Raw genomic sequence first — 288,358 nt, 5'->3', positions numbered from 1 at the left:
GCTTGGTTAAGTTCATGTCTACCAGATCTCAAAATGGTAAACATACATTTTCCTTTTGGAATTATTAACTGATCTCTGAGATGCTACTTTGAAGCCATGTGATTATCTTGTTCCCTAACATTCTTTCAGTCAATAGCTTTAACATGTTAATAATGGTACCCTGAAGCAATTACTATATTGGCAGTTGCAAACTCCAATATTCATCAACATTTACTAGCTGGCATGCTTCTGAATCACTGTGAACTCATAGATTTTTTTACATTTCATTTAATGTGTTATAATATCTTACCATCATTAATTTTTGATGCCCAAAGTGCCCAAAATTCGGCAACTGGGTGCTCCTAAAATCCAAGATTTGAAATGTCTTTAAAAGCTAATGTATGTGTCACAAAATATGATGGTTTGGGGGCCATGAAACTAAAAAGTAGACCATATTCATATATTATTAAATACTTTTCAGATAGTTTGTTGGCATACAGTATTTGCTACCTAAAACAAGCTCAGAAAGAATCTGTTGACAATACCTTTGATATTCTTAGAAGCTATGTTGTGGAACATTTTCTTTGAACTTGATGTATTATAATAGGACTTCTTCCTAAGAACACGAGTGAATTTTGATCTTTATATATTATTTGAGTTTATAACAAGATTTTTATAACAAGCCTCTACCCCAACTTTTCGAAGTGGAACATGAAAAGTCGGAAAATTAATACAACTGCATTGGATGCCAGAAATTTCATTTCCTAAGCAAAGTTGATGGAGTCTAAGAAAGGAAGGAAACTCTAAGCAGCCCCTAAATAAATAGAATTGGGTTGGGTTGCGAGTAATAGAAAGGCAGACCATGGCATTATCCCATAGGGACTATATTTCTTCTCAGGTAATAAACCCAAATGTGGTCAGTTCAGGCCTAATGAAGCTGCTCAATGCTATCAAGGCTTCTTCTGTCTTTCTACTCCACCATCCTTAGACTGTTGCTTTTGTCCCCATGTTATAAGAGAGCTACTGAACTTCTAAGGTATTGTATCTGTGTTCTAGGTCAGGAAGAAGAGGGAAGGGATAAGAGGTCAAACTGAATTAGTCCTAGGAATGTTCTCAGGAAATGTTCTCAGAAGTCCCAAGCAGTTACTTATATTTATATCTTGTTGGCCAGAATTGGAACATCATAGTCCCTTTCCCTGCAAGGCAGTCTACAGTAGAAGAAAGTGAAGGAGAAGGGAGCTACCGATAGCTTTTGGAACCCAATACATAGTATCTACAGGCATGGTATCATTACTTACTATTTCACAAAAGTGACATCTAAAGGCCAACCAAATCTGTTGCCTTCCATTCATAAAGCAAGCATTTTTTGAGCATTTTCTATGTCCCATTACTTCACTCAGAGTGTAAAGATAAAAGTGATAGGGGTGCCTGGTGGCTCAGTGGGTTAAGCCTCTGCCTTCAGCTCAGGTCATGATCCCAGGGTCCTGGGATCAAGCCCCGCATCACATCGGGCTCTCTGCTCAGTGGGGGGCCTGCTTCCCCCCCCTCCCCCCGCCTTCTGCTCTGCCTGCTTGTGATCTCTCTCTGTGAAAAAAATAAATAAAATCTTTTTAAGAAAAGATAAAAGCGATATACTGCTCCATTTGTTCTCTTTATAACATCCTTTTGAAAGTTCCAAGTAGTTAGTAAGTCCCATAGGACCCAGGGGACAAGCAGGTGTGCTCAGCTGTATGTTACCTCCTCATAACAGTTTCACATGCAATCAAAACAGGAACTGAATCACTCCATTAAGATAACAACCTCAGTCAACTATTCAATATTCTCCCATGTAAATGGTTCTCTTTCTGAGAAATTATCCTAAATTAAATTCATATTCAGACAGTCTTGCCAAACTAACTTCAGGAGTTTGGTTGGACCAGCATTATTTCCAATGTTTATGGTAACTTGTTTATGTTTATAGATAATTATTATAGCTTGTATTATACTAAACAATAACAGAGATCTATTTGGGGTAAACTACTTACAAATATAACTTAAAAATCATAGTGATATCACCCTAATTCCTTGTCCAAATAGGTAAAGCATAAATATGTAGATTTCCTTAAAGAACACTGTTGGCAGGTGCCTGGGTGACTCAGTGGGTTGAAGCCTCTGCTTTCAGCTTGGGTCATGATCTCAGGGTCCTGGGATAGAGCCCTGCATTGGGCTCTCTGCTCAGTGGGGAGCCCCTTTCCTCCTCTCTCTCTGCCTGCCTCTCTGCCTACTTGTGATCTCTGTCAAATAAATAAATAAAATCTTTGAAAAAAAAAATAAAAGAACTCCCATGTTAAAAAAAAAAAAAAAAAAAGGGACACCTGGGTGGCTCAGTTGGTTAAGCAGCTGCCTTCGGCTCAGGTCATGATCCCAGCGTCCTGGGATCGAGTCCCACATCGGGCTCCTTGCTCATCAGGGAGCCTGCTTCTCCCTCTGCCTCTGCCTGCCATTCTGTCTGCCTGTGCTTGCTCTCTCTCCCTCTCTCTCTGACAAATAAATAAATAAAATCTTTGAAAAAAAAAAAAAAGAAAGAAAAAGAAAACTGTTGCAACTAGGCTTTGAATTCGCTAAGATTTTCTTAGATCAGAGATAGGCATACTATAGCCAATGGGCCAAATCTGGACTGCTGACTGTTGTAAATAAAGTTGTATTGAAAAAAAAAAGTTGCATTGGAACACAGCTACACCCATTTGCTTATGTATTGTCTTAGGCTGCTTTGTAACTACAACTGGCTCTGAGTAGTTGTGATAGAGATGATTTGGCCCCCAAAGCCTAAAATATTTGCTATCTGGCCCTTTACAGAAAAAGTTTTAATTATCATTACTTCGCATATATTAGGTGCTCAATCAATGCTTCTTGATTTATTGAGTGAATGTATCCAAGGTTTTTAGCTGGATATAATAAATCAACAAACCAACAAATCTAAACGAGAAGCATTTTATAATTCCCCAATTTATCTGGTATTTGCTTATTTGACTGTAGTTTGCTATTGTTGACAGACCATATGCCTCACAAGGAGCCTGTTAATGCTTTGAGATTCCGGAATGCAAACTGTTCTAGGTCCAAGTTTTCAAAAAACTTGGCCTTTGGGCTAAATATGTCTCACTGACATGTTTTATTTGACTCATACAGTGTTGCTGTTGTTTGTTTTAAAAATAGCATTAGCTGCCAACATTTAAAAATAAGGAGACTTCCCATAATCTAAATTCCTAGCTTCTCTTGAATATTTGAAAGATCAGTCCATGTGAGCACAACATTCGTTTAGGGCCATAACCACCTATTGCTGAGCAGCCGTTATCACCCCAGACAGAGTAGGCGCTCCCCAGTTCCGCACAGTCCCCACTCATGACCATCTTACCTATGGCCGACCCTGGCCAGGTACCTTATCTGCCTGGCCTTCTGTAGACATTTGTATTGAAGATCTTCACTCATCATTTCCTACAAAGTCCCCTGAACTAGAACAGTAGTCGACAGCTATCCATTTGCTTCCTCTTCTTGGATTGAAAATAGACTGATACATCTGAAGACAAAACAGGAAAGAATGACAATGCTATTAAGACCGTTACCTACAGTTCCCACAAGAACACAACTTTACTTTACCTGCTCTATCCTTTTTCCAAGGAGCCTGAGGACTCAACCTGCTTTCCTTCCAGCTATTCAGCTCCCTCTACCCACTCCATCCTCTGGAGTTGTTTGCCCCAACCCCTGGAGTGCTGTTTCCCCCAGTTCCTGGCTTCCTTGCTGCCCTTGAAAACAAACACCTTGGCCCTTTTTGTTTTTAGTTTTACTGTTAATCATTACAGGGGAAACAGACAGGAAATAACAAGGAGGAAATCACTAAGTTTTTTGTTTTTTTTTTTAAGTTACGGTTCTTAGAGTCATAGTCTTTGATTCCCACGATGAGGTGGCGCTGGCAAGTAACCTTTATCCTCTCCTCTTAGGTTCTCATTGCTGGTGGATTATGTTTGATAAAGGGCCTAGAGGTTCTGTAATGTCCAAATGGTGCTGAAGAATCTCCTTGAGAGAATTGGAGCCATTAGGTGGCAGCACAGGGTATATCTTTCCAAGTCTTTCTATACCATGCTGGCGGATGTGAGGCACCGAATTGTCTAGGAAAGGATAACTTAGCGCCAGGTCAGGGCGAGCGCTGGGGCTGAGAACGGGAAGAGGAGAAGAGCCCGCCAAGAGGCTCCCAGTCACACTGTGCTGTCACGGAGCCAAGTGTGCCATTCTTGTCTCCCGTGCTTTTCCCTACTACAGTGATCAGAATCACAGACTCTTCGCACTGATAAGAAGCAACACCTTGATTTTACCGATAAGCAAACTGTCATCCTGACAGACAGGATTGGCCTCTGATCCATGCCAGGCCGTGAGACCAGTCAGAAATTTCTGCATCCTAACTCATGCCCCAGCGTCCTTCTGGTCTGTCACATCTGCTTCAAAAGCATTTACTGAAGTCTCCTCAGTATACTGATTTTCCTAGTTCTGAAGGTGATACTAAGATGGAGTTCTTTGCCTCTGACAGAGCGGGACTTCTTACAGGAAACAGACTTGACACAGGTCAACAAAAGTAAGTTTGGTTTCTGCCTCCACGTACTTAACCATCTGGGAGAAAAGTGAGGGCCCCTTATCCAGAAGGTGAGTTATGGCTCTCTGCACTCTGTGCAGGCTAGTGTGGGCTCTCGTTTATGGGATCAGCTAGTATAATTATGGCTCTTACCAAGAGTGGCCCAGCTCTGATACGCTAGGCCTAGCGTATCAGAGCTGGGCCATGCACACCCAGATAATTAACCAGTCCTCTCAGATGAGTAAAACCACTCATACTCCTCGAATTTAAACACAAATTCAAACAGTTGCATTATCACAAAATCATGTCCTCAGGCTTCTGTTAGTTTAGAGGGCAGTGTCATGACCAAAAGGAAGAGGACTTACCTTCGATCATGAGGTAGCATTTACTTGAAGGGGTCAGGACCTCACAAGAGGAATTTGGTTGGGAACTACTACCAACATCTAAAGTTTTACTTGTTTATGTTGAAGCACCATCCTGGGTGTTTTAGGACCTTGCTACTCAAATGGTGGTCTTCCAACCAGCAGCAACACCGGGTAGCTGGTTAGAAATGCAGAATCTCAGGCCCAACCCATTTCTGCTGAATCAGCATTTTCATTGTAGCAAGATCCCCTATTGGGGCCCACACATATTAAGGTTTGAGGAGCACTGTTTTAGGACACCCTAGAGAAATACACCTTCAGATAATCCCTACCTCAAAGAATTTATGGACTGGTTTAGGAGCACAAACCACACGTGTGAAAAATGTCTTGAGAGTGACCCCACTAAGAAACGTGTTCTTAACGGCCAGGTAGACTGCCCTATGACATGTAAAATACACACATTTTTGTGTTTTTATTTTGTTTTGTTTTTCAGGTTTTATTTATTTGTCAGAGAGAGAGAGGGAGAGCATGAACAGTGGGGAGCAGCAGGCAGAGGGAGCAGCTGACTCCCCGCTGGTAAGGAGTCCGACATGGGGCGGGGTCAATCCCAGGACCCTGGGATCATGACCTGAGCTGAAGGCAGATGCTTAACCAATTGAGCCACCTAGGTATCCAAAACACACACATTTTGAAAGGGTGCAAATAGGTATCCAAAACACACACATTTTGAAAGGGTGCAAAAGAGCAATTATGGCTGAGAGGTGTCGGGTGGAGAGATTTTTTTTTTTTTTTTTTGTCAGAGAGAGAGGAGAGAGAGTGAGCACAGGCAGACAGAATGGCAGGCAGAGGCAGAGGGAGAAGCAGGCTCCCCGCCAAGCAAGGAGCCCGATGTGGGACTCGATCCCAGGACGCTGGGATCATGACCTGAGCCGAAGGCAGCTGCTTAACCAACTGAGCCACCCAGGCGTCCCGGGTGGGGAGATTTTGATAAGCATGTATTAATGGAGAGGGCAAAGGATAGGGGAAGGCATTTCAAGTGGAAAGATCAGGATAAAACCCAGGAGGAGGCAAAGTGTAAATTCTAGGCAGTGGCCTACAGATAATTTACGCTCTTATGCAGGTCCCCAGACTTTCCTTGTATCCTTTTGTGCTGCTGTGATTCCACGTGCCTATAAACTCATCACATTAAATCTTTCAGTTGTCAGTGTTCCTTACCCTCGGGGGAAGTCTTCAGATGTGCTCGCCAACATGCAAACTTTTTTCCTTGTGATTCAAATAGGCTGGTCCTTACCCTTTCCCTTCTTGTGCAGTTGGCTGTGATTTCTAGCTCTTCTTTTATAATCGGGTAAAAGGAAATTCCTTACATGTGCACTCTCCTAAATTGCTTGAGCCTTTCTAATGTGGTGCAAATCTTCGCTGTAAAGCTCTTAATCAGATCTCATAAAAGATTAGCCCAAATGTGTTTTCAGTTTCTAGATAAAGTTAAATCATCCTTGAGGGCCAGGAATTAACATGAAAATTGGAAACTTGTGTTGTTCCCATCTTTACCTCTAGATTTAGTTTCCAAGCAAAAGTGATTGCACAGAAAATGAAATCTAGAGTTTCAGTGTTTATTTTCCAAATGAGCTGGTGTGATTTTAACTCTCTCTTCTTCACCCACAACCCCAAGAGCTGACCCAGGGATGAAATACAGTGGGCATGAAATGGAGAGAGTAAGAACGCCCCCACTGGATGCCTGAGGGAAAGCGGTCCCATCAGCTTCCTTGAAGCAGCGCCAAGTCAACTGGGGACTCCAGAAAAGAAGTATGATTAATCTGAAGAGATAACACCCTTTATATAATTCTTTAGAATAATTCCACTATAAACTCAGGGACTCTTCACCTTCTCTGAGTGCTGCTGGAGGTTACTGAAATCAGGCTGGAGCCTCCAGTCTGTTCAAGTGGGTGTCCGTAAACCCCTAGGCTTCAAGGGCTGCAAATTCCTTTGACCAGCAACACTCTGGCAGGGAGGACCTTGATTGCCCAGGAGCAGCTGACAGCTCATCTCTGTCACAGCCCATCAGCAAGCAGCTTCTCACCAGCTGCCTTGTGCACCCAGAAAAAAATGGTTCCTATATTCACAGAGATAATTTGAGTTGATAGGAATAGCATCAGGGGAAGAGGATAGCGTCACCAAATCAATACTTGAGCTTCACAGATTAATGTCCTGGCTCTGGCTCCGAGTTTATATTCAGGAAGCCATTGGTCCCAGACAGAGACACTAAACGGAACAGACATTTCATTCCCAACAACAGCAAATTCCCTTTTCTTAATGAGGAGTCAACTAGAGACTTGATACGTTAAAGAAAATTCATTGAGAACATACATTAACTGTGAATTTTATGTTTATTGTGGCACACCTCTAGGAAATAATGTGGAGATGCCGGGAGAGGGGTACTGCATGTCTGGTAGGAATCTTTCTACACCCATGTTCACAGCAGCATTATGATAAATAGCTAAAACAGAAGTAACCCAAGTGTCTGATGATGGATGAAGGGTAAAAAAGAAAATGTGGCAGATACATACAATGGAATGTCATTTAGCCTTTTTTAAAGGAAAGAAACTCTGAAACAAGCCATGACATGGATAAACGTTGAAGACATGACGTGAAGTGAAATAAACCAGCTACGAAAAGACAAACACTGTATGATTCCATCTGTATGAAGCACCTAGGGTAGAGTTCAGAGAGACAAAGTAGAATGGTGGTTTCCAGGGCCAAGGGCAAGAGGGCAATGGGAGTTATTATTTAATGGGTGCTAAGTTTCAGTTTAAGAAGATGAGAAAGTTCTGGAGATGGATGGTGGGGATGATTGCACAAGAATGTGAATGTACTTACTGCTACCGAACTGTTCACTTAAAGATGGTTAAAGTGGTAAATTTATGTTATGTATATTTTGTCGCAATAAGGGAAAAAAATGCATCCTTTATCCAACAGTCAGAGAGCAAACCCTTTATTTAAAAGAATCTCAACATCATTGGTTCCAAGGAGATTTCTTGGAAATGTTCAGTGGAGTACAAATGGTTTAACCCCTGATTGAATTTACTTTGGGACATAAATTTATAATCATAGAGGTTGACAAACTGATTACATATCAATCAGCCATGCAAAACAATACAGATTGGAACATGGTGACATAAGATTTACCAGCTAAGCAGTCTTCCTATCTTGAAGACCAAGGCTTTTCAAACTTGAGTGTATATGGAAATCACCTAGGCATCTTGTTAAAAATGCAGATTGATTTCGTAGGCTTGGGCTGAAGGTTGAAAGTCCACTTGTCTAAACAGCTCCAGGTGCTGCTGCTGGTTGTGCTGGTCCAGGGACCCCATTTTAAGTCGCAAGAATGTAGGTCTCTCTTCAGTTAAGATTCCTGTCCACACCTTGCAGGTAATGGCCCCCTCCTCAAAACTGAGTCTAAAAGGAGAGTCTTCAGGTGGTTTTAATTATTTCTGGGATTCTCTCACTTTGCTTATTACTACTGTCAAAATTCAGGTCTCCAGGATCTACAACCCCTTCTTTTTCTTCAGCCCAAGCATGGACAAAACATAAATAAATCACTTGCCCATTAGGTATAGGCCAGATCAGTTGCAATTTCCAAAATCATGGTTACAGGAAAGGAGGGAGGGAGGATGGAAGGAAGAAAGGAAGGAAGGGAGACAAGCTGTCAAAACAGAGAGACAGGAGGAGAGAGGATGGAAAATAAGACAAAAACTGAAAGCACAAGAGTTCTGAAGTCCTCTATAAGAATACTTCAGTGAACCATCCATTGTTTTTAGGCTAAAAGTTCAGACTCCATAAAAGGGCTTACTTTTCAGGGCCTGATGAAGTCCCTCTCCACCTCTCCTAGCTCATCTCTTGTGACTGTCCTCTATGTTCAGCCATAATGAATTCTATTCTTCCTTGCCTTTACAGATGCTCTCTCCTTGATCTGGAACCTCATCCCCTCCTGTATCACCTGGCATTGTCTCTCCTGAAAAGACTTCCCTAACCATGTTGCCACGCTCATTTTCTCCCCTCCGTGCTGGGTTGTCTTTCTCTGCCTTCAACTGCACACAGTGCTTACCCCGTACTATAATATAGAAATACTTCACAGTATGTTTTAATTGTATTGGACTGTGAGCTCTTTGAGAGGTGGAAAGATGTCCTTGGTCCCTAGCACAATGTCTAGAACATATGAAGGGCTCAAACAATCCTTGTTGAAAGAATGAGCAAATGCAAAAAAAACTGTAACATTGTGTGACATTTGAAGAAGACATTGCTTAGTTCCTAAAACACCAGGAAGCTGCCCTCAGAATGACTTTCCTAAAGGTCAAACACACTGACACCAATTTTTGTGTTCCAGAAACTGCAGCTAAACTCCGCTAATTCTGATAAACTGTATTACCCCAGCCTCTTCATTTTATTTTATTTTATTTTTTTTAAAAGATTTTATTTATTTATTTGAGAGAGAGACAGTGAGAGAGAGCATGAGCTAGGAGAAGGTCAGAGAGAGAAGCAGACTCCCCGTGGAGCTGGGAGCCCGATGCGGGACTCGATCCCGGGACTCCAGGATCATGACCTGAGCCGAAGGCAGTCGTCCAACCAACTGAGCCACCCAGGCGTCCCTGGCCTCTTCATTTTATAGTATCCTCTGAAAGACCAAATGCAAAGAAATACACAAGATGGTAACAGTAGTTTTTTAAAATGGAATTTAGCAGAAGACTAGAATCTCTTTGAATATTAGTATGTTGGTTGCATTTTTGTTATTGCCAGTTTGGCCCTAAAACAAGTCTGTAAAATTGCACAGGCTCCAAATTGGAGGTCTCAGGGCATCTAGGTGTTGCTAGCAGCCTCCAAACTGGTATATTTATATATCTATAGATTTTTACATAGTTTCTACCTGTTTCATGCAAGGCACTATGCCAGGGGCTATAGGGATAATCAAACTCCTACTGCCCTCAAAATCTTTGCCCTTTAGTGGCCTGGTTTGTGCTACTTAAATTTCATGGTTTCAGCACCCATCTATGCCCTGGTCAACCTCTAGCTTCCATTTCTCCTGTCAACTGTAGGCACATGTTTCTAACAGCCAGCAGAGCCTGCCCACATGAATGTCATACACACATCTTAAAGGCAGTATGTTCTTATCTTTCCTCCCAAACCTGTTCTTCTACTAGCTACTCTAGTATATGGAACCCTCATTTCCTTACCTACCTAGACTATTGAATCCTAAGTCATTCTTAACTTTTTCCTTTCTGACATTATCCCCAATCAGTCAATTATCAAGTCTTATGGTTCAATGTCTCAAGTCTTCCTTGAACCCATTCTGTCGCCTCTTTTTCAACTTTCAAGACCTTATCTCTTCTCATCTAGATTATTGAAATAACCTTCTTGGTGCTTTCTTTGCCTCCAATCCTTCCCCGGGATAAGACTTCCTGCAGATTCCTGCTAGAATGTCTTTCTAAAAACCCAAACCTAATATTGTCCTTCCTTTATTCCTTCAACAAATCTCTTTTATCTATCAAATAAAGTCCAAAGCCCACATCGAGAGCTACAAAGCTCCATGTGACTTACCTTTTTACCCCACTCCTCTTCTGACACTCCCCCTACATACTTTAAGATCCTTCCAGACCAACTCCTTATCCCTAGCATTTCCTCAGCACACCATGCTGGCTCCTCCTGCAGGGACTTTCCAAATGCTCTAAAATTTCAGCCTAGAAAACTCCTGTTATCTTAAATCAAGTCAAAGATCATCTCCTTCTGAAGAGTTCACCTCAAAGCAGTCAGTGCATGCTTCTGTGAGCACTTCTCATGTTGTATTATAATTATTTTTCATATGCCTCCTTCCCTCTTGAACTGAGCTTCTAAAATACAGTGACTGTGTCTCACTCTGTTTTGTATCTTGGCCTTTGACACAGTAGCTGGTGCATATCAAACCAGCCATGAATGTTCAATGAGTAACTGACCAAGTAATTGAATGAATAAACAATTGACTGTGATAGGAGTCACAATGAGAGCATTTAGAAAGGTGCAAACCAGGGCACCTGGGTGGCTCAGTGGGTTAAAGCCTCTGCCTTTGGCTCAGGTCGTGATCTCAGGGTCCTGGGATCAAGCCCTGCATTGGGCTCTCTGCTTAGCAGGGAGCCTGCTTCCCCACCCCTCTCTCTCTGCCTGCCTCTCTGCCTACTTGTGATCTCTGTCTGTCAAATAAATAAATAAAATCCTAAAAAAAAAAAAGAAAGAAAGAAAGGTGCAAACAAACTGTTGCCACAGGGTGTTTAGGGGACTGAGTCATATTTATTTGGGAGACCAAAAAAAGACTGTGTAATTGGTTGTAATCTTTCAATTTAATCCTATGTATTTGTTCATGCCTTAAAGCAGGATTCACTCGTGGCCCACTCCTTCTCCAACTTCCACCCCAAAGTGACACTAATTTTACCCTCTGGCTCTGGTGTAACAGACCTTTAGTTCATATACTATATATGATATTGCATATAATAATCTGGACTCATAATAATTTACCTATTTGTAAGTGGAGATCCTTCTTTTTCTAAGAAGGATATAAGGGGCAACCTCATAGCTGCTTATGTGTTTCTACTGTAACTTCTTGCAGAGAAGGTACCCAAATGTTTGCTGAGTGAAAATCTGAAGGATTGCCCAGGCCGGCTGGAACTATGGAGTTGCTTGGCAAACACTCAGACCTCTTGAGAACTAGCTCTGGTACTAAGCTGAAGCAGTCTCCCTACCCTGCATGCCTGACTGCATTTCCGTCCGTTTTCAGTTCTCTTGGATTATATCTTGTTTCACATAGATCTTTTGAACTTAGAACACCGAAGGCCTGTGTATGTTCATGGCTCACAGCTCCTGTAGTGCTGATCTACCCCAGTGTGGTTAATGTTTAGCCCCTAAACCTTTGGTTGAATGTCTTAAGACTAAAAGAACAACAGGCACATGCTAATAGATAGCTTGGGTTTAGTGAGTGATAGCTGCTTTGTCCACAGCACCTCAATGACCCATTTAACCTTCCTCTCAAGACACACGTCATTCTGCTTTCCAAAAAGAGAAAAAGGAATCATAGAGCAGGAGAATCCAACACAAGGGCAGTTCCTGAGAGGCCTATCAAGAAGCAAAGTCTAGAGGTGCCTCGGTGGCTCAGTCATTAGACCTCTGCCTTCCACATGGGTCATGATACCAGGGTCCTGAGATCAGCCCCACATCCGGCTCCCTGCTTGGCGGGAAGCCTGCTTCTCCCTCTTCCACTCTCCCTGCTTGTGTTCCCTCTCTCACTGTCTCTGTCAAATAAATAAAATCTTAAAAAAAAAAAAAAAAAAAAGGGAACCAAGTCTACTAACCTCCAGGACTTTCCTACAGGTCTGTCTATATAGGGACCCCACACAGAATCTGGAACCCAAATCTTTGGATTCCCAGAACCTGTACTTAATTCACCAGGTAGTAATGTAATGTTTGCATTTTCTGCGGGTTGAATTGTTCCCTCAGAGCAGAATTATCATTTTATTTATTGTCTTTTCCTTCTGTCATGGACAATTATTGGTTGCTGCCACTTCTCTCTCCCTAATAGGTCTCCAGATTTCTGAGCCACATGGGAAAAGCCTCACTTTCTTTCATCTAGGGATGAGTTCCACTGGCTATCAGCTCATCCATGTATCTTCTCACACTGAGAGGCCAGTCATGGCCTTAGGGATGGCCCGTGACCTAAAATGGTGTAATCCAAGTGGCTGCAGCCATAGTGAGAAGCTTGAAGCTGGCAGGACAGAGTAGGGTTTATATCATGTGGTAACAGAAGAATGAATCCACTCAGAGGAAGAAGAATGGAGAAATGGATCCCAGTTGTTTGAGTCCTGGGTCAAATTGTGTCTGGATCCCCATAAGCTGTGCGACAGTAGAGGTATCAATCTTGATCACCGTATCCCCTGACACAGTAGGCATTCAATAAGTAAGTTTTAAATGGATAAATGCGGATGGGAAGGACACCTTCTATAAACTCCCTTTACTCATTTGACTACTGAAGAACCTGGTCATTGTCATCATCATCATCATCTTCTTCTTCTTTTTAAGATTTTTATTTATTTATTTGAGAGAGCACAGGTGGGGGGCGGGGTGAGCAGAGGGACAGGGAAAAGCAGGCTCCATGCTGAGCAGGGAGGCCAATTCAGGACTTGATCCCAGGACCCTGGGATCATGATCCGAGCTTAAGGCAGACACTTAACCAACTGAGCCACCCAGGCACCCCTGAAGAACTCAGTGTTCTACAGGAAAGCAGTGACATGGACCTGGAAGCTGGGGTCTCACCTCAACCCAATGCTTTTTCTAGCCACCAGAAAATCTCCCAGTAAATATGCTGGGGTCTTTGTAGAGGCCCCAACACAGTAGTCCCTGTTTTGAACTGAAGGAGAGGACTGTTGTAAGCTAGATGAGGAGCAAAAATAACCTTTATTACTAATAAAGCTGACATTAGAGAATATGGCTGGTACTGTCAGACAAATGAGCTTCCCAATACTCAAGCTCGGAATTAGACAGACGTGACCACTCACTTATAGGCAGATGGGCCAGAAGGGCCTTCCCTTCCCACCCTGGCTCCCCAAGAAGGAAGGAAGAGAAGATAGAATAAGACGCAGTTTCTCCTTGCAAACTCACCAGATGAAATGACTCCTCCTCCCCAGGGAAGAATGAGGGGGGTGGAGAGAAGCCGGGAGTGTTATGCTAATTGGGCTCCTTTCACAAGGATGAAAACTGCTAGAGTAGGAAAACCAAGTCTCCCTAACCCTTGTCAGGTATGATTTGGTCAGGTCAGTGGATTCTGCCTTGTCTCCACAGAGTAACTCACACACTATGGTAGTAGCAAGCTTCCAAAGGAGTCAGAGATCTTCATTTCAAATCATGCAAAATTCACAGGAAGAAATAAATCACACAGTCAGGGGCCCTAGGTGGCAAACACCCTTGAGCTTGCTCACCATGCCCATCGAAGGCATTTCCAGAGCACTGACACCTCACACACTTCCCACACTGACTGTCAGTTTCTCACTGATCTCAGAGCCACAAGGTACCTATTAGTCACCAGGAGAGCAGAGCCAAAGTTTAACTCCTTGGTGACACAGGGGAAATGCTACTTCAAATTGGATTCCAGGAAATCTGGGGAAATACTAGGCAGGAAGTCTGTTACCATGTCCCAAATTTCCCCAATGTCAAGGCTGGGGCTGGGAGTATTTTTCAAAGCAAACGGTCAGTCTAGCAAATGACTGTGTGCCACTTGCTTTTGGTTTCACTCACCAGGGCACTTTTTCCTGCTTCCGTTTTTTGGGGGGTTTCTTTTTTCTTTTTATTTTTTTATTTTTTATTTTTATTTTATTTTATTTTATTTTAAGATTTTATTTATTTATTTGACAGACAGAGATCACAAGTAGGCATAGAGAGAGAGTGGAGGAAGCAGGCTTCCCGCTGAGCAGAGAGCCCAATGTGGGGCTCGATCCCAGAACCCTGAGATCATGACCCGAGCTGAAGGCAGAGGATTTAACCACTGAGCCACCCAGGCACCCCTATTTTTTATTTTTTTTTTAAGATTTTATATATTTATTTGACAGAGATCACAAGTAGGCAGAGAGGCAGGCAGAGATGGGGGGATCTTTTTTCTTTTTAGGTAAACATTTACCATCAAGGTTCCAAGACGATTTCCCCAAAATCCATTGTTTGTAAATTTGAAGTTTGGTGGATACATGAATGACCAGATGAACTAGACGTTTGCTACATATGGTACATTTGGTTCATAATGGTACACTTAAAATTCAACAAGCTTTACTGAAAACTGTGGAGTTGGCTGTTTAATGGAACTCTGAGCACAGTGAGAACCAGGATACCCTGACCCCAGTGCGGATCTCCTCCGGCTGCTAAGACAAAGCTTTGATCTCATCCTGCCCAGCTCTCTGGTGGAGTTTTTGCTGGAGGTCACACTAAGTAGGTTTTGCTGGCCAGTTCTGGGAGAGAACCCAAGTTAACCGTGGAAACCCACAACACAGCAGAGTGACACAATACATTCCCATCTTCTCTTCTCAAAGGCAAAGCTATTTTCTCCTGTTACCTGCCCTGATTTTTACCATCAGAAGCTCTCTGATGCCACTTCAGCTACTGATAATTGGCACTGAGTTTTGTAACTTAAGGCTGCCCCGAATCAATTCCGAGGAGCTGCACAGAAACCACTTCCGAAAAAAGCAAATTTGGGGGTTACTCCCCTGCTTACCTGTCCTCCATTCCCTTTCTTAGCCAATACGTCATCTGCCGGAAGACACTGAAACTTGAACCGTGTGCCTAAATGCCCGGTTCTGAGTATGCAGTAGATATTTGAGAAATTCTCTTATTGATTGATTGACTAATGTGTGCTTAGAGGAAGGAACTGGGAAGTTCCATGAAGAGTTGCTGTGTAATTCAGAATGAAGGGCATTGCTCCTTTCTAATTTCAGTCTAAATGCCCCAGGGAAAGATCTGGGTAAGAAAACTGGCCTCAGGAAAAAGCCGGTGAAGTATGTTTGTTCTCCAGAAGAGAAACAATAGGGAATTGCCAACTGTGTTGAGCTCACCTCTGTCTTTGCCAGTTACCCTGCTCATCAACAGTTACCAGTGAGGGGTCCTCTGTGAAACTGAACTTCCCATCCCACCAAACCCAGCTGGAGACACAACCCAAGGCTCTGGTTAGCTTCTCATAGCTTCTGCTCATACGCAGCATGGAGGCAGCCAGTCCTCTTCGCATGACCTCTAAATGACACTTCCTAAAACTCAAGATGGTGGGGTCTCCAGTCACTTGAGAGATGGGAGGCATCTATTTTTAGAGCCATTCTGTCATCTGGACAGCCTCGAGTAGGTGTTTTTTCTGTTCTTCCGCAGCTTCTAATCTGGTGGGTTTGGAGCAACCTAGAAGAAATGCTTGCTAATGCAAGAGGGAGGGCAAGGGGGACAGCCAGCTGGAGACTAAAGCTGCTGGAGCTCCCGGAACCCCCAGTGTGCTCAGGCAGAGATTTATGGGCCTGCCTTTCCCTCGTGATTCCATATCGCCCTTCTTTAAGCCAGCCTCAGCCGAAGAGCTATCATGGGGGGCCTCGTGTTTACAGCAGGGACTGAGATAGCACAACTATGAAGACGCCAGCCCTGTTTGTCTACTGACCTGATGGTCTAGGATCATTCCCTGGGCCCAAGAGCAACCTTTGTTCTGTTTCCTTTGTGCAAAATGCCAGGTTGCCTCTGCCTTGAAGAGGTTGACTCTGTTGTCAGCTGTGGGAAAAAACAGCCAGAGTTGCTATTTACACCCTGAACTGCAAGCTGGGTAAAAATAGCATTAGCAGCTTGGTCCAGCTTCAAACCCCACTGCAGAAAGAAGATTATTTTTGGAAGAAGATTTTCCTCCCCACCCACAGATCTGAAAATGGTCACCTCCCGGGAAGAGAAGAGGAGAGACAATCCCACGCAAAGGTGAAAAATACCCCTTTCTCTGCCTGCTGGCCCAAGACAGCACACCAAGAGCCAGACTAGAAATGTCCTCCCCTGACAACCAGGTCAGACCTCAGCACAGACCTGTAGGTGACCTAGTTCAAGGTACAGTGGAAATTAATTAACTTTGACTACAGCGAGAAGAGGCAGCTGTCTGGACCTGGACGCTGCCATCTGCCCCTTGACCGCTTTTACTGTTAAGGCTGTATGTCTACAGTTCAAGAAAGGAAGAAAGAAGTCTTGACCAGGAGTGCCTGGGTGGCTCAGTGGGTGGGTTAAGCAGCTGCCTTTGGCTCAGGTCATGACCCCAGGGTCTTGGGATCGAGCCCCGTATGGGGCTCCCTCCCCTCATGAACTTGCTAGAGCTTAGGAGCTGGAGTCTGGAGTCCTGGGGATGTCTCTCAGGTTCAGGAAGTGACCCATATGACAGTCGGTGGAAGGAAAGTCCACTTTCTCCATGAACAACTATTTGATACATACATTTGAGTGTCTAAGGGGTCTATTATGACACCTGTGTAACTGAAGGGATCTACCCCTGTGGACAGTCCCCAGGATATGTGAAAAATAGTAGAGAAAAAGGCCAGAACAATAGTGTCTTTAAATTGTTCTGTAGTCTGAAAGGGCCCAAGCCACCCAGAGCTGAGCCTGGTAGGTGTTAAGTAAACATTTTTAGGAGGGACAGGAACAAATCTTCCCTAGTCCATGTCCTCCACCTGACCCTCTTTCTTTAGCAATCCAGGAACCAAAACAATCTCCCACCTTGAGGAAACATACCAAGGCATGGCTAACCAACTGAAGGAACAGCACCTTCTAGCAACACACACACACACACACACACACACACACACACACACACACTGCTATCACGCCCACTCAGTGTGGGCACCAGAGCAGCGACAGAGGGACAGATGGCCGGGTCCCCATAGAAGCCAAAAAGATGGGGACGGGCACTAAGGCTGCGGACAGACCTAGGTTTTAGTCCTACTTTTTCACCTTCTATCCCTGTGACTGTCACCTTGCGTCCCCGAATCTCACATTTTCCCTCTGAGAAGAGGGGTGGTAATACCCACCTGTCGGGACTGGTGAGGACCAAATGAAGCAGCATACAGAGCGTGTGTTTCGCACCCGGTACGGAGTAAGGGATACTCTGAACCCAGCGTCCGGGAGTTCTACTTTCCCTGTGGCACAGCATGGGCCAGGTTTGGGAATCTAACCTGCTTCCAGCTGCCAGGTGATGGCGCGTCTACCAAGTGGCTGAGGTCTTACCTCCCTGAGAAAGGCATTGCCTTAACAGAAATGCCTGAAAACTTTCTGCCACACAATCAGGACTCTGCACTGTGCCCTTCATTCGCTCTGGACCTTCACCTCTTTGCTTCCACCTTTCTGTAACACCCACTTCCCCAAGCCTTATCAAGAAGCCAGAAATACAATCTCCCTCCTGTGACATCTCCGCGGACGGGAGCTCTGGCCAGCTCAGGGCTGGGTCAACACCGGCTTCTCTGCTGAGGCAGAGGCTGCCGAAGGTGGCCCCCACAGCCCATTCCAAGTCACACTATCAGGGAAGAGTTACAGCTCTGCTGCATCACGGCTATTTAAGCTGTGTGTGTTCAGGGCTCTGAGACTCCCCAAGGACCTGGGAAAGACAGCGGTATAGCCCTTTGATCGGGATGGCCTCAGGTTTCTATTTCCAAAGTTGAGAAATCCAGATGGTGCTGACTCCGGCCCAGGAGCCGAATGAGCTCAGGTCTGTCTCTCTCCCTGACCTCTCACTGAGGATTGTAGGCCAAGGTGGCCAGGCTCTCGCCTCCAGCCTAAATCAGCCTCCTCCTGACTCAGCGTTCTTCACCTCCCTATTAATAGCCACTGCTTTGGCTGGCTCCACTCGCAGTAGGATTACAGTACAGGAATACATCTCAAGTAAGGAAGCAGCAAACTTTTGGGAGCTGGGCTGCCGAGGCCCGGTGGAGCTCACACTCGGTCCCAGAAGGCAGAGCTCGTTTTCTGCAGGAGGAGCGGCTGGATACAGGTTGGGGTGACTGTGTCATTGGGCTCCAGGACAAGTCACCGTTTGGGGATTTCTGTCTTGTCGAGCTGCCCCCCAATTAGGGTAGGAGACAAGCATGCAAGATAACTTTCATTTTATTGGAGCCTTTGGTTCCACAGATATTTCTGGACAGGGCTGCAAAAATGTGGCTCATATGCAGTAAAAGAGAGTCAGCTACCCTGGACGGAAGTTTTAGTCCAAGCTGGGGTTTCGTCCAAGCTACCAAGGTCACAAACTTTTCTTTGATGCTATAATAACACGGTGGCTTTTTTAGAGAGGCTCCAATTGTCTGGATGGGACGAGGTGCTGAGAGTAGGCTGAACCCCAGCAAAAAAACTGTTTTCAGGCCACCCGCTTCTCCCTCCTCTGTCTCTCCCCAGTAAAGGCAGATGTGCCAAACAACGTTTAGTGTTAAAATTCATACTGTTAAGCCATGTATCAGGTCACCCTGTAATGTGTTCCAGAATTTTTGTTCTTTGTGAATCCTGAATGGGAAGAACACACAATTTAGGAGTGAGATGCCCAGGGTTCAAATTATGACTCAGCCTCTTGCCTGAGAGGGCTTAGTAAATTTATTCTATGTTTCTGAACCTCCATCTTCTCATGCATATAAAGGGGATAATAACCTCTCCCGAAATGGTTTTCATACAAATGAAATGAGACAACTTTGGAAAAGATGCCTAGTTCAGTACCTGGGATATAGCAGGTGATTAATAAACTCTTAATTTTCTTTCCAGAAAAACAAAAGGCAGGAAACATGAGGGCACACCAAGGCCATCCAAGCCTCTCACACTACTGGACAAAAAACAACCAGCATCTCTAACTGAGCAGACTCACGGTGTAAACATCTTTGATAGGAAGGCTCACAGGAACAAGTGGAACTTTGTTTCCCTTCTCCAGATTCACACCACTTAGAAGTCCCACACTGAGGCCCAATCTGGCCTGTGGTGTATCTTGCTGAAGCCACAGGGAGGAAGTCTCCTGACTCCCTTTATCTTTCCTAGGAACAATGATCACAGTTCATAAACCAGGGGGAGAGCATCAGGAAGAACGGGTACACCAGGGATAGGGAGCGGCATATGTCTGTCCCACTTATCAAGTGCTTATCTATATTTCAAGGTCTCCCTGAAAAGAATCAAGTCAACCAAACCTCTCGAGTGAACTCTATCAGCAAGGCCAAAGGAGAAACAAAATATCATGCATGCCCTGTTTTCCAAGCTACTGAGGAATAATCACTGCCCTCCACAGCCGCTCTTCAAACACTTGCTTATTAGGTGACAAATAGTGGTCTCTTTAACCTGGTACCAGCTGGCTTCCTTCAGCCTATGGCTCCAAGTCTGAGGGGAAGGGGTGGACTTCATTCCTGCTATGGCTTGCTTCCTTCCTCCTTGCCAACAGCCAGCATATATCTGATGGGAGCCAGAGCTCCTAGCAGCATGAAGTGGGGCAAGCCTTAGCATGACCCGCCCCACCACGATCTGCCCTCAGCTGGGGACTGGCTGGGGACTGGTGTGAGGGAGGAGAGATCTGGGGCTAAAATGACTTAGGCTCATTTCCATAAAAGCAGCCAGAAATCCCTTTACCTCAGTAGGCCAAGGAGTAGGACTTCCTATGACAGCTCTTAGACAGCGATCCTGAATTCCTCTTTGAACCTATCCTTGGTGTTAACTCTACCTTGATTTTCCTATATGCACCTGTTGGTGGGGATGAATACACCATAGTTTATCCACATGCCACGAAAGCCACCCGATTTAAGGATCAGCAGCCTGGACAACATTCACCCCTTTAGCTGCTCAACAGATAGTTCTTGAACATTTCCTTCACACCATTCTACGTTCTGAATACACACTGGTGAATAAAACAAAGATGGTCTCTACTGACGGGGAGAGCCTGACAATGACTATGAAAATTAATAAATACGGATTACACACGGTGAGAAATGCTACTGAGAGAAGTGCCAGGTCAAGTAACAGAGAGTCATGCTGGGGATGTGTGTGTCTCATTTAGATGAAGGCAGGCCTCTCTGACATGCTGACATTTAAGGGCTTGGGATTTCAGTGGCAGTTGCCCATGAAAGTCTTCCCTCACTGCTCAGCTGAGTTTCCTCATCTCTTAGTGAAAGGCTCTACCAAGAACGAAAGTATATCTCAGCCAGGGATGCAGTGAAGAACATTCTGGGAGAAGGGCAGGAACTACAAAACCCTTCTTCCAAGTCTCCTGCTGTGGATGCATTTACTTCTCTTCCCTTCCTCCTCCACCCTGACACCCATCTATTTTCTGTCCAGGGCTTTTCTGGTAACACTTTTTGCTTCCCTACAACCTCTTCCTTGTTCCTGTCCCCCAGCATGTGCTCATGACTGTGAGCACACTACCCTCCCTGATGCAGCCCAGAGAAGCCCTTCCTGTCTTTGAAAACAGTTTTCTCCATGGTCCCCACAATCCTGCCCTTGAATCCCCAGATGCCAAATTGCTCCGACCTTGATAAAACTCACCATTCCTGCTGGGACAGCAGGCTCATTACAGAGACTTCTTTCTAGAACTCTGTATCAGGACTGTTCTCCTAAGTCAACATTAACTCCTAACTCCTAACTCCTAAGTTAACATTAGTGAGGTCCATACCCACACCATCCACTCCCCACTTGAAGGAGCTCTCTGACCCTCTAGACCCTGTGGAACCAGCCTAGACATCAGAGCCAGACAGACCTGGGTCTGAATCCCAGTTCCCCCTTTTACCAGCTTTGTGACCTTAGACAAGTAAGGATTCCTCTCTGGGCCTCAGGTTTGCATATGCAAGATGAGGAGGATACTATCTACTCAGTAGTGTCGGTATAAGAATTAGTCAAGAAGTACGCCAGATGAATGGAATGTACTAGGTGCACTACCAGTACGAGTCTTTGTTATTATATCCGCTATAAAATAACCTGTGTAGAATGTTGGCAGTGCCTCGTTTAGGAAGGGAACTGATTGTTCTATTAAGAATGGTGCCCAGGTATATACCCTAAAGATACAAACGTGGTGCTCCGAAGGGGCATGTGTACCCAAATGTTTATAGCAGCAATGTCCACAATAGCCAAACTATGGAAAGAACCTAAATGTCCATCAACAGATGAATGGATAAAGAAGATGTGGTATATATACACAATGGAATACTATGCAGCCATCAAAAGAAATGAAATCTTGCCATTTGCGACGACATGGAGGGAACTAGAGGGTATTATGCTTAGCAAAATAAGTCAATCGGAGAAAGACAACTATCCTATGATCTCCCTGATATGAGGAAGTGGAGATGCAGCGTGGGGGCTTGGGGGGATAGGAAAGAAAAAATGAAAGAAGATGGGAGACAAACCATAAAAGACTCAATCTCACAAAACAGGCTGAGGATTGCTGGGGGGAGGGGGGTCGGGAGAGGGTGGTGGGGTTATGGACATTGGGAAGGGTATATGCTATGGTGAGTGCTGTGAAGTGTGTAAACCTAGCGATTCATAGATCTGTACCCCTGGGGATAAAAATACATTATATGTTTGTAAAAAAATTTAAAAATTAAAAAAAAAAAAAAAAGAATAGTGCCCAGGTCTTCCTTTAACCAACCACTTGGCCACAGTAGCTTTTTCATCTGTGTATTGCTAAGAACCAGGTGAAAGGACGCTTCAGGACATGGTGAAGGGCATGGATCCCAGAATCTCAGATTGGAAGAAATCCTGAGAAAATTGTAGTCCAAGTTCTTGCTATCAGGCAGGACTGAATTTAACTCTCAGACAGATGGGAATCCTTTCCAATAAATTGTTGAGCGGCTGTCACCATGCTGCCCCAGCAGTATTGTTCTTGTGATCACACACATTTTACTGGAATTTCTTCACTCATTCAATACGTTAATTTAAAAAATATTTACCGAGCACCTACTACGTGCTGAGTACTATTCAAGGCACATGGATACAGAGGCGAGAAGACAAAGTCCTGCCCCTCATGAGACCAGCCAAACATACAGATTGAAGAAGAAACAAAAACAGTGAGAAGAGGGAGGGAGGAAGGGAGGACACAGAGAAATGTTATGAAGAAAATACGAGAACAGAATGATGAAGCGGAGCAGGAGTACTGAGGTGGGGTTTTCAGAGGGTGCCTCTGAGCTGACACCTGACCAGAGACGGATGGATGAGGAGGAGTCCGCATGGGAGGACATGCAGAAGAGCATACTAAGCAGTGGAGACCTCCGTGTAAAGTCCCTGAGCAGAAACAAGCTTGATGCACTCAAGGCACAGAAAGAATTTCCACATGGTTGTGGGTAGTGAAGCTGTAGGTGCCAGAGTACGTAGAGCCTTGAAGGTTGAATTTTATTCTAACTGCGGCATTAAGGCAGAGGACCAGCGAAGTCTGATTTAATGCCTTGAAAGGATCCTCGTGGCTATTCTTGGAAATACGCTGTAAGGGGCATGAGTGCAAGAAAGGAGACCCGCTGAGGAAGTTGTTGCAGGAATCCAGGGAAAGGAGGATGAATGCTTGGACCAGGTCGTAGCATTGGAAATAGTGAAAACTGGCCAGATTCGAGATATATTTTAGGGGTAGAGCTAAAAAGACTTCCCTATGGGTTAGGTATGGGGTGGGAGTTGGTAGAAAAGGGAGGAATCAAAGATGAGTCCTCAATTATGAACCTAATAAATTGGGAGGAGAGTAGTGCTATATATAGAGACGGGATTGTTCGGGAGAAATTACGTACTCGTATCTTTCTCCTCCTCTAGACTGATGGTTTCACTGGGGCAGGGCCCCTAACTCTCTTGTTCACTGCTGTATGCTCAGTGTCCGGCTTGGTGCTTGGCTTGCAGAACAATAAAAGCAACTACCAGTCCTGGAGTGTTAGTACATGCACAGGGCTGTGCTCCACTCTTTATATTCATTTTCTCATTTACTCCCTACAGGAGAACTGTGAAGAGATACTTGGTGGGGTTTTTTGTTTATTTGTTTTTAATGTGGGCTCCACGCCCAACATGGGGCCTGAACTCAGGACCCTGAGATCAAGAGTTGTAAGCTCTACCCACTGAGCGAGCCAGGTGCCCCCGGAGATACTGGACTGAATCCTCATTTTACAAATAAGGAACTGGGTTCAGAGAGGTAACGGGACAGCCTCAAGGTCTCACTGCTACTAGTTAGGAAAGCTTAACAGTGGTGTGTCAGTCTCCAGATTGTATGTTCTTCATCACTGTATCACACAGTGTGGGTGGGTAGATAGATGGGTGGGGGGGGTGGGGGAGGATGGAGGGTTGGGTGGGCTGACAGATGGATCAGAGGATGGGAATGGATAGATGGATGGATGGATGGAAGGCAACATACTTACTGAAAACCTTCTATGCTAAAGTGTCTAAGGGAAAAACATATAGAAAGTTCTAGAAAGCTTGGTTAAATTAAAATACATATATTTGAAGAAATTATCTTAGCACTTTTTCAATGATCTGGGATGACTTTCAGAGCATTAGGATCACATGAAACACTTCTGATGTTTGAAAAATATCTCTGGGGTAACGTCATCAGAATAAAGGCAGAAAATATTGCTGAGTCAGGCAGCCCAGAACCTGGAGCTCCTCAGCAGTGTCACTTTTTACTTCCATCGCTAAATAAGCACAGCAAATCTCGGTTGTGGCCTATTAGGATCAGTTCCACAGTGCTTCTAGTAGGTGCTGTTACACTATGACTTGCTTGAGAGGGTCCTGCACTTAAGTTCGTGCTGACACAGTGACCCAGGTCAGGAACCTGGGACCCAGCCCAGATCCCTCCCTTTCTATCACTAAAATAATGAAGAGAAAATGTGTTGAGCATTTACTATGCCAGACACTATTGTAGGCACATGGATCTCATTTGATCTTTACCATAACCCTGTGCTGTAAATACTATTATTATCCTCATTTTATAGAGAGGAGGCTGAGGCAGACGGCTTACATGACTTGGCAAGTCACACTGCTAGAAGTGAATGGAATCAGCGCAGGCTGAAACCATACAGCCTGTGCCCTGAACCCATCTGCGGCCTCACTGGAACAGCCTCTAGTCCTGTGGATTCTGCTTTTTTTTTTTTTTTTTTTTTAAGATTTTATTTATTTCTTTGACATACAGAGGTCACAAGTAGGCAGGGAGACAGGCACGGTGGGGGTGGGGGGATAGGCTCCCCGCTGAGCAGAGAGCCCAATGTGGGGTTAGATCCCAGGACCCTGAGATCATGACCTGAGCTGAAGGCAGAGGTTTAACCCACTGAGCCACCAAGGCGCCCTGGATTCTGGCTTCTTAGGCATCTTCTCATTCATCTCTTCCTCTCTATCCCCCCCGTTGCTGCTCTTGGCTAGATGCTGTGTCTTTTCTCATCAGCAATAGTACTACATCCTCCTAAATTATCTCCCTGTTCCCATCTGGCCTCTCTGCCCTTCTCTCACCCTTCCTTCCATAACTGACTAAACTGGAGTTTGATGCCCACGCTGGCCTCACCCACCTTATACAGCCTCTTCTTCCTCTCCTGCTGTTTACCTTGAACGCTGTGTTGCAGGCATCATCAAACATGTGCTCTCTCAGGTTGGAATAGTGGGGCTGGGCTGCCCTCTCTACCCACAATGCCTCCTCCTTTTCTCCTGGGTGCAACACCACACCCTTCCTCATGTACATGCATGCACATATACCTTGTCTGTTCGGTGATTCTTCTTTATTCTTTGAGACTTGGCTCCTAAGATGCCTCCTCTATGAAGCACTTTCTCACCCTCACAACCAGATTCGGGTACCTCTTCCTCTTCTCTGGCACCACCCCTTCATACCTTTGATGAAACCCATCATTTTAAAATTGCAATTTTCTCTTTACAAACTCTTTTTGATGGTAAGGTCCACGAGGGCAGGAACCATAGTTATCTTGTTACTATTGTATCCCCAGCACCTGTACATATTCAAAAATCACTGTTAAGTGAATAAATGAGGGACTGCTGAGATGACTTGATTTTCAAAGTAGATCTCGAAATCTGGAAAACATTTGTTCTCACACTTTCCCACTGTTGCACTGATCTACCCAGGGATTTTCACTGCCATGGGCTCTAGTGATAGTTATACTGTAGAGTGGTTAGGAATGAAGACTCTGGAGTCACATTACCTAGGTTTAAAACTTGGGTCTATCATCTACTAGCTGGGGGCCCTTAGGAAGTCGCCATCTCTAAACCTCAGGGTGTTTTAAATTTTATTTCTTATTATTTATTTTTTTTACAATTTTTTTTTATTTTTAAGTAATCTCTACACCCATGTGGGGCTCAAACTCACAACCCTGAAATCAAGTCACATGCCCCACCGACTGAGTCAGCCAGGCATCGCAGTTTACTGAGTTAATGATAGGACCTACGTTATAGGGTTAATGTGAGAGCTAATGAAAAAAAGAACATGAGGAGGCATTTGATGATTGGCACAGAGCTAGTGCTCAATACATATGATCTGTTATTATTAGCTATTTTCCCGACAGCTTCACTTGACCCCATTGTGTCACCATCACTCTTTGAACCAAATGTCTAGAGTCTGGTTCTCAAACATGGACACTCCATCTAGCAGGTTTTGCATTTGCCATAGTACTGGGTCACCCTGGAGACAGAGCCTTGGGGAATATGGGTCCAGATGGTAGCTGAAACCAGGAGTGGCCTTTTGCTTATAAGTTATGATTTATTGCCTAGAAACCAAAGTAAGCATTGCCAACCAGTCAGCAGAGTACCTCAGTTCCTCAACATTCCCACCCTTCTCCCTTCTTGCTCTCTCTCGCATTTGGAAAAACAGAGGGGACTGGAATAGGCAGTTCTGGATATGAACAGCAAAAGGAAGAAGGAGGAAAAGCAAGAGGATGTAGAGACTGTCAGGTAGTCTATGGGGTGTTGGCCACACAAAGGAGTACAAGAAGCAACTTCTGGGTCTACAGATCCCCAGTGTGTATTTCATACGTACCTGGAAGACGTATCTTCTTTGAATTCTCGTGTAGAAGGAAGCGGGTGAAGTTTCCATTTCAGATCCGAGTTTTTTAGATGCCGACTCTAGCAGCCTGTTTTTGAGGTCATAGGAGTTTCACTGGGGTCTTGAACTAAGTGGCCAAGATTATAAATTGCAAGATTATCTTGAAAATGTGTGTGCCGATGAAGTGAATGAGGAGTGATGAGGAAAAGAACAAGACTGATTCCTCAGAAGATTTCAAAGGCTTCATGGCAAATCACCTTCCAAAGAACTAAGAAAATACATAATTTGGGATCAAGGGTTAAGGTTGTCCTTTGAAGGTACAGCCCTTTGTAATTATTTTACATGTGGCTACTTTAGCAATGCTGTCGCCACAGCCCTCTTTCTGCAAAAGTTCCCATTTCTGGTTTGAAGGACATGAGGTTAGAACCCAAGAGTTAATAGAGGGGGTTGGTTTTATAATCTATACCCAGAGCAGAAGTGGGTTTTTCTAAAATGGATCAATCAGAAAATTTGGCCAAACTGTTTCTTACCTAGATAGATGACAAAAAGGAGTCACTCTGGAGAGCTTTTGAGATCCTATTCCTGGGTCCCTCTTTCCAACACCTGCTCTCTTACTTCATTTTTTCATTCTTGTCTTTATGTTTTCTTATGAAGTAAAAGATATTTTTGCTTATCATGTAAAGCCATTTTTGGGGACGCCCGGGTGCCTCAGTCGGTTAAGCCGCTGCCTTTGGCTCAGGTCATGATCCCGGGGTGTTGGGATCAAGTCCCGCATCCGGCTCCTTGCTCGGCAGGGAGCCTGCTTCCCTCTCCACCTCTGCCTGTTTGTGCGCTCTCTCTCTGACAAATAAATAAATAAAATCTTTTTTAAAAAAGCCACTTTTAAATTTCTTTCTCGCTCTTTTCCTTGTTTGGTCAGATAGGAATTTCTTTTTTTTAAAGATTTTATTTATTTATTTGACAGAGAGAAATCACAAGTAGGCAGAGAGGCAGGCAGAGAGAGAGAGAGAGGAGGAAGCAGGCTCCCTGCTGAGCAGAAAGCCCGATGCGGGGCTCGAACCCAGGACCTGGGATCATGACCTGAGCCGAAGGCAGCGGCTTAACCCACTGAGCCACCCAGGCGCCCCCAGATAGGAATTTCTGTACATTTATACCATGAGAGGAACGTGGCAGTAGAAATCGGGTAAAAAAAAAAAAAAGAGAGAGAGAGAGAGTGAGTATCCACATCTATCAGAATGACTAAATTGAAATATAAACAACCAGAATTTTCATGGACTGCTGGCAGAAATGCAAAATGACACAACCTTTTTGGAAAAAGTTTGTTAGTTACTTCTAAATTTAAACAACCACTTGCCACATAACTCAGCAATCTGATTTCCCCAAGAGAAGTAAAAATATAGACACAATATGCACAAAAACCTGTTCATAAATGTTTATAGCAGCTTTTTCCTAATAGCCAGAAACTGGAAACAACACAAATGTCCATTACTGGTAAACATACTGTGGTATATCCATATGATGGAACACTATTCAGCAATAAAAAGGAATGACCTATTGATTCATGCATTACCATGGATGAATCTCAAAGTATTATGTTAAAGCATTTTGAAAGAAGACAGATTGGGGCACCTGGATGGCTCAGTCAGTTAAGCAGCTGCATTTAGCTTAGGTCATGATCCCAGGGTCCTGCGATCAAGCCCTGCATTAGGCTCTCTGCTCAGTGAGGAGTCTGCTTCTCCTTCTTCCTCTGCCTCTCACCCCTACCCGTGTGCTCTCCCTCTCAAATAAGTAAATAAAATCTTAAAAAAAAGAAAGATTGAATGAGTTATGTTATTATACAGCATTCTGGGAGAGGCAAAACTACATTAACAGAAAATCAGTGGTTGTTGGGAGCTGGAGAAAGGAGGGGCTTATTATAAAAGGGACATGAAAGAACTTTTGGAGGTGATTTAACTATTCTATATCTTAACTGTGATGGTTAGTTATGTGACTGTATACATTTGTTAAAACTCAGAACCATACACCTCAAGGGGGTAAATTTTGCAATCTGTAAACTATATGTGACTTGAAAAACAATTTGTATTTCTTTGGCTTTGAGTTTCAAATCTTGTGCTCGCTTAGGCAGCACATATACTAAAATTGGAGTTTCAAATCTTAGGCCATCAAAGGTAAGAAAAAAATACTCCAGGCAAGAACAAAGCATTTGGGAGAAAATACCATAAATGAAAGCAAGATGTACCCACCTCTATACCTCACTTAAAAGAGATTCCCTAGATTAAAGAGATAGGGATGAGAGAGGGAAAGAAAATGATCAGAGAGATTAGTGGGGTCTGGAGACGAAAAGGTTAAACCTAAAGAGACCCCATGGAAAGGATTAGAGTCCATGTTCACTGACTGCCCTACCTATGACTGAGTGAGCCCATACATGGCCTCACCAGGTCATACTGCTGAGGACTTTCCTTGGGCGGTAGACTGACATCACCCTCTGGCAGCCAGCTGAAATGATTCCTGTTTGTGCCCCCCAAAACCTTGCTCAGCTCCGTCCAACATACCCCATGTGAAGAGACCCTTTTCCTTGCTATGACATGAATGACTGCCGGCCATCCCATGCTGCTCACCCCTTGTACTTAGGTTGGACTGAATGAAATCATCTGAGAACCTTCACTCCCACCATGAGATGTGAAACACATGCCTGCTTTAGTGACCTTTCCTATCTTCTGAACTTCTCTCTCATTTACCTTATTGTTTCCAGTGGAATGAAGTTAAGAGCTAAGACAATCTTTCCCTCTCACAACAGTCAATAAATAACACTAGTTTCCTCTTGGGTTGGGGTTGAAAGGAGTAAGCCTTTTGTTCGATGACCATCCTTATATCCACATGAGTATTTGTTCATCAAACATAAACTGAGCTGCTAGTACAGTCAACCATGAAGACTCTGGGTTCCTGCCTCAGAATCTGGTAAGGATCATAGGACAGGCCTGCGTCAAGAGATGGAGGGACCCGTGGACGACAGGCAGCAAGGGGTCTCTGAGAAGCCTTTCTACAACTATACTTTTCAGTCCAAGCCAGTAATAGCAATGGTGGCTCTGACCTTTCCCTCATTGGGCAACTATCCACTCCCCCCGCCCCCACTGGCTGTTAAACAAGTACTCCCTGAATGGGTTGAGAAGACTCCCTGAGGGCAGGGATCTCATCTATCTCTAGCACAAAGTCTGGCTCATAAAGACCTGTGGAAAGAATGTGTAAGTTACTGTCTTTGGGGTATATACTATTTGCCAAAATATGAAGAAATATCAACCAAAATATGCTGAGAAAATGTATGCAATGAAAAAGGATAGTTCTAAACCATCTTCTGATTCTTCTCATTTGTTCAGTGATTCACATGCATTTTTCTGCTCAGAAGGACACACACCCCTGCCTTGCTTCGCCACTACTACTGAAACGACAAAAAACATTTCTTCAGCTCTAGGGAGCTAGACACCATCTCAGCACTTGCGTACATTATCACACTTAGCGTTTATGACCCTGAGGACCGTCAGCGGAGCCTCAAAAGGGAACCAACTAGCCAAGGTTACAGAGCTAAATTGAGCCTGGAAGCCTGCTTTTCAGTCCCCATCTGCCAGTTAGTGTCCTGCCCACAGGCAGAAAGGATCTTTACAGGTATTCTCGTGTGGAATTCTGCCTGCCTCATGGCAGAGCTTTTTGGACCAAGTTTCCCTCAGGCTAACCCTGGATCTACCCCAGGCAAGATGAAATATCCGAGGCCTTGGACACAACAGGTCCTAACCCGTTTATCTCTGTGCTGACTCTGACTTCTCCTTTGCAGGATGGCTACCCTCACCCCCTTGTTAAACACAAACTCCCACAGGGGCTCTTCTGATAGGTAGGGTCCCAGAAGGTCAGTGGCTCTTCCTTTCCTCAATCTTCCTCCCTCAGACGGCTGACATTCTCACTGGTGCAATTTCTTTATAATATCATTGAGATATAAAATGAAATGAAACCCGAGTCCTGGGGCTGTCTCGTCACCATGGAAACAACTTCAAGCCTGAGTGCCTTCAGGAGAAGTGGGTGCTGGTCTTGCAGTGGCAGCGGCAATCAGGGATGGGGAACTGGACAAAGCTAAAACAAGCTCCTTCTGGGTTGACGGCAGTTTGGGTCATAAACACAGCATGTTCAACATAGGATTATGTCACCGGTGGCATTATCAACCTATATTCTTAATTTCTGACACTGTGCCCGTCTGGTACACAACATACAAGGCAAATGAATGACAGCTCAGATTATCCCACTTTTGTGAAGGGACATTTTAAAGTCTATTAACGTGGCTCAAAGAATGTGGTAGGGAAAAAAAAACAAATGGTAATAAATGTTAAGAACATTCTGTGGATGGATTTTTTTGCTTCTGGGAATGGGAAACCAAATTTTCCCAAGAGACTCCATTGTTAAAGCCATAAATAAAACATCCCTGCTTGGTTGCTGCGCTGGCGGGGCCTTGCTCTGGAAACTAGCATTAGGGACAGGCAGTCCAGGGGATGCTGGGGAGCTGAATGAGATCTGAGAGCATTCTGTCCTTCTGCGTGTTGCCTATCAAGGCCAGAGTGCAAGAACACAGAGCAAATTGTGCTTGACTGAAGACCACCGAAGATGGTTACTATAAAAATTCTCAAACAAGATTCTAAAATTCAAGGATGTTTTTCTAGCCGATGCCCTTTTTCTTTTCTATACATGTTAACACCATAGAGCTAAGAGCAAGTAGCATGGAGCAGGGACCACTAGCCTGGTCACCTGGGTGCTGGGTTCTAAGGTCAGTCTGCAACTTCCCAGGCCCAACACCAGGTGTTGACTAAAGCACCTCTCCTCCTTTGTAGAGGTGGGCTGGACAGATGAATTTTGGATCCTCACTATCCTCTGTGCTAACAAGTGCTCCACGGGGGAGTGGCGAGTGACACTTGGTAAGGCCTATTTGATCTGGGCAATGTGCTGGGCACTTCATGGCTATTATTTGATCCTGACAATAACTTAAGTGTGGTTGCTGGTATATCTGATTTACAGATCACAGAAACCATTCCTGAGAACTGCAGGGACTTCCTCAAAGTGATCAGCAGATAAGCATACAGTCAAGCTTCAAATCCCCATCTGTCCGACTCCAAAGCCAACCTTCTTTCTACATGACCCTGGTAATTTCTGAGCTTGGAATAAACCATTTGCATAGTTTTAATTCAAAATAAATACAACTCAATAGTTCTGTCATAGTTTTCAAATGATTTGCTAGGGCCTTGGAAAATACAGCTTTCCCAGAGCTCTCTTGTCTCTCATTAAAATGATCCCATTATCACCTGGGGAGAAGAGAGGGGCAGATTAGAAGTATCTGCGGGGGCGCCTGGGTGGCTCAGTGGGTTAAGCTGCTGCCTTCCGCTCAGGTCATGATCTCAGGGTCCTGGGATCGAGTCCCACATCGGGCTCTCTGCTCAGCAGGGAGACTGCTTCCCTCTCTCTCTCTCTGCCTGCCTCTCCGTCTACTTGTGATCTCTCTCTGTCAAATAAATAAAATCTTAAAAAAAAAAAAAAAGTATCTTCATGCCACATGAACTTTTGATGTTTGGCTTGTTCCAAGCTGGCCTGGAGAGTTACCCCCAAATGTTCCCCACAGAAATGTACTATATGTTAGGATACTTTAGTCACTTCTGCATGGGCATGGTTTTCATTTCCATCTTTTCTACCAGTCTGAACAACTGGAAGCAACACTTCTTCCTCTTAAAATGAAAGCCCTGCAATCAACAGGCCTGAAATCCTATAAAATATTTTAAAGGTATGATACAACTCAACTCTTCCTCAGTTCTAAGCTCCTGGCTTCCAATGGAAAAGCCAGAATTTCTATTTCATGAAAAGAATAAAACAGGAGTCAACAAAACACTCATGACAGTCTGGGTGTGTTCTTGGTCTCATCTGTCAGGAAGTTTCATATCTGGTGGTTATTCCTGCTTCCTGAGTAGTAGGCTGGGGCCACAGAATGGAGGGTGCTTGTGGTGGAGTCATCGGGGGGGGGGTGAGGGGAGGGCTTCAAATCAGAGCAAGAGTTTAAAAATCCCAGCTCTTCCATGAGCATGTTATTTACACTCGGAACCTCAGTTTTGTCGTCTATAAAATGGGAGTACCTGCTTTACGGGACTGTTGCAAAATTAAGCAAATAATGGAAATAAAAATATAATTTAACAGGCCACTTCATAACCTGGACTCTGTAATCATAGCAACCATTGTATTACTGATTCCTTGCTATGTGCCAGGCACTGGGCTGAGCTCTTTCCATAGATGACCTTTTTACTAATTGAAACCAGTATTTGAAATCAGGCGCACTAACTCCAGAGGTTGCCCTGTGCCCTGCTCTAGGTTCAGATGAAAGGATTTATGCGCACTTGCCTCTACAGGAAACAGCTGCTGGTGAGGGTGGTGGCTCATGTGGCTGGAGATTTCCCCAGCTAGGGAGGGCCACGAGTAACCCTTTGTTCTCCCACTGGGTACAGTTGGTACCACTGATTCTCTGCTCCCTAGGATTAGCTTCCTGACTAGACTAGGCACATAATAGATGTCCAAAAAAAGTCCTTGCTGAATAAATAAATGCAAATAGTAAACGGAGTGTTCCTGATGTAACCATTTACCTTACGCAGGAAACATTCAGTGCTAACCTCCTCTCTTCTCCTCTTTGGGATACCAACAAACTAAACAGATTTTGAATCCACATTAATTCAATGTTCACAAAGCAGCTGTTAAGTACCTACTATTAATCAAGGGGCCAAGGATTACACATAGGATCTACCGCAGAGTATTAAAAACAACAAAGCCCAGCTTACGTTCAGCTATGGCACACACAATACTTTTCAGGTAGCAGTGACCTTTGTGGCTCTGCTTAACATTAATTTGCTCACTCACATTCCCTGACCCCTCACATACTAAGCAGTCACGATGGGCAGACTGAGAAACTGTCCTATGAAGCCACACAAGAATTAAGAAGGCTGGAGGAAGAGAGAGGCTGACATTTGGAACACAGTGCAGGGAAAGACCATAGAGTGGTGAAGCCAGGCTATGTGTGATTCCTGACCCTGTCATTCCCAAGAAACCTTCCTGACCTCAGTTGCATCATCTATAAAATGGGAATAATCGGCATTTATCACTGCTTTCCCATACGGTGGTGAGGACTCCTGGGATGATGGGAGGAACTGCCTCACAGCCATGATCTTAAGTGAGGTCACATAGGCAAAGCACCCTACCCAGGGTCAGGCTTGATGTCCTGGACAGCCACTGCGGTGTAAGAGCTTGGAAGGGAGAGGACCCAAGGATTGCTGGTTTGAAACCGGTTGTCTCCCACACATGTTATCTTTTCTCTCCTCCTGGTCCGCCAAAGGCAAACAAGAACGAAATGATAACAGACACATCCACTGAAGCAAAACAGGTCACGGGAATAAGATAAATCCCTCAAGGACAAATAAAAGTCAACTGCAGCTAGGCCCAGACTGGGAAGGTGAAAATTCATGGGAAGACAAGGTATTTCTTATTTTATAGAGAACAGGCTTTTAAAATACTCTCACCAATGTGAAAACACACAAATACACACACATTTGGGCGGTTGTAATATCCTCTTTCTTCACTATTTAAATTGCCTATATAAGGTGAGAACACTGTAAGCTGTGGAGACTAGCTTTCGAAAAAGCGGAAGTCTAGGCAAAAATATTTAGTCTGTTAAATGAAGGCACAATACACAACTGAGGACGCTGCCTGGCTATGCAAGGCTATGCATATGGAAGATACTGGATTTGAAAAGAAAAACAGACGATTTACTAGAATGGTCCAACTGCCTCACCCAGTGCCTATAGAACCTAATAGATGTTTAATAAATATCTGCTCAGTGAGAAGACTTGATTTTCCATATTCTATAACTGTGCCTACTTCTTTCCCATTGTCAGCCCATTATTCAGAGATAGTGCTGCCTCTTTGTCACCTCATTTTGTGGTTTTACAATTCTTTTATCTCTTCACTTAATGCAATCCCATTTCCCCCAAAGAAATTGGTATAAACAGAAAAGTTTGCAGAGTTTGAGAATACGGGGCTTAGTAGACAGAAATCCTAAAGGTCACTCAGGCATTTCTGATATCTGAAGATAAGAGAAGCATTTGCAGATAAGCAGGAGACCTGATTTTTATTCATTAATTGGCCAATTGTCCTTGCAGTAAACAACCCCGCAGGGTCTGTCAGTCAGAGCTCTGTGAATGGGGTTAGACAAATCACCTCCTACAGGCTTTTCAGTTACTTTCAATGTTAAAAGTCATGATAAAACATGCTGGGTCAATTTGGGTCAATTACGACAGTAGAGCCCTCCAAAGAATATTTGAAAACTTTATTTTCTCAAATGAGCACCAACACAGATTGGAAATATGACAGAAACAATGCACTTTTCTCTAATACTGAACCACTATGTACAAATACAGGAAAAGGTGAAGACAAATTATTTGAAAATAATTATCTTTGTTATTGAAGCAAAGTGACCTGAAAAACGCCACAGGGGGGAAAAAAATAGGGAAAATAACAAAACCCAAACCCAACAAATATAGTTTGTAAACACAAGCATAAATAGACAGATTCCGTATTTAAAGATCATCTCTACAGGTTGAAAAGGGAACCGACTCTCACTTTCACCAAAATGTTATATAAAAACATACAGGCAGATTGAATTGGGTGATGGGAATAGTTTGTTTCTTCTTGGCTTTACCTTTCACTGCTGGCAGATTTCATGACTGTATTTTGCTTGGGAAAATGAAACATCTCTCTCCTCTACCTTGATCACTAGCATGTTTCCTCATGCAAGGCAGACTCTGTTAAAATATGTTAAGTTGATTGTGTTCAAGATTTGATTTCCCAGCCTCTTCCTGAACCTGAGGCAGTATGGCCTTAAAATAAAATAAACTGTTTACTTACAAGGTATGTGTATTATTTTACCGATGTTCTTTCAACCCAAACCAGACATGGCTTCTACAACAACCGGAACCCTAGGGTATGTAAGGAACACACGCACATGTCAGAGTGAAACACACAGATTTGATTCCGTGTGACCTTCACAACAAATAGATTTCCTTTACCATCTGGGAAAGTTGAGCACACAAAGAAAAAGGAGCAAAGTGGCAATAGCTCCATGCTCAGAAAATCAAAATCCTCATGGTTTGTGCTGTTGGTCCACTCAGAAACAAAACAACCAGCAAGAAAGAGAAGAAAGCCTTATGTGCCCAAGGTGTAAACTGTAGGTATACTGTCCCCAATAAAAAAGAAAACAGGAGGCACAGTCCAAAATGCTTTTTACACACACACACACGCACACATTAAAAACAAGATCCCGATTTGTTGGAAATTCTTCCAAAAAGAGGAATCACTAAGCTGTAACTATACTGATTTTATTTATTTTTTTTCTTAGCCAATATTGGTGCAAGAAACTATTTTAATTCTCAACCTGGTAACGAAACTGCAGATCAGAGTCTGCTCCATGGGTAGTTCGGGGGGTGGTGGAACAGAGGCATTGCTTTATTGCCTCTGTCCAGACAAAAGTGATACAGATCTTTTTTTTTTTTAAAGGGTATATTGGTGATCACTTGTTTCCCTTAATATATACTTCAAGAAATGCAGAGGAAACCATAGAATTTAAAAATGAAAATAAAAAGTGCTCTCAGGGGATCTGAGAAAACAGCACCAAATATATTATTTAAAAAATTAAATATTATTTACAAAAGTATATTTCACAAGCAACTTTTTTTTCATATATATATCCACTTGAAAATCTTTTTCTAAGGGGGACACCTCTTTTTCACACACTGACCCACCTGCCAAGATTTATCCCATCTCCATGAACTTGCTGTCTCGGAGTTGGGGCAGCACTCAGTCAGGCCCAGCTGACAATCTGGGGCCATCAAGTCTGGCTGTATTTGATTCATGTCAAATCAATCCATCACAGCCTGAGACTAACATCCTGGGGTCTCGGTGTATCCAGGACCACTGAGGCCACACGACCTAGGACAGCACAGGGGAGATGGACCTAGAGGGTCGGCCAGCTGGACTTCAGTTGCAAAGAAGGCAGCTGCTGGCTGAGGTATAGAACATCATGCCTTTCCCTTTCTCACTTCGCCCTTTCCCCTGCCCTACTCCCTGCACCCTGCCGAGGCTTTACCGTCAAACTCCAATTCCCTGAACCTGCCAGGGGTGAATGGATGAGGTCTTTGGTTATGCTCTGAGTCAATACTTTGGTGAGGAAATTAAAGAACGAACTGACTGAGGGCATGAGTTGATGTGTCTCCATCACTCAGCTGCGGTCTCTCCAATACTGCTTGACGTTAGGTAGACAAACCATGAGTGGAGCTGAAGTTTTAAGAAGCACTTTTGGTTTCATTGACACAAAGGGAAAGCCTAATGAGTTGTTTTTTCCCCCTGTAGTTATGGAAAAACCAACATTCTACTCAGATCTTTCACACCAAGTATGGTGCCACACACCCACTGGATGCTCGATGGGTAAGAACTGGAAAACCAAAACCAAAACCAAAAACAAAACCAGAACCTGGGTCTAACTGGAGCCTGCTCTGATCCATGCAACAGTCAGAGGCCTCATCCCCAAGGAAGAACAGTGGCACATCGGTCTCCTCTGCTCCTTGAAAATTCTAGGACACCCCGTGTCTGGTTTCCATGTCACCACATTCCATTTTCAGTATCAAAGACAAAACCTCTACCCATGCTTAACCCCCATTTTCTTTCTATGGAAAGGAGTATCAACAGCCAGGACATTCCCTGAGCAAAGGGGCTAATCAAAATCTCTAAGTGAAGGCCACTACCTTCAGCACAGACAGAAAGGGGGGATCTATGGTTTTTGTGCTGGCGAGCCAGCTTAGGAATGTGAAAGTTGAAAATTTTTTCATTGAGATCTTGGCCCTAGGAGCCAGAACTCTTTCTTTGGGAGTGGAAATGAAATACTTCTTCTGAACTTCAGTCTGCTTTTTAGTAATGTGGGGAGCACTTAATCTCCCAGGGTTGCTGAAGAAATGTGGGTTAAAAGCCTCTGGGAACAAGATTCAATTTCTAAAAATCCTTTTGTGTCACAGAAGCCCTCTACTGCTAAGCCTGGAGCCACCCAGCTTCCTGTCAATCCTGCGCCAGTCACCCTCCAGGGCAGGACCACGCCTAGCTCCTAGCTCCAGTCCCCCTTCTGCAATCAGACCACAGAGACATGAAAAGGCATTTCCACCCATGGACTCACTCCCTATGGAAATTTGTCAGAATTCTGGAAATGTCCCTCGCTGCCTGCTTGAATCCTGATGAATCAATTTTACAGATTCTTGTCTCTACGAATTCACTCTTCTGTGACTTTTAAGTGATCCTATAGGCTGTTCCTATAGGATCAGCCTACTTAGAGAATGAAATGCTGAGAATTACCTAACATAATCTGCACATATCTGAACATTAATTACATTTTCGGTCTAAGCAATAAAATTAACTCGGTTAAATGAGTTTCGGTCGTGCACAGTGTACTACTGGCTTAGCTGTTGATAGAATACACTGCACAGTGTTGGTTAACTGTAACAAACTCCTTTCTCTCAGGAGACTTAGTAAGGATTTGTTCTCCATTTCCTTAATATAAAGAACTTTGGTTTGGGCTGCGAGATGGGAGGCAGAGGCTAATATTGGAATTTGTAACTTGATGTTGGCTATCACACCCAGGCCCTTCCCACTAATGGACCATTCTGACAATTTATCTCCACACAAAGCAGTCAAGTCCGAGAACAGCTCCAGGGGCATGAGGAACCTCCTGGCCAGGTTATCACTCAGCTCAAAGCCTTGGGACTTTGTTTTCCACAAGTCTACAGGGATAGAACTGGAGAAAACACCCAAAACTCTATGTACAAAGAATTGCTGATCTCACCGAAGCCACTGCATACCAAAGGGGAAAGATGCACCAACCTGTCATGGTTCAAATCTAAACTATTCCCAGCATTGCCCCACCCCACCCCCCTCCTTGCCACAAGGCTCTTCTCTTACTAAGGGTCAAGAAAAAAGGTTAAATAGTCAGAATTGCTAACTGGTTCTACTTTTTATTGTTTCTGGCGCAGTATCTGAGCCATTTCTGAAGGAGCTCCCAAACTACCGCCCCCTTTGTTCCCTGTCCTCCTCAGTTACTGGTTTTACTTGGTTGGTGGCCAAAGCCTTTGGGATGTTTCAATCTTGCACCCATTGCAAATGGCAGTCCCCCTCTTCTCACCTATGGTGACTGAAGAGGCAAAGATGACCCGAAGGGGCAGTGAGTCATCGGAATTATCAAAACCACCTGGGCTTTTCACCTTGCTTCCATGACACCCCCAACTCAACCCAGGAGAACCAGGTCCCTGACCCCCTGGAGTTAGGGCCAGTTCCTGGGCTCACATGCTAACCCAGCGCTGTCGGTGTCAGGAACAGAAGCTTCTGATCAGAGAGAATGCAGTCATGAGGTATTTTTTTTTTTTTCTCTTTGTCCTTTTAGACAAGTTGATTATTTCAAGCCTAAGTTACCAGGACTCCGGGAGCAGCACAATTTTGTTCCTACCTCTAACAGCCCATCCCCTGCCCACCCCTGGGACCCTCAAGCCTCTCTCCTTCCCCTCTTCCTCACACCCCCGTGCTGTGCCACTGCTCTCCCGACAAGAGGTCATCAGGCAGCTCTTCTATGGGCCCTAGGGCCCTGATCAAGGTGGGCTGCCGCCGCGGTCAGGTATCTGTTCCTTTTGTTGTTTTGTTTTCAGCCAACACTAGAACAGAGAGAGAAGCCAGGATCAACTCACAAACAGATACAAAGCAAAGAGACAGAGAGACAAAGTTTTAGAGGCCGGTCACCAAAAAGACGGTGTCAGGGTGGGAGAATGCCCCAGATGGCAAGGCCCCTAAAGGATGGAACCAAGTGTTCAGTCACTCTCTCACGCTTGGGTAGAATGTTCGGTTGGATGGTGTTCACGTGGACACTGAGTTAGGTGGATACCCTCCGATCAGTCCCAGCCATTGTCCTTGATCATGTGTGCTAGCTCAATGATGTATTTGCCTTCTTTATACTTCTGGCTGCTTTCAAAGGCATGTTCCTAGGAGACACAAAGGAAAAGACACCGAATGACCAAAGACAAGCAGGTGACTTGTAGCACGGGTGCGATCAGGACCAGCCTCACCCGGAATGAAAGCATTCTTGCCACTCGAACATGCCACTGAGCTCCAGCTCTGAGGCAGCACTGGGACTCTCTCAATATTTACAACCAAGTTTCAATATTTTGCAATTTAAGTATCTGAAACATTTTTCTCAATATTTACCATAGAATTTCTTCAGGATCTCTCATCATTTAAGGCTTTGCCCAAATGTCACCACCTTGGCAAGGTCTTCCCCACCTATTCTACTTTAAAAGTACAACTTCTACCCCTGAATTCTCTCTCCCCGCTCCCTTTCCTGCTTCATCCTTCTTCACCACACATCATTTTCAAACCCACAGTACAACCTGCACATCATCTACTGTAGCTACTGTCTCTCACCACAGTGACACAAATTTCATGGCAGGCAGAGGTCTTCATTTACGTTGTTCATTGCTGTATCCCTCGTGCCTAGAAGACTGCTTGCCAGATAATAGGTCTTCAATAAGAAACTGCTGTGTGTGTGTGTGTGTGTGTGTGTGTGTGCACGTGCATGCACGTGCAAAATCTGAGGGAACTTGGTTTGGGATGCTGACCAGGAATGCGCTCTATGGATGTATCCATCAAGTTTCTATGGCAGAACCCTCAACTGCACTTTGTTCCACTTAGAGAAAAGACACTCAGGGAGAGTACTAAGTATTGGGGAGCCAAATAGGTCTTTCTCTTGTTTATCTTGCTGTTTCTATGTCAAGTGTGTTAAGTCTGTTTTTCCTTCACTGCCTTTCTCCAGGGTGTAAGGAGCTCCACGGACTCCAGCCTGAAGAACCTGGCAGCCCTCAAGCCCCACCAGCTGCCAGGCCTCCAGAGAGAAAAATGCAACAGAAACCACCTGGCAGATAACCATCCTGAATTTACAACACTGTGGGTGGGCTTGCAGGCTAGTAAGCCACACAGGGGGATATTAAACAACAACAAAAAAAGCCCTGCACAGGTAGAGGCTCAAAAGGTATTTTATTCCCAGGCGTAGATGTATAAAAACATGTTGGTATATCGTATGAAAAGCACTGGTCATCACAGTCATTAGATGGCTGAGCTTGACGTGCAGAAGCAGTGGACATCAGCTTTGTTTCCTAGCCTTCCAGCTCAGAAAGGGATCCAACCCTCCTGCCTCCTGTAAGTTCTGGGCAACATTTGTATGAAATGCATCTTCACTTCCTAGAGCTCTGGGGATCTGGGACTCTGAACAAGGGCTCACACTTGAGCCTCTCGCTGAGAGAGGAATCACTCCACAAAGTGGAGAGGAGAGGGGCGCTGAGAGAAAATGTGCAAACACATCACACACACACAAGAGATGTGGACTCAGCAGTCATTTCCCTGACACTTCATTATTCCTCAGTTCCGTGTGTGTGTGTGTCTGTGTATGTGTGTACACAACAAAGGAATGTGGTTCGAGAATAAGACCTATTGTTCCATGGTAGTGTGTTCAGGATAGGGGGGGAGGTAAAAAGAAAACTAGGAAAGTAAGAATATATCCCTATTAAACAAGACAACAAAAAAGCCAAAAGGAAATAAATTCAACAGCCCCCAAGCCACAGGACACTTGCAAAATGTCCTACCTGGACAGAACACTAGATGTGGAGTCTGCAGAACATCCCAGACTGAACCCTGGCCCCAGAAGCATCACTTAACCACTTAAGTTTACCAATGCAAACTTTTCGTTTACAAAACTGGGAGAATTATTAAAAGTACTTCACAGGACGCTCCCTGGTGGTCTAGTGGTTAGGATTCGGCGCTCTCACTTCACAGGATTTCTGTGAGGGTCAGAAGAAATAATGGAATGAAAGACTGGAGCATGGGCCTGGGACGTGAGAGGTAATCAATAAATATTTGGGGAGAAGGAGGTTTTCCCACTGTCCCGTGCGTATCACTATGCTTGTCAAGCTGTTTTATCTGTTTACCTCTAGTTTTCCTCCTTGATATCATGGCTATAAACAACTTCAAGGGCAGGTGTTAGATCGCATTTACTTTTGTATCCAACACGAAGTCTTTTAATAAACCTTTGTCAAAGGACTGAATCATTTTACCTGAAGGAGCAAAACCAACTAACTCAGATTTATCTTTTGTCTGTAATCCTGTACATCTTCAATGGATTAAGATGACCAAGAGGCTGGAGAAACAGAAGGGCAGAACATTTCTGAATAATCACAACCAGAACCGTGGCCCCCAGATCACCCAGAGGGGGCCACTGGCCATCCAGGGGAGAAGAGCCAAGGCCAGGTTTCCCACAAGAAGCAATCAGGGCAACCTTAGGGATCTGTGACCATCTTGGCATTGCGAAACATGCCATCCAGGGTTTCTTTCTAATTCTGAACATTTCAAGGGAGACGTGAAAGACAGGATGTAAAGGCAGTGCTGCTCCATGGCGGACTCTCCCTGTGGTAGTGAAGATTTGCACATTTTTAAACTTTGGTTAAATGGAATCATGTTTTTGTTTTTGACAGAGATGGACCAGGAGAGAGAGAGCACAAGCCGGGGGAATGTGACAGGGAGAAGCAGTTTTCCTGCTGAGGAAGGACTGAATCCCAGGACCCTGGGATCGTCACCTGAGCCGAAGGCAGACGCTTAACGACGCTTAACGACCGAGCCACCCAGGCGCCCCTGGAATCATACTCGTATGTCGGGCTTCTTTTGCTCAACATCTCTTTTATTTAAATAGACTTCTTCATATTTTTAGATTCACACCAAAAGGGAGCAGAAGGCAAGGAGGTTTCCCCTGCACTCCCTGCTCCCACATAATGGGCGGCCTCCCCCATTCCCAGAGTCCCGCGATTATGTCTTTGTCATAATCAACAAACCTACACTGACACATCATTATCACTCTGTGGGCAGTTCTGACAACTCCTCCAGGCTCTTTCCAAGCTAACTAAAAGCTACCTAACCACAGATCATCTGAGCCAGCCCCACACTGGCCCTGGGCAACTGATGGGACAGGGAATTTACAGCATTTACATGGATTAAACTGTCCTCCCAGAGATGGGAAGACTCAATATCCTACCATGACTGGGCAGAAGAAAGCACGTGAGGATATCTGCCAGTAATTAATGTATCTACCAGCAGTAACTACAGAAGTTTATGTTCACCGATCACCCATACCTCCTCTCACCCTGACGAAGGACTGCTCACTCTAGGTGTCATGAAGACATTAATAATACTTGTTGAGTTAAACAGTGAAGGAGCAAATGTCCAGTAGGGAGATCCCAGCCATGACTATATCTAACAGTGGACATTAATTAATATGTTTGATGATGCTAGCACAGGGCCTAGGACCTGAGCGATGTTTGGAGGACATTTACTGGATGGGCTCTGTAGTGACACTCCCAGATACCTATATCCCAGTTTGGCCATGTAATGGCTAGAGAACATCGGATAGACTATTCACCTCCCTATGCCTTCGTTTCCTCATCCATAAAATAGGGATTAAAATATGACCTACCTTCTAAGAATGCTGTGAAGTGTACATAAAATAATACAGGCCTGGAACACGGTAAGTCCCCATAGTAAGGGAAATGTTATGTGCTGCTGTTATTATTATTATTATTAATTAAATTGTAAAGGAGATGTGTGTGTCTATCTGTCCATCTCAGGGGCAGGTGCGAAGGAATGAATAAGAGAACAGGACTGTCAGAGGAAAGAGAAGCATGCATGTGACAGACAGGAGGGTGCCAGGAGCTGCTCTTTGGGTTCAGCTGCCTGTTCCTGGACTAAGATAACCCCACAAGGCCACAAGAAGCCAGGAGAAGAAAGCAATCTTCCAGCACGAGGTTCTCAGCTACTCCCTTCACAGCCCTCTCACCACCCGACCAGACTCCTCAGTACTCACATATTTCCAGCCCAGAGTGGTTTTGCAGTTTTCACAGTAAATGTCTGCGACTGCGTGGAGTCCTGTTAGCAACACTCGCTCTTCTGCGGGCCCGCAGCCCACATTAACTCTGTGCCAAGGGACGGAGAGAGAGAAAGAATATGTAGTTAGTACACACTAAGCCCTGGTCGTTCAAGCAGAGCTTGCGGTGAGAAAATAACTGAGCACGGATGCCTCAAGGGAAGCCAACGCTGAGAAGGGCGTTGTTTATGACCAAACGTGGTAACAGCCCCTAAAATGTAGCCACGTGGAAACATCTCCATTGAAATGCATTTGGGATCTGCAAGTTCTGATTCAGTGAGTCTACAAAAAAAAAAAAAAAATGTCTTTATGGTTGAGACTTTGCTTGGAATGTTTCTAACTAATCCTTCTAACCTTGTGACCTAAGGGGACTAAGTGATGGCCACACTGTGAAGACCAAAGCCAGGAGCATGGGTCCTCAGCTCAGAGCTCACTGATGACTGAACACAGCCGAAGATGTCGAATGTGACATCTGCATGGTCTTGTCTCTGACTGCAAGGACGAACGAGCCCTGTATTATCTCCAGCTGAACATGCGAGACTGCCATTCTCCCAGTTCACCACACTTGTGTGAGCTTCACCTTCCTTTCCCAGGTAAGAGGCTATAAATGACCTGCCCTGGAGCGACCAAGAGCCCTCTAGGCCGAGACTGCAGTGGGGAGGCTCTTCACTGCCCAGGCCTTTTCCTCCAGTCCCAGCTCCCGCAGCGGATCTCCGTGTCTTCTGTTCGACCTCCTCTCTTCCCGGATGACTCATCTTAGACCTGGTTCTGAAGCCTCCATGATGAGGCTCTTGGAGGCACTTCAACTTCTTCCCTATGAGCCTACAGCCCTCTGATGTGCCTACTGTGGGTAGTAAGTGTGTTATTTTTAGCCAAAGATGCTGCCCCCCAAAAAAAATTCCCCAAAGATAATTGGCTACCTACTGTGGAGAGTAATGTTTCGTAGTAATGTTTTATCATGGCAGAGGGGGGCAGGGACCATTGTTTAATTATCACCGAGCGCTCCTTCTCCCACCACCTGACAAAATTTGCACCAAAACATGGATGTACCAGAGACACTCACACTGAGTTAAAGAGGTATGCTCGTCCTTGACTTCCTTGGAACGACTGAAATGCAAGAAAACAAATCGATAGTTAGAGATCCATTTCACCCACCCATTTGGGAAACCAGCCCCAAATCACAACAGTCATGACCTTCCAGGATTGACACAGTGAAGAAAAAAAAAAAAAAAAAAAAAAGGCTCTGAGCCATTTAATAGCCAAGCTGGCAGCTAGCATGGGGGAGGACAAGAGGAGACAATAAACAGAGCTACAGAGCTTGGGCCAACCCACACTTGGACTGTTTTCACCAGCCCAGGTGAGAAGACAGAAAAACCAAACTCCACAATTACCACTGGACACTTCTTCCCTCCTGACACCATCAGTTTTATTAATCCACCCAGATCACTGACATTGGCCTTTGCTGGACCCACTTGATCCCACGGATCCGTGCTGGCCACAGCTCTCCTCCCGTTGGTTAGGGAAATCAGTGCAAGCACTTTGCTTGTCCTCTTGGTCCAACCCTGAGAAGATGGCAAAGAATCCCCAAGGCAAGAAGGAATACACCACCAAACCTGTACTTCTCACCTGCTGGAAATCCTAACTGCCCTAAGAGTAAAAGTTCTCCCAACTGGGAGCATGGGAGCTCTCCTTTCAAGGTGTAAGCAACTTGATCTCTAGATCACAGGAATGCTCATTAAGCAGCAATCCCATTTTAAATTCTAACTTAAATATGAGCTGCTCTCTTCCGGCTGAAGGGTGGCAGGGAATAGGAGAAACGTGAGCCAGACCTTACCATGTAGTCTGGCATCTACTTCCATTAACACAGGCCCTCGCCGTGTTTCTCTCCTCTGGTTACACTGAAATGTCTGGCTGACATGAGCCATCCGTGTTCTGCACCGCTGCCTGCATTTTTAATGTGGTCTGACAATCATACTCTGAATCCAACCTCTTAGTCTTCACAGAAAACCACTCTAAAAACAAACAAACAAATAAGGGACTCTCCCATGACCTCTATTACTCCGTGGCTGGAGAAATCCAGTGGTGACTGGTTAACAGAGAACCAGAGGGTAGGAGAGAACCAGACAGGACACAGATCACTGCACACCAGACAGCCACTGTCAGAAATACAGGACTTTAGGGATCAGTGCCACCTGCCAGAACCAAAGGCAACATTTCTGGCCTGTGGAAAAACTGCCTTTGGGGCAGCTGGATTGTTGGTTGCCTCCGATATGCAAATGCACCAGAGGCTGTGCTCCCAGGTGTAGCTCCAAAAAGCAAGCAGATGTTCCCCCAGCTGTCGCTCAGACCTAAACCAGCTCTTTCCTTTGAGTTTTGAAACATTCCTGGGGAACAGAAGAACTCCCAAGCTAGCATGAAGCAGGCATAAAAACCTAGAGGTCTATGCTAGGTGTTTGGAAGAGACGGTGTCCCTGTGACACAGACTATGGATTGAGACCACCTGTTAGTTCAACCCTGCAGAACAAGACACCTGAGCACTGGCAGGGAAGCAAAGCCTCACCGTCTGGCCCCCACCAACCTCTGCAGTCTCTTCTCTCGCTAGAGTGTCCTTTGCTCTAGTCAAGCTGAACCACACACAGTTCCTGGAACTTACATTTCACCCATCTGGCCACAATGTTCCCTCAGAAGGGGGGGGCGCTCTTCCACCTGACCAATGCTAAGCCGGCTTTGGCTCAGCTTCCTCTCTTTCGTAAGGCTTTCCCTGCCCTCCCCCGGAAGAGGCACCCATTGGCACCCATGTTCGGGACTCCTCCTGTTACCCATCTGTTCCTCTTTCATAGCACTTAACATACTGGATCTAATTTATATGTTTATTTTCTAACTTCCTCACTAGATTGTGCGCTTCCTGAAAGTGTAGGCCAAGTCTTCACTCTCTCTGAACCCCTAGCACAGAGCACAGGAATCTGGCATACTGCAGGCATTTACTAAATATTTACTCCACAGGTGAATTGCCTCTGATTTCCTTTATTTCTGTAAGTGGCTTTACTGATGTGTAAGTGACGTTGTAAACCATATCTGTGTAAAGTGCACTATTTGTATCCACCTGTGAAAACATCACCAGGATCAAGACTGTCACACCCACAAGTTTCCTCTCGTCCTTCTTCGTATTGCCTTCCGTCCCCTCCTCACTCCTTTCCCACTCATCCACAGGCAGCCCCGGCCATCACTGTTGCTTGCATTTTCCACTTTTTTATAAACGAAATCATACAGTATGCAGTGCTTTTTGTCTGGCTTCTGTCACACAGCAAAATTATTCCAAGATACATCCATGTTGTTGCATTTGATCAAAAGCTCACTCCCTGGGGCACCTGGGTGGTGCCCTCACTTAAGCTTCTGACTCTTGGTTTCAACTCAGGTCATGATCTTCGGTCATGAGATCGAGCCCTGCATCGGGCTCCATGCTCAGTGTGGAGTGTGCTTATCCCTCTGTCCCCCTCATCTCTCTTTTTCAAATAAATAAATACAATCTTAAAAAAAATTCCCTTTTTATTGTTAAGAGTCATATTCCATTCTATGCCTTTACCGTCGTTCCTTTTTATTTGGTTTGATTTTCATAAGTGTTTTGGACTCATCAACCTCCCAAGTCCCCTTACAGCTCCAAAATTATATTCTCTTATGATTCCTGGTTCTACATTATGGATAATTGGGAGCACCATCTTCTAAGAAACATTTGTTACAAACTTCAAGTTTGGAGCTTGGAAGCATGTGGGTATGGGAAAATAAATTCTAGAAGAAAGCAGACAGGAAGATAACAACACAAAGTAACACATCTTTATTACTTGTAATAGGACAAGGCATTTATTTCCCCAACAAACACAGATCATCTACTATACCTAGAGACCATCAGGAATGTAGGGAGAGAAGCAGCACTTGTAAGACTTCCCAGGGTAGAGGTATCCCCAGAAGGTATATAAGACAATCGGAGTAGGGGGAAAAAAACCCTAAAATTTTAATCTACTTTTAAGTTTTTATATTTTTATCTCAAAAAAAAAAAAAGTTTCAGGGGCGCCCGGGTGGCTCAGCCCTTAAGTATCTGCCTTTGGCTCAGGTCATGATCCCAGGGTCTTGAGATCCAGCCATGCATCGGGCTCCCTGCTCAGTGGGAAGCCTGTGTCTCCCTCTCCCACCCACTCTGCTTGTGTTCCTCCTTTTCTCACAGTGCCTCTCTCTGTCAAATCAATCAATCAATCAATCAATCAATCAATCTTTGGGGGAAAAAATGTTTCACTAAACAGTCATAGAGCTTTGCCACTGGGATTTTCCCTGGGCTACTGCCACGTGTGCACAGGTATCTAGAAGGAAGTGTGGGGCTTTCACTGTATGTGTGTGCGGTGTGACAGTGGTACCCTTCAGTCTTTGCTTTCAGCATATTGTGCATACTGCTGTTTTTTGTGCAAAAGGATGTCAGTAATGAGACTAATCTTAAAAAAACAAAAACAAAAACAAAAAACCAACAGACAAAAACGGGATACTTGGGGCTCCTGGGTGGCTCAGTCAGCTGTGCGTTTCGGCTCCAGTCCTGAGACTGAGCCCCCTATTAACCCCTGTGCTCGGCAGGGAGTCTGTCTGAAGATTCTCCCTCTCCCTCTTCCTTTTCCCCCTGCTCATTATCTCTCTCTCTCTAAAATAAATAAATAAAATCTTTAAAAACAGGATATTTAAACAGTAGGATCCCTGCAATTTTTTGTATAGAATAGCACACCACAAAGAGGTTCACTTACATCAAAATACTTAAAAATGTTAAAAAGTCTTACATTTTTCTTCTGTAAAAAGATGAACATTCCAAACTCCCTGACCTTTGCTGTAAAAAGTAGCTGACAATACTATGGCACTCTTACTCTGCAATATTTTCCAAAGAATAAACCCACAAAAATCTGTCCCTTCAAAGTATAGGTGATATTTTAACAGGAAATGGGAATATAACTTCTTTTCAAAAGGTACTTATGCTATGGAGAAAACTGGTATCTGGCAATGTATCAATTTTATTTGATCTTTGTACTTTAGAACTGGTATGACTGTACAAAAAATTGATCAAAATGAATGATATTTAGAAGATAATGCAGGTGGAAATCTTTGTGTTCGAAAAGATTTCTGAGATCCTGCCCCATAAACATTTTATAAAAGAAAAAGACTGTTAAATTCAATGTCATCAAAATTTCAAAGCTGAGAAAAGTTAAGCCACAGACTGGGAAAAAATACCCAGAAATCACATCTACGACAAAGCACTTGTACCTAAAATATACAAGGAACTCTCAAAATTCAACAATAAGAAACAAAAACCCCAATTTTAAAATAAGCAAAAGTAGCTCTCTGCTCCTAACCCATTCAACAGTCATCAGAATATTCTGGTGTAGTGCCACCCACATCCCCAAAACACAATGGTGAAGGTCAGAGTAAACGGCAAAATTGGTCATACTGGGCGCCTGGTCACCAGGGCTGCTTTCAACGCTGGCAAAGTGGATATACTGTTGCCATCAGTGACACCTTCATAGGTCTCAACTACGTGGTCTCCATGTTCCAGTAGGATTCCGCCCACAGCAAATTCAACAGCACACTCAAGGCTCAGAATAAGAAACTTGTCGTGAATGGGAAGGACATCTCCATCTTCCAAGAACAAGATCCCTCCAACATCAAATGGGGTGATGTTGGTGATGAGTATGCTGTAGAGTCCAGTCCACTGGGCTCTTTGCTACCACTGAGAAGGTCAGAGCTCACTTGAAGGGTGGGGCCAAAAGGGTCACCATCTCTGCCCCTTTCTGCTGATGCCTCATGTTTCTGACGGGCACGAACCATGAGAAGTATGACAACCTCCTCAAGATTGTCAGCAATGCCTCCTGCACCACCAACTGCTGGCCCCTCTGGCTAAGGTCACCCATGACAACTCTGGCATCACGGAGGGACTCATGACCACAGTGCATGCCATCATTGCCAACCGAAGACTGTGGACAGCCCTTCTGGGAAGCTGTGGTGTGATGGCTGAGGGGCAGCCCAGAATATCATTCTTGCTTCTACTGGCACCATCAAGGTAGGCAAGGTCATCCCTGTGCTGAATGGGAAGCTCAATGGCATGGACTTCCTGTCCCCATCTGCAATATGTCAGTCATGGAACTGACCTGCTTCCTGGAGAAAGCTGCCGAACATGATGACATCAAGAAGATGGTGAAACAGGCATCAGAGGCCCCCCTCAAGGGCATTCTGGGCTACAGTCGAGAACCAGGTTGCCTTCTGAGACCTTAACAGTGATACCCACTCTTACACCTTTGATGATGGGGCTGTCATTCTCCCTAATGACCACAGTGTCAAACTCATTTCCTGGTATGACAGTGAATTTGGCTACAGAAACCAGTTGGTGGACATTACGGTCCATATGGCCTCCAAGGAGTAAAAGCCCCCTGGATCACCAGCACCAGGGAGAGCAAGAGAAGAGACAGAAAGGCCGTCAGCTGCTGGGGAGTCCTTGCCCCAACTCACCACTGGCACAATGAGAATCTCATCACCTCTAGGCAGTTACCACCCAAGAACCCCAAAGAAAGAGAGGGACTCAGGGAGCCCCTCGATCATCAATAAAGTATACTGTACCCAGCAAAAAAAAAAAAAACAAAAACCTCAAAAAATTTTAAAATAAAGAATAAAATGAGCCAAAGACTTGAACAGACTTCACCAAAGATAAGCAGATGATAAACAGTCACATGAAAAGATGTTCAGCATTACTAATCACTGGGGTAAGTGCAAATTAAAATCACAATGAGATACCACCCCTCATACTGGTCAGAATGGTTAAAATTAACAAGTCAGGAAACAACAGATGTTGGCGAGGATGCGGAGAAAGGGGAACCCTCCTACCCTGTTGGTGGGAATGCAAGCTGGTGTAGCCACTCTGGAACACAGCATGGAGGTTCCTTGAAAAGTTGAAAAGAGAGCTGCCCTATGACCCAGCAATTGCATTATTAGGGATTTACCCCAAAGATATAAATGTAGTGATCTAAAGGGGCACCAGCACCCCAAAGTTTATAGCAGCAATGTCCACAGTAGCCCAACTATGGAAAGAGCCCAGGTGTCCATCGACAGATGAATGGATAAAGAAGATGTGGTATACATATACAATGGAATACTATGCAGCCACCAAAAGAATGAAATCTTGCCACTTGCAACGATGCAGATGGAACTACAGATAGTATTATGCTAAGCGAAATGATCAGTTAGAGAAAGACAATTACCATAGGATTATCACTCATATATGGCATTTAAGAAACAAAACAGAGGATCATAGGGGAAGGGAGGGAAAAATAAAACAAGACGAAATCAGAGAGGGAGACAAATCACAAGAGACTCTTAATCATAGGAAACAGACTGAGGGTTGCTGGAGGGGAGGAAGTGGGGAATGGGGGAATGGGGTAACTAGGTGATGGACATTAAAGAGGGCACGTGAGATAATGAGCACTGGGTATTATAGAAGACTGATGAATCACAGACCTGTACCTCTGAAACTAATAATATACCAAATGTTAATTAATTGAATTTAAATAAAAATTTTAAAAAAAACAAAACCAAAAAACTCTGGAATAATGAGATTCTGAGAACTTCCAGGTTAGTGAACACATCGTAGCGCTCAGTGAGTGACATGCCCTGAAAGGGCATGAAAGTTGCACCCTCAATCTTTGCTCTCTGTTTCACCACCATTTGGCTGTTCCTGAGTTGTATCCTTTATAATAAAATGGTAGTCATAAGTTAAAAAAAAAAAAAAAAAGACACACAGTGAGACATCACGACACACCTATTAGAATGGTTCAATTTTTGTAAGTTGACAAAACCAAGTCAAGAATATGTAGCAACTGGAACTCTCATACACTACAAAACAGCATAGCCACTTTGGACAAGAGTTTGGTGGTTTCATTTATCCAAGTTAAATGAAAACCCATGTTTAAGCAAAGACCTGCAGGAGAATGTTTTTGGAGCAGCTTTATTATTAATTGTCCAAAACTGGAAACAACCTAAATGTCTCTCGGTTGGCGAACGGATAAAATGGGGCCGCCCATATTATCCATACTATGGTTATAGTCTGCAATACAAGGAACCAACTGCTGATACACATACCAACATGAATGAATCTGAAATGCACTGGGCTATGGTAAGTGGTTGCCAAAGGTTACAGCTGTGGGGGAGAGTTTGACTACAAGGAGTAATGGGGGAGACAGAATTATTATCTTCATTACGGGGGTGGTTATAAGACCAAGTGTTTATCACATATGAGGACTGTATACCAAAGAGTGAATTTTACTTTGTAAAACTAAAAAAAAAAAATTTAAATCCAGTAAAAATTTAAAAACAAGCCATCTCTACAATCTCCCATCCATACACTGTATTTCTGTATTTAGACAATTAGGAAGACACAATTTCCTAGTCTATTCAAAAGTATCCCAAACAAAGAGCCAACTGCAAAGTTCTGCAAAAACCTTTGTGTAATTGGGCAAATGGGTTGGAGCGTGGGGATCATGATTTTTCATAAGCACAAACATGCTAATGTTGCATCTGAATCTGCCTTTCTTATAAGAACTTTCCAGCAAGGGAAACTTTTAAAGTATGAAAAATACTCTCATTAGGACATACCTTAGAATTACTATATCAGAAAGTGATAAACCAGTAATCTTTTTAAAAGAGCGTATTAAATCACATAGCTTCAGTAAAATTTGAAAACCAATTTATAATAGTTTTTTCTTCCTTTCTAAATTTTAATTATTAATCATTTCTTTGAATATAGGTTTATAATGTATATATTACATAGCAGTATGTGTATACCACCCCTAAGTATCCACAGACTAGGAGTATATACTCAAAACATTTTACTAGTACGGATGTGTGATTTTAAGAGTCTGGGGACCGTTCTGGGGGTTTCTGCCTGCTTCAGGGCACGGCCTACGAGTAATTTCCCCTAGCCTGGCATAGCCCAGAATTCCTAGAGAGTAGAGGATGGGGAGGACACATGGCAGAGAAGAGAGATGCCAGCCAGACCCAGAGGAGCCGCCCAGGGACACTATGGTTCCTCCAGGCTGCTTCCACGAAGTGTGCTGGCTGAGGCCCACACTATGCAAAGGGCTGTCTTGGAGGCACCACCCCCTCAGGTACCCTCCTGGATAATGGTGAACCTGCTGGCTCAGCTGGCACTCAGAACTAGCTGAATTTCCTGGGTAGGGATAGAACTCTGGAAGCTCTTCCACCATGGCTTCCACTCTGGGCCTCTGCCAAGGCAACATTTATGATGGGAAAAACAGCCACTGAGAACAACAGGCATCTTGCAAACAGACGAGAATAGCGCCGGCTGGGTCACTGTATCCTGTGGGGCCCAGCCCAGCCTGGCATACCCTGGCACGGCCTGGCACTCCCTTGAGTGAGGGTGGTACCAAAGGTGGGGAGACTGAAAGGAAGTTAAGGAAGCAATTAGAATGAAGCAAACAGAATTTCAGACCAGGAGATCCCAAACAGACTGTCAGACACATTTGTTTGCTGTCATTACCGCCAGGCAACAAGGCAGTTCTTTTCCATGTTGTGTATCAACGGAGGCTGGTGTTCAGGACTCCAGGAAAGGTTTTTTGTTTTTTTAAAAAATTACACAACACTTTTCGTCTGTCCTTTAAAGGAAAGTAATAGCTCCAGGCCCAGCCCTTCCAGCCAGCTCAAAGGAACGGAAAAGGCTTTGAATTTCCTGTTTAGTATCCAAAACCACTGATTTCTGGCCCCTTTGAAAGTCTGAAGGCAGTAATTCCGTTTAAAAGCAAGGGGACCGTTGAAAATGAGTACTTTTCGGGGGGAGGTGGCAAAAGAGCAAACATACGGTTTCCTTCCCGTCGGTACCAGGCACAGGTCCTCACCCTTGAGCTGACTCAGGCATGAAATCGTCCTAGCATGAAACAGAGCCTCTCCAACTTAGGCCCTTTCTTCTTACTGGGAAGGTCAACTGTTTTTCTTTTTCTCTTTTTTTGGGAGGGTGGGGGTAGGAGAGGTTGTGGGGGGTGCAGAGCCAAAGAGGCTCCACACCCAGCCCAGAACCCAAAGTGGGGCTCCATCTCACGACCCTGAGGTCATGACCTGAGCCGAAACTGAGAATCCGATGCTCTACCGACTGGGCCGCCCAGGCGCCCTAGAGGTCAACCATTTTTAATGGAGCATGTGCCTCAGGAGGGGCAGAGATATGAGGGAAGCAGATGTCTATCTGTCCACCCAGTTGCACCACCTGGGAGCTAGGTGCCTATCTGCGTATGAGAAGAGGATCTAGCCTTGGAATCAGAAGATCAAGATCAAATCCTGGTTTTACCACAACTTATTACCTACTTGACAAGGGGAGAAATATTTAGTCTCTCTCAGCTTTGACAGATTTTACATCTGCGGATGGAAACCATGCCTATTTCATAGGGTTTTTGAGGATAATAAGTAAAACAAGGTAAATGAAGTCCAGAGTAAAAGGAAGGTTAGTTCCCTCTTTCCTCTTTGGCCTTTTCAGGAGCCTGGACAAGTGAGATGAAAAGGCTGATTCTAATCTACTTGGGTTTTCAAAATCCTTTTCTTTGGTGACTTTGATCTCCCCATTTCTCTACTATTATGACAAAGGGCAAGGGTTCCACTCTTTGCAACTCAACGTCTCCATAAAAATGGAGGGATGAGACTGAAGCTCCCCATGATCCTTTCCAGTCATATTTTGTGAATCCTTTAAAGCACTTAGTGCTTGCTTCTCTGACCTCCCATCCACAGGCAGTGTGAATTACATGGGCTTCAAATAGGCAGACTACCAGAGCTTAAGTCCTGGCTTTGCCATGTACCAGCCACACTACTAACTTGAGCAAGCCCATTAACTGCTCTGAGACTTAATTTCCTAATCTGTAAAATGGGCACAATAAAACAGTACTCACACCAGCTTTCTATGAGAAATAAAGGAGATGCTGTGATGAAAGAAAGTGCTTCATACGGACGCCAGGCTGGCTCACTTGTTAGGCATCTGCCTTTGGCTTGGGTCATGATCCCAGCATCCTGGGATCGGGTCCTACATCGGGCTCCTTGCTTAGTGGGGAGCCTGCTTCTCCCTCTCCCACTCCCCTTGCTTGTGTTCCCTCTCTGGCTGTGTCTCCTCTCTCTGTCAAATAAATAAATGAAATCTTTTAAAAAAAATAAATAATAAATAAAAAAAGAAAGTGCTTCATAAACTTCAAGGCTTTACGTATATTTTGTTGTTACAATTTTTTTTACTATACGGTTATAAAAGAACTTATTAGTACACAAATAAAGTTGAGTTCTTTTTAACTGAAATGTAATTCCCATTATCATAAAAGTCATCCTCTTAGTACACAATTCAGTGGCTCTTGATATATTCGTAAGGTTGTGCAATCATCACCACTAAAATTCCAGAACATTTCCACTCTCCAAAAGAAATCTCATGTCATTACCAGTCACCTTTCACGCCCTCTGTCCCAGGCCCTGGCACCCACAAATCTATTCTCTGTCTTCCTATGTTTGCAAAAGGCACCATACACTATACTATCAACCATCTGAGCAAGAAGACAGCAGAAGTATTAGAGATACAAAGGAGGGTTAGCAAAACCCTCTGCCCTTGGGATGTTGGTTAAACATCCGGCCTCAGCAGATCTGACAGTCTGCTGGGGAGGGCCCAGTCAGTCCTTTTTCCTTTCTCATTCTTTTCTCCATCCATGGTCAGGCCCAGTGGAGTTTCCCATTTAGGGTCAGGGTAAGCCACAGGCTCCATTCCAAAGAACTGAAACCCATGCAAAATAATACTGGATCCTGTCTGGACTTCACCCTTGAGGAAGCATATGGAGAAAGTGGGAAGGGTGATAATAAGGAACAATAAAAATGATGCAAACTTCCAGAATTAGAACCCAAGTGCAACTTAGAGCCAGTAAGCCTTTAGCTAAGAGGAACAGAAGACTAAAGGGGATTTCTTCCATTTTCTCTGCCGTAGAGGAGGAGAAGGAAATGGACATAAATGGAAATAAGAGAGACTTGGTTTAATTATAAGGGAAGAATTTCCTGACTCTGTAGGACTTCCACACGAGGACACGAGTCACTAGGAAAGATCAAAGCCATTTATATGTGCTTATGGATTACAAAAAGCTTTCACATATCTGTCTAGAAATCTGTCTAGAAACCTTGAGATGAGCTAGGAAGCCACGTGGGCTGCCTAGGGGCAGAAGTATGGCCTCCTACAGCCCTTATCCCCTGGCTTTGAGCTCTGGTAGGTCTCAGTTCACCCTCACATTCCCTCAACAGATGGAGGGAGGGGCTGAGAAGGCACTGGCTCTCAAGGAGGAAATATCTGCTGTGTGGAGTCATAAAATTCCAAGGGCATGGGAGCATACATGATGCAAATGATGCAAGGACTGAATGGCAAAAACAAAAGGTGCTGAGCAGTCTGGGCACCACAATTTATTGCTTAAAGGGGGATATTCTGGGATCTAAGTCACTTAACGGTCAGACCATTCAAATTCACCTTCCTGTTGACCTGCCTGAAACAGGCTGCTTTTAGGGATGGACATAGACTACAGAGAAATGGAAGGGAAACTGAGAATGGACTAGAGAAAGAGCCTGCAAAGTCTGCTCCCTCTTGATGTCTGCCGGATGTTCACTGGAAAGGATGCAGGCTTTGGAGCAAGCTGTGCAGCCTTGAGCAAGTCACTGCATCTTTCTCAGCCTCAGGGCCCCATCTAAAAAAGGGAGAAAGCTAATGCCTATTCCATAACGCCCTGTTCTAAAGGGATGTTGTATTCAACGAATGCCTGTACATAAAGCACAGTGTGTGGCTCATGAAACAGCACTTAATAAATGTCTGTTTCCTTTCACCACCATGGGCATCTGGATTTAAAATAAGAGATGCAGGACTTACTCTGGAAAGGGTGGGCTGTCTTGCCAGAGCCTCCCCAGACTCTCTTCCAAACCCCCAACAGCCACAGAGCCCCACAGCTCCTCTCCCACACCTCTCCCAGCTGTTCTAAGAACTTCAGATGTGGTTTGGGGCCGTGGGGTTGTTCTCTGTTGAACTAAGAGCAGATAAGACTCCCTAGTTTGTGGCAAAGGGTTAGGATAGCAGATGCCAACATAAACATGCAGCCAGTGGGAAAACAGATGCTGCTCACTCAACATCCTGCATTCGCTCCTTGCTCTCCATACAGAAGGCCCAAAAAACATGCATTCTTCAGAAAGATAGAACAGGGGATTCCTGTAATCAGAGAAGTCCCACCCTCCATAGAAGAAAGCTGATACGTCATGACCCTCACTAGGACTGTTCCATGGAGACTGGCTTCTGAGTTAAGAGAGTAGAGGTAGTAGAATCAGAATGCAATGGCAGCCAAGTGATAAAAACTGGGGCCCTTTGCAGTTCAGTTCAAATATAAAACTAAAATTTCAAGGGGGCTGAAATAATGGAACTCGAATTTCTCTCAAAACCCTCAGCCTCTTGAAAATAATTCACTATGAGCTGCTAAAATAGATAATGCAAGTTAATATACCCAGGAAGGACAAATACCAATTTATTGGATTTCTGTTTCAATCCACACTTCTGTTTCCAGAGCCAGCTGGACACTGGTAGATGGGGATGTCCTCCTTACACCACAAAAGATATCTCATGTCAGGGGGCAAAACCCACAGACTAGTGTAGGGGAGAATGAAGACAGGACACCAAGGGTATTGTCCAAGGGACTCCCTAAAAGAAAGGAGCCTAACACAATTAGACTAATGCTGACATGCATATAGGGCATCAGTATACAAAGCCCTTTCCCATACATTATTAGGTGATTCAATCTCTAACACAACAGAGAAAACTGAAACCCAGAGCTGTTTGGATGACTTTCCCATTTCATATAGCTTATTAAGTCAAGGTCAGAACATAAATCTATGGCTTTTGACTCCAAGCTCCAAGATTTTTCTAGAGCATGTTCACGTGGAAAACCTGTCTCTCTGATGAAGAAGGATGGATCAAGTTGTCAGAATTGATGACAATCTCTCAGGCTATTCAGCTTCCTCTGCTCTGATTCCATATTTACTTAGCAACTGCCTAAATTTAATTCTCTCGCTTAAGTGGGTTTACCTTCAAGGAAGACAACACACAGTCTGAGCTTTCGGGATTATCTGTTCCACTGTAAATTAATGAATTAGAATTCTGGTCTACCAATTAAATTCCTGTGAGTTGTGCTAGGTGAACGGCTTCACCAAAGCTTGGCCACTCTTGAGTGGAGAGGTAAAATTAAATTTGTAAACCTACAATGCTTAAGGCTGACTGATGACCACCAAAGGAATGTTCTCCGCAACTCAGCTTGAAAACAGCCTTCCCAGCTCACTCCTGAATGAATGATTCTCATTTCACAACCTGTGGGAAAAAAGGATTAAAGGCAAAGAAGCCCCTTAAAATTCTTTCTTTGGCACCTGGATGTCATGGCAATGAGCAAGAGAACCCAGAAAAGTGAGCTAAAAAGAAAGACAGACTTAACTAATTGTAGTTTTCAGGAATCTCATGCAGTAGACTACAGTTTGGGTACAGCAGAGGATCTCAAAACAAAACAAAACATACCCATGACTCTGTCCAGTTTTAATTTCATAGACCACTGGGACTTGAAGGATCTTCAAAGATCAGCCATTCATTTGATACATGGCTCTTACCCACATTTCTACCAAACCTCTTCCAGGGATAGGGTACTAGCTACCTCCCCAGGAGGCCCATCCTACTTCCAGTTGTTCTGACTCTACCAAAGTTCCTTGTATGAGCTGAACTCTGTCTCCTGAGAGCTTCCTGAATGCCCCATCTTTATATCCTCTGGTGCCAAATAACACTTTGAGTGACAGCTTTAGAGTTCACATCAAGGTTTCCTTGTACCGACCGAACTTCCCCCGGGTTAGGAGCTTGGTATGATGGAAGAATTATATAGGTGTATGAACTAGATACAATGCCCAGCTGTGGCACTTCCTCTACCGTGTGCTCTTGTGTAAACTCACCTCTGGCCTCAAGTTCCTCCTCTGCCAAATGGGACTGTAATACCCACCTTACAGAAAGTCAAGGGGATAGCACGGAATAGGGTTTCATAAATGGCGGCACTCTTCCACCACTTCCTTCTAATTTCTGTATGTGGCGTGGCTGTACCCTTAACCAAGTTTACCACTATCTTCTAAACCTCATTTTTCATTTCCTATTAGGTGTTCTCTAAACACCTTCAACACTCTGCTCTCCTGGAAATGCTAAGCATAGCACAGGGCCTTACACAATTGACTTCGGGTTGTATATGCAAAAGCAGGCTAACTAACGTGTTGCTCCCCACTGTGGCAGCTGTCCAGCATCGGGCTTTCCTCCAGCGAGCAGAGTCGCACACATCTACACCTACCCCCTATATCATACACTACCACCCTCACCCAAGGGACTGGGCTTAGGAGTCCAGTTATAAGAAATAGTAATGAAGGATGAGACAATGTTATTTAAAAGGGCTATGGTGGGGCTTGAAGAAATCACAGCCAAAAGGCTCTTATGAAAGAGACAGGAGCATATAAATGAGGATAAGGTGCTTGCCAAAGTGCAAAAGCTGGGCACTGGTAATTCAAGGTACTCCTTCTAGAAACAGAACATGACTGGGTCAGAATAACTAGCTCACTCACTCCCACCCTTGCCAGACAAGGCTAGCTCGTCTGCCTCCAACAACATGATGTCCTTGGGCAGATCTCTGATCCTCTGAACTGGGAGTTGCATCATCTGTGAAATGAGGGGGTTGAGTAAGGTCTCTTCCGAGGATGAACATTCTGTGAGTCCACGTTCTCAAGAGAGTAAATGCCTCACACATTAAACGATCATTTCTGACTCAGAGTTAGACCTCTTCTCTCGTGTTTTTAAACTTCCTGTTTATCTGCATAAAAAGTCTTTTCTGCTCATCAGCTGGCCTATCTTATCTGACAATTCCTATTTTAGGACTCTCATCTTCAAGACAGAGACTTAATCCTTTTCACATATTCTGGTGCTCAACCTTCTTCCCTGGCCAACACAAAAGCCCCAGGCAGATTGTGAAATATCAGGCACTGGAAAATCATTTTCCGAACAAAACAGTTTTGTGTCACATGAATGTAGTCTATGATTTAAAAAGAGGGGGAAAGGGTGCCTGGGTGGCTCAGTTGGTTAAGCGTCCACCTTCAGCTCTGGTCATGATCTCAGGGTCCTGGGATCGAGCCCCACATCAGGCTTCCTGCTGATGCTCCTCCCTCTCCCCTTGCCCCTCCCCTGCTTGTGTGCTCTCTCACCCTCTCTCTCAAATAAATAAACAAAATCTTTAATAAATAAATAAAATAAAAAGTGGGGGAAAATCTAAATGTCCAATAGAAGGCTGTAGCTTAGAATCTTATGATAAATCATAATGAGGAATGCTGTGTGCCTCCATAATTATAAGTCAACAACTGTATCTAATAAGCAGCTATGGATGGCCCAGACCTTGCTGGGCACCAAGGAAAACAGAGCATGCCAGCTCTGTCCTGAAGGTGCTTATAATCCAGCCAACTAGAAAACAGGACTAAAATACACAAAATATGTATCAAACAATGCATATCATTGTGACACATTATGGATGCGAATGGAGTTTTTGGGAACACATGTGGAACTGAAGAGGATGAGAACACTCTACGGTTGCTGACAGAGCAAGAGGTCTTTCCCACTGAAGAAATAAGAGCACTTACCCTCGTCTCAGAAATACCCATCTACATCCCCATCTCCTTCCTAGGAGAGGCTAGTAACTCCACGAGAACTCAGCAAAGGTCCCTAGATGTTTGCAATTGTACCTTGGGTCTTCCATAGTTTTCTATCACCTCAGGGCATTGTCTCAAGTATTATCTGTGGTTTTTTATAAGTGAGGAAAGACAACAGCTGATGGGGACAAAACCTCTCCTGGAAGCGAAGTCTCAAGAAATCCCTGCCTCTCTTTTGGCTGAGTGTAAGCATTGTCTATTGTGCACACATCTTACACAAGGCATTCTTACCACTCCCCCTTCCACTAATTTTTCCCTACTGATGGGGGTGGAGATGGTGTGGGATCCTTAACATTTGAAAATTGCAGCAAATTTGAAAGCAGAACTTTTAGTTTTTAAACAAGGACCAGCCAGTTGGACCACAGAGTGGGTGTTTCCATGCAAATTCCAGCACTTTCAAGTTGCTCCATGAACTTTGAGCCCAGCCAGGACAGCAAACCTTGTTTTTTTGCAGCCAGGTCTTTGATTAGGTCTAGAGAGGGACTCAATTAGCATCATGGAAACACGGAGCAGATTTCAGAAAGGAAAGGTCAGCTGCAAGCCCTAGCATTTGCTATCAGCCATCTGCCAAGCAGGAAGTGCTACTCAGATCTATTTTTAATCCTCTTCCCTAGGCGAGGGCTCCTGGGAGAATGCAGAGGCCAGGCTTATTCCAAGACAAACATTTAATTGCTACCTTTCTGTACACATTTTAAAAGTCTCTGGATACTCAACACTAGCTTATCCATCCATGCGCAGTTCCTGGGTTCTAGTGCGCTGGTATCGACTTGCAAGGCCATGTTTGGAGGCCACAGTTGAGGACCTCATCTTGAGGAAATTTCCTGCCTGAAATATCAACTAACTCCACATAACACAACAATCCCTATACCTGGATTTCAGTGATTTGTTCTGGCTGCAGAGGACAGAGAAGATGTGTGTAAATCTGGGAGTACATGTTCATTCCCCAGAGCAGTGAGCCGGGCAAAGCTAACTGTGCAAACTTCCTGCTCATTTTTATTTCAAGTGCATCCACCTCTTCAAAAGGGTAAATTAAAACCAGTTCATGTGACAGTAACTCATCTGTTTACTCAAGATACAGGTTGGTAGGGGCACCTCGGTGGCTCAGTGGGTTGAGACTCTACCTTCGGCTCAGGTCATGATCTCAGGGTCCTGGGATCGAGCCCCACATTGGGCTCTCTGCTCAGCAGGGAGCCTGCTTCCTTTTCTCTCTCTCTGCCTGCCTCTCTGCCTACTTGTGATCTCTGTCAAATAAATAAATAAATAAACAAACTTTTAAAAAATTTTTTAAGAAAAAAGAGAAAAAAGATATGGGTTGGCTAACCAAAGAGTAAAGGTTTCTCTTCTCAGTTCCCAGGGACTCAGCCTGTGTTGTGGCTGGTCATCCAGGCCCAGGAACATTTTGTCCGCTGGCTTCATCCCCCTCCAGACTAGTAGCAGCACTCATGTCTCAGTTCCAGCCAGCCCAAGGAATGAAACATCTCTGCAAAAGTCTGGACGGGGAGTCAGGCACGGCCGTGGCAGATTATGCAGAAACAAGAGCCTGGCTCAGGAGTCCCGGCATTCTCTTCTCCCAGCCCACACATCCAACAGGGAGTTTCCTTGTCTCTTGACACTTAAAAACTTTCAGCCTCCTATTTCCACCCTACAGTAAAGTCTGAGTACATGTACAATTATGCCTCAGCCAAGTTAAGTCCCATCTACCAATAAAAGGCATGGGATGGATGGATGGCTGCCACTCAGGGCCTGCCCCATCAAACACAATACTAGGGAGCAGCAGGAACCATTTTGCACATGACAAAGGGACAAAAGGGTCTGCTGCAGGTTTTATCCACCTCTCCACCCTCCCTCTTCTCTCCTCTTAGGAGCTTATCTGTCAGAGAGCAGCCAATGGGAAAGCCAAGCCGAAAGGGCACCTTGGCTGTGGGATCTTTGCCTGACAATGTGAAATAAGAGACTGAGTATTTGGGGCAACTTAACACCAGCAGGAGCCCAGCCAGAGGGTCAGGGAGGAAGGGACTGATAGGCAGACAAGTGTTTCACAGGAGATCTCTCTCCCAGGGTGGAATTCTCCCCTCAGTGCTGTGGAGCTCTACTCTAGTGAGCTGGAGACCACATGTCCCTGGGGGCGGGGGCGGGCGGGAAGCCACTGCACAGGGTCACTCTCCCTGACCCAGTTGGACCACAAATTAATTAGGGCTTCTGAGCCCTGCTGACTCTTGAGTTCCTCTTCTTTCTGGTTTCAGGAGCAAAAGGAGCTAATTAGTAAACAGCTTAACAAAGAATAACTCTACTTCCACCCCTGCTGAGAATCACCTATGCTCTTTCTCCATCCCTTCCCTTGTGCCATGGCTCTATTAAAAAACAAACAAACAAACAAACAAACAAACCGGGGCACCTGGCTGGCTCAGTCGGTTAAGCATCTGCCTTCCACTCAGGTCATGAGCTCGAGGTCCTGGGATCAAGTCCCACATTGGCTCCTTGCTCAGCGGGAGCCTGCTTCTCCCTCTGTCTGCTGCTCCCCCTGCTTATGAGTGCACTCTCTCTCTCTGACAAATAAATAAATAAAATCTTGAAAAACAAACAAACAAACCCAAGAGACCACTGAGTGCCGTGTGGGTGTAAGTTCGAGACCCCAGGAATAGGGGGTTACCTTGAGATTCAGAGCCAGGCATACAGCCTCAGAAGCACCAGGAGAGTAGGCTGGGCTGAGTTTCTCGGCAAATTTAGAGCAAGAAATTCTTAGAAGTATGAACTGAGAGTCACTCTTGAATTCCAATTCTGGTTCTGCCATTTCCTAACTTGGTCCCCTCGAACAATTCAATGTGGCTAAGCCTTGCTTTCCTCATCCCAAAACGGTCACAGTGGTAGTACATCTCTCCCTGGGTCAGTCTGAGACAAAAGATGCAAGTCACAGAAACAGTGCCCAGCACTGTGCTAATGGTATTTTGTTAGCACTCCGTAAAATGATGACTATTACCACCACTATTAGAAGATAGTCTCTAAAGAATTTTCCTTTTTCAAACAAATGTTAGTCAAAACCACCCTTTGTGGGGTGCTGGGGTGGCTCAGTGACCCACTTAGGGGGTCGGTTCAGTGCTTGGCAGGGAGTCTGCTTGAGATTCTCTCCCTCTACCCCCTCCCCGCCCCACCTTGTGCACGCTTTCTCTCTTTCAAATAAATCAATCTTAAAAACAAAACAAAACAAAAATGCCCTTTGTGCCATTGGGGAGTGGAAAGGGCTAGAAGGTAGACAGTAAGCCCTGGCTACTTTCAAAGTGCTGAGGAGGCTGGGACTAGGGGGAGGCAAGCCAGAAAGCTGGCACAGCATTTTTAAGGAGGCCCTTGGTTGGAGGTACTGCCCCTACACTTGGACAGCCCTGAAAGTGGGTGCCTCCTTAAATCTTGTGTCCAAAGTGACTTGTTTCCTTCCCCTAGGCAGGGCTTTTGTTCCCAGTCACATCCAGACCTACAGAATGGGAATTTCTAGAGGTAGGTCGTGAAGATTGGCCTTTTTATCCCAGGTTATTCTGATGTGCTGTCAGATCTGGGAATCTGTGCCCAAGAATCCCTGTTTTCTCAGGTCAGTTTCCACCACCCTCAGGCGTAGGCTAACATCTGTCTCTCCCCTTCACCCTCCCCTGCTCCCTACCCCCATGACTCCACCAAAAGCCTTTTGAGTTCTGCAACTCAGCTCTCACTTTAACGTAATAGAAAAACTCATAAATGTAGGGTTGCAACTGCCACCTCATGATGACTCAGTGAGCTTCAAGCAGCCAGCCAAGAGGGTCACGCAAAAGGGAACACATGCTCCAGCAAACCAGAGAACTGTGAAAGGCCCTCTTCTCAGAGTTATGGGTGCTTGGTGTCTGCTAATGCTTTATCTGGCTGCTGCTTAACTGAAGGCATCACCAGGGAGGAAATGAGCCTGCCTATGAATTACAGCACAGGTTTAATTCTCAGCATTTATGAACTTGATACAGTATCAACCTTCATGTCTACATAAAGCTCATGGATATACAGTTTCCAGAAGGTGGGTAAGTTGATTTTATGAACTAGGCCATGCTATATATAACGTTCTAGTCCAATCTCAATCAAATGCTATCACTCCCTTGCCCAAAGTGCTTTTCGTGGCTCCCCACAGCATACAAAACTGAATCTAAATTCCTTAGCTGGGCCTTCTGGGCCTTGTGCAATGCACCCCTGCTGACCTCCTGCTTCCCCTTCTCAGCCTCTCCATCTCTTCCTTTGATTCCTTACACCGGATCTCTGCTAGGCTATTTCTCTGCCTCTCATCAGAATGAACCCCCTTCCTTTTCCCATTCACTTAGAAAAAATTCAACCTGCTCCTTGCCCCTATAGCATAGTGAACAATCACCTCCTCAAAGCTGGTGTTTCACTATATATGGTATTTCACTTATAATAATTTATCTGTCTGCCTTCCCCACTAGATCATAAGCTCCTTAAGGGCAAACATTTTCATGTGTCCACTGCTGTTTCCCCAGCGCCTAATGCAGCAGTACTCCACAAGTGCTGAATTGTCTGAGAGGTGACAGGACTTACTCGGTGCCATGCTGAAGTGTTTGTGGCAGATCCAGGCCTGGAGCAGAGGTGGCTTAACCCTTCATTCAGGGCTTTTAAAATGATGCCACAGACTCTCCATCTGTGGGGCCCCACACGGTTTTCCCATAAGGGTGATGAGACTGTGTGAAACTATGTGCACCGTCCGGCTTAGTCACCTTGTAACTTTGGTGGGAACCTGGGGCTGAGGCTGAAGTCTGGCCTGAGCAGCTGAATGACACCAGAGTGTCAAGCAGGGCTACTCAATGAGCGCAGTGCACCGGCTCCTACAGCATCTGGACCACCTGTAGCCACCGTGATGGTTTTAGAATCCTCCTGAAATCACATAACCCCTTTCCCCAACACTCACTTCACAACACTCATTCCTGTTCCGTAGCCTAGGAATCCGCGAATAATGCACAAGGGCCCAACTGAGCCTCTCACCTGTTTCATAAGCATTTAACTGGAACACAGCCATGCCAGTTTGTTTATGTCTCTATGGCTGCTGAGTTGGGTGGTTGAGACCATATGGCCAGCAAAGCCTAAAATATTTACTATTCAGCCTTCACAGAAAAGTTTGCCGACCCCGGATTTAGCTGAAGGCAGAGGGATGGAAGACTCCAAAGAGCCCCCCTCCCGCAGCAAGAGACTGGCTGCCCCCACTCCGCACGTTAGTGGACCAACTGGCTTTTGCATGATGTCATTTCTTTTTTTAGCACTGGTTACAGGCCTGGGATCTAGGAGGAGATTTTTGCCTGACAGAGACACACAGGGGCCTGAAACACCTAGCACGTAGCCTGGGATACAGTAGTGCTCAGCAAGTGTTTATTAAATAAAGACACAAACAAAGGCCTGGGAAGTGAGTCCGTCTGTGCCCCGGAACCCAAGTCCATCCTCCCTCCTGTCAGTTTCAAGGTGCCCAGTCACACAGGTGCCTGGCAGCAGCCCGGTGACCTAGATTTGTCAGACCTTATCTTATCGGCTTTCCTTCCTCGTGTATTTACCCAGCACATGCCCCCACAGGGCCCAGGGCAGACTGGCCTGTTGTTTTTACAGAGAAGGAGACAGACAGGGAGGAGCTTTCCTCCCCCACAGATAAATACTTTGCTTTTTCTTTTTCCTGCTGAAGCAGGGATCAGGAAATACACGGGGCCTTGGAGCTGACGGAGGTCCAGTAAGTCGGGTTTCTCCTGCTTCCTCTCCTTCGGTCGCCTGGGTGAATCTGTCTGAGGCTGAACCTGAAAGGGCTCTCCAGAGCATTTGGAACATTCTGCGTCTAGAGGGGAGGGGCTGAGGGTAAAAGCGTGCAGCTTTCAGAAGTAAACAAAGCAACCACCATCCAAGGGTTAGAGGTCTGCTCCTGAGAACAGACATTCCTTCAAAGCCACATCAGAGAACAGCAGGTCTAATTCACCGGGCACCTTGAACTTTAAGAGCCTACCTGGCACTTCTACTAGGTTGGGGTAGCCCAAGCTACGACACTGCAGTGGATGACTGGGACAGTCGGGGGAAAAAGCTGTGCACCGGTGGGAAGCTCATGAAACTCAGGCAAACTGGATGGAAAGCACTATGGAAATGTTGGCTTCTCAGCTGCCTTGGACAGCCCTGGGGAGCAGGTTCAGGATAGGGATCCCCACCTCTATCGCCACCAACTGCTTCTTCAGATGATGGGCTTTCCAGTGACCAAAGGGTACTGGACACAAGCTGGGTGAGGGCAGAGCATACACCTGTTTGCCACTGTGTTCCCCAATATCTAACACACAAGAAGAGTTCACAAAATGCGAAACAAACCATAGGGTCTAGTGTGGGAGGTTTCACTCGGGGATCTTTTGTTTTGGCAAGGAATAACGTTTCTGACCCCCTGTGCGTCTGTTGGGAGAGTGCAAGTTATAGCAGATGCTGCTGATGAGACCAGCCCTAACGGAGAAAAAGGAGTTTCCTGGTCCCCCAAAGATAGATCATGTTCCTTTTGACAATATAAACTGTCCCTTCAAAGACCCAAAGGTGTCAGGAGGCATGGGGGAGGGGAGAGCCAGTGCCACCTGTTCTTGACATCACTGTGGTCTGGAGGGGAGAGAGTTCACGAACTGATGAGATGTTGTTGTTGTTTTCAGCAGCAGCTGGCGGAGCCATCTCCTCCTCTCTTCCTCTCCTCCCCCCTCTGCCCCTGAGTCACAGCCCAGCCACTAGCAATAGGCAAGGGAGGGGAGGGAAGCCCAGAGCTACAGTTCTCCTTGGCTTGGCAGCCCTGACCCCAGAGACAATACTCTGGGTCACCAGGTCAAACCTTCCCCGAAGGAGCTGACTAAAGGCTTTGGAAACAAAGGTATCAGAGATTCTTTTCCAGCTTTGTTTTTTTAAAAATAATGAAAATGGCTTCTTTCAAAAGAACCTCTGCTCCATCCCCACTAGGAAGCATCACAGGGTGAACCAAACTGACCACGGATTCTCTGGCTGTGGCGCCAATGCCCAAGGCTGCCTGGGTTGCTGTTACAGCAGTGAGGTCTCTGACTGCTGGCTCTGGGGGGGGCGGAGGAAAAAATCACCACCTGACAGACCAGAAGGGAAGGGAGCAGGGGCAGATTTTTCCATTTAAATTCTAGAGCGGCCTCAAGGCTGCTTGTGGGGAAGCTCAACCCCATCACTGTCCAGAGAGTGGAGACTACTGTGATTATTTCATTATCTCCAGAGACCTGCTGGTCCCTTCAGAATTACAAGGAACCAGAGATTCGATGATCCTGTGTATCTGAAGGGCAATAGTTGAGACTGAGGAAAAAAAAGGAGCCAACACACCAGGACAGTTAGGGGCGCCACCATGTTTGCCACTCTGGTTTGGCTCAATGAATATATTCATAGGTAACAACCACCAACCTTTATGGAGTATTTCCTATCATGTCAGGCACTGTGAGAAGTACCATATATTGACGACCTCAGTAATTTCCTCAAAAATCTTATGGGTATCTAGTATTACTATTACTTCCATTTTCCTAAAAAGGGCATTAAGACACAGAGAGGTGACTCACCTTGCGTAACTACTAAATGTGGAAGTCAGGTTTGAACCCAGGTAGTCTGGCTCTGAGATTACATTGTTATTGCTAAACTATGTTGCCTTGTATCATTGGCAGCTGCTCTATTAGAAGCAGGAGATGGGAGAGCTGGAAGGACACTCGCCCGAATGACAGTCTGAGCTCATGCCTCATTTGGAGGGCTGAAAAAAAAGGAAAGCCAAAAAGAATGGTCTTGGCCAAGATCATACAGCCTTGATGCTTTCATTCTGCCCCGACTGGCCCTCTCCTCCAGGCCTGCCTCCAGCGTTTACAAGCATCAGTTATGTGCAAGGCAGTAGGTGGTTTGGCAGAGAGGACGTGGCAAAGTACAGAGTCAAGAGGTTCTCTGGGCTTTGGTTTCCTAATCTGTAAAATGAGGACCTGAAGTAGAAAATCCAGGTTCAAAGGCCCCTCAAGCTCTAACGTTCTGTAGAGTCTTTGACTCCAGGTCATTTAGAATCTTAGTAGGAAGAAAGACAATTATGTACAAAAAGTGCAGTAACCACAATAACACAAACCATATTATTATAAGACAGTCATTATTAATTGCCAAAATGAACAACCAGGCAGTGAACTTCCCTAGGAGTTCAACAGAGGGAGAAAATCCCATAGTCCAAAAAGACATCCTAGAAAATACTTAAAACTATTCTTTAGGAACGGGTAGAAAGTGAATAAAAAGAAAGAAAGGAGGACTCTTTAGTCAAGGAAATGATAGGAAAGAAGACAGGATAGGATTTACCACCAACACTACTGAGAGATCAGAAAACGTTTGATGGTGGAAACCCTGGGTGGCAAGGTGGTTAAGTCTGACTCTTGATTTCTGCTTGGATCTCATATCAGGCTCTGTGTTCAGTGCAGTCTACTTGGATTCTCTCTCTCCTCCTCTCCTTCTGCCCCTCCCCCTGCTGTGTGTGTATGTTCACTTGCTCTATTAAAAAATAAATAAATAGGGCGCCTGGGTGGCTCAGTGGGTTAAGCCTCTGCCTTTGGCTCAGGTCATGATCCCCGGATCCTGGGATCGAGTCCCGCATCGGGCTCTCTGCTCAGTGGGGAGCCTGCTTCCCCCCCTCTCTCTGCCTGCTTCTCTGCCTACTTGTGATCTCTGTCAAATAAATAAATAAAATCTTAAAAAAAAATAAATCTAAAAAAAAATAAAATAGTTGATGCCAAAAGGAGCTACCTAGATATGACTATCAAGCTATTGTAAAGAGGGCATAGACTTGTCTAGATCTGTACTCCACACAGCTTCTTGGTAACCTATAACCTCAGGCAAGTCACTTAATTCCCACCAAGGGAATCTTGTAAAGTTAAGTGATGGAGTAAAAAGGAATCCCTACCACACAGATGTTCAAGAAACAGTAGGCAGCAACGTACATTTTTCATCCTGTGTTTTTTCAGGTTGGTACCCAACCACATCTGCAAACATTCTCCTGCCCTCCACAGTGAGCCTCACATTCCCATGCATCTCTAAGATAACAGGCTAAGTACAGGAATCATAGTGACGTCATCTCCCTATCCCTGGCACCTGGCACAGAGCCTGGTATTTTGTTTGAAATAAAGAGTATTATTGAACTGAACTATCAGAATATGACGCTGGATTCTGTTTAGGCCCCCAAAACAAAAGAGCCGGACCAGCAATGGCACAGCTTTACCATCCCAGAGACAGACCGAGTGCCAGCGCTCAAATAAAAACGTAGGGGGAGGGTCCTGCACCTAGTACATGTTTCCCAGAGAAGACACTCTGTTGAAAAGCGTGTCTTTGGATTTTGAGTAAGTACACAAGCTTGCAATCATCAGCATCCTTACTGAATGCCAAAACACTAATGTATAAACCAATCTTATGATTGGAACCTTACAGGCATCTGCAAACCACAGAGTTAATTTTCAGAGTACGCCTCATAGCTCAAGTCAACATTTCCTTTTGGTATTTAAAGCAACCACATAGAAAGGATCGCATCTGAGTAGATTCATGTTCCAGCTGCCTGCAGTCTGCAGCAAAAAACACAGATGATTCACCAGACTTGGTCCCTAGCAGCTCCTCTGATAATAAATGGGTGAGCAATTCTACTTGTGCCTACATCATTCATTTCCACAGGGAGCAGGCACGACTATGGGATAGGTCGGCCTCCCATCCAAAGACTGTGACCTCCTGAGCTCAACTGTTCTTATTCATAATTACAAATGACAGAATTTTTAAAAGCCCTACAATGCCTGTATCTCTTCCTCAAGTAATGCTCAACGAATCTTCACTGAACCACGACCACGTGCCCCCAAACACCTATAAGCCACCGCGACGCGCACACACTGACTGGTTCCTCCATCTCCAGTCTCTCTCCAGCAGTTTGCCGATCACACCATGACAACATCTGCCATCTGACAGCAAAGATCTCTGGTGGTGGCATTACGTGCTCATAAATTTCAGCCGTACCCAACTGCCAGCAGGAGAACGTCAGGACTTCTATTCTTCCAACAATCTGTCTTCTTCCAACAATCTGGCTTCAACCTACTCCTTCTATCTGTTTTCACACAGCTCCTCAGTATCTAACCTAAAAGAATGGGCCGTTCCCCACATGTTTCCTGCCTTCACTTCATTATTCTTGCTGTTCTTTTTACTGGCCCCTCCCCATCTATTTCCACGTGTCTTGGTTCTTGTTTCCAGGCACATCTCAAAGTCACTTCTACCAAGTCTTCCCAGAACTTCACAACTTCTAGACAGATGAATCTTAAGGTTTTGATCAACCTTTTGAGAACCTGAAGGCAGCTATGGAACCCTCCCAAGAAAAGCAGACTACACACAGAATTAAACATGTAATTCCAAGGATCCCTTGAAGCCAGTCCATGGACCCCCAGTTAAGATCCTCTAGGTCTGTCTCTCCAGTTTAGAGTTACTAATAGTCATTCACTCGTATACCCACTGAAAATCTACGGAAGTCTTTTGGAGCTGTGTGGAGTGCTAGAGAAACAAAGATGGTATCACAATTATCTCCTCAAGCAGTTCACAAGCTAATGTGACATGTACTGTTACACTGTGATAACTGCTCTAAGATAAACATAAGGTGAAACACAAACTTCAAGAAGAGATGACTTATGAACCTATTATCTCCCAGCTAGAGTCCAAGTTCCTTGAGGGTAATATTCTAATACCTCCTAGAGTGCTACACACACACACACGAGTACATATTTAGTATATGTGCAATGACAGAACAGAGCCAATGAAACAAAACAAGTCTAGGCACAGTGTCCACTGCCATTACCCACACATGCCAGAGGCCTCAGAGATTCAGTTAAGGTGGTCGCATGTTCGAACTATCATGCTATACAAATTATCCCAGCCTAATTTATGGCTTATCTCATCCTGAAGCAATTCAATCTCTATCCCCATGGAGAGAAGATAGCGTAAGATATTACATCTTAGGAGCTCCAAATGGTTTCTTTTCACCAAGGAACACAGTCATCTAACCATATCCCTTTGTTTGCAGATTATCTGTATAGATTTGGTTCACCTGTCACCCCTTCCCGAGGGACCAACAGATAACCCTTTTGCCCTCCTCCAGAAATAACACTTCATTAGAAGATCAGGGCTTTCGGGGGCTCCTGGGTGGCCCAGAGGGTTAAAGCCTCTGCCTTGGGCTCAGGTCATGATCTCAGGGTCCTGGGATCGAGTCCCACATTGGGCTCTCTGCTCTGCGGGGAGCCTGTTTTCTCCTCTCTCTCTCTCTGCCTGCTTCTCTGCCTACTTGTGATCTCTGTCAAATAAATAAATTTTTTTTAAAGATTTTATTTATTTATTTGACAGAGATCACAAGTAGGCAGAGAAGCAAGCAGAAAGAAATAGGAGGAAGCAGACTCTCCGCCGAGCAGAGAGCCCGACGCGGGGCTCGATCCCAGGACCCTGGGATCATGACCCGAGCCGAAGGCAGAGGCTTTAACCCACTGAGCCACCCAGGCGCCCCAATAAATATTTTTTTAAAAAGAAGATCAGGGCTTTCAAAGGTCAGATACTTGGGAAAAAGAAGTCAGTTATTTTAGGTTAGATATGTTTGTTTGTTTACAAAAGCTAGATTGATTGAATGTAAGGGCACGTGGGTGGATCAGTTAGTTAAGTGTCCAGACTCTTGATCTCAGCTCAGGTCTTGCTCGCAGGGTCCGGAGTTCAAGCCCCATGTTGGGGCTTTAAAAACAACAACAACAACAACAAAAACACTGACTGAATGTGTTAATGGGGCTTATTGGCTTACTTTGGAACTCTTCCATAATTTATCACTTTTGCCTTTGCTATACCTCAGAAATGCAGAAATGCTCTGTAGGAAACCAACAAACATTCACTGACATTTTACAAACATTGCAAAAGAAGCAAAGGTGCCCACTGTGGTGTGGGTCCTACCAGCATAGTTTCTCAATGTCATTTTTCTTAAAACCTATCAGTCACTCTGGTACAATCATAGGTCCTACTATTTTAGAAACAAAATTTTCACTTTTTATGATAAAGATAATTATAGGTTTATATACAATCTAGTTTTTCTTCCTCCTAGGAATTCAAAAGAAATACTAATTTTATTGAATTATAGTTTTTGTAAAAATCATTGTCACATATCCACTGAATACCAAAAACCTCTTAATTCATAAAATTAGAATTCAACATTATTTTGCAAATCAGGAAAGCTCAGGACGATCTTCAAGAGCCACATCTTCTCATCCATAGTCTCCGTGAATTATTCTGCTTTATATGACACACCCATCATCAACGCAGCTACATACAATCCAAACCTCACTATAACATTTTCAAGACACTTAGAGAAAAAGTAATGAGTGGCTTTTTAGAAATTCTATTCCTGTATTTATTTTTTGCATCAATTTTCCAGGATATTTATTATACATTAAAGACAAGCTGGTGGATGGTGTGAATTAAGAGAAACGCACCGCCAGTAAGTAGACTGGAAAGGATGGAACAGGTCTCTGTACCTCCATACCAGCACCCCTCCATGTCCACTACCTTCAAGCCACTATGTTAGGGGTACAAGTCTTTTTGAGAATCACTGATGTGGAGCACTAGTGCTCGGAAGCTGGGGGTAACAGCGGGTGCCTGGGTAGCTCAGTCATTAAGCAGCTGCCTTTGGCTTGGGTCATGATCCCATAGCCCTGGAATCGAGTCCCACATTGGGCTCTCCGCTCGGTGAGGATCCTGTTTCTCCCTCTCCCTCTACCCCTCCTCCAGCTTGTGCACTCTCTCACTCACCCGCTCACTCTGTCTCTCAAATAAATAAATAAATAAAATCTTAGAAGCAGCAGCAGCAGCTGTAGCAGCAGCCTCAGAGTGGGAAATGGCAGGCAGAGGGGGCCTCTCGGTAGCCAAGAGACCAATACACAGCTTCAGAACATCTCCCTCCTTGCTACTTCTCTCAGAGCAATGCTCCATCTTACATCTATCTAGGCAGGCAGGGAAAACCAAAATGCTACCACTGTAAGCCCAATGGAGCCCAACAAGGAACGAAAAAGAACCGTCCTCCTAAAAGCTCCCAGCCTCAGGAGGAGGTCCAGTGGTTGTAAACAGCCAGAGCCCCTCCCACAGAGCACAACCAAGGGGTATGCGATGTAGAGGTCTGGCTCTGAGGTCATGGAACCTCAGGCCAGTCACTGAGCTGCCCCTGGCCTATTTTCTCATGAAGAGAGGCTGGGCTAAATGACCTGCAATTCTGGGAATTTTGTATTTGTCACCAGGAGATAATCTGACCCGAAGATCATAGTGATAATTTACATAGCTCTGGATGGTGAGGAAAAGATTTCGGCCTTCCCCCTGGACTGGGCACCCACTCCAGAGCCTCGCACAACACCATCCCTCCAGGGCCCCAGAACACTAGAGCAAACTGTGTCTTGGAATGAGGCCACCATCCCCAAAGTGAGTTCATGAGAGATTAATCCAATTCACCATTCCCAAACAGCCTATTCCACAATGCCATCAAAGGGTGATGGGTCAGCAGCAGGGAGGCAAAGGAAGGCTTACAGACAGAAAATTGTCACGGAAAAGCTTTGTGAAGATCCAGTTTTTCATGACAGCTAGTTTCCACTGAAATGAACAATAGATTGTTCTCGCTTGGGGCAACTAGTTGTTCCAATAGAAACTATTATTATTTTATAACCAAAGTATATTTTTATAATGGGGCTTGCACCATTAAGCGAGAAATAACAATGTGAGCAATTCCTCGTGCCAACTTAAAGTACCTCCGCATGCAAACACGCCAGTATTTAGACCACAACACCCCCTAAGAAGGAAAATGCAGGATGTCTCAGCACATTCCCTAGATAGCTCTGTCATCAATTCAAAGAGGCCCCCTACCGCCATCCTACAGAGAAAATACCCTATTACCTTTGAGCAGACACACACAACTTTGCTTCTACGGCCTTTTGAGAAATCCAACTCCTGAACTCCAAGTTCTGAAGTCAAACTACCTTGGCTAGACTACATTTGCTTGGTATCAGGCAAGAATAATCCCTCCACAACCCCCAAACCTCCTTTGAACAGCAAAACCAAAAGAAGCAAAGGGACTGTCTATTTGTATAGGAGCTTTGTAATTTGCCAACCACCCACACACACCCATGATCTCATCCAGTCTCATAACAACCTAGTGAGGTAACCCTCCTCACCCCACCTTCAAATAAGGTATGTCTACCTCACAGGACTGTCATGGGGATGGCACACAGTGAGCATACAGTAAGTGCTAGCTACTAGGCATTACTCACAGCAGCAAATATTACTTTACTCATCTTATTAGTGAGAAGCTGAGACTCGGAGGTTGGACACTTGATTCCAGGCAATGAGGCCTCTGGGGGTTTACGGCAAGCTGGGAAGGCAGAAAGGCTGGTGGCGGATTCTTTCCGCCACATCGGTAGAGACCCTAATTGTTCAAAACATTACAACTATACATTTCCATGGGAGCCCGAAGTCCCAATCCTGTACCCAGTTCTCTACCAGCCACATACTCAGAGCTTTAGTTCTCTGGACCTTTGTGTTGCCTTCTCCATAATGAAGTCAGACTCCCCCCCCACCTTTTTTTAAACCAAACAAGGGAATGTCAGGCTTCCAGATGAAAGGCTCTGTTACAAGTACAAAGTATCATTTAATTACACTGCTGCTCCAGTTATCTGCTTCCCAGCTCCTAACTCCCACTGGGCAGATTGTGAAACCGCATAAGAGATTATGTCAAGAGGGGAGAACAGGAGAAACATTCTCTCCCTGAACTTTCTTAAATGGAAGAGAAAAGCAAAATGAAAAGAAAGGCCCATTTTCCAAGGAGGGGGCTGGAGGAACGATGTATCCATTAAGGGGACCTGCCTAAGAATCTATAGATTATTTAACGCCGGGGGTGGCTGTGGAGTGAAATAAAGGAATCTTTGTGCAGCGCCGGCCACAGTTCCCTCATTCCCTCCCCACAGCCAGGCATTTAACCCAACTCTAAATCATCAAGCTCTAATGCACCCCATCTGTGCACCGGTTGTAGCCCATGAAACTGAAGCCTGTGCTGACTTTGGCCTGGACTTGTGAATGAGCCTTTCTTCCCCAAAAGGGGCAGGGAGGAGGACAAGAGGCCAACAAAGACTTTTCTGCTCATCACTTGTCTTCTCCCAAGGCTCACGCCCCACCCATATCTATTTGATCATTTTGTGAGCTCTTGGCCATGGGTCAGGTTCCGGACCAGGAAGATAGAAAACTAGGAGATGTGGTCCCAGGTGAAAGAGGATGTAGAAAAGCTCCTGGGAGAGAGTAAAGAGGTGAAGGAAAAGGGCTGCTGTTGGTTGAGGCACATACGCCTGAAATACCCCCATCTGCATATTCAGGTATGTTGGTGAGTTCCAAGTGGTTGGAACATAAAGCAAGGAACTGGCAAGAAACCTCACTCAAAAAGCCCAGACTGGGGACGCCTGGGTGGCTCAGTTGGTTGGGCGGCTGCCTTCGGCTCGGGTCGTGATCCCAGCGTCCTGGGATCGAGTCCCGCATCAGGTTCCTTGTTCAGTGGGGAGCCTGCTTCTCTCTCTGCCTCTGCCTGCCATTCTGTCTGCCTGTGCTTGCTCTCTCTCCCTCTCTCTCTGACAAATAAATAAAATCTTAAAAAAAAAAAAAAAAAAAAAAGCCCAGACTGTCCAAGGCCCTGAATACCAGGCTTCAAACATCAATGCTGAAGACCACTACCATCTCCACATGTTCCCTCTGTCTATCTTACAAGGCCCAGCTCAATACCACCTCTTCCAGAAGCCCATGTGGATTGAACACGCTCAAAGAAACTGCTCTCTCCTCTTTGAGCCTCCAATTTGCATTCTTGGACAGCCTCTCTGAGTCTCAACTTCTCCATCCAGAAAATATGATTAACATCACCTACCTTAAGTCTTCTTATGAGGGTTAAGTGAGATAACATTTATAAAGTGTCAAGTAGCAGTTTTTAGTACACAGAAGGTGCTAGGATCCATTTTATTGTTACCTCAATTTCTTATGATACATATGCACTTCCTCCTGGTATTAAAAAGATGTCTTGGCTTCCATTTTCTCTGGAGATTTTGAGAAATAGGACAGCTCACATTTTCCCTCCAAGTTTGCAGGCCCCCTTCCAAAGCAAAGGGGATGGACTCCTCTCTTCCCTCACTGACACAGCCTCCCCAGATCCAAAATTCCAGACTTGAGGGTTTCCCAAAAGATTCAAGAGGAATCTGAGACAAGGTGAGTCTGCTGATAGAGAAAGAAGCTGCAGGCTGGCTGGAACATAAATGGCATAAAGGAGAATTAGCAGAAGCCTAGGGAAGTGAAAGTAGGCCAGAGGCCAAGACTCTGAGGACTCCAGGGTTCAAGCTCTGTGGTAACCCTAGATCTTGGGACAGGCCTAGAAGGACTTCTGTCCTCAGACCTGATTTGAGAAGCCCCACAACCACAGACATGGTTGTTCAAGCAGCCTCCTTCACTTCCTGTCAAATCAGCCAGGTGGACAGTACTGTTCTAGAACTACTGATCCTTCATCCCTCTGTGGCTGGGACTACCAAGCTAGAGAAACAACAGGAAAAGCAATGCCACCTTTACTAACAGATCAAGAACACTACTTTTTTTTTTTTTTAAACTGAGTCTGGATATGTAGAAAGGTCGGTTTGGTTTTTTTAATCTTAATGGCATGAGTCCATGTTCTGAGGAAGGGTGCTTTTTAAGGAGAAGAGGTCCCCATGATCCTTCTCCCTTTTCATGCATCCTAGTTAAAACCCATTTCTCCTCCCATGGGAATTCAGGGCTAGGAGAGAGGGAACTCCCCTGAAAATGCTGCCTGAAGGAGCCAGTTCCTGGATTGCACAACTGGGGTGTTGGGTTTATTGGTTAACAATTCCCCCAACCCAACTTTAGGAAGCAGCTGCTCAAGTGTTTCAGGAAAAATAGGGTTCCATTCTTTCTTCTGATTATGATCAAGTGTCACTCCATATTTTACCTCAAGCAGAAGCCCTAAAGATCCCTGAGGCCAGTGAGTGGGTCAGCTCTTTACCAAGCCACTTTTGGTCCTTCCCAAAGGACCCGTTTTAGTAGCTCAGCAGTGTTACAACCTTCCCAGGGAGCTTGGAAGGCAATATCCCCTCATCTCAGCTAAGAAGTTCCTCCTACAAGGTATCCTGCCCCAACCACATTTCCTGGACTTCTCTTTCCAGGCAGGCAGCACTCTACATGGCATTCACCTGCCAACTTGAGCTAAGCCAGCCAAGCGAGAGGTTCCAATCACTGCTCAGCCCCTCTCCCCTCCGGCCTGCGAGCCACCAGCCCCCCAGCCTCCAACAGGGATCACATCTAACTTTCAAAATTACAAATTAAACTAGTACATCCTCCCTCCAACTCAGAGTTATCTCTCAGCTGAGTGAGACAGCCACACACGTTAGCCCTCTCTGTATAAAAGATAAAGTACAAGGATCTCGGACTCTTCGGAAGAGCTTGTAAGCCTATGCAACCTTATGACCCAGAAGTGCCCCCCACCCAGAGGAGGGCAAGGAAGGCCTACAGAGGAATGTACCTTGGAAATGAGTTCATCATGATTGGCCAAGTGGGCTCTGCAGTGAATGCAGCTGTAGGTCCGGTGGCAGGAGGGCAGATATGCCTGGAAAGTCTTGGATCTTGTCATCTTCACCATTGGCGCCGCTGAGCGTGGGGTAAACTCTGGAGTGGCCCACGAGGCACTCCCACAGGATGGGTCGCACGGGAAACACCGGAAGACACAGGTAAAGGCCGTGGTTTGGCAGGGGGTGGGTGTGGGGCAGGCTCCACACACTGGTGATGTCTTCAGAGGAAGGACCCTCAAGCAGAGGTCGAGGGCTGGTTCTCAGCAGCCTGCAACACCAAGATAAGGGGAATACCATGAGCTGATGGAACAGGGCTTCCTGCAAAGCAAGTCAAGTCCAACTGCCACCTAAGAGAGAGGGCCACATTTACAGGAAGAAATGACCGCTTCTCTGTTTCTTACCATCATTGTCAAGACACCCAATTATGAGAAAGGAACTACTGGGGATCTCAGTGCTGCTGCTTGTCCAGAGTTGGAGGTTCAGTATCAACCCAGGGTTCTTCTCAGCAGTCACCCAAGGTACCCTCCACCAACATTCAGACACTGGCATGATCACCATTCTTAGGGAACCATAGAAGAGGCCAGGATTAAGGATGTGCCACCTGTAGCTCCAAAGAGAAGACTCTTAAGTGGCCTCCTCTTCTGAGCCAACCAAGATAAAGGCTAAATGAAAAGGAAAAGTTCAACCTCTACAAAGTCACTAGATCAACAGTCATGTATGTATTTCTCATCCACCTCCAGATACCAGTAGTCTTCCACTACTTAAAACCACCACCTAGCAGATACCTGGGTGGTTCATTCAGTTAAGCAGCTGCCTTCAGCTCAGGTCATGATCCCGGGATCCTGGGATCAAGCCTTGCACTGGGCTGCCTGCTCAGCGGGGCTCAGCGGGGAGTCCTCTTCTACCTCTGCCCCGTTCTCTCTCTCTTGCACGCACGCACACGCACTCTCTACCAAATAAAATCTTAAACAAACAACAACAACAACAAAAACCCCACATCTACAGAGATAACAAACCCCACCACCCTTTGCTTGGGACTAAGCAAGATACAAAGGATCAAACTCCCACTCAGCAGGGTTCCTCGTGGCTAGCCAGCTCTTTTAGGCAAAATGATTTCCTTTGCTATACCTTGCCCAGAAATAGATGCTCAGTACTTTTTTGTCTGAAAAGCAAGCAAGCAAATGAATGAAACAAATGACATAATCAGACTCCTGCATCTAGAATTCACAATGACAGTGAATTTTACCAGAATTTCTCTTCAACCCTCAAAGTTTCCATTAGTCATCCCACAGCACCAAACATCTCTCCTGCCATTGCCTCAGCAATTCTATTCTACTGGGAACCAAGGACACTGAGAAAGTGGGTGGTTTCCGGGCTATGTCCAAGTAAAGTTCTGAGGGGAAAGCCCCAAGGTCCAATGCACACTGTGCCTCTCGGGCTCCCCTGCCCGAAGCTTCTGGACCTGCCTATTCCTTGGGCTTCACTGACAGGGGTAGTGTTCCCACTTGCCTACCTCCCAGGGGAGGCACAGTGTTAATTAATGCCTGCACCACGCTTTGAAGATAAAATTATTTAGAGAGACGGGGGAGGAAGACAAACAAAATCAGATCTTCTTTGCGGGATTATGTCTGGGATCCATCTGGATGTTTAGAGAAAGCTGCAAATCATAGTTCTCTTTTTCCTCTAAACCTTACTAACTAAATCTTTCCAAAGGGCTGATGTCCTCCTCCCTGACATCCTTCCTACCACAGCAGTCACTGAAAGTCACTACACCCCTGGGACTCTGTACATCTTCCTGAGGAGCCAAAAGCACTGCCCAGCACCAGGCTGAAGGAAAACAGCGGTCACTACTCTCACCCTGCATTTCCCTTGTGCAGTCCTGAGCCACACAGGGCTGCCCATTCAGGGTGACCAATTACACATGAAGACGCCCAACTGCTGAAGGAAATCAGACCTACAAGGACCCAGGCATAGTGTCTTCCCTGCTTGGTCCACCCACCACTATTTTTAAAGATGTGAAATCAGGTGACACTGAACATTATAGAAATAGTTGGATACATAGTCTTGGGAGACTATGGAGGGGAGAATGGGTTTCCCTGGCATTGGAGTTAGGACTGGCCAGAAGATGAGGAAGGAAGACACATGACCCCTTGGATCTAGAGCCCCTCTTTCTCATCCTGGACATCCCCTGATAGTAGGTAAGGTGAAATGTGGTCAAAACGTAAGCCCACAGTAGCTCAATCGTGTTGGGTGTTGAGGCTGTTGAGTTGTTATATGCGGTAGAAAGAGACAAGTACCCTGTCTGAGATTTCCTGAAATACCCTTGAACTTCCCAATAGCTCTGTTTCACTCTCAGAAAGGGCAGTATCTCCAGGAAAGGAAGGGGTGGTAGGTCAGGGTAAGAAATAGGAAAAACAGGCAGGGAAACGAGCTGGAGGCTTGCCCCAGGCCAGCTTCTGAAGTCCACAGCCCTCACTGCCCAGTGGGGAGCACTCGGAGCAGGGGTCCCATCCATGTTATAAAAACACTGAAGGAAGAAAAGGAAACCATGAGCCCTGGCTGCCAGTCTGGGTTTACAGAGCAGCCACAGAGTGTTTTCTTATACATGCAGACAGCTTCTAAATTATGCATTTCCCCAGAGTAGAATTATTTCTTTTCTCACTTCTCTTCTGTAGGAAATAACAAAAAAAAAAAAAAAAAAAGTTTGCAGGCAGGGGTTTCTGGTTATGCTCAGCTTCAAATCTGAATTCCAAAATTTGTTCAAAGCTACCTTCTGAAGAATAAACATTTATGGTTGGTACTATACATACATACTGTACATACAAACCCATACCCATGCACACATTCATCATACACCATAGCTCTGAACTTAAAGACGAGAAATGACCCCGTAAGCAACGTCCCAGGCTGCTTGGTGCTGGAGAAACCTCAGAGTGCCTAGCCAGCCAGCATGGGACTCTGCTGTCACTCTGCTCCCCTCCCTCTCTCACAGAAATTCATAGGCATCCAAAATAGGACTCCTTCCCTGAGAAGGAAGGAAGGAAAAAGTGGCTTGTTGAAATACGCATCTTGTTCAACCACGACGGGGCAAGCTGGAAGCAATGAGAGAAGTCAGGAGAAAGCAAGCTGAAGCCGAATCAAGAGAGGGTCTTTGTGCCTGAGAAGAAAGAGAACAGGCTGTCACAGGAAAGAGGTGACAGCGAGGTCCCAAAAATAATCACCTATTACTGTCTTCTTTCCTAAGGGAAAATTTTAAAAGCTGCTTCTTTGAGTCAATTGTTAGGAAGGAAAGTAAAATAGATGGATTTATTCCTTTTTTTTTTTTTTTAGTTTTTAAAAAAGATTTTTATTTATTTATTATTTATTGAGAGAGAGAGAGAAAAGGGAGTGAGAGAGCATGAGCAGGGTGAGGGACAAGCAGGCTCCCTGCTGAGCAGACCCTGAGATCATGACCTGGGTCTGAAGTCAGATGCTTAATCAACTGGCCACCCAGGTGCCCCTGAGTTTTTTTTCTTTAAAGGAAGAAATGACCGTTATGGGGCTGTAGAACTCACCACATTTTTATTTTTGGACTTTGGTACTTATAATGGGGCCACAGGCTCCATGGGGCTCCATGAGTCCAACTCATGGAGTCCAACATACTGTGGAGTCCAAATTGATTTCCAACAATCGTCAAATGAGCTCAATGTTTAAAAGCCTCAGGGCACATGTACAAATTAAACACCATTTTAAGTGAAGCAATAATCCATCACAGTGGAAATTAAAGGAAGATTTGCTACCACCCCCAGCTGGCTCCTGCTGATCAGCATGGAAAGAAAAGATGTGAAGTATTATGATTAAAAACAAACGCCTCGGATACTGCACTCGGAGAGCCAAAAGCACAGGCAGCACACAGAGAACCTGGCCGTCTCACCTGACAGGCCTCTTCCAAAGGGAGCCACCAAGGCAGCTGGAACTCAAAACAGAAATGTCTGCGTGGCCCCAGGATGGAGGGGTAGGAAGTAGGAATGCTCCAGGTAAGCCATGAAGGAACTGGATGAACGAGGTGTGACACAAAGGGACACAGAAACTGAGAAGATGAGGGAAGGGGACGCCTGGGTGGCTCAGTCATTTAGCATCTGCCTTCTGCTCAGGTCATGATCCCAAGGTCTTGGGATCAAGTACCGCATTGGGGCATTGGGCTCCCCTCTTGGCGAGAAGCCTATTTCTCCCTCTTTCTCTGCCTGCTGCTCCCCTGACTTGTGCTTGCTTGCTCTGTCTCTGTCAAATAAGTAAAAATCTTAAATAAATAAATAAATAAACAAACAAACAAATAAATAAAGCAATGGCCTGGTGAGGAGAGATAGGAAGGATGCCTCGGGCTGAGGTCACAGCATCAGCAAAACCGTGCAAGGGTGTGTAAAGTATAGTGTATTAGGGGGAACTAAAAGAATTTGGTTGCTAAACTGGAGCACTTAAGACAGTCCCTAACACAGGGCAGAACCTTATTGTCAGCTTAAAAAATGGGAGTGTAGAGTATGAGATGGCAGAGAAGAGTGCGAAGCAATGCGTGGGTGCTGATGGCAGCTGGCTGGCAGTTTAAGATGCCTGAAACCTGACTGTGCACTTCCTACCTGCCAGGTGCCCATGTGGAGTATTAGCTTATTTAGTCCTCACAGAGCCTTCAGAGGTTGCTATTATTATTCTTCTTTTCTTATGAGGAAAGTATGGTCCAGAGAGGTTAAATAAACATGCCCCAGGTCACACAGCTTGTGTAGGATAAAACTTGAGATCTGAAATCCCTGAGCAAGGTTCTAGAACCCATCTTCTAAACCACTGCCCTGTATTGCCTTTCTGAAGGCCATGAGAGTGGTCATGGTCAAATCTACTTTTTATACTGGCTGAAATGCAGAAGGTGGATTTCAGGGGGAAGAGAGGTACAGAGACCTTCTAGGGTTGTGTAAGTCAGAGATGCTATGTTCTTGGTATTCCCTTAGGGCCTGTGGGAGCATGGCCACTGAGGAAGCCACCTCTTTGAAGGACCTCAACAGCAATTAGGGTAACACTCCAATGGCTCCTCCAATGTCATCACCTGCTTGTCTTTCCTTGAGAAGTCTAGGTTTGGAAAAATATCACCCCAATAGGACTATCTCCTATGATGCCTGAGGACAAGCTAGAGTGTCCTCACAGAAGTGGCAATGTAACTCTCGGGTCTCCTTTTTCTTTTTCTTCTCTCCTGTGGCTGGAGGTATTACTTCTTTCATTTTCTTTTACTTTTAAAAAATATTTTATTTATTTGACAGAGACAGAGAAGAGCACAAGCAGGGGGAGTGGAAGGCAGAGGGAGAAGCAAAAGGCTCCCCAGTGATCAGGTAGCCGAGCCCAATGTGGGGCTTGATCCCAGGACCCCAAGATCATGACCTGAGCCATCCAGGCGCCCCTCACCAAGCCCTTTAACTTGTCCATTAAGACTCAGCTCAGGGGATGCTTTCAGTTCAGATCATGATCTGAGCGTCTGCTTTCGGCTCAGATCATGATCCCAGGGTCCTGGGATCGAGTCCTGCTTCGGTCTCCCTGCTCGGAGGGGAGTCTGCTTCTCCCTCGCTCTCTCCCCTGCCCCCTGCTCATGCTCTCTCTCAAATAAATAGGATTTTTTAAAAGTCTTAAGGGGAAAAAAACAATACACCACTCACCTCTACATGGGGTTTATTGGTCCCCACTGGGCTCACCTCTACTGAAACACTGACTATATCAAAACTAAAATTATCCTTTTCTGCCTCTGTATCCTCTACTAGAGGTAAGCTCCAAGAGTAGGGACCACATTCTTGTACTCCCTGGACTCAGCAGCACACAGTAGCAGCCATTATTGAACTAAACTCCCTCTGTGTCCCATCGGGCTGCTGACTAGACCAGTCTACCCACCCATGTGGGTAGCAGACATGACTGAGGCCCCTCCCTTCTCCCTCTAGTAAGGAGGTAGGAGGCAAAGTTACTCTGGGTCCCCAAGGCCCATGAAATACTATTCTACCCTCACTGCACCCACTCAGATCCTGTGCCAAGATGCCCAGAACTATGGTTCTCCAGGACTACAGATGTTCTAAGTCCTGGGTGTGAACCAAAGGCCCGTCATTGACATCCAGGTCCATTCTTTGCTTTTGTGGGGCCTAGGTTAAATATATACATGTATCGGGAAAGGGAGAAGTCCTAATTAGAGGCAATAAAAGGCAACAGTGGAAAAGGACCTGGTGAGCCATTTCTAGGACTGGGAGGCAGAAAAAAGAGACAATGTCTGTGGAAGGCCTCTATCCCAGGAGGAAGGTCCTCCTTCCCCATTCCTAATCTCACCAGAATCCTGAACCCAGACCAGGGAGCGGAGACCCAATTTTCTTGGACCATCAAATAAGTGAGGGTTTACAGCATCTAGAAGCCAATAGACCTGGGTCCAGTCTCGCTTCTTCTCACTCACTAACTGCCTCACCACTGGGCAAGTTGCCTGAAAAGGACCAACACTGCCTACCTTGTGGAGACAAAAGAAATCAAATGAGACATTCCAAGTAGAGCACTCAGCACAGCACCTGGCACCTGCGTTTGCATTCAATACTGCTAATTAGCTACAATAGTCCTCACCAGCAACAGAGAAAAAGTGCGGGAACTGTTCCTATTCACAGAACCCAAACGAGCAGTGTCTCTGTCTCCCATGTGGATTCATGGTGGTCAGAGGGTTAGGGCCTAAATTAATCCACTTAAAGGTACACTGTGATTTTAAGCAGGTTCTTGTGGCTTAGCTGGGGATCTTACATTATTGCTGTATCATTCCAAACAACAGACCAATCCATCACTTATCACAGTGGAAAAGTTACCCTGGCAGCCCACATTGACTCATGAGGCCACTACTAACAACTTTACTGAAATGCCCCTATTATAACGACTGTAGAGCTGATGAGCAAGGCACACAGGAAAATCACTGTCATCATTTCATAGTTACCCACTGTATAGCACCGGACCCAGGTGGTACTTCATTTCAAATTCATCCCGATGATAATAAAAGTCAGCTTGGACAGTCAAGGAACCATGGTCTTTCATAAACAAAGCCAACCATTCATCTCTACCCTGGACACAGGGCCTAGTCTTGATTTCACAGGGCTTATCTGTCAGATGATAATCCTACATGAGCTCTAAGATTCCTTCAGCTCTTTAAGTCCTGATTCCATGCTGTAAGGATGTCTCTGCCAGCCAAATCCTGCCCCAGAGCCCAGTAGCCATCCACCAGCCTTCACTGTGGTAAGACCTTGATTTCAGAACATGTCAGCCATGCAGAGCCCACTCAGAAATGGCTGTTGGACAGTGCCTTTGCAACATCTGTTGGCAGAGCAATATATTACTAAATGGCCCTCAGTTCAACACTCTGGGGACCTGGGAAGGTCCCCACATGAGGCCTGCATCTGTCAGAACATCTGCAGAGAGGGAAGGTGGTTCCCCTTGAACATCCAGACACTGGCATGGAATTCACCAGGTATCAGACAGAAGTAGTTGCTACTAGCTGGCTTTGAAGAGATCAGGTATTACTTTGCATTGTTTCTACAATTTCAATAAAAAATAATGTTAAAAACCCAAATGATCTGTCTGAAGATTCACTACCTGACTAAAGTTCATCAATGGTTTCCTCCTTTTTCTTATACAACTCCCAACTCCAAAAAGAGGATTTAAGGTAACTTACAAAAACATACTTTTTTTTAAAATTTTATTTATTTATTTGAGAGAGAGATAGTGAAAGAGAGCATGAGCGAGAAAGTCAGAGGGAGAAGCAGACTCCCCATGGAGCTGGGAGCCCGATGCGGGACTCGATCCCGGGACTCCAGGATCATGACCTGAGCCGAAGGCAGTCGTCCAACCAACTGAGCCAGCCAGGCGTCCCACTTTTTTTTTTTTTTTTTTTTAAAGATTTTATCCATTTATTTAACAGAGATCACAAGTTGGCAGAGAGGCAGGCGGGGGGTGAGGGGGGGGTAGCAGGCTCCCCGCTGAGCAGAAAGTCCAATGAGGGGCTTGATCCCAGGACCCCGAGATCATGACCTGAGCTGAAGGCAGAGGCTTAACCCACTGAGCCACCCAGGCGCCCCAAATAATACTTTTAAAATAGATGAAATTAGGGTAAGAAAAGCAGAAGAACACAAGATGAGTTAGGACAGAGAAATGCATGCTTATATTAGACAGAGAAATGCATGCTTATATTAAGCTGCTAAATATTTACTGAATTTCAATTGCATATTTGGCTTTGAGCTCTGTAGTAAGCAAGGTAGAAAAGAAAAATCAGTAGTTAATAAGGTTTACAGTTCCTATAAATCCTGGTTGTTCAAGCTACAGATTTTTTTAAAGTATTTATTTATTTATTTATTTATTTGAGAGAGAGAGAGAGAGCGCTCAAGTGTGCGAGCATGAGAGGGGAGAGGGTCAGAGGGAGAAGCAGACTCCCCACTGAGTGGGGAGCCTGATGCGGGACTTGATCCTGGGACTCCAGGATCATGACCTGAGCCAAAGGCAGTCACTTAACAAACTGAGCCACCCAAACAGCCCTCAAGGTACAGATCTTCTCAGAGACATTTCTTCTGTGGGTGGTTGCAGAGGGAACCATGAGCAATGAACCTAGTGGACAAGATCTTCAGCACACACCCAACCTACCATGAAACTCTTCCAAGATTGTTCCTCAGAGGTCCCTCCATGAAAATGCACGGCTTAAGTCAACACCAAAGGGCAATTCAGTAAAAGGGAATCTACATGGGGGTCAAGTCAGGGCAGCCCAAGAACACAGCTTTCTGATGATCTGGCTAGATCCACTGATACAGACTCTCCAGAGGAATGGAAGAGCTACAAAGCCTTCTGGCAAAGCTCCATGAATATCATTTATCACAACCAGGCTTTTGAGTTACAAAAACATGGGTAGCCTCCAGCATGCCAAGTCCAAACACTAATACTTTTGAATGCTAACACCATTTAGCTCTGGTGTTGCATTCAGTTAGTTCTCTTGTGGTTGGTTGAGCCTACTTTCCCCTCAAACTCTCTCCTTCTGCACCTCATGCCTCTCCTGCTGCTTCTCTTTCTCTAAGCCTCCACCTCTCTGGCTGCTCTTCCTCCTCCTCCTTGGAGGTGTTTCTACCATGTGCCTGACTGCCTGCTCCCCATGTACATCCTTAGCCACACCCAAGTCTTCTAAACCTTTGCCTCCTGCCCCTGAAGCCTGGATTCCTTTCTAAAGGAGGCCTCTAACTGGCTCCTAAGAAGGCATTTCGAACCAAATGCCTCCAAAGCCAGCACCATTTTTCCCCTTCCCCTGGGTCCTACCACCCTCACCCTAATTCTGTTCCTTTCTCCTGAAGGCCAAGTTGCCAAAGCAGTCAAGACCCTTTACTCTTTCTCTCCCTTCTATGTCGTATTCCTTCAGTCCCCTAGACAGTTGGCTCTGTAATCCAATATCCCACAGCCATCTTCATAGCTATGGCCAGCAGCACTGTGTAAGCCCTCCCCTCCCTCATCCTGAACTCACGTGACAGCTTCCTAAACTGGTCTCCCTGACTCAGCTCTTACCTCTCCAGCCCATTCTAGAATTCTATTTATACAACACAATCTGATCACATCGCTCATGTTTCAAAACCTCCAGTGGTTTCCTAGCAGCCTATAGGACAAGGTCTAACCCCTCCAGTGGCACTAAGAAACTGGGCTGATTCTCCTTATTCTCCTTATCTCTCTTCACTATCACCTTCCCACCTCCCTGCAAACCTGTTTCCCCAGCGGACCAAGCTTGTTCACTACCTTTTCCCAAGCTGGTTCAGCCTCTTGCAAAGCCCTAACCTATCTTCATCACCTGGTAAATGCCTGATCATCCCTTAATACCCAAATGAGACCCTAAGCAGAGGTGGTGGCTCCCTTTTCCCAGCATGCAAAACACTCTTTTTGCCTGAATGGCACTCCATCACACTGTTCCCATCTGTCTCCCAGACTGGGAGCTTCCTGCAGCTCAAATCCAGTCTTTAACGCCCCTTGGTTTCCTAGTCTCAGGCATATCGGAGTCTTTTTCTCCCCCTCCAGAGAATCTTGATAAATGGTAATAACTGAGTAAAATGAGTGACCATTAGTGAAACTGTGCTGCCCTGTAAAGCTGATATTTTTAATCTTACTTAAACACTATCCAGTGCATTTAAAATATCTAATTCTGGCCATCACACGGGACTCGCATACCATTAGAGCTCCACAAAGTTGAAAAGCCAGCAAACTCCTATGATGTCAACTCACTTGGGCTGGAATGGAGCATGAAACTCAGAACTGTGGAGCCATGGCTCCAACACAACACATGACAATACTGTCTGATGCCTGTATCTGTGCTGTCGGATGGCAGAAGTGCTTCCCATTCCACCTCCCCTGGCCCTTCACACCATCTGAGTGCCACCAGGTAGCTTTCCAAGGGACCCTCCCCAGACTGGCATGGACTTCTGACTCCCAGAGAAACCCTCAGACTTCCAACCCACAAAGGTTCTTTCTCCCAAGGTGGTCCCCACAAAATCTCCCTGGGACACTCTGAGGCGGAGAAAAATGAACTGTCAGATACGGTTCAGGTCAGCAAGGAAAGGGGTCCCTAAACCCTGCCCCCCGATTCTATGTTCAAAACAAGGCTAGATCTGCCCTTTTCCTCCAGTGCCCCAGAGACTGCTGCCCTCAGCATCAGTCCTTGTATTGTACAGGCTCAGAGAAGACAATCCTAGTGAAAACAAAATAAATATTTTTTTCCTCATGATCTGGGACCCAGAGTGGGGCCGGGTCCATCCCTCTTCCCCCAGACAGGGCTACACTTGAACCACAGTTTAAAACAGTCACTTAGAAGATCTATCAAGAAAATAACATTCTGGAAAATAGCGAAGAGATGGCAGACAATCTTTTTGGAAGTAACTTCACAGGGGACCCATCCCCTTAGCCTCCACCAACGCCCACTGCCCAGGTTCCTCTCCCACAGGCGGAACACTCTTCACAGCTGCAGCTGTATTTTACTGGGGAGATTATCTGACTGTCGTCTGTATTTCACAAAGATCAAATATTATTTACTGAGTAAATGAACTTCTTTGGACCCTGGGCACTGTGTGACCTTGATTTCTCTTTAACTGCTGCTCCCCAAGGCACAGCTGGGGCCCCAATTAGTTACAAACCATCCATCCCCAATCTGCCAATACAATTCTGTTGTTCAGCTGTCAGCATGCCTTTGGTGTCCTCACTTTAATCTCCCAATTCAAATAAATCCAAAACTCCAGACTCTGACATCTGTGGCTGGACTCCCCGCCTCTCCACAATTGGAATTTGGAAACTGAACTTAAAACTCCAGGCGGGGGTGGGGGGGGGGAGGCAGAAGCACTTTCAAAGGGAGTCCTGTATGTCTAAAGTCCCAAGCTTCACCAGCTCAAAGATGGATGTATACTGTCCTAAGAATTATTAAACTGCCATCTAGTATTGTTGCCATCTACTGAAGAAGAGGAAGAGGAGGAGGATGGGAGAGGGAAAGACTGATTCTAGAGCAGCTTTTTAGATTTCTCCTGTTATGGGAATGGCAGATAGATGTTAGGAAGAATGAGAACTTCTTTTCCTTTCAGGCCTGGCACATGAAGGGGCGCCATGGATGCTGCCAGTGCAGCTTTTCATATAATTCAAGAAACATCCACAAAGCTGGTTGTTTATGGTAAGTCCCTGCCCCCACACCCCGATTGTGAGCCATTTCTGGCCCAAGACCACTTCTGGTTAATCATCCTTCCTACCCAGGCCAAAGCCTGGCTTACAGTAAGAGCTCAGACTCCTTGGTCGAAGGAATATAGGGAGTGAGGGGAGGAGGTAAGAGGAGTAGTCACCTGCTGTCAGTAAGCCTCTGGGACTCTACAGTTTATAATAATAATTTCCTATCTTGGTTCCATGAGGGGCCAAGTACTTGATATGGATGAGCTCAATTAATCCTCACAACAACCCAGAGAAGCAGAAATTACTATGATTACTCTTGTTTGAAAGGTGAGGGAAAAAGTTCAAGAAATTAAACATTTTTGCCCAAGATCACTCCACTAGAAAGTACCAAGACCAGGATTTGAATCCTTGGACAAACCTCTACCCCTACCCCACAAGGATCCTTCAACCCAGATGAGCCACGGAAGATGAGCGTCATTGGTCCTTAAGCCCTTATTACAGCAACAAGCAGAACACCTTTCAGAGGAAGAGCCAAGTGCTCTTAGAACATCTTCAAACTCTCAGGGCTGGCTCACCGCTTCAACTTTGAATTATAGAAATACGAGGAAACAAATGAGGGAAGGGAATAACCTCAACCAGAAAACAGGACAACAGATCAGGCACAAGAAAAAAAACAGTTTTCAGTTCCTGTCATATCTTCCTGCTAAGGGATTTTTAGCTTTAAGGCAGCAGTCATACATAGCGATCGTTTGTTTCCTTTAGGATTTGAGGGGGGAAAAAGAAAGAATCATGTAAGGAAAACTAACCAAATGCCCTATTTAATTTGCATTTATACACAGTACATATGCTTATACCGTTAATACAACAAATACTGAAAGGGAATTCATTTCTACTTTACAGTCCATTTGGCTGTGGATCAATTTAGGGAGGGACCCCCAAGAGACAAAAGACCAAAGCAGTAAGAGAAGAGATCAAACAGGAGACAAATATAATGGATGACACATGCAGGAGATACAAACAAGTGAAGGAAAGGAAGTGGCAAAATACAGTGAGGGGAAGGAGGCCAAAGGTCAAAGATGCTGCATAGATGGTTTCTCCTAAGAAGATCAACTACCTCTGTTATTCCCAGACCTCAGACATGTAGGGGTGACTACATCAGAAAAAAACTTGGGAAAACTGTAGGGGGGGGACTATTATTTGCTTGCTTTTATTAGATTCCCTAGCTGAAAACTCTCAATTTACAGGCCTGTGGTTGGACCAGAAATTCTTATGGCAGCCAGGTTTGGCAATCTCTAGGATAGTCCCATTTTTGAGGATGTCTATTATCTATGTCAACTAACCATTGTTCACAGACTTTTGTGAATGGAAGCCAACAGTCCATTTCGATGGAGTTACTCTAAACTGTAGCAATAGTGGGGTGTCTGGCTGGCTCAGTAGAGCATGGGACTCTTGGTCTCAGGGTCGCGGGTTCGAGCCCCATGCTGGGTGTAGAGACTGCTAAAAAAATAAACTTTGGGGGAAAAAAAATAAGTAAACTGTAGCAATAGCAGCCCAAGCAAAATCCCAATGTTCTCTTTCCAACATCTCATGTGCCTACTGAACATTCACCATACATTACCTTTTATGTTCATATCTCTGTGCCTTTGCACACACTGTTCCCCCTGGAGCGTTTCTGCATGTTTAAATCCTCATCATTCTTCACACCTCCACCTCCGAACGCCCACCCTTCTTTCTGTAGCTCCATAATGACTTTAAGCTTTTTGTACCTTATACTCTGGTTATTGACACATATGCCTTAATCACTCCTCCTTGAGTGTATGCTCTTAGGGGCAGGGGCCATAGCTTATCCCATCTTCATCTCCCAAAGGTCTTATGTTATCTGTTGAATTGTTATTAGCTAGGAAAATAAAGCAAAACCAAGGTTCATTTTCAGCCCTAGGCCAGAGGTTCCTCTTCTAAGCAGCCCAAAATAGGAATCAAAATTCTACTGACTCAGGCAGGATATGCTCCAAGCCTATCCTCTCTTGCCCCAGGTATTCACAACCAAAACAGCAGGGAAAACAAATCAAATCATTGGTAAGGTCAGTATTTCCTATTATTAAATTTCTTATCAGATAAAATAATGCCACTTTCTTCAGCAGAACCAAACTCAGCTCCTGTTCATGACAAGACCCTGTTTCAGCCTTAGTGACACCCATCGGCCATCTGGAAATCAAGCCTTCCTTCCCTAATAAGAAATAGACAAGGGAACTCCAGACTAGAGACAAATTTCATTCTGAGCTGGCAATCTAGTTTCAGATCAAAGCCACCAACTCTGGACATACCACATTCTCAAGACCACAGGGGAAGGCTGTAGCTCAGGAAACAGGAGAGCACAGGGCTGCTGACCCAACCAGGAATGTGAGTGGCAGTGTTGTTACCTCATAGGCAGAATATTCCTTTGCCTCATCACAGAAAGGAGGTAGGCTTTACCTAGGATTAGGACATTATGGGTTATCTGGAGGTTTATTCAGGAGTTGACATTCTTCAAGAACGTACAGGAACAGAAAGAACTCTGGGCCTAGAAATGAAAGGTATGGTTTACAGTCTCTGTTTTGCCTTAATTAGTTCTGTCTTAACCAAGTCCTTTTTGCCTACTTGAGCCTCAATGTTTGTATCTCTAAAATGGAAAATCTGAAATGATTTTAATACCCAAATCAGCAGCCATCCAATTAAAAAAAGAATGATAAATCATTAACTTGAAATTAGAGAAAATACAAATTACAAGGAAAAAATTAGGATGAGGGGCCCTAAAGTTACTGAAGTCAGGCCACACATTTAGCTCTGTGCTTCCTGGCCCCCAAAGCAAAAAAGAGAAACAGGATCAGTTATACATTTCCAATTGTCCACAAAGAAATATCATGCCCATTCCTCAGAAGAGGCAAAAGCTTTTTCTGGCTCTTGCCCCTGAACGAAATTTCTCCTATTAACTACTTACAGGGGATACTAAGTGAAACTGTAGCTTAAAGGAGCAGCAACATCATCCCTTTTGAGAAATATACGAGAGTTATAAAGCTGTTTAGGACTGTGTCCCTCCGTGAAAGCAAAGGGCAGGACACCCAAGTTCATCTCAGTGAAAATAATTCTGGAGGGGCTGAGGTAATATGGGCCAAATATGCAGCTTTCAGTCAGCCTAGCTTAATTGAAGGATAAACTAAGAATGGCCAGAGGAACAGGCAGACGACCTGTCCTTCCAAAAACTCCCACGACTTCTTTCACATAGGTGTTATCATCAAAAGTTGGGTAGCAGTCTGTGATTAGAGGATTCCTAACTTCCACTCTAATCTTGATAGATCTCCGTGACATGTTGGGTCTTCATTTACTGGCACTAATTTAAGATCTGGTGGTTTTCTCCCTCTTACTGCACACTCCCAAATCAATGGGCTGGGAATTCCTGCCAAAGAGAGGAGGGAAATCTAACTGTGAGTGTTATTATTAAAAGCTAACAGCAGGGAGCCTGGGTGGCTCAGTCGGTTAAGTGTGGGGCTCTTGGTTTCAGCTCTAAGGTCATGATCTCAGGGTCAGGAGATGAAAACCCAAGTCAGGCTGAACACGTGGGCCGAAGTGGGCTTGAGATTCTCTCCTCTGCCCTTCTCCCCCTCCAGATAGCATGCACACGTGCTTTCTCTTTAAAATAAATAAATAAAAGCTAACAGCAAGTGTATGTGCCAGGCTCTGTGCCTGGTTTCCTATACATCCCCTCATTTTGTCCTTATCAATTATGTGAGACAATAACTATTATTAGTCCTATTTTACAAATAAAGAATAAAGAACAGAGATTTAGAGATTTTTAGCAAATTGCCCAAGGTCACAAAGCTAATTATCCAGGTCTTTTTGGTTCCAAAGACCAGGTTCTTAGCCCTACTTAATAGTACCTCCTAGTATTAATGAAATGTGATTACTGGTAGAAATGCTTGTTTGTCAGGAAAAGTGAAAACAAAATAAAGCTACTGGGGGAGGTGGGGGGCTGTTTATTAACACAACAAAATGTCAACGGAACTTCTAGAGACCTATTAAAAAGTGTAAAAGGGTGAAAAATATTGTGAAAAGCGGAAATCCTGAAATAAATTCCAAGGGAACACTATCACACCCCAGGAAAAGGGAGAGAAAAGTTCTTTTCCTCTCTCCTCTTGAAAATGAAAGTATTATTTCCTACTCTTAAAGACTCAAAACCTTGGCTCTCTTTTATTCATTCATTCCACTGATGGGTAGATACTTTCCAGAGCTACCGGATGCCAGGTACTGTCAGCAGTGAGATAGAAGCATCTAGCCATCAACCAGATAATGTATTTCCAGATGGTATTAAAGTCCCTTGAAAAAAAATAAAATTAAGGGGATTAAGAGGGGCAGGGACGGGAGTTGTTGTTCTAGATAACTGATCTGAGAGAGGTTCTCCCGAGACCCAAGAGCCAATCAGGTAAAAATGTATAGAGAATTGCATTCTGGTAAGAATAACTACCAGTAGAAAAGCCCAATGACAAAAACAAACCTTCAACATTTTAGAAACCGGAGGAAAGCTGGCACACACGGACCTGGTAAGGACCTGTAGGAGATGAGGGGAAAGAGGCTGGAGGAAGGAGACAAGATGTACAATGCCCACAGGGAAGGGAGTTGGATTATAGGAAGCCACTGGAAAACTTTAACCAGGGGAATAGCATAATCCGATTTTATTTTAAATCCTCCAGGGGCTATATTCCCAAATCTCAGGAAAATTCAGGTAGGTGTCGTCCTTTAAAGATGCACGTCTCATCTTTTGTTAAGGAAAAGATCATTAAAAACTATCAACTCTAACAAAATACCATTAGCCTGCAGGCCCTGGCTTTCCAAAATTGGGAAGCTCAAGTTTAAAAAAGATGACTCCCTTTCCACAGTTTTAGACCCCTTCAGGCTAAGGGAATGTAACAGAGCACCTAGTGGTTTGTTGATGGACCCTAGGGAAATGCCAAGATAACTGACAAAGGAAACTGACACTTATCCTCCATTTGAGTACTACCTGGACATCTCTTCCCTCTCCTTTTCTATACTAGGACATCCTATCCTCTGCCATCCATTTGTTGCTTTCTTCTTTATTACAGGCTCAAAAACAGACATCCTAAATGTGAGTGGCTTGACCATACTGAACATCATTCATTTCAACAAGTCTACAGTTAGTATTCCCATATTAAGCATACCTTCGGCAGGAAGGACCACTGTTGAATTTGAACTGGGACAGAGTTCTATTTGAAGCTAAATGCAGCTTTGATTAATTCAAGGAAATTTCTTTTACCAACATGTTTGGACTCAATAAGAGGAAAACTTCTAACACAGGGATGCATCAGGTGTGGGTATGTTTGTGCCTGAAGGTAGAGATAGAGGTAACAAGATTCACCTGCACAAAGGAGCCAAGATGTCATCACAGGAAAGAACCAGGGCTGAGGTAGGCAAGGAGGTCAGGGAAACTCTTATTAACAACTCATCTTATTAACAACTTATGCTAATATCATTAACAACTGTTGACAAACCCCTGACTCCCCCATACTCCCAAACAAAATCAACAGCCTGCCTGCCCTTCCCCCAGGCCACATGGCTTGGAATACCCAGCTATTAAACAACACTGACATTTTCTACAGGCCAATTGTTAATACCCCAGGCATAATAACTATGTCACTGCCTCAAAACTATCTGATTTTTCACTGTTTAATGATTTTAATAATCTATGAATAGTACAGCATACTCATCAGCACTACTCACAACCCCAATCCCACACACCTAGAAACATCCAGCCATACAGAACACCAAACAGCAGTCTTCAAATGGACTGAGCAGGGTGGTGTGGGAGGGATGAGGGGTTCCTATGGCCAAGGCCTCACAGCAGCTAAAAGCAAACACACTCTTGGACTTTTCAAAGCCCAGGCTAGTGTGACCAGCAGATGAGTGATCTTGAGTTTGCATAGAATAGGTTACATATGTGACTAAGGCTTTGCATGCTTCATATCCAGTTAATAATGCCTTTCATTGTTCATTGCCCCCAATTCCCATTAGATCTGGGTTTCTCATTGACCACCTGCATCACAATCTCATGGTCCACTTAATAAAAATGCACCCCACTGAGAATAAACATCTCCAGAGGTGACTGACAGACTGCATTTTTAAACACTTTTCAGGTCATCTTTGTGCACATTCAAGTTTGAGGACCTCTGTCCTAAAGCAATGTTTCTTAAATGGTGGGTCATCACCCATTCACCCATTTGGTAAAGAAATCAAATTAACAGGCCATGACCAGTAGTTGGGTTTTTTGTTTGTTTTTTAATGGAGGGGGGAAAAATAGCACACTGCAGGTAGCAAGAACATTTGTTTCCTGGAACTTATCGCAGTTGTGGACCTCAGTGCAGTGATGTAAAAGGTATTCCTTACTTTGGATCCCAAAGTTTGAAACCATTCTCCTTGAGGGAAGAAGGAAAACGGTACCCTTGTTCATGATGTTTATTTCCCATTTTCCACCCCTAACTTCAAGTTTTTTTATTTTAGTTCAAGCACAGATCCCAAGACAGATCCCAGAAATTCTATTATCAAATCCTAAACCAATAATAAGGTAAATAAGTTAAGGAGAGATATGAGCCTCAAGGCCCCACTCTTGCCTGAGACCCTTACTATGAAGCTGGGGATAAGGGATGGTGCCAAAGGGAAGGTGGCACAACTCTCCTCAGGCTGGACCTGTTCCTTGGTAAAGAACTTTTAGCCACTCATATCACAGTTCAGAGGAATTAAAATGTTCCTCATCAGGAGCAAGATTCACCCTTAGTCTAAGTGCTAAGGAAATGAGGAGAGGAATAAAACTCAGATTCGGCCCATCTTTGCATCCTGTGGCCATGAAGTTGACAAAGGAAAGCTAGGGAGTGGACATCCAAGCCCACTGATTACAAACCCCGTATTTCTCACAACCAGGAGAGTACTGAAGAGCATCAAGCACGTGAAATCAAGTCCCTCCCCAGAGCCAGTGAGTGACAGGAGTTACCTCTGGCAAATCACTTAAGTTCTAACCCCAAGCTCCTTGCTCTGCCCACGTTCAGTCACCAAATGGGATACAGGGAAGCAGACAACTTCCCTGCTTGTCCAACGCTCTAGGACAGGGAACCCCATCTTGCTGGACCAAAAGAGAACAACAGAGGAAGGGCAAAGAATAGATAAATAGCTAGAGGTCTTGTTAGCGCTTGGATTCACCAGAAGCAAGGACTCACTTAAAAGAGCCTTGTAAGCCCAAGGCAGCAAACTGACAAGGCCAAAAAGCAAAAACCCCAGCAAACCCAGGTGCAGTTTCGTGTGCCGTTCATGGCGGTGGGACTACGGGAGGGTCTGCTAACTTGCAACAGAGACAAACGGAGGACACTCACTCACTTGGCTTTTTAAGTGCTTGCAAGCTGAGAGTGAAGTCAGAGGTGGCAGTCTCCTGGGCTTCGTCCAAAAGAACAGGTGGCTACCCCAACCCCCAACTCGAGTCAAGACACCCAGAGGAGGTCAGCGGCCAAGGAGGGTGAACTTAAAGCAGTGAGAGGTCGGGGCTGCCCCTCTGCGCCAGTTCCTGGGAGGTACTCGCTGGAGAGGCCCCTACATTCCATCGGGCAGGAGAGAACTCGGCGCCCACCCCCTTGGCAAGGGCAGTGGGGAGGCTCCGGGAAGCGGCCAGGCAGGAACTCGGCTGCGGTTACCTCGGCCCAGGGCCGGCCAAGCGCTCCTGGGAGTTTCGTGGGCTGCCAGTCCCCCACAGGCGGGGGGCCTCGAGGGCGGCGACCTCGAACCCAGTGTCTCCAGCGGAGGCCCAGCGTCACCGGGGACAGAAAACGCCCGAAGCACCCCTCCCGACCCCCAGGGAGCCCGAACCCGCACAAAGTATGCTGAGAAGCAGCAGCGACCCGGTGTCCAAGTCCCATCCACCAAAGCACGCACCCTAGACTTGCCCGGCTCCTCGAGCAAGTCTCCGACCCCGACCCGGGAACCCGAGCCGCCACGGGTCCCTCCGCAGCCAGCCGCGGGGCCGGCAGTGTTTGTAAACAAACCGGTCACGTGGCCCCGGCGGCCCGCTTCCCGCCCCGCGCGCCCGCGGCCCCCACGGGGACCCCACGCAGAACCCCGCCTCGGCGGCGCAGCGCAGGGGGTGCCGCGCGCTCCGCCCGGGCCGGGCCGGAGGGGCTACGGGACCGGAGCCCCGCGCCGGGTGCGAGGCGTCCGCGCTGACAGCGCGCCCCACGCCCACGCGCGCCCAGCCCGCGCCGCGCGCCAGGTCTGCTTACCGGGCAGCAGGCTGCCCCGTCCGGCCAGCGCTGGGCTCAGCTCCGCCGGGGTGCGCAGCAGCGAAGGACCGCCCGGCTGGCTCCCGGGCTCCGGGCGCGCTCTTAAAGCCACAGTCTCCGCCACTGCCGCCGCCGCCACTCCGCATCCCTCCGGGTCGGGGCCGGGGGCTGCCCTGTGACGGACGCGCCCCCGCGCCTATCCCCTCGCCTCAGCACATAGCAACACGCCGCGGGTTGGCTCGGCTCGGCCGCAGCCCATCCGCCCCAAGCCAATCAGCGAAGGACGGAACTCCGCCCCCCGCTTCCCCAACCTCCCACCCCCCACCCCTCTGTCCTGGGCCGGCTAGGGTGCGGGGAGTGCTTCCAGAGCCGGTTCTGGCCCGCCGCGGCTCCGCCGGCGAAGCTTGGCTAAGCTGGGCCACCGACTGAAGGAAGAGAGAGAGACAGAGTGATGAGGATGGTTGGCTTTCAGTGCTTGGGAAGAGACCGTTTATTTGCGTTTGGGTTTTGTCCCCAGGTCAAGGCTGGGATTCCTGGAACCTAGGGTTAGGAGTGGGGAGGCTGTATAGTACTTAGACTTGTAGGGCCAAAGCAGCAACTCCCTCCTTACACCTTAGTCATTTCTAACTCAGAGCCTAAGTTACCTGAAGAGGGCCTCAGGACCCCGGCCAGCTGAATTTAGTAAGATAATGCCAAACCTGCCCAGGCCCTAGTCCGAAGCAAGGCATTTCTCCACTTCTCTGTGTTCTGCCAGTAATTTCAGAGAGTAAGAGTAGGAAAGATGTGGTAGGGGAATTGGAAGGCCCCCAGCCTCCTATTGCTGCTGATTTTCCAAAGCTTTTGCAGGGAAATGCGGATGGTTAGCCTAGAAAAGTAAGATGGTCAGTGACCAGAGGGGAGGAGCCCACGTTCTGAATCAGTGCTTTTCAAGGAAGAGAAGGTTAAACAATAAGCCCAGGCAGTCAGGAAATCCAGGAAGGCACCAGGTGGGTGGAGTGGGGTAGTCTCCCCTCAGGAAAACAGGTCAATTTGAGAAAGAATGCTGGCAGGGGTGAGGGGAAGAGAGGATCCCAGCCTTTTCAGGTCACCACCAAGGTTCTGCAGTTCCTCAGAGAGCGGTAAGAAACCCCATGTTTTACTGAACAGCTCTCAGGGTATGAGATGCCCCTGGAGGTACAGCTGACTCCACCCCCTTCCATATGCCGGTTTGCACATAAACTGAGAATGTTACTGGAGTAGACCCCCATGTGGCTCTAACTTCACCTGCAGCTCTAGCCAGCTGTGTTTAAACTATATCTGATTCAGTTACTATACATTGCATTCACATCGGGTTCAGTTAATATACTTTGCATGGTTGGATGTGAATCCAGTCCTAATGTCAGTAAAATGTTTGTATAAACAAGAAAAGTGCCTCAAATTCATTCATTACTTCTGTATCAGCCTCAAATTTGCAATCTGGGTGTAATCAGGAGCACCATGTCACTGTCACTGTTCTCATTTGACAAACTTGGAAAGAAAGGTTTAACATTCCTTTCTCTGAAATGTGATGGACTCTTTTTAGAGGAGCAAGAGGTTGACTTCTATCTAGCTCTGATGTGCCTTCTGGGCAAATTTCTTTGTCTCTCTAGGCCTTCATTTTTACAGTTGAAAACGAAGATTGAGATAGCATGATTTCTAAAGTCCCTTCCCCTCCAAAATTCTAAGGAAGGCCAGGAAGTCAAACTTGTTACAACATTTCAGCAATATTCTCCTAGTGAATATTTGTGTTGCCAGATCAACACTCCCCAACAGTAGATGCGGCATTAGTTTAACACCCTAGGAAACTGGGATGTTATGTAACAAGATTGGTGGCTACTGTTTCTGTTTAAATAAAAGATAATGTTAGCTAAGGAGGACAAGCCTGGTGCAGTGGTTCAGAGGAAGATCTGAGGACCCCTGCAGGCCTGCAGTGTGTATGCAGGGGACTGGAGAAGGGAACAGGATGGTAGGACCAGGAGACAATAGAACCAGCCAGCCAGCCAGCCAACCAAGGACAACAACAAAAAAATTTAATAAGTCTGATCATACCTACTCCCAGTCAAAAGAGCCAAGTATGGTGAGTTGCTAAGCATGAAGGTAGAAGTGGAACAAAGAGTAGAAGCAACTTCTGTCTCTCTGAAAGCAAGCACCTCTAATTGCCCCTGAGTACATACATTCTCAGTGCCTATTACGTGCAGAATTTTCCTACCTGCATGGTAGTATTCTGAAGAATCTGCTGAGGAGAGAAGCTGGGACCAATGGAGAATGTGTGAGAACAGATAGATATTTATCCTGTAGGGCAAAAAATGAGATGGAGAGAATATAGGGAAAGACATAAATTTGTTCAAATTTAGCCAGAGAGGTTTTTTGTTTATTTATTTGTTTAAAAAACAGCAACAACAACAACAACAATAACAACAACCCTTGATGGTAAAAGTTTGAGAGGTTCCTGGCCTCACAGACAGGTTATCAGCCTGGCTTTGTTAGTGGCCCAGCCCACTTGTCTCCTCTGTGTGAGGCCAAAGTCATTCCCAAAGTCGAACAGTCATTCTTTTCCAGCATCTTCTCTCCTACCCCATGTTCCCACCGTTGCCACATCCACGTCATAGAATTTGATATGTTTACATCTTCCTTTCCCTCACCCCCACACCATCCATCAGCAGGTCTTGTCAGCTCTACTTAAATGTATATTTGCTCTGAACACATCTGTCTCTGAGGCTATCACCTGATTGGAGCCACCAACATCCCTTGCCTGGAGTAAGCAACAGCCTCCCAACTGATCTCCCTGCTTTCAATCCATTCTCTACACAACACCAAATGGTGCTTTTTCAGAACAAACCCCTTATGATGACCCGTAAGGCCCTACTAACCAGGTCTGCCAACCTCCCAGGTCTTCTTCCCCTATAGCTCCTTTGCTCATGCTATTCTAGTCAAGGGGGCTCCCTTTCTTTTCCTCAAATACACCAGGCCTAGGCCTGTTATAGTATTTTTATTTGCTGTTCCCTCCACCTGAAACACTTTGCCCCAGAAGACCGCCTCCTTGCCGCTTGGTTCCCAGGTTAAATGCCTCCTCCAGAGAGCCTCCCGTCCTTACTACCCAATCTTCATGCCTCCCCCCGTCAAGGTACTCTCTATCACATCTCCCACCTTATTTTCATCATAACACATATCACTCTCTGAAATTACTGTATACACTTATTTATTTGTTTTCTGTTTTTCTGTCCCATCCAGCTCTCAAGTGTCAACTATATGAGAGCATCCGGGACCTTGTCTATCTTGCTTCCTGTTGTTTTCCCTGTGCCAAGAGGATCTGACATTCAACCAATATTTGTTTGTTCAATAAATAACTGAACAAATAAATAAATAAATATGCCTACTGCCTCACACCCTTGACCCCACAGTTTCCTTCACTTGGAATGTTATTCTCTCCTTAACCTCCCGACCTTCCCCCACCACTTCTTCCTCTCATCATTCCATCTCAAAGCCTTTTGCTGAGCGACTCAGGCCAAAAATCAGATCAAATGTCACTTCTTTGGAGAGTTTCCCTTAACCTCCCTAGAAAAATTAATTTTTTCTCCTCAGTACCCTCATAGTACTTTATCCATAGTCCTATTATATCACTCAGTTATCAGTTATCCATCCTCCTGCCAGTCCCTCCTGGGCTGGAACCTTATCGGATGTCTTTGTGTTTTTAGCAGCTGACACATAGCAGGCCCCTTCTCAAGGTTTGTATCTGAATTTAATCCAGTAGGGATCCAAACAGAAGCAGATAGGGTCTGTCCTCAGAGTATACCAATCAACAGATAGCAGTCTTACTTTGCAGTATGACATTTAACCTGAAACTTGAAGGATATTCTATAATAAAAGGGAAGCCTGCATTTTAAAATCACAGTACAACAGAAAGTTCCTGGAGGCTAAAGGCTATAGGCTCTCACACTACCATATCAGATGGGAAACATTCCCTTCTGCCTGTGTGAGGTGGGGAAGTTACTCCTCCTGTGCTTTATTGTACCCCCTCCTCCCCCAACAAGTAAAATCCCATGACATTGCATCACAGAGGAGGGCCTGGTGTCATCTTCCTGTGGAGAGATCTTGGTAACAGTGCTTTGTTTCTTTATGTACAATAAATGCTTTCTCTGATCCTTGTCCAAGTCCCTCATTTTCAGTCATGAAAGTGGCTGATTAAATGCTTTTCAGACTGTAAATGGGTAAAGTGTTGTACCTAAGTCCTCCTGAACATACTCCAACAAAAAAGCTGCCATCATTTAGTGAGTATGTATTGTGCACTGAGCAGTTTCTAGTCTATCTAGTTGTATTTAACCCTCAAAGCAACCTGGAAGAGAGGTAATTTCTTCTCTCTCTCTCTTTAAAGCTCATCTTATGGAATTTGAACCCTGATCTATCTAGCTTCAAAGTCCATTCACTTTCTTTCTTCTACACCAATAAAGAATAAAAATGCTTCCCTCCTCCTCAAGGAAATTCATCTGAATATCAAACTACTGACAAAGCAAAGCCCTATGCCAAGCTAAAGGGCCTGGAAACAGGAGTTGGAGGGGCATAACACTTCCATCTTAAAAACAACAGGAACAATAATATTTATCTTATTCTTCCTATGTTCTAGGAGCTAGTATAGACACTTTACATGCCTTGTTTCATTTAATCCAATCTTCACAACAAGGTACCACAGTTCTCTATACCTTAAGCACTGTTCAAAATCCAAAAAGCTCTGAAAATCAAAAAGTAAGTTCGGCAGAGCTCATATGGAACAATAACAGAACACTAGTATTCAATAAGTAAAATCTGTAGGGTAAAGAAACACTTGACAGGATACAAGCAATTATATTTTTCTTCCTTTATTTTTATAAGCTACTAATAGCACTCTCATAGAGCTTCTTTTCATTCCCAGTCCTTCCCACGTGGACTTGTCTCAATATTTGTCTAATCAATAGGTTGTATCTCTCAATCGGTTACAATACTGTTGAGGATGTCTCTCTTTTGCACAATTTTTAACTTTCAACAAACTAATATAATAAATCATGGAAGATTTTTCCATGCTCCACTTTTCAAGAAAAAAAAAATTGATGCAGCTCATTTGATGGCAAACTTCAACTGATATGAGGTCATTCGTAGGCTTTATTAATCCCATCTAGTATGTTCATATGTTTCTTGTGGGAATATTAATGCTTGAAGAGCTCATACTCCCTAGGGTTTTGTGTGATATATAGTCTATGCCCTGAAATCTCCTAGAATTAAAAACCTCTCTCTCAGGGTTCCAAATATGGGATCAAGGACTATGTCATTATCCCTATTTAATAGATGAGTAAACTTAAGCTCAGAGATGTTACTTAATTTGCCCAAGGTCACACAGCTAGTGAACAATAGAGCTAGGATGAAAAATCTGTCTAAAACTGTGAAAACAAAATTTGGAACACCTATGATGGATAAGGGTTCATTTTTCTGAAGGCAAAGATTGAAGTGACAATTCATGGTAGAGGAAAAATAAATAACTTATAAAGATATGAAGAAAATATTCAACCATAGTAATAAGAAAAAATTTAAATTGGAATTATAATGAGGTACTATTTTTATCCTATCAGATTGGCAGGTAGTAAAATGTTCGATAACATTGTATTGGAGAAGATATGAAGAAACAGCCATTAAAATGTTCGCAGTGAGGTAAATTGGTATGATTTCTATGAAGGGCAATTTGGTAACCTCTCTCAAAAGTAGAAATTAATGTACTCAGAAAGTTCACTTCGAGGGACTTATCCTTAAGATACACTCACACATGTGCACAAAAATGAATATAAAAGCATATTGTAGCATGGTTCGTATTAGTAAAAACTCTCTCCGGGAAATTTAACTTTGCTGTTGATGAAAGGCCAGACATTTTACAGCTCTCTAAAACTGATAATGGGAGATGATTATTTCCTCTATCCTGTAGAAGAAAATTTCAGAAATTATTTTTAGCCCGTAGGCCAGTAGCCAGTTTTGTATGAAAATTAACAATTTCAGGGGCACCCTGAGTGGCTTAGTCAGTTAAGCATCTGACTCTTGATTCAGCTCGGGTCCTGTTCTCAGGGTCCTGGAATCAAGCCCCACTTTGGGCTCCCTGCTCATCTGGGAGTCTATTTGAGGATTCTTTCCCTCTGCCACTCCCCCTGCTTGCTTGCTCTTTCTCAAATAAAATAAATAAATCTTTTTGAAAAATTAACAATTTTATTTTAGAATTTCTTTTTATCCACTGACTACAATTTTCAATTTTCAGATTTTCTTTTTCTTTCTTTCTTTCTTTCTTTCTCTCTCTCTCTTTTTTTTTTCTTTGAGAGAGAGAAAGAGTGCATGGGGGAGGGGGCAGGGGCAGTGGGAGAGAATCTTAAGCAGGTTCCATGCTCAGCACAGAACCCAACTCAGGGCTCGGTCTCAGGACCCTGGGATCATGACCTGAGCTGAAATCAAGAGTCAGATGCTCAGCTAATTGAGCACCCCCAGGTATCCCTCATACTCTCCTTCAAACCAACTTTGTCATCCTGGTGGGTTCTTCATTATAGGTTAAATAAAACTTGAATATATGCTTTCTATGCAATTGTGATAGAAATATGATTTTGGGGGCACCTGGGTGGCTCAGTGGGTTAAGCCTCTGCCTTCGGTTCAGGTCATGGTCTCAGGGTCCTGGGATCGAGCCCCGCATCGGGCTCTCTGCTCAGCAGGGAGCCTGTTTCCCTTCCTCTCTCTCTACCTGCCTCTCTGCCTACTTGTGATCTCTGTCTGTCAAATAAATAAATAAAATCTTTAAAAAATATGTGATTTTTACCTTTTGAGACTGATGCATTGAGATAATCTAAATCCATCAGTAAAGGACTCGTTAAATAAATCACAGTGCCTTTATACAAAGGAATACTATGCAGCCATTAAAAAGAGGAAGGTCTAGGGGCACCTGGGTGGCTCAATGAGTTAAACATCTGCTTTTGGCTCAGGTCATGATCTCAGGTTCCTGGGGTCAAGCCCAATGTCAGGCTTCCTGCTCAGTGGGGAGTCTGCTTCTCTCTCTCTCCCTCTGGTCTTCCCACCAGTTGTGTGCTCTCTCTCTCTCTCTCAAATAAATAAAATCTTTAAAAAAAAAAAAAAAAAGAAGTAGGTCTATATGTAGCTCTGCATATTCCATAAGGGCGAGGATCTTTTGTTCCCTAATGAACTTAAACACCTAGAAAATTGTCTAAGCACATAGCAGCGTTAATTTGCTTCTGGCTGTGGTAACTAGTGACCCCAAAACATTTCTTTTTCCATCATTGATATGCAAGGCACTGCTCTAGGCTGAGGGTCACACACGTTAGGTTTAGACTTCTAGTATCTTCTCACTTAGGGGACACTGCTATACAAGAAGCACATGAAAACATATGATGCCCCTTAAAACCTCTACTTTGAATGACACACTGTCACTTCTACCTACAATCCATTGGCCAAAGAAAATATGGCCAAACCCTAAGTCAAGAGAGAAGTTTATTACACTTTTCTTAACTAGAAGAGCCTCCAAAGTCAGTAGGATGTGTAACCCTATCATGAGGAATAGAGAAGAATATTGTAATCTATCACAATGCTCAATAAATATATAAATAAATATTGAATAAAAAGTGAGCGAATTCCAAGAATTAAGTTTTTTTAAAAACGCATGGTGCAGAACAATTGTACAGAGCATGCCACCATTTGTTTTAAAATATATATTTACATGTGATATATATATATATATATACATATATATATATATGTTTTGATATGCCTTTGCTACCTCTAGGAAAATACACAAGAAGTTTGTAACTGTGGTTGCCACTGTGGAGAAGAACTAGAGGAGGGGAGCTTAGGAATGAGAGGGAGAGCCTTACCATTTAGTATCATGTGCATGCATTACCTATTTAAAAATAAAATTAAATTCTCTGTGGAGGAAATAAAAATAACAGCCCAACACTGAATGACTATAGAGTTCAAATTCTAAAACTCTATGCTATAATATCTTTAGGATAAAACATGGATCAGAATTTTGTTGTTTTTCTTAATTCATTGCAAACAAACTGTACATAGGATCTCCTTTGTCTCTAGTTCCTGGAGACTTACTTATAACACAGCACTAATTATAGCAAAATTCCATCTCAACCAATTTTTTCATGTTCTGGAGCCGTAGTTTTCAAACTCTGTGGAAGGCTTCCCACTCCTGGGAAGCCCTGTATGTGAAATCTCTGAACACAGAGGTACAAAACTAGTTCATCCTGAGCCTTTCAACCAAATTAACTCTGTTCAGCTGTTTTGCTTCTGAGTTTGAACAAAACCACTCTCCTAATAGTAAAATGTGATAACGATGGCTCCCTCATACTCATTTCGTGGTTCTTACAAAGCAATAGAGTCCATAGTCACCCCAAATCTTCAGATAAAGTTTCCCTCAGGACATAACAATAAGCAGAATCAAAATATGATGAAAGATATTGAACATCTACACAAAAGACTCACCTAGTCAGCAAATAGGTAGAGTTTGCTTTTTTTTTTTTTAAGATTTTACTTATTTATTTATTTGACAGACAGAGAGAGAAAGAAGGGGAGCTACAGAGGGAGAAGGAGAAGCAGGCTTCTCTGCAGAGCAGGGAGCCCGATGCTGGGCTTGATTCCAGGACCCTGGGATCATGACCTGAGCTGAAAGCAGATGCTTAACTGACTTGAGTCACCTAGGGACTTGGAGATTTAAGAGTGCCACTGTCCAATTAAGGATTAGGGCATAATTTCTAGAACTATTGTTTTAGAACTTAAAACTATTGTTCTAAGGACGACTATATATAGCTATTGTATCTAAAGCTGCAAAATATTCTAGGCTCTGAGTGAATGCACTGTATTATACGTCGTCTGAAGAATAGCCTCATTCATTCCTGAGGTATCCCAGTGAAGAATGGGAATTCCACAACGGGAGGGTTGACAGTGGTACCTCACTCACTGCTTGCCCCTCAGCATAGCGTGTGGCACCTTGCAGTTTACTAAGCCCTGTTCAGCGGATTTACAGATTATATTCTGTCAGTAGTACTCAGGTTTTCCCTTAGTTGATTCTCACGAAATGGACAAGGGCTTAACAAAATTCCTGCAAAGAAACCACAAATTAAAGAGGATACTAATAATTAAAGCACAAGCAAACTGTAAAATCGTAGGGTTGACATTTCTATTACCTTTAATATAAGCTGTCAGCTACATTATTCAGTAAAAGCAGTAACCTTCTTGTCAGGTCTGACAAGAAGATGATACCAAAAAAAAAAAAAAAATCAAAATTATCTGCAGATCGTATGAAAAATGGATTATAATTTTTTTTTTTTTTTTCTGTTAGGAACACACAACCAGAAAAGAAGTTTGGAGATCTCTGGTTTGGAAAACTGACTCCTGGAGAGCAAGAATTTGTCAGTGACTCTCCAGCGTGATCCAGACAGAGGGTGCCCGGCCAGAGTCTGAGGTATTTTATTCTACTTCACTGGTTACGCTTACAGAGAGATGGAGTGAATCCAACTACTCTAGCTAGCTTGATGGTACCATCTTTTATGATCACCCAACTAATTTCTTAATTATATCCTTGACTTTCAAGTATAATTTATGGTTCAAATGTGGCTCTGAATGTTGTCTTTCTTACAAGAAGAGAATGTACCATCTGGTGTTAATGTCTGGTCATTGTGTAATTCAGCATTGGACTTCTTGTGAGCTTGGTTAATGTGGGTTTATTCCCAGGAGACTGCTCACTTCTGAGAGTTATGACATAATAAGTTCCTGGATTTGTGACGGTGATGCCCAGACCCTACATGACAGGAACCCTCAGTTCCCCCAGATGACTTCTCGGTACTCTCTCTTAGCGGTGGTTGGCAGTAACCTAAACTCTTCCACCAAAGATCCTAAAGGGCAGTACATTTAGGAAACTGGATGGGCCTATTTCTAAAAGAAGGGGTTTTCCAGCTCTGAATTACATTAATCTGTAACATACCTAATGTTATTCTTGCTCAACAGCTTTTTTTTCTTCTATGGCCTCAGGTTTTGAATACTGTTGATTTGCTAATTTGTAAGCTGGTTGTTGCTTTGGTCGGCCTGGCATCAAGGCCCAGGATCCCAACAAAGGCTCTCAGACGGCATGATAGCCAAGATAAACCAACCTGCAGAGCAGAGTTTGCAAAGACTTCGGAGCAGCCTCTCTGCTAGCCTGGCCGGTGATGGTGGCAGACTGCTAACTGATCGCATAGCCAGCCTCTGTAGGATTCTCTCTCCCATGACTGAACTCTTCCTTCTTTGAACAAAACCAAAATAGATCTATTTTCTTTAGTCAAATGACAAGATCTTCAGCTGTCCTAGCAGCTTGGCTGACCAGACTTTTATTTTAGCCTCACTGCCTGATGGTAATATTCCAACTCCAGTAATTTCCAGGGGTAAGGAGCAGCCTATGCAGGGAAGGGTATGGTGGGCCCCATGGAACTGGACTTTAGATCAATTAGAATGGCAGTTCTCAATCTTCATTGCATATTAGAATCACCAGGAGAGCCTTTTAAGCACAGCACTGACTGTGCCCTACTCCCAGCCATTGTAATTTAATTGGTCTGGGGCCCAAGGAACTAAGCACGGATGCCTTTGAAAGTCCCCAGGTGATATGTGCAGTCAGTGATGAAGACCACGGACACAATTCTCTTGTAAGCCTTCTGCTCTGAAGCTCCCTTCAATCATCTGCTCACATCCCGTTTTGCAATTAGCTCGCAGACATGTTTGCAAAAAGCTGAGAAAGTAAAAACGTGTTAATGATACAATGCCACACTTCACCGGTTGCAAGACATTTTCTTATATATTCTTTCATTTGACTCTTTAAATAACCCAGTGAGGGTATCATTATCCACAATTTTCTGGTAAGGAAATTGATATCCTGAGCTGCCCGAGGCCCCAGACTTCTGTTTTTTGCTCAACACCCTATTAATTATGCAATACTTAACTCTATGGTGAAGGTTGATAACCTCGGCTGCCAAATATAGGCCGAAAATAACGCGCAGGAGTCAAAAGCCAAGACTTTACAATCGGATGTAAAAATCTGAATTTTAGTTTTGCTACTTACTAGCTCCATGATCTTAAGCAACTATGTTATCTCTTTGAGACTCAATCTTCCTCACCTGAATATAGTACTGGACTATAGAACCCGCTTCAAAGGGGGGGTATCAGTGAGATTTAACAGTTGATATTCTCATGACACGATCGTGCCACATTTACCTACTTGATAGTATAGAAATGATCTCCAAGATTGTTTTTAAGTATTTGGACTCCTTTATTCTATTAAGTTGTCTTTGGTATCAATCGTTGATTTTCTTGCCTGATACTGATTGGTTCATGATGGTGGCATTTCTAATTATAGTCACCAAGTGATTCCTTTTAATTTTTTTACGATTTTATTTACTTATTTGAGAGAGAGAAAGCACAAGAGCGGAGTGAGGGGCAGTGGGAGAAGCAGACTCCCCCCTGAGCAGGGAACCTCACGTGGAGCAGACTTTTCCTTGTTTTTAATGAACTCGATAGCTTTGAGGAGTTCGGGTCAGGTATTGGTAGGCTGCCTCTCAACTAGAATTTGTCTGATATTTTTCTCACGATCAGGCTGAGATTATGGGGTTTGGGGAGAAAGATCGTGGAGGTAAAGTACCATTTTTTTTTTTTAAAAGTACCATTTTTATCACATCATTTCAAGGGGACATAAACTATCAATATGATTTATCGGTGTTGATGTTGACCTCCAACACCTGGCTGAGGTCCTGTTTGTCAGCTTCCTCCACTGTGGTTACTCCCCACTCCCCTTTTATTTTTTTATTTTTTAAAAAGATTTTATTCATTTATTTGACAGACAGAGATCACAAGTAGGCAGAGAGGCAGCAGAGACAAGTGGGGGTGAACAGGCTCCCTGCTGAGCAGAGAGCCTGATGAGGGGCTGGGGAGGTCAATCTCAGGACCCTGGGATCATGACCTGAGCCCAAGGCAGAGGCTTTAACCCACTGAGCCACCCCGTTTCCACCCCCCAACTCCCCTTTCAATACTGTATTCTTTGGCAGGAAGTCCCTGCATACAGCACACTTTGGGGATTCATACTCCTGTCCTTTACTATGGAATATCTACATAATTTATTTGGAATTTTTCCTGCACAGGAGATTGATCTCCTGCTTCTGTTTGTAAACCTTTTGCCATCACCTCCCACCCAGTCACGACAATTAACCTATTTGGTGGTGGCTATGGCCCCGTAATTGCCAGATTAGAACTATAATGAGGTCTAGGGAGACCTCTTGTGGTTAAATGAGAGCATAACTGGCCAACTACAGGTTCTCCCCTTCCGCCACTGACAATCCCTTCAGTCCAGTGTTTCTCCACAGGGTTTTGCTCCCCAGCCCTTGAAACCCTTTGGCAATATCTGGAGATGTCTTTAGTAGTCAGACTTTTAGGAGGAGATGCTACTGATGTCTAGTAGTAAGAGGCCAAGGATGCAGAGGTCGAGAAGCCTTGTGGTCAAGGCAGTGTACAGGTGCACAGCTACAGCTATGCTCAAAGGAATACTGTTATAATAGGGTGGGGGAGAGACCCTGTTTTGTGGGAAAAAAAAAAAAGAGGACAAATTCTTCAATAAAATGTGTGGCTCGACACTGTCACAGCACAGAGGAAATGGTCAAGTGACTTCTGGGAATGTGCAATTTCTATTTGGGTCAACCTTGTTCACATGAATATGAGTGGCAAGAGCTCATGCTGTGGAGCTGAACAGAAGAGGACAATAAATGGAAAGCTGTTCTGAGCAGAAGAGGTGCCGGTAGAGAAAGAAACTCGACTGGGGCCAGTATTTTGAGAAGGTGATTATGTGATAAAACTCTTCATTTCAAATAATTTTTTAAAAACTAAATTTGGAGGGGCACAATCAGCTAAGCGTCCAACTCCTGGTTTTGGCTTAGGTCTTGATCTCAGGATAGTGTCAGGCTCTTTGCTCAGTTTGCAGTCCGCTAAGGTTTCTCTGTCCCTCTCCCTCAGCCCTTCCCCTCTGCCCACACACACATGTTCTTTCTCTCTCTGAAATAAATAATAAACTAAATTTTGAGGGGTGCTTGGGTGGCTCAGTGGGTTAAAGCCTCTGCCTTCGGCTCAGGTCATGATTCCAGGGTCCTGGGATCGAGCCCCGCATTGGGCTCTCTGCTCAGCAGGGAGCCTGCTTCCCTTCCTCTCTCTCTGCCTGTCTCTCTGCCTACTTGTGATCTCTGTCTGTCAAATAAATAAAATAAAATCTTTAAAAAAAAAAAACTAAATTTTGAGGGAAAAAATTACACCCAGTCTATTACAACTGCAATCTAAAACTTTTGATTACTCTCCTATACATATATATTATTGTTTGTGCAATGAATATAAGCTATTGTATTCCACTTTTTTTTTTACTGAATATTGTATCTGAAGTATTTTTTCATATCCTTAGAGTTCCCATTACCGTTCCTAAAGTCTATAATAATCCATTATGAAGGTAAACCATACTATGGCTGTTCTAGTTAGACAATTATACTGTTTCAAATTGTTCTGTTTTCTGATGTTGCCATATAGTATTTTTCTTTAAAGTATTTCTTTATTTTTTTCTTTAAAGATTTTATTTACTATTTGACAGACAGAGATCACAAGTAGACAGAGAGGCAGGCAGAGAGAGAGGATGAAGCAGGCTCCCTGCCAAGCAGAGAGCCCGATGTGGGACTCGATCCTAGGACCCTGGGATCATGACCTGAGCCGGAGGCAGAGGCTTTAACCCACTGAGCCACCCAGGCACCCCTTTAAAGTATTTCTTTTTTTTTTTTTAAAGATTTTATTTATTTGTCAGAAAGAGAGAAAGCACACAAACAGGCAGAGAGGCAGGCAGAGGTGGAGAGAGAGGCAGAGAGAGAGGCAGGCTTCCCGCCGAGCAAGGAGCCCGATGTGGGACTCGATTCCAGGACCCCGGGATCATGACCTGAGCCGAAGGCAGCGGCCTAACCCACTGAGCCACCCAGGCGTCCCTAAAGTATTTCTTAAGGGTACCTTTCTAGGAGTCCAATTCTTAGGGACAAAATGTAAACAGTATATGGCAACACAGAATGGATAAGAATATTGAATTTTGGAACCAGGCAGCCTGGGTCCAAAACTCAGTTCTGTCCATTACCACCTGTGCAACTTGAATGATTTGCTTAAGCTCCCTGATCCTCCGGGGATTGTGGTAATGATTAAACGAAATTGTGTATGCCAAGTACATCATATAGATGATGGCAAATAGACAAATTACTGTTATTCTTTTTTCTTTCTTTTCTTTTCTTTTTTTCCCCCTTAAGGCTCTTGATATTATGTCATATTTCTAAAAGACTGTAGCAGTTTCCAATGCCACAGGCAATGAAAAATGGGACCATTAAAAAAAAAAAAAGCAACCATTTTTACTACAATTCCATGAGTCATTTTTTTGGTAAGATTTTATTTATTTATGAGAGAGTATAAGAGAGCCCACGAGTTGGGGAGGGGCAGAGGGAGAAGCAGGCTCACGGAGGAGCAGGGAGCCAAATAAGGGACTCGATCCCAGAGCCCTGGGATCATGACCTGAGCTGAAGGCAGAACCTTAACCAACTGAGCCACCCAGGCGCCCCACAATGAGTCATTTTAAGGTTAGCTTAATTATTAGGAATTATTGGGGAAGGGACAGAGGGAGGAACTTCCTGCTGAGCGTGGCGAGATCATGACCTGAACTGCAATCAAGAGTCAGATACTTAACCTGAGCCACCCAAGTGCCCTAGGAATAAGTTTTTAATTAGGTTATGTTGCTTTCGTGGGCAAATTGTCTTCCTAACAATGGAAATCTGTAGGTAAAGTATGTTTTGAGATCACTTTAACCAGGAAAATTTGTGTATGGGAGGAGAGACACAAAAAGGCCTTGGATTTCATCACTCCTCAGAGAATTTGCAGTGAAGGAATGTACCTTATATTTCTAGCAATTATGCAGAGCCTTCAGCTGCATGATGTTGGCTTAGGCCTTGCTTCCCTGTGAGTGTCCACAGCCCTTGCAACTATGACGCCCCGTCCTCCTCCTGTAAATGTCCCCATTTGACCCTTCTTGTCCTTCCCATAGGCCTGTGAGTTTTCATTTATTGCTGGGCACTTGGGTAATCCCGAAATATAACTGAGCATTTCAGCTGAGAACATATACCCTCTGGTTCTCATTAGAATCTTCTAAGTGCTTTCTCTTAGGCTGCATAGGCTATAAAGGAAACAAATATATAAGTCAATTCATAGCCTCTACCTTTGGTTTTGCATTACGAAACAAAGGCTTGGGCCTGAAAGTCTTTGCCACCTTCTGCGCTAATAGTCTGTATTTCCAGGGTAAAACAAGTCCCAGCTATATGGAGAAATGAATAGTATAAATTGGATACATAGAGGTGCCTGGGTGGCTCAGTGGGTTAAAGCCTCTGCCTTCGGCTCAGGTCATATCTTAGGGTCCTGGGATGGAGTCCCGCTTTGGGCTCTCTGCTCAGCAGGGAGCCTGCTTCCTCCTCTCTCTCTGCCTGTCTCTCTGCCTACTTATGATCTCTGTCTGTCAAATAAATAAATAAAATCTTCAAAAAAAATTGTATTTTTTTTTTGAGGGACAGAGAAACCTTAGAGGACTCCAAACTGAGCAAAGAGCTTGACACAATCCTGAGATCAAATTATATGTATACATATAATTTCTTTTTTTTGTCTTTGTATCTTTATTTTCGAGACCATCAAATTTATATATACTGTCTCCTTCTGATGTTTCTAACATCTATACTTTGCTATAACTGCAGAAAATTATAGAAAAAAAAATCTAACCACTATTAGCCCTTTAAAGTATTTACCACAAAGGGCACCTGGGTGGCTCACTCAGTTAAGCATCTGCCTTTGGCTCAGGTCATGATCCTGGGATCTTGGGTTCAAGTCCTGCATTGGGCTCTCTGCTCAGCTTGCTTCTCCCTCTGCCTCTCTGGCTCCCCGTGCTTGTGCTTGTGCTCTCTCTCTCTAGCAAATAAATAAGTAAAATCTTAAAATAAATACTGTTTACTACCAGTTTTTTCTATAAATATGTAATGATTTATGATTTTTTAATATGAAATTTGAATGACATGGCATATACAGTGTTATTTCCTGCCTTTTCTCACTTACTATTATATTGTGAAACATTTACCTGGATTTTCAAAAATATTATTTTTATTGGCACCTTATAAATATATTTCATTTAATGATTCCCACTATTGCTTAAACATTCTGGTGACTTCTAAATTTCATAATTATAAATAATTCAAGGGGAGGTGGGTGGGTGTTGGGGTAACTGGATGATGGACATTAAAGAGGGGAGGTGATATAATCAGTACTGTTTGGTTGGTTTTTTTAAAGATATTTTTTATTTGACAGAGACAGTGAGAGAGGGAATATAAGCAGGGGGAGTGGGAGAGGGAGAAGCAGGTTTCCCACTGAGCAGGGAGCCCAATGTGGGGTTGAACCCAGGACCCCAGGGTCATGCCCTGTGCCAAAGGCAAGTGCTTCACTGACTGAGCCACCCAGGTGTCCCTGAGTACTGTGTTATATGTAACTGATGAATCACTGAACTCTACCTCTGAAGCTAAGAATACACTATTTGTTAATTAATTGAATTTAAATAAAATTAAATAAATAAATATTTCAACGAGGATCCTTGAACATATATGTTTGTTCATATTAATTATTCCCCCAAGAATAGTGTATTACTTTCCTAGGGCTGCCATAACTACCACAAAGTGGGTTGCTTAAAATGTAAGAAATGTACTGCCTCACAGTCTGGAGACAAGGAGGTCAAAACCAAGGTGTTAGCAGGTCCCCGATTCCTCTGAAATTCTTCCTTTCTTATTCTATCTTGTGTTGTTGTGCTGGCGATCCTTGGTATTTCTTGGCTTATACAGTGGTATGAGACCCCTTATCCATGGTTTCAATTTCTGTGGCTTTAGTTACCCACGGTCAACTGCCTTCAGGAAGCAGATCATCTTCCTGACGGATCCTGGGAAGGTCCATACTGCCCAGCACTACGTCATATGCCTGCGTCAGTCCTCTCACTTCGTCTTATTACGTCAGAGGTATCGTCTCACATCACCACAAGAAGTGAGTACAGCACCATAAGATATTTTGAGAGAGACACATTCAACTAACTTTTATTTCAGTGCATTGTTATAATTGTTCTATATGATTATTAGTCTTTGTGGCTAATCTCCTACTTACCTAATTTATAAATTAAACTTTATTGTAGGTATGTATTATACAGGAAAAAAAATCATTTTTATAGGGTTCAATACTATCTGTGGTTTCAGGTATGCAAGGGGTTCTTGCAACATACCCCCCCCAAAAGATATAAGCGGGGGGACTACTACGGATAAATAACTCCAATCTCTACCTCCACAGCCACACAGCTCTCTTTGTGCGTTTCTGTCTTCACATGGTGTACTCCTCTCTTGGGATGCCTTTTATTTATTTGTTTTTTTGTTTTGTCTATTTATTTGTCAGAGAGAGAGAGATAGAGAGCGTGCATGTGTGAGCAAGCACAAACAGGGGGAAGGGAAGAGGGAGAAGCAAGTCCCAATGTGGGACTTAATTCTGGGACCCCGGGATCATGACCTGAGCCAAAGGCAGAACCTTAACTGACTGAGCCCACTCAGATGTCCCTAAATAAAATCTTATTAAAAATAAATTTAAAAATTTTTTTTACTCTCTCTTTTTTTTTTATTTCTTTTCAGTATAACAGAATCTATTGTTTTTGCACCACACCCAGTGCTTCATGCAATACGTGCCCTCCCTAATACCCACCACCTGGTTTCCCCAACCTCCCACCCCTGGCCCCTTCAAGACCCTCAGGTTGTTTTCAGAGTCCATAGTCTCTCATGGTTCACCTCCCCTTCCAATTTCCCTCAACTCCCTTCTCCTTTTTTAAGATTTTATTTATTTGACAAAGATCACAAATAGGCAGAGAGGCAGGCAGAGAGAGAGAAAGGGAGAAGCAGGCTCCTTGCTGAGCAGAGAGCCCGAAGCCAAAGCCGGGCTCAATCCCAGGACCCTGGGATCATGACCTGAGCCGAAGGCAGAGGCTTTAACCCACTGAGCCACCCAGGTGCCCCAATTTAAAAATTTTTTAAAGAAAAAAAGAACTAGCTTCCAACAAAAACTATTCTGTCACCAAGGATGGCTTAGAATGGGAAGGGAGTAGACAGGAAAGAAGGTGGGGAGTCAAATTGTGAAAGGTGTTGCGTGCTGTAGGGAACTCAATCTACAGGCAATGGAGTGATGAAATCAAATAAATAATAAAGTGATGATGAATGGCACAAATAGTAATAACTGTGGGCATGGAGAGGAGGGAGTCATTACTTCAGAGGATGATCTTATCCCTGAAATCAGACCTGGGTAGGAATTCCAGCTCTTCCCCTCATCATCTGTGAACAAATTTTGTAGCCCTTTGAACCTCATTTGCCTGACCCCTAATAAAATAACAAAGCTAATAACACCTACCTAAATACCTGTTGCAGGAACTAAGTGAAAAATCTGTTAAATGCTAAACACGTAGTAAGTACTTGATAAATGTTATTTCCAACCATGCCAGGTCCTACCTTTATGATTAAGCTTATAGTTGGAAAAGTTGACACTTTTACTTATCACTGTTTTCATGCTCCTGTACTTCTCAAAATCCTCTACCCATTTCATTTTTCATGTCTACATTCTTACACTTCTACCCTAACACAAATACCTTTTTGTTATACGTTCCTCATCCTCTCCCTGCATTTGACCTTTCGAATCAACAACACCATTCTAGGTCTGGAGGCACCACCTCCTCCATCCTGTCCCCTTTCATTATATCATATTTCTTAAGCTTTGCTTCACTAATTTTTTCTACCTGATTCCAGGGTCAAAAATCTTGACTATAGGGGCACCTGAGTGGCTCAGTCATTAAGTGTCTGCCTTCGGCTCAGGTGATGATCCCAGGGTCCTGGGATCAAGCCCCACATCGGGCTCCCTGCTCAGTGGGAAGCCTGCTTCTCCCTCTCCCACTCTCCCTGCTTGTATTCCCTCTCTCGCTATCTTTCTGTCTCTCAAATAAATAAATAAAACCTTTAAAAAAAATCTTGCCTATAGGCAATTTTGCTTAGGGAGACAATGGCTTATTTATTTTCCTTTTCTGGCTTCTGAGAAAATAATACTGAACAACTCAACAATCTTGGGAGAGTGAGAAATATGAACCAATGTCCCCCACTCTTCTGCCTTCTTAGCTTTGGGCCCGGAAGTCAACCAACTAATGTCTTTGTCAGTAAAACCTGCAACTCAACCCAAAGATTGACATCATTTTCCCCAAGCCCATTTCACAATCTGTAAGCAGTTTGTAAATTAGTCATAGTGCTGATTATAGGGAAAGAAGAGTATCTCCTGTTCCAGACAAAAATTGATTTGTGAGTACATCCAGAGCTGAAGCTACAATATAGCAATTCATTTATTTAACAAATCTTTGTTGAGATCTATGTGCCAAGCATTGTTCCAAGCTCTAAGATATAGCAGTAAATGAAACCCAGTCCTCCCTCTCATGGAACTTGCATCCTGGTGGGAGAGAGGGATAATAAATAAGCCAATATATTAATTATATAAAATGTGTCAGCTGGTGATATGTGCTGTGGATAAAAAAAGAATAAGAGGGAAAAGAGATGAGAAGGTAGAAAAGGCTGTTTGCTTTTTTTTTTTTTTTTAAGATTTTATTTATTTATTTGGCAGAGAGAGACACAGTGAGAGAGGGAACACAGGCAGGGGGAATGGGAGAGGGAGAAGCAGGCTTCCCGATGAGCTGGGAGCCCGATGCAGGGGTTGATCCCAGGACCCTGGGACCATGACCTCAGCCAAAGGCAAACGTTTAATGACTGAGCCACATAAGCGCCCTAAAAAGGCTGTCTTAGATAAGTGAATTTGCTTTATTTTTCTTTTTTTAACTATCAAGATAAACATACATACTCTAAGGTTTGTAAACTATACAGCTGTGCCCAACTTGGTGAATTTTTACACACACTCATATAACCACTGCCCAGGACAAGGAAACAGAACATTTACAACATCCCAGAAGGTTCCCCTGTGCCCCTTCCCAGTTAGCGCCCACCAAGAGCAAGCTACTGTTCTGACTTCTATCACTGTTGATGAATTTTACCTATTCCTGAACTTCAAAAAAAGTGGAATCCTAAAGTATGTATGTATTTGTGTCTGGCTTCTTCCACTGAGCATCATGTCTGTGAGATGAATCCATACTGTTTAAAGTTAAGGGAGCTGTCCCCTTCATTGCTATATAGTATTCCGTTTCATGATTATATTCACAATTTATCCATTTTCCTCTTTTTTTTAAAGATTTATTTTAGAGAGAAAGAGCACATGAGCAGGAGGAGGGGCAGAGGGAGAGGGAGAAAAGCAGACCCCCTACTGGGTGTGAAGCACAACACAGGGCTCGATCCCAAGACCCCAAGACCATGACCTGAGCCAAAATCAAGAGTCAGCTGCTTGGGACGCCTGGGTGGCTCAGTTGGTTAAGCAGCTGCCTTCGGCTCAGGTCATGATCCCAGCGTCCTGGGATCGAGTCCCGCATCAGGCTCCTTGCTCGTCAGGGAACCTGCTTCTCCCTCTGCCTCTGCCTGCCATTCTGTCTGCCTGTGCTCGCTCTCTCTCCCTCGCTCTCTCTGACAAATAAATAAATAAATAAAATCTTAAAAAAAAAAAAAGAGTCAGCTGCTTGTATGAGTGAGCCACCCATGCGAATCCAGTCCCTTCTCCCCTTGATGATAGTTGGATTACTTCCAATTTGGGACTATTATGAAAAAAGTTGCTGTGACTGTTCTTGTGTATGTCTCTAGGGGTATGCACTCATTTCTCTTGGGTATCTGCCCAGGACTAGAATTGCTAGGTCATGGAGTTGGCATGTGTTTAACTTTAGTAATTAATGATGAACAGTGATTGAACCCATATATACTCCTCTCGGCGGTGTATGGTGGTTCAGACTCCTCCACATCCCTGCTAACACTTCATTGTGTCAGTCTTTTTCATCTCAGCCATTCTGTGTGTTTGTTAAGTGATTTTTTAGCACAGACCTGAAGCAGTATGCACTGCTTGGAATACCTTGTCTCTGGAAGAGCAGTACAAAGGTTTCAAGGGAAGCAAAGGGGTCGGTGTGGCTGGTATTGAGTAAGCAATGGAGAGAGTAATAAGAGATGAGGTGAGAGGTATGGGGGCTGAGGAGGCTAAAGTAAGCCATTTTAAGACCTTTGGCTTTATGCTGAAATAGAGAAGAAATCATTGGAGGGGTTTGTTTGTTTGTTTGTTTGTTTGTTTTTAAGATTTTATTTATTTGTCAGAGAGAGAGAGAGAGAGAGAGAGAGAGCAGCTACTGCGTTGAGCAGAGAGCCCTATGTGGGACTCGATGCCAGGACCCTGGGATGATGACCTGAACCAAAGGCAGACACTCAAATTCAATCAACTGAGCCACACAGGCCTCCCCATTGGAGGATTTTAAAAACAGAACAGATGTGATCTAACTTGAGTTTTTAACTGGACCACTTTGGTTGCTTTGTTAAGAGTAGACTAAAGAAGACCAAGGGAAGAAGCAGAGCAGGGAAAAGGAGGGAGAGCTTTTGCAGTAATCCAGGAGAGAGCTGGTTCGGGCTTGGGTCAGGGTTGTGGCACTGTACGAAGAAATAAGGAGGGATCCGATTTTGGATGCGTTTTGAATGTAAACATGACAGCATTCTTGGATGGGACTGAGATACAAGAAAAAGAGTATCAAGCATGATTCCAGGTTTTCAGACTTGAGCAGGATAGGTCTTTTGTACAAACTTTTTGGTATGATTGATCACACAAAGAATCCAGCAGGGGTCACTCTTTCAAACCTCAATGTAGTAACATCAAGTTTAAGAGAAAGCTCCTGAGACGAAGCTTTGCTGAAATAACCTTGAACCTACTTACATTGTAATCAAGAAATTGTTCCTACTGGAAGAATTTAAGCCAATTTACAATTATAACTGACAAAGATTGGCTTTGTTTATAAATCTTCCCCAAAGGCTCTATACACTTTACAAATGCCCCATGGCCAGTGGCTTCACCTCAAAAACAAAGCCATTTCAAAAGCAGAGAATTAAGAGATGTGAAAGAGGCAAGGGAATCTAGGTCAGGAAAACTAATGCTTTTTCATAAGAACATAGCACAAAGCTATCTGAAATGCTTAGTTAAGGTAAACAGAGCTCTAAGTTGTCCAGAAGTGCTTAGAAATGACCTAAACAGGAAGCAAAAATATTCTTCTTATTTCCCAATACGAGAGCAAACCTAAGGGAGTGGCTTAGGGAATTCCTAAGGGAATTTCTTCATTCACAGAATGAAATGATCCTGGTCAATAAAAAGTTCGAAATTAATACTAAATATGCCCAACATAGCTGTTTCACTTTCTCAGAAAATTATCCAAAATGCTTACGAGTCAGTTTTTCTATGTGACAAAATAGATTTCTGCCTTTCCTGCCTTAATAAGAGGGCGAGAACACGCAACCATTTGTGTCACCTTACTTTGAGGAAGTGGAATTCAGAAATTTTCAAGTGACAGAAAAAGTGTGAATAATGCTTTGCTAGAAAAGAAAGCATGAGGAAGTGGCATTTTTCACTGGCTTCTACTGGTGACAATTAATGGCCTGCATCTTCCAGCCACTGTCCAGAATTGAGGGTGGAACTTGAAATTATAGAGGTTCACCAGTGCAAAGCTGATGTAATCATTTATGTGAGGAATAAATCCACAGACCTGGCTGCATCACCAGGGCCTAATTAAATGAACTAAACAGTCCTTCTTATGAAGGCTTGGCCAACTATGACTCATGGGCCAAATTTCACCTTTTATATGGCCCACAATCTAAGAACAGTTTTTACATTTTTAGATGGTTGGGAAAAAAATAAAAATAGGAATAATATCTTGTCATGTGTGAAAATTATGTGAAATGTAAATTTCAGTGTCCATAAATAAATTTTTTTTTAAGATTTCATTTATTTATTTGACAGAGAGATCACAAGTAGGCAGAGAGGCAGGCAGAGAGAGAGGGGGAAGCAGACTACCTGGAGATCATGACCTGAGCCGAAGACAGAGGGTTAACCCACTGAGCCAGCCAGATGCCCCCATAGTAAATTTTCATTGGAACCCAGCCCCACTTACCCATTTAGGTAGAATCTGTGATTGCTTTTGCATTTTTTTTAAAGAATTTTTTATTCATTTATTTGACAGAGAGAGATCACAAGCAGGCCGAGAGACAGGCAGAGAGAGAGGAGGAAGCAGGCTCCCTGCTGAGCAGAGAGCCCGATGCGGGACTCGATCCCAGGACCCTGAGATCATGACCTGAGCCGAAGGCAGCGGCTTAACCCACTGAGCCACCCAGGCGCCCTGCTTTTGCATTTTAACATCTGCCTTGAGTAGTTGTGATAGAGACCCTATAGCCTGAGAAGCCTAAAATATTTACTGTCTGGTCCTTCCCAAAGTTTTCCAACTCTCTGTTTGATGTCACACAGAAGTATAAAAGATAGAAATAACAGTTGAGGGCACCTGGGTGGCTCAGTTGGTTGGGCGTCCACCTTCGGCTCAGGTCATGATCCCACAATCCTGGGATTGAGTCCCACATCAGGATCCCTGCTCTGCAAGGGAACCTGCCTCTGCCTCTCTCTGTCTCTCATGAATAAATAAATTTTAAAAAGAAAAACAGAAAGAATAACAGTTGAAGGAACTTATATTTCCAAAATGCAGTTGAGGGCACATCTTGGAAATGGAAAAGCACAAAAACAAAACTGGTTCATGTTGCATGTATATAGCTTTTACCTGTAGTACTTGGCATTCCTTTTTTCTAGGCAGTAGAGAGTGATCCCTTTTCCAAGAAAGAAAAGGGATACTAATCCCTTTAGTCAACTAGAATCAGATGATATTCATGTTTTCTGCTCTTACATTGTTCTTTTTCATGGAGAGTTAGTAAAAGAGAAAAGGTTGCTTAGAGTTCAATAATACAAAATAGGGATTCAATCAACCCACACACATTTGGATTAACATTTTCAAAATGGGTTTTCGGGTCAGAGACCTTGTGTGTGTTTTTTGCTTACTGTGTCCCTAGGCTCTCTACAATGTGAATGCTCAAATGTTTGTTGAGTGAATACATTATAATAAACTCTCTGTTCACGCTTAAGAAGAAAGCTATATATGTACTACATTTCATGTTTTCCTCAGTCTGTGGTACTAAACACAATTTTGGGTACTGTAGCCGGGACACAGGGGTGCAAGAGCACCTGGCTTCCGGGATCCCAAATAGACCAGGTGCGGCCACTCACCACTGACAAAAATCCAAAGCAAAGAGACAGGCAGCAGTGAAACAAGAAAGGAATTTTCTAGAATCTCAAAGACTGTCTCTAAAGTGCCAAAAATACCTCCAGGTTTAGAGAAGGAAAATGTAGGACAAAGGTCAGTGGGTACATGCAGGTGGGCAGTGAAGGTCAGGTCATCATTGTCTTGGGGTCAATCACAGTCAAGATATTGCTGGCTCGGGGCAGTCCTTACTGCTTGAGGGGGTAAGGGATGCTTTGCCTGCAAGATCTTTTGCCTGAGTTTGGAGATAAGCTGGAAAGAAGAACTTTATCAATTAAAGAGTTTGCAGTCAAAATGGAGCTAGCTGACGTCCTCTTTCAGGTTGGCCAACATCAGACAGTAAGAGCAGAGTCAATGTTTACAACTTTGCTCAACCTCCAGATCACATCTTCTGCAGTCAAAGCTTTTTTCCCCTTCAGTTGTTTTTCAGACTGCTGATTACAGAAGAAAATGCTGACCCAAACAAAACAAACCCCAAACCAGAATGCTCTTATTTACACAAAGAAATTTATGTTACCTTCATTCACTAAATACTGAAAGAAGTTCATAGGGCTCCCAGCTGATTTTTCTAATTGCAAATATGAGATTAAGTTATCTGAAATATGAACCCTGAAGAATGTTGCTGTTATCCATCCCAAAATTTTCATGACTCAGTTTCTCTTTCCTTGCTCTTTTCAACTTGAAGTTTTAATGAGGGTCTGTCGTGTACCTCAGATGCATTTCAACAAGTTGGGAAAGAGAGTAAGAGCAGAGGTGAGTAAGACGAGCTTCGTTCACAACAGAATCTCAGTGTAATGAAAGATTTTTGTACATGACTTTAACAGCCGAAGGGAAAGTGGAATTCATGTAACTACACTACACATTGCAGACGAAAAAGAAAAATGTAAGAAATCTCTGCTGTACTGGAAATTACTTAGTTTTATGACAAAAACAAAAAGTCCAACAAGAGCACTTTGAAGTTGTTATGCTATCATTTAAGATCTTTTAAAGATTATTGCCTAAGTGGTCTCAAGAGGTAAATAGCCAGAACATGAATGGTTCTCCAAAATATTAAGTACCAATGCACTACGGGTGAAGAATGAAAATTTCCTTTTGCCTACTATAAAAAGGAAAAGAAATAGAGAGACATAAGTCAGATCTCCAGGTTCTCTCCAGGTTCGGATACTAAATATTTTATTTATTTTATTTTTTATAAACATGTAATATATTTTTATCCCCAGGGGTACAGGTCTGTGAATCTCCAGGTTTACACACTTCACAGCACTCACCATAGCACATACCCTCCCCAATGTCCATAACCCCACCCCCCCCTCCCAACCCCCCTCCTCACATCGACCCTCAGTTTGTTTTGTGAGATTAAGAGTCACTTATGGTTTGTCTCCCTCCCAATCCCATCTTGTTACATTTACTCTTCTCCTACCCCCTTAACCCCCCATGTTGCATCTCCTCTCCCTCATATCAGGGAGATCATATGATAATTGTCTTTCTCCGATTGATTTATTTCGCTAAGCACGATACCCTCTAGTTCCATCCACGTCGTCGCAAATGGCAAGATTTCATTTCTTTTGATGGCTGCATAGTATTCCATTGTGTATATATACCACATCTTCTTTATCCATGCATCTGTTGATGGACATCTAGGTTCTTTCCATAGTTTGGCTATTGTAGACATTGCTGCTATAAACCTTCGGCTGCACGTGCCCCTTCGGATCACTACGTTTGTATCTTTAGGGTAAATACCCAGTAGTGCAATTGCTCGGTCATAGGGTAGTTCTATTTTCAACATTTTGAGGAACCTCCATGCTGTTTTCCAGAGTGGTTGCACCAGCTTGCATTCCCACCAACAGTGTAGGAGGGTTCCCCTTTCTCTGCATCCTCGCCAGCATCTGTCATTTCCTGACTTGTTAATTTTAGCCATTCTGACTGGTGTGAGGTGATATCTCATTGTAGTTTTGATTTATATTTCCCTGATGCCAAGTGATATGGAGCACTTTTTCATGTGTCTGTTGGCCATCTGGATGTCTTCTTTGCAGAAATGTCTGTTCATGCCTTCTGCCCATTTCTTGATTGGATTATTTGTTCTTTGGGTGTTGAGTTTGCTAAGTTCTTTATAGATTTTGGACACTGGCCCTTTATCTGATATGTCATTTGCAAATATCTTCTCCCATTCTGTCAGTTGTCTTTTGGTTTTGTTAACTGTTTCCTTTGCTGTGCAAAAGCTTTTGATCTTGATAAAATCCCAATAGTTCATTTTTGCCCTTGCTTCCATTGCCTTTGGCGATGTTCCTAGGAAGATGTTGTTGCGGCTGAGGTCGAAGAGGTTGCTGCCTGTGTTCTCCTCAAGGATTTTGATGGATTCCTTTCTCACATTGAGGTCCTTCAACCATTTTGAGTCTATTTTCATGTGTGGTGTAAGGAAATGATCCAATTTCATTTTTCTGCATGTGGCTGTCCAATTTTCCCAACACCATTTATTGAAGAGGCTGTCTTTTTTCCATTGGACATTCTTTCCTGCTTTGTCAAAGATTAGTTGACCATAGAGTTGGGGGTCTATGTCTGGACTCTCTATTCTGTTCCATTGATCTATGTGTCTGTTTTTGTGCCAGTACCATGCTGTCTTGATGATGACAGCTTTGTAATAGAGCTTGAAGTCCGGAATTGTGATGCCACCGACTTTGGCCTTCTTTTTCAATATTCCTTTGGCTATTCGAGGTCTTTTCTGGTTCCATATAAATTTTAGGATTATTTGTTCCACTTCTTTGAAAAAAATGGATGGTACTTTGATAGGAATTGCATTAAATGTGTAGATCGCTTTAGGTAGCATAGACATTTTCACAATATTTATTCTTCCAATCCAGGAGCATGGAACATTTTTCCATTTCTTTGTGTCTTCCTCAATTTCTTTCATGAGTACTTTATAGTTTTCTGTGTATAGATTCTTAGCCTCTTTGGTTAGGTTTATTCCTAGGTATCTTATAGTTTTGGGTGCAATTGTAAATGGGATGGACTCCTTAATTTCTCTTTCTTCTATCTTGTTGTTGGTGCAGAGAAATGCAACTGATTTCTGTGCATTGATTTTATATCCTGGCACTTTACTGAATTCCTGTACAAGTTCTAGCAGTTTTGGAGTGGAGTCTTTTGGGTTTTCCACATATAGTATCATATCATCAGATACTAAATATTAATCTTTATATAGATCATGAGATTTTCTGCCATCAGAAAACCTGTTTGAATACTCTGGGATTTACTTGATTGTCAACCATGGGCAATTCTTGGAACTCTGAGCTTCTGTGTCTTCATGACTCCTTCACAGAACTCCTGTAAGAATCACTGAAGGAAATACATATACAAATGCCTTATAAGTTATAAGTTCCTGAAGGACGACTTCTACTACCTCCATTTTTACCTCAGTCTATACTTTTCTAATTGATTAAGTTCTTCTTTCTAGCTTATCTCTAAACTCAGGCAAAAGACCTTGCTGGCAAAGCATCTCATGATTGGAATTGAAATCCTCTCAGGCAATAAGGGTTGCCTGAAACAGCAAGACTCCTGCATGACTGAGCCTGAGACAATGATGACCTGACCTTTACTGCCCACCTGCTTGTACCTACTGGTCTTTGGTCTCACATTTTCCTTCTATAAACCCAGAAGTATTTTTGACACTTTAGAGACAGTCTTCGAGACACTAGTCCTCTGTCTTCCCTGTATTGGCCTCATTGAAATAAATTCCTTTCTTGTCTCACTGCCACTTGTTTCTCTGCCTTTGGATTTTGTCAGTGGTGAGTGGCCACACCTGATCTGTTTGGGATCCCGGGAGCCAGGTGCTTTTGTACCCCTGTGGCTCAATTACATTCCCACCAATCTCTCTCAAGAGTAGGGACTATATCTTATTCCTTATTAAATCTGCAACATCTAGGACAGGGCCTGGTCCATAGAATATGCTTAGTTTTGATTGAAGGCGTATTTTACCATAGAAATATCAGCTGTTCCATAACAACTTTTACAAAATTTATAGATTATTATTAGGGTAGTAACTGAATATAAGATGCCAAGTTAGCAACTGTCCTTGAACCATTAAGCGTTTAGTCTAAGTCCTTTCTCTATGATTTTCCTGATGGTAGGGCCCAACCACAGAGTTTTCTACTCATTAGACACTCCACAGGTGTGTATTAACTAAAGAAAATGGAATATGCACATTAAGTAAAAAAATCACTCCAAGGCTGATAATGTTGATGCCTTTTATTTTGAAGATAATTTTACAGGGGTGCCTGGGTGGGTCAGTTGGTTAAGCATCTGCCTTTGGTTCAGGTCATGATCCCAGGGTCCGGGGATCCAGCCCTGCATAGGACTCGCTCCTCAGCGGAAAGCCTGCTTCTCCCTCTCCCGCTCCCCCTGCTTGTGCTCCCTCTTTGTGTTCCCTCTCCCGCTGTGTCTCTCTCTTGTCAAATAAATAAATAAAATCTTTATTAAAAAATAAAGATAATTTTACTAACAATATCAGTCAGATATGGTGCCTCAAGTTTTCTCAATAGTTTGCAATGAACCAGCCACACCATTTCTCTCAGTTTTCCTGTGGATAATGGCACACATTTGTGAGGCAGATTGCCTGGGTTCAGTGACATGAAACGGCTCTCAGGCAGAAGCGACATATTCTGATGGGGGTCAGAAGTCACGTGGGTATCTCATTAACTCAGGTTCCAATTAATTAAACTAACCAGACTATAAAATGCAAAGATATCAGGCAATTAAAAGACCAACTAAGGATCACAGGCTCTGGGAAAGAGAAGCACCATGAAAGAATTCTAAAGATCAGGGGCGCCTGGGTGGCTCAGTGGGTTAAGCCGCTGCCTTCGGCTCAGGTCAGGATCTCAGAGTCCTGGGATCGAGTCCCGCATCGGGCTCTCTGCTCAGCGGGGAGCCTGCTTCCTCCTGTCTCTCTGCCTGCCTCTCTGCCTGCTTGTGATCTCTCTCTGTCAAATAAATAAATGAAATCTTTAAAAAAAAAAAAGAATTCTAAAGATCAGATGGCCTCAAAACTTTTGGTTTAAAGCAACAACAAACATCAGAATTGTTTGGGTTTTTTTTTTCTCTAACTTGCCTATTTATATTATTTGCCCCTATTTCTTTTGGGTTCTTCATCTTTTCTTTCTTCATTTGTGTGAGCTCTACATAAGATAAAGAACTTAATCCTTTAACTATCCTATGTGCTGCAAATATTTTTCCCAGTTCTTTTGATTTTAGAGTACTTTTGCATATTTGGTCCAAATTTTCAATAGCTCGTTGGGATATAATTAATATATCATATATCCAGAAGGTTTCTTTTTTTATGTAGTCAAATGTATATATATTTTCTTTCTTTGGTTTTGGATTTTGTTTTTAGGAAAGGCTTTTACAATATAACATTATTTTAGCCTATTTTTTTTTTTTAAAGATTTCATTTATTTGAGAGAAAGATAGCATGAGCAGGGTTGGGGGAAGGGGTAGAAAAAGAGGGAGAAGCAGACTCCCCACCGAGCAGGGAGCCTGATGTGGACCTGGGTCAGGACTTGAGCCAAAGGCAGATGCTTAACTGACTGAGCCACCCAGGGGCCCCAATTTAGCCTATTTTTATAAAAAACTTTTTATGGTTTCATTCTGAAACTTAAATCTTTACTTCACTTTGATTTTGTTTTGTAATAACATATGTGGCAGGGATTCTTATTTTTTATTTCCCAGGTGATTACCAGGTGTCACATACCATATATATAATCCCATTTTCCAACTGGTTTGAAATACTATCTTTATAATGAGCTTAATTCAAATTTCTGTTTTTCTAGAAACTGTAGTTTTTATTTCCAAACAAAAAATTAGCTTTTAGTATTATAAAATCAGTTTGTGAGCATTTTAGAAAATTAGAAAATACAAAAACATACTAACACAGTCAAAGATTATCTTACTGTATATTCCTTTGAGATATTTTTCTTTGGTAAGATATATAGATATATGCATTTTTACCAAAATGAGATTGTATACTTGTTACTTTATAACCCGCTTCAATTTAATGATCTTGACCTATTCATTTCGGTAATTGTTCATCTCATTTAACACCTGTCTACAAATTTCAACAATCTCCAAATTGCCTTTACAGCTGGCTTATCAAAACCAGAATTTAATCCAAAATGATGCATCTAGCTGTTATGTGTCATAAGTCTCTTAATCTTTTTTCATTAACATATAATGTATTATTTGTTTCAGTGGTACAGATCTGTAATTCATCAGTCTTACACAATTCACAGCACTCCCCATAGCACATACCCTCCTCAATGTCCATCACCCAGCCACCCTATCCCTCCCACCCCCCTGCCCTCCAGCAACCTTCAGTTTGCTTCCTGAGATTAAGAGTCTCTTATGGTTTCTCTCCCACTGTGGTTTCATCTTCTTTCATTTTTCCCTCCCTTCCCTTATGATCCTCTGTCTTGTTTCTCAAATTCCTCATATCATGAGATCATAGGATAATTGTCTTTCTCTGATTGTGTATGTCTTTTAATCCTGATGAAGTAGGAACACAGTGCAGATCTTTCTACAGTAAAGTTCTTGGGACTACTCTTCCAGTCCTTGAGATTTTGCTCATAGAGTACATACTGACATTGCCCCTTAGAATCTGAGTGACTATATGTCAGAAATATCATAGAAGTTGTTTTTTCTTTTTCTAAGGTTTTATTTTTAAGTAATCTCTACACCCAACATGGGGCTCGAACCCACAACTCCAAGATCTAGAATCTCAAGCTCCACTGACTGAGCCAGCCAGGCGCCCCATAGAAGTTATTTCTACAAGGACTGGCAGAATCTCAGACTTTACCCTAAACCAAATACCAGTTGCGTAGGGGAGTATAGGTCAGGTAGTAAAATATAAACAACATTTCAAATGGAATGCAAAAGGAAGAACATGGAACAAAGAAGTTCCTACAAGAAGAAGCAATCAACCCCAGATGGAAATAGGGTACTTGTGAGGCTACAGGACTTCTGTTGGTCAGGGATTTTTCAGGAATTAGTACTAATAATTCATTTCAAGAACCCAAAAGAAAGATAACAGAAATTCAAAATATGGTAAAGGTCATTAACTTGTATGTTTTCCTATGGAGCTCTTCAAAAGCAATTTGCCAGATTTTAAGTTTGTTTTACCTTAGCTCATGTTTAGATATTATACATATCAAATCTTTGGTTTGCGAGAAAGTTTTAATTGGATAAGGAAGTGGCAAAACAAAACGTGAAAATCCACAATCCACTGTTGAAGCCCTCACTATGTTTTTACTGATGCCTCAAAATATCCTGTGAACAGAATATTTTTGGATAATTAAACAACACAGAAGAGATTGCAAAACGAGAAGAGGAAGCTATGGAACAATATAAATACTATGATATCATTTGTGATAAAAACAGAATGATTTGTTTATACTTGAAAATATTCTGAACACATGATAGACAGTTGTCATCTTTGCGATGTGGAACTGGATGAGGAATGAAAGAACCACTATTTTCCTCTACATGTATCTATAATTTTTAGATTTAAAAAATAGAACATTTTTACCCTCTGATGTTTCCAGAAGACCAGAAGACATGTACTGAAAAAGCAGAGTAAGTTAGAACACAGACACTAAAATCACATTCATTGGGGCACCTGGGTGGCTCAGTGGGTTAAGCCTCTGCCTTTGGCTCAGGTCATGATCTCAGGGTCCTGGGATGGAGCCCTGCATTGGGCTCTCTGCTCAGCAGGAAGCCTGCTTCCCTCTCTCCCTCTCTCCGCATGCCTCTCTGCCTACTTGTGATCTTTCTCTCTCTCTCTGTGTATCAAATAAATAAAAAAATTTTAAAAAATAAAAAAATTAAAAAATTAAATCACATTCATTAACATAGTGTAATCAGGGCACCTGGGTGACTCAGTCGGTTAAGCATCTGCCTTCCATTCATGTCATGATCCCAGGGTCCTGGGATTGAGCCCTGCATCGGGCTCCCTGCTCTGCGGGAAGCCTGCTTCTCCCTTCCCCACCCTCCCCTTGCTTGTGTTCCCTCTTGTTGTGTCTCTCTCTCTGTCAAATAAATAAATAGAAATTTTCAAAAAAAAAGTGTAATCATTTTATTGCTGGTATCAGGATAGGATGGACTCTGGTGCAACAATTTCTTTTTTTTACTTTATTTCTTTTTTTACTTTATTTTATTTTATTTATTTATTTGACAGAGAGAGAGATCACAAGTAGACAGAGAGGCAGGCAGAGAGAGGAAGGGAAGCAGGCTCCCCATTGAGCAGAGAGCCCGATGCAGGCCTTGATCCCAGGACCCCAAGATCATGACCCGAGCCGGAGGCAGAGGCTTAACCCACTGAGCCACCCAGGCGCATGAAAAAGATGACTATTTCATTGGACTTTTCTTGTAGATTAAAGGTTGCAAAGTAGCAAAGCATAGAGAATTTGAGTCGGAAGCCAAAGTGGGCATCAAGGAGCCAAAATGATCTGTTTTCTGTGGCTGTGAGAGCTCCCAATAATTGGAAGAGCACAATTAGAGAATAAATATACTTCTATTGGGGATAGAAGTGTTTCTATTTGGGTATGTTTATTTATTTATTATTACTTTATTTTTAAAATTTTTTTATTTTTTTTTATTTTTAAAGATTTTATTTATTTATTTGACAGAGAGAGATCACAAGTAGGCAGAGAGAGAGAGGAAGAAGCAGGGAAGCAGTCTCCCTGCAGAGCAGAGAACCAGATGCGGGGCTCCATCCCAGGACCATGGGATCATGACCTGAGCTGAAGGCAGAGGCTTTAACCCACTGAGCCACCCAGGCGCCCCTTATTACTTTTTTTTAATGAGCCATCTAGGTGCCCCACATCTGACTCTTGATTTCCACTCAGGTGATGTCCTCAGGGTCATTTGATCAAACTCCACATCGGGCTCCTGCTGGGCACAGAACCTGCTTAAGATCATCACTCTCAGGGCACCTGGGTGGCTCAGTTGGTTAAGTATCTGCCTTCAGCTCAGATCATGATCCCAGGGTCCTAGGATAGAGCCCTGCTTTGGACTCCTTGCTCAGTGGGGAGCCTGTTTCTCCCTCACCATCTTCCTCTGCCTGCTCATGCTCTCTCTTGCTCACTCTCTCTGTCTCTCAAATAAATAAATAAATTCTTTTAAAAAATGAAATTGGACCACTTTCTTACACCATACACAAAAATAAATTCAGGGGCGCCTGGGTGGCTCAGTCAGTTAAGTGTCTGCCTTCTGCTCAGGTCATGATCCCGGAGTCCTGGGATCGAGCCCCACATTAGGCTCCCTGCTCAGCGGGAGCCTGCTTTTCTCTCTCTCTCTCTTTGCTGCTCCCCTGCTTGTGCCCTCTATCTCTCTGTCAGTTAAATAAATAAAATCTTTAAAAAAATAATAAATTCAAAATGGATGAAAGACCTAAATATGAGACAGGAAACGGTAAAAATCCTAGAGAGTACAGACAGCAACCTCTTTGACCTCGGCCATAACAACTTCTTACTAGACATGTTGCCAGAGACAAGGGAAACAAAAGCAAAAATGAACTATTGGGACTTCATCAAGATAAAAAGGTTCTACACAGCAAAGGAAACAACCAACAAAACTAAAAGTTAGCCTATGGCATGGGAAAAGATATTTACAAATAACATATCTGATAAAGAGTTAGTATCCAAAATCTATAAAGAACTCATCAACTCAACACCCCCCCCAAAAAAAAACCCCAAATAATCCAGTTAAGAGATGGGCAGAAGACATGAATAGACAGTTTTTATAGAGAAGACATCCAGGTGGCCAACAGACACATTAAAAGATGCCCAGCATCATTCATCACCAGGGAAATACAATCAAAACCACGATGAGATACCACCTCACACCTGTCAGAATGGCTGACATTAACAACACAGGAAACAACAGATGTTGGCAAGGATGTGAGAAAAGGGAACCCTCTTAACACTGTTGGCAGGAACGCAAACTGGTGCAGCCACTGTGAAAAACGGTTTGGAGGTTCCTCAGAAAGTTAAAAATAGAACTATCCTATGACCCAGCAATTGCATTACTTGGCATTTATCCAAAGGATACAAAATTACTGATTTGAAGGGGTACATGCTCCCCCATGTTTATAAGCAGCATTATCAACAATAGCCAAATTATGGAAAGAGACCAAATGTCCATTGACTGATGAATGGATAAAGAAGATGTGGAATAGAATATTACTCACCAGTAAAGAGAATGAAATCTGGCCATTTGCAATGACATGAATGGAGCTCACATGTATTGTGCTAAGTGAAATAAGTCAGTCAGAGAAAGACAGATACCATATGATTTCACACATATTTCAAATTTAAGAAACAATACAGGGTTGCCTGGGTGGCTCAGTCAGTTAAGCATCTGTCTTCAGCTCAGGTCATGATCCCAGGGTTCTGGGATTGAGCCCCACATCAGGCTTCCTGCTCAGTGGGGAACCTGCTTCTCCCTCTCCTGCGCTCTTGCTCTCCTTCACTATCTCTGTCTCTCTCAAATAAATAAATAAAATCTTTAAAAAAGAAAAGGAAAACAGGTGAACATAAGTGGGGGGGGAGAAAGAAAAGAGAGGGCAGCAAATCATAAGAGACTTATAACTACAAAGAAAAAACAGGGTTGCTGGAGGGGAGGTAGGTGGGAGCATATGGTAAATGGGTGCGGGTATTAAGGAGGGTACCTGTGTTGAGCACCAGGTGTTATATGTAAGTGATAAAGCACTAAATTCTATTCCTGAAGCCAATATTAACTAGAATTTAAATAAAAAATTGGAAAAAAAGTGTGGGGCACCTAGGTGGCTCAGTGGGTTAAAGCCTCTGCCTTCGGCTTGGGTCGTGATCCCAGAGTCCTGGGATCAAGCCCCACATCGGTTTCCCTGCTCAGTGGGGAGCCTGTTTCCCCCTCTCTCTCTGCCTGCCTCTCTGCTTACTTGTGATCTCTCTCTGTATCAGATAAATAAATAATAATCTTTAAAAAATTTTTTTAAAAAATTAATTGTGGCAAATTATACATAACATAAAATTTAGCCTCTTAATTTTTTTTTAAGTTTTAGGTGGAGTTTTAGTAAATGTCAGCTAACCAGTTTTACACAGATAAACTTTCACATTTTGTTTTTAAATGAGTAAGATAGCATGCTTTACCAAAAATTACAGGCCCCCTTGTAACTTTTGGAATGACTCTATAGATAGAAAGCCCTAATTATCTATCACCAAAAATGTATTAAAAATTAATTTTGAACTTAGTTTTTTGAACCATACCTTTATTTAATCTGTTCTAACCTTTTTTTTTTTTAAATATTTTATTTATTTATTTGACAGACAGAGATCACAAGTAGGCAGAGAGGCAGGCAGAGAGAGAGAGAGAGAGAGGAGGAAGCAGGCTCCCTGCCGAGCAGAGAGCCCGATGTGGGGCTCGATCCCAGGACCCTGGGATCATGACCTGAGCCGAAGGCAGAGGCTTTAACCCACTGAGCCACCCAGGTGCCCCTGTTCTAACCATTTTTTAAAGGATTTTATTTTTTTAGTGATCTCTACACCCAATGTGTGGCTCAAACTCACAATCCCAGAAATCAGGAGCAGCACCCTCCACTGACTGAGCTAGCCAGGTGCCCCCATCCTAACCATTTTCAGGTGTACATTTCAGTGGTATTAAACATATTCACATTGTTGTGCATTCGCTACCATTTATTTCTAGAAGTCTTCTAATCTTATAAAACTGAAACTCTCTCCATTAAGCAAACTCCTCATTCCCCCCTGCCCTAGTCCTTGGCATCTGCCATTTTACTCTCTGTCTGTATGAAGTTGACTATTCTAGGTACTTCATATAAATGGAATAATATAATATTTGTATTTTTGTGACTGGCTTATTTCACTTAATGTAATGTCCTCAGAGTTCATCCATGTAATAGCATATTGCCAATTCTCCTTCTTTATCAAGGCTGAATAATATTCCATTATATGTATTTATCTGTCAGTGGACACTTAGGTTGCTTCTGCCCGTTGCCTGTGGTGAAGAATGAACATAGGTGTATAAGTATCTTGGCGACAAATTCCTATTTTCAATTCTTTTGTATAAGTACCCAGGAGTGGAATTGCTATAGGATAATTCCATTTTTTAATTTTTTTTAAGGAATTGCCCTACTATTTTTCTATAGCAAGCTGCACCGTTTTATAGTCCCACCAACAGTGCACAAGTGTTCTAATTTCTCCACAGTCTTGCCAACACTTATTTTCTGAAAAAAATTTTGTAGTAGCCGTTGTAATGATTGTGAGATGGTTCTCATAAATTTGTTGTTGTTGTTCTCATAATTTTTTAAAATTTTTATTATTTATTTATTTGACAGAGAGAGAGAGAAAGAGAACACAAACAGGGGAGGGGCAGAGGGAGAGGGAGAAGCAGGCATCCTTCAGCAGGAGGCCTGATACAGAGCTCAATCCCAGGACGCTGGGATCATGACCTGAGCCAAAGGCAGACACTTAACTGACTAATCCACCCATGCGCCCTGTAAATTTTATTTTTTTAGAAGATTTTATTTATTTATTTGAGAGACGGAGAGTAAGCTGGAGCAGGGAGAGAGAGACAAAGGGTGAGGGAGAAGCAAACTCCCCACTGAGCAGGGAGCCTGACACATGTCTCCATACCAGGACCCTTAGCTCACAACCTGAGCCCAAGGCAGACGCTTAACCAATTGAGCCACCCAGATGCCCCTGTTCTCATAAATTTTTAAAACAAATTATTTGGGAGAGATTCCAAAAACTGAATTTAGAAAAAGACATCTTTTTTCCTGAGAAAAATGTTGCTATACTTCTTCTTAGCATTTCCCACCTGAGCCAAGAGGTTATTTCTTCCATGATGATATCATTTATCTAAGTTCTGGATAGGTTAAATTTGGATTGTGCCAAGTGATTAGTAGGGCCAGGTGTATCCTGTTTCATTTTGCAAAGCTGCCTATATGCTTCTTATTTCATAATCACATGACCTAAAAATGATGACTTTGGGAATACCCAAGAAAAAGGGAAATGAATCAGCTAAAGAGAAGAAGAATTGAATTGGCCGGGGAACAAGCAGGAAATAGATGCACACTCAATTTAGAATAATTTGAGTATTGTTTAATAAGAGATCATTTACAAAAGTATGAGGAAGTAAGGATAGTGATATGCCCAAGGCTCTCCAAGCCATGAAATGTAGGAAGCTTGGGAGCTGTTACTGGAACTTAAAAGGAGAGCGTGCTGGAGACAGAGCCAACTTAAAATGAGCTTGCCCTTCAGTCAAGGGACTCAGTCAGCCCAAAGCAATTTTTTAAAAAAGATTTATTTATTTGACAGAGAGAGAGAGCAAGAGAGCACAACACAAGCAGGGGAGAGCAGCAGAGGGAGAGGGAGAAGCAGCCTCCCCAGTGAGTAGGGAGCCTGATGCGAGGCTGGATCCCAGGACCTTGAGATCATGACCTGAGCTGAAGGCAGACATTCAACTAACTGAGCCACCCAGGCACCCCCTCCCAAAGCAATTTTATAGAGAAAATCAATACCAATCTCTCTTCTCTCTCTCTCTCTCTCTGATCTCATAATAGGTTCCCATTGGTGAAACTGGAAGGAGAATGGGACTGGTAATAGGACTTAGATAACATCTGTCTATATGTTTTTTTTTTGTTTGTTTTGTTTTGTTTTTTTCCACTAGAAAAGACAAAGTCTCAGCTGGTGGAGCATGTGATTCTTGATCTTGGGGTTGTAAGTTTGAGCCCCAGGTTGGGTATAGAGTTTACTGAAAAAAATAAAATCATAAAAAAAAGAAAAACACAAAGGCTCATGTAATCATATATTAATGGTTGTCAGTTCTGGATGTTAGACTCACAAATGTTAACTTACTTTTTTGTTTTTAGCTGTGATTTCTTAAGTCTCTCAAAAGTGGTGGCACAGTTTTTCATCTGCTCCCACTGTTGATAAGATCAGTTACTGTTGGGAATATTGGCCATTGATTCCCATTTCCATGTACTACCAATATTGTTGAAGCTGTGTCAGAGAATAGTAAATGCATTTGACATGTGGAGAGTTTCCTTTTTTTAAGAGATTTTATTTATTTATTTGAGAGAGAGAGAATGAGAACACGAGGCTGGGGGCGGGGGAGGGTCAGAGAGAGAAGTAGACTCCCCACTGAGCAGAGAGCCTGATGCTGAACTCAAACCCAGGACTCCAGGATCATGACCTGACTGCTTAACCCACCAAGCCACCCAAGCACCTGAGATTTTCTCCTTTGTAGCTTTTATTTAGAAAGTTCACTTTTCATAGTATCACATTATAACCTTCTCTTCGACCTGGTTTTTAATGTTTCTCTCAGTATTGAATGGTGAATTGAAGACAAACTAGAAAAATCAGAGTGAAAGGGAAAGTTAAGAAGATGTAGTTATATCAGTTCTAGTTAGGTGACTATGTCATTTCCCTAATTTCCGTTTCAGCTAAAATATGGGAATGTTGATCAACCTACTCTGCCAGGTTGTTGTAAAAAATACATGAGAATGTATGTAAAAATGAATAAAACCTAAATACTTATATAGATGTAATATATTACCATTATTCAGCAATACCCAAATTTTCAAACTCACTGTTACTTGAATCTTACTTTGAATTTAAATGTTTGAAAAGGTGTTTGTTTGTTTTCCTCTAGCAATTTGTGGGCTTGTTTGGTATCAGCTGTCTGTAAATCTCCAATTAGTTATCCTCGAAAACTAAGAAATAAACATCAGCTTCTTTCTAATACTTCTGGGCCATGCTAGATTTCCTGTCTAACCTAGCCCCACCATAGGTGGCCACAGTGTTTCCTTCTCCAAATCTCTCAGATTTCCTCAATTTACCCTTCCCATCTCTACCTTGTCCCACACATAATTGATCTCCAGCTCTCCCACTTTGCCCCATCCCCAAATGTTATAGACTCCCTGAATTTTAGGGGGATGAAATTGTGCCCCCAATATTCATATGTTGAAGCCCTAACCCTCAGTGTGACTATATTTGGAGGTAGAGCCTTTAATAATTAAGGTTAAATGGGGCCCTAAAGGTAGGGCCCTAATCGGATAGACTAATGTCCTTTTTTTTTTTTTTTTAAGATTTTATTTATTTATTTGTCATAGAGAGAGAAGCGAGAGTGAGCACAGGCAGACAGTGGCAGGCAGAGGCAGAGGGAGAAGCAGGCTCCCTGCCAAGCAAGGAGCCCGATGTGGGACTCGATCCCAGGACGCTGGGATCATGACCTGAGCCGAAGGCAGCCGCCCAACCAACTGAGCCACCCAGGCGTCCCTAGACTGATGTCCTTTTAATAAGAGATCTCTCCGGGACACCTGGGTGGCTCAGTGGGTTAAGCCGCTGCCTTCGGCTCAGGTCATGATCCCAGCGTCCTGGGATCGAGTCCCACATCAGGCTCCTCGTTCTGTGGGGAGCCTGCTTCTCCCTCTGCCACTCTGTCTGCCTGTGCTCGCTCTCTCTCTCTCTCTGACAAATAAATAAAAATAAAATCTTAAAAAAAAAAAAAATAAGAGATCTCTCCTGGGGCACCTGGGTGGCTCACTTGGCTAAGCATCTGACTCTTGATATCAGCTCAGCTCTTGACTCAACCAACAGAGCCACCTGGTCACCCCAACATCCAAGGTTTTTTTGTTTTTTAGATTTTATTTATTTGTATGGAAGAGAGAGAGAACACAAGCAGGGGGAGGGGCAGAGGGAGAGGGAGAAACAGGCTTTCTCCTGAGCAAGGAGCTGGATGCAGGGGCTCAATCCCATGACTCTGGGATCATGACCTGACCCGAAGGCAGATGCTTGACCTACCGACTGAGCCAACATCCTATTTTTATAGTCCTATTCTTCACTGGAGTATAACAACAAAAGATAACCTCTGCCTCCTTTTCTCTTTGTTCTTTCTCAATTGCCTAACTAGACCGTAAACACTAAGGAGGGCAGGCGCTGTTCTGTAGGCTTCATAGCTGTAAGCCAGGCATCCCGCATGGCAGGGATTCATAAACATTTATTGAATAAGTTACAACCCGTTCAGTCTTGATTGAAAGAAATCCTTGCTCACATGTCCTCTCTCCATAGCTCCAGTTCTCTCCACTACTTCCTTCTTGTTTTCACACATTGATAAGCCTCCCCATTCAGAACACAACCCGTTTGATACCACACTGCCTTTTCAAATGTCCTGGTTCTCCAATTTCTTTGAATAAATGACTGATTTTTACTAGCCTCATTTAGTATCATTCAGCCCTCTTCATTCCTTTGCAATCTGCCATCAGTTAATAAATAAGCCGTAGTTAAGGAGGCTTCCTTTAAGGGGCACGTGGGTGGCTCAGTTGGTTAAGTAGCTGCCTTTGGCTCAGGTCATGATCTCAGGGTCCTGGGATTGAGTCCCACATAAGGCTCCTTGCTCAGCAGGGAGTCTGCTGCTGTTCGGCGCTATGCCCTCTCCTTCTCCCTCTCTCTCTCTCTGACAAACCTTAAGGAAAAGAAAAAAAATGGAGGCCTCCTTTAAAACCAAATGCAGTCATCCTTGTCCAGCCCCTACCTTCCTTGATCTCAGTGTCCTATTTGGGACACTGTTGATAACTACCTTCTTTATTAAAATCTCTATTTCCATGGGATTGTGCACACTGTACTTTCCTACTTCTGTTTCTCAGACCACACCTTTTCTGTCTCTTTTGGGCATATCCTAAGGCTTAACTCTCTGCTCTCTTTTTCCCTACTCACTTCCTTCAAGAGTTGTTTTTTGTTTTTTTGTGTTTTTTCTCCTCTTGGTTAACTCTTTTGTTAATGACTCCAGAAATTACAGCCAGATTGATTGTTTTGTTTCAAATACAGTATCTCAAGCCTCAAATCAGCCCTCAGAACAGCCCAGGAACCCCACAATGTCTCTGTAATAGGAACACATTCCCACTCTTGAAGATGACTGTGAAAGAAAGCCTTCTCTTTCCTCAAAACTTTTCTTTCTCTTTCTCCATTTTGAGTTTTAGCAAAGACCTTGGCTCAGCTATCATGGAAAAATTAGAAACCACTGGATGAAAATTCTAATTTCCCTACCACCCAAACTATAAAACCCTGTTTTTATTTGTGCCTTGATTATTTTCATTTACAATAGTGGAAAAGTCCTTCTTCTCATGAAAAGCTAACCTCTCCACTTGTGTTCTTCCTCTTCCTTTATTCTTAGTACCCTCCAAGCTCTTTCCTGCCTCAGGGCCTTTGCATTACTCTTCCAGCTGCTTAGAACACTCTTCCTCATTTTCTTTGCATGGTTCATTCTTCTTCTTTAGATTTCAGTGTAAATGCCACCTCCTCAAAGAGGCCTATCTTGACCCTTTACCTGAAATAAGCTCAACTTTATTCTCATCGCAATCCTTGTTCTATGTCTTTCAGAATATTTGCTTCAACTTGAAGTTGTCATATTTGTTTGCTCTTTTTGTTTATATTCTCAAACGGAATGTAAGATCCATGAGCCTATATACCATGTCTCTCTTGCTCACTATTATACCATACCCCAGACCTAATAAGTGACTAACCTACAGGAGGTGCTCAGTAAATATTTACTGCAAAAATGAATGACAACATCAATTTCCTATGTCATCCAGAGAGGGAATTCAGTGATTGGGGGATGGGAGGAAAGAGAAATGTCACTGTATACCCTTTTGTACTGTATGAACCAGGACTATGTTAGCTATTCAAAAATAAATTTCAGGGGCGCCTGGGTGGCTCAGTGGGTTAAAGCCTCTGCCTTCGGCTCAGGTCATGATCTCGGGGTCTTGGGATCGAGCCTCACATCCAGCTCTCTGCTCAGCAGGGAGCCTGCTTCCCCCTCTCTCTCTGCCTGCCTCTCTGCCTACTTGTGATCTCTGTCTGTCAAATAAATAATTAAAATTAAAAAAATTTTTTCATTAAAATTGGAAAAAAGAAGGCAGTGGTACTGTTTCAGTCTAGAGATGATGGTGGCTTGTACTAGCTTGTGGCAGTGGGGCTGGGAAGAAGTGAATAGATTCTGTATCTAGGATTGTGGAGGCTGAGAAAAATTAAGGCCATCCCACCTCAGGTTTAGCCATAGCATAACTACAGCCATCTTAGCTTCAGCAGCCATCTCAGGCCCCTGTGACCAAGGGCTGAACTTTCCCCTACTTTACTTTAGTTCCAGGGACCCCCACCCTGGTTTAGTTCCAAGAAAGTACCCCACCCTGCAACACCCCGGCAACAGCTAATCAGCTTACTGCAGAAAGTCTGAAACTCCTCCCCCCAAGCCTCTTGTAATGACCCATTTAAAACCCCTGCCTTAACTAGCCTCGAGGTCCAAGTCCCAACTCCGCTGTGTCGGGTATACTTGGGCCCAAGCTTAAGCTTGTCAAATAAACCCTCATGTGATTGCATCGGTGCTTGGCTCCTTGGTGGTCTCTCAGACACAAAAACTCGGGCATCACAGGATTTCATGATTGGGAGGGAATGAATAAGGTGTACCTAAGAATGTCCATCACAGCATTATTTATACTAATAAACAATTAGAAACAACTTAAATTTCTAATGACAGGGTAATAGTTAAGTAAATCATGGCACATCTACTTGATTAAACAGTATTCTTTTTTTTTTTAAGACTTATTCATTTTACAGAGAGAGAGAAAACACACATGTTCACATGCGGGGGAGGGGGACGGGCAGAGGGAGAGAATCTTCCAGCAGACTCCCCCCTGAGCACAGAACCTGACTAGACTCAGTCCCACGACCCATGAGATCACAACCTCAGCCTAAACCAAGAGTCAGATGCCCAACTGGCTAAGCCACCCAGGGGCCCCCAGCATTCCATATTTTTAAAGAATTTGTAACATGGGAAACTGTTCATGTTATATGAGGTAAGAAAAAAACACAGGATATGGAAGAATTTATACAATATGTCATAATCATGTAAAAACCTCTAAAATTATGTACTGTGAAAAATAATGGAATAGAGCAAAAATTAATAACAAATAGCTGTCTTTGAGTTGTGGAATTATGAATTTCCAAAATTATGCATTTCTAATCTCTAGATCATATCCAAAGCAAAACCATAATCCCTCCTTCCTGATTTGTGGACTTAGCAGGAAACCTGGATTCTTTGGTTAACTCCAAGTTGGCAGTTAAAGGTTTCTTTCCCTTTTTTTTTTCCCCCAAAGGAAATAGAAGTTTATTGAATACAATGCAAGGGAGTGGCAGGTAGGACAGTAGAGAGGTTGTCTGGCCAACAGTTTCTTTTCTTAAGAAAGAACACCAGATTTGGAGAAGAGTCCCTTGCTAAGGTCCTGGACACAAACAACTCTATAGTAGCTGGACAGCCTTTTTTTTAGAGTGATTTTTCATTAATTTTGATTAATTAAAATTGATGTCTATTCATTGTAGATAAAGCTGGAAAACTAGATAAGTAAAAATAAGTCACTTATAATACCAATATCATAAAAACCACAACTGAAACTTTGATATCATTTCAGTTTTAAAAATGAGTATGTAAGGGGGCACCTGGGTGGCTCAGTTGGTTAAGCAACTGCCTTCAGTTCAGGTCATGATCCCGGAGTCCTGGGATCGAGTCCCACATCGGACTCCCTGCTTGGCGGGGAGTCTGCTTCTCCCGCTGATCTCTCTCTCCTCTCATGCTCTCTCTCTCTCTCTCAAATAAATAAATAGAATCATTAAAAAATTTAAAAAAATGAGTATGTAGGGGCACCTGGGTTGCTCAGTTGTTAAGCCTCTGCCTTTGGCTTAGGTCATGATCCCAAGGGTCCAGGAATCAAGTCCCACACATCTGGCTCCCTGCTTAGCAGGGAGTGTGCTTCTCCTTCTCCCTCTGCCCCAGCTCGTGCTTCCTCTCTCTCAAATAAATAAATAAATAAAATCTTTTAAAAAAGATTTCGGCTCAGTGTGGAATCTGCTTGAAGATTCTCTCCTGCTGCCCCGCTTCTCCTACCCCCCACCCCTGCACTTGCACAGTTCTCTCTCAAATAAATAAAATCTTTAAAAAAAAAAGAAAAGAAGCTTAGAGTGAGTTAGGAAGTAAGGAAGGGAAGGAAGAAGGAAAAGCCTGGAAAGGAAAAAGATCTTAGATCAAAGATTGTAAAAGCCAAAAAATTTTTTTGCAGAAAACTCCTGTTTTAAATCAAACCTTATGTGGAACTCACATATGAAACAGAAAAAAGTGAAGCAGTTCTGGTAAACTGGGAATGGGTAACACAAAGCTATACCTGCTCAGCCTCCTCTTAGCATGGTCATCCCCATGCCCCCAGTAGAAGCTGTCTGGGCCCCTCTTGTTATCTTATGATGAAACCTTCCCTCTGAATTTTAAAACCACTGGACAAACAAGACCAGTGTATGGCGTAGCAACCTATTCAAATTGCACGTAGAATCCTGAGAAGGAATTAACATCACCTCTAAGCTATTACCTTTACAAAATCATACCTAGAAAGCATACGAAACTCCTAAATCTATTTCTCCAACTAGCCTTTCCTCCAAGGGCTGATATACTTAAAGCACAGCCACTCAAATGTCTTTCTGTCCTTTCAAACTTTCTGTCATTTTAAAAAGCACAACAGTCATTATTTTTACCGTCATACTGGTTCCCTTCTTCAAGTTCCCCATTTTCTCGCCACTTTGGAATGAGTACTGACTTTCCCTTCTCCTTTTAAGCTCTAGTCACCAACTCTTATTAATTCCTCCTTTCAGAGAAACGTAAATTCATTGTTTCTCTACTTACATTGCCACCACTTTCATTTGCACCCTTATTACCTCAGGCCTGGATTGCTGCAAGAGTCTCCCAGTCTGTACACTATTGCCAAATTAGTTTGTGTGCAATTTAAGATCAACTGGATCTGGTTAGCCTTCTGACCCGATTTCTGGACTGTTCTCTGGTCTAGGCTTGTATCTTTCCTTCATACTATAGGATATTCCCACTTTCCAGTGTGTCTTTTATGTTAAGAGTTAGAAAAGCTAGACATCACTCGTGGCTTTAGGAATTGTCTTGGGATTGTCTTTAGGAATGCTCTTAGCATTCTGATCTCTTTGATTCCTGGATCTGACTGCTTTAGTTCTGATCTTATTTTGGTGCCTGGTCTGACAGTGAATTACATTTTCCTTTTGGTACTAAAATGATTATGTCATATTACTGCCTAGCAGTTTTGGTTCTTCTTCTTCTTATTATTATTTAAAGATTTTATTTATTTATGTGACAGAGAGAGATCACAAGTAGGCAGAGAGGCAGGCAGAGAGCAGGCAGAGAAGCAGGCTCCCCGCTGAGCAGAAAGCCCGATGTGGGGCTCGAACCCAGGACCCCGAGATCACGACCTGAGTCGAAGGCAGAGGCTCAACTCACTGAGCCACCCAGGTGACCCTGGTTCTTGTTTTTAATGTCTTGAGTTTAGCCAGTGGCTTGAAAGAGGTTCTATTCAGAACAAACTCTTCAACCTGGCACTCAGGACTTTCCTTCAACTGTAACTTTTTCTTTTTTTCCCAAGATTTTATTTGTTTGAGAGAGAGAGAGAGAGCATGAGCAGGGAGAAGGAGCAGAGGAAGAGTGACAAGCAGACTCCCCATTGAATAGGAAGCCTGATGCGGGGCTCAATTCTAGGACCCCAAGACCATGGCCTGAGCCAAAGGCAGATGCTTAACCAACTGAGCCACGCAGGCGCCCCTCCCTGTATACTGTTTAAATGCACCTTTCCACCACCACCATGTTGCACAGCTCTAAGCAGAATCATTCATGTATGAGTCATTCTGTTAATGATTTCCCATACTACAATATCCTACAATTTATGTTTTATGTTCTCTTTTCCCAACCCATTGTAGCCATTCTTTCTCCACAGTTGTGGCTCCTAGATGCCCACTTGTTGTTAGGGCCCCACTCCTATTTCTAGAACCAGTCCTGGCCAGAAACATGAGGTTTAATAATTCTGGGACTCAGTAGCATCTTACTCCTATAATTAGTCCAATGTTATCACTCTGTTCTTCAGTTCTATTAAATGAGCTTCTTTCTAAGACCTGGGTCCCAGTCCTAGTACCTTGTGAGCTTTTTAAAATTTTTTAAAGATTTTATTTATTTGACAGAGAGAGAGACATAGCGGGAGAGGGAACACAAGCAGGCGGAGTGGGAGAGAGAGAAGCAGGCTTCCTGCAGAGCAGGGAGCTTGATGCAGGGCGTGATCCCAGGACCTTGAGATCATGACCTGAGCCGAAGGCAGACTCTTAACAACTGAGCCACCCAGGCACCCTATCTACTACCTTGTGTTCTGTTTTGCCTTGGTAACATGCCTAGGACTTTAGTCCTATTGGGAAGCTCTCACTACTTCTTATTAAAACTCCCTCCTGCCAATTGCTTGCTAAAATGCTTGACCAACTGTTGCCTATTGCCACATACTTAGGCTACTGTTGGCATGCTAGACTAGACCTATAGCTGGGCCTGTCTTATTTACTGCCAGCTTCATCCCAGTAGAAAGGTCTAATCATATCTTGTGACCAGTTCTCAATCTTTCCCGCTATGCCTAGCAATAGCTATCTCAAAATGAAAGAGTATTTAAGCTCTTTTAAAATGTGATGCTCCATGGGGTGCCTGGATGGCTCAGTCGGTTAAGCGTCTGCCTTTAGCTCAAGTCATGATCCCGGGGTCCTGGGATGGAGCCCCACATCAGGCTCCCTGCTCAGCAGGGAGTCTGCTTCTCTCTCTCTCCCTCTCCCTATGCCCCTCACCCCACTCCCTCTCCTGTGCACGTGTGCGCTCTCTCTCTCTAATAAATAAACTAAACCTTAAAAAAAAAAAAAAGTGATGTTCCAGGGGATCCTGGCTGGCTCAGTTGGAGTAGAGTATGTGACTCTTGATCTTGGGGTCTTGGAGTCTGAGCGCCACATTGGGCATAGAGATTACTGTAAATAAGTAAATAGATAAAATGTGATGCTTCGATCAGAAAAGCAGTATTGAGATGTTATCTGATCATGAATGTCAACTCTCTTGTTATTGTAAATACTTATGTTAAGTGAATTAAAGTCACCTCGACTATAAAATCTGCAAACTTTTTTTTTTTTTTTAAGTAAACTACTCCCAACACGGGGCTCAAATTCACAACCCTGAGATCAAGAACTACATGCTCTACCAAAAGAGCCAGGCAGGCATCCCAGAATTAGCAGGCTTTTAAAATATGACTTTCTAAACATCTTTACCATATTGGGTACTTTATCTCCTACTGTTGACACAAAATATATGCTGGCCCTATGATATGAGCTGATCTGAATCATAACAAAGCAAAATTCAAAAAGAATAAATAACAAAAAAGAATCATATTAAAGTGATCAAAATAATTCCTAGCAACTATAACCATAAATTATAGTACATGAAAGTAAAAATGACTGATTTAATGGATCACCTGCCCAAGTTATTTGTTCAAATGCCAAGAAGCCACTTCCGGGCCATACGAGTGTTTCCATATTTTCTTTTGCTTTCCTTACTCTGGAGAGAAATCTCAGGTGTACTTACGCACATTATCAATTTATCACCTCATTAAATTCTGCAGCCCCAAATCTATAAGGCACATTTGGAATTACAACTGCAAAAAAGCAATGAAGAAACCTTATTTTGTTCTTGTAAAACTTTATTTCAGTTTAGATAAACAAACAAACAAAAAGCAAATGTTATTTATGTCATCAAGGGATAGGTAGGAGTATGATCATCCTTCTTAGCTGTGAGCTGGCAAACTCCAAATGAGAGATGTAATCTAGGTAAAAGACCCTTATTATTCCAGAGTATATTTACCTCCCAAAGAGATCATGAAAATTAGTCAAAAAGATTAGAAAAAGATTTACATGGAGTCATATCAGAGAAGGAGAGGAAGTGATGCCTAATGCTTTGAGAAATTCTGCTTCCATTTAATAGTCAGAAGAATTAAACCTTGAAGATCAGGAATAGGTGGTTTATACCATACGTACTGGAAACAATGATATGTACTTTTGTCAGTTTCATATGATTATTAGGATTTAAGACGTTATTTATAATCTAGATGTAGGCCCAAACAGTTATTAGTCAGTGCCAAAAATTGGAAAATTTTGTTTAGAGGAAACATAATGTTTAGAGGAAACATAAATATATGACTATTTGGGTCTTGTCTTAATTTACATTTAAAAAGTCCAATTTTAATGTCTACCAGAAAGAAAGGACATGGTAACAATTTTACACCTGAAGAAGATTCCAAACAGAATGTCCCCATTAACAGCAGCAACCAAGAAATCTAATTGTCTACAGTTTTTATTTCTGATCAAGTATTAGTTTCAGTTTTTATGGAGACTGCCTTCTGTTAACAAAGTTAACAGAACCTGTCAGTTTAACTGTATCACTGATTTCTAAGCTCTCCTCCCACTGTATTTTCTTTCCTCTTAAACTAAGATGTACCTAGAAATAACAAGACAACTCAGCATAGCTATAGTGGCCTTCAATAATTTTGCTTTACTAATTAGTTGATCTTATTCCAGTGAAGGCTAGTATCAAATCTATTCAAAAGTCTTTGATTTTACAATTACTTATAATAGTAGAATACTGCATAATATACAGAACTCTTGATCAATAGTCTTCTACTTATATCTCATAACCAGTTATCATTCTAAACAAACTATTTACACATGTAAAATATGCAATATTCTTTAAAATAAATATACAATATATAGTTTCTACATTCTCAGACAAGCTTAAAAATGAGGTAATTAAAACTTAAATGATTAAACCTTTACCATTCTGGAAATGGCTTAGGGAAATGATGGCAAACTTGTTTTTTTTTTTTTTCTTTAGTTCTTTTCATTTTTCTTTGAGTGCTTCTGAGTACCTCCTTTTCTAAGCTGAAAAATTATGTAAAAAGTCCTTAAGCTTTGTTGGATAGTCTGTCATTACCCCAGTTGCTCCCAAATCAAAAGCTCGTTTGTATTCTTGTTCTTCATTCAAAACCCAAATATACACCTGAAAATTAGAAGCATGAGAAATATGAGATAAAAGGTTAAAAGTAGAAAATTATTATTTTTTAAAGATTTTATTTATTTATTTGACAGAGAGAGATCACAAGCAGATGGAGAGGCAGGCAGAGAAAGAGAGAGAGGGAAGCAGGCTCCCTGCTGAGCAGAGAGCCCGATGCGGGCCTCGATCCCAGGACCCTGAGATCATGACCTGAGCCGAAGGCAGCGGCTTAACCCACTGAGCCACCCAGGCGCCCAGAAAATTATTTTTTAATAGCCTACACTATTTATACACTACAATCTCAGCGTACTTAGAAACAACATTTTAAGCCTGTAATTTTAAGAAATCATTGAACTGTTTAAATTTTTTTTTTAAAGATTTTATTTATTATTTATTTGACAGAGAGAAATCACAAGTAGACAGAGAGGCAGGCAGGCAGAGAGAGAGAGAGAGAGAGAAGCAGGCTCCCTGTCGAGCAGAGAGCCCGATGCGGGACTCGATCCCAGGACCCTGAGATCATGACCTGAGCCGAAGGCAGCAGCTTAACCCACTGAGCCACCCAGGCGCCCCTAAATTTTTTTTTTTACTTTACTCATTAAATATACACTGTCCCACCCTCTGGCTTCAGTTACTCTCACCTATACATATGTGGACTCCAGTTACTAAAATGCCAGTGCTTTCTTGTTAAGTTTAAGGCAGAGCTTAAGGTCTTCATAGGTGAACCAGTAAAGCAGCAGCATCAGAGCTGGAACCAAATCAAGTTCCTGCCCTTTACACTACTGTTAAACTGGTGAGCTTATACTATTTCCAAAATGCGTCATTCCGGAAACTTACCTGAATGCCTCTGGCAGTGAGGTGGTCAAACAAGGCTTTTCTCATTAGTAAGCTAGAAAAGAAAAGCAGAACAGATTTAGATAGTCTTACCTTTTAGTCCTTAGTCCTAATTTAGTCCATTTAGAGTTTATCCCAGTGCTTTAGCGGCAGTAAAGCAATCACCTCAAGTCATAACTGCGGTGGATATTTATGTTCTAACTGCTCAATCTCCTTTCACTGCTGGCTGCTTGCTGGTGGATCACCAGAACCTCCTTTCTATTCCTTCTGTAACTAGATCCTCAGGAGACCCAATCTTACTGAACCTGCTCTGTAGACAAGAGGCTTCCTCGCTTTCCCTGTTGACACCGTTAACAAGTGAGAAAGAGCTGAGAAGTCTGTTTCTAACTTTCCAAGTTAAAATAAGGCCATGAACTTGGGCCAGGTTCTATAATATAGTTCATTTACATAATGGTTAGTCTTTCCTGTGTTATCTTAGAAACCTAAAGTCCATTAATTACACTATAAATAGGAAACCTGCGCTTTTTAAAAATGCTAAATAATTGACTTAAAAGTAAACTCTTAGACTATAAATCACTTGAGCAGGATGGGAGCGAACTCTACTGGCAAGTTAAACATATTGTTTCTATTCTGTTTATGTCTGTTAAAATGATGAAATAACAGGGACTAAAAACCATATGCACTTAATACCAATTAAAAATGCAACCCTGAAAACCAGAAATTGAATCAGGAATAAAGCAAAAAAGAATAAACCTCGTGGCACAGAGAAAAGATAAAAACTAGTTTTCCAACTCTGCAAGAGGAGCTAAGTAATTTAAAAGGTTGTGATTTAGGACTATTATTTAAGCATTCCGGGTTCCATTTTAATGCAAAATATAAAAAATAAAATAAAATAAAGCAAAATATAGCACAGCAACATCGTGGTATTTACCTAAAATTAAACACAACATGTCTGAGAAGGGAAAGTATTTTCTTTAAAGTTGATCTCCACCCTAAAGGTGGGGCTTCCTGTCTGCTGTTAAGTCTTCGTGCAGCAGATTTTTCATAGGAATATGCCACTAGTCAGTATACACTTTTACATACAGTTGTACGGTTATATACACACTTCTTTCCACCACATCTTTGACTGTGGGTTAGTGCAGAGAGCAAATGCCATGCCACCTCTTCTACTAACTAGCTAGAGAGCCCGAAGTTAATCATCTGCCTTTGGTTGCCCCTGAAGCTGGAGGAGATTATCTCTCAAGATGCCTCTTAAGGTTTTTCGACTAGTAATTAGAGTAGTTCTAAATGATTCATATACATCCACCCATAGAGTACATGCTCATCGTGTCCTTGTTACAAACCCCATGTAGAAAGCTTGCTCTAAATTACAAACACGGTATGTAACAGATACAGCTAAAACAATAACTCGTATATCAAGAAACTAAAATTCTTACATATCAGAAAGCCAGATGAGAAACTTTTGACTTCTGGACATTGTGTGGGGTTCTTTTAGCCTGAGGCAAAATAAAATTTGAATCATAAATTAGAAACACAGAAAGATATCAGTGTGATAAAATAAAATGAGTTCAAAAACAAACAGTGGCCTTGCATTTAGTATGTGCTCAAAAAATATTTGTTAAAAAAAAAAGTAAATTAAAACCCACTTGGGTTCTCTGATTCTATTGATTTTGAGATAACTTTTTGCTACCACTACTAAAAGGTTAAAAAAATAATTAAAGTTCTCTTTCTAGACCCTGGGTGCCTGGGGCTCATGTCTCTTCTCTTTTTTGGTGAAGCTTCTTTCTCTCACTTTGTCTGGTATAACTTAGTAATAGTAGGTTTAGTACATTTGCTGCTGAAGTGAGCACTGGTATTTAGTAAACTTAAACATACAACCAAACTTTACTACAAATGAAAAGATATATGGGGCAAAAATGTGACTAAAAAACCCTAGAAGCATGTTTTTTCTTCTCCTTTCAATAATTGAAGACATGGGCCATGTTCTTTCTTTTTTTCTGTTCGTTTTTTTTTTTTTTTTTTTAATTCCGGTTAGTTAACATATTAGTATAATATTAGTTTCAGGTGTACAATATAGTGATTCAGCAACTCCATACATCACTCAGTGATCATCATAATAGGTGCACTCCTTAATCCCCATCACCTGTTTAACCCATCCCCACCACCCACCTTCCTTCTGGTAACCATCATAGTTGATGGTTACCAGTCTGATGGTTTACCTTGACTCTAGTTAAGAGTCTGTTTCTTGGTTTGCCTCTCTTTTTCTTTTGCTCATTTTTTTGTTTTTGGAATTCCACATAGAAGTGAAATCATATAGTATTTGTCTTTCTTTGACTTAACTTTGCTTAGCATAATACTCTCTAGCTCCATCCATGTCATTGCAAATACCAAGGTTTCATTTGTTTTTATGGCTCAGCAATATTCCATAGTATATGTATATATACCATATCTTCTTTATCCATTCATCTATTGATGAACACTTGGGCTGTTTTCAATAACTTGACCATTGTAAATAATCTGCTATAAACATCGAGGTGCCTATATCCCTTTGAATTAGTATTTTTATATTCTTTGGGTAAATACCTAGTAGTATGATTGCTCGATTGTGCGATGGTTCTATTTTTACCTTTTTGAGGAACCTCATTACTGTTTTCTGCAGTGGCTGCACCAGTTTTCATTCCCTCCAACAGTGCGTGAGGATTCACCCATTTCTCCACATCCTTGCCAACACATGTTGTTTCTTGAGTTGTGTTTGTTTTTTTTTTAAGATTTTATTAACTTATTTGACAGAGAGAGAGAATACAAGCAGGCAGAGCAGTAGGCAGAAGGAGAGGGAGAAGCAGGCTCCCAACAGAGCAGGGAGATAAATGTGGGGCTCGATCCCAGGACCCTGGAATCATGACCTGAGCTGAAGGCAGCCGCTTAATCATCTGAGCCACCCAGGCACCCTCTTGAGTTTTTTATTTTAGCCATTGTGTCTTCTGCCCATTTAAAATTAGATTATTCATTTTGGGGGTACTGCATTTATAAGAACTTATATATTTTGGATACTAACCCTTTAACAGATCTGTCCTTTCCCAAATACCTTCTTTCATTCTGTGGGTTCCTTTTAGTTTCATTAGATTGTTTCCTTTGCTGTGCAGAATTTTTTTTATTTTGATGTAGTCTCAATATTTTATTATTGATTTTGTTTCCCTTGTTTCAGGAGATGTATGTAGAAAAAAGATACTGTTTATGTTCTCTTCTAGGATTTTTATGGTTTCAGGTCTCACATTTAGGTCTTTTTTTTTTTTTTTTAAAGATTTTATTTATTTATTTGACAGAGAGAGATCACAAGTAGACAGAGAGGCAAGCAGAGAGAGAAAGGAGGAAGCAGGCTCCCTGCTGAGCAGAGAGCCCGATGCGGGACTCGATCCCAGGACCCTGAGATCATGACCTGAGCCGAAGGCAGCGGCTTAACCCACTGAGCCACCCAGGCGCCCCACATTTAGGTCTTTAATCCATTTTTAATTTATTCTTTCTGTATGGTGTAAGAAAATGGTCTAGTTTCATTCTTTTCCATGTTGCTGTCCAGTTTTCCCCAACACCATTTGTTGAAGAGACATTCTTTTTCCCATTGGATATTCTTTCCTGCTTTGTCAAAGATTATTGACCATATAATGGTGGGTTCATTTCTGGATTTTCTTTCTTTTTTTTTTTTTAAAGATTTTATTTATTTATTTGAGAGAGAGACAGTGAGAGAGAGCATGAGCGAGTAGAAGGTCAGAGAGAGAAGCAGACTCCCCGCGGAGCCGGGAGCCCGATGCGGGACTCGATCCTGGGACTCCAGGATCATGACCTGAGCTGAAGGCAGTCGTCCAACCAACTGAGCCACCCAGGCGTCCCCATTTCTGGATTTTCTATTCCATTCTATTAATCTGTGTGTCTGTCTTTGTGCCGGTATTACACCGTTTCGATTACTACAGCTTTGTAATATAACTTGAAGTGCAGAATTGTGATGCCTCCAGCTGTGTTTTTCTTTTTCAAGGTTGCTTTGGCTCTTTTGGGTCTTTTGTGGTTCCATACAAATTTTAGGACTGTTTGTTCAGCTCTGTGAAATATGCTGTTGGTATTTTGATAGAGACTGCATTAAATGTGTAGATTGCTTTGGGCAGTATAGACATTTTCGCAGTATTTGTTCTTCCAATCCATGACCATGGAATCTCTTTCCATTTCTTTGTGTCATTTTTAATTTCTTTCACCAGTGTTTTATGGTTTTCAGAGTACAATTCTTTCACCTCTTTGGTTAGATTTATTCCAAGTATCTGAGTGTTTTGGGTACAATTGTAAATGGGAGTGATTCCTTAATTTCTCTTTCTGCTTCATTATTGGTTTATAGAAATGCAACAGATTTCTATAGGTTGATTTCATATCCTCCGACTTTGCTGAATTTATCAGTTCTAGTAGTTTTTTGGTGGAGTCTTTTTGGTTTTCTATATGTAGTATCATATGCAAATAGTTAACATTTTACTTCTTCCTTGCCTCTTTGGATGACTTTTATTTTCTTTTGTTGTCTGATTGCTGTGGCTAGGACTTCCAGTACCATGTTGAATAAAACTAGTAAGAGTAGATATCCCTGTCTTGTTCCTTACTACAGAGGAAAAGCTCTTAGTTTTTCTACATTCAGGATATTAGCTGTGAGTTTTTCATATATGGCCTTTATTTTAATGTTGAGGGTTTTTATTATGTGTGGATGTTGTACTTTGTCTTTTCCCTATGCTTTTTTTTGCATCTATTGAAATGATCATATGGTTCTTATCCTTTCTTTTATTAATGTGATGTAGCATGACTGATTTGCAAATATTGAACCTAGGACCTGTTCTTTTAAATTATCTTTTCTATACTTGAACTTTGGACTTATGCTGAGTTTCGTCAGTTTCCTCAGCTTCCTGGAGCAGCACAACTACCTGTGTCATTAATGTTGGATTGTACCCAGAGCATATCTCTGGTTAGCCTCTCTCTACTCTGAAAACTTTTAAGTTTAACAGCATATGGCGATTTCCATTCCCCCTGGATCTTCACTTCTTGTTTCCTTTCTAATGCCTCTTGTCCGTACTCTTGGAATAATTCTGAGTCTCCGCACTTAAATTCCTTTTTTTCCCCCTTCTCTCTGAATTCAGTTTTTCTTAGAAGCTCTCTAAATAAAATCCTCTTTTTCCTAACTGTAGCCCGGATTGAAAATACTGGTTGCAACTTCTGGAATCTCAGGGATTTAGTGTATCAAACACTACCTCATTAAAGAAATTATCATGTTGTCTTAGGAAGTACCCACCTTCATCTATTAAAAAAAAGTTAAAACACACACCATATTCTACCTTGTCTTAATCCATGATTACGTTTTAGAGACAAGATTAATCTATGAAGTTTGTTCATTTGTATTTCAGTAATACCTGCTCCTAAAAGAAACACATGGGAGATAATCTAGAGAGGACAACAGTTCATGCCAAGCCATAGGAAGCTTAAGTATTTCAGGAGTAAATGGTCAGGAATCATTTTAATCCAGCAAATGAAAATGGTTTCTTTGTAGGCAAGAAGTGATTTCTGTTTTGTCTGAGAAATAGCTACAAAGGCTGCCCATAAATATAATTGGGAATAGATAAAATAAACATGCTCATCACGAAGAAACTCAAATTGGAAAACAAGCATGAAACATAAATGCTGAATACAACGGTACCGACCAAATTGTTTTTCTTACCAATAATTCCTAATGACTGCTGCACTAATGTTCAGCTTGCTCTTTTAAAGTTCTGTTTGGGGATGAAAAAAGTTTCCATGCAGGTGAGATCACATTTAATGTAATTTTTTTTTTTTTTTTAAGTAATCTCGAGGCCCAATGTGGAGCTTGAACTCACAACCCTGAGATCAAGAGTTCCATGCTCTTAGCCAGCCAGGTGCCCCACAAATTTGGAGTTTAATGGAATTTCAGCTGCATATTGTGACTGAGGTATAAATAAGTTAGGGCAGTTGGAGGGCAACTGCTATTACGTGTTAGAATAAAAGAAGTATTAAGCTTCAACATTTAAGGTCACTTCTTTGTACCTGACTTCTGAGTACACAGGCACAGAAAGCCGTTGTTACCTGAAATGGGTCCAGATGAAATACTTACAATATTATTCATTTTTAAAAAATGTGTCTTAATTATATCAAAAAGCATTATTAATACAGGTCAGTTAACCCAACATGTAAATAACTACAGAGATCTATTCTTTTTTTTTTTTAAGACTATTTTTAAACCCCCATGTGGGGCTTAAACTTATAACCCCGAGATCAAGAGTCACATGCTCTACTGACTGAGCCAGCCAGGTGCCCCTATAGCTACCTATTCTTTATCATTTACATTGATATTAGTGAGCCTTGATCTTAGTCCCCCTGTAATGATAACTGATGAAAACAGAGTAACCACTTACTTCAGTATGATAGAAGGCATTGGGATTTCAAAAAACTGTTCTCGAATGGGCACAAAGGGCAAGAGGCCAGTGAAGAAAAGGCCAAGAATGAGCAGAACACGTTGTAGACTGAAGAGAATAGGAATATCTGAATTCTAAAAGACACAAGCAATATTATGTTACTTCACAACTGCTCAAATAAAGAGGATTATTTCACATCCTCAAAATTTCCACGACTGTATCTGGACATTTGTTAAAAGTACCCCCTGAATTATCAATATCCATCTCTAAACCCACCACACTTAAAAATGGCTAGTCCCGGGACGCCTGGGTGGCTCAGTTGGTTAAGCAGCTGCCTTCGGCTCAGGTCATGATCCCAGCGTCCTGGGATCGAGTCCCGCATCGGGCTCCTTGCTCATCAGGGAACCTGCTTCTCCCTCTGCCTCTGCCTGCCATTCTGTCTGCCTGTGCTTGCTTTCTCTCCCTCTCTCTCTCTGACAAATAAATAAATAAAATCTTTAAAAAAAAAAAATGGCTAGTCCCTGCCAAATGGGTCAGGATCTGTCGTGGAGCCCTATACTGTTAATTGATGATACTTGAGTTTCTGTATTCCCTATCTCTGCTTGCTCCACCACTTCTGTCTGTTGGTGATAGATCATTAGAGAACCAAATGGAATAAGATAAAGAAATGAATAAATGAAATATTCAGCAACCTTACTCCCATTTAAAAAAATATTAACTAAAGATCGATATATATTCATATATATCCACATAGAGATATATAGGTATTCCTATCTATAGATATAGTTATATATTAGTTAAGCAGGATATGATATTGATACATCTATAGGTAAAATATAAACACTGTTGCAAATATGTCATCTTTCTTTTTTTTTTTAAGATTTTATTTATTTATTTGACAGAGAGAAATCACAAGTAAGCAGAGATGCAGGCAGAGAGAGAGGAGGAAGCAGGCTCCCCGCTGAGCAGAAAGCCCGATGTGGGGCTTGAACCCAGGACCTGGGATCATGACCTGAGCCGAAGGCAGCGGCCCAACCCACTGAGCCACCCAGGCGCCCCAAATATGTCATCTTTCAACTATATTATGCATCAAATATAAATAGGATTTTGTAAGCTAGTCCAAGAATCTAGCCATCATTTTAGATTTCTATTGCAAAATGTGTTAAAGGTCCCAAAACCCTTAGAATGCAAGCCTTATATATATATATATATATATAAGAACTCTTTATATATATATATATATAAGAACTCATATATATATATATGAACTCTCTTCATCTTGTAAAACTGAAATTCTGTGCTCAGTAAATGGCCCCTCATATCCCCATCTCCCTAGCCCCTCCTATATTTGTCTTTAAAACAAACAGAAATTATGGTAAAGTTGATTTTTCTGTTTTTTTTTTAAATATTTTATTTATTTATTTGAGAAAGAGCATGAGAGAAAGAGAGATCCCGAGCAGGAGGGAGGGGCAGAGGGAGAAGCCGTGGCAGTCCATTCCAGGACCCTGAGAGCATGACCTGAGCTAAAGGCAGACACTCAACAGCCTGAGCCACCCATGAGCCCTACAGTTTATTTTTTTCTATACAAAAGTAATATATGGAAAAAGTCATGCAGAAAAGTAATTTATTTTAAATATTACCTCTAAATTACCCACTTCTTTATTAAAAAAAAAAAACAGTAAGTAAGTTTGAGGATTTCTTTTGCACCTATGTTCACATGCTGCTTTGTAACATTTTAGGCTAATTTATATACAGGTGTTTCCGCTGTAACATAGTGTACAAGTCCCTGAAAAACTTGACTTCTGCAAATTCATACACTAAGAATAACAGAGCTTATGGGAAAAACTGAGTTGGGGCCAACCCTCAAAACTTAAATAGCTTTGGACCCAGAGAACTAAAAACAGTAACCGGTACTTCTGGAAAGCCATGCCAGGCTGCCCGGGGTGGGAGAGGGCGGGCTTTGGTACACTGACCCACCACTGACGTAACAGCCGGGGCCACTCCATATCTTCTAAAGTAGAACATCCGGGAATCTTGCCAATTTACAACTTGGATGGACTGAGAGGATATTATACTAATGAAATAAGGCAGACAGAGAAAGACAAATACCATAATGATTTCCCTTATGTGTGGAATCTAAAAAGCAAAACAAATAAACAAAAAGCAGAGACTGACCCATAAATACAGAAAACAAACTGATGGTTGCCAGATGGGAGGGGAGAGGGGGAGTGGAGGGAGGGGAGTGGGGGGAGGGGAGCGGAGGAGTTGGGAGAGGGGAGAGGGGGAATGGGAGTAGGGGAGCGGGGGAGTGGGTGAAGGTGAGGGAGAGATACAGGCTTCCAGGTATGGAATGAATAGGTCATGGGGGTAAAAAGGGACAGCACAGGGAATGCAGTCAATGGTATTGTAATACTGTTACATGATGACTGGTGCTAGCTCCACTCATGAGCACAGCATAAATATAATTTGTGGAATCACTAGTATCACATCGTGTTTCAATTATACTTGAATAAATAGAATTTATGAAATGGCACCCAGGCATTTGTATTTTTTTGAGACTTTTCAGGTGATTCTAACACACAGCCAAGGTTAAGAACTACTCCATTGAGTAAGAGTGAATTAAAAGTCATTACGTGGGACTAAGGGCCTCATGTTTTCCCCTCCCCACTGTGTGCCCCTTTTTTCTTTTTATACATTTTTTAAAATTTAAATTCAATTAGCCAAGTTATCTTTGTATTTTTAGTTTCTAGCGTTTGGGAATTAAAGGGCTAATGTAGAATTCTTACAAATCATACTTTTAGAATTATAAAAGATGCATGACTTAATTATATGACATGTTCATTATATGAATAACAAATATGATTGAGACTTTTTTTTAAAGACTTATTTATTTATTTGACAGAGAGAGATCACAAGTAAACAGAGAGGCAGGCAGAGAGAGAGAGAGAGAGGGAAGCAGGCTCCCTGCTGAGCAGAGAGCCCAAGGCGGGACTTGATCCGAGGACCCTGAGATCATGACCTGAGCCAAAGGCAGCGGCTTAACCCACTGAGCCACCCAGGCGCCCCTGATTGAGACATTTTTACTGCGATGTTCAAAAATTACTGCTGGAACTTTTGGGAGTGGTTTTTTTTTTTTTTTTTTTAAGATTTTATTTATTTATTTGACAGACAGAGATCACAAGTAGGCAGAGAGGCAGGCAGAGAGAGAGGAAGGAAAGCAGGCTCCCTGCTGAGCAGAGAGCCCCGATGTGGGGCTGGATCCCAGAACCCTGGGATCATGACCTGAGCCGAAAGCAGAGGCTTTAACCCACTGAGCCACCCAGGCGCCCCCTTTTGGAAGTTTTTAAATTCTAAAATGACAAAAAGCCAGACTCTTCAAGAAAAATATGTGAATCAAGGGGAAAGTTCTCCGATTCTGGGTCAAAAGTGGACTTTGTATTTTGAAACACTAGAGTCACAAAAACTTGTAAAAACAGAGTCCTATGAACCTTTAACCTAAGGTTCTCCAAATGGTAACATTTGTTGTAACTGTCATACATCAAAACCAGGACTTGACACTGGTTTATCGCTGGGGTTTTTTGTTGCTGTTTTCCCCTTTCTTTTCTTCTTTTCTTTAACTCCCTCCTGGCCCAGAATATCACTGTTAATTAGACTATAGACCTTACTCAGTTTCACTTTTAAAATCTACATTCATTTGTGCATGCGTTTGGGTTAATGCAGTTTTTTTTATTTGAAAGAGAGCGAGAGGGACGCCTGGGTGGCTCAGTTGGTTGAGCAGCTGCCTTCGGCTCGGGTCATGATCCCGCCGTCCTGGGATCGAGTCCCACATCGGGCTCCTTGATCATCAGGGAGCCTGCTTCTCCCTCTGCCTCTGCCTGCCATTCTGTCTGTCTGTGCTCGCTCTCTCTCCCTCTCTCTCTCTGACAAATAAATAAATAAAATCTTAAAAAAAAATATTTAAAAGAGCGAGAGAGGTATCACGAAGGACAGGGAGAGGGAGAAGCAGACTCCCCACTGAGTGGGGAGCCTGATGCAGGTCTCAATCCCGGGAACCCAAGATCAGGACCTGAGCCAACGGCAAATGCTTAACCAACTGAGCCACCCAGGCACCCTGGTTTAGTGCAGTTTTAACAGTGTATCAATTTCTTTAACCACCACCACAAGCAAGATGCAGAACAGTTCCATCACACACAACTCCCTCCTACTACCTTTTGGTATTTGCCCTCACTCTCTACCTGACTCCCAGTCCCTATCCCTTGGTAACCACTTATCTGCTCTTCAATGTGTACAGTTTTGAGAATGTTACATAAATGGAATCATATAGTATGTAACCTTTTTGTTTTTTGGTTTTCTTTAAGTTTTCTTTTCTTTTTTAAAAAATTCCACTTAGTTAACATACAGTGTTATATTAGTTTCAGGTGTATAATATAGAGATTCCAGGGTGCCTGGGTGGCTCAGTCTTTAAGCGTCTACCTTCTGCTCAGGTCATGAACCCAGGGTCCTGGCATCCCAGGATGTCCTGCATCAGGTCCTGGCATCCCAGGAGTCCTGCATCAGGCTCCCTGTTCAGTGGGAAGCCTGCTTCTCCCTCTCCCACTCCCCTTGCTTGTGTTACTTCTCTCGCTATGTCTCTATCAAATAAATAAATAAAATCTTTAAATAATAATAATAATAATCATAATCATATAGAGATTCCAGTATGTAATCTTTTGAGGTTAATTTTTTTCACCAAGCAAAATGTCTTTGAGTATTAGGACAGCCCAAGTTGTTACAGGTATCAATAGTTCATTTCCTTTCATGACTGAATAGTATTGTATCATGTGGATATGTCAGTTTGTTTAGTCATCTACCTGTTGAAGGGCATTTTGGTTGGTTTCCAGTATTTTGCTATAATAAACAAAGCTGCTATTAACATTCATATACAGGTTTTTATGTGCATACGTTTTCATTTTTCTGAGGTAAATGCCCAAGAGTGAGACTGCTGGTTAATATGGGAAGTGTATGTTGAGTCTGGTAAGAAACCACCCAATGAATGAAGAGAGTGGCTGTACTATTTTACATTCTCACAGGCAAGCTGGAGAGATCCGGCTTCTCCTCATCTTCTCCAGCATTTGCTGTTATCACTATTTTTTACTTTTTAAAAACATTCGAGTTATGTAAAACAACCAGCAGGCGACAAGCCCTCCAGTATAGTCACTTTTAATAATACGTGAAAATACCATTAGACAACAATTAGTTAGGGAAAAGTCTTAGCACTAAATTCTTAGCAATCTGAAGCCATTCATCCCAATGATAGCCGTTTTCTTCTTTTGTACACAAGCAACCTTGGAATCTCAGAGAGCCTGTGGCACATCCATAAAAATTACCTGCTTTAATGAGGGCTTTAACTGTACTTTTAATTATAATGGTGCCAATTCTGGATCTATATTTTTACCTTCTTTGCTCGGAAGGAAGGCCTTCCCAAAAGAAATCTTTGTATTTTGAATTGCTGTTTGTGTCACAGTATTTCTTCTGCCCTATCACCACTATCACTTGTATTCTGAAAGAGAGTCTTTCATGCTTAAGGTTTTTTAACATTTTGAATTTCATATTCTCCTAGCTATACTTGCTATAGTATATAAGCCATACTTATAATACGTATAGTATATAGCTAAACTTGCTTAGAGAGGCTTAGCATACCATGTCAAAATATATCAAATTGGGGCAACTGGGTGGCTCAGTAGTTTAAGCCTCTGCCTTCAGGTCAGGTCATGATCTCAGAATCCTGGGATTGAGCCCTGCATCAGGCTCTCTGCTCATCGGGAAGACTGCCTCCCTCTTTCTCTCTGCCTGCCTCTCTGCCTACTTGTGATCTCTCTCTCTCTGTCAAGTGAATGGATAAAATCTTAAAAAAAAATAGGAAAGAAAAATGAATAGAAAATTATCAGAAACTAGAATAAAAATTCATTTAAAAAATATATCGGGATGCCTGGGTGGCTCAGACGGTTAAGTGTCTGCCTTCAGCTCAGGTCATGGTCCCAGGGTCCTAGGATCGAGTCCCGCATCCGGCTCCCTGCTCAGCGGAGTCTGCTTCTCCCTCTCCCTCTGCCTCTCCCCCTGCTTGTGAGCTCTCTCTCTCTCAAATGAATAAATAAAATATCTTTAAAATTTTTTTTTAAGTATATCAAATTAATTTTTATAGATATATTTTCTTCAAACAGAAAAATTTCAGTGGGTAGATGGCCCTACTTTTATATACCACCTGATAACTATGATCCTGGCTTAATTTGATTAATTCTGATTGGGAGGTAGGGAACAAAGACACTTGAACTCTAGAGTCAAAGGACTAAAATCTTTTCCTCAATTTAAAATTACACAAAAATTTCTATAACCTAACAAAAAACAGACAGGAATCTAACCTAACAACAACAACAAAAGAACAGGAATCATATTTTGTTTCATAATGTACATAATAAAATGTTGGCAAACAACTAATATTAGCATGTGAAAATAAGAATTCTGTAAGCCAGCCCCAAGTACATGATTTCTTTTCTTTTCCTTTTTTTTTTTTTTTAGAGATTTTATCTGACAGAGAGATAACAAGCAGGGGGAGTGGCAGGCAGAGGGAGAAAGAAAAGCAGGCTCCCCGCAGAGTGGGGGGAGCCCAATGCAGGACTCAAACCCAGGACCCTGGGATCATGACCTGAGCTGAAGGCAGTTGCTTAACCCACTGAGCCCCCCAGGCACCCCCAAGTACATGATTTCTATTAAATCCATTACCTCTGGGCGCCTGGGTGGCTCAGTGGGTTAAGCCTCTGCCTTCAGCTCAGGTCATGATCTCAGGGTCCTGGAATCAAGCCCCACATCAGGCTCTCTGCTCAGCAGGGAGCCTGCTTTCCCCTCTCTCTCTGCCTGCCTCTCTGCCTATTTGTGATCTCTCTCTCTGTCAAATAAGTAAATAAAATCTTAAAAAAAAAATCCATTACCTCTATTACTAAACTTCTGGTTAGGTGCTTCTACCCAGTACCATCTGTCTTTATATCAAGGATTTGAAATAAGATACTTTTAAAAATTATTACTGTGGTGACATTTATAGATATACAACAACAGCAAGAAAGATCATTCTGGGGGAGCCTGGGTGGCTCAGTGGGTTAAGCTGCTGCCTTTGACTCAGGTCATGATCTCAGGGTTCTGGGATCGAGTCCCGCATCAGGCTCTCTGCTCAGCAGGGAGCCTGCTTCCCTTCCTCTCTCTCTGCCTGCCTCTCTACCTACTTGTGATCTCTGTCTGTCAAATAAATAAATAAAATCTTTAAAAAAAAAAAAAAAGAAAGAAGATCATTCTGTATCATTTTGGAAGCTTACCTCTCTGTAGCACTTTTCTACAATTTCGTAACTGGCATTACCCCAAACCGTTATGTGTTCTCGTCTATATTGCTTCACCAACTCTGAAACCTGCATGTGAAAAATGCAAAAGTTTATGCATGCGCCTACTGGTAAATCCACTTATGTTACTTCACTTAAAAAATGGATTACAACTGACTATCTGCCAGTGAATAATATAAACTTCGGGAAGAACCGATATGTGAATTCTGATTATTTTATAAAATATAAGCAATTACATACATCTTACCATTCTGTGATTTATCTAATAGAATGCAACTATTTAGTCATTTGATATAAACTAACTGCAAAGGAAGCAAGTAAATTTGAAGAAGTTAATTATACCCATGCTATAACAACTGGTTCACAGGAGCTCAGTTTTATCCATGACTGGGACAGGACAGCTTGCTCTGAAAATAGGCCTTCCAACAGTAAAGTGATATTTTCTACCAGGGCATTATTTAAAACAATACGGATCCCTAGAGTATCACATTTCCTTGAACATTATCAGTCTATGAAGTCACTTACTGTAGCCTTACTTAGTTTGTGAAATCTGATAGAACACAGCCAGAAGAGGGACTGGCTCACATACCTTTTTTATCAGCACATTGTTGTTGACCTTGATATCGATGTTAATGGGAGTGTTAGGAAAGGCCTCAAAAACTTCCTTCAGTAATGGAATTCGGTTATCTTTTCCTTCACATTGGCATGCTGAGGAAGCAAGATTTGTAAAAGTATTTTTAAAAGATAACATTCACTTTTTTGAGGATTGGGAGAAAAAAAGATCAAGTATTGTTTTCACAATAGGATGTATTTATATAGGACATGTACAAAATGATGAAAAGTAAGAAGAAGAAGAGGAAAATCATCTAAAATCCAACAACTTAGATAGAACCATTGTAATCATTTAGTATACTTTCTCTAGTCTTTTTTTCCAATGCATAATTTAATACAGTTACAGTGTAGCTATAGATCTTAACCTGATCTTTTTACAAAAGTCAAAAAAAAAATAGTGCATGTTAATACACTTAGAATTTAGAATTATGGGGCGCCTGGGTGGCTCAGTGGGTTAAAGCCGCTGCCTTCGGCTCAGGTCATGATCCCAGGGTCCTGGGATCGAGCCCCGCATCGGGCTCTCTGCTCGGCAGGGAGCCTGCTTCCCTTCCTCTCTCTCTGCCTGCCTCTCTGCCTACTTGTGATCTCTGTCTGTCAAATAAATAAATAAAATCTTTAAAAAAAAAAAGAATTTAGAATTATGATTTAAAGTTTTTTTCATTAAACTTTTTGAGATTCATTTGGAGTTATAAGAAAAATACAGAGATTTATGCACCTTTTACCCAGATTCCCCGATAACCTCTTATAAAACTATAGTACAATATCATAACCATGACATTGATATTATTCTAATCCACCAATCTTATTCTATAATTATTTTAAATGGTTTTAAAATGTTCCATTATGGGGCGCCTGGGTGGCTCAGTGGGTTGAGCCGCTGCCTTTGGCTCAGGTCATGATCTCAGGGTCCTGGGATCGAGCCCCGCATCGGGCTCTCTGCTCAGCGGGGAGCCTGCTTCCTCCTCTCTCTCTGCCTGCCTCTCTGCCTGCTTGTGATCTCTCTCTGTCAAATAAATAAATAAAATCTTTAAAAAAAAAATAAAAAAATAAAATGTTCCATTATGCAACAATTTAATTATTTTAATTTAACCATTCCCCCAGAAAGGTAACAGAGTTTGCCATTCCAAAATATGCCACTTTGGCATAAGGATTATTTTTAACTAAAGGCAACTGAGATGAAGCAGATACAAAAGAAGCCCTCTGCCCTTTCCCATTTGCCGAGAAACAGGACTTAAATTTGTACAGAACATAAATCACCAACTTTAGGCCCTTATTGGCACCACAGAACTCTGCATAACGAACTATTGACTAGACTTTATCTTCCATTATTCACCCATATACTTACCTTGCCACGATTTGCTACCCTAAAAACTCAAAATCCTTATTTGTCTTGTCAATTCTCTGAAAATGTATTGGATATTTTTGTTAAGATGCTAAGAGCACCTGGGTGGCTCAGCGGGTTAAGCCGTTAAGTGTTTGCCTTCGGCTCAGGTCATGATCCCAGTGTCCTGGGATAGAGCCCCGAGTCAGGCTCCCTGCTAAGCACCCCACTCCCTTGCTTGCGCTCTCTCTTCTCTCAATCTCTCTCTCTGTCAGATAAATAAATAAAATCTTAAAAAAAAAAAAAAGATGCTCTATAAACTCAAGTTCTAGCCAGACTTTGAGTTACTCATCCCTGAGTTTCTGCCATGATAAGTATATTAATAAATTTGTTTGTCTTTGTCTTGTTAATCTCTTTTGTTACAAGTCCTTCCTGAGAACCTAGAGGGTAGAAGAGAAAAAAGATCCCCTACATTCTACTAGTGGATACTGAGGTTGTTTGGGAAGTTCTACTATAATATCACCATTGAAAATTTTCAGAGATTGAGAATATGTATGTTCAGGCAAGGGAAATACATGCTAATTCAGGAATGTGTTAAAGAATTGTATCAGTGTAGCTATTCAAAGAAAACGGAGTAAAAAAAAATTAGAAGAGGATTTTTAAACACTTTTTTACCTTTCCTGACAGTTATTTTCTTTATTCTTTCCCTAATCTCTTTTGCCTTGAATCATTTACATAATATATATGCATGCTATATAAGTATCATGAAATTTGTCCTTCCATCCAAAACTTCGATCGCATTTCTATATGAATAACAAAATGGTAACAGATCCTTTATTTCATTTTCACTGTACAAAGTGTATCAATGAAGTAAATCCATGTCAAAAAATTATTTTTAATAAAGGCTCATATGAAAAGGCAGCATGTAAATGAGGAAAAAAAGGAAAAATGTATTACTGTTTTGTAATGTGTGGGCAGGATATGAATGAATTGTCAGTGATTATGTTCCCTGCCACAAGGACAAAAACCCATCTATGCTGGAAAAAGGTAAGACCCAAGAGAAGCAGAACCATAGAATGCCTCGAAGAGTCCCTTTTGTGCCCTTGGATTCAATAATGTTTAACATCAGATCCACCACTATTATAGACAGTTAATGATAAAATAAATCTCTGTTGTTTCTTTTTCCCCTTAAGCTGGTGTAAACTCATTTCTGTTACAATCTAAAACATCTGAACATTATATTCTAGTCCCACACTGTTTGAGATGGTAGCCATTAGCCACATAGGGCTATTTAGATTAAAATTAAATAAAACTTTAGTCCCTGAGGTAGACTAGCCACATTTTAAGTTCTCAACAGTCACATGTGGTGACTACTGTTGGCTACTGTAACTGGCAGTGCAAACACAGAACATTTCTACCAACACACTCCATTTAAACAGTGCTATTTTAATTAAGTAAAAATTTTGTTAGCTTGTTAAGTGTGGAAAAATTAATTTGGCAGTCGAAAGAATTGCCATGGGCGATAGCTATTCACACCCAGGTTAAGATGTTTGCAAGGATCAGCTTAGAAAAAAGTCAAACAGATAAAACTAACTTTGGAACATTATATGAGAAGAATGTTGCATCTAATAGTGGGAGAAACAAGGAAATTAAAGTTATGTTAATAACTAAGAAAAAAAAAAGCCCATCCTAAAAGTGATGTTAAGATATTTACAATAGATGCCTCAGCCAGCAAGAGTGTAGAAAATGAGCTGGGGAAAAAAGTTTGTCTCCAGTAAAGTTCTGGGCAGAAGAGAACCATCGAGGAAATACTACAGAAAGAGAGAGAGGAGAACAAGAGTGATAGGCAAAACAAAACAAAACAAAACAAAACAAAAAACAAGAGTGATAGTGCCATAAGATGTGCTGGGTGATGGAATGAGTGAAATGGCCTCTAAAAGCATGCTGGAACTTGAAAACCGACCATTCTGACCAACTCTAGATTACCCAAATTATGTATCTTTCATGAAAAAAAGGCTATTTTCAAGTAAGCAGGATAGGTAATAACAAACCCTTTGGTTAACACATTTTTATATTCTTTCTTTATATTTATTTTTTAATGTAGCCTGTGGCACATCAAAGCACCTTAAAAAAAAAATTACTTCTTCAGTAAAATTCTGAACCACAAAGAAAGCAAGAGGCCTAAAATCTGTATTCCTCTGAGAGTTGGTAGTCTCTCTCTCTCTCTACAGTACTTAAAAGTAAGCAACAGTTCGTTCTGAGCAGGGGAATAAGACCAAACAAACAAACAAACAAAAGAGGAGGAGGGACAACTATCTGCCTGAGTCAAGTTTTTATAATACAGTATCTTAGCCTATTTCAAATGCAGTAAACTTCACATTTGAGGCAGAGTCTTAAGTTAATTGTGATTAACTGAATGCAATATGAACAAAAAATTAATTCTTTTTATAGGTGTCCAAAGCTTGAGAGTACATGGCAGTGCTATTAATAAGGCATATAAAGAGACTCTTGGGGTGCCTGGGTGGCTCAGTGGGTTAAGCCTCTGCCTTTAGCTCAGGTCATGATCCCAGGGTCCTGGGATCAAGCCCCACATCAGGCTCCTGCTCAGCGGGGAGCCTGCTTCTCCCTCTCTCTGCCTGCCTCTCTGCCTACTTCTGCCTATTTGTGATCTGTGTGTGTGTGTGTGTGTCAAATAAATAAATAAATAATCTTTAAAAAAATAAAATAAAATAAAGAGACTCTTTAGGGGAGCCTGGCTGGTTCAGACAGTAGAGCATGTGACTCTTGATCTCAGGGTCATGAGTTCAAGCCCCATGTTGGACAAGGAGCCTACTTAATTTTAAAAAAAAGAGAGAGAGAGAGAAAAAGACTCTTCAGAAGGAGAAGAAGCGTGGTACAACTGAACACTGGCCTGGTTAGAAGGAGACCTAATTTCAAGTACTAGCTCTGTCATTTATTTGCTGTATGACCTTAATCAAGTTAATTTATATCTTTAGGCCTCAGTTTCCTTATCTAAAACAGGAAGAGATAGAATTATATGGTCTCAAAGGTCATTGCATATTCATAAATTTTATGACTTTATGATAAAGGTATATAAATAAAAACTTAAAAAAAAGAAGTATAAAATCTGAAAAAAAAAAAATTAGAATAAATTTCTTCCTCAAAGGAACTTACAATCTTTGTGAGGCTTTGGCTTTGCTCTGCAAGGGGAAAAATTAAACAAAACAAAATGAAACCCCCCCAAATAAAAAAGAACCTTGACTTATGAAGTATTTTAACTTTCACAAATCTATAATTGACATAAATATATAATAGCTTGGCAAATATAATCCTGTTAATCACAAGAATGAAAAAAATGTTCCTGCAAACCAACATAGCTTAATGATACTTATCTGAAAAGTAACATCAAACAATGTTTAGATCTAAACATCCTTTAGAAATAGCTAATTTAAACAATTTTCTGATTCTTATTTGGCTTTCTTATATTTTCCAGTCAAGGAGAAATTATAGTGACCAATTTTAAACCTAGTACACAGAGCAGTTAACAGTTCTTTAGATCTTGACATTTAACCAAGGTTTTAACCATATTCAAAGCATACCACACCAAGGTCCATAACATGTAACATCTTGTAGTTTTACTAAGTTATAATTTGAATCATTTAAAACAGGAGGCTGAATTGCGACAGCATGAGGCTCTACCTGCTTAGCAACCTGCATCTCCAGCTGGTGTATTTTCCATCCTAACATGTTTCATTCTAACAAATCCAACAAACTGGGCCAAGGAACATGTTCCTTTGTGAGAAATATTCCCTCACAAGACAGAAAACTGCTATGCTGATGATTAAAAAGTGATGGTGACCAGGAAATGAGTGGTTTATCTGAGTAATAGAATTCTCTCTAATAATTTAAGATAGGGAGCAGTGAAATGACATAAAATCAAATGGTATAGAATCAGTAAGGATCTGAAAGTGGGTTTTTTCAGTTTCTTTTCATTTTTTTTTAACTTATGATGGATTATTACTACAAATTATAGTAATCATCTAGAATTTGAAGCTTCAGAAATGCAAAGTAGCCCTAATAATATCTGGGTTTCTTGTAATTAGTATTCAGGCTTAAATTAACTGTACATAAATTTAGATAGAACAAGCCAGTTAAATCTCCAGCCTTCATCTCAGGGTCAAGATTTCAGATTTGTAGGTCTGAGAGAGTAAGTATTGAGGGCAGTACTTTTAGCTGGAACTTACTATCAGAAGAAAACACACATGTATATCTAATTCTCAGTGTAAATGAATACACTTTAATGTAAATATGTAAGCTGCAAATGGGAAATATTACCTCTTTGAAATGTGACATCCAGTTTGCCAAGGTAAGGTGGGAGTTCCTTTAAAAGATATGATTAAAAAAAGTTAGCTCTCAAGAATTTAAAAATATTTTAGTGTCTTACAGTGAGACAAAGATTTTCTTCTTCAAAAAATAAAAGAAAAAAAATTACCTATGTTTACATAGGGCACACTTTAGCTGAACATCCTGAACAGCAAATTAACCAGGTAACTACTTACTTTCACAACTTATAAGAAAAGAAATCTGTACTATTTAATGTGGACCTTTTCTCAATAATAAATATTTAGTGGTGCCTGGGTACTCAGTCATTAAGCATCTCCTTCAGCTCAGGTCATGATCCCAGGGTCCTAGTATCAAGCCCTGCATTGGGCTCCCTGCTCAGCAGGGAGCCTGCTTCTCCCTCTCCCACTCTCCCTGCTTGTGTTCCCTCTCTCACTGTGTGTCTCTCTCTCTCAAATAAAATCTTTAAAATAATAATAATAATAATAAATTTCAATATCTCAGTAGACAAGTGTCAAGAATAGACAATTTTTAAAAATGACTAACATACAGAAAAATCTTTAAACTCACAAATAATCAAATAAATGCTAATTGAAACTTTAAATTTAGGAAATTTTTGTTATAGTCTAATACCCTATAATGGTAAGGGCACAGCAAAATGGGAATTCCTCTAACACCACATTTTAGCACTTTTTAAGAAATTTTTACTTTATTTTATCTTTAATCTCTGAGACCAATGTGGGTCTTGAACTCACAACCTTGAGGTCAAGAGTTGCATGCTCTACCAACTGAGCCAGCCAGGTGCCCTAGATTTTGGAACTCTTAAACACTTTCAGAAAGCAAGCTGGCAATAACAATTTTCTTTTTTTTTTTGTAAAGATTTTATTTATTTATTTGACAAACTGAGATCAGAAGTAGGCAGAGAGGCAGGCAGAGAGAGAGAGGGAAGCAGGCTCCCTGCTGAGCGGAGAGCCTGATGTGGGGCTCGATCCCAGGACCCAAGATCATGACTTGAGCCGAAGGCAGAGGCTTACCCACTGAGCCACCAAGGCACCCCAACAATTTTCAATATAAAGAAACTAAAATATTCCTAATCTTTTACCCAATAATTTCCCTGCTAGGAGTTTATTTAGGGAAATAATTTTAAAAACAGAGATAACTTGTGCTTGCTTTGGCACCACTTATACTAAAAAAAGAGATAATTTTATTTTTATATAGACACTTTCAATAAATATAAATATATTTATATACATGTCTTCATAAATATATATCTTTTAAAAACTCTATATAAAGCATATAAATATAGAAAAACCTTTATCTTTACACATGAAGGTGTTCAGTGCAGTGTTATCTCTAAATGGTGAAAATGTAACACTATTTAAATGCCAAACAACAGAGAAAGAATGGTTAAAAATTCCTCTATATCCACTCAATGGAATAACTGCAGTCACTTGAAATGTTTATGAAAAATAAGCATGGGATCTGAAAGGGCTAAATGCCACCAATTCCAAATACATGACATTCTGGAAAAGGTAAAACTATGGAGACAATAAAAAGATCAGTGGTTTCCAGGGGTTAGGTGGGGGGGGAAGGATGAACAGGCAGAACACAGGATTTTTAGGGCAGTAAAACTATTATGTACAACACTACAATAGTTGATACACCATTATACGATAAAACCCACATGTCATCCTATGTTAAGAATAAACCCAAATGTTAACTATGGATTTTGAAGTGATAATGAGTGTCACTGTAGGTTCATATATTGTACCAAATATACCACTCTGGTTCAGGATGTTGAAGGGAGAGTGGGGGGACAAGACCTGTGCAGGGTCAGAAGCTATGTGGGAACTCTGTACGTTCTGCTCAATTCCACTGTAAACCAATAACTGCTCTAAAAACTAGTCTATTAAAAAGAAAAAGAAAAAGAAAAAGCGGGAAGCCTGGGTGGCTCAGGTGGTTGAGCATCTGATTCTTGGTTTTGGCTCAGATCATGATGTCAGGGTCCTGGGATCAAGCCCCACGTTGGATCCACAGGGAGTCTGCTTGAGGATTCACTCTCCCTCTACCCCTCCCCCTGCTTTCACTCTCTCTCACTCTCCCTCTAAAATAAATAAATCTTAAAAAATAAAAGAAAAAGAAAGAAAAGCCTACGGTGTCTGGGTGGCTCATTCGTTAAGTGTCTGCCTTCACCTCAGGTCATGGTCCCGGGGTCCTGGGATTGAGCACTGCTGAGCGGGAAGGCTGTTTCTCCCTCTCCCCCTCCCCCTGCTTGTGTTCCCTCTCCTGCTGTCTCTCTCTCTGTCAAATAAATAAAAAAAAATCTTATAAAAAAAAAAAAGTAACTTAAAAAAATAAATTTAAAAAAAAGCATGGAAAAATGTGCATCATGCCATAATGTTAAAGTGTTCAAAAACACAATTCTCTATAATATACAGTAGGACCGCAACCAGTCAAAGAACATACAGGGTACACATACAGATGGTATTCTGTTAACATAAATTTTCTTTAGGTGGTAAAATAAAGCATTATCTTCCATCCACTTATCAGTCTCTAATATAATGGCAAGTAAACTACTAAAATCAGATTTCCTATTCTTGAAGACTAAAACTAATTCATACACTCAATCTGAACCAAATAAATTGTAGTATACTTCAAACAAGTTGAAATCCAGTAGTTTCACATTTGAGGACTTTGGTAATCTTGTTAAAATACTTATAAAAATAACTCTCTGAAGATGTATCCACAGATTTCTGTAGTGAGTATAAATCCTCCCTGGAAGTTAGAATAGTTTTTATAATTTTCTCTGGCATTCATTATTTAATCACTATCATTTACTGAAGCATTCTTTGTTTTTAAAAATCCTACAGGCCCTAATATCTACTAGATATTAGCTTATCATGCATTTTTACTTACACAGTACTTGAGATCAGAGATGTTTACATTGAGCCCAGTTGACCTCTTTAAATTCTCATCATGGGACACTACAACTTGCTCATCTTTTGTGATATGGCAATCCAATTCCAGCATATCAGTTCCAATTGTAACTGCACTGAAGAAATGCAGAGAAGAATAATGACATTAGAAAGTTAAGTAAACTTCATTTACTTTATATGCACTAGGTATAAAAATTAGGAGTTAAATCAAATAGCAAAACATAACCCTAAAATTTCTCTACATTGTCATCTATTATGATTTATTAATGTCACATTCTAGAGTAAACACATATTAAGAGAATCATGTTGCCTCTTTCCATAACCAGCTCTCCATACCCAAAGTCTGTAACAGGGGCACTTCTTCCCAAGACCATGAGCTGAAGTATGAAAGGGGTGCCAAACTGAACTGAGCAGGGATCGAAAGATATATGGGTGCCGTGAACCCAAATTCCTTGAGTCCTCTGAAATCAAGGCCATGGCTCAGAAAAGCCCCACAGTCAATGACAAAAACCCACCCTATGGAGACCTGGCCTTCAGGGTGACCAGGTGCAGAGTCACTATGACCATCAGAGAAAAGAGATTTACCAAGAAAAGTGATGAAGCCAGGGAGATGCCCTCCACTCTGGATTTAGAGCAAGTCCCTGCTACCATGCCAGGCCCTGCAGAACCCCCTGCACTGTCTCCTTCACCCATAGAAGACTACAGAATCTAAGTGGGCTTATAGAGCACTCCAGCAAAGTTGGGATGTCTTTGAAGACTGTCTTGGAACATTTTTGTTCTTTCTTTCGTCACAATCACTGCTGAGTGGTGTTTATCCTCACTAATGCATTTAGAGAAATCATTGGTTTTTTGAGTCAAGTCTCTGAAATATGTCCACATTTGATCTTTAATTTGTGTCATTCTATAGAATGTTGTCAGTTGTATTTGAATTTAAAAAAATTGCTGCCAACCTAATATAATGGATAGGATACTGGATCAGAAGTTAAAAAGGTCTGGATGCCAGTTCCTGCTTTGCTATGAACTTGCTGTATAACTATGGGCAAGTAAATGCCTTTCTCTAGGCCTACATTTTCACATTTATAAAATGATAGGATTAAAGAACAAGAAATTGGTGCCAGCCTTTGTCACTTTAATTCAACATAGGATTAGAAATTCCAGCCAGAAAAAATAAAATAAAATTAAATTAAATTAAAAAAAATAAAAATAAAAATAATTCCCAGCCAGAGCAATTAAGTAAAAAAAAGGGGGGGGGGCTGGGCATCCAAAGTGGAAAGGAAGAAGTACAATTATCTCTGATCAAAAAGAAATCTTAAAGATTCTACACACAAAACTGCTAGAATTAATAAACTCACTAAAGTCGCAGAATACAAAAATCAAAACATGGGGTGCCTGGGTGGCTCAGTTGGTTAGGCGCCTGCCTTTGGCTCATGTCATGATCTTGGGGTCCTGGGTTTGAGCCCTACACTGGGCTCCCTCCTTAGCGGGGAGTCTGCTTCCTCCTCTCTCTCTGTCACTCACCCCACCCCCACTTGTGCTCTCTCAAATAAATAAATAAAATCTTTAAAAAAAAAAATCAACACACAGGGGTGCCTGGGTGGCTCAGTGGGTTAAGCCTCTGCCTTCGGCTCAGGTCATGATCTCAGGGTCCTGGGATTGAGCCCTGCATCGGGCTCTCTGCTCAGCGGGGAGCCTGCTTCCCCCCCTCTCTCTGTCTGCCTGCCTCTCTGCCTACTTGTGATCTCTCTCTCTGTCAAATAAATAAAGTCTTTCAAAAAAAAAGCAACACACAAAAATCAGTTACATTTGTATAAATTATCAGCGAATGATGTGAAAAGGAAATCATAAAACAATCCATTTGTAATAGCATCAAAAAAAATAAAAAGACTAGGGTGCTTGCATGGCTCAGTCAGTTAAGTGTCCGACTCTTGATTTCAGCTCAGGACATGATCTTAGGGTTATGAGATTGAGCCCCACATCGGACTCTGTGTGGGGCATGGAACCTGCTTAAGATTCTCTCTTTCCCCCTCCCTCTCTGCCCCTAAAAAACAAAAACAAACAAACAAACAAAAAACTTAGGAATTAACCAAGGAAATAAGAGACTTATACAATGAAAGCTGTAAAACATTGCTGAAAGAAATTAAAGGAGATATATATAAATGGAAAGACATCCCATGTTCATGGATTAGAACACTTAATATTAAGATACATGTATCTACACATCCAAAGCAACTCTTATCAAAATCCCAATGATTTTGCAAAAACGTTTTTTTTGCAAAAATAGAAAATTCCATTCTAAAATGCCTGAGGGGCATTTAGCTGGCTCAGTCAGAAGAGCATGTGAGTTTTGAAAGTGGGGTTGTGAATTTGAGCCCCATGTTACTAAAAGAAAAAACTGTAAAATGCATATGAAATCTCAGGGAAACCCAAAGAGTAAAAACAATCTTGAAAAAGAAGAGGGGTGCCTGGGTGGCTCAGTTGGTTGAGCAGAAGCCTTTGGCTCAGTCCTGGGATCAAGTCTTGCATTGGGCTCCTTGCTCAGCAGGGAGCCTGCTTCTCCCTCTGCCTGCTTGCTCCCCCTGCTTGTGCTCTATCAAATAAATAAATAAAATCTTTTAAAAAAAGAAGAACAGAGTTGGAAGACTCACACTTCCTGATTTCAGTACCTACTACAAAGCTACAGTAATCAAAGCAATATGGTGCTGGCATAAAGACAGACATATAAATCAATGAAATAGAATCCAGAAATAAGCCCTCTTATATATTTTCAAATGATTTTCAACCATTCAATGGGGAAAGGGCAGTCTCTTCAACAAATGGTGCTGAGAAAACTGGATATCCACATGTAGAAGAATAAGTTGGATCCTTACCTAACACCATATAAAAAAAATAAGCTCAAAATTGATCAAAGACCTAATCATAACACCTACAATGAAAAACCTCTTAGAAGACAACATACGGGAAAAGCTTCCCTACACTGGATTTGGCATGATTTCTTGGCTCTGACACCAAAAGCACTGGCAACAAAAGAAAAAAAAAGACAAATTGTACTTCATCAAAATTAAGAACTTTGTGCACCAAGGAGCACTATCAACAAAGTAGAAAGGTAGCCCACACAAACCATAAGAGACTCTTAATCATAGGAAACAAACTGAGGGTTCCTGGAGGGGTGTGGGTGAGGGGATGGGGCAAATGGGAGATGGACATTAAGGAAGGAATGTGATGGGGTGCCTGGGTGGCTCAGTGGGTTAAAGCCTCTGCCTTTGGCTCAGGTCATGATCCCAGGGTCCTGGGATGGAGCCCCGCATCAGGCTCTCTGCTCAGCAGGGAACCTGCTTCCCCCTCTCTCTCTGCCTGCCTCTCTGCCTACTTGTGACCTCTGTCCGTCAAATAAATAAATAAATAAATCTTAAAAAGAAAAAAAAAAAGGAAGGCTTGTGATGTAATGGACCCTGGGTGTTATACAAGACTGATGAATCACTGAACTCTATCTCTGAAGCTAATAGTACATCATATGTTAATTAATTGAATTTAAAGTTTTTTAAAAAGTGGAAAAAAAAGTAGCCTACAGAATGGGAGAAAATACATGCAAATCATCTATGTGATAAAGGATTAATATCCACAGTATATAAAGAACTTCTAAACCTCAACAACAATGTAACCTGATTCAAAAATGGGGAAAGGACTTGAATAGACGTTTCTCCAAAGAAGACATGGAAAGATCACTAATCATTAGTGAAATCCTGTCAAAACCACAATAAGAAGGGCAACTGGCTGGCTCAGCGGGAAGAGTGTGCAACTCTTGATCTCAGGGTTGTTAAGTTTGAGCCCCACATTGGGTGTAGAGATTACTTAAAATAAATAAATAAGTAAACAAATAAACTTTTTTTTTAAAAACACAATTTTGGTTTTTTTTGGGTCGCTATTATTAAAAAGAGAGGGAAGGAAGAAAAGAGAAAAAAAATAGTATTGGCCAGGGTGTGGAGATATTGGAACCCTTGTATATTGTTGGTGGGAATATAAAATGGCAGTTCGTCAAGAAAATTAAACATTGATTTACCATATGATCCAGCAATTCCACTTCTAGGTATACACAGAAAAGATTTGAAAGAAGGGAGTTAAAGAAATATTTATACGACCATATTCATAGAAGAATTGTTCATAACAGCCAAAAGTAGAAGCAACTTAACTGTCTATCAACTAAGGAATAGGTAAACAAAATGTGGTATATACCTAAAAAGAAATATTATTCAGCCTTAAAAAGGAAGGGAATTCTGGGGAACTTGGCTAGCTGCCTCAGTTGGTAGAGTATGTGACTCTTGATCTCGGAGTTGTAAGTTTGAGGCCCATGTTGGGTGGAGAGATTACTTAAAAATAAAAAAATCTTTAAAAAAAAGAAAAAGGAAGGTAATTTTGGTATATGCCACAACGTGAGTGAGCAAATCTTTAAAACATTATGCTAGGTGAAAAAAGCCAAAAACAAAAATATAAATATTTAATGTTTCCACACTTATATAAATGTACCTAAAATAGATTAATAGAAATAAAAGTAGAATGGTGGTCACCAGAGCCTGGTGGGGAGGGAGTTAGGGAATTATTACTGAATGGGTCCAGAGTTTGGGTATGGAAAAAAAGTTCTGGAGATGAATAGTGGTGATGGTTCCATAACAACGTGATTGTATTTAAGGACACTGAACTATACACTTAAAAACAGTTAAAATGGTAAGTTTTATGTTATGTATATTTTATCGTGATAAAATAAAATTTTTTTAATTTAAAAAAAAAAGAAAAAATTGAAAGGATTAGATCAGACAATCTCTAAGCTTCCTTTCTCATTCAAGATCCTATGACTTTTACAAAGGGAATATCACAGTGGTTAAGGAGTACAAACACTGCACGAAAAAGGGTAAATATGTGAGGTGATGGGTATGTTAATTAACTTGATGGTGAGAATCCTTTCACAATGTATACACATATCAAATCATCACATTTTATATGAAATCTATTATAATTTGTCAGTTATACCTCAAGAAAGTTGGGGGATAAAGAGCACAGACACTGGCTCTACCACTTACTTGGGCAAGTGATTTAGCTTCTTTTTTTTTTTTTTTTTTAAAGATTTTATTTATTTATTCGACAGAGAGAGATCACAAGTAGACGGAGAGGCAGGCAGAGAGAGAGAGAGAGAGGGAAGCAGGCTTCTTGCTGAGCAGAGAGCCCGATGTGGGACTCGATCCCAGGACCCCGAGATCATGACCTGAGCCGAAGGCAGCGGCTTAACCCACTGAGCCACCCAGGCACCCCTATGATTTAGCTTCTTCATGCTTCAGTTTCCTTACTTGCAAAACTGTGATCATAATATCAGCTCTCTATACCTCCTTCCCACCTTGCACCTTACACCCCAAACACCCCCACACTTTCAATACTCTTCTGCCTGAAATGTCTTTTGCAAGAAAAACACTATACAGTAAAATAACAGATGCACATCTGAACAGGCACTTCACGGATGAGGATTTCCAAATGGCCAGTAAGTGTATGAATAGATGTTCAACATCAAAATTCAACAGGGAAATGTAAATTAAAACCACAATGAGATAGCACTACATAGCCACTACAGTGGCTAAAATTAAAAGGACTGACAACAAAGTAGAAAGACAGTGGAGGGACTGGAACTCTATATTGCTGGTGTGAGGGTCAACTGGTACAATCATTTTGGAAGGTATAAATGTAGACCTACCCTATGATCCTGCAATTCCACTTCTGCTAAGTATATATCTGAGAGGAATGAATGCATTTGGCTATTAAAAAACAGATAACAGGGACACCTGGGTGGCTCCCTCGGTTAAGCGTCTGCCTTCAGCTCAGGTCATGATCCCAGGATCCTGGGATCAAGTCCCGCATCAGGCTCCCTGCCCAGGGGAGAGTCTGCTTCTCCCTCTCCCTTTGCCTCCTGCTCCCCCTGCTGATGCTCTCTTTCCCACTCACTCACCTTCTCTCTCTCAAATAAATAAATAAATAAAATCTTTAAAAAACCTAACATTATTTCACACATCATGGATAAATCTTACAGATACAAAATGAAGAAAGAAAAGCCGGAGACAAAAGTGTAAATATGGTATGATCACACTTATGTTATCGAGAACAAGCAAAATCAATTCATCGTAATAGAAATTAGAATAATGGCCTTCTAGGGGCAAGTAATGTGGACTGGGAAAGGTCACAAGGATACCTTCAAGAGTGGTAGAAATGTTCTACATCTTTATCTAAGTGAGGGTTATAAAGGTATATACATTATGTTTAAATTTACTGGTCTAGGGACGCCTGGGTGGCTCAGTGGGTTAAGCCGCTGCCTTCGGCTCAGGTCATGATCTCAGGGTCCTGGGATCGAGCCCCGCATCGGGCTCTCTGCTCAGCATGGAGCCTGCTTCCTCCTCTCTCTCTGCCTGCCTCTCTGCCTACTTGTGATCTCTCTCTGTCAAATAAATAAATAAAATCTTAAAAAAAAAATAAATTTACTGGTCTATATAAGATTGTGCATTTTATGGAATGTATAGTATGGAATGTATATAACAGTAACAGGTTTTTTAAAGTTTTTCTTCCCTTATCTGCTCTTTTTTTTTTTTAAAGATTTTATTTATTTATTGGCAGACAGAGATCACAAGTAGGCAGAGAGGCAGGCAGAGAGAGAGGAGGAAGCAGGCTGCCTGCTAAGCAGAGAGCCCAATGCAGGGCTTGATCCCAGGACCCTGAGATCACGACCTGAGCCGAAGACAGAGGCTTAACCCACTGAGCCACCCAGGCACCACTTATCTGCTAACTCTTTTTTTTTAACTTTATTTTTTTTTAAGATTATTTATTTATTTATTTGACAGAGATCACAAGTAGGCAGAGAGAGAGGGGGAAGCAGGCTCCCCGCTGAGCAGAGAGCCCAATGTGGGGCTCCATCCCAGGACCCTGAGACCATGACCTGAGCCAAAGGCGGAGGCTTTAACCCACGGAGCCACCCAAGCACCCCTTACCTGCTAACTCTTAACTCATCCTTCAGGTCTAAGCTTAGAAACTACTTCGGGATATCTTTCCCAATCCCCCCAGATTAGATTGGGTCACTAGTTTACATACTGCTAAATTGCCAGGACTTCCTGTAGCACCCTGTATTTACTCTGTCATAGTGTTTACCACAGTTTTGAACATATCCATTTATCTCCCCTTGCCCAGTGAGACAGGAATTCTTTTTTTTTTTTTTTAAGATTTTATTTATTTATTTGACAGACAGAGATCACAAGCAGGCAGAGAAGCAGGCAGAGAGAGAGGAGGAAGCAGGCTCCTCGCTGAGCAGAGAGCCCAATGCGGGGCTCGATCCCAGGACCCTGAGATCATGACCTGAGCCGAAGGCAGCGGCCTAACCCACTGAGCCAGCCAGGCGCCCCGAGACAGGAATTCTTTAAGTAAAGGGTTTGTGGGCTATGACTGGTTTACTCCTACATTTGTAGTTCCCAAGCACAGGACCTTGCACAGCTGGTACTCCATAAATATTTGTTTAAAAAACTCTATGTAAAATGCCCACTAAACACTTTATGCACTAATCACCACGGGTGACATTTCAAGATGAAGAAAAGTAAACATGGGTGGAGCAGAGAGAAAGTTTTAGAAAGAAACAATTTTTCTTTTCAAAATTCAAGAATGGAAAGAGTAAGAGCTGTGGTGAGCGGAACAGGGTGAGAAGATACAAAAGCAGATAAATTATGTTTGTGCAATACATTCCCATGCACTTGAATTGTTTACTGGTGGCTTTATATGAGGTCAGGTCTCTACAGTAAGATTGAATTCCTAGAGAGGAAAGGCTTGTATCTGCTCCATACTTTCTAATGTTTGTGTTGTTGGGCATATCACAGGTATCCAACACATTTCTAAATGAGTGGACTAAAGCCATGTTTTACTTATCTATTAGATATCTATTAACATTTTAAATTTTAATTATTATCCCGCTAGCATCTAAATGATCATCAGTGGTAATCCATATCCATCATAAGTACTATTCTTTTTTTTTTTTTTAAGATTTTATTTATTTATTTGACAGAGATCACAAGTAGGCAGAGAGAGATAGGAGGAAGCAGACTCTCCGCTGAGCAGAGAGCCCGATGCGGGGCCGGATCCCAGGACCTGGGATCATGACCTGAGCCGAAGGCAGAGGCCTTAACCCACTGAGCCACCCAGGCGCCCCCATAAGTACTATTCTTTTTTTTTTTTTTTTTTAAGATTTTATTTATTTATTTGACAGAGAGAGACCACAAGTAGACGGAGAGGCAGGCAGAGAGAGAGAGAGAGAGAGGGAAGCAGGCCCCCTGCTGAGCAGAGAGCCCGATGGGGGACTCGATCCCAGGACCCCGAGATCATGACCTGAGCCGAAGGCAGCGGCTTAACCCACTGAGCCACCCAGGCGCCCCATAAGTACTATTCTTTTTTTTTTTTTTTTTTTAAGATTTTATTTATTTATTTGACATAGAGAGAGAAGCAAGAGCGAGCACAGGCAGACAGAGTGGCAGGCAGAGGCAGAGGGAGAAGCAGGCTCCCTGCCAAGCAAGGAGCCGGATGCGGGACTCGATCCCAGGACGCTGGGATCATGACCTGAGCCGAAGGCAGCCGCCCAACCAACTGAGCCACCCAGGCGTCCCATTTTTTTTTTTTTCTATTCTTAAAAGAACAAATATACACATGGAATGGCATTTTTGAAGTATATCTGAATGAAAAAAGCAGGTAAGATAGGATCCTTGTGATGTAAAATAAAGTTTATGTATAATTTTGTTTGATTTGGAAAAATAATTTTTTAATTGAAATGTAGTTTATATATTAAAAAGACTAGAAAAGATACAGGCCAAATTGTTACAAGGCTTATCTCTAATAAGTTGTATTTCTGGGACCGGAACTAGAGATTTGAGCAGGCCAATTTTCTACATCATATAGATTGCTTGAATTTTTGTTATTTTTTTTTTTTTAAGATTTTATTTCTTTCTTTGAGAGAGGGAGACAGCATGAGAGAGAGAGAGCACAGCATGAGCAGGGGAGAAGGGCAGAGGGAAAGGGAGAAACAGACTGTCCAGGGAGCAGGGAGTCCAACATGGGGCCCATTCCAGGACCCCAGGATCATGACCTGAGCCGAAGGCAGGCACCTAACTGACTGAGTCACCCAGGCGCCCCGATTTTATTTTTATTTTTTAAGATTTTATTTATTTATTTGTCAGAGGGAGAGCAGGAGGAGCAGCAGGCTCCCTGCTCAGCAAGGAGGCCAATGCAGGGACTCCATCCCAGGACCCTGAGATCATGACCTGAGCCTAAGGCAGAGACTTAACTCATTGAGGCACCCAGACATCCAGAATTATTTGTTTTTAGAATATAAACTTCTAAAGTGGCAAAATAAGGATACTTCCATTATTAATATATTGTATCTAAAAGACAACATTTTGGACACCAATTTACTCATCACCAACAGAATGAATTACAGCAGGAATTTAATCTACAAAAAACTGAACATCCTTTTAAAAACATAAGCACTCATGATTCTTATTTTGCCTGTGATCTCCTAAGTGAGGTGAATGTATCTTCTGTTTTATACTTAAGCTTGAAACACAGAATATAAAAATAATATAAAAATGCAAATATAAATTTGTATATAAATATATCAATTAAGGAATAAAGTTTTAGCAACTGAGTAAAAGTTTCTTTTTTTTTTTTAAAGATTTTATTTATTTATTTGACAGAGAGAGATCACAAGTAGACAGAGAGGCAGGCAGAGAGAGAGAGAGAGAGGGAAGCAGGCTCCCTGCTGAGCAGAGAGCCCGACGCGGGACTCGATCCCAGGACCCTGAGATCATGACCTGAGCTGAAGGCAGCGGCTTAACCCACTGAGCCACCCAGGCGCCCCTGAGTAAAAGTTTCTTAATGTTTTTAAAACAAACTAACTTGGTTCCTTAATGTAATTCTTACTAAGATGTAAATAACTAACTTTATGTGTCCTCTTCTAAAGAATATCCACCTTTATTTTTTTTTTTTAAAGATCTTATTTATTTATTTGACAGACAGAAATTACAAGTAGGCAGAGAGGCAGGCAGAGAGAGAGGAGGAAGCAGGCTCCCTGCTGAGCAGAGAGCCCGATGCAGGGCTCGATCCCAGGACTCCGAGATCATGACCCGAGCCGAAGGCAGAGGCTTTAACCCACTGAGCCACCCAGGTGCCCCGGATATCCACCTTTAAAAGAGAATATTTATTGGTCAGTGTGTGCTAGAACCACAAATGTGTAAAAATAAAATGCAAAAAGAAGCAAACCAAAACAGTTTTTGGTAGATTTACTTTTCTGTATTTTTAAATTTCCTTAAATATTGTTATAGTGTTCAATTTTTTTAAAAAGAATAAGAAATGTAGAAACTGTAAGCCATCTATGTAGCCAGCAAACAGTTTTGAAATAAAATCCTGAAATCCTTCATATAGCTAAAAAAAAAAAAAATTTGGTACTACTGATTTTTGGTCATGTGCATATCTTTCTTTTGTTATTATTGTTTTTTTGTATGTGTATGTGAAGGGGAGTAAGAGCAGAGGTTATCTATATTTTCCTGTATTTAAAAAATTCTGCAGGGCACCTGGGTGGCTCAGTCAGTAAGTGTCTGCCTTCAGTTCAGGTCATGAGAAGGGAGCCTGCTTCTCCCTCTCTCTCTGCCTCTCCACTCTGCTTATACTCTTCTCTCTCTCTCTCTCTTTCACTCTATCTCAAATAAATAAAGTTTTTTTTTTAATAAAAAATAAAATAAAGAAATTCTGCATTGGGCTCCACACCTAGTGTGGAGCCTACTTAAAATAATTGATTGTTTGATTAATTAATTAATTTTAGTATATGTGCTGCTAAAGCGAGCACAATAAATAAAATTTTAGAAGTTAATTTAAAAAATTAAAAATTAAAATAAAAAATATTTATACATTTTACCTGAGAAATCTAAGTTTAAAGTTTCCCTTCAGCTGAAATGTTGGCTGTTTTTAGAAACGTTTAGGAGTTATATAAAAAATATTTTCCAGGGGTGCCTGGGTGGCTCAGTGGGTTAAAGGCTCTGCCTTCAGCTCAGGTCATGATCCCAGGGTCCTGGGATTGAGCCCCACATCGGGCTCCCTGCTCAGCGGGGAGCCTGCTTCCCCCCATCTCCCTCTGCCTGCCTCTCTGCCTACTCATGATCTCTGTCAAATAAATAAATAAAATCTTTAAAAAAATATTTTCTATTTACTCTATGCTTATCTCTTATCATAAGCTAGTAAAAATTTAAAGCAATAGTAAATGAGTACATCCAGGACACTTTGTAAATTATCCTAACAAAATTATCCTAAATTTGATATACAAATAGCTAGAACATAGCTAGAAAAAGGAAAAATTTTTTTTATCACTTTGGCCTTCAAAATTTCCCAAATATGATAAAATGCATCTACTTCAATTGACACACCAGATATTTTATACCTGAATTTTTAAAAAATATTTATTTATCTTGGAGAGAGAAAGAGAATGTGAGTAAGCAGGGGAGGGGCAGAAGGAGAAAGAGGGAGAGCATTTCAAGCAGACTCCCTGCTGAGCATGGAGCCCCACTTGGGGCTCCATCTCATGACCCTGAGATTGTGACCTGAGCAAAAATCAAGAGTCCCACTCTTAACCAACTGAACCACCCACATGCCCCCAAATAGCTGATTTTCTGACAAGCTGATTACAAACAGAAAAAGGGAAGTCAAGGCTTCAACATTACCAGAAAAAGAAATAAAAATTCTAGCTCTAAAAGATGTGAAATTACTTGAAACTCCACAGGAACAATACATGAACAATTTAAAACAGACCCTATATACTATATATTAAACTCTATTTAGAATTTATTTTTTTTTAAAGATTTTATTTATTTATTTGACAGAGAGAGAGATCACAAGTAGACAGAGAGGCAGGCAGAGAGAGAGAGAGAGAGAGAGGGAAGCAGGTTCCCCGCCGAGCAGAGAGCCCGATGCGGGACTCGATCCCAGGATCCTGAGATCATGACCTGAGCCGAAGGCAGCAGCTTAACCCACTGAGCCACCCAGGCGCCCTCTATTTAGAATTTAAATAAAAATTTGGAAAAAATTAAAAATAGTAAACCCAAAACCAAAGAAATAAGTAACAGACCCTATATTAAGGAATTTATTTGAATCTCATTTATTCCTCACACCCCTGAGGTTTGTTATTATTCCCATTTCATAGATGAGAAATTAGTATTGTATTAATTAGATATTCTGAAAAATGTATCATGAGAACTAGGTCACTGATTAATTTCTTTGACCGTCTGCCAACTTACACTTCCAGCTACTGCTAAAACAATTTGTTTCTTTCTTTTACCATTCATGTTAATACCATGGGGATCAAATTGTCCTATGGGTATTTACAAAGGCGGCCTGGTTTAATAACCTAGTTTTATTAGCTCTTAAGAGCTAGATTTTACATACTCAAGGGCTTAGTGACTCCGTATGTGTGTGTGTGTGTGTGTGTGTGTGTGTAGTACAATTCCTTAGTTTCTGGTTTTCGGCTTATTATGGATGGTTTCTGTCTCCTTCATTTGTCTTCTGTTAATGTTCTTTGATCTTGAGTGCCCCATTCCACATCTTGGTTCAGTAAGCCACTAGTGAGAGTCTATTAGCATCATAATTAGGTGTTAGGGGTTAAGAGATTAATATGGAAAGATTCTTGCTCTCAAAGGAATTACAGAAGAGCCATATTCATAACCTAAGTTGTTTGTGAAAGCATTTTATAAACCATATTACCATATAAACTTTTTATAAATTGTGACATACAAAAAGGAAAAGGATAAGAAAAGGAAAGGAAAGGAGAGGAGGAAGGAAGGAAGGGAAAGGGGGAGGGAGGGAGGGAGAGAGAGAGGGAGAGAGAAAGGAAGGAAGGGGGAAGGAAGGAAGGAAGGAAGGAAGGAATTGTGAGATATAATAATTTCTCTTCAGTCCTAATTATCCCTTTTTTTCTAATTTTTTTTTGTGTGTTTTTTTAATGATACTATTTATTAATTTGAGAGAGAGAGTATGAGCAGGGAGGGGAAGGGAGAGAGGGAGTGGGACAGGTAGAAGCAGACTCCCCATTGAGCAGGAAGCCCTATGTGAGGCTCAATCCCAGGACACCAAGATCATGACCTGAGCTGAAGGCAGAGGCATAACTGACTGAGCCACCTAGGTGCCCCAATCCCAATTACTTCTTTAGACCCACTATAATGAATTAATCTTCCATACATTCTTAAGGTCCTTTCAGTTTCCTAAATACATCTTGTCTACATACCCTCACATCTTATTCTCAAACATTTAACATTTCTTCCCCTTTCTTTTTTTTTTGAGTAATCTTTACTCGATGTGTAATCAATGTGGGGCTTGAACTCACAATCCCAAGATCAAGAGTTGCATGTCCTCTGGACTGAGACAGCCAGGTGCCCCCAAACATTTCACATTTTAAAAATAGTTTCTTGGGGCATCTGGGTGGCTCAGTGGGTTAAGCATCTGCCTTTGGCTCAGGTCACGATCCCAGGTCCTGGGATGGAGCCCTGAGGCAGGCTCCCTGCTCAGCAAGTGAGTCTGCTTCTCCCTCTCCCTCTGCTTCTCTCCCCAGTTCGAGTTCGCTCTCTCTCAAATAAATAAAATCTTAAAAAATAATGAAAATAGCTTCTTCCTCTATACCAAATGCTAACTTTTCTGGTCTTGGTATCTTTTCAATTTTCTGGTTAATCTTAACCAGCCTTCCCCCACCAATTTTTTATACTTTCTCTAATATCTTCTTGTTTTCACTTCCATGTCGTAATATGTATGCTTTGTGAAGTGTTTACACATGCAAATAAATAAGATCTAAGTTTTAGCGCTCATTATATTTTTACTCTTCCTCCCTCGACTACTTATCCTATCAAAGATATACCATACTTAAGCACAGTATCTGTCTGTTGCCAAGTATGTATTATAATTCCACCTTTTTAATATACTGTACCTTGAAAAGAGTATGTTTACGTGATTTTTTTTCTTGTTGCTCATGAAGCAGGTATTAAAAAACAAAAAACAAAAACCTCCTAAGCATCACACAGTTAAAATATTCTACTAACAGAATACTTATAAATGAAAACAAAAGTATTTATTGATAGCAAGAGCACTGATGCATAAGATAAAACACAAAAACCTACCAACAACAATTTTTTTTTTTTAAAGATTTTATTTATTTATTTGACAGAGAGAAATCACAAGTAGGCAGAGAGGCAGGCAGAGAGAGAGAGGAGGAAGCAGGCTTCCTGCCGAGCAGAAAGCCCGATGCGGGGCTCGAACCCAGGACCTGGGATCATGACCTGAGCCGAAGGCAGCGGCTTAACCCACTGAGCCACCCAGGCGCCCCCCAACAACAAATTTTTAAGAGGTTAAAATCAAGGGGCACCTGGGTGGCTCAGCTGGTGAACCGTCAGACTCTTGATTTTGGCTTGGGGTCTCAGGGTCATGAGATGGAGCTCCAACTGGGTCTTCATGCTCAGTGGGGAATCTGCTTGAGAGTCTCTCCCTCCACCCCTCCCCCTATTCACACACACTTGCGAGTTGTCTCTCAAATAAATCTTAAAAAAAGCGGGGGCGGGGTGCGGTTCCTGGGTGGCTCAGTCGTTAAGCATCTGCATTTGGCTCGGGTCATGATCCCAGGATCCAGGGATCGAGCCCGGCATCTGGCTCCCCGCTCAGTGGGAAGCCTGCATCTCCCTTTCCCACTCCTTCTGCTTCTGTTCCCTTTCTCTCTGTCAAATAAATAAATAAAATCTGAAGATGGGAAATGTAATGTTGTATCTAGCAAGCAAAAACCATCCAAGTAAGACATTCTTTTTTTTTTTTAAAGATTTTATTTATTTGGGGCACCTGGGTGGCTCAGTGGGTTAGAGCCTCTGCCTTCGGCTCAGGTCATGATCCCAGGGTCCTGGGATCGAGCCCCACATCGGGCTCTCTGCTCAGTGGGGAGCCTGCTTCCTCCTCTCTCTCTGCCTGCCTCTCTGACTACTTTGTAATCTCTATCAAATAAATAAATAAAATCTTTAAAAAAAAAAGATTTTATTTATTTATTTGACAGACACAAGTAGGCAGAGAGGCAGGCAGAGAGAGAGAGAAGGAAGCAGGCTCCCCGCTGAGCAGAGAGCCTGATGCGGGGCTCGATCCCAGGACCCTGGGATCATGACTTGAGCCGAAGGCAGAGGCTTTAACCCACTGAGCCACCCAGGCGCCCCAAGACATTCTTTAAATATCAAAAAAGTTTTCAGTTGATTAAAATCTTCAAAGATAAAAATATTTATACCTCATCCTTAAAAATAATTTATTATACAAATGTACTATTCTAAGAAACAGTTTATTATATAATCAAGTATTTTAATTTCATAAATAAGGGTGGTTTGTAAAAATTTAGCAAAAAATATAGGTGAAACTTACAAAATAATATACCTTAAACATAAAAAAGCTAAAATCACTCAAAGTTATAAATATTTTTTCCCCCAGGTAATATATATCACTACATGCCAGGGAACAAATATTTGTTAAATCATAGTATATGGGGGGGGTATGTGTATGTGTGTATGTGTCTCAGTGTAAACTGCACAAATACAGTTATATATATATGCATTATGTATGTTATATATATCTAATTATATCTAGATGTATACATTATACTAAAGATACCTACATATATGATCTCAGTAGAGAAGATAACATAAAGTAACTTACTTTAATTTATTGTATTTTATTTTGACTTAAAGTAAGTTAAATTATTTTGTTTCAGAATCTGGAAAGTTTTTTCCACAGACAGGAGGAAAGTTTTTGCATTTTAGGGTTTTAGAGCATCTGGTGATTATAGCCAAAGGTATTGTATTGGAGAACAGGAAGAATAAGCAATGATAAACACAGGAGGATAGGATTTAGATGAAACTAGAATATGGAGAAGCAGTACATTTGGACCTGATAACAGGAAAAATAAACTCTCAGGTGTCTTTGTTATTTTTATTTTATTTATTTTTAAGTAATCTCTATGCCCAATGTGGGGCTCGATCTTACAACCCCAAGATTAAGGGTCACATGCTCTACCAACTGAGCCATCCAGGCTCCCCTAAATTCTAAGGTACCTTTAAATGATGAGAAACAGAATAAAAACTTAAGCCAGGGGCACCTGGGTGGCTCAGTGGGTTAAAGCCTTGGCCTTTGGCTCAGGTTGTGATCCCAAGGTCCTGGGATCGAGCCCCACATCAGGCTCTCTGCTCAGCAGGGAACCTGCTTCTACCTCTCTCTCTGCCTACTTGTGATCTCTGTCAAATAAATAAATAAAATCTTTAAAAAACAAAAAAGAGATAGTAATATTTTTTTAAAAAGCCAAATTCTGATTTCTCAGTCCCAATGTATCCATAAAAATATATAAGAAAATATGTTTCCTACTAAATATGGAAAGGTAATGTCTTCCATGGAGTTTAACTTTTTATATCCTCTGCCTTACTTTTCAGGGAAAAGAAAACTGTTTTCACCCTTACTACAGACCAATGATGCTCATTTACTTTGAGACAGAGAACAAGGTATCAATCAGCTTTCATTCCTGTCTCTCCTGCTGCTTCTCTGTGTAGTGCTCCAAAAGAGACCTGAAACATTGGGGAAAAAGCTAATTTACCTTTAAAAAAAAAATAAGACCAACATTCTTAAGGCTTCAAACAAGACCAGATCACAGCTTCAGGTCTGTAGAAGAATTACAGGGCAGACACATAATCCTATTCATAAACAGCAACCAGTGTTAACAGTTGTTTCATTTTCTTCTTTTCTCTTCTCTCCAAGACTAATTAGCATCACACACAGTGTGTTCCTTGTTACAAATGCCTTCTTTCAGCGTTAGAACTATAGTATCTTTTGATTACCCACAACTCTGATCTAGTTTTTCAGTTATGCAAAAGCCAAACACTCTTTTTAACACTTCAGACTAGCTAAACTAAAAAAAAAAAAAAAAAAAAAAAAAGTGATCTTAATAAGATAAAAACAACTATCACAAGTGGATGTGACATGTATACTACCTTCACTTTGTGAATCATCATCACTTCAAAGATAAACTATAAAGGATAAACTATAAAAGAATACCTTAAAAAAAAAGTATACCTTTTTATATACTTACTGCTGAAAGGCTGCCATTGTATTCTCCAAATTTTCTCCTGCACCTGTGAAAACATTAAATTTAAATTTCATTTACTAGCTAATTTCAACTTTTAAAAAAAAATTTTAAATTTTTAAAAGATTTTATTAATTTATTTGAGAGAGCACACACCTGCACAGGAGTAGGAGGGAGAAGTGGAAGGCAGAGGTAGAGGGAGAAGCAGACTCCCCTCTGAGCAGGGCTCAGGGCCCAATCCCAGGACCCTGGGACTACAATCTAAATGAAGGCAGATGCTTAACCGACTGAGCCACCCAGGCTCCCCTAATTTGAACTTTTTAATTTTTCCAGAAATTAACTTTAATAAGCTACATCTAGTGAATCTCGATGTTTACATACTGTGTAGACATTACAAGTTTTTTAAAGAATGTAATGGTATTTTGAATTCTTTTTGGCTGCACCAGGAAGAATCAAAGATTAAAACAAAGCCGCAGCAACACAGAAAGGTTAGAACCTAAACATGTTTTTTAAGCTACAATATCTGCTCATCATAGGAAAGACAGAAGAGGACCTGGTATATATATATATACCTCCTCAGAAACAGTTAATCTATCTCCTCTGCATCCCCAAACTCTCTTACGCATCTCTCTAGTAAGAATTTATCACATTATATTGGGGCGCCTGGGTGGCTCAGTGGGTTAAGCCGCTGCCTTCGGCTCAGGTCATGATCCCAGGTCCTGGGTTCGAGCCCCACATCGGGCTTTCTGCTCAGCAGGGAGCCTGCTTCCTCCTCTCTCTCTGCCTGCCTCTCTGCTTACCTGTGATTTCTCTCTGTCAAATAAATAAATAAAATCTTTAAAAAAAAAAAGAATTTATCACATTATAGCATAAATTATAAAACTGACTCCTCCTTTTCCTATGAATTACTGAAAATAAGTTCCTGTTTTAATTGCTTTGGCTGAAGACAATGTAGTGCAGTAGTTAAAGGTGGAGTTAGGATCTTTGCTCACAAATCTACTTGATATTTGCATGACCTTGGGAAAGTTACAAAACCTCCCTGAGGCTGAGCTTACTTATCTGTAAGAATGAGGGATGCCTAGCTATCTTAGTGGAGTGTGAGATTCTTGATCTCAGGGTTATGTGTTTGAATGCTACACTGGGGGGAGAGATTACATTTAAAAAATTAGAATTAAAAAAAAAATTTTTTAGGGTGTGGTGCAAAAATAATGAATACTGTTATGCTGAAAAATAAAAAATTAAAAATAAATATTTCATCCCCCCCCAAAAAAAAAAAAATTTTTTTATTAAGTCTACCCCCAAAGTAGGGCTCAACCTCATGACCCCAAGATTAAGAGTCACATGCTCTACTGACTGAGCCAGGAGCTTCCCTACAAAAATAAAATATTAAAAAAGAAAAAAAAAAAGAATGAGGATAAAGGTTGGCACCTATTTCATAGGATTGGTGTAGTTAAATGAATTCACATGTCAGGTGTCCTACGTTGTCAATTCGAAAAATGAGTTTTTCCCTTTTAACATCTCATAAGTTAGGATGCATTTTACAACAAATGGTGTGTAATAGTTTTTTTTTTTTTAAGACCTTAGAGAGGGTCTTTCTTTTTTTAAAGATTTTATTTATTTATTTGAGAGAGAACACATGAGCGAGGAGAAGGTCAGAGAGAGAAGCAGACTCCCCGTGGAGCTGGGAGTCCAATGCGGGACTCGATCCCGGGACTCCAGGACCATGACCTGAGCCGAAGGCAGTTGTCCAACCAACTGAGCCACCCAGGCCTCCCATCTTTTTTTTTTTTTTTTAGATTTTTATTTATTTATTTGACAGAGATAGACACAGTGAGAGAGGGAACACAAGCAGGGATATTAGGAGAGGGAGAAGCAGGCCTCCCGCTGAGCAGGGACCTAGATGCGGGGCTCGATCCCAGGACCCTGGGATTATGACCTGAGCCAAAGGCAGACACTTAACAACTGAGCCACCCAGGCGCCCCAGATGGTGTGTAGTAGTTTACTTGGCAAGATTTTCTCTCTCTTAGCAGTATGTTAAATATGTGCATTTTAGGGGTGTCTGGGTGGCTCAGTCAGTTAAGTGTCCGACTCTTGCTTTTGGCTCAGGTAATGATCTCATGAGTGTAAGACTGAGCCATGTGTTGGGCTCTGTGCTGGGGTTGGGGTCTGCTTAAGATTCTTTCTCTCCCTCTCTCCCTCTGCCCCTCCCCTACCTCAAAAAGAAAAGAAAATGTGCATTTTATAATTAATGGCATTAGAGTTAATGAAATAGTTAATATTCCGTGAAAGTAAAGGATTACTGCTATTATTATTGCTATTGCCACTGTTACAGTAACTGGTACTTGGTGGATGTCCACTGATTGATGAGTGACAAATATTGCAATGACAAAAAGGACACAGATACAAAGTATCTAATTATCTAATATTATATATACTAGGTAGAATCAATTAACATAACACGCTAGCCATAATATTTAAAGTATTTTAAAACTAAAAGATTTCAGTATTATTAAATAATTAATGGAATGTACAGGAAAAATACTTAGGAAATACTTTTCCAAATACTTAAGAAAAACAGCCAATTTCTTTTTAGCAAAAAGAAACACTTCAAGTTTATGGCACTGTTCAAGTATTAGCATTAAAATGTACATACATACATACATACATACAATACCACCTGGACATATTTGTGAGAGTATTAGAATTTTCTTCTCTTATATTGTTAGATTGTGCTTCCATGGCAACCTAATTAATAATCAATAGAAACACAAAGTATGAAGAAATGAATATATTAGCTGAATGTTCTAGAGTTCCATAGTTCAGTAGAGAGAAAGGAATACCCATGTAAAAAAAGCTACTTTGATTTTAGGTTTACTTTAGTCACTACAGTTGATGCACAACAGAAAACAGATGAAGTAAATCTGAAGATTATAGCTTTTGTAAAAATAAGTGCTCTTTAAAAAAAAGTAAGTGCTCTTTCAAGGTTAAATGACTTTTTCTGTTTTTTTTTTTTTTTAAAGATTTTATTTGACAGAAATCACAAGTAGTCAGAGAGGCAGGCAGAGAGGGAGGGGGAAGCAGGCTCCCTGCTGAGCAGAGAGCCCGATGCGGGGCTCGATGCGGGGCTCGATGCGGGGCTCGATCCCAGGACCCTGAGATCATGACCTGAACTGAAGGCAGAGGCTTAACCCACTCAGCCACCCAGGTGCCCCACTCTTTCTTAAAGATTTTCTTAACTTTATTTATTTACTTGACAGAGAGAGACAGAGAGAGAGTGCAAGTGGGGTGGGGGGCAACAGGCAGAAAGAGAGGGAGAAGTGGGCTCCCTGCAGAGTAGGGAGCCCAACTTGGGGCTTGATCCCAGGACCCCGGGATCACAACCTGAGCCGAATGTGACGTTTAACCAACTGAGCCACCTAAGTGTCCGGTTAAGTGACTTTTAAAAATCTAGTTGGTGTTAGGGTACCTGGGTGACTCAGTCAGTTAAGCCTCTGACTCTTGATTTCAGCTCAGGTCATGATCTCAGGGTGGTGAGATCAAGCTCCATGTTGGGCTCTGCACTGGTGTGGAGTCTTCTTAGGATTCTCTCACTGGCGTGGAGTCTTCTTAGGATTCTCTCTCCTTCCCTCTGCCCCTCCTCTCTTTCTCTCTCTCTCTCTCTTAAAAAAAAAAAGAAATCTAGTTGGTATTTGTTTTAGTCAAAAACTATGGAAATATGTTATATTCAAATAATCAATATTCAAGAACAAAACACTCTATAATATGACCACAAAAGACAGAGTGCTACTTTTTTTGTTAACATTTTATGAAAATTAACTATCTTCCATATTTAATGAAGAGTGGCATTATTTTACATTTTTGCAAATCTCTTTAATGCTTTATAGAAGGCAGCTGCATTCTCATATCTGTTTCATTCATGTATACCAACCTTCACACAGATAGCCAGTTGGAAAGATTCTTTTTTGATACTGCACCAGAATTTAACAAGTGGTAGTTTCTTTTTCTTTTCTTTTTTTTTTTTTTTTTTTAAGATTTTATTTATTTATTTGACAGGCAGAGATCGCAAGTAGGCAAAGAGGTAGGCAAAGAGAGAGTGGGAAGAAGGCTCCCCGCTGAGCAGAGAGCTCCATTCAGGGCTCAATCCCAGGACCCTGAGATCATGACCCTGGCAGAAGGCAGCGGCCTAACCCACTGAGCCACCCAGGGCGGCCTAACCCACTGAGCCACCCAGGCACCCAATAGGGGTTATTTCTCAAAAGTTACTTGCAATGTGAAATCTGAACCATATGAATGACTTTTTCATACTCCATTATATGAAAATCCACTGCTTCATTTTGGGCGCCTGGGTGGCTCAGTGAGTTAAGCCGCTGCCTTCGGCTCAGGTCATGATCTCAGGGTCTTGGGATCGAGTCCTGCATCGGGTTCTCTGCTTGGCAGAGATCCTGCTTCCCTCTCTCTCTCTCTCTGCCTGCCTCTCCATCTACTTGTGATCTCTCTCTGTCAAATAAATAAATAAAATCTTAAAAAATAAAAAAAGAAAAAAAAAAAAGAAAATCCACTGCTTCATTTTGAACTTTGTTTTTTTAAGTAGGCTCCAAGCCCAGAAGGGCTTAAACTCACAATCCTGAGATCAAAACCCGAGCTGAGATCAAGAATCAGCACCCATAAGTCCATCTTGAACTTTGAATAAATCTTTCACCCAAGCATGGTTTTATATCATGCATTGGTCTTTGGAAAATACTAATTCACTGAATCATGCTGATTTTCTAAATATTGACACATTTCATTATACCATATTTTTTAAAGTCACATTTGTTAATTCCTCATCTCATCAGGAAAATCTGTGAGAAAGCTATCAAGCTCACAGTGGAGTATAAAAGCTTTCCAAATTTCTAATTTTTGCTTGAAACCTCAAATGTAATCATTGGCACTGCCTTAAAATATAGCTTATTTTTCTTCTAATGACAGACTCATTTTATAATTTTCAAGACTACATCTGCTGAATACTCAAGTCTGAATAACTGGTTTCAGTTTTTTTTAAATAAAAATGGTGTTCTGTGGGAAGAAAATAAGGGCTAATTCAGCTCACAATTCAGATGATTGCGTAAGTGCTTTTCCTCAAAACAATCACCATCATACTCTGATATGCAACAGAAGTGTTCTGTATGTACTTCCAATTTTGTCACATAAAATATGAGAAGTTTTGTGTGGGGTATCTGGTGGCTCAGTCAGTTAAGTGTCTGCCTTTGGCTCAGGTCATGATCCCGGAGTTCCGGGATCTAGCCCCAGGTCCGTTCTCCACTTGGGGAGTCTGCTTCTCTCTCTGCCCTCACCCAACGTGTGCACATGCATTTGTGCATGGCTCTCTCACTCTCTCAAATAAATAAAATTAAAAAAAATAAAAGTTATGTGTACTCAGGGTGCCTGGTTGGTTCAGTTGGTAGGGTAAGTGACTCTTGATCTCAGGGTCATGAGTTCAAGCCCCATGTTGGGTATAGAGCTTACTTAAAATTAAATTTTTTTTAAAAAGACATTCATTTTTAAAAAGTTACGTGTAAAAAAAAAGTTACGGGGGCGCCTGGGTGGCTCAGTCAGCTAAGTGTCTGCCTTCGGCTCAGGTCATGATCCAGGTTCCTGGGACTGAGCCCCACATTGGGCTTCCTGCTCTGCAGGAAGTCTGCTTCTCCCTCTCCCACTCCCCTTGCTTGTGTTCCCTTTCTCTCTGTATCTCTCTGTGTCAAATAAATAAATATTTTTTTAAAAAGTTACATATATATAGGGATGAAATTTAATAAAATAATTTTTATTAATACATCAAATATATCCTTAAGTGAAACTGCCTTTTTAAATTTTTTAAAAGATTTTATTATTTATTTATTTGTCAGAGAGAGAGAGAGAGAGTACAAGCAGGGGGAGCGGCAGGCAGACAGAGGGAGAAGCAGGATCTTTGATGAGCAAGGAGCCCAATGTGGGACTCGATCCCAGGACCCTGGGATCATGACCTCAGCCGAAGGCACACACTTAACAACTGAGCCACCCAGGCATCCTAAAACTGCCTTTAAAAAAAAAAAAAAACTGTGAGTACATGATAGTAATTGTATCTGGGTGATATAGGTTCATGGAGTCTTAATACTTTTGCATATATCTGAATTGAAATGATGTTTTGGTTTGGGGAAAACAAGTTAGAAAAAATAGGATAGAGATTCAGTACTCTGAAATAAATTTTCCCACAGGTAATATAATTTTTACTAATATTTACATTCAGAGTCTGCATGTTTGTCTTTTATGTCTGCTTTTCATATTAATTTTGTTATTCATTTAAACCTAACAGCTTAAGCATGAAAACATTAAGATCTTTGATTTTGTAAGTTTATGAAATTAATACCCAGTATTAAATAAAACGACAATCAAGATATTAATATTTAATAGAAGCTATACACTGTACTTAGCACCTTATATATTATTTCATTAAAACCCACACAACCAGAAAAAAGTTGGGTAGTCACATAGCCAATGAGGGGAACTACAATTCAAGCATAAACTATATACATTATTCATATTGGTCCTTATTCCCATTTTCTACTTGTTTATAAAGCTTGGAGATAAATTCCACAATGATAACACCTACAAATTACCTGTTAGATTCATATGGTGAAAGCCTGGAGAGTAACCAAGGGACTAATTAAAGAGTATGCCATTCCTCTCCAAGGAATTATTTGGTGGTAGCTCTTGTCTCATGAAATTATTTGAATTCCTTTTGTTACTAGTTATATCATTTATAGAAGCACACTTGCCACTAATTTTCCTTTTCCTTCAATAATCAGTTTAAACAATGCCTGGCTTTGCATATCACCATCTGACATATAAACAGATGTTTAATTTTTAATTAGTTATTAAATTATGAAATGGGAAAGAGAATGAGTGTCACAGATTTTACATGCTGTCCTAATATGTTTATAATTCCTCTGCTTACATCATACTGCCTCCCTCTTCTAGTTCACATTTTTCACTTCTTTGAGAAAAATCTTCTCTGAAAAGTCCCATTTCTCTTTATTTACAGCTTCACTATATACTTCCCAAGTTTTCATTCTATATTAACTTTTTCCCTCTTATATAGTGTTTCATAATTACTTTGTAATTAGTTTCTTTCTTTCTTTTTCTTTTTCTTTCTTTCAGAGAGAGCAGGGGAGGGGCAGAGGGAGAGTGAGTTTCAAGCAGACTCTGTGCTGAGTGCAGAGCCTGAAAAGGGGCTCAGTCTCATGATCCTGAGATCACGACCTGACCCAAAACCAAGAGTCAGACACATAATCAACTCTGCCATCCATATGCTCTGTGATCAGTTAATTTCTGATAGGACAGGAAAAGTAAAGGAAACATTCTCTTTTGGATCTTTAATTAGATTTACATGCTGTGAAGGAAAGAAATGTCTGTTTAGTTTTCTTTTTGTCTTCCAAATGCTTTATATACCAATAAACACTGTAGAGTTGTTTTATAGATATGCTCTAACCACCATGATTAACATCTTTGTCTACACGATCAATGTGTGTGTGATGTTTAGAAAACCAATGACAAATATGACTATGCATTAGCCACATGCACACAAAGAAACCTTCAAAATTAAGTATTTTCTGATATTGGATAAGAAAGCTTAGTTCAGGGCGCCTGGGTGGCTCAGTGGGTTAAGCCGCTGCCTTCGGCTCAGGTCATGATCTCAGGGTCCTGGGATCGAGTCCCACATCGGGCTCTCTGCTCAGCAAGAAGCCTGCTTCCCTCTCTCTCTCTCTCTCTGCCTTCCTCTCCGTCTACTTGTGATCTCTCTCTGTCAAATAAATAAATAAAATCTTAAAAAAAAAAAAAAAGAAAGCTTAGTTCAAATAAAACATATCCTAATGTTTGAGATATGATCTGATCTCAAAACGAAATTTTTCAGTAAATCAAGTGACAGAGTAAGTTCCTTCTTCATTTCTTTCTTTTTTTTTTCTTAAGAATTTTATTTATTTATTTGACAGAGAGAGAGATCACAACTAGGCAGAGAGGCAGGCAGAGAGAAGAGGGAGCAGGCTCCCCGCCAAGCAGAGAGCCCGATTCGGGGCTCGATCCCAGGACTCTGGGATCATGACCTGAGCCGAAGGCAGAGGCTTTAACCCACTGAGCCACCCAGATGCCCCCCACACCTTTTTTTTTTTTTTTTTTTTTTTAAAGAGAGAGAGAGCATACAAGCAGGGAAGGAGGAGGGCAACGGGAGAGGGAGAGAGAATCTGAAGCAGGCTCCAAGCCCAGCACAGAGCCTAACACAGGGGCTCAATCTCACAACCCTGAGATCATGACCTGAGCTGAAATCAAGAGTCAGGACCTTAACCAACCAGATGGCCTCTTCTTTATTTCTAAATTCACTTGTTCCTTCAACATTTACAGTGTGCCTTGGAAATAGTATATGTAATTTACATAAGTGCATAAAGAGCTTGTAAGGAGTAGAAATGGTGTATACTAAGAGCATTTCTCAATATGTGTTCCCTGGAACACTGCAGACTTGGTTTTGTATCTCAAGAGGAAAAAACTGGTGAAATCTGTAGCTACAGGTATAAGAAAAAATTAAACACACTAGTAGCACAGAAGGATATTCAAACTGTATATTGATACACAGGCAGCATTTACCAACTAACTACCACACGTATGCTCTCTTCAATGGTAAGTGGTTTTTATTATGTATCTATCATAATTTCAGTAATTTTTCTATATGATATTTTTATATTTAATTTTTCTAAACTTGTATACAATTTAAGACATACATATTTTTTAGCCATTGCTGAAAATAAGTACATTTTAGTTTGCTTTCTTAAGCAGAAAAGCAGTATTAAATAAGTGATAAACAGGGGTACCTGGGTGGCTCAGTGGGTTAAAGCCTCTGCCTTCAGCTCAGGTCATGAACTCAGGGTCCTGGGATCGAGCCCCACATCAGGATCTCTGCTCGGCCAGGAGCCTGCTTCCTCCTCTCTCTCTGCCTGCCTGTCTGCCTACTTGTGATCTCTATCTGTCAAATGAATAAATAAAATCTTAAAAATAAATAAATAAATGATAAACAACTTCATTGCTAATAAGGTATCGGTACGAATGAGTGAACCAGTTGAGGAAATGAATGAGGAAAAGTTCTTGTTGAAAGGGCACCTGGTTAGTTCAGATGAAGAGCATGTGACTTTTTTTTTTAAATAAATATTTAATTTATTTATTTGACAGAGAGAGAGAGAGAGCACAAGCAGGGGGAGTGGCAGGCAGAGAAAGAGGGAGAAGCTGCTGAGCAGACAGCCTGACATGGGGCTCAATCCCAAGACCCCAGGATCATGACCTGAGCCAAAGGCAGACGCTTAACCATCTGAGCCACCCAGGTGCCCCGAGCATGTGACTCTTGATCTTGGGGTTGTGAATTTGAGCCCCATGTTGGATGCAGGGATTATGGAAGGAAGGAAGGAAGGAAGGAAGGAAGGGGAGGAGGGAGGGAGGGAGGAAGGAAAAGAGTTCTCATTGAAAAGTGAGGAAGAGTTCCCTAAATATAGGAATGAGGGAACAAGAAGAGAAATAACTGATACCCTGACATAGAATATGTTTAAGGAGGCAACTGCAGACTGCCACTTCCAGTGACACTTTTAAGACTCAAATTAATGATTTAATTTCGTCCTTGAACATCCAGTTAAAGTTTAGGACCCAGAAGCAGCCAGCGTCCAACAGCAAATTTACCCTCAAACTTATTACTTGCCAAATTATTCTGTGGCAGGTTACCCAGATTGTGACAATACTCTGTCTCAAGATTGAGGGTGAAAGATTAAAAGGGAAGGTAGGGATTTCATGGGTTGGCAATTCTTATTCTTTGGCCACTGAATCCTAGTACATAGACTTTTTTTTTTTTTTTTTTTTAAGCCTGTTGCTTAATTCATTTGCTTCATGGAGATAGATTAAGGAGTATTGGAGTAACTTATTCCCATATTTCCCTATAGTCGTACCTCTAGCCAATTCAGTTGGCATCTGAAATAAATGTACATACACTGTGATTCCAGGAGGTGCCTGGATGCCTCAGTGGGTTAATCATCTGTCTCCAGCTTAGGTCATGATCCCAGGGTCCTGGGATAGAGCCCCACATCAGGCTCTCTACTCAGATAGGAGCCTATTCTTGCTCAAGCTCTGTCTCTGTCTCTCTCTCTATATATATATGTCTTAAATAAATAAAAAATATATATACACTATGATTCCAAATATCAGAAAATAGGTATTTAAAGGATATACTTCAAAATTTTAACAGAGATTTTATCCAGATAGTAAAGTTTTAGGAACTATTTTTTCTTTTTTCATTTCTATATTTTCCAAACTTCTACAATGAACATGAATTACTTATGCAATTGGAAAGAATATTAATAAAATTCATGCTTTCATAGAGAAATTAAGAAAATGGGCTTTGAGAGTATTGCTTGCTCTCCATTTGATCCAAAGGTTATATCTTTGATCTTATTGGTGTTTCCTCAATACATTGTAGTTATAAAAGGTGTTCTTTGGTCAAATAAATTTAGGAAATACATGGGAAGGACCTAGCATGCAGTAATTAGCAGACAATAATTTATTATTTTGATTATGTTAGGATCTGCACTGAAGCTAGAGACAGAAGCATTAATAAAATCTGAAACCTCCCCTTAATGAACTAAGGGAGGCAGATGTATTAACATATCCCATTATGATATAATATAATACAGTGTATGCTCTAAAGAGACAAGAACAAAATAATCCCACAGCATTTAATTTTTAAACATTAATTTCCTCTTTCAAAGACAACCAATCTTAGCAAAAGGCAATATGTTCATTAAAATTTTGAAAACATTAAGTATAAGGTGATCTTACTCCTTCTCAATCACCTCGAAGTTCTACTACAAAACACGTATGTGGATCCCTGTTTACATGCTTATATTTCTAAACAATTTTACAGTTTTCAAAGTGCATTTTATATACCTAATCCTCCTAACAACCCAAAGAGAAGCAAGGCAAACAGTCCTCATTTATAAAGAAGGAAACTAGGTCTTCTTCCCAATACTAACTAGTGGTCCAGGATCTGACCCAGGTGATAATGCAGACATAATATAGTTATAGTAATCCTGGTGTATATACTTTATAAGATATATTGATCAATGTTTCCATCTTGGAATGGTCATACATCTGGCGTACATGAAATATCAGGTATTTGAGGTTAGGGCAACAGAGAATTAGCCCATATGTTAGTAATATGCACAGAGAGACTAGTGACTGCTGTTGGCAGTGTCCAAGACAAAAATAAAAAGTAAGTAAGGAGGTGACTCCTTTCTCAACTATTATTTTCCAAGAACTTAGTATCTTGATTTACAAAGTATTTTTTAATAAATATCTCCCTACCATTCTGGATTTAATTATATTATTTGGTGCACGTACTCAACAAAAGCATATTAAGCACTAACAACATGGGAACTAACTACAGTACATTAGGACCATCATACAAGTAAATAGATTCAAGTATGCAGATACTTAATGAGATTCTTATGACAGTTTCAGGTATATATTTTTGAATATACAAATACTGATCCCATGTTTGCAAATAATGAATGGAAATTTTTATATAAGGGGTGAAACTGAAACAACTGAAAATGACTTTATATCTAGGGGAAAATATTTTTAAAGTATTTCTGTCAGTAAGTGAGAATTGGAGATCCAGCTTATCCTGGTTTTGATATTGGCTACGTTGATCTAGCATACATTTTTTAACCTCAACAGAGTACTGTTTTTCTCACCTGCAGAGCGTCACAAAAATTCAAAAATTAACACTTATTTCTTTTAAAAATAAAATTTAGGTCACCCACAATGACAGTTTTGATAGCTTTTTGGAGGATCTTAGTTTTGTTTTGGGTTTTTAATAAGTACATTTTTTTTTTTTTTTAAGTAAACAGAGGGCACCTGGCTGGCTCAGTCAGAAGAGTGTGCAACTCTTGATCTCAGGGTGATGAGTTCAGGCCCCATGTTGGGTGTAGAGATTACTTAAATAAGTAAATAAACTTTAAAAAAAGGTAACTATATATTTAATTAAACCAAATAAGCATTTACATGGCATTTAGCTGGTGACCCCTTAAAACCTTTGATGCTTTTCATAAGGAGACTAGCACAACTATTGAAGTCACTCTTTAGAACTATGTTTAACATAGAACTGTACAGATTATACAGAAGAATACTAATGTATTTCTGTCATATTTAAAACTGTATTCCTGGCCAATTCTTGTTAGAAAATTTGTTACAGTACTAAATCAAGTTTTAGACTGTAAACTCCTAGAATTTGCCATTTCAAGTTTTAGACTGTGAATCCCAAGCAGTTTTAACCTAGTTAAACATTCATCTGTAAAGAACAGTTAAAATTATTGACTTCATCCAATTTCACAGCATTTTATACATCATGCTTGAAATGAAATAAAGACTCATTATTCTGAGATAATGAAGAGGCAAAGATTTGGCCTGCTCTTTGGGAAATCACAGGGTGAACTATCTAGGCTCCTTTTAGCAAGATACTTTTCCAAGAAACAACTTCTTTGTTTTCGTTAAGCAATATAGTCCTGTCATAAATTACATCGTCTTTTTGTCTTTAGAAAACCCAGGTGTTATTGCTGAGGTGCAGCGTAGGGCTTAAAAAAAAGGGGCGGGGGGAAGGCAGGTGAAAGGTTTGCTGCCTTGGGAACCAGGACGCTCCAATTTCTGTCCCAGTCCAGTCCAAGCTCTGTGACCTTGGGAAGTGTCCCCAGGTCAGTGACTAGGTTTCCCTCTCTTCTTAATTATCAGTATTCAGAGAGGGGGACGGGGATGGGGGGGGGGGTGGAAACCAGTCCCCAGGGACTGCAGACAACCAAGCTACAGCACCGTCCAGGTTCACGCAGTTCCTCAACCCTCGAAGCTCGTCGCCCCGGATCTCCCTACAAGCTCAGCCACTGGCTCCGCTCAGAGCAGTCGGTTCCGGTTCCCCCGCCGGGTACCCGGGTTCTGCTCCGCGCTCCCCCCACCGTCTTCAGCCTCGCTGCTAGAAAGGGACCTTGCGATCATCCTTCCATCTGCCGAGAAACGCTCCATCCACCCTTAATTCTCACCCTCGTCCGTCCTCCTTCAGAGAACACCTGACACCGCCGCACTCGACAGAGCCCCACCATGGCTCTGTCTCAAGATCCCTTATCTTCCTTCAGGAGAGCTCCCCTTCACATCGCCTTCACCTCCAGGGAGTCCTCTTTCGCACACCCATTCTTCCTCAAACTCTCACGCATTTCCACCCGCCAGCCTTTTGCAGAGCTCTGAAGGACCCTCAGCTCTAGTGGGGGGGAAAGCCTCCCCCACCTCCGCCATCGATCTGGGGACCCCCTCTCACCTCCGCGGTGAGAGATGTGTTTACTGAGGAATCGCTGCTTCTTTCTCGGGTGCAGCAAGGTCGGGTATTTGAGCAACAAGAATGAGGTCACCAAGTACCCTCCCAGGGTGGAGAGAAGGTAAAAAGCCGCGGTGGACGACATCTCAGCCTCCTTGTGGGAAGTCTCCCACCCCCCGGCCCTCTGAACTCCGCTGCGGCGGTCGCAACGGCTGTGGCGGCTGAGGCAGCTGCTCGAGGTCTGCTCGCCCCCAGCCGGTACCCGCGGTGCAGCGCACTTGTCGGCGCCAGCCGTCCACGCAGGCGCAGCCAGACCCCGGGCGTCTGAGCAACAAAGGGGCTGCGGTACGCAGGCGCGCTCTGGCTGCTGGGTAGGAGCCTGCAGAGGTCCGGTAGTGAGCATTTGTCATCCAGCTCTGTGGTAGAACCCACAGCGCTTTAGAAAAGCTCCAAAGGAGGCGAAAGCTTGGAATCCTGCCAGTGCCTTCGCCATCCCTCAGGCAGAAAAGGCTTTTCAAAGATAGCCTGAATTCAGGAAGGCCTGACATAATTAGAAAATCCTCATCAAAAAGAGAGAGATTCCAGGGCACATCTGAACCCCTACTCTAGGAAGTGCAAAGAACTTTTACCAATGGAGGAGTTAAGGCTTGCTAAAACAAATAATGAACCCATCCGTTTGTCTAGCTAAGATAGAGTTTTCCCTATTATACATAGCATAAGACGTACTAGTTTGCTTATCAATCAAATATTCGAGGGGCAGACTCCTCCCTCGTTTCACTGTGAAAATGCAATCCATCTCCCCATCCCCCCCACCCCCCCTGCCTTGGATAGGAAGTCAAGAAATATTTGTTGACTTGCAAGTCTACTTATATTAAGAAAACGTGACAAGTTTATAGGTTATTATTTAGAAGTCTTAGATGGGAAACTCAATCCCAGAAGGGCCAACTAGTTTTCCTTTTATCCATACTTCCAGGTTGACATAAGGAAAATGTGGGGAAAAGGTAGGTGGCTACATATCCGAGGAGCGCCGTGAAGGTCAAGTCGATCACTGACTTTTAAGACAGTATGTAATCTTGACTGGGGGTCTTGCTGGTTCAGGGGGTAATTAAGGGGTTAGTTTCAGTGCCCATCAGGTTATGTTTTTTTTTTTTTTAAGATTTTGTTTATTTATTTGACAGAGATCACAAGTAGGCAGAGAGGAAGGCAGAGAGAGGAAGGGAAGCAGGCTCCCTGCTGAGCAGAGAGCCGGATGTGGGGCTCGATCCTAGGACTCTGGAATCATGACCTGAGCCTAAAGGCAGAGGCTTTAACCCGCTGAGCCACCCAGGCGCCCCCATCAGGTTATGTTTTGCCTGCAGGATCTTTTGCCTGAGTTACGAGATAAGCTAGAAGAACTTAATCAATTACAAAGTTTGAGGTTAAAATACAGATAGTTGAAGTCCTCATTCCATGAAGATTCTAGGAAACGGTGGCCTACACTAAATTTTAAAAAGTAGCTGAAATTGGGGCGCCTCGGTAACATTCAATGGGCTGAGTGTTAGACTCTTGGTTTCAGCTCAGGTGATCTCAGGGTTGTGGGATAGCGCCCTACTCAGGGCTCGGAGCTCAGCACAAGTTGGCTTGGGGTTCTTTCCCCCTCCTTCTCCTCCCCTCTGCTCTCCCCCCTGCTTGTGTGCGCTCTCTCTCTTGCTCTAAAATAAAAATAAATAAAGTTGGGGCACCTGGGTGGCAGAGATCACAAGTAGGCAGAGAGGCAGGCAGAGAGAGAGGGGGAAGCAGGCTCCCCACCGTGCAGACAACCCCATGCAGGGCTTGATCCCAGGACCATGATCCGGGGTGAAGGCAGAGGCTTAACTCACTGAGCCACCCAGGCGCCCCTAAAATCTTTTCCTTTAAAAAAAAAAAGTAGCTGAGGGGTGCCTGGGTGGCTCAGTCCTTAAGTATCTGCCTTCAGCTCTGGTCATGATCCCAGGGTCCTGGGATAGAGCCCCACATCGCCCTGCTCAGTGGGAAGCCGGCTGCTTCTTCTCCGCCTCCCCCTCCTCCTCCTCTAGCTGTCTCTGTCTCTGTCAAATAAATAAATAAAACCTTAAAAAAAAAAATAAAGAAGTAGCTGAAAAAAACTTCTGCATCAGTTTGCCACCATAGGAAGTCTATTTCTTGATCTAATATCAAAATATCTAGAGAAATGGTAAAGCCTTTATAGAAGAAAAAGAACTAAGTATGAAAATTATCAAATATAACCACATTTTTTAAACTAAAAGATTTTAAGGAAACTCATGAGTTGAAAAATATTGCCTTGTTAGAAATAATCTGTTTAGGGCTGACAAATTATATCCTATAGATCAGCTTGATGGGCATGGTTCTGCTTCCCTTTACCAAAATCTCACCTGATAGCAACTTTTCTTTTAACTTTTGTTAAACTTTTGTTTAACCCAAGGAGAGAGAGAGAGAGAGAGCACAAGCAGGGGCAGTGGCAGAGGGAGAAACAGCCTCCCTGCTGAGCAGGGATCCCAGAGTGGGTCTCTATCCCAGGACCCCGGGATCATGACCTGAGCTGAAGGTGGATGCTTAACCAACTGAGCCACCCACGTGCCTGGCCTGTTTCACTGTTCTCTGCAGAAATTAAGTACTTTGCCCAAGATTACATAGCTAGTAGCTAATGTTATAACAAAGGTCACCAATCTTAATTCAGTTCAAGGGGTTGGTTGGAGAAGATAGTATTAAGCTTCTGAAAAATAAAAGATTAATGAATGATTCCTTAGGTTGTCATTTAAATCCCTTTACAATTGCATTGCCCAAATCATTAGGTAGCAGATGTAATGCCTAGGATCAGAGATATTTACCCAAGAGTTCTGAAGGAATTCATAAATTAAGTTGAGATCTTATTCAAAATAAGAAAACTGGTGCTGATTGGATTGATGGCCTGCCATCAATCTGGAAATCTGATACTAGGCTAGAGCATGGTTTAACTTTTTGCAGGGCAATTTAGCAACATGTGTCAAAATGCAAAATGTATATATCCCTTGCCCCATCAATCCAAAGTCTAACAGTTTATTCTGCAAAGAAAAGTTCATAGTATTAATAAAAGACATATGCATGTGGGATGCCTGGGTGACTCAGTTGGTCAAGCATCTGACTTTGGCTCAGGTCATGATCTCAGGGTCCTAGGATGGAGCCCCACGTCAGGCTCCTTGGTTCAATGGGGAATCTGCTTCTCCCTCTCTCTCTGCTTCTTCCTGCTGCTTGTGCTCTCTCTCTAATAAATAAAATCTTAAAAAAAAAGAAGAAAATTATTTTTATTGCTATATTTTGGGCAGGATTATTTTTCGCATAGAAAGATTTGGGAACAATACATTGTATTTACAATATGATAGGGTCTGAGCTCAGTTACAAATAACAGTAACTATCCTTTCTGTTTGTAAGAGTTTGTAAAGGACTTCAATTAATACAACTTTAAGAGTTTGAACCAAGGTTATCTTTTGAGGTAGGTAAAGGAGTTACTATCCTCATTTTACAAGATCACCAAACTAAAGCTTTAGATGGCATCCAATGTTTGGAGATGCAGTAAACTACTTCCTTAAAACATCAACCCAGTGAGCTCCTGTGCCAACCTAGGCCAATAAATACTGAATACAGAATACTGAAAATTAAACATAAACTGCTAGCTGGCCTTTGTTCACAGTTGTGCAGCATTCCAAAAACTGAGTGTAGTTCTATTTGCCACATCTTAGGACAGGCACAAAGTTGTAAGAGACAGAAAGGAGAGAGAGTGGCCAAAGGATTTCAGAGGGTGTCATATTTGAAGTATAAACAAACTACCAAAAATTAAATCAAGTTTAAAAGACCACAGAAAGGTACAAGAGGAAAGGTACAAATCAAGTGTACAAAACTGCTACCCGTCATGGTGCTCACCATAGGTTTTACATATATTAGGCACTGTTTACCTGATAATAAAATGTAGGACTAAAACTAACCAAAATGTATTCACCATCTCCAAAACTATTAGAATTATGGGATACCTTTAAAAAGTAAATTCAAGATAAAATATAATTATCAAGAATTTATAGGGGCACCTGGGTGGCTCAATGGGTTAAAGCCTCTGCCTTTGGCTCAGGTCATGATCCCAGGGTCCTGGGATTGAGCCCCACATCGGGCTCTCTACTCAGCGGGGAGACTGCTTCCCCCTCTCTCTCTCTGCCTGCCTCTCTACCTACTTGTGATTTCTGTCAAATAAATAAATAAAATCTTTAAAAAGAAAGAAGTTATTTTTGTGCCCCTCTGTTAGGAGCTTTATATATACTCCTTTACTCCTCACAAACACCCTTTGTGATAAATAATAATTATCATTATCATTTTATTATTTAATCATTACCATTTTAGAGAAAATAATGCTCAAGAATTAAGTAAATTGTCTAGATTTCTCTTTCTAAAGATTTATTTATTTGAGAGAGAGAGTGGGGACGGATGTGGGCAGTGGGCGAGAATCCTTAAGCAGGCTCCCTGAGGAGTGCAGAGCCCAACATGGGGCTCACCCATCTGACCCATGAGATCATGCTCTGAACTAAAACCAAGAGTCTGATGCTCAACAGACTGAGCCACTCAGGTGCCATTGTCCAGGTTTCCTAAGCAGTAGAATCTTTTTTTTTTTTTTTTTTTTTGGCTCCAATTTACTATAGTACTATTTTATACAGGAGAAAATCTGTAACAAGAGATGGTATAATGTAAAGATTCAATAGAGTTTAGAGAGAATCAAGATTCATGGTCTTAAAAGAAACAAGATATTTTAGGGGTATCATGCCCAATTTTTCTGACATTAAAAACTCACCCATTCACGTCTTTTTTTTTTTTTTTAAGATTTTATTTATTTATTTGACACAGAGAGAGAGATCACAAATACGCAGAGAGGCAGGCAGAGAGAGAGGTGGAAGCAGGCTCCCCGTGAGCAGAGCTTGATACAGGGTGCGATCCCAGGACCCTGAGATCATGACCCGAGCCGAGGGCAGAGGCTTAACCCATTGAGCCACAGAGGTGCCCCACACATGTCTTTTTAAAAAGATTTTATTGGGCGCCTGGGTGGCTCAGTGGGTTGGGCTGCTGCCTTCGGCTCAGGTCATGATCTCGGGGTCCTGGGATCGAGTCCCGCGTCGGGCTCTCTGCTCAGCAGGAAGCCTGCTTCCCTCTCTCTCTCTCTGCCTGCCTCTCCGTCTACTTGTGATCTCTGTCAAATAATAAATAAAATCTTTAAAAAAAAAAAGATTTTATTTATTTATTTGACCGAGGAGAGAGAAATGAGATGGAGAGCATGAGAAGGGGGAGGGTCAGAGGGAGAAGCAGACTCCCTGACAAACAGGGAGCCCAATGCGGGACTTAATCCCAGGACACCAGGATCATGACCTGAGCCTAAGGCAGTTGCTTAACCAACTGAGATAACCAGGCGCCCCTAAGATTTTATTTATTCATTAGAGACTGAGAAAGCAAGCATGAGCAAGCATAAGGGGTGGGGGTGGGGCAGAGGGAGCCACACAAGCAGTCTTCCCGCTGAGTGGGGAGACCATTGCAGTGCTAGATCCCAGTACCCCAAGACCATGACCAGAACTGAAGGCAGATGCTTAACTGAGCCACCCAGGCACCCCAAAACTCACCCGTTCACCAAGTCTTAAGACCAGAGTCAAATATTCAGTTGGAGGAACTGACATGCAGTTTTCAATCTTATATTTTTTCAGAAGACAGGACACCGGAAGAGTACAGCTTTGAAATCAGAGTCCTTGATTTAAATTCTGACTTTGCTACTCCCTACTATGTGACCCTGGACAAATTATTCAGCCACTTCTAACTTTAATTTCTTGATCTGTGAAAACAGACTTATCTTGCAACGTTTTAAGGATTAGAGACAATGTATGCAAAATGCTTAGTAAAGTACCTAAGAAGTGGACATTCATGAAATCGCTGTTATTATTGTGGCATTCAGGAAAGAGTAGCTATTGTTATTTTTGTGAATCAGACTTTCCTAGTCCCATTTTTCTAATTTTCTTTGTTTTACTCTCTCTTGAAAGTTTTTTGTTTTTCAACTAAAATACAAATTCCTCTGTTTAAGTAGTACAGGGAACTTAACTTTAAACCAACATGTGAGGCCATTTAAAAAAAATCAGAGTAACATAGTTTAACATAAAAAAGAGCTATCACATTTGTCCTTTAATAAGCACTCCTTGAATAAGATATAATTACTTTCGGGGCGCCTGGGTGGCTCAGTGGGTTAAGCCGCTGCTTTCGGCTCGGGTCATGATCTCAGGGTCCTGGGATCGAGTCCCACGTCGGGCTCTCTGCTCAGCGGGGAGCCTGCTTCCTCCTCTCTCTCTGCCTGCCTCTCTGCCTGCTTGTGATCTCTGTCTGTCAAATAAATAAATAAAATTAAAAAAAAAAGATGTAATTTACTTCCTAAAATTCTATACAACTTTTTGGAGACACAACAGACTTACCAATAGGCCAAAAGATATCCTGTGAAGTCCCTTCTAACCTAGCAATTCTTTAAAAAAAAAAAAAAATTCATTTGAATCATCTGCTTTATCCTCAATAAGAAAGAGGAAACATCTGCTAAGCAAAGGACAATGCAAGTGCTGCTACAGAAGAAATATAATTTCTTTAATAAAATCACTTTGGAAATTTGCTGAATAAGGTTATATCACTAATGTGCAAGGCAGTAAGCAATACAAACTGCATAGTCCACACTTCTCTAATGCAACATTCTATAAACCAATTTATAGATAAAAACATGAAGAAGTTTGCAATTGTCTTAAGCAGGCTGTAAATACAAATAGCATAAAAATTTGTATTTAAAACTACAGAAATTCAAATTAGGGTGGCTTCTGTAATCAAAAATAATTAAGGAAAATCACTTACTAATTTAAGCAGGAATGTAAATTTTTTTTCATGTAAGAACGACATCAAAAAAAGAAAGAAAAAAAAAGACACAGATCTGCTCTTTTGACACCTTATTTGTTCTTACAAACTACTTTGTTACAGTTCCTTTAACCACAAGTTTATACAACCTGTTACTCAACTCTTATAGGCTATTAAAAAAGCAAAACAAGGGGGTCTGGGTGGCTCAGTCAGTTAAGCATCTGACTCTTGGTTTCAGCTCAGGTCATGATCTCAGCGTCATGAGATCAAGCCATGGTCAGTGGGGAGTCTGCGTCTCTCCCTCTCTGGCTCCCTATGACCCTCCCCCCACTTTCTCGCTCTCCCTTAAATAAATCTTTAGAAAAGCAAACAACTATTAATATATGTCCTACAGAGCAATCTAGCTGTGTTTTCCAAATGCAGTGCACTACTTAATAAAACCACCCCAAAACCATGCTTAGTACAAAAGTGATTGTGATTGTTAAAACTGATATATAAAGTAGGAAAAATTAAAAGGATGAAAAATAAGGATGAGATGCAAGAACACTGTAAATTAATTTCCAGAGTTGGAGGCTCATGTTGAGTGTAGAGATTACTTAAAACAAAGTCTTAGAAAAAAAGTTAAATAAGTTTTAGTTCAGATAGCATTCACTTAAAATATATCTCTCAAATAAAAAATGAAATAAAATAAAAATAAAAAAGTAAAAAAAAAAATGACATCTCATCAGTCCAGGAATAAAATAGTCAGGACAAAACAGTCTAACTTAGGTACCAGAATTATGAGCCAAACAATAGGGCTTTTTTTTTTTTTGCAAGTAAGTCGTCCATACCATTACCAGATAACCTACTCGGTCATCTTCTTTTTTTTTTTTTTTTTTATTAAAGATTTTATTTATTTATTTGACAGACAGAGATCACAAGCAGGCAGAGGCAGGCAGAGAGAGAGGAGGAAGCAGGATCCCTGCTGAGCAGAGAGCCCGATGCGGGGCTCGATCCCAGGACTCTGAGATCATGACCTGAGCCGAAGGCAGCGGCTTAACCCACTGAGCCACCCAGGCGCCCCAGGGTCATCTTCTTTTTGAAGGTAATTTCAGAAGTGGCATCCTAAGGAAAATCCCAGCTTAAACATTGTTTTAACCAAAGCAAAGTTTTGGATCAACATGATTATGTAACATTGTTATGACAGAAATATGTTTTATTATGGACAGTGAACAGAAACAAAGAAAACAGAGATACCAACCAGGTATTTTATGTCCTTTTCTAGAAGAACCAAAGTTTATTAGCAAGCTGTAGGTCCACTTACAATAAATATCAATTTATGAAATAGTGGAACAACTACTGTCCCAATACTGAACACCTGTAACCAAAGCACATTTTGGATTCAAGAAAATACAGCATACAAAACAAAAACAAAAACAACCTCCCCCCGCAGCACACACCAAAACCAAACACCAGCTTTAAGATTGAACTGGCTGTAAAAACGCTCATTGTGTTACCGCTTTAAGAACTCCACGGAGCACCTTGTAACTCATTAACTGCACATTTTCCTTAGGAGGGAAACAAGGTCCTCTCTCAGTCACATATGCATAAGGAAATCTCAAAACCCAGAGGCCATCTGGTGGGAGAATGATTTCTTGTTTCTCTGGGTAGAACACTGGACACGGTGGTGGGCCTGGCTGAACCTGAAAAATAAAGGTAATGCACTTATTTTTACATTTTTCAATAAGAAACACTTGAAAGGTAAATGCCTAAACAAACAACAGGTTCAAAGACCATATAAGATTAAGGAGATAATGGGTATGCTCCTAACTCTAATCATATTCAATATTACATTACTAGTCTCAGGTATTATCCTACTTTTCTACAGATTTTTAACTTCAAGTTCTGCCTTTGAACTATACAATGTGAGTTGATAGTGTAAACTGATTAACACATGATTTTTTTTCAGAACTAGAATATTAGGTCGAAAAGGTATTTAAAATTTAAACTGTTTAATGAAATAATTACTTTGATATCATCCTGCACTTCTAAAAGACAAAACAAGCATCAGCATTTTTTTATTTGAGGATGGAAAAGGTCGTATTTCTTACCTGGGGCATTAGTATTATCTGCAAAGGAGCATCGGGAACTACAACAAAAAGCCTCATAAGTTGAGCATAATGTGGTTTTAGCCCTCTACCCTGAGATGATGACAGAATATATAAGGGCATATCACTATTCAAGGCTTTTAAAGCGGACTCCTTTGGCCCACTTCCCATTACTTTCATTACTTTTGTCAGGTCCTGAGCACATAAACCTTCGACCTCTAGAGTCTTCATACTCAAAGCCCACAAATGCTCGAGCTATGTCATCTCTCCGTCTTCCTCTTCCCATTACAACTGCACTTCTCTTTCCAGGAATAGCTTTATTTGGAGCAGGCCAAGAATTTGTGTCTAAGTCTCCTTCATCCTCGGCTCTAGTCCTGATGACAATGTCCCAAGGCATAAGATAATTTGTTCCTGGAATAAAGCCCTGTTGGTCTAAACCTGTATGAAAGTTATAAGACTTAGCAGGGCCTAATTTAACCAATGACCAACTGGAGAATTTGGGTAGGAGACCTTTAGGACAATTTGAATGTAGCATGCCTGGGAGATACTCAACTGTGGATGCCTGTCTATCAACTAAATTTGGTCTCTTCTCAGTTTTACTTCTCCTTGACCATGAACTTCTGGATTATCTCCTCCTGCTTGTGGATCAGCTGGATAGGTACCTAAACTATCTGTGGACTGGCCTAAACTCAAAGCTAAACTCAGGCTTGTGCTCTCTCCTTGGGTTTGAGGTTCTTTTCTTTAGTTTATCAGCATCTGCATCTGGAGGGGCAGGAGAAGATTCATTTTTGGCAGGAGCAGGATCTGGTGTACTTGGTTCAAATACTGGGAAATTGATATGATCCACTTTTCCACAACCATTTTTCTTCCAGAATCTATAGAGGAAAGAAACAAAAATAAAATAAAACAACCTTGTGAACTCTTCATTTAAAATAACACACTCTGGGCACCTGGGTGCTCAGTGGGTTAAGCGGTTGCCTTTAGCTCAGATCAGGATCCGGGGGTCCTGGGATCAAGCCCCACTTCTAGGCTCCCTGCCCATGGGGAGCTTGCTTCTCCCTCTTCTCACCCCTCGCTCGGCTCTCTCACTTTCTCTCTCTCTCGAATAATAAATAACCTTTTTAAAAAATAAATAAAACATTCTTCACTCTAAAAACAAGATTAGCAATTCTGGGTAAGCAAGTAATAAAAAGAACTTTTCCTTGCTATAGAGCATACTCCAGTCACATTTACTTTTCTACATACTTTGCTTCTGAAAATATGTATTTTACTTAAATGGTAGTTAACACACCCACCAAAGGAGGAAAAAGAGGAAGAAAAAATTTAGAGTCTACCTGTAAAAGTCATAGTTAGCTGCCTTGATATCAAAGGGATCATCTCGAGGTGCCTGTTCCTTCCCACAGTTTACAGGCACCAGTAGATCGAGCTCGGCTATTGTGATACAGCACGGGAGGATTCCTATCGGCTTCTGGTTTTCTCCTGGAAAACATAACACTCACTATTAACTTCGCACATACAATGCAGAGTCAAATTTATTTTATATTCTATAGCATTTAACTTCAAAATTTCTTCAAACAGTACGTTGGAAATGAGAAGGAAAAATAAAAAACACCCAGTACAAAACACCAAAATCTTGACTAAATATACACAGCAGAAAAAGCAAATGAAGATACAAAGAAGGACATATATTTTCAATCTGAAGTCTTAGGTTTTCTAAGACAATTTTATCATCATCATGGTGAGAATACATTTCATTGTATTCCTTTTAATTCAACGAAAACTCCAAGATAAAATGCTAATACGAAATTTTTTGAAATTTGTATTAACAGTTCTCATTTACTAATTCCCTACGGCTCATCCTTTAAATACAAGAAAATAATTAGTAGCCATACATGTTATTTCTTTTACAGCAGGAGAGAAAACTTAAATTTGATGCAACTGAATTTCTATAGGGCCTTTTAAAAAATATCAATACCTAGGGAATAGCCTCTCTTAAAACACCAAATAGGGGTGACGGCTGGCTCAGCCAATAAAGTATGCAACTCTCTCTTGATTCAGGGTCATGAGTTTGAGCCCCACAATGGGCAAAGAGATTACTTAAAAATAGTCATTTAAAAAAACACCAAGAATAAAAACACAGCTCAGTTCTGTTCAAAATGCTGAGAGAATTTTAGCTACCTGATTTAGGTAATGAGTGAAATTTGTGTACACAGTGTTGATCAGTTAAACTCCTCTCCTCACAGAGCTGATGGCCATTGCTCCAAAACTTGTAGCAGTCTTCGTGTAACTGCATGGCATATTTGTGAAAGGCAGGACCCCTAGCATGTTGACTATACACTCGAAGAGCCTGAGCAAGCTGGTTTTTATGGACAGTCATTGTGTAATTATGAGGCAAATTTGACTGATAAGCACTATGGGCCATGGGTAAAGCTTTTTGGCACCGGTTTTCTGAGAATTTGGTGTCAATATCCAAAAACCCTTCCAAGACTTTAATACTGCTTAAAATCTTAGATGTTAGCTCCCCAGTGGGAGAACCCAGGTCCTCCTCTTTCCCATCAATAGCTACTTCATACAGTTTTGAAGCTGCTGAGATCCACTTCTGGTAAGTGGGAAGTTCAAAATGGGAAGGCTGTGGGTTCCTGCCCACACTGTCATCAAAACCTTTCTTGCTTAGGACTAGCTCCACATGTTGCCACAGAAATTCCCGAAGGGTAAAATCCACTAACTGCCCGGAAGAACTGGAACTGCTGCTGTCAATGTGGAAAGACAGCTGCTGTCGGCTATGCTGCCTCATCACCTGGTATCGCCTGGGCCCAGAAAGGGGTGCAGGCACCAGCAAAGATTCTGGGTCCTTCACAGTACAATGACTCCTAAGTTGGTCCAGCAACATGCCTACTGGGTCCTCCTCTTGGCTACCCGGAACTATGTACACAAAAGCTTGGTTGGCAGGCACCGTAAAGAGGCAATTGATACTCTGATTAGTCAAGACACGACTCTTCCTAAAGATTCTATAGATCTGGTCCTCCAGGGCATGTTGCAGTCTCCTTTTGGGAGAATGCTTCTTGGGCTTGTCTGGATGAGCTGGGTCTTGGCTCCGAGGGGGTTCCACCTTGAGGGCTCCATTAAGTTGAAAGAGGAAAAGGAGTCTAGGTGGGCAAGGTCGGCAGTTTAGCTTCCAGTCTTTGCCAACTGGACAATCCTTAATGGCTGTTTTGAGAAGGGGCAGTACTTTCTGTCTCAGTCCATCCAGGGCTCTGAATACTCGATCGTAAGTGATGTCAAAGGAACAAGTAGGATGGACCAGAAGCAGGATGTGACAGACGGAGAAAAGGTAAAGGAGACTGAGACACTGCAGCTTCTCTTGATGCTTCCAGAACTCGTGCGCTTCTGCATGAGGTAAAGAGAGGCCACCTCCAGCTTCCCCGCTCTGAAGGGCACGACAAGCCCGCAGAAGCTGCGAATTGTCACAGATGGAAGTGAGAAGAAGATAAAGAACTTTGCTTTCCTGATTGTAATAGGCCTGCAGAAGGCTGTAGTCCTGGGAGCCTGGCTCAGTTCGGTTACCTTCAGCGGCAGCTACACCTCCCCGAACCGAATCTCCCGTCCCAGCCCCAGCGTCTCCGGCTCCACCAGCCTCCCCAATGGCTCCAGCCTCGGTCCTGATTCCAGGCCCCGTGTCCCCAGGATCTTGGTGGCGAAAGAGGGGAAAGACCTGTCGGTCGCAAACCGTATTCACAAGTGAGAACTTCTCGGAATTCAGTCGCAGAGCCGTCTTGCCGAAGATTCCCACCACGCAGATCTCATCCTCTCGCCAAGGAGGCTCCAGTCCACCAGCCACGCTCCCTCCCCGCTCTGTAGGGGATCCCTCCGGACTTTCAGAGCCGGTCCAGGATGAAGCGCCCATTAGAAGCTCTCGTAAGCTGACAGGACCCGCCATGGTGCTAAGACTTCTCTAGACTCTTTCCGGTCCTCCCTGAAAACCCAACCGGCTGACGTCCACTTTCGAAATCCCTCCTCCGCTTCTTCATTTCCTGCTTTCCTCTCACTTTAGGTTCCGCCTCCCGCTCCTCCTAGTTCTTCGAGGTTTCCCCACTGCTATACCACAGCTTGTTTAAGGTTTGCCTTAACACGAGGCGGTAGGAATTGAGAGATCAAAAAGACGATTGGAAACAGAGTTTTGCAGTTCAAGGAATTCAAAAACACTGCAAAAGAAGCTGGCCAAGTGACTCTTGCAAAAACAGAAAAGTAGTTCGGTTTAAACTCTAGAATCTTGCTACAGAAGGGGTAGCCTGCAGGTCCAAGTGGGAGCTAGTTAAAAATGTAGAGAGAATCTCAGGCCCTAACCCAGACCTGCTGAATCAGTACATGCATTTCAACTAAATCCTAATGATTTGTACACAGGTTACAGTTTGAGAAACACAGCTCTAGAGATACCTGGCAAAGCAAGGTAGGTGAACATATTTCCTTTCTTCTGTCTTATTTCTAAAGAAACGTAATTCACTCACATCAGTGGAAAAGAAATCCAGTGATTTTGAAAGGTTTATGGAGTACAAGCTTTAAAAAAAATAATTTCTCCTTCTTGGAAGAATATATATCAAAAACGCTAAAATGTATAGTAAAATGTTTAAAACGTATTAGAATTTGTTCACTTTCATTTCTTTACTCCCTGTTTTCCTTTTTCTTTTCAAATAGACTTTTATTTTAAAAGTTTTAGGTTCATAGCAAAACTGAGCAGAAAGTTCCACTGTAACCTCTGCCCCAACACAAACACGTTCCCTGCCCCACCCCCCCACCCCCATCAACATCTGGCTCCAAAACAGTACCTATATTACAATCTATGAACCTGCATTGGTTGACACATCATTAGTAACCCCAAATTGATAGCTAACATTAAGGTTTATTCTTGGTGTTGTACATTCTATGGGCATGGACAAATGTATAAAGACATGTATTCACCATTACAGTGTCATCTATAATAGTTTCACTGCCCCCCAAATCCTCTATGTGTCTCGTATTCATTCTTCCTTTCTCCGACCCCTAGCAACCACTGATCTTTTTTTTGTCTCCATAAGTTTTGCCTTTTCCAGTGTCCTGTAGTTGTACTCATGCAATGCATAGCTTTTTAGATCGGCTTCTTCACTTAGTAATATGCATTTAAGTTTCCTCTGTGTCTTTTCATGCTTTGATAGCTCATTTCTTTTTAGTGTTGAATAATATTCTGTTATCTAGATGTACCACCATTTATTTATCCTTTTGCCTACTAGAATACATCTTAGTTGCTTCCAAGTTTTGTAAATTGTTAGTAAAGCTGCTACGAACTTCTGTGTGCAGGTTTTGGGGTAGACATCCTCTTGTTTTTGTTTATTTATTTTTATTGAAGTAGAGTTGACATACAATATTACATTGTATGGTTTCAGGTGTATACCATAGTGATTCAAAAATTATGTATTATGAAATGGTCACCATGATAATTGTAGTTACCATCTGTCACCATAGTTATTATAACATTATTGACTATATTTCCTGTGCTGTACTTTTCATCCTCTTTTATCTTTATCTATTTATTGTGGGAATAATTTTGCAGTATATACATATATCAAATTATTATGTAGTATGCCTTAAGCTAATACAATGTTATATGTCAGTTATATCTAAATAAAACTGTGGTGGGGGAAATAATTATTTCATTTAATTTTCAAAGGAAGGATAGAACCGTAAGTCCATGGTGGTGGTGTTTTTAATAAATTAAGCTATACTTGGCTTCTCAACCAATCCTTATTTACTAAAAAGAATTCAAAAAGGAGTGGGAGTGGGATTTTGTTGTTGTTGTTGTTGTTGAGACTTTGTTTGACAGAGAGAGACATAGCAAGAGAGGGAAAACAAGCAGAGGGAGTGGGAGAGGGAGAAGCAGGCTTCCTGCCAAGCAGGGACCTGGATGCGAGGCTCAACCCCAGGACCCTGGGATCATGACCTGAGCCAAAGACAGACGCCCAACGACTGAGCCACGCAGGTGCCCCAGGAGTGGGTTTTTAAAAAAACATATTTTAAAAAAAATTTGTTGGGACACCTGTGTGGCTCAATCAGTTAAGCATCTGCCTTCAGCTCAGGTCATGATCCTGGGGTCTTGGGATTGAGCTCCATGTCAGGCTCCCTGCTCCGCAGGAAGCCTGCTTCTCCCTCTCCCTCTGCCTGCTGCTCCCCCTGCTTGTGCTCTCTCTCTGTGCAATAAATAAATAAAATAAAAAAGGAATTGCTTTCATATACATATTAAAAAATTTGCCTACTTACCATTTACTTGTTCCCTTCTCTACATGTTCAGATCCTATCTCTTTTTTTAAAACAGGTTTTATTGACTTATTTGAGAGAGAGAGAAAGAGAGCATGGGGGAAGGGTAGAGCGAGAGGGAGAAGCAGGTTCCCAGCTGAGCAGGAAGCCAGAGGAAGGCCCCAATCCCAGGACCCTGAGATCATGACCTGAGTGAAACACAGATATTTAACCAATTGAGCCACCCAGATGCCCCCAGATCCTATCTCTTTTTGAAAATCCAACGAAAATGAGAAATTCTACTTTTATCAATATAAATCATATTGTGATCCTCACCATGTGTATTATTTGCTGTTTAGTATGTGACTTTGCTGATAAAAAATCATCTTAACAATTGTTGGACTTATAAATCTAGGCAAAATAAGAGTATATTAACCATAAGCATTGTACAGATTTCCCAAGTAAAAAAATGTTGAAAACTCAAATAGAAAAGGCTCCCTTGAATAAAACAGGAACAACAAGAACTCATATTTTGCTGAGGGGACCATGGATTGTACAACCACTTGCAAAACCAGTTTCATAGTATCTAGAAAGGAGGCATGCTTTACAACCTAGCAGTTGCACTCCTAGATATCACAGTAGAGTAATTCTTGTACATATGTACATATCCAAGAATGTTCATAATGTCATGCGTGGTTCATAATAGCCAAAAATTATAAACAATCCCAATTTCCATTAACAATAGAATAAGTAATAACGGAGCACCTGGGTGGCTCAGTGGGTTAAAGCCTCTGCCTTTGGCTTGGGTCATGATCCCAGGGTCCTGGGATCGAGCCCCACATCGGGCTCTCTGCTCGGCGGGGAGCCTGCTTCCCCCTCTCTCTCTGCCTGCCTTTCTGCCTACTTGTGATCTCTGTCTGTTAAATAAATAAATAAATAAATAAATCTGAAAAAAATCCCAAAAACAAAACAATTAAAAAAAAAGAATGAGTGATAACTATATTCACACAATAAAAACAAGTGATCCACTATATAACATGGTTGAATCTAAAAATAAATGTTGATTGAAAGAAGGCAGGGGGCAGCTGGGTGGCTCAGTGGGTTAAGCCTCTGTCTTCAGCTCAGTTCATGAAATTAGGGTCCTGGGATGGAGCCTGGCATTGGGCTCTGCTCAGCAGGGAGCCTGCTTCCCCCTCTCTCTCAGCCTGCTGCTCTGCCTACTTGTGATCTCTCTCTCTCTGCCAAGTAAATAAATAAAATCTTAAAAAAAAAAAAAAGAAAGAAAGAAGGCAGAAACAAAATACATAATTTACTATTCTATTTGGGTAGTTCAAAAGCAAGCAAAATAAACCATAGCATTTAGGGATGTGTACTTAGAGGATAAAAGCAAGGAAATATTTATTATAACAAGCTAATCAGTAGTTACTTCTTGAGGAAAGGGATAGTGTTAGGGGAGGGAGACAGGCAGGGCTTCTAAAGACATTTATAAAGTCTCTTTCTTTGTGGTTACGTGAGTATTTGCTTTATGATTTATTAATTTGTGTATTATGTACTTTTCTATGTTATCGTTCTACCAAAAAAAAAAAATTTTTTTTTTAGAAAAAGATTTATTTATTTATTTATTGACAGACGAGACCAAGTAGCAGAGAGGCAAGGCAGAGAGAACAGGGGGAAGCACACTCCCTGCTGAGCAGAGAGTCCGATGCGGGGCTCGATCCCAGGACCCTGGATCATGACCTGAGCCGAGGCAGGGGCTTCAATCCACTGAGCCACCCAGGTGCCCCCAAAAAAAATTTTTTAAGAAAAAAAACCAAAGGTTTTTTTTTTTAATTGCTTTTATTTTAAAACATCACCAGGTGGACCTTGGTGTTTATATTGTATGGTTGTTACTCAGTCTGAAAATAAACATTGGAAGTATATAATTAGCAACAGTGTAATGAAGCCATAGCATTCACAAGATTCTCAAATGGTATAATATAAAACCTGTCATAAAAATTAGTAAAAAACACAAGGTAGAAAACATTTTTAATACTGGTACAATGGCAATAGCAGCTTTATAAATGTTTATATATAGGATTTCTATAGCATTTTTAAATGAACCTTTATTCCACAAGAATGATCAAATCATCAAATCATTTTAAATTAAATTGAGACAGTACATGGTGGTTTATTAATCTAAGCATTGTAAGTGCTCCATAAAACATCATTACAAATACTCAAATGTTTTGTTCTCAGAGATCATTCCTTTTATTCTTATATAATATAAATGAGCTAGCAGGCTTTGTTTTATTTTGTTTAAATTAGAAGCAGGTATGTTTCTTAACTTTATACCTGTTTTAATTTTCATTCATAAATGTGTCTATAGACATAAATTTGGGTCTCATGAGAACAAAACATGGTCCCCAGGTCTGCTTTCCAGTCTGGTGACTTTCCACAACACTGTATTTGGTATCTCAAAGTAGTATTTGTCTGTGGAAATATAGGCATTTCTTGGGAAATGACTGGAAATATCTTTTGTAGCCTAGGCTAAAATAGTTCACCCCTGTAGCCGCTTCCTGCAGGCTAGAAGTTCAGTAAAGATCTGAAAACACCTTGTTTCCCATCCACAAGCAGCTGCTGTCCTTATTCTTGGAACTGCAGGGAATCAAAGCTAATCCTGCACTTTCAGTCACAGGAACTCACCCTGATGAGAGTTTCCCTTCCTCTGTGATACTTAACGTAATAGTAATGGGGATCCTGGCTGAAGCTATAATTGTGTCCACTGCTAAGTAGACATATCTGACAAGCTGGGGGCTCCCAGAACTACTTGCAACTTGTAGGGGACTGACCCATAGGGTGACCAGATACAATAAAGAATGCCCTGTGAAAGCTGAATTTCAGATAAATGGTGAATAATTTTTTCAGTAATATAGCTCCCATGTAATATTTGGGACATACTAAAACAATAACAACAAAAAATCCTCTACCCATTGTTTAATAGGATGTATTTATATTTAAAAGTTTTTTGTTTTTAATTCAAATTGGCTGTCGTATATTTACAATTGCCAAATCTGGCTACCCTGGACTGGCAGGAGAGAACAAAAATCCAGTGAGGTTTGTATTATTACTGTTACTGAAGATACAGGCAGTTGAGAACAGGAATTAGGTCTCACAGAAGATCTGCTATGGACTTCAGATAATCCTTGGCAAGCCACTCTGGAAAATACACGGTTCATGTTGAGATCCTCATAAAACATAATTAGCTTCATGAATGTGGATAGAAAATGTCAAAGAAAGGAATATCTCAGACTTCAGCGATCTAGATAGGACTACCTAAAGATCCTTTCTAGCTGCTAGAAATGGTACATTCTCATTTTAAGGTTATATTGGATATTTTGCTTCAAATCCATTTGGAAAATAATTGGGTTGGGGTGGGGGACAGTCTTACCTCCTGTTTACAGTAAACAGAAATCAAATCTAGAGGATCTTTTTAAATGATCAAGTCTGTAGCGCCTACTGAAGAATGCATTAGCTTTATAGGCTGAAATACTTTTCTTTTTAACTACCTGAGAATGCGCAAGAAGAATGGGAACTGGGTTATTTCATTTTATTTTTTAAGGAATCAGGTTATTTTCTTAACATCAAAACTGTACCTATTGAGTATAAACTTGTTATCTAGTTAAATTTGAACAACCTCCCCAACCTAAATTGGGTAATTCCCAGATAAACATCACTTTAGGGACTGCATTTTCCCATCTGCTCTCTTATTGATCATGCAAACTAAAAAAATACCCAAATACTCACTTTATATCACAGTATGTATGGGGGCTGTGTACATACTTTAATTCTTCAAATGGAATTATATATTAGTATAATTATTTATATATACCCTACTACATTTAAAAAAAAAGGATCGGGGTGATTTTATCTGTGTGTTTTATGGATCATCATGTGGCATCAGGCAGAGGTAGCATCAGTTTTGTTCATCAAAGCTGCTTGTAGAAAGTGGCAGAGTTTGAGTTGGGCTTCTAGGGTGAGCCATCTATGAAAAAAAAAAAGGGTCCCAATTATAATATGAATTATGTGGCCAACACAGATCTCCTTCCTCACTAACAGAAACCAGATTTTATGCAGGGCAGCAATGCACCAGACTCTAAAAACCACTTTTCCCAGTTTTTCTGACATAATCAGAAGTTCCTGGGGATAGCACCTGTATAAAGTGAGGGGTAGCTAAGCTAGCACACCCTTTTGTCCTTTGTCTTTCTCCTTATCTTGCCTAGAATATGGGCACCCGGCTTCAGGAGGTGGAGGCATTCTTTACCATGAGGATAAAAGCCACACATTAAGGCTGGAAGAGCAGTGAAGACATGGTGAAGCTGCTGTACCAGTTATGGCTGCCTACTTCCCAAGGAAATATGTAGGTAAGAAAAATAAGGTGTGCTTTGTTAAGCCACAGTGGTCAGATTTTTGTTACCTAATGCAAAAGTAAATTTTTGTTACCAAATGCAAAACCTAACTAATACAGTTGCTTCAGACTTAAAGGAAAAAGGGAAACCTAAGTTCTGGGGGTGGTGGGGTGGGGAGGAGGACGAGTCATTTTATGTCTAACAACAGTTTTTTTTTTTTTTTAAAAAAACTTCCTCCTGGGCGCCTGGGTGGCTCAGTGGGTTAAGCCGCTGCCTTCGGCTCAGGGCATGATCTCAGGGTCCTGGGATCGAGGCCCGCATTGGGCTCTCTGCTCAGCAGGGAGCCTGCTTCCCTCTCTCTCTCTCTCTCTCTCTGCCTGCCTCTCTGGTCTACTTGTGATCTCTCTCTGTCAAATAAATAAATAAAATCTTAAAAAAAAAAAAAAAAACTTCCTCCTACTAAGTGGATTTTGCGAACAGCTCATACAGCAGATACTTTTCTGGGTTTTTTAAAAAAAAATTTATTTTTATTTATTATTTGACAGACAGAGATCACGAGGTATGCCGAGAGGCAGGCAGAGAGGAGAGGTGGAAACAGGCTCCCCGATGAGCAGAGAGCCCGATGCGGGGCTTGATCCCAGGACCCTGGGATCATGACCTGAGTCGAAGGCAGAGGCTTAACCCCACTGAGCCACCCAGGCACCCCACCTTTCTGGGATTTTGATGTTGTTCAATATGTGTGCTTATTCTTTATCGCATTTTCATTTGTTTCCACATTACTCAACTCATTATAGTGATTATGGGGTAGGGCAGGAACACAAAAGAATCCCAGAGCTGAAAAAGAAAGGAAGGGGCTTAGTCCTTCAGTGAGGCCTCTGCCTTTTGCCCCTGTCCTTCATAATTTGTGGTATCACCAAGAAATGTGATCTGGGGGTAGGGTTCCCTACTGGATGCTCCAAAAGGAGGAAATAGAAATGTGGCCACACTTCTAAACAGTGATTGGCATGAGGGAAACCAAACTGTCTGCAAAAGGCACTGATTCTTTTTTTTTTTTTAATTTTAAAAATTTTTTTATTTTTTTAAAAGATTTTGTTTATTCATTTGACAGACGGAGATCACAAGTAGGCAGAGAAGCAGGCAGAGAGGGCTGAGCAGAGAGCCCAATGCGGGGCTCAATCCCAGCATCCTGGGAACATGACCTGAGCTGAAGGCAGAGACTTTAACCCACTGAGCCACCCAGGTGCCCCAAAGGCACTGATTCTTTTTTTTTTTTTTTAAAGATTTTATTTATTTATTTGTCATAGAGAGAGAAGCGAGAGTGAGCACAGGCAGAGTGGCAGGCAGAGGCAGAGGGAGAAGCAGGCTCCCTGCCAAGCAAGGAGCCCAATGTGGGACTCGATCCCAGGACGCTGGGATCATGACCTGAGCCGAAGGCAGCTGCTTAACCAACTGAGCCACCCAGGCGTCCCCCAAAGGCACTGATTCTTAATGAGGAAACAAAGAGGGGACAGTGTTGGGTTGGCAAAGTGTTAGCAGTGAAGTCTGTGGTGTGTCTCTATCATCAGAGGGAAATGGAAATATAAGTTTTGTAGCCAAAGATGCCAGAAGCCCTGTGTCCCAGCACTACTAGGAGTGGCAGACGGATGGCTACTCCCCATAGATCCAGTGAACGAGGTGAACAGGGAGATGACAGACAAACAGGATTTGGAAGAAATCACATCAGGTTTCACTGATATACTAGAATTTGGTGTATGGGTCATACATGTAGGTGACAAAGAAGAAAGCTGCCAAGACCTTTTCCTATCAACTGTGCACGATCTGATCCCTATCTGCATCTTCATCGCTGTTTTTAACTGTCAGACTCGCTTTCTCTTACAGCTACTTAGGCTCCTTTTCAGTTTCTCAGTTAGGTCAGGTGCCCTCCGCCTCAACACCCTTATGTACGCTGTTCTTTTTGCTTGGAGCTCTTTCCTCCCAAACGTCCATGCTGGGCCCATCCCCTCATCCCATAGGCACCCTTCCCAGTTAATTCCTATTCATCCTTCAAGTCTCACTTCATCACCTCCTAAGGGATTCCTTAGGCTAGATAAAGTTCTTCTGTGGGTTCCAACAGAACCCCATTCCTTTCCTTTATAGTACTTACCTCAGTGTAGAATTATACAAATATGTGATTATTTGACTAATGTCTATTTTCCTCACTAGTCTGAATGCTCCAAGACAATAAAGTTAGGTTTGTTTTTGCTTACCACTGTATCCCTGGTACTCCAGCACAGTGCCTGGCATAGAGGAAGTGCTTAATAAATACTTATCTAAAGGAATTAATAAAACCAGATATTCATGGTGAAAGTAGAGATGATAATGCTAGCTAGGTCACAGAATTTTATTAAGGCTAAATATGAAACTGTTTTGTAAAGCATTAGGTACCATTTAAAGATTATTATAAGAAAGATTCTTTAGATTGTATGATTCTAAATAAATGGATTTTGAAGAAAAGGAACAATTTTTTTTTTTTTTTGATTCCCCTAAAGGCTTACCTGAAACTTTCTCCTCAAGGCCCGAGTCATGACTGGAGTCAGCCCAGTTCCTGTGTCCATGTTTTCTTTATTGGTAAGTGGGGGTTCCACCTGGGCTTCTGCAAAGGTATTGAAAAAATTAGAAGCTGTGTTTTATGCTAACTTTTCAAATGGATTCAGAAGCATAAAGATAAGAGAGCATATTACCTCTCTACATCAACTTTTCTGAGTAGTTTCCGCAGGTCTATCTGGCTTTTACCAGGGGTACTGATGAAATAAAAATATAAAGTTAGAGCCTGCCAGATTTTATTCCCTTTCCCAAAGCAAAGCAGACGTTTCCATAGGCAATGTCCTAGAAAGTGGTTCTATTTGTTACATCAGCAGAGGGGCACCTGGCTGGCTCAGCCAGTGGAGTGTGTGACTCCTGATCTTACGGTTTTGAGTTCAAAGCCATAGATGCTGTTAAGAGCATAAGGTGATATAATTGCCCTAATAAGTAATACGTCTTGACTCAGTACTTATACATATAAGAATCCATCTGAGGGAAAGAGTCAGCTATGCACATGGACAAGGACGTTCCACTAAAGAATTAGAAATAAACAATCATAAACAACCTAAATGTTTCAACCAGGTGTTTATCTATGAAAATTTGGACATAATGAGCTATATATACTGAAGAAGTCAAAATGATGCTTTTAAACTGATTTTTACTAAGATGGGGGAAAGTTCTTGACACATTAAACAGGAAAGGCCCTTAACTGCATGTATGTTATGATTATACACAGGTAACACACAACACAAAGATTTCATCAATTCCAAGACTTACAAGTTTTCATATTTTATATTTCTGACATTGGGCTGCTTTAAAAATTCTTTTTTTTTTTTTTCGCTTTTTAAGATTTTATTATTATTTGACAGAGAGAGACACAAATAGACAGAGAGGCAGGCAGCGAGAGAGAGGGATAGCAGGCCTCTCTGCTGAGCAGAGAGCCCGATGCGGGACTCGATCCCAGGACCCTGAAGATCATGACCTGAGACGAAGGCAGCGGCTTAACCAACTGAGCCACCCAGGCGCCCCTAAAAAATTCTTTTTTTTTCTTTTTTAAGTAATCTCTATCCCCAACATGGGACCTCAAACTCATGACCCAGAGATCAGGAGTTGCATGTTCTTCAACTGACTGAGCAGGCACCTCTAAAAAAATTATTATTATTTTTAAAGATTTTATTTATTTGACAGAGAGCACAAGCAGGGGGAATGGCAGAAGGAGAAGGAGAAGCAGGCTCCATGCTGAATAGGGAGCCCAATATACCACTTGATCCCAGGACCTTGGGATCATGACCAGGGCCAAAGGCAGATGCTCAACCGACTGAGGCACAAGGCGCGCCCCCCCCCCCCCCCCAAAACATTCTTGATATTATGTCTTTTCCTCCCAAATCCATTTATCTGTTTTTTTTTTTTTTTTTTTTTTTTTTTTTTTTTTTTTCAAGTAATCTCTGTGCCCAGCTTGGGGGTCAGGCTTACAACCTGAGAGTTGCAGGCTCCACCAACTAAGCCAGCCAGGTGCCCCTGGGCCACCCCTGCCCACAAATCCACTAATAAATCATTGGTGTATCTTATAATAAATAGCATCATGAAATGGAAATAATAGAGTAGATGCCCACACAAAGACTAGAATGATAAACAACAGTATGTTAATAGTAGCTATCTTCAATCATACAGTTATTTGATTTTTTTCTTTTTCAAAAAAATTTTTTAAAGATTTTATTTATTATTTGAGAGAGAGAGAGAGAATATGAACAGGGTCAGGGGCAAAGGGACGAGCAGACTCCCCCCTGAGTTCATGACCTGAGCCGAAAGCAGATGCCTAACTGACTAACCACCCAGGCACCCCCGTTTTCTTCTGTAACTTTTCTGTGGATTTCCAGTCTTCTACAATGAGCATATACAAACTTTTAAAGTTAGAGATAGGCAAAACAAAACAAAACAAACATTATTTTAAGTACAGTGGAGCATAACACAGTGTAGTTCCTTACATCAAGACATTTGTAACTCGAGTTGATAGTACTTTGGAGTTGGGCTTCAGGGTGACACGCTGCAGGTCAGAGACAGTAACTAGTGGATTCTGTGCCTTTGGTGACGGTATAAGCTTTAATCACAAAATGAGACAGTATCAAAAAACACACTTAAAGATATCATTCAAAATATAAACATGCTGCAACAATGAATACTTGAAAGCTGAGTATGGGTAAGATATTATCTACTACTCAATTTTTATTGCAAAGCTTCCAAGTATGTCTCTACTTCTTTAGACTAATGGTTGGTAGATAAAACTGCCTAATTAAATAATTTTGGGGTCTACACATTTTGTTAAGATCCAAACTACTCAGGTAACACATTTGAATACTTACCTCAGAATGGCTTTTTGTACTTAAGACATAGGCTGATTTTCCAGAAAGGGACAGACAGGTTAAAGCTCAAAGATCATGTGTATGATCAGCTTACCTTCTTCCTTTCATCAAAAACACTGTGTCTTCTTTAACTGCACAGTCAGTAGATCTTTAACTGTTATCTGCATGGGGTCCCTCTCTTTTTAATGGCCCAGCCTTAAATACATGGAGAAGTTAGAATTAAAAATTGTAACCAAGATATCTAGTCAAATGCAAATCCAAATCCAGTTTTTAAAGACTCACTTAAAAAGTAACTCTTATTGGGGCGCCTGGGTGGCTCAGCGGGTTAAAGCCTCTGCCTTCGGCTCAGGCATGGTCTCAGGGTCCTGGGATCGAGCCCCGCATCGGGCTCTCTGCTCAGTGGGGAGCTGCTTCCCTTCCTCTCTCAGCCAGCCCTCTCTGCCTGCCTGTGATCTCTGTCTGTCAAATAAATAAATAAAATCTTAAAAAAAAAATTAACTCTTATTTACCCTAGGAACCTATCAAATTCTTTTAATTCAACCGAGAATGATCCTGTTTTCAGTACACATGGATGCTAATGCTACTGTAAAGTATTCATCAAAATGTAAAGCTTTGACAGTAAATAAGAGTTGGGCTAGTTCTCTGCAAACTATGCATCTTCCTCAGGATTTATGATAATAAGACTGGAGTTGAAGAAGTTCCTCAAATCAAAGTGAAGTTTTGCTTGAATTACCTAAAAAGTGACTCAGGTTCCCATAGTACAAGAATATATGGTCAGAGGGCTATGCATTATGCAAATGTACTAATAGGCTCTGGATTTAACCCAGCCATTTTATTTATTATTATATTATTATTTTTTACAGATTTTATTTATTTATTTGATATAGAGAGAGAGCACGAGTAGGTCGAGTAGCAGGCAGAGGGAGAGGGGAAGCAGACTCCCCACTGAGCAGAGAGTCAGATGTGGGTCTTTATCCCAGGACCCTGAGATCATGACCTGAACTGAAGGCAGAGGCTTAACCGACTGAGCCACCCAGGCACCCCTAAGCCAGCCATTTTAAACCAAATTTATCTGGAGTGAAAATTTAGCAGATTTTTAAACAGGGTCATGCTTATCTTAGTGATTCACAAATACTCCCTTAGTGGCTGAGTAATTAATGGAGGCTGGTCCTTCAGCTTCATGATATTATACTTTCGGATCCACCAACTCTTTTTATTCTGTTTTTACTCACTAAGCCACCTTCTGTTCTTAATTTGGTTTCCCAGGGAGGTTTTTCTTTTGGTTAAAAGATATTCTGAGAAGCCATTAGGAATATTCCAATCTACTGACTTTCATTCGTTTATCCTTTAAAAAAAAAATCACTTTTGTTTCTAAATTCAGTTCTACAGGCCCGAGTTTTTAAAAGCATAATCATTGACATAATTAAGAGATGGAATCAGAAAAAAAAAAAAAAATGCAGCTTTCCTCTTAAAGCCCTTAGCCTCGTCTCAAAAGGCCACCTTGTTTTACTATTCTGTTACACACTGACCAAAAAACATCATTACTAGATTGTTTCCTACCTGCAGGGCTTTAGTGCGATCGGATTTTCTGAGCAGCACAGGTGCTGTGGGCGGCGGAGGTGGAGGCAGAGGAGGAGGTGGAGGGGGCGGGGGCGGCGGAGGGAAGAAGAGCCGGAGGGTGGGCAGCTGGCTGTGGCAGTGTGGGAGGAAGTACTGCTCGAGATTCTCCAGGGGTGCTGAGCACGCGGGTGGGCACATTTGTGAGTTTACCACTTATGTGACAGGTTCGACCACAGTTTGGGCAGGAAGAATTTTCCAAGACAGTCTGTAAGAAAACATTACATTTGGCAAATGAGTAACAGATTAATTTGGTTCTTGCGGCTCAGAGTCATGGAGATAATACCTACCACGTATTGAATGCTTTCTCAGTATAGTATGTGGTTTTTAAAAAAAATATTTTCTCATTTATCACAAGCCCATTCATTCACCCATTCATTCATATATTTGTTTTGTGTGTGCAATATGCCAGGCAGTGTGGGTATGATGTGAACCCTGTCTGTTACATCGTGGAGCAGTCTGGCAAAGAAGACAGACATGAAACACAAACACACCCAGAACGAAACAAAGTAATGCTTCAGTGAAAACAGTGAGCTGTGCTGTGGGCATGAATAGGGAGAAGCTTGGAGAATGACATTAAGCCATAATCTCAAGGATGGACTGCAATTTATCAGGTCTCAAGGGAGATAAGGTTTGGGGAGAGTTCCTGGCAGATGGAAAAATACTTAATGCAGCTAAAAATTGTCGTATATTTGGGGCGCCTGAGTGGTTCACTCCGTTAAGTGTCTGCCTTCTTCAGCTTAGGTCATGATCTCTGGGCTTTGGGATTGAGCCCTGAGTCAAGCTTCCTGATTCTCTCTCTCTCCCTCTGCCCCTCCCCACTACTTGTTCTCTATCTCAAATAAATAAAATCTTAAAAAAAAAAAAAAAGAATGTAGCATATTCAAGGACTGATAAAAAGGCCAAGGGGATGGCACATGAATGTTAGGGGCTGAATTGTGTCCCCCAACCCCTCAAATTCATATGTTGAAGCCCTAGTTGTAGTACACCAGGATGCCTTTGGAGATAGAAAAGAGGTGTTTAAATTAAAATGAGGTCATTAGAGTAGGCTCTCATCCAATTTGACTGGTGTCCTTATAAAAAGAAGAAATTTGAACATACAGGAGAAACATCAGGGATGTGTGTGCAGAGACAAGGAGATTTGAGGACACAGTGAGAAGACAAGACAAAGGAGAGAGGCCTAAGAAGAAACTAACTCTGTCAACACATTGATCTCAGACTTTCAGCCTCTAGAACTGTGGGAAAATAAATTTCTGTTAGATAAGCCACCTAGTCCATGCCACTTTATTATGGCAGCCCTGGGAAATGAAAAATAACCCTATGAAGTCAGATGGTGTATTAGTTTCCTATGGTTGTTTTATCAAATTATCATAAATTTGGTGGCTTTAAAACAATTGAAGTTCATTTTTTTCAGTGCTGGAGGCTAGAAATCTGAAATCAAGATGACAGCATGGCTGTGCTACCTCCCAATGCTGTAGGGAAGAATCTGTTTCTTGTCTCTTCCTGTTTTTGGTAGCTATGGGCATTCCTGGCCTTGAGACTACATCACTCCAATCTCTACCTGTGCTCCCACTGCTCCTCTCCTCCTCTCCTCTGTGTGTGCCTCTGCCTTTCTCCTTTATAAGGACATTTGTTATTGGATTTAGGGTCCACTCTGATAGTAGAGTATGATCTCTTCACTTCAAAATCCTTAATTTAAGGGGCACTGGCAACTTTGATCTTGGGGTCGTGAACTCAAGCCCCATGTTGGTGTGTAGAGGTTACTTTAAAAAAAAATCTGTAACTTAATTACATGGGAGAAAACCCTTTCTCCAAATAAGGTCATATTCATAGGTTTCAGGGATTAGGACTTGGACATATCTTTTGGAGGCCATTGATTCAGCCCACCATAGATGGCATCATCATTTTTAGAAGAGGAAACTCAGGCCTAGAGGAGTAAGGTGATTTGCCTTTCTTCCTGTCTAATTCATCTTGAGGTACCAATTCCGGGACAAGGATTGTAATCCCAGAAGCTCCCCTGCAAACCAATAAGTGCAATGTTTATTTTCTTGAGTTTTAGACATTGAGAATAGGGGCTTGCTTAGGGGAGTTTGGAGACAGTGGATATATATGGCTTTTCCTACCTCTATCAGTCAAGAAAATAGAAATCATCCTGAGTATTTAAAAGAGGGTTAGAGTAAGGTGGGGAATTGGTTACATTGATGGTGAAAGAGATGAAAACACATAGGGAACATTGAGGCAACCCAGAGATTAGCAACAGGAAAAAGCCATGAATACCCTGAGGCTGGAGGGACAAAGGGAAGAGCATTATAACCAGATCTCTAGAGGTGGGTTAACCCAGAGAATCCAGGAACTTGACAGACTTACCCGGAGGGAGCTGGGGTGAGGGAGAAAACAACCATCACTGGAGAAATTGCCCAAAGCAGAGAACAAAGGGGAAACACACTCCCTCCACACCCCCACCAGTCTCTTTTCAGTGTCTCCCATTAGCCAAGCATAACTGGAACCAGGTGACATGGAGCTTAGCACATACAGCCTGCATGGATTAGCCCCAGTGCAGTGCAGAGTTGAGCCTTGAAGCCTAAGGAATAGATCTGAGGGCAAAGAGGCCTAAGACTAGCACTTGCCTGTAGCCATTGCTCCTTCTGGTAAAAGCATGCTGGGATTCCTATAGGGGATAACGCCTGCCCTCCTTCCCTAATTCCAGATTTCTTTTTTTTTCCTTTTTTTTTTTTTTAAAGATTTTATTATTTATTTGATAGAGACACAGTGAGAGAGGGAACACAAGCAGGGGGAGTGGGAGAGGGAGAGGCAGGCTTCCCTCTGAGGAGGGAGCCTGATGCGGGGCTCGATCCCAGGACTCTAGGATCATGACCCCACGCTTAAAGACTGAGCCACCCAGGTGTCCCCGTATTTCCTTTCTGTTTAACAATACCAACCTTCAGTGTTTCCTGGAGCTTGCATAATTCACTTTCCAAAATGCAAAACTGTTGTTTTAGACTGTGGAGTTCTCGGCGACAGAAACGGGATGGAAAGATGGTGTCTTTCAATACTTCTAAACTCTGAAATTAAAAAATAAACAAGCCTGAATTCTGTAAGCAGCATGATCAGGACAAGAAAAAAGGGAGAAGAAAGTGGTTTGATGTATGTTTTACAGAAACAAAGGCCTACATGACCCCATAATTTCATCTTACCTGAGCTTAGCCTGAGTGTTGTGCTGACCTGAGCACACACACAGGTGAACACACATACCAAATATGCAGAAAAACCATATTGCTGAAGATGGGGTTGTCAAAGCCATACCTGGGCCATGCAGTTCTGGCACCAACTGTATATAGACCACACTCTATTTGTCCAAAGTTTTACGGTATCTTTGATATTAGGAAGTCTAAAGTTCCAGGATGGTCTTAGCCAACTTCTGCTAAGGGAAGTATCTGCTGAAGGAATAACCACTCTGTAGGAAAAACAAAACCAAACAAAAAACTCCTGAGTTGGAATAACAGCTTTATTTATTTATTTGTTATTACTATTATTAAAGATTTTATTTTTTTCATTTGACAGAGAGAACGAGAGCACAAGTAAACAGAGCGGCAGGCAGAGGGAGGGGGAGAAGCAGGCTTTCCACTGAGCAGGGAGCTGGATGCGGGGCTCGAGCCCAGGACCCCGGGATCATGACCTAAGCTGAAGGCAGATGCTTAACGACTGAGCCACCCAGGTGTCCCTAACAGCTCTACTTAAATAATAAGCTTGAGCATCCAACTCTAAGCTTGAGCATCCAACTTTTGGATTTGTCTCAGGTCATGCTCTCATGGTCGTGAGATTGTGCCCCATATCTGGCTCTGCACTCAGTGGGAGTCTGTTTGGGATTCTCTCTCAACCTCTGCCCTTCCCCTCATTTGATCTCTCTCATTCTCTCAAATAAATACATCTTTAAAACATAAAATAACATGCTAGTTTTATAGTATGACTCAGGAGCAGAGACTACCTAAAGCCAAAATTTTCATTAAATTTTAGAGTTCCAAGATGCACTTATGCAATAATTTACTTTATAAATAAGTAGTAATAAATAAAATAAACAGTAAGTAAAGAGGCGTCAGGGATTCAGTAATGAACAACATGATAAAAACCATGCCCTCATTAAACTTACATGTCTTGGGACAAAGGTAATAAAGTCAATTAGTAACATATATGGATTGTTATATAGTGAATAAATACTATGAGGAAAAAGATAGAGCAAGAGAGAAATGTTGGATGGAGGTGAAATTTTAGCTAGGGAAGTCTCACTGAGAAGGTGACTTTTGAGGAAAAAAAACCCAAAACTCAAACAAAGAAAGAAGCTAGCAATACACGGGCACCTGGCTGGCTTAGTCAGTAGAACAGACAACTCTTTTTTTTTTTTTTTTAAAGATTTTATTTATTTATTTGACACAGAGAGATCACAAGTAGACAGAGAGGCAGGCAGAGAGAGAGAGAGGGAAGCAGGCTCCCCGCTGAGCAGAGAGCCCGATGCGGGACTCGATCCCAGGACCCTGAGATCATGACCTGAGCCGAAGGCAGCGGCTTAACCCACTGAGCCACCCAGGCGCCCCGAACATACAACTCTTGATTAATGGTCATGAGTTTAAGCCCCATGTTGAGCGTAGAGCCTACTTAAAAAAGGAAAAAATAAAGAAGCTAGCAATACAAATATCTGGGAGAAGAACATTTCAGGCATGGGTAATAATAAGTGCAAAGGCCCTGAGACAGCAGCTTGTCTGAGGTGTCTAGAGAACAACAAGGCCAGGATGACTAAGATGGAGAAACTGAAGAGTAGGGGGATTAGGAGAGAATGTCAGAATCAGATCATATTGCTCTTGTGGGTCATACAAAGGATTTTATTTTATTTATTTATTTTTGTTTTAAAAAGTATTTTATTTATTTATCTGACAGAGAGATCACAAGTAGGCAGAGGAGAGGAGAAGGCGAAACAGGCTCCCCCACTGAGCAGAGAGCAGGACGCCAGGACTCGATCCCCTGGACCCCCGAGATCATGACCCAAGCCCAAGGCAGCGGCTTAACATGCTGAGCCACCCAAGCGCCCTGCCTCATACAAGGATTTTAATTTTGACTCAGAAGAAGAAGGACATGGAGAGTTTTTATTTATTTTACATAACTCTCTACACCCAACTCATGACCCGGAGATCAAGAGTCACACACTCTTCCAACTGAGCCAGCCAGGTTCCCCAGGAAAGACTTGGAGAGTTTAAGCAGAGGGGCAATATGACATGATTTTTACGAGGCTCACTCTGACTGTTGCTCAGAAATACACTGCAGAGGGGCAAAGGCAGAAGCAGGAACAGCAGTTAAGGGCCATTTTCAATATTCAAGAGAGAGAGAGAAGAGTTAAGGATAATATCATGGTTAATACTTTTTGAGGGCCAGTTTAGTTTAAAAAATTTTCTGTAAAGAGAGCTATAACAACAAAATGTATAATGTATGTCATTGTGAAACCCAGTATCCTAGGCTTCTGATAATTCAGAGTCTCTTTCAGTAACACATTTAAACCTCCATCCCAGAGAATAACTGACCAAGCTTTACCAAAACTGAGATTTAAATTCCAGTTATATATTCCTCTTGCATCTCTTAGTTACCAGATTTATACAATTAAACTGAATAGGGAAAGAGAAAATAGTTACTGTGCATCTTCAGTACAATTTCTTATGATTTAAACTTCATTTAAACACTTTAAAAAAAAGATTTTATTTATTTATTTGAAAGAGAGAGAGAAGGAATGGGGGGAGGGGCAAAGGGAGGGGGAGAAGCAGTCTCCCCGCTGAGCAGGGGCTCAGGAGAGGACTCTGGGATCATGACCTGAGCTGAAGCCAGATGCTTAATCAACTGAGCCACCCAGGCGCCCCTAAACTCTTAAATGATGGTCACCACATAAAATTTAGAATGCTCGGTCAAAATTTAATTTCTGAAGAGGGATGAATAATTTTTTAGCATAAGGATATTATAAATGTTGCATGGAACAATATTTTAAAAATTTCATGTTTTATCAGAACTTTACATTTAATTGGGCATTCTGTATTTTTATTTGCTAAATCTGGTAACCCTATCCTTAAGGGATTTTTAATATTTTTTCTTCTTCACACTTACGCCTTACCTTTCTGGTGAGGGTGGCGGCGGAGGAGGTGTGATTAGCTTGGGCTGAAAGTGAGAGGCTTCTCTTTTTTTGAATAATCTTTTTGCTTTGGCTTTTAGCTTTCTTCTTCGTTGCTTGAACTTAGGCATGATTTCTGTAGAGAAAAATTTTTTTACATGTTTTTTAAATTTTAGAATAATATACACATACAGAAAATGCAGAAATCCTTAATTGTACAGTTCAGTGAATTATCAGAAAGTGAACACACCCTTGTAACCACCACTTTGGTTAGGAAATAGATCACTACCAGCATTCCAGAAGTCCTCTGAAGTGAAGAAAAATTTAAACCCAGATTTAAAGTATCTTTAGAGACTCGGCTTTGGCATTACATTGCTCTCTAATTTTGTTTTGCTTGCCTTGCTCTTCTTCATTAAGTCAAGTGTATTTCCATTTCTTATAAGAGAGAAAATGGCTAGAGTTGGGTTATGGTCAGTTATTAAAAGAAGTTTCTTTCCAGGAACATTTACTGAGCACCCACTGTGACAGGCGGAGTTGGTAATGGAAGAAACAAATTTAACCACTGAATATCCGTTTGCTTTTAGGCACCTTCATATACATTTTCTCAGTGAATCCTCACTACCTGGCAAGATTTTATCCCCAAGGAAGAGGATTTTTATTCCCATTTTTTACATTAAGAATAAACTGAGACTTAGAAAGAGTATATGATTTGCCCAGTGTAATGCAGTAAATAAATAAGTCTCGGAAGACTGTGTTCTTTCTAACACTCCGTGGTGCAACATTTGATTAAATGGGTGGTATACAATGTAATAGCAGTTACTCCAAATCTAAGACCCCCAAATGTTTCAAAACATTTATTTTAAAACACTATTTAGTGTATTTAGCTTTTAATCTGGATCCTTTTCTGAAGAACATTAAGTCAGAGCTAGTTTGATGTGAAGACGGGCTTTGCGGGTCACCAGTTGCTGCTACCTGAGGAACAAAGATGTCCTTATTCAAGTAGAACTAAACATGGGCTCAAGGGCTGGGCCTCCCTGCCTTCAAACTCACATTTGAATAGGAACAATTGGCCTTTAAAATACAAATTCATTCCACTTTTGTTCACCCAGTACCCTTTCAATACTTAGTATGCAGCTCTAGGCTTGCCCAGCTCTCGGATTGCACTGGCTGAAAACCCCCCCTTTTTTTTTTTACTGGCTGTGGGTTGTGAAAACTCCGGAGTGGCTAACTGCAGTTCCAAGCGCGTTGGTCTTGCAGAGGGCACCCCTAATGGCAATGGGCGACAGTGCAAATATCAACAGCCCTTCTAGGAGCAAAGGCTCTCGATAGCATCTTATTGAGCTGATGCCAGGTCTCAAACTAGCAGTTTTCCTTAGTTGTTCTTAGAGGCCTGGGAGATACAGCAAAAAATAGCTGACTTCCCTTGTATTCTATCATTTCTCCTTCCTGCTGAAATAATGAAAGAAGGCTAAGCAGGGATTATTAAATACACAGGGTGTTTAAAGGACTCACTGATTTTTTTTTAAGATTATTTATTTATTTATTTGACAGATAGAGATCACAAGTAGGCAGAGAGGCAGGCAGAGAGAGAGAGAGAGGAGGAAGCAGGCTCCCTGCTGAGCAGGGAGCCCGATGCGGGGCTCGATTCCAGGACCCGGAGATCATGACCTAAGCCGAAGGCAGAGGCTTAACCCACTGAGCCACCCAGGCACCCCTGATTTTTTTTTTTTAAACAGACTTAAAATAACACAAAACAACAATACTCTGAATGAAGATGTTTAGGAGAGCCTCAGAGGAAGTAAGCAATCTTGCGGTTGCCTAAAAAAAAAAGATTAAACCTCATCACATCCATGCCCAGGACTTTCTATGGAGAGATGTCACTGAGAACCTCTATCTAAAGTCCAGAGTTCACTGGGTGAAATCCCCGGAATCTGAGACTTCCATGGTAACTTCCTCTTCTTGCCTCCATCTGCCCCTTGCAGCCCTCCCCCAATTCTGTTCCCTCTCTCCCTTTGATGTCTTTTGTTAGACATCAAACTGACACAGAGAACTGGTCTCCTGCCTCCTTTTTCCTATATTCACCAAGCACTCAGTTATAAAAATAGACTTCAGAAAGGAGCTGGACATTCTGGTTTAAACTTGGTAGATTGGCTCTATTCCTTTATCTCCACTCCAATAGTATGCTGGGGTTGGCAACAACTGATACATTTTCAGGAAGTCTGTGAGTTAGTTGTGAAACACATCCACCATTAAAATTAAATTATATAAATTATATAATATATTACATATATTATATATAACATTATTACATTATAATATATATATTATATATATTGATGCAAAGCTCATTACTTCCTAATGATTTTACTATTATTTATGCTGTTGAGGTTGTTTACATTATTGTATCTATATAGTGAAAATGCTATAAAATGCTAATTTCTTTCCAATTCCATATTCAGTGACTTCACATTGAAATCTTGAAATTGGCTATGATGGGAGTATTTACACCGTGGATATAGCACCACAAATCAGGGCTTGATTCATTATGCTGTTGATTGTTAAGAGAGTGATAAAGAAAATGTTAATAATGCAGGTTAGATTTAAAAGCAAATCTTGGGGGCATCTGGGTGGTTCAGTCAGTTAAGCATCTGCCTTTGGCTCAGGTCATGATCCTGGGGTTCTGGGTTGGGTCCTGGGGCCCTGTGACCAGCTCTCTGCTCATAGGGGAGACTCCTTCTCTCCCAACTCTTCCCTCCTGCTTGTGTTGGGCTCTCTCTCTCTCTCAAATAAATAAATAAAATCCTTTTAAAAAGTGTATATCTTGTCTGTAGTTGTTACATTGTGAAAAGCTTAAAAAAATTGAGGAATATTCTGGTATGTAAAAATGATTATTTGAGTCATCAAAGAAGTTGCTTACATAATTGAAATGAAGTTCCAATATAAATCTTTTATGTTTCGCATTATCTTATTCCATAGAGTAAATGAAAAGATCAACTGACATTCCTATCAGGACTATACTTGTTTATAAATTGGAACCATAGCAGGACACCTGGGTGGCTCAGTCTGTTAAGCATTAAACTTTTGGTTTCAGCTCAGGTCATGATCTCTGGGTTGTGAGATCAAGCCCCACAAGGGCTCCACTCCACGCCCAGTTCAGAGTTTGCTTGAGATTCTCTTCCTTCTCCTCTGCCCCTCCCCTTTCTTGCTTTCTCTAAAATAAAGAAATAAATAAAACCTTAAAAAAAAAATTGGAACCATAGCTTGGCTACAGATACAAGAAGTCTGTAAAAATCAACAGTAGTATTCTCTGAGAATCAACTGTATATGAAATTTACAAGAACATTATAGGGGTGCCTGGCTGGCTCCGTCAGAGCATGTGATGCTTGATCTCAGGGTTGTGAGTTCAAACCCCATGTTGGGTGTAGAACTTACTTAAAAGAGAAGCATTATATATATTTTATTATTGTTTATAATAATTTTATTACCTAATATCAGTAAATTTATAATAAAATTATGCATATGTATCTATTAAACATTTATTAGCACACTATTGGTCCAATCCCTTCTGAAACATAACCAAAAAAGGCAGTAAAAGAGTGGTGAATATATTTCTCTTTCTTTTTAAGAAAAAAGATTTTTTTTTTTTTTTTAAGAAATCTCTACGCCCAAGTTGGGGTCGAACTTACAACCCCACGATCAAGAGTCACACATTCAACTGACTGAGCCAGCCAGGTGCCTTAAGGTGAGCATAACATAATGTATAGAGTTGGAGAATAATATGTTGTACACCTGAAGCTAATGTAACTTTGTGTATCAACTCTACCTCAAATAAATAAAAAAAAAGGAGGGGTGCCTGGGTGGCTCAGTTGGTTAAGTATACAACTGTTGATCTCAGCTCAGGTCTTGATCTCAGGGTCATGAATTCAAGCCCCGCTTTGGGCTCCACACTGGGCATGGAGCCTACCCAAAAGAGGGAAAAAGAAAGAGAAGAAAGAAGAAAGAAGAAAGAAGAAAGATGGATGGATGGGAGAGAGGGAGGGGAAGGAAGAAAGGGGAAGGAAGGAAGGGAAAGGAAGAAAGGAAAGAAGGAAGAGTAAGGGCAGTAAAGGAATAAGAAAATCATAAACCCCTAAAACAAAGAATGGGAGCAGACTATGGGAGATGATGAATGTCGACTAAATTATGGAAAGGAAAGGAGATGGATGAGTTGGCAGAGCAGAAGAAAATGGAGCTTTGACTGCCTATGATAGGCAAGCCAACTGGAAGCAAGACAATTCTCAGAACTTTAGGTAAGAGTATTCTGGACTTGAAGGTACCTAGAACCTATAAAGTTTGAGGTGGGGGTTAAAATAGGATTAATTTAAATCTTTATAAAGATTGGATAGGCCTCTGGAGTCTGTCTTCCAGTTCTTGTAGCCAGGCAGCTCCTAGCATTTATGTCCTCTCCAGTAAAGGTGGATAGGTTTATTCTCTGGAGAAGTTGAACCATAGAGGTGCCAAATTGTGGGCCATGAGGCATAGCAATAGCAGAGTCATGTGTCATCATTCAGAAGATAGGGGATGATCCTGAACTGGAAAGTAAGACTTTTCAATCCCTTTCCTCAGCTCAGCTCCCAGAACAAAGGCCACCAGTTTTAATTCCCTGACTCAAATCCCTATACCTTTCATTTCCCCTTGAAGACTAGAAGATTCCTCTCCAGGGAAATTGGCTTGCCGGAGAAAAAGGACATATAGATATTGACATTTAGGGTCTCCCCAAAATGGCCAAGTCCGTGATCATTCATCCACTCAGGTGTCCACAGGTTGATAATATCCACCTCCTGTACTTTAAGCTTCCAATTCTTTTTCCCCCTTTGGTGCTCTCCTCTGACTTATAATAGCCAAGGATCATCAGTTATTTTAGGAAAGTCTCTAACGTTAAAGACAGAGACCAAAATACACAGAGTAAAAAGAGGATTTCTATTTCTTAAGGAAATGTAAAGGATGTAGGAAGCGGATTGGGAACCTCGGTGGCTCAGTTAAGCATCCAACTTCAGCTCAGGTAATGATCTCAGGGTCCTGGAATCCAGTGCTGTTCAGACTCCCTACTTAGCAGGTACTCTGCTTGTTCCTCTCCTTTGGTCCCTCCCCTGCCCTGTGCATGTGCTCTCTCTCTCTCTCAAATAAATAAAATCTTTAAAAAAAAAATTAAGAAAGAACATAGGAAGCAGAACAAAACTTTAAATTTTTTTTTTTTTTTTCCAGAAAATGAGATACTGGGCCACCTGGGTGGCTCAGTCATTGGGTGTCTGCCTTAGGCTCAGGTCATGATCCTGAGTCCTGGGATGGAGCCCCGAATCAGGTTCCCTGCTCAGTGGGAGGCCTGCTTCTCCCTCTCCCATTCCTGCTGCTTGTATTCCCTTTCACTGTGTCTCTCTCTGTCAAATAAATAAATAAAAATCTTAAAAAAAAAAAAAAAGAGGGGCACCTGGGTGGCTCAGTGGGTTAAGCCTCTGCCTTTGGCTCAGGTCATGATCTCAGGGTCCTGGGATCGCGCCCCACATCGGGCTTTCTGCTCATCAGGGAGCCTGTTTACCCCCTTCTCTCTCTGCCTGCCTCTCGTCCTACTTGTGATCTCTGTCAAGTAAATAAATAAATCTTTTTTAAAAAATGATTTTTTAAATTATTTGACAAGACAAAGATCTTTTTTTTTTTTAAGATTTTATTTATTTAGGGGCACCTGGGTGGCTCAGTGGGTTAAGCTTCTGCCCTCGGCTCAGATCATGATCCTGGGGTCCTGGAATTGAGCCCGCATTATGTTCTCTACTCAGCGGGGAGCCTGCTTCCCTTCCTCTCTCTCTGCCTGCCTCTCTGCCTACTGGTGATCTCTGTCTTTCAAAAAAATAAATAAAATCTTAAAAAAAAAAGCACTAGATATTCTGGAGAGGATACCTCTCTGAAAGAATATATAGCAGTCTTCCTCGAGGTTAAAACACATATACTCATCCCCTTTCCGAAAGACTAATGGGACATACAAATTCTCTTTGCTGGACTAGGTGGGATTCCAACTAGTAATACTAGAAAGAGGCTTTAAAAAAAAATTTTTTTTTTTAAGATTCATTTATTTATTTGAGAGAGAGAAAGCACGAGAAGGGGATGGGGCAGAGGGAGAGAATATCCAAGCAGACTCCAGCTGAGTGTGGAGCCCGATTCTGGGCTGGACGCCCTCAGCCATGAGATCAGGACCTGAGTTGAATCCAAGAGCTGACACACAACCAACTGAGCCACCCAGTCGCCCCTTTTTTTTCATGATTACTTAAAGCATTTCCACCCCCCCCCCCCTTTTTTGGTAAAGATTTTGTTTATTTATTTGACAGAGAGAGATCACAAGTAGACAGAGAGGCAGGCAGAGGGAGAGGGAAACGCAGGCTTCCCACTGAGCATAGAGCCCGACGTGGGACTCGATCCCAGGACTCTGGGATCATGACCTGAGCCAAAGGCAGATGCTTAATGACTGAGACACCCAGGCGCCCCCATTTTTCCTCTTTTTAATTGAAAAGTACTCTTCCTTCCTTTTTACCTGCCCTTTTTTTTTTTTTATATTTTATTTATTTATTTGACAGAGATCACAAGTAGGCAGAGAGGTAGGCAGAGAGAGAGGAGGAAGCAGGCCCCCCGGCGGAGCAGAGAGCCCGATGTGGGGCTTGATTCCAGGGATCATGACTTGAGCCAAAGGCAGAGGCTTTAACCCACTGAGCCACCCAGGCGCCCCTACCTGCCTTGTTTTGAAAGGAATTTAAGGCTGATTAGAAACAGTCTGTACTACCACACACACAAAAAGATAGGTGAGGAAATTAGCATACTTCTTTACAGAATAGAAAATATATAACATATATTATATATATTCCACTTATATATATATATTCATGTACATGAATTAGAGATATTTATCTGATTAATTTATCCGGTCCCTTCTTACCATTGCGCCCCTTTCTGTCCTGATTTCAGTTGCCTTTGCTATCTTTCCCATTTTAATTTTTGCTATATAGTGTATTTCCTAGTATTAATTTTTGAAAAATTTCAAACCTTGAGAAAATTTATAATAGTATAATACTCATATGTCAGCATCTGAAACAAATACAACATTGTGTGCCAATATTTTCAAGAAAAATATAAATAAAAAATAAAAGATCATGTTAATTCTGGAAAAAAAATACTCATATATTACTCACCTAGATTCACCAATTGTTATCGGTTAGTTTTCTTTCAGTATAGGTGTGCATATAATATGTATTATATACTATGTATAATTTACAAAATAAATGTATGTAATATATAAATTTATATTTTACATAAGTTTATATATTATTACATATATTATATATTATATACATACACACACCCCTAAATTAAAAAAATAGCAATAGATGAATCTAAGTAAATAATATGAGTATCAATTACAGTTTTTGTAAATTTTCATAAAGTTTGAAAATTTGCAAAATAAAAAAATATGATAGATATATGTGTATATAGACACACACACACGCACACATATACACACACACACACACACACACACACACACACAATAGTGTTTTAGTTTTTAGTTTTTGGCTGAGCAGAATCATGATACCTCATGCCTAGATACTTCAACTTGAGCTTCCTAACATGGACATGGACATTGTTCTACAAAACCAATCACAGCCAGGAGATTTAAGCTTGATATTATCTAAGAAGTCCATAATTACCTCAGTCACCTCAATAATATCCTTTACAGCTGCTCCCTTTCCCCTTCCACAATGTATTTAACTATAGTGCCTTTTTAGTTTCCTTCAATTCACAATAGTTCCCTAGTCTTTTCATGTAAGTATTTGCCTTTCTTCCTATTTATATTTTTGAAGACTCCAGACCAGTTGCTTTGGAAAACGTCCCTCAGTTTGGGTTTGCCCCAATATTCCTTTAATGATCTTCCTGACTTTAGTCTTGCCAATCATTTTCTACAAAGTTATTAGAGTTAGTAAAAAAAAAAAAAAAAAAAAGGATCCTGATAATTCCCTTGCTTAAAAGTATTTGAAGATTCCTTTTCATTCTCTGGATAAACTAAATTCCTTCATACCTTTCAAAGATCATCACAATTTAGTCTGATGGCCCTTTGCAGCCTCATCTCTACTAGTGATTAGTGGTTTGTACCTCAGGTATACCAAACACTGAATACTTTCTACAGTATAGTTATCAGGCTCAGGCTCTCCCTCTGCTTGGGGTATCCTCTTTCAAGTCAACTTATATAGCTTCAAAATGCTGTTACTTTTTCTCACAGATATTTGTTGAATGCTGATAATCCACCATGGTAGGTAGGTGTGGTAGGTTTTGGGATACAATTTGAAACAAGGCCAACATAGTTTCTGTCCTTATGGAATTTATGCTGATTAAAAATGTCATACCTTTTGTGCTTCTATAGCACTTTATAAACATTCTTATTATAACATTTACTGTATTGCATTGTAATTTTTGTTTGCATGTTTGTCACCCAGTTAGACTGTGGACTTTTCAAGGTTAAGATTAATTTTATTCATCTTTGTTTTCCCGGAACCAAGAGTGTAGCAGGCATTAAATAATTTTCATTCAATAAATGAATGAAATAAATCATTCCTGCTAAGTGTTAGGTAGCAAGGTGTCTCTTTTTTAGTCAGGAATATGCTTTACTACAATTATATTTTGTAAAATCTCTTAATGAGGGAGGTTTTTAGTTCTTCAAATCATTCCACACCTTCATATGGTTAAAGGATGGCTCCAAAACTATTTCCAGTGGGAAGATGCAACAAATAATAGAGTAAGAACTCAGTTGGCTCTACTGCTTCTATTAAAACTCCACCCAGTGACGGGAGAAGTGCTTTTGGTCAGGGGGGGTACTTCCAAAACTGTGACAGCAACGAAAATAACAATTGCATTTCATTACCCTCTTCCTAAAACACATTTTAATGTAGGTTCCTATACTTTCCCATAAACAGCTTTCAGTCAATTAATCAATTTCCATTACTAGTTCAACTCATTACTCTTGAACATTCATAGGGCTATTTCTGGTACTTGATTGTATTTAATTTTGTTTTACGCAGTACAACACTACTTTTTTAATTCCTGCCTTGTTTCTCTGACGTGACTGCAGCTTGCTAAAACGTAGTCCAACACAGCATTAGGCACAAGTAAACAGGCACACTTAAAAAATTGACACTGTCACAAAAAGTCTGGGGATATTAAGAGCATATCAAGGAACAAAGTAATACTGCCTGTCAAACTTTAACGTGCATAAGAATCACGGGGAGGGGCGCCTGGGTGGCTCAGTGGGTTAAGCCTCTGCCTTCGGACCAGGTCATGATCTCAGGGTCTTGGAATCGAGCCCACAACGGGCTCTCTGCTCAGCAGGAAGCCTGCTTCCCTCTTTCTCTCTGCCTGCCTCTCTGCCTACTTGTGATCTCTGTCTGTCAAATAAATAAAATCTTAAAAAAAAAAAAAAGGATCACTGGGGGTGGGAGATCTTGTTAAAATTCATATTCTGATTCAGTGGGTCTGGGTGGAGCCCGATAATTTGCATTGTTAACAAGCGCCCAAGTGATGCAGATGCTGTTGGTCCCCCAACAACACTGAATAGCAAAGATCTAAAGGAATGTGCAAAAGGAAGGCAGATGCTTTGATCCAAAACGTATTCTGCAGAGCGTTAATTAAATATAAAAGTGTGGTTAGGGTGGAGCCAGGGCGAGCTCTTCTTACCGAACCTCAAACCTCCTCCTCCCAGTATCATCTCCCCGAGTCCAGCCAAAGTCCCCACCTCCATGAATCTTAAGAACACAGGCAGCAACAGGCCCAGCTGTTGAAGACGCGAGCCCAGGTAACACAAGGGAGATTCTCCCTGCACTCACAAGTCTAAGAGCCCGGGATCTGATGGAGTCCGGGTAGTGGCCTCTCCTTCTCGTTAAAGAAAGATTCAAAATTAAAACCTTATCATGGAGGGACCAATCGTAGCAAAGGTCTCTCCACGATTCGCTGTCTGGGTAGTGTAGGAGCACAGTCTGGTTTGTGATTGGTTAAAAGGTCACCATGCACTGGCCAATGAGAGCTGAGGCGCTTCTGGTATGAATAAGTGGAAGGCGGGAGCCATGGGGAGGGGAAGCAGGAGACCTAAGAAGGTGTGTCACGTCCCTTTTGCTGTTTGTGGAAGCTTTTGTGTAATTGGTGGGTTCTTCTTCCGATTATACCAATCGCAAGCTCTTCTCTGCGGAGCCTTAACTAAGAAATTGAAAGTGGAGATGAGGGTGCAGCCAATGGAAAAAAAAAAGTGCACAGCAGCCAATCCTCCTGCAGCGTTTTGTGTCTTTGCCCAACTGGAGAAAGTGTTTCATGTGGAGAGGCGTTACCCAGTCGCCAATGGGCGGGCGCCAGTGAAGCGAAGGAACCAATGAGTGTGAGACGTTGAGTGACAGCTGTCCAATAGAGATCCTCAGTGCTAGTACAGATTGCGGCTTAAGCACCGCGGCGGTCTGAGGAATGTCAACTATTCAACATGGAGGCGGAGGTCGATAAGCTGGAACTGATGGTGAGTGTGAAGTGAAGGAGATCTGCTGGGTAGTTTATTTCTCCCGGATGGTCTCCAAGGTGGGATGCAATTTTGAGTCGCCGGAAACAATGGGCGGCAGAAGCTGGACCATATTCGAGTTCCCTCCTCTTGTATCAAAGGGAGTCGCCGCCGCCTGGTCTCTTTTAACCGCCGCGGAGGAAGGGGTTACATCCGGGAAACTCGTGAGGGAAATGGCGGGAGATGCTGATGTAGCCGGGCCTTTGGAATTCCTTGTTCCTTGCCTTTACCTTTCCGCCCGCCAAGGAGCTGAGGCTCCTAAAGACAGCGTTCTATGCATTTCCCCCTCAAGGACGTGACTGGAATAATCCCTAAACGCCCCTTGGAGGGGAGAGGTCGTTCACACTACAAGAAATGGGGATGGAGGGTGGGGTGGGGAATAAACCGAGGTGGGCGGAGAGAAATCCCATTAGGGCAGAGCGGTTCACGTTCTCCAAGGCGGGCTGAGAAAGTCTGAGAAGGGTTTTGACTTGCGTGCAGAACTTCCTGGCGGCCAAGGGAAGCCCCAAGACCCAATTTCTGTTAGGCTTGAAAGTGGCAATCCTTGAGTGGGGGAGAGGTGTGAGCGGTGGGGATCTGAACCTCTGTCTCCTTTCTCGACGCACGGGAGGAATTGGGACCTAGAAGGCACTCTGCTCTGGAGTTGCCGAATTTCATTCATTTTCGAAAGTAGGGGGCGGGGGCGAATAATTGGAAAGGACTCCCGCTGCTGCTTGGCCTGCTCGGAGGCGCCAAGCTAAAGGGATGTCCTAGTTTTCTTCTATGGATCCTTCCCTCACTTGTCCTCTTTATTCCCTTCCTCCCATTCTTAGACTACCAGCTTGATCGCCCGCGCTTTTTTCTTCTTAGTTCCCCTTGTTCTATCTCCAGTCCTTTGCCCCCTGCATTACCGTGTGTGAATTGGGCTGGCTTTCCTTAAAATGTGGAATTTGGAGGACGCGCCCATCATTTAATTCCTGTCGGTTTTTTGTTAAAGGAAAATAACAAAATTAAGTAAAAAAGCCCAACTCCTTCTTTTCTGTCGCAATCCGCCGTCCTCCCCCTACAATACTCCGGCTTTACAACTTAGATATCATTTGTTCCAGTGCTGCCTTCTCCAAGCTGAACCTTGGGGTCACTTCAACATCAGCACTTGTAGTGATCCTGGAAGAAACTGAGTACCACACTCGCCCCCATTCCCACCTCCAGAAAATGTGAGAGTTTCATATACCTTATTATTTTCTTCTGACTTATTAATGAATTAAGGTGCCTCTCAAATACAAATTTGACTAGAAGGCTTTCAGTTGATTCTGACAATTTTGAGTTTTAATTTTCTTTGTGGGAGTGGGGAATGGCATGGGGCGGGATGGCAGTGAAGAAGGAAGAATTTTCTGTTGCTTTACAAACAAACCTGTGAAAATGAACTTTTAGTTTAAAGTTTTGTTATTTTTATCATTCATTAATCAAACAGAAGAACCCAAAACATGTCAAGTATCCTAGTTTGATTCTGTTGACAGGCATAAATTAACACGGTCTTGCTCTTTACCCCATTCTGAATTCCTCTCTCTGAATGGATATTTCTGCCTTAAGTTTAAGATGCTAAATGGTACTAATTCTGCTTTTAACTGTTTTTCTCCCCCCTCAAGTTGGCTGTTTACTTTTGAGATACCAATTAAGCCTTTTCTTGGACTTTGCATGAGAGTCAGAATTCTCACAGGATTTTTTTTTTTTTTTTTTAGGTTGAACACATTTTAATTTAAGAAAAAAATGATTAAGTATACATCTTGAAAAAAGGTTTTAGAAAATTGTCAGATAGCCATACTCTTAAACTTTTAGGTGTTTGAATGATGGGGTCGTTTCAAAAAAATTCTTTGTAAGAGATGAAGAGAAAAAAGCAGGTTTTTAAAAATTACTTGCTGGTAACCTAGTGGTACCCCCCCCTTCAAGTTATTAGTTGTTATTAGTTTGTTTCCATATTCATCAGGGTTTAAAAAATGTATTTGAATGATTATAGTTTTGTTACAGAATTAACAAAGCTTTCTTTTGATTGGATAGTAAAAGGTGGTGTATCTCATCTTCAGATTTGCCATGTGCTTTAAAATGTTTTATTTATGAACTGGTTTAGTTTCTTAGATTGGAAAGAAATGATTTCCTATCCAATCCTCTGAGTTTTGGTTCTGCATTACTTTGAATAAAGGATTTGTTGAGGAACTAATGTTGAAAATTTAATAAATGAAAGAGAATGCATACTATTTAACTTTGAAAAGAAAGTATTCTCACTTTTCAGAAAGCCTGGTCCTCTTATTTTAAAAATATTTCATATTTTTCTTGTTTGAATTAACTTCCAATTCAGAAAATTAAATATCTGTCTCTGAAGTACTTGTCTTTAAAACCTGATCCTTGGCTGGCAGAGTTGAGCTATTCTAATACCTGAGTTATGTGGCCTTAGGATTTGAGATCAAGTCACCCATGTTCCAGCTGTCCTGTATTTGAGTTTATTTTTTAGGAGGTTGAATCTAAATAGCTGAACTAGACTATTTAAAGTTTCGTATAAATAATGGAAAGTGTTTTTGCATCAGTCAACATTATTAATGGGGGAATAAGCTCATTGTAGGGTAATCTTTGTTCTCTAACTTTTTTCCTTTTCACTTACTGGTTGAGTGGTATTTGTCCAGTGTTCTTTTGTGGTACCACTAGTGATTGTGCAAAAGTACAATGTGATACTATGATACTATTTCTATTTCTGGGTTTATCAGATTTCTAAATGATTTCTTACCAGTTAAAAGGTTGGGATAATGATAATTAGCTTGAATCTAAGAAAACCTGATTTCTAAATCTCAGAACCTCCTCCTGTACCATTATTATTTCCTTCTTGATGTTTGTACGTTTGAAGAAAATGGAGATGATTTCCTCTTATGTTTAAGATCTTTAGGGGCTAACTGAAAATTTAAAATCCCCTTCCATAGTATTCCCTTAGGTAGGGTCTTGTTTAGGACTCCTTAATTCCTTGAGAACCTGTAAATTTTTGAGATAAAAAGCTGTAAGATAGTTAAGAGCTTTTTAGAGTTTGGTGTATTTATTTTATTTTATTTTTTAAAAGATTATTTATTTATTTATTTGACAGACAGAGATCACAAGTAGGCAGAGAGGCAGGCGGAGAGAGGAGGAAGCAGGCTCCCTGCTGAGCAGAGAGCCCCAATGCCGGGCTCTCTTCCAGGACCCTGAGACCATGACCCGAGCCGAAGGCAGAGACTTTAACCCATTGAGCCACCCAGGCGCCCCTATTTATTTTATTTTATGTTTTAAAAGATTTTATTTATTTATTTGACACAGAGAGAGCACAAGCAGGGGAAGAAACAGGCTCTCCATTGAGCAGGGAGCCTGATGTGGAATGTAGGGCTCAATCCCAGGACTCTGGGATCCAGTTTAGTGTAGTTTAGATTCCAGAAAGATAGATTGGGTATTTAGAGATGGGAAACTTATTTTACTTTTCATTTGTTTTCTCTGATTTTCTTACTTAATTGATCATTTGCAATGGGGGAGCTAATCAACACATCTCAGCAAAACAAATATTTTTCACAATTTTGCCTTAGTAGTAATTATAACTGGTTTTGTTAATACTAGTCTTAAGGTATTAACAAAACCCATATTAATAACTTCTGAAGCTTAGGATGTACTTACAGAAATCCTTTCTATATGTTTTTGTTAAATATTAATCATAAGTTAGTCATCAGAAAACTATTATTTTGATATTTAAGTTCAATTCTTTCTTTTTAACATTGATATACATGTTCTTAGGTTTCGGTTGTCTTCTGTCCAAAATGGTAGCCCTTTAAATTCTTTTCACACTGACGCTTCAGCTGATGCAAGATGCTTTTGTTTTCCTTTACTATCAATATCTGCTAACGAATGCTCTGACTTTATTGCACTACTGTACTTTACAGCTAGCAGTGCAATAGTATTGTCAAAGCATCTGAAAGCAGAATGCACACCAGAATTTTGATTCTTGCCTTACATCTTTCCTCAGTATCTGTGAGTAATTTACCACAATCTTTGTTGCTGAAAGTGTATAATTTTATTACCCTAAGTATATGTTTCAGGAAGTCATAATTTGAAAAAAAGCTCACTATTGTAATTAATGCACTATGAAACACATTGAGGTAACATTTTTTATACCTGAAGTTGTTATGACTTGTTTAAATGAGTAGTTGGATTTTTCTTCTTTCTGTAACAGATTTGGATAGGTTCTGGCATGTGTTGGGTTATCTTTGAGTTTTAAGGTGAATTAGTAAGTAATGAAAACAATCTCTGCTGTATATTTTATATGATAACTTGCCCCAAATCTTAATTGGTGTTAATTAAGTGTGCTATGTAGTTTATGCTTGAATTTCAAACTTAAGAGTGCTTGTTTTAAAGTTCTTTTTTGTAATAATGAGATAGAATAAAGTGCGAATCCATTACTTCTTTTGTAATCAGTTTTTAGATATAATTTGCATACAAAAAATGTACCAATTTTAGTTGTACAATTTGATGAGTTTTGACAAGTGTGGACAATCATGTAACCACCCCCACAGACATGGTATAGAACATTTCCATCACCTATTGTTCCCTTATGCCCCTTTGCAGTCAGCCTCCTCCTCCCAAGCTCCCTGACATTGATCTCTAGTTTTGCCATTTCTAGAAGTTAATATAAATGGAATCATTTATAGCTTGCAGTTTTTTGTGCCTGACTTCTTACACTTGGCACAATGCTTTTGAGATTCATCTGTGTTGTTGTACTTAGTAGTAGTTGGACCATTTTTATTGTTGAGTAGTATTTCATTGGTATAGACTATCACAAACTATTTATCCATTTACCAGATTGTGAACTCTGGGTTGTTTCCAGGTTCTGCTTATTATGAATAAAGACGTTATAAACATTGTAGTGTACCTCTTTGTTTGGACACAATGTTTTTGTTTCTCTTGGGTAACATGATAAAAATGTATGCATCATCTCATAAAAGAACCACTGAAATATTTACCAAAGCTATGTTGTAGGGTTCCAGTTTCTCCATATCCTTACCAACATTTGTATTTGTATTGGTATTGCCAGTCTTCTTTTTCTTTCTTTCTTTTTTTTTTTTTTTAAGATTTATTTATTTTAGAGAGAGAGCGAGCACATGTAGGAGTGGGAGAGGAAGAGAGAGAATCCCAAGCTGACTCCACACCGGGCACAGAACCCAATGTGGGGCTCAATCTCATGACCCATGAGATCATGACCTGAGCCAAAACCAAGAGTCATTCAACCATGTCAGTCTTCTTCATTTTAGCTATTCTAATAGTTGTATAATGGTATCTGCTTATAGCTTGAATTTGCATTTCCTTAATGGCTAATGATATTGACTATCTTTTCACGTGCTTATTTGCACTTGGAATATCTTCTTTAGTGAATATCTGTTGAAATCTTTTGCCTATTTTCAAATTGAGATATTTGTCTTTTTTTTTTTTTAAGATTTTATTTATTTAAGAGAGAGAGTGTTCACCCATGAGCAGGGGAAAGTGGCAGAAGCAGGCTCCCTGATGAGCAGGGAGGCCCATGCGGGGCTCGATTCCAGGACTCTGGGATTATGACCTGAGCAGAAGGCAGCTGCTTCACCAACTGGGTCACCCAGGTGCTTCTGAGATGTTTGTCTTTTTAACTATTTTTAAGAGTCCTTTAATTTTTTTCTGTTATTGCCCTCTCACATAAAGATTTTGATGAAGTCCAGTTTATGCATCTATTCTGCTATGGATTATGCTTTTTGTGTGTGGTTTTGTTTTGTTTTGAGATTTATTTATTTATTTATTTATTTGACAGAGAGATAGAGAGTACAAGTAGGCAGAGCAGCAGGCAGAGGAAGAGGGAGAAGTAGGCTCCCCGCCAAGCAGGGAGCCCGATGGAAGACTCGATCCGAGGACTCTGGGATCATGATCTGACTGGAAGGCAGCCGCTCAACCGACTGAGCCACCCAGGCGCCCCTGCTTTTTGTTTTCAATCTCAGAAATCTTTGCCTAACTCAAGGTCACAAATGTCTTTTTCTAGAAGACTATAGTGTTAGTTTGTACATTTGTTTTCTTTTTAAGGGTTTATTTATTTATTTTAGAGAGGAAGAGTGTGTGTGAGTAGGGAGATGCGAAAGCAGACTTCCTGCTGAGTGTGGAGCCTGACATGGAGCTTGGTCCCAGGACAAGATCCTGACCTGAGCTGAAACCAAGAGTTGGGCTCCTACCTGACTGAGCCACCCAGGTGCCCCAGATTTTACATTTAGATTCCTGTCCATTTAGAGTTAATTTTTGTATGTGGTATAAAGTGAGAGTTAAAGGTCTTTTCATTTATTTATTTATTTTGCATATGGATATTCCTCTGTTCTGGTACCATTTGTTGAAAAGACTATCATATCCCTATTGAATTTCCCTTGGCTCCTTTGTAACAAATCGGTTGAATGAGTATGTATGGACTGGTTTATTTATTTATTTAAAGATTTTATTTATTTATTTATTTGAGAGAGAGAGTGAGAGAGAGAGATCACACATGTATGAGTGCGGGCAGGGGCAGAGTGAGAGAGAGAGTCTGAAGGACACTGTGCACTGACACCCCTGAGATTATGACCTGAGTTGAAATTAAGAGTTGGTCACTGAACTGACTGAGCCACCCAGACACCTGGTTTATTTATTTTTGAACTCTGTTTTGTTCCTTTATGACATATCATGCTGTCATGGTTACTATAGCTTTATAGTAAGTCTTCTGTTACTGTTGTTTCAGAGGTAGATTTTAGTGATTCATCAGTTGCATATAACACCCAATGTCTATTACATGAAGTGCCCTCTGTAATGCCCATCACTCAGTTACCCTATCCCCCTACCCACCACCCCTCCAGCAACCCTCATTTTGTTTTCTGTAGTTAAGAGTCTCTAATGGTTTGTCTCTCTTTTTTCTTTTTTGGTTTGTCTCTTATAGTTAAGTCTTGAAATCATTTAATGTGAGACCTCAAACTTTGCTCTTGTTTTCTAAAATTTTTAAATTATTTTGTATTTCCAAATATTTTTTTTTTTTGTCAGTTTCTTAAAAAAAAAAAAAGAGACTGCCTGGGATTTTGGTTGGGATCATGTTAAATCTAGAAAAATTTAGGGAGACTTGATAGCTTGACAATAATGCATTTTCTGATGCTTGAACATTATCTCTCTATTTATTAGGTCTTTTAAAATTTCTCTCAACAGTGTTTTGTAGTTTTCAGTGTATAGGTCTTGTTTATAAATTTTTCATAACCTGTTCAGTGTGATTTCTACTACTGCTCTATATCTTAAAATTAGAGCAAGAAGTGTTATGTCTTCTAAAGAAATTTCAGGGGAAAAGTAAGCTATTTGTTAAGCAAATATCCTCAAAAGCCAGGAGAATGGATACAGAGGGAAGAAAGGTATCCAAGATATTAGGCATGGACTCAAAGACATCATTTGGTAGGGAATGAAGAACATGACTGCTTATGAGAAAATTATTTTATTCCCACATTTCATATATTAAAATATGAGTTACCTCTCTAGGCCTAAAGTGTGGCTGCTTTTCTCTTCTTTTGCTTTTAATTTCCTACCATTCTCAAGTAGGCAGTTCAAGCACTGGGTAGGATTCTGTGTTTTTTAATCAGGTAAGACATTACATGGCGAGGAACTGAGGGAAGAAAACTGCTTAATTCGAGGATCTCATTTTTCTCTAAAGAAGTGAATTGAGAGGCATCTGTCTGACTCAGTCAGCAGAGCATGAGACTGTTGATCCCAGGTCTTGAGTTCAAGCCCTACATTGGGCAAGGAGCCTACTTTTAAAAAAAAGTGAGTTGATAACAATGTAATGCATTTCCTTTTAGATACATCATTTAATTTTTGTTCTATCCCAGAGCATGTACAGCCATTAAGTTTTCTGGGTAAAAGATTATATACTAGTTAAATAAGAATAAAAACATGTACCAGATGGTGAGGAGAGGGAAGGTTTCTTCTGCCTTAAAATGTATTTTGATGTGAACACATCTTCAATTTCAGTAGTAGGTATGAAAGACCATATCTATGAATTTATTTAAAATGAAGTGGGAAATTTTCTTCTTCCTTGGAGGAAAGTAAAAGTTTTGAAACAAATAAAGAAAAGATCTTACCTTTGTTACCCAAATATAAAGTTTCAATGTTGAGAATGTCTCTAATAAATAAAATTTATTCTCAATTAGACTTTAAAAGGTTAAACTTCTGGGGCACCTGGTTGCCTCAGTCAGTTGAGTGACTGCCTTCAGCTCAGGTCATGATCCCAGGGTCCTGGGATCAAGCCCCGAGTCAGGCTCCCTTCTCAGCGGGGAGCATGCTTCTCCCTCTCCCTCTGCCTGCTGCTCTGCCTACTTGTACTCTCTATCTCTCTGTCAAATAAATACAAAAAATCTTTTTTAAAAAAAAGTTATACTTCTAAATTATCTCAATATATAACATTTTAAAAGTTTGAATAAGTCAATCCTTGATTCTTTGAGTCAGTGTTTTTCTCATAAGTGAGGAAATAACTCAGTTTTTGGTAAGATTTCCATGTAGTGACAGTGATTGTAAAATACATTTAACTTTTTAGAACAATTTATTTGTGTTAGGAAATAGACTTGTTTAACTTTTGTAAATGCTTTTTTCCCTCACTCAATCTGCCTAATTGTAAATGACAGTACTTCATACTTTCAGTAAATGTTACTAGGGCAGGCTAGTAAAAGAGGAATATAAATGAATGAATGAATGAATGAATGAATGAGGAGAGGACAGTATCTGCCTTTTCTGTACCCAGCCATATGCTTAGCATTTGGGTTTCAAAAGCAATCACACCTTTTTTTTTCTTTTGAATGACAAAAAAGCAGACTATCTCTTGGTACTTACTGTACTTTCCATTTCCCCCCCTGCTCCATCTAGGAGTACAGATGTTAAGTTTATTTGGCAATCTTTGTTACCTTGTCATTGACACTAAGGCAGAATCTATATTTCTCTTAAGGTGATGGTTTTTAATCCCGTCCCCCCCCCCCTTTATGCCATGAATCTTTAGAGGAGTTCCACCTCACCAGAAAAATGTACACAGATACATTAACTTGGTAACTAGTAAGCAGGGATTTGTATACCTTTGCCCCCATGGGCTCATGGGTCCCTTATTAAGAATATCTGCTATTCAGGGGCACCTGAGTAGCACAGTTGGTTAAGTGTCCAACTCTTCGTTTCTTCTCAGGTCATGATCTTAGGGTTGTGAGATTGACCCCCGCGTTGGGCTCTGTACTCTGCCTGGAATAGGCTTAGATTTCTCTCTCCCTCTCTTTCTTTCTCTAAAATAAATAAGTAAATCTTAAAAAGAAGAAAAGAGGGACGCCTGGGTGGCTCAGTTGGTTAAGCCGCTGCCTTCGGCTCAGGTCATGATCCCAGAGTCCTGGGATCGAGTCCCGCATCGGGCTCCTTGCTCAGTGGGGAGCCTGCTTCTCTCTCTGCCTCTGCCTGCCGCTCTGCCTGTTTGTGTTCTCTCTCTCTCTCTCTCTGACAAATAAATAAATAAATAAATAAATAAATAAATAATAAAATCTTTAAAAAAAAAGAAGAAGAAAAGAATATCTGCTTTTCAGAAGTTGAAAGTATTTGAAATTGAGTGACCACACATCATTAATCTTATATCCTTTTCAGTGTATATGTAAATAAGAATTGCTGCCACACTTCTACTCTCTCAAGATTATACTAAGTTTTTGTTTCAAGTATGTCCACTATTTTGTGCTCTGTAATTTGGGAATGTAGCTGTTTTGTCATATTGATGACATTTTCTAACATTATAATTTTAAGATTTATCATGTGTGTTTTATATACACATATTATACAATATTATAATCTATTCTCTCTATATATTATTCTCTCTATATTACACAATATAATGTTTGAACTGTGTTGTTTGCCAGGCACTTTTAAAGATCAGTGATTTTAAAAAAAGGCCTGGCATATTTGGGACAGTGAAATTCAGTGTGGCTGAGGTGTAAAATGTGAAGCATCTGTGGTGAACATGTTAATGTCATCTTGTGAAGAATTATACTAAGAGAGTTAATTCTACAGGCATTGGGAAACCCCAATGACCTTTTTAAAAAAATTTTTTTTTTTTAAAGATTTTATTTATTTATTTGACAGAGAGAGATCACAAGTAGACGGAGAGGCAGGCAGAGAGAGAGAGAGGGAAGCAGGCTTCCTGCTGAGCAGAGAGCCCAATGTGGGACTCGATCCCAGGACCCTGAGATCATGACCTGAGCCGAAGGCAGCGGCTTAACCCACTGAGCCACCCAGGCACCCCAAAAATTTTTTTGATATTTATTTTATTTTTAAGTTATCTCTGTACCCAACATGGGGCTTGAACCTACAACCCTGAGATCAAAAGACAGATGTCCCACTGATTGCGCCAGCCAGGTACCCTAACCCCAGTGATCTTGAAGAGTGACTTACACTTACACTTACAAAATTTGCTTTAAATAGTTATCATACATGTAATTTAATTAGAAGATGGATGAAAAAAGCCCCCTACAATTCTGTGAGTATTATACCTATGTTGTATATTTTAGATTTTTTTTGCAGGTATATATTTAACTTTTTTTTTTTTAAAGATTTATTTATTTATTTTAGAGAAAGAGAAAGAGAGCATGATGGGGAGGGGCAGAGGGAGAGGGAGAGAGAGTCTCAAGTAGACTCTGTGCCGTGCACAGAACGTGATGTGGGGCTCTATCCCATGGCACCAAAATCACGACTTCCGCCAAAACCAAGAGTGGGATGCTTAACTGACTGGACCACCGACGTGCCCCTATTTTTTCTAAACCAAGTTTGTTCAGTATATTATGAAAATCTCTCCCTGTAGTCCTTTATGTGTCCATAGCACAATTAACAAATAATCTAGGGTCCTGAAATCTTTTAAAAAGTTAGACTACATTCAACTGATAAAAGCAATCTTTTACAGGCAGGGGCTTGCTTATGTGTACTGTGCTAATAATTGTTTCATAAAAGCCTGCAGATTAGGAACTGATGAAGCTTCTGCTCACTTCTGCTTTGATGTTGCTATTTGCTGGAAATAACATGTGCAACCTTGTGCTTGTACATATTAGTGCTTATCTGCTCAAGACATGCATTGACATGTGTTCTTTCTGGAAGAGACTAGATAATAGTTCAGCCCTTCAGTAGAAATACACAAAAAACAATTGTGATTGTATATACATTTGTGGTGGCCCTCAACTTTTTGGGAACTTTCTTTTTTTTTTTTTTTTTTTTCTCTTCATATTTCTTAAAACAGGCTTTAGAGGGTGTTTGGGTTCCCAGATTGTTCTCCAAAGGAATGAATGTTCTTTCATCTATTCCTTTTTGTCATTGAGCATTAGGCTGTATATTAAAAGCTAGGGGATATAAAAAGGAAGACAGGGCTCTTACAAGCAAAACATTTGAAATCAAGTGGTGACACTATCAAGCAGACAAATGATTCTAAGTGAAATGGTAAGCTAGAGCCGTGAACAAAATAAAATGAGAGTAGATAAAGGTGTTTGTAAATCTGCATTGGAGGGAGAGGAATATAAAGAAAGGGGGGGGGGTTTGTTAAGTGTTAGTTTCTTTGGTTGATAATATTGCTAACCTAGATCTGGAAGTATTAAGTTTTCCCTTAAAATGATGTTTCTATGGAAAATGTATTTCTAAGCCTAGCTACTAAGTCTAGAATGTACCTCTACCAACTTCTCTCACCATAAATAAGATTGCCATATTTCGGGGCACCTGGGTGGCTCAGTGGGTTAAGCCACTGCCTTCAGCTCAGGTCATGATCTCAGAGTCCTGGGATCGAGTCCCACATCGGGTTCTCTGCTCAGCGGGGAGCCTGCTTCCCTTCCTCTCTCTCTGCCTGCCTCTCTGCCTACTTGTGATCTCTCTCTGTCAAATAAATAAATAAAATCTTTAAAAAAAAAAGATTGCCATATTTCTTCATTTTCTTGTGGTTTGATGCTGTTGAGGCAAACTCGCTCACATAAGGATGTGTTTGCTTTTTTTAGAGCACTGGTTCTTTTGAAAGGGAGTGTTATTGTGGCAGTAAGAATCTGTAGGTTGTTAAAAGGAAGTAATTTTAAGTTGGTCTGTAGTTCTTTTCTCCTTGCTGCCAAATAGTTGAGTGGTATAAAGCGTTAAGCTGATTATAATAAAAACTAGTATAATAGACAGATTATTATATGTTTATGCAATATGTAGCATACTCTAAAAGTCAAAATTATTTCCTAAACTATTTCTTTTCCTGTTTATGTAGTATCTTCCTTACAGTCCCAGTCTGTTTCCAAGGATGTCCAGTTGGCAGAATGTAATTTGGCTGTTTGGGGGGCTTTAATGTTGATCTCAATGGACTTTTCCTAGCTAAATTGCATATTTTATTTATCACTTGTAAGATGGGTATAAAAGTTTCCATTTATTCTTTTTACTGAGTTAGAAGAAAACTGGCTTCTGAAATATGAATGTCTTCGGTTTTGAAAAAATTCACTAGTTTTGGGGTGCCTGGGTGGCTCAGTTGGTTAAGTGTCTGACTCTTGATGGCTCAGGTCATGACAGGGTCATGAGATCAAGTGCCATGTTGGGCTCAGCACTGAGCATGGAGCCTGCTTAAGATTCTCTCTCTTGCTCTCCCTCTGTCCCCCCAACTCTAAAAAAATTCACTAGTTTTATTTTAAATATTCTAATGCTTCTAAAAATAAGATAGGTAGCTAAAGTTAATTAAAGAGCAACCTCACTGTTAACTAGGCTTTAAGAGGCAAATTTATAACTGAGGAGGGCTGTGAATGAAATTTTTCAACATCGGTTTGTGTACTTAATCAGATGCTAATGAATTATGGAGACTCTAGTACTTGGTCAGCAAATTTTGTACCATGTGACTAAAAAATTTTCTGTTTATGACCAGATCCTAGAACCCTATCGATATTGTCTCTGCTGTGTAAATAGCTCTGAGTAGTGCAATATTGCTTATAGGGTTTTGGTGTTTGGGAAGAACAATGGGCAGGTTGCAGAAACTATATAGCTGAAACTGAATCAACAGTCATCTTTGTTTAGGGAGAAAACAAATAGTAGAAGCTAATTCTTAATATAATATTAAAATCCAAAATTTAAATGTCATTTTAATATCTTAGGAGAAGGAAATTTATCTTTTCTAAATTTTAACATTTTGATAAATTAAACTTGGTTTTATATGTGGTATTATGAAATACTAGAATATTAGTGTTGAAAGGGACCTTAGATTTCCAACTCTCTCATTTAGTAGAAGAGACCCAGAGAGATGGAAGACTTACCTAAGGCCATATAACTTGTTAGTGATACCAGGGCTAGAACTTCTACCAAGTAGCTCAATCCTTTTACTTTTTTTTTTTTTTCTGGACCATACTACCAGGTTGTGTTCAGAGGGAATTTTTTTTTTTTTAAGATTTTATTTATTTATTTGACAGACAAAGATCACAAGTAGGCAGAGAGGCAGGCAGAGAGAGAGAGAGAAGAGGAAGCAGGCTCCCTGCAGAGCAGACAGCCCGACGTGGGGCTCGATCCCAGGACCCTGGGATCATGACCCGGGCCGAAGGCAGAGGCTTTAACCCACTGAGCCACCCAGGAGCCCCCAGAGGGAATTTTTTAATGGACTAACCAGTGATATTAGATTTGAAACTTAAAAACACACACTAAAAAAAAATTTAGCGAAGTCTTTACATTCCCTGCCCCTATCTATGTGACTTTTATTGGCTCTAATGTCCTATGTAACATGTATAGACTTTCATCTAACTGCATAAAAAACATAGTAATGAAAATGGAACTAGAGGGGTGTCTGGGTGGCTCAGTCGTTAAGCATCTGGCTTCTGCTCAGGTTGTGATCCCAGAGTGCTGGGATGGAGTCCTGAATCGCGGGCTTCCTGCTTGGTGAGAAGCCTGATTCTCCCTCTCCCACTCCTCCTGCTTGTGTTACGTCTCACTATCTCTGTTAGATAAATAAATGAAAGAAAATAAAAAAAGAAAATAGAACTAGAGGCAAATCACTTAGACTATTTCTTCATTTATACAATGAAGGGACTCAGAAAATCTTGATTGTTTATTTATTTTTCAACATTGCATTTTTTTGGTCCCTGCTGATTTCTGAGCCCATCGACTTCACTGATAAGTAAATACTTCCCCTGTGTATTACCATGAAATGTTCTGTTCAGTTCTTCACAGAGAGTTACATTCTAATCTCAAGCTGTTTTTCCCATCTTTGTTTTTTTAAATCTGTATTTGTGATAAAATATATATAAGAAAATTTACCATTTTATTTTATTTTATTTTTTTTTAAAGATTTTATTTATTTATTTGACAGAGAGAAATCACAAGTAGGCAGAGAGGCAGGCAGAGAGAGAGGAGGAAGCAGGCTCCCTGCTGAGCAGAAAGCCCGACGTGGGGCTTGAACCCAGGACCTGGGATCATGACCCGAGCCGAAGGCAGTGGCTTAACCCACTGAGCCACCCAGGCGCCCCAAGAAAATTTACCATTTTAAGTTTATAGTTTAGTGGTATTAAGTACATTCACATTCTTGTACAACCACAACTACCACCCATTTCTAGAACTTCTTTATCTTTCCATACTCAAACTCTGGGCCCATTAAATGATAATTCCCCATTTCCTTCTCCCCCTGTTTTTGAAAGTCTGTTTAAAATTTGTTTTATCTTCTGAAATATTTTTCCAATAGAAATGTGGGCCCATTACTTAATGGGGGATGGAATTTTAAAACGTCTTTTGAAAGCAGAAGTGTACATATAAATGCAGCTAGGGGGAGGAGGAGGTAGGAAATCCTGAATTTAGCATTTTCCAATTTCCTTGGTGTAAATATTTCTACCTTGGCCAATTGCAAGCTTCTAGCGTGATTGAAAGTGAAGTTGGGAAGACATGCACAGTAGCACATGATATAATATTTTCATTATATACATGTGGTGGATCTCAAGAGGATATATAATAGCAAAATCATTAGGAAGTTAAAATTTTTGAGTATTTGTTTTTAGTAATTTGTTTACTGGTAAATTTATGTAATTTTTAGTTATGCCTGTGTTTAACAACTGGTTTACAAACATATTTGAAAATTTAGCTGATTCTATCATATCATTGATTGGAAGCACACTCTTTGGTGTCTTACTAAAATAGAAGTTACTTAAAAGCAGGAACCACTTATTATTGACACTGTTTGATGATTTTAATACATTGTGGACCACCAGGTATTATAGGAAGCCATAGCTAAAACAGCTATCTTGAAAAGAAGATATTGTTAAATGGTCTTTGGGATTATGGTAGTTAAACTTTAAGCAGAGTTAAAATATCAAGTTAAAAAACACACATGGGGGCTGCCTGGGTGTCTCATTTGGTTGGGTGTCTGCCTTCGTTCAGATCCTGGGATTGCGCCCCTCCTCGGGCTCCCTGCTCATCAGCGAATCTGTGTCTTCTTCTTTGTCCCTGCTTGCTCTTTCTCTCTCTCTCAAATAAATAAATAAAATCTTTCAAAACACACACACAGGTTTAAGAATTTCTGTTTCATAAACAAGAGCTCCTAGAACAGAGTTTTTTTTTTTTTTTTAAATTTCAGCGTAGTTTACATACAGGTTTATATTACTTTCAGATGTAAAATACAGTGATTCAGCAGTTCTCTGTATTACTCAGTGATCATCAGGATGAAAGTGTACGCTTAATACCCTTCACCTATTTCACCCATACCCTCCCCTCCAGCTCCCCGCTGGTAACAGTGTATTTGCTCACTAATTATGTTTTTTGGTTTCTCTCTCTCTCTTTTTTCCCTTTGTTCGTTTGTTTTGTTTCTTAAATTCCACATATGAGTGAAGTTACATGGTATTTTTCTTTCTCTGACTGACTTATTTCACTGAGTATTATACTCTTTAGCTCTGTCCATGTTGTTGGAAATGCCAAGATTTCATTCTTTTTTCATGACCAACCAAATAATATTCCATTCTATCTATCTACCTATTACACACTCTTTTTTTTTTTTTTTAAGATTTTATTTATTTATTTGAAAAAGAAAGCAAGCACAAGCAGGGAAGAGGGGCAGAGGGAGAGGGAAAAGCAGATTCCCTGCTGAGCAGGGAGCCTGATTTGGGTCTCAATCCCAGAACCCTGAGATCATGACCTGAGCTTAATGCAGATGCTTAACTGATTGAGCCACCCAGGCACCCCATATATCACATATTCTTTATCAGTTCGTTTATCAATGGATACTTGGCCTGTTTCCATAGTTTGGCTATTGTAAATAATGCTGCAGTAAACATAGGGATGTGTGTATTCTCTTGAATTAGTGTTTTTGTATTCTTTGGATAGACACCCAGTGGTGCAATTACTGGATCATAAGGTAGTTCTATTTTTAACTTTTTGAGGATTCTTCATACCGTCTTCCACAGCAGCTACACCAGTTTGCATTCCCACCAATACAAGGGTTCCTTTTTCTCTGTATCTTCACCAACACTTGTTTCTTGAGTTTTTTGTTTTAGCCATTCTGACAAGTATGGAGTGATGTCTCATTGTGGTTTTGATTTGCATTTCCCTGATGATGAGTGATGTTGAGTGTATTTTCATGTATCTGTTTGCCATCTGTATGTCTTCCTTGGAGAAATGTCTGTTCATGTCATCTGCCCATTTTTTTTTTTTTTTAAGATTTTGTTTGAGAGAGAGAGAGAGAGCAAGCATGAGTGGAGGTCAGGGGGAGTGGAGGGAGAAGGGGAAGCAGACTCCTTGCTGATCAGGGAACCTGACTTGGGGCTTGATCCCAGGACCCTGGGACAATGACCGGAGCCAAAAGCTGACCCTTAACTCACTGAGCTACCCAGACAGATGCCCTTCTTTTGCCCATTTTTTAAAGTTTTTTTTTTTTTTTTTAAGATTTATTTATTTTAGGGTGGGAGGGGCAGAGGGAGAGGGAGAGAGCTCACCAGACTCCTGGCTGAGTGTGGAGCCCAAGGTGGATGGCACTTGATCCCATGAGCCTGGGATCATGACCTGAGCTGAAGGCAGAGGCTTTAACCCACTGAGCCACCCAGGCGCCCCTTTTTAAAATTTTTTAATTAAAAAATTTTTTTTAAAATATTTTATTTATTTATTTGACAGATTACAAGTAGGCAGAGAGCCAGGCAGAGAAAGAGAGGAAGGGAAGCAGGCTCCCTGCTGAGTACAGAGCCCGATTCAGGGCTCGATCCCAACCCTGGGACCATGACCTGAGCCGAAGGCAGAAGCTTTAACCCACTGGGCCACCCAGGCGCCCCTAAAAATTTTTTTTAAGTAGGTTCCACACCCAATGTAGGGCTTGAACTTAGGGCCCTTGAGATCAAGAGTTGTGTGCCCTACTGACTGAGCCAGCTAGGTGCCCCAGGAATTTTCTTTAAATATATACATGTACGTATATGGTAATTATTAAAAAAAATATTTTTTAAAGATTTTATTTATTTGAGAGAGAGAGATCACGAGCAGGGGGTAAAGGTAGAGGGAGAAGCAGACTCCCCACTGAGCAAGGAGCCCAATGCGGGACTCTATCCCAGGACCCTGGGATCATGACCTGAGCTGAAGGCAGACGCTTAATCAACTGAGCCACCCAGGTGCCCCTTAATTTTTTTAAAAGATTTTATTTATCTGAGAGAGGGAGAGAATGAGTGAGTGAGAGAGACAGAGTGCACACAAGCCGGAGCAGAGGGGAGCAGAGAAGCAGACTCCCCTGCTGAGCAGGGAGCCCGAGATGGGGCTTGATCCCAGGACCCCAGGATCATGACCTGAGTGGAAATCAGGCAGTTACCCAACTGAGCCAATCAGGCACCCCTATATATAGTTATTATTAGTCTGCTTAATGAAATCTAATTATTGGATAGTTTAATCATAGCATCTAATCTAACAATTATATAAGCAAATGAAAAGCCTTCATTTTTGAAAAACATTTTTTAAAAAAGATTTTATTTATTTATTTTATTTTGGGTAGGGGCAGAGGAAGAGGGAGAGAATTTATGCTGACTTTGGAGCCCCACTCAGGGTTGGATTCCATGACACTCAGTTCATGACCTGGGCTGAAACCAAGAGTTGAGCACTCAACCGACTCAGCCACCCAGCTTCCCTTTTCTGAAAGACATTTTAAGTACCATTTGTTTTGAGGTGCTGTTTTAAATTAAGAACTAATATATTTTTCTGGTTTATGGCAACTCTGCTGTTAGAAATGCAAATCAGCTACAGATTCTTAGAAAAAAATTTAAAAATAAAAACTGTCTCTTTTTCTTCTTCTTCTATTCCAAAAGTTTTTGGTTATAAAGATAGAATTTTGGTAATCACAGAGTATTCCATTCTCTGTTTGGGGTTTACTGCACATCAAGGTCCCAGGCTGGGACCCAGGTTCAGTAAACTGGGGTAATTTAGATTGCTACTCTTGTACTGTATGTAGCTTTCCTTGTATAATTCCTGTCTCTTTAAGGTCTGTAATTTTGGTCTATGTGACAAATACTTGTAGTTCACTGTTTAATGGAGTTGCAGATAATGGTAAAATTGCAGGTATCCCTGAAAACAAATTTGTTTTGTGTTTTAGCTTGGACATTTCCTACCAAAGAAAAACGCTGCCTCAGTGATGAGTGTATCAACCCTGGGAATTTTGGAAACCATTGTTAGTTCTTGTATTAATACGTGACAGTAGTTGCTTGGTGTCTTAATTTTGGTTCTAAATCTAAGAAAGATGCATAGAGAAACATTTTCAACATTTAAATGCATTTTCAAAATGTTAACTAGTTTTTAAATTTTTAATAGAGCACAGGTATTATAGATGATGGAGGTTTTATATACTTTTCTATTTCCATATTTACAAAATTAGTGTATTTCTTATTGAAATACTAAAAAAAAAGAGGAAAAAAGAAGAATAGTTAACAGTATCATGTTTATTAATATGTCTTTTGGTTCACAAAAAAATTATTTGTGCTGATCTTTAGTTCCAGAAAGCTGACTCTGATCTGGATTACATTCAATACAGGCTGGAATATGAAATCAAGACTAATCATCCTGTTACAGCAGGCAAGGTAATCTGCAAAAGAAATCTATTTTTAACAGATAATTTTATTAAAAGATTTTATGATAGTATTTTTAATAGTAGTATATTATAAGTTAAATTATTAAGTACTAAATTTACAGAATCCTAAAATATTTTCATGTTTAGAAGCTTGGTCACAGCATACAAGAGATTATACCTGTAGTCAAGGAAATGTGTGGCTACTTTTTTTTTTAATGCTTAATCAAGAATTATTGAATTCAGGGCACCTGGGTGGCTCAGTGGGTTAAGCCGCTGCCTTCGGCTCAGGTCATGATCTCAGGGTCCTGGGATCGAGTCCCACATCGGGCTCTCTGCTCAGCAGGAAGCCTGCTTCCCTTCTTCTCTCTCTGCCTGCCTTTCTGCCTACTTGTGATCTCTCTCTGTCAAAAAAATAAATAAAATCTTAAAAAAAAAAAGAATTATTGAATTCAGAGGTATAAACCACTATGGCAGCCTCTGAAATCTGAGAGAATATAGATACCTATAGAGTGGTTTGTTAAATAAGAAGGGAGAAACTATGATAGTCATGATATTTTCTGAGGAAGACAATGATACACTATAAATTTGTTACATGAACTGTGATTTTTGCATAAAATTATATACTTAGTTATTCTAACTCTAGATTGATTGAAATATTAACTCCATTTATGTTCCATAAAATTATAACTACATGTACACATGCCCATGGAGATCAAAGCAATTTTTTTAAAAGATATTTTTATTTATTTAAGAGAGAGAACTGGGGGAAGGGCAGAGAGAGAGAGAGTAAGAGGACAGAGAACCTTAAGCAGACTCTCTGCTTAGCATGGAGCCCCACACGGGGCTTGATCCCATCACCCGAAGATCATGACTTGTGCCAAAATCAAGAGTTGGACGTTTAATTGACTGAGCCACTCAGGAACCCTAACAATTTTGTTTAAAGCAAACAGTTTTTAAGCATTGTCGTTAATAGTAATTGACTACTTATAGCATTAATGTTAATCTTTGACAGCAGATAAATATCATAGTTTTAAGAAAATTTTTATGTACTTAAGAATTATTTTGGATTTGGTAGAAGTACAAATTAAAATAATGTGTCGTTCCCTCGTCACCCCCACACCCCTGTAATGACATTGTCTTTTTTTTTTTAATTAACATATAATGTATTATTAGCCTCAGGGGTACAGGTCTGTGAATCGTCAGGCTTACACACTTCACAGCACTCACCATAGCACATACCCTCCCCAATGTCCATAACCCAACCACCCTCTCCATACCCCCTTCTCCCCTGTTAATTCTCAGTTTGTTTTGTGAGATTAAGAGTCTCTCGATCCCATCTTGTTTCATTTTTTCCTTCCCTACCTCCCAAACCCCCCATGTTGCCGGGGAGATCATATCAGGGAGATCATATGATAATTGTCTTTCTCTGATTGACTTATTTGGCTCAGCATAATACCCTCTAGGTCCATCCACGTCGTTGCAAATGGCAAGATTTCATTTCTTTTGAATGACATTGTCTTTACTGGAAGTATAGTTGATAGATAATGTTACCGTAGTTTCAGGTGTACAATATAATGATTGGACAACTCTATACATTATGTTATTTTCACCGTAACTGTAGCTTTACCATATCTCACCATACAACACTATAACATTACCGTGGCAATATCATTGACTATATTTACTATGCTGTACATTTCATCCCATGATTTTTTCATTCTGTAACTAGAAGCCTGTACCATGTACTCCCATTGTCCTTTTTGCTTATCCTCTCATCCCCCTCTCCTAGGCAACTACCAGTTTGTTCTCATTCTGTTTCTGCTTTGTTTGTTCATTTGGGGTTTTTTGTTTGTTTGTTTTTTAGATTCTACATATAAGCAAAATCATATGGTGTTTATTTTTCTATGTCTTACTTATTTCATTTAGTATAATACCCTCTAGGTCCAGCCATGTTGTTCCAAATGACAAGATCTCATTCTTTTTTTATGGTTGACTAATATTACATTGTACATATATACCACATTTTCTTTACCTATTTATCTATCATTGGGCATTTAGGTTGCTTCTACATCTTGGCTGTTGTAAGTAATGCTATAATAAACATAGGTGTGCATACATCTTTTCACAAAGAGTGTTTTTGTTTTCTTGTGTGTCTGTTTATTTTCTTTGGGTAAATACCCAGTACTAGTGGAATTACTGGATCATATGGTATTTCTATTTTCAATTTTTTTGAGGAACCTCCATGCTGTTTTCCACAGTGGTTGCACCAATTTGCATTTCTACCAGCAGTGCATGAAGGTTCCTTTTTCTCTACTTCCACATAAACACTTGTTATTTCTTGTCTTTCTTTTCTTTATAAGGTTTTATTTATTTATTTATTTATTTGAGAGAGAGTGAGCACAAGTGGGGTTGGAAGCAGAGGGAGAGGGAGAAGCAGACTCTCCTGCTGATCAGGGAACCTGGCCTGAGGCTTGATTCTAGGACTCTGGGATCATGACCTGAGTTGAAGCCAGACCCTTAACCGACTAAGCCACTCGGGTGCCCCTCTTGTCCTTTTGATTCTCACCAATTTGACAGGTATAAGGTGTTGTCTTGCTGCAGTTTTGATTTGCATGTCTCTGATGATTAGCCATACTGAGCATCTTTTCATGTGTCTGTTGGCTGTTTGTATGTCAGTCTCATAATCCATGAGATCATGACCTGAGCTGAAATCATGAGTAGGATGCTTAACCCACTGAGCCACCCAGGTGCCCCTGGAATTGTTTTCTTATTTCTCTTTCTGCTATTTCATTATTAGTAGATAGAAATGCAATAGATTTCTCTTTATTAATTTTGTGTCCTTTAACTTTGTTGAATTAACTTATTCCAGTAGTTTTTTGGAATGTATAATATGTCATTTGCAAATAATGGCAGTTTTACTTCTTCCAATTTGGATGCCTTTTATTTCTTTTTGTTGTCTGATTGCTGTGGTTAGGACTTCCAGTACTATGTTGTATAAACGTGGCAAGATTGGATGAACATCCTTGTCTTGTTTCTGAGCTTAGAGGAAAAGCTCTCAGTTTTTAGCTGTTAGATGTTAGCTGTGGGTTTGTCATATGTGGTCTTTTATATTGAGCTATGTTCTCTTTAAACTCATTTTGTTGAGAGTTTTTATCATGAATGGATGGTGAATTTTGTAATACGCTTTTTCTGTAACATTGAGATAGGATTTTTTTCCTTTTCCTATTTAGTTAATTTGATATATGACATTGATTCATTTGCAATTATTGAACCATCCTTGAATCCCTGGGATAAATACTATTTGATTGGTGAATAATCCTTTTAATATAGTTTTGAATGTGGTTTTTGATACATTGTTGAGGATTTTTCCATCTATGTTCTTCAGGGATATTGCCCTGTAGTGGTTTTTTTTTTGTTGTTTGGTTTTGGTATCAAGGTAGATTTTGCCTTGTAGAATATATTTAGAAGTTTTCCTTCTTCTTCTGTTTTTTGGGAATAGTTTGAGGAGAATAGGTATTAACTCTTTAAATATTTGGTAGCATTCACCTGTAAATCCATCTGGTCCTGGACTTTGGTGGGAGTTTTTTATTTATTTTTAAGATTTATTTATTTATTAGAGAGAGAAAATGAGGGCAGGAGAGGGAGAGAGTCTTTTTTTTTAAATTTTATTTATTTGAGGGAGAGAGAGAGAACGAGTGCAGGGGGAGGGACAGAGGGAGAGAAAGAATCTCAAGCAGACTCCTCACTGCTGAGTATGGAGCCTGACATGCAGCTGGATCCCATGACCCCGATACCATGACCTGAGCTGAAATTGAGTTGGATTCTCAACCGAATGAGCCACTCAGCTGCTCCACGGATAAGAGAGTCTTAAGCAGATTCCATGCTGAGCATGGAGCTTGACACAGGGCTCCATGTAATGACCCTGAGATCATGACCTAAGCTGAAACCAAGAGTTGGACACTTAATCAACTACACCAACCCAGGCGCCCCAGTGAGAATTTTTTGATTACTGATTCAGTTTCATTGCTAGTAGTCAGTCTGTTCAGCTTTTCTATTTCTTCCTGATTCAGTTTTGGAAGAGTAGAAAATTCTAGAAATTTATCCATTTCTTTTGGGTTGTCCAATTTTTTAGTATATAATTTTTCATAGTAGTCTTAAAATAACATTTTACATAAAATTGGGAAATCATTGTGAATGTTCAGATTTTACTGTTAGATTCTAATCCTAGAGTTCTTTGGGAGTATAGTTTGAACTGTTTTAGCTCCTTAAGTGTGTTGACTTTTTCTTTGTCTTTTCCTCTTTTTTTCTTTGACTGAAGATCAACCAACCAATTTGGTCCAATGATATTGCCTAATGACTATCCACAGGACTCATCTGAGTCAATATTTTTCAGGTACTAAGTAGAAAACATTTCATGTGGTGCTTCCACTTTTCCTCCACCTTCTATCCCTCATCTTTGTTCTACTTTCAGTTATTCTTCTCTTATACAAGTTTCCTTTAAAAAAACTGCTTTATTGAGCTATAATTTACATACCATGAAATTCACCCTTTAAAAATGTACAGTTCTGGGGTGCCTGGGTGGCTCAGCGGGTTAAAGCCTCTGCCTTCGGCTCAGGTTATGATCCCAGGGTCCTGGGATCGAGCCCCACATCGGGTTCTCTGCTCAGCGGGGAGCCTGCTTCCTCCTCTCTCTGCCTGCCTCTCTGCCTACTTGTGATCTCTGTCTGTCAAATAAATAAATAAAATCTTTAAAAAAAATGTACAGTTCTATGGTTTTTAGATTCACAGTTGTGCAGCCATAACCACCATCTACTTTCTGTCTGTACAGTCTCTATAGATTTGCTGTCTGAACATGCCATATAAATGGAATCACAATATGTGGCCTTTGAAAAAAAAAGGTTTTATTTATTTGTCAGTCAGAGCAAGCGAGTGAGTGAGCACACAAGCAGGGAGAGCAGCAGGCAGAGGGAGAAGTAGACTCCTGGCCGAGCAAGGAGCCCGATGCAGGACTTGATCCCAGGGCTTTGGGATCATGACCTGAACTGAAGGCATGTTTAACCAATTGAGCCACCTCGGCATCCCTATTCCCTATATGTGGCCTTTTATGTCTTGCTTTTTTCACTAGAATGTTTTAAAGGTTCATCCATGTTCTAGTATGAATCAGTACTTCATTCCTTTTTTTTTTTTGTAAGTAGACTCATGCCCAGGGTGGAGCCCACTGTGGCACCTGAACTCAAGACCCTGAGTCAGGACCTGAGCTGAAATCAAGAGTTAAGACACTTAACTGAATGAGCCACCCCACTTCATTCCTTTTTATAGCTGAATAATATGGTATGGCTATGCTATATTTTCTTATTCATCAGTTAATAGTTTGGTTGTTTCTTCCTTTTGGCTCTTTTGATAATGCTACTATAAACATTCATATACAAGTTTTTGTGTAGACATTTCGTTTCATTTCTTGGTTTTATACCCAAGAGTAGAATTGCTGGCCATATAGCAACTCTGTGTTTAATATTTTGAGGAACTGCCTAATTGCTTTCCAAAGCAGTTGTAGTATTTTACATTCTTTGTTTTCCCATTGTAAAATATATGTGACATGAAATGTATCATTTTAACCATTTTTGAGTACACAGTTCAGTTATATTAATTACTATTAATATATTAATTATATTAATTAATTAATTAAAATTCAGTTATAGTAATTAATTAATTTCACGTTGTTATAGAACCATCATGACCATCTCCAGAACTTTTTCATCTTTCCAAACTGAAATTCTGCCCCCATTAAACAATAACCCTCCATTCCCCACTCCCTTCAATCCCTGGCAACCATCATTCTACTCTCTTCTGTAGGAACTTGACTACTCTAGGTACTTCATCTAAGTGGAGTCATATATCTGTTCTTTTGTGGCTGGGTTATTTCATTTAATGTAATGTCCTCAATGTTCATCCATGGTGTAGCGTGTATCATAATTTCCCTCCTTTTTAAGGCTGAATAATATTCCATGATATCTATCTATCTATTGATATCTCATTCTTAAAATCCATTTGCCTGTCAGTGAACAGTTGGGTTGCTTCCATCTTCTGCGTATTATGTTTTTACATACCTGGTATACGTTTATCTTTTTGAGTCCTTGTTTTCAGTTCTTCAATATATATATATACCTAGAGGTGGAATTGCTAGATCATATGGTAATTCTCTGTCAAGTTTTGAAGAACTTTAACTTCAAACACTTAAAATATTTATCCAGTAACTCCCTTTATTGTGTGTGACATTTAGGAAGAAAACCATGATCTTAATGTTTGTAGATTTCACTGACATAGTTCTAATTATTTTATTTTATTTTATTTTTTTTAAAGATTTTATTTATTTATTTGACAGACAGAGATCACAAGTAGGCAGAGAGGCAGGCAGAGAGAGAGAGGAGGAAGCAGGCTCCCCGCAGAGCAGAGAGCCCGATGCGGGACTCAATCCCAGGACCCTGAGATCATGACCTGAGCCGAAGGCAGAGGCTTAACCCACTGACCCACCCAGGCGCCCCCTAATGATTTTATATATATATAAAATATATATATAAACACCAAGGAACAGGAAAATAAACCACTTATACTAACTTCTAATAGCGCTACATGATGATAGTGGCAATAAATGCTCAGTGAACATTGCTGTGTACCAACCACTATGATGTGTCTGTGTGTGTATATTCATATTCACATACATACATATAATTTTGTTTAGCTGTTTATCTTTATTATACTGTGATTTTGAGTCTGTCAGAAGTTCTGCATAAAAGTCAACAATTTTACATAGAATCAGATATAAAGATACAGTAAATTACAAGCTTCTGTTACTGTGTTCTTCACTTGTAGAAAGATAATTTTATTTGCTTTTATGAGCATTTTTCCTGTAGGTCTTTTAAATTTATAATACAACTAATGGCATGTTTCCTTTTATTTCTTTTAAAAGACTTAACTGTGTTGAGCTTTTTGCTCACGTATTGGTTTTTCTTTTCTTTTTTTATTTCATCGTATTTTTTAAAGATTTTATTTATTATTTTTATTTTTTTCTGTTGCTCTTTGTAATCCTGAATTTTGCTCTTTTTAAAAAAAATTTTTTTCAGTGTTCCAAGATTCATTGTTTATGCACCACACCCAGTGTTCCATGCAATATGTGACCTTAATACCTACCACCAGGCTCACCCATCCCCCTACCCCACCTTTCCCAAATGCTCAGTTTGATTCTCAGAGTCCACAGTCTCTCATGGTTCATCTGCCCCTCCAATTTCCCCCAATTCACTTTTCCTTTCCTTCTCCTAATGTCCTCCATGTTATTCCTTATGCTCCACAAGTGAGTGAAACCATACGATAATTGACTTTTTCTGCCTGACTTATTTCACTCAGCATAATCTCCTCCAGTCAGGGCTATATGTACCCCAGTGTTCATAGCAGCAATGTCCACAATTGCCAAACTGTGGAAAAAGCCAAGATGCCCTTCTACAGACGAATGGATAAAGATTTTATTTATTTGACAGAGAGAGAGAGAGCGAGCAAGCACAAGCAAGGTGGGGGCAGAGGGAAAGGGAGAAGCAGGCTCCCCATACACAGTAGGGAGCCCAATGTGGGGCTCGATCCCAGGACCCCGGGATCATGACCTGAAGGCAGACACTTAGCGAACTGAGCCACCCAGGCACCCCATATTGGTTTTTTCTTTTCCCTCATCATTAGCACTATCATTACCCAAGCACACTTGTATATTCTTATGACCTGTCATAAATGATCATCCACTTACAATAAACAAAACCCTAAAGGAATTGAAGTGTTATAGGCACAAAATTAAATAAAGTGCAGGTAGTTTACAAACACTGATAGAAGAACACTGTGGCTCCCAAGAAGCCAATCACTCAGACAAAACACGCTATGTGCACAAAACTTTTTTCCTCTGTGTTATGGTGCTCAGTTGTAAAATCTAATTATCCTGAATTCATCATTGCCATATCAAGTTTATTAGATCCAGTTAATGTCACAACAATATGTTGTATAGTAATTGCCTAATTACCCTATCCTAACTCAGCTCTATGGCTATTTATTCCTTATGCCTTGTTCACCAATCCTTTCTTTTCCTAGATTGGTGGATCCTGAAGGATTAGTATACTGGCTACATTTTTTTCTCTATGAATTTAGTTCTTGTCACTTTTTTTCCCCTATGAATTTGTGTTTGGGAATTCATCATTCTTCTGATTTATATGTATAGGTCTCTGGGAAATTCACAACTGAGCCCCATTCTAGTTACCTACAAGATCATTTATATTTGCATAATCTACTATCACCTCACAGCTGATCTCCTCTACCTTCATACCAATTTGCCTCCCAACTTTAAACTTTTATTTTTGTCAAATTAATTTTTGCAAATAATTTGAAAAGTCACAGAAGTATAAAGCATATAATGAATCAGTAATTCCTTGTTTCATACTTTACCACCCTCAGGTCACCACCTTATTTCAGCATTTTCTTGTATTTACCTTCATGTTTCTAAATAGTACGCTTGTGTTGGGGTGCCTGGGTGGCTCAGTTGGTTAAGCGACTGCCTTCAGCTCAGGCCACGATCTTGGGGTCCTGGGGTTGAGTCCCGCATCAGACTCCCTGCTCAGTGGAGGGCCTGCTTCTTCCTCTTCCACTCTCCCTACTTGTGCTGGCTCGCTCTCTCTGTGTGTCAAATTAAAAAAAAAGAAAAAATTGTATGCTTGTGTTGCTATTCCCCTCCCCCAATCTGAAATTGATTTCCTGGATACTGGCTATTCTGGTTCAAATCTGAGATCTGCATTGTGACTTATGCAAATCAATTAACCTCTGTACTTAGTTTCCTTGTCTGTAAAATGGGGATAATACTATCTGCTCATAGATTGAAAGAGGATAAAATTAGTAATATATGTAATATATTTAGAACAGTTTGGTCCAGAGTATGCACTATATTTTAGCTGTTGTTGTTAAAATAACTTCTTGTTATGAAAGATAAAGTTTAAATATTTTACTGCCCATACTTACCTCCATCTTCACAATTTCTTGCTATATCCATATTCAGTGTTTATATTATAATGACTTAGTCCACTTGGGGTGCTATAACAAAATACCACAGATTAGCTACCTTATAAGCAAACAGAAAGTTAGTTTCACAGTTCTGGAGGTCGGAAGTCTGTGATCCGGGTGCCAGCATAGATAGTTTGGGCCCCTCTTCTGGGTCACAGACTTCCGGTTGTATTCCTATAGCAGAAGATCTCTTCCATCAGAGTACTCATCTCATTTATGGTGGCTCTGCCCTCATGATGTAATCACCTCCCAGACAACTCACCTCCCAATTACAAGAGATTTGGTTTCAACAAATGAATTTTATTAATTTATTTGATCACAAGCAGGGGGAGTGGCAGGCAGAGGGAGAGGGAGAAGCAGGCTCCCCACAGAGCAGTGGAGACAGATCTGGGGCTTGATCCCTGGATCCTGGGATCATGACCTGAGCCAAAGGCAGTCAGTTAACCATCTGAGCCACCCAGGTGCCCCTCAAAAAATTATTTTTGATAGGCATTTGGCTGGCTGAGTCAGAAGAGCATATGGCTCTTGATCTTGAGATAATGAGTTCAAGCCCCATGTTGGGTGTAGAGATTACTAAAAAAATAAACTTGAAAGAAATTTTTTAAAAAAGGGCTTTTGGAGAGACTCATTCAGACCATAGCAGTTATTACTCTGCAAATATTGCTTCTGTCAGTCATGTAACATACTATGTTTGCTTTTCCTTTTTTATACAGTTTGTTTTTCTGGAGCTAATAATTGTTTCTTTTTTCCTCTCCAGTTTGCTTAGTTTTTCTATGCATGTATCATTATTTCAGTTGGCCTTTTTAAAAAAGGACTTATTTATTTATTCAAGAAAGAGTGTGTGCAAGCCAAGGGAGGGGCAGGGAGAGAGGGGGAGAATCTCAAGCAGATTCCCAGCTGAGCACAGAGCCCAGTGTAGGACTTGATCTCAGGACCCAGATTATCATCACTTGAGCCAACATCAAGAGTCAGATGCTTAACTGACTGAACCATGTAAGCACCCCAACCCCAGACTTCTCTAAAAGAACTGTAAAACTTTTGTCGACATTACCCGACATATCACATGATCCCTGAGTTTCATTTTCTTCCACATCCCTCCCAGTGGTATCTGTGCTCTTGCTTATAGACCGCCTGTGTGGGTGTGTTTCTGAGATTTCTTAACCATCACTTCAGTAATTCTCTTTGTTTTACTTCTGTTTTGGATCAAATGTCGTCTTCTTTCTTGGTTCATTTCCTTGATCAGGTGAAGCGTATCCTTTGGATGTTTCCTGAGGAAGAGTACACAAAAGGCTAAAACTTTTTGAGATGAGGACTACTTGGAAATTTCTTTATTTAATCTTTATTTAATCTTTTAGTTGATGGATGGTTGGTTGAGTATGGAATTCCAGATGAGATTATTTTCTCTTAACTTTAACATCACTGTTGTGTGTGTGTGTGTGTGTATGTGTGTGTTAGCTTTCAGTGTTCCTGTTGAGAAGTTGATGCCATTCTAATTGTGTCTTCCTCCTTTTTTACTGCCCCCCCCTTCCTGAACTCATCTCTCTTAGAACTTTCAGAATATTTTATGCTCATTTAATGGTTATGGTATAGATCTTCTCATGCATTTGAAATTTTATAACTTTACTTACCTTTTTTATTCATAAGAAAAGAATATTCAGAGGAAAACCTCTTTTATGTTTTTATCTCAGTGAGATATTGAACCTCTTGGATCTATCCTCCATTTTTCTTATCTTTTCTTTCCTGTTTTCATTTTTGTGTTTCCTACCCCCTATCTTCTAGGAGTTTTTTGGGACTGTATTTCTCAGTTTTTCTACTGTATTTCTTTCATCCAATACAATGTCTAGCATCTAGGAACATGATGGGAAATATAGCTCTGAAGGTCAGAGGATAGGTCTCAATATCATTGGGGTATACACTGAGTTGTAGGCATCTAATATACACATTCCTTTATATACCACGTGATATATTTGGTGTCATTTGTTATTCCTTTGCTCACATCAGATATACCACTAAGATCTTTTAAATGTTTTCATGGGGTCTCTCTTTTGTTCCTGTCCTACTTCTATTGCTCATGCTATAGGTCTTGGTCATCCCTTGCAGAATTATTTCAACAGTCTTAAAGTTAGATTTTTCTCTTCTTTTTTCCCTTCCTGTGGGAATCATTTTTATTTAGATTTTCCATCATCAGAAACTTAAAAATCTCCAAAGAAACAGGGAAAAGAGGACCATAAACGAAGTCTCTGCCACAGCCATGAGATAGGGCCCCTGAAGGATATAATCTGTAGAGTAGGAAGCTAACCAAGATAGTATAGTTTTAACAAGAGTTCATTTTAAGAAGATAGGAACATGAAGGAAATAAGAGAGGCATAAGGAAGGGTATCAGAATTATATGCTATTTGGCAATCCTACCTTTTGATTGTTTACAATAATTTGGCAAAAGATACTAGTCTATGTAGTGTTAAATTAGGGAAGTGTATAAGACCTAGTAGGCTGGTGGAAATGGAGTGAGAAGAATAAAACTGATTTTGAAGCAACAACAGAGTCAAAAGGACTTAATTTCCTTCCAGCATAGGGAACATCTATTCATATTTGAAGTCTGTACACAGGGAGATATTGAGGGGTACCTGGCTGGCTCAGTTGGAGGAGCACATGAATCTTGATCTCAGGGTTGTGAGTTCAAGCCCCAGATTGGATGTAGAAATTACTAAAAAATATATAAAAACTTCAAAGAAAAACAAAAAGCAAAGGGAGAAATTGAAAAGGTCATAGAAATATAGGAAATTGAAGGATCTGGAGGATTTGGGGACAAAACAACAATAATAGTGGTAGTGCTACAGGCAGAGCAAGGATCAGAATGTCCATAGGTGTTTTCCTTTTCGAGAGGAAAAGGCAGAAAGATGGAGTTTGTACTAGCTGTTTTCTGTTCTCTGTATAGTAGATGGTGAGGTCTTGTGTCAAGAAAGGGTGCATGGGAATTGGAGGGAGTCGAGAATGTTTGGAATAGTATTTTTTTTTTTTTTAAAGATTTTATTCATTCATTTGACAGACAGAGATCACAAGTAGGCAGAGAAACAGGCAGAGCGAGAGGAGGAAGCAGGCTCCCCACCGAGCAGAGAGCCCGATGCGGGGCTCGATCCCAGAACCCTGGGATCATGACCCGAGCTGAAGGCAGAGGCTTTAACCCACTGAGCCACCCAGGCGCCCTGTTTGGAATAGTATTATAGGGTTTGCTAAGGAACCATCTAGGAATGTAAATTACCAAGTGGTGGAAAGGACCCTTTACAAATGTCTCTTATGGAATAGTTTTTATTTATACTCTAAAATGAATTTGAAAAACCAATGTAACTTATAAAGTTGCTTGAATTGGCATGAATTTTGTACAGTGAGGTCAATTAATTGGTACTTCTACATACGTTAGCCCCAAAACAGTATGTTCAAGAATTTTATAATTGTCTTATTCTTTAAGAACAAATCAAAATATTTCCTTTACTCACCTTCTGAGTATTTAGAATTGTATTGTTAAAATAGTGTGTAATTATTGTGAAATATGTATCAAATGTTATGTATCTTATGTGACTTTTTTTTTCTAATGTGACCTTATTTGCTTATTTTAATATTTCTATTTTGTGTGCATGTGTGGGTTATTTCTGTACTTAAGCTTTAATTTCCTTGAGAATAGGATCTAGGTCTTATAATTTTTTTTCTCCTCCTCCCATCCTCTGTTACAGAGTTCCATAATTAAATACAATGTTCACTTAAATGAATGGTAGAATTAAATGGATGGTGTTGTATTTATTTTAATTCTTAAAAGAAGCTTAATTTTTCCTTTTCACTATTTAATATATATATTATTTTTTTCCTGATATAGAAAAATCCAGTTACACTCTTAAAGGAATTGTCAGCAATAAAGTCTCGATATCAAACTTTGCATGCACGCTTTAAACCAATTGCTGCAGAGCAGCAAGAGACTAAGAACCGCATTTGTGCTACTGTCAATAAGACTATGACCATGATACAAGAGCTACAAAAGCAAACAGACCTGGAGGTAATGCTCTCAATTGACAAGTTGGATTTGTAGAGTTTTTTTGTGGTGTTGTTTTTTTTAAAGATTTTATTTATTTATTTGTCAGAGAGAGCACACAAGCAGGGGAAGCAGCAAGGGAGAGGGAGAAACAGGCTCCCCGCTGAGCAGGGAGCCTGAAACAGGAGTTGATCCCAGGACCCTGAGATCATGACCTGAGCCAAAGGCAGTCGCTTAACCAATTGAGCCACCCAGGAGCCCCCGGATTTGTAGAGTTTTAATTTTTTTTTTTTTTAAGATTTTATTTATTTATTTGACAGGGAGAGAGAGCCAGAGAGCACTAGCAGGAGAGAATGGCAGAGGGAGAAGGAGAAGCAGGCTCCCCAAATGAGCAGGGAGCCTGATGCAGGGCTCATCCCAGGACGTTGAGATGATGACCCGAGCCAAAGGCAGATGCCCAACCGACTGAGCCATCGAGGTATCCCAATTCTGAGTGTCTTTTTGAAAGATAAATCCCCATTAACTTTCATTTAGAGATTTAGCAGTCAGTTTGAACTGTTGATAGAAATGAGATTTTAAGCATGTGGGGGCACCTGAGTGTCTCAGTTGGTTAAGTGTCTGACTTGCTCAGGTCATGATCTCAGGGTCCTGGGATTGAGCCCTATATCGAGCCCCACATCACATGGGGCTTCCTGCTCAACAGGAGTCTGCTTGTCTCTCTGCCCCTCCTCCCACTCATGTTCTCTCTCTCCCTCTTTCTCAAATAAATTAATGAAATCTTTTTAAAAAATTAAGAAAAATAAGCATGTGGACTTGACATAGTTAATAAAGAGGTGTGCTATCTTGGATTATGTAGTCATGTTAGAAGAGAAAACTTGGTAGTGTTTATTAAATCTACCAGTTTTGCAGTTCCTGTAAGAACTAGTAAAACTGAGAAATGTGGAAAGCATCTGTATCAGTGACTTTTTTAGTTCTCCTTTTTAAAATTGAGTTGGTGAGCTTGGGTAAGCATGACCTTCATTCTCTCCCTCCATCCCTTGTTCCCTTCTGATTTCAGGTAAAAATCCTTGTAATTGTGAGCCTCTATCACTGATTGTGTAAAACCCTTCAGATATGATGGAGTAAAAAAAAAAAAAAAAAAAAAATAACACAGTATGAGCTGCTGGTCTAGACAATATGATCTTAAATAGCCTAGAGAAGGATTTGGTAAAATTTGCATTTACTATTAAGGCAAAGTTGAGGGCTTTCAAAAGAAAATACAGAGTGTATATGGTTGGAATCAGAGAGTAGAGCTTAATTATATGAACAAAAAATGGCCAATAGGTTTTTATTTTTGGTGTCAACTCAGATGAATTAACTGGGAATAGCTTCTTAGAGTGTTGTATTGAGGAACTGAGTCTGGGTATTGCACAAATGCAGTTAGGGGCAACATACATGGTTGGTTGGTTGGTTGGTTGGTTGGTTTATTTATTTATTTGTCAACCCTGAACTATATTTGGTTTAAGCTACTTGAATTATGGGCTTGTAGTGAGAGTAAACCTTAAAGGTTCATTACTGAGGTTAATTTGGTCAATAATTCTTTATATTGCCAATGGCAGAAAAGAGAACAGTACCCAATTAAAAGTATAAAATGATACCTTAGATGTATCTCAGATGTTAGGTCTTGGGGAGATGAATAGTAGAGGAGGAAAGAGCACTTAAAAAGGGTACAGAGGGGGGCGCCTGGGTGGCTCAGTGGGTTAAGCCGCTGCCTTCGGCTCAGGTCATGATCTCAGGGTCCTGGGATCGAGTCCCACATCGGGCTCTCTGCTCAGCAGGGAGCCTGCTTCCTCCTCTCTCTCTCTGCTTGCCTCTCTGTCTACTTGTGATCTCTCTCTGTCAAATAAATAAATTAAAAAAAAAAAAAAGGGTACAGAGGGAATAGGAAGTAGGAATTTAAAACATTAAGGGTTTTATAATATGTAATATTACTAATATGTAAAATGCAAAAAAAGTATGTATGTGATAACCTCTATAAACACAGCTCAAGTCACATACTCTTTGTGGTGGGTGATCAGAACCTGAAAATAGAAGCACATAACAAGGGGCACCTGGGTGGCTCAGCAGGTTAAAGCCTCTGCCTTTGGCTCAGGTCATGATCCCAGGGTCCTGGGATTGAGCCCCACATTGGGCTCTCTGCTCACCAGGGAGCCTGCTTCCTCCTCTCTCTCTGCCTGCCTCTCTGCCTACTTGTGATCTCTGTCTTTCAAATAAATCAATAAAACCTTTAAAAGAAGCACATAACAAATCTTGAGAAGAGACTGGGTGTAGTTCTGGATGTACATATTAACATATATTATATAGAAATCCATAAATTTATTGAAGCACAGGATAAATTTAGGTGAGTGAAAAAAGAGAAAAGTCCTATTTTGAATATTAACTAAAAATTGTCCCTCCTGGATACAATCAATAGAAGCTGTATTTCTGATTGAGATTTAAAAATGATGCAGAAAATAGTTATAATAGTGATAGAGGATTTCAATCATCTAAATATCTGTAAAGATCTTCATTCATTTAAAAGAAGTGTCTGTAAGGAGCAATAATTACATTGAAGGTAGAAAGCTAAGGGAGCTTTTAGTTTGGATCACAGAATTACAAACAAGGAGAAACGACTGAAAGGTTGGTTATAGACCTTGAAAAAGGAGATCATATTTTAGATTCAATTGATAGCCATGTTGGGGAATGTTGGATATAATGGATCTTGTACATACTACTTTAAAAATGAGACAGTAGAAAGCTTAGAGGAATTTTCATGATCAAAATGTGGAAGAAAAGGGAATGCCATCTCTAGAGAGTTGTATAACCAGAAATAGTTCTATAAGACCAGAGTTGTGTTTTTTTTAAGATTGATTTATTTATTTGAGAGAGAGAGAGCAAGCACACAGAGGGAGAGGGAGGACCAGACTCCCCGCTGAGTAGGGGCCCAAAGCGCCATTTGATCCCAGGACCCTAGGATCATGGCCCGAGCCAAAGGCAGATGCTTAACTAACTGAGCCACCCAGGTACCGGAGCTCTGAGTTTAAAGGACATGTAAGGTAGACCTCATAAAGGAAGTATAAAACAAGATGTATTAGTCATAGGGACAGAACTGTGAGAATACTTAAGAAAGCCAAAGGCTTAAGTCCAGGCTTCTGAAATTTTCTAAAATAACTAAAAGGCCCTTTAAATTATTTTGGGAACATGAAGAACAAAAAAGGGATAAGCCTATTTAGGGCAAATGGTGCTTTATAGACAACAGAAAGGAAATAGAAAGTCAAGCTGCTCAGGTATTTTCTTGAGATAATCTTTATCAAGGTGCATAGTTTTTCACTTGCAAGGATAGAAAATACATTTGAATTGGTAATATTAAAAAATAGTACACGGGTTGATAATACTAAACAACAAATAGGGAGATGAGAACAGAAAAGGAGGTGAAATGAAGGGAATACATATTTCCTTATCTTTTTAGTTAATATGAAGACATTAAAGTTTTTCTTTTTGAAGATTTATTTTAGAGAGCAAGAGACTATATGAGTAGGGGGAGGGGCAGAGGGAAAGCAGACTCCTTGCTGAGTGGGGAGAACCTTGCTGGGCTCCCCCCTTCCCCCCCTCCCCGCTCTCAGGGAGATAATGACCTGAGCCAAAACTGAGTGGGATACTTAATGACTGAGCCACCCAGGTGGCCTAAGCTATTAAGGTTTAAATACACTTAATTATAAAGGTGACTGCCAAAAGACCAAAAAAAAAAAAAAAAAAGACTGGATTTGTTCCAGAATAAAAATTAACAAAACAAACCCCTAAAACAAATATAATTCAAAAGGCATTAAAAATAGAATGGTGTGCCTGGATGCTGGGTGGGGCAGTCAGTTAAGCCTCCAACTCTTGGCTTAGGCTAAGGTTGTGATCTCGGGGTCATGAGACTGAGCCCCGCCCCCCATCATTGGGCTCTGTATTGGGCATGGAGCCTGCTTAAGTTTCTCCACTACCCCTCTTGTGCGTACTCTCTCTGTCAAAACAGACAAACAAAAAAACAAAGAATGTGTGATATTTCACTGATGCTCTAAAATATTTGTGTTAAGGAAGAAAATTTTCTACAAGTTTTGGATTGGTTAATTCCTAGAAAAATTCTTTGAAAGTTTATGAAATGGATGGTCCAAAATCCCTTGAACAGTTATCACAAAGACAAACATGGACTCACAAAGTCTCTCCAGAATCATTTCCTGTTTTTGTTTTTGTTTTTAAGATTATTTATTTATTTATTTGACAGGCAGAGAAGCCTGCAGAGAGAGTGGGGGAAACAGGCTCCCCGCTGAGCAGAGAGCCCTATGGGGGATGCAGGGCTCCATCCCAGGACCCTGAGATCATGACCTGAGCCGAAGATAGAGGCTTTAACTCACTGAACCACCCAGGCACCCCATCCTGTTTTTGAGATAGAAGAGGGACATTCTGTAACAATATGGGTTGCAGTAAGGCCCATGATTATTTTTCATTTTATACATGTGAACATTTTTGGTAAATGTTGGCTCGATTAGCCAAACCAGCTGGGCAGCCCAGTTGCCACATGTGGCTACATAAATTAAAATGTAAAGTAATTAAATAAAATTAAAAATTCATTTCTTCATCTACTGATTAGACTGCACAGATACAGAATATTTTCCATATCACAGAAAGTTCTGGATAGCACTGATCTAGAGATTCTTATTCTGTAGGTATGGTGTGTTCCAGATTTGGCAGTCTCTCTAGAGATGACCTATATAGTTAGGCAGAGTTTTAACTTTAATTCTTTCATGCTGCATCTCTAATAATTTCCCCGCTAACCCTTTATTTTAGCTAGTCTGTTGGTTATTGCTATGTGGAAGTCCTTTATAAACTTCCTTTTGGCTTTTCTTTGCCCCACTGCTTTTGTTCCTACCTGCTCTTGGTGGATACTGTCTGCTGGGTAGTTTTCTCAGCATTTGTTCTCCCTTGCTGCCAGATAGGATACCGGCCTGGAGATGTGTGCTATCCCTCACTTGTGCCCAAGGTAAAGTTGGTGCTTTCCTCAGCTTCCTGGGGTGGTATCTGACTGGCAAGAGGAATGGATTTTCCTTTAACTAACATTGGTTCAGGAATGGATTTGTAACTCATATGGCATGTGAGGAGGGAAAGTTTGGAAGTAGGAAGTTAGAGTTTCCTCACTGCTGAGAGACCTGTGGGAAGAAAAAATACTTCTTTTGAACATTGTGTATAGACATGATTCCTAGCACTGCTCGGGCCATTTTTCTAATCATCTGAGAATAAAGCCACCAGGCAAGGATATTAGATAAAGTGGAAAAAATGAGTCTTTAATTGAGCTGCTAAATAAACCAGTCCTGAAGTCTGCCCTTTTTCTGTATTTATTGTGCAGTAATAAATTTTATTATTAATCCATTTTGAAATGTGTTCCTGTTACTTGCAGCTAAAAACATCTCAATTATCCTTCAAAATTTAGCTCAAGTCTCCAATTTTGAGGAAACTTCCAGACTATCTTGTTCACATTTCTTTTTCAAGATGCTTTTAGAATATGGCATTCAAATGTGACTTCTTTAGTTTTGTTAAACTACAGCCCTTAACAAGCCTGGTTGGGCCAAGTCTTCAAGTCACCCCATTTTGGGTGCTAAATTTATAAATGAGGAAGCTTTGGATGATCCCAGATTCCAGCCATACTAACAGTCCTTCAGCTACTAAGTCTTCCCAACTGAATTCCTCTTTGGACCATCAACAAGCCACCCCCACTGTGCCCTGCCTGAATTTCTGATCCCCATTCCATGAACATAATAAAATGGCTATTGTTTCATTAAAAAAAAAAATTAAAAAATGACAATCCTTAAACTGTTTGGTCTTGTTTCTTCAACTTAATTGCAAGTTCTTTGAAAGCTCAGACATGAAAAGTACCTTATATCTAGATAGCCAAATCTGTTTTTATCCATGCCTTCCAAAATTTGTGCTCGTAGACATAGTATGAGTTTATGGAAATATAAAAGTAGAAGTTAATTAAATTAAACATGTTTTAAAGATTTTGAAATATTTTGTCATTTGCTTTTTAGCTGTCACCACTGAGTAAAGAAGAGCAAACTGCGGCAGAACAATTAAAATCTTTCATGTCAGACTTATGAAGAAATGGACTTGCAAAAGGGAATTCTGATGAAGAAGAGATCCATTCCAGAAAGATTTAGGAAGATGTCTTGTTAGCACTTGATGACTAGAGGTGGGAGGATGGAGAAGAAGATTTGGTTGTGGTCACTGGATAATGATGCCTTTTACAAGAGAGGGAACTATAAGAAGGGCAGATATAGGAATAAAGTTTAGCCAAAAGGATGGAATGGGAATAAAGAGATTTAAAAATAAATATCACACGTAATTAGTCTTATAATTTCAAGCAAGGAAGTCACATAACTCTATTTTGCATCTATTTTTGTGTAGTTGGGATAACATGAATGTCCTGGCCTATTAAGAAAGGATATATGTACTATCAGATGTGAATGAGCATGCTTTGGAAACTAAAGGATAGAAAAAAATATTTGTTTTACATTATACATATGTATATAATTTTATTTTTGAAAATTTTGAGTATAGATAATGGTCACATTATTGATGAGACTGCTAGTATGGGGCCTCTAGTCCTCCACAGAAGCTAACTTTGGTAATAATAAATGGGCTTTTCTGTGATAGCCTTACTTTTTTTCCTCTATTCCTTCTGCCTGCTAATGTTGAGCAACATGAACTGTGACTTCAATATTGTTTGACTGTCTCTTTTTTTTTTTTTAAGATTTTATTTATTTATTTGACAGAGAGATCACAAGCAGGCAGAGAGGCAGGCAGAGAGAGAGGAGGAAGCAGGCTCCCCGCTGAGCAGAGAGCCCGATGCGGGGCTCCATCCCAGGACCCTGAGATCATGACCTGAGCCGAAGGTAGAGGCTTAACCCACTGAGCCACCCAGGCGCCCCTGACTGTCTCTTTTGTATATCAACACTACCTTTGTTTTCCTTCAGCCTGTATTACTGTTAATTGTTCATTCTATATGGAAGCTAAGAAAGAGAAATCAGAGGATCACTGGCAACTGCTGCTTGCCAGTGTGTGTGTGTTTGTGTGAATTTCCCTATTCATTTTTAAATAACTCTTAGATAATTATTGGCAATAAGGTAATCTAGGGACAGATGTTAATCACAGGCTTATTTATACTAGCAGTACACACACATACCTAGCTAATGGCAGGTAAACAGGAAAATAATTCATGGTGTATCCATAAAATAAGAGGTGAAGCTGCCAGTAACTTATTACTCTGGGAAATGCTGAAGTTACGTTAAATGGGAAGAGGGGAAGCAGAGATTTCAGTTTTATAATTAAGATTGGGCTTTGGAGGGGCGCCTGGGTGGCTCAGTGGGTTGAGCCGCTGCCTTCGGCTCAGGTCATGATCCCAGGGTCCTGGGATCGAGTCCCACGTCGGGCTCCTTGCTCATCAGGGAGCCTGCTTCTCCCTCTGCCTCTGCCTGCCATTCTGTCTGCCTGTGCTTCCTCTCTCTCTCTCTGACAAATAAATAAATAAATAAAATCTTTAAAAAAAAAAAAAAAGAGATTTCAGTTTTATAATTAAGATTGGGCTTTGGAGGGGCGCCTGGGTGGCTCAGTGGGTTGAGCCGCTGCCTTCGGCTCAGGTCATGATCCCAGAGTCCTGGGATCGAGTCCCGCATCGGGCTCGCTGCTCAGCAGGAAGCCTACTTCCCTTCCTCTCTCTCTGCCTGCCCCTCTGCCTACTTGTGATCTCTCTCTGTCAAATAAATAAATAAAATCTTTAAAAAAAAAAAAAAAAAGATTGGGCTTTGGAGTCTGAGATGTAAATAGCAGGTTTTAAATTCTAGCTATGGGATCCTGAGCAAATCACTTCTGTGTGTCAGGATGACTGGAAGCACAATGAATGGTAAAGTGTTTGAGTTTGATAATTAGTAATCCTTCAGTGAATATTTCTGTATATGTAATAAAAATGAGGCATTGAAAAGACTAGGAAAAATGCATCAAATATTCTGCAGGTTATAGAATTATACTTTTATGTAATTAAAAATTTGTTATGAGCATTTTATTTGCCCATTAACAAACTTGTAATAGGTGATAAACAGGGTTGGGAGAGTAGCTTCAGTTAAAATTGTACTGTGCAGTTTGAATATTTAAAGAACAGAAAACTATTTTTTAAATTACATAGAAATAAGTCACACTTCAGTAACACATTTTCTTCAGTACTCAGGCAGTTAATATTAAGGAAGTTTTTATCCTGGAATGGCTCTGGGATGTGATGTTGATTAGTGGGATTAAAAAATAATAGTATCATACTACTATCATATCATAATACTAGTATCAGAGCAAGTTCCTGGAGTTTTTCCTTCACAGTTGTGTTTTAAATGTTGGTTCTTTCCCTCAGTCCCCTGAAAACTGTTCTCTGTGTACTTCTCTATAATATTCATTAGCTTCCCAAGTTTCATTTATTGACTCTTTGTGGATGATTCCCAGATATAACTTCTTCCATTAGATCTAGATACAAATTTCCAATAAAAATGACTACCTGAATATTCAAATTGATCACGTCCCGAGTACTTCCTGTTTTAATTTTGTCAGTGGGCACTGTTTTGTTACGTGGAATTTAAAAGTTTGCATCCCTTTATTTTTTTTTTTTAAGATTTTTATTTATTTATTTGACAGAGATCACAAGCAGGCAGAGAAGCAGGTAGAGGGAGAGAGAGAGAGGGAAGCAGGCTCCCCGCTAAGCAGAGAGCCGGATGCGGGGCTCGATCCCAGGACCCTGGGATCATGACCTGAGCTGAAGGCAGAGGCTTTAACCCACTGAGCCACCCAGGCGCCCGTCCCTTTATCTTCTTAGTCAATAAAATCTTTCTGAAATGTTCTGAGTATCCAACCTCCACTTTATCTTCACTTTTACTATCCTAATTTAGGTCTTTTATTTCTCACCTGGGTAATTATTTTCTATGTAACTATAGTGTTTTTAATGTCTTAAGTTGTAAGTAATACAAATTAATTTTATCTTCTAATACAAATTTAATTTTAGGAAATTAAAAAATACAAGTATGTCTATTCTCCAGAAATTATCTGCAGTCTCTTCAGATGTTTGTACATTTATGCAAATTAAAAATAATTTTTTTTACAAAAATAAGTTGATACCATATGTTGTACTGCAGCTGCAATTAAGTTTTTTTTATTATAAATATATTTTGGATATTTTCATGACATCTGCTATTCTTTTGAACAGCTGTAATCAATATATGGATATACCATGATTTTTCCATTTTCTTATTGCTAGGCATTGATAGACTGTATAATAAACAAGTTAGATTTGTCCAGGCGTGTGTGGGGAAAGGCAGCTAGGTTGGCCCTTAAGGAATTCTGATGGAGCAAGATCACAGGTTTCCCAGCTCCATGTGGTGGCTTAGCATCCTCCCTGGACTAAATTCTTTTTTGCTTAAATTAGCCAGAATCCGACTTTGTGGTTGCAACTGATAACCCCTAATTGTATAGGTTTTCCAGTTTTTCCATTATTATGAACTACTGCAATAAATCTAAACATTTTTGGGTTCTTGGGCAAATATATCTATTAGTAAAAAATTTTAAAATATTTATCACATTTATCACAAAAAATAATTTGTCTTATTTTTTCACTTTTCATTACTCTTTGAATCCCAAGTACAATACTGTGGTCCACAAATTATTTATTATTTTTAAAAATTTGTTTTAAAGATTTTATTTATGTATTTGACAGAGAAATGGCGAGAGAAGGAACACAGGCAGGGGGAGAGGGAGAAGCAGGCTTCCCGCTGAGCAGGGAGCCAGCCAGGGGTCTCGATCCCAGGACACTAGGATCTTGATAGGAGCCGAAGGCAGGCGCGTAAGGACCTAGCCACCCAGGCGCCCCCAAATAATTTTTTTTAATTGAGGTAAAATTCACGTAACAAGATTAACCATTACCCATTATTAAAGTGTACAGTTGAGGGCGTTTTAGTGCAGATGGTGGCATGCAAACATAAATAATTTCTAGTTAAAGACCTTTTCAGTCACAGATTAATCTTACTAAATTAAATCCCTGTCCATGCCTCGCATAGTATAAAGGGAACTGTTGCCCACTATTAGAAAGTCCAAATCTCTTGATACTTAAGAACTTTCAAGGTTATCGTTGGCTCTTTATATGTGCACTCTAGATTGGATTAAGTGTAATAGTTTGCAATAAATCACAACGGAAAAATTAAATACAAATTAAGAATTTGATATAAACCCTCTGTCTCACCTTCAATTCCTGCTATCTTTAGACCTCGCATGACAGAAAATTGTATAAAGAACACGCCAACATAGGAAAGCTGAACACAGTTCTTGCACTTTCCATAGTCCCATAGCTACAGCTCACCTAGGGCGGCAAGAGATGCAGTGTAGAGCGGTGTGGATCTGACCTCTACGGTTTGTGGTTCCATTCCCCCAACCCTGAAATGAGAAACTACACCGCTCTAGGCTTCACAATCTGGAGCTCTGAATCGGTGGGGCGGAAGTCTCAAAATCTAGAGCCGGGGCTTCCTTCCAGGGAAAGAACCACCAGACTCGAATCCTATCCACCACGGTTTCTTAAAGGTGCGGACCACAATTCCACCTGGCCAAATCAGCGAGAGTGGCTGTTGAAGACGCTGATTTCGTGGAACAGCACCCTAGAATCACGGAGTCTGAATACCTAGGGGTGTGGCTGCGAGTCAGCGTCCCACCACCACTTCAGGTGGTTCCAGTCTTTGGCGCGCTAAATTTGAGACCGGTGGAGCGCCGCCCTTCTCGGGAAGTGGGGCGTGGAGGGGCAACGCACATATAAGCCGAAAGCTCTCCGCCGCCTGCGCCTAACTGAGGCCAAAGGCACGCATCGCAGCGGCGGCTAGCAGCCAAATCTCGTGTGCGCCCCCGCACCGCGGGAACTTGTCGCCCGCCTCTCTTCACTCCGCTCCCCTAACGCAGCGTCCTGCGCGCATGCGCAGCGCGCCTTCCCTCGCCGCCGCGCCTTCAGCTGCCCTGGTTACGGTTGGTGTTTGCGAATTTCCTGCAGCACCTTCTTCACTGGAGACCAGCGCCGCTGGGCTCTAGCAGCAGTTCCTTACGCGCGCGCCCGCGTCACGTGGTGCAAGGCTGCCTCGCGGTTGCTGGCCGGCGGCTTAGCGGTGAGGAAGGAGCTGTGGCCACCGCTCGTCTCTCCCGCTGCGCCCTAGGGCGGGTGCGCGGATAAATATGGCGAAGTGGGGGTAGCTGGCGCCTAATCCGACGCGATGGGGCGCGCAGGTGGGACGGTCGTCGGAGCC

The 288,358-nt window shown here is 41.4% G+C and overlaps 6 protein-coding genes and 4 long non-coding RNA genes across 21 annotated transcripts in view; 4 read left to right on the top strand and 6 right to left on the bottom strand.

The window, feature by feature from the left end:
• The window catches only part of LOC125087993 (uncharacterized), an 8,151-nt gene extending 4,450 nt beyond the window's left edge, over window positions 1–3,701 (bottom strand). Inside the window, exons 1-2 of the long non-coding RNA XR_007123552.1 lie at window positions 3,613–3,701; window positions 3,371–3,532 (exon numbers count right to left, since the gene is read on the bottom strand). This is a non-coding gene — a long non-coding RNA (uncharacterized LOC125087993). The remainder of the gene's footprint in view (window positions 1–3,370; window positions 3,533–3,612) is intronic.
• Window positions 3,702–7,914: 4,213 nt separating this feature from the next.
• Window positions 7,915–19,964, bottom strand: LOC125087992 (uncharacterized). Its single transcript, XR_007123551.1, has 3 exons — window positions 17,517–19,964; window positions 16,124–16,230; window positions 7,915–8,638 (listed from the first exon to the last, which is right to left on the bottom strand). It is a non-coding gene; the product is annotated as an uncharacterized LOC125087992 (long non-coding RNA).
• A 14,842-nt stretch (window positions 19,965–34,806) lies between these two features.
• YPEL2 (yippee like 2) lies at window positions 34,807–98,233 on the bottom strand. Of its 3 annotated transcripts, none has more exons than XM_047707151.1 (5): window positions 98,038–98,233; window positions 77,998–78,311; window positions 44,602–44,645; window positions 43,479–43,587; window positions 34,807–39,561 (listed from the first exon to the last, which is right to left on the bottom strand). In XM_047707151.1, the coding sequence occupies exons 2-5, from the start codon at window positions 78,112–78,114 to the stop codon at window positions 39,472–39,474; spliced, it is 360 nt and encodes a 119-aa protein (XP_047563107.1). In that variant the 5' UTR covers window positions 78,115–78,311; window positions 98,038–98,233; the 3' UTR covers window positions 34,807–39,471. The 3 variants fall into 3 exon arrangements, with proteins under 3 accessions (XP_047563107.1, XP_047563108.1, XP_047563109.1); XM_047707152.1 differs by lacking the exon at window positions 98,038–98,233 and adding an exon at window positions 97,694–97,971; XM_047707153.1 differs by lacking the exon at window positions 98,038–98,233 and adding an exon at window positions 78,445–78,759.
• A 170-nt stretch (window positions 98,234–98,403) lies between these two features.
• On the top strand, window positions 98,404–115,211 carry LOC125087651 (uncharacterized). The gene is made up of 3 exons (XR_007123480.1): window positions 98,404–99,155; window positions 107,411–107,533; window positions 115,062–115,211. It is a non-coding gene; the product is annotated as an uncharacterized LOC125087651 (long non-coding RNA).
• Window positions 115,212–146,108: 30,897 nt separating this feature from the next.
• On the bottom strand, window positions 146,109–202,230 carry GDPD1 (glycerophosphodiester phosphodiesterase domain containing 1). Of its 2 annotated transcripts, XM_047708115.1 has the most exons (10): window positions 201,911–202,223; window positions 188,512–188,554; window positions 171,304–171,439; window positions 168,382–168,427; window positions 162,703–162,821; window positions 162,093–162,182; window positions 154,750–154,883; window positions 149,740–149,799; window positions 148,307–148,358; window positions 146,109–147,478 (listed from the first exon to the last, which is right to left on the bottom strand). In XM_047708115.1, the coding sequence occupies exons 1-10, from the start codon at window positions 202,050–202,052 to the stop codon at window positions 147,356–147,358; spliced, it is 945 nt and encodes a 314-aa protein (XP_047564071.1). In that variant the 5' UTR covers window positions 202,053–202,223; the 3' UTR covers window positions 146,109–147,355. The 2 variants fall into 2 exon arrangements, with proteins under 2 accessions (XP_047564071.1, XP_047564072.1); XM_047708116.1 differs by lacking the exon at window positions 149,740–149,799 and having other exon boundaries at window positions 201,911–202,230.
• A 7,823-nt stretch (window positions 202,231–210,053) lies between these two features.
• On the bottom strand, window positions 210,054–214,880 carry SMG8 (SMG8 nonsense mediated mRNA decay factor). Its single transcript, XM_047708958.1, is given in 8 exon segments — window positions 210,054–210,489; window positions 210,898–211,080; window positions 211,082–211,494; window positions 211,497–211,633; window positions 211,635–211,769; window positions 212,229–212,299; window positions 212,301–212,374; window positions 213,073–214,880. Coding segments are annotated over 8 exon segments (2,970 nt in total). The 5' UTR covers window positions 214,832–214,880; the 3' UTR covers window positions 210,054–210,291.
• A 68-nt stretch (window positions 214,881–214,948) lies between these two features.
• Window positions 214,949–236,961, top strand: LOC125088038 (uncharacterized). The gene is made up of 4 exons (XR_007123557.1): window positions 214,949–215,341; window positions 221,418–221,558; window positions 224,072–224,150; window positions 235,961–236,961. It is a non-coding gene; the product is annotated as an uncharacterized LOC125088038 (long non-coding RNA).
• PRR11 (proline rich 11) lies at window positions 219,772–244,233 on the bottom strand. Its single transcript, XM_047708955.1, is given in 14 exon segments — window positions 219,772–221,179; window positions 224,078–224,158; window positions 224,160–224,175; window positions 224,264–224,323; window positions 226,091–226,203; window positions 226,560–226,577; window positions 226,579–226,635; window positions 226,637–226,660; window positions 228,026–228,142; window positions 228,144–228,290; window positions 231,022–231,144; window positions 231,386–231,536; window positions 234,228–234,360; window positions 244,118–244,233. Coding segments are annotated over 13 exon segments (1,104 nt in total). The 5' UTR covers window positions 234,356–234,360; window positions 244,118–244,233; the 3' UTR covers window positions 219,772–221,110.
• A 510-nt stretch (window positions 244,234–244,743) lies between these two features.
• SKA2 (spindle and kinetochore associated complex subunit 2) lies at window positions 244,744–283,708 on the top strand. Its single transcript, XM_047708956.1, is given in 6 exon segments — window positions 244,744–244,791; window positions 245,916–245,942; window positions 245,944–246,023; window positions 263,855–263,900; window positions 276,843–277,019; window positions 283,079–283,708. Coding segments are annotated over 6 exon segments (432 nt in total). The 5' UTR covers window positions 244,744–244,758; the 3' UTR covers window positions 283,148–283,708.
• A 4,307-nt stretch (window positions 283,709–288,015) lies between these two features.
• TRIM37 (tripartite motif containing 37) overlaps window positions 288,016–288,358 on the top strand; it is a 150,483-nt gene continuing 150,140 nt past the window's right edge. For 2 of the 9 annotated variants that reach the window (XM_047708949.1, XM_047708948.1), the window contains exon 1: window positions 288,024–288,358. This exon is cut by the window's right edge and continues 143 nt beyond it. The gene's annotated coding sequence lies outside the window, so the exon portion shown is untranslated. The other 7 variants (XM_047708946.1, XM_047708944.1, XM_047708945.1 and 4 more) reach the window with 7 other exon arrangements.

This window comes from Lutra lutra, chromosome 16 (genome assembly GCF_902655055.1).
Source record: "Lutra lutra chromosome 16, mLutLut1.2, whole genome shotgun sequence".
Lineage (NCBI taxonomy): Eukaryota > Metazoa > Chordata > Mammalia > Carnivora > Mustelidae > Lutra > Lutra lutra.
This window is presented reverse-complemented; position numbering and strand designations above follow the sequence as displayed.

Excerpts from the sequence above, each read along its gene's own strand:
- GDPD1 (XM_047708115.1), bottom strand. The coding sequence starts at position 202,052 with ATGTCGTCCACCGCGGCTTTTTACCTTCTCTCCACCCTGGGAGGGTAC. Across the intron at positions 188,555-201,910 it reads ACACATCTCTCACCGCGGAG|GTGCAGGAGAAAATTTGGAG; the intron begins GTGAGAGGGGGT and ends ATGTTTTCACAG. Across the intron at positions 148,359-149,739 it reads CTCATCTGGCTTTCTGATAT|CTTACTAATGAGAAAAGCCT; the intron begins GTAAGAATTTTA and ends TTTCTTTTCTAG.
- YPEL2 (XM_047707151.1), bottom strand. The coding sequence starts at position 78,114 with ATGGTGAAGATGACAAGATCCAAGACTTTCCAGGCATATCTGCCCTCC. Across the intron at positions 44,646-77,997 it reads ATGATGAACTCATTTCCAAG|TCGTTCCAAGGAAGTCAAGG; the intron begins GTACATTCCTCT and ends CTTGCATTTCAG. Across the intron at positions 43,588-44,601 it reads GCATACCTCTTTAACTCAGT|AGTTAATGTGGGCTGCGGGC; the intron begins GTGAGTGTCTCT and ends CCCTTGGCACAG.